The 242,071-nt window shown below is 35.2% G+C and overlaps 6 protein-coding genes across 7 annotated transcripts; 4 read left to right on the top strand and 2 right to left on the bottom strand.

The window, feature by feature from the left end:
- Window positions 1-26,305: 26,305 nt before the first annotated feature.
- On the bottom strand, window positions 26,306-36,131 carry LOC128222290 (uncharacterized). Of its 2 annotated transcripts, none has more exons than XM_052931257.1 (9): window positions 35,922-36,126; window positions 35,505-35,570; window positions 34,919-35,005; window positions 33,422-33,543; window positions 32,141-32,213; window positions 29,941-30,087; window positions 28,902-28,988; window positions 27,710-27,822; window positions 26,306-27,182 (listed from the first exon to the last, which is right to left on the bottom strand). In XM_052931257.1, the coding sequence occupies exons 1-9, from the start codon at window positions 36,028-36,030 to the stop codon at window positions 26,880-26,882; spliced, it is 1,107 nt and encodes a 368-aa protein (XP_052787217.1). In that variant the 5' UTR covers window positions 36,031-36,126; the 3' UTR covers window positions 26,306-26,879. The 2 variants fall into 2 exon arrangements, with proteins under 2 accessions (XP_052787217.1, XP_052787218.1); XM_052931258.1 differs by having other exon boundaries at window positions 27,076-27,211; window positions 35,922-36,131.
- Window positions 36,132-44,595: 8,464 nt separating this feature from the next.
- On the bottom strand, window positions 44,596-171,849 carry LOC128221592 (sortilin-related receptor-like). The gene is made up of 18 exons (XM_052930198.1): window positions 171,743-171,849; window positions 159,905-160,034; window positions 159,014-159,741; window positions 158,306-158,476; window positions 157,822-157,980; window positions 153,180-153,299; window positions 138,907-139,023; window positions 130,120-130,230; window positions 125,809-125,925; window positions 122,618-122,728; window positions 88,303-88,419; window positions 80,504-80,614; window positions 74,458-74,574; window positions 60,793-60,903; window positions 52,040-52,150; window positions 47,947-48,063; window positions 47,604-47,655; window positions 44,596-45,635 (listed from the first exon to the last, which is right to left on the bottom strand). The coding sequence occupies exons 3-17, from the start codon at window positions 159,525-159,527 to the stop codon at window positions 47,648-47,650; spliced, it is 2,112 nt and encodes a 703-aa protein (XP_052786158.1). The 5' UTR covers window positions 159,528-159,741; window positions 159,905-160,034; window positions 171,743-171,849; the 3' UTR covers window positions 44,596-45,635; window positions 47,604-47,647.
- A 4,338-nt stretch (window positions 171,850-176,187) lies between these two features.
- On the top strand, window positions 176,188-178,920 carry LOC128221591 (uncharacterized). Its single transcript, XM_052930197.1, has 2 exons — window positions 176,188-176,426; window positions 177,351-178,920. Exons 1-2 carry the CDS (start codon window positions 176,299-176,301, stop codon window positions 178,918-178,920), a joined length of 1,698 nt encoding a protein of 565 aa, XP_052786157.1. The 5' UTR covers window positions 176,188-176,298.
- A 35,203-nt stretch (window positions 178,921-214,123) lies between these two features.
- On the top strand, window positions 214,124-216,827 carry LOC128222109 (protein PFC0760c-like). The gene is made up of 2 exons (XM_052930958.1): window positions 214,124-214,425; window positions 215,072-216,827. The coding sequence occupies exons 1-2, from the start codon at window positions 214,304-214,306 to the stop codon at window positions 216,027-216,029; spliced, it is 1,080 nt and encodes a 359-aa protein (XP_052786918.1). The 5' UTR covers window positions 214,124-214,303; the 3' UTR covers window positions 216,030-216,827.
- Window positions 216,828-218,246: 1,419 nt separating this feature from the next.
- On the top strand, window positions 218,247-229,458 carry LOC128221590 (uncharacterized). Its single transcript, XM_052930196.1, is given in 6 exon segments — window positions 218,247-218,374; window positions 220,038-220,159; window positions 220,162-220,282; window positions 221,259-221,490; window positions 223,507-223,643; window positions 226,011-229,458. Coding segments are annotated over 6 exon segments (4,188 nt in total).
- Window positions 229,459-230,215: 757 nt separating this feature from the next.
- LOC128221589 (uncharacterized) lies at window positions 230,216-236,971 on the top strand. The gene is made up of 2 exons (XM_052930195.1): window positions 230,216-230,346; window positions 232,717-236,971. The coding sequence occupies exons 1-2, from the start codon at window positions 230,225-230,227 to the stop codon at window positions 236,969-236,971; spliced, it is 4,377 nt and encodes a 1,458-aa protein (XP_052786155.1). The 5' UTR covers window positions 230,216-230,224.
- The last annotated feature ends 5,100 nt before the right edge of the window (window positions 236,972-242,071 follow it).

Raw genomic sequence — 242,071 nt, 5'->3', positions numbered from 1 at the left:
CATTTGATTATATGTTGAATCTAAAATAGAACAATCCATGTACAGCTTACAATCGGTGGATGCATTCTTGTACGATTTATTTATTTATATTTATTGATGAATGGACGGACGGACGGACAGGTAGATGGATGAAAAAAAATGGATGGATAGATAGATTGATTGATGGATGGATGGATGGATGGATGGATGGATGTATTTCTTTCAGCTCGATTGTGTGCTCGTTCGATATGGGTTTTACTCATTTAATTCGAAGTAATACTATATCACATATCAATAGACTTACATACTGTTCCCTATATATCACACAGTTTGATTAAATCAGTGAACAATAATGTATACAACAAAGTAAAAATGATCAAAACACGTGTTAACAAACATATAATTTCACACTTGAATATACTAACAACATCACGTGTTTAAGGTCCATTGGGAGTCTAACCTTAAAGCAAAACAAAAATCAAGGACAGAGTCTATATAAAAATCATTAACACATATGATTATATGTATTGCGTCATAAGCCACGTGAAATTAAATAATTGAAATAGTTCATAAAAGTAAGTTATCTCGCAGTGTTTTATACATACATCTCTGCAGAAACACAAATTGTGTCATGAATGGTATATAAAGCAGTCTTAACAATTGTATTACAATTTAAAGTTTCAGTTATATATTGTATGATACCTACGCACATGCATAACAAGCATTCTCATATCCGAAGCAACAACCGCAAAAAGCAAAGCTAAAATGACTGCAATACTAATGTATCCCGTCATTCTCGAAAACGACCGATTATCTTCGCGACATTTTTTCTTGTAAATTGATGATGTAGTGTTATTTTTTTCAATTCTCGTATCATTGATCAGCTGCTGGATTATTTCTTCTTGTGTCATCCCAACGAAGGTTTTGTTCTGGTAGCAAATGCAGGGCATGATATAAAGTGGCTTAATAGGCTTAGTTGTCGTTATCACTCCGCCTGAAAATAAACCATACAGTTAATAATTATGATACGGTATGATTTAAAGAGGCTTATTCGTCGTTATTTCTGCGTCTGAAAGTAGTTCAAAACCAGACTGTTAAAGCTTATTCTACGGTATGATGCACTTTACTTTTATAAGATATAATGTTAAGTGACTTATAAAGCGTTGGTATCGTTGTCACTTCGCTTGAAAGTAGTATAGAACCAGGCAGGATTTTTATGCTTCGACTTTTGTAGGTGTATAACATATCATGAAAACCGTTTTTAAAAAGGTTCTAGTTTCAACGAGAAAAATAGATATTCCGTAAAACCCATAACCATTCTAGATATATAGTTTTTATTTGAGTTAGAGTTCCTTTTATTGTCTTATATCCCAGATGTTGATTGTTTAAAAAAGTAAAAGGAGCATACATCTTCTTTAAAAACGCAATCAATGTTATTATCGAACCATTGAATCTCTTATTTAGCAAAACACTTTCGGTAAAGTACGCTTCGTCTTCAACACTCGTAAGAAGAAGACCAGGTCGAAATAAGTTCTGGGCCGAAATGACCGGAATTGAAAGTGTTTTTTCGTTATCAACTGCTTATGAGATTTGAAGACTAAACATTCCTTGCCGAGACTAACTTTTCCATATGAGATCAATATTGACATAATAATACATAATTTTAAACCGTATCTCCTATAAATAACTGGTGGTACACAAGGTATCGATACTCATCCGATAAATACATTTTCATTAAGAATGTTTTCTCAGACAGACAAAAGTTCACGTAAAAGAAACTCCATTAAAGGTATTTAATGTTTCTCATGAACCTACCTATACCTACCTATATATTGGTATATGATTTTGATTTAGTATTTCTTTGCAGATGTTATGTTTGTTCTTTTCGGTGTGAAGACCCGAAAACACGTAGATTTTGATATATTGAACCAAAACGTGATAATAAAATCCAAAACCAAATCAGCCAGCATTTCAATGTTTCAAATATTAAACAATATACGATATGTATTATATATATGTGTATATATCCTAGTCTATGCATCTGGACATCAAAACGTACCCCACGAGCTGACAAACACATATTAAGTATTTAAGAAATATTACACACCACTGAGTGTCATATGATATTAATAACCGAGGCATTCGCCAAGATCCTTGCACATTCGGGTGCTAACTGGTCGGTCCTTATAATGCCATATGGTCCGAAGTGGTGTGTTCTATTTCTTATATTATACCGAACATTTTATATTATCATTCGATATTTTTTTTGAAACGCTCTTGGTGTGTTTTATTGAACAAAGCAAATAATGTTTACTTGCGACAGTTTTTCGCCGTTGTGATAATCTTAAGCCGCACCAAACAATCTCATGAAGTCAGAGGTCCATATAATATGGCGACAGCGGTCCATATTATGTTTTATGCGAGGTCCGGACTGGTCAAAATATTATATGGACCACTGACGTCATAAAACAGGTTTTTCATTAAATTACAGTGATATACGGACCGATCGACTTTATATATACAAAGAAGGGGCACATCTATGTAAGGTTTAATATATATCTATATATATGTTTTGGTAACTGCCTTGGAACGGTTAGATGTATCAGGCCCCATTATCACAAAAATAATTATATTATATTATATAAGCGCATTCTATCATAGAATATGCTGATAAAAGCCTTTGGTCGAATTCCCAGGTAAATATATTCTACAGCCAACAAAGTATTTGAGTACAATTCTGTATTCTTTTTCAATTACGAAAGTATTTGTTTTTGCTCTAGAATAAAAATCTTTGAAATATTGACAAAATCTTTTCATCAACACACTCTATGAGAAAATACGTTTTCAAAAAGTATAAAACATGCAAGATTTTGAAAAATACAATGCTTTTATATGATGAAATAAGATGAGACTGAGTTTGATATTTGATTTAAGTATTTTGGTGATATTGGGGCCAGGCATTCACCCTCTTTATCGCATTTATGAATACTTCAGATTGTTTAAATTTTGCGATAATTTAATGTTGATTGATTAGCAAATAAATCAAGTTCCTAATTAAAACATTGCAATATATGTTCGATTTACCGTGACATCTGTTGACTTAATAATGAAATCGAATTTTGAAAATTAGCGACATTGTAAAACACAAAAGGACATCGCGAAAATAGGACCTCGTAGACTTAGTCATCTATATAATTTGCGACAAAATGTTCATGCATGCATTGGTGGTTATTGTTGAATAAAAAATATACATCCTATAAGCATGTTTGAATTGACGATAGCACAATTACTCAAAACGTCGGGTAACTCGGGCTTTAGGGTCGATTCTTAGCGTCATCGAGTTATCGCCAATCTACTATAATCACCTGTATAAACGCATGTAGGCGGATCGCTGTTCCATTGTCCACTACTGTTACATAATGCTGAAGTCGGGCCTGATATGGTGTAACCTTGGTTACAGTAGAATGTTGCAGTTGCCCCGAATGTCGTTCCTAAGAAACGGGAGTGAGCGAAATATAGTTTACATTTTTATTTATATTCAGAGATTTCAGCATGGTGACCATGCATTTAAAATGCATTTTAATATATTATGTTAAATAACTTCTTAAAAAAACTAACAACTCTTATTTGTTTATTATTAATTTCCAATCGGTTTAATTTATAAATACATTAGCTATGAATAACGATTATTTGTATAAGTGAGACATTAAGATTTTCTACTCGAAAAGTGTCAACCCTAAATGGCCCTGAGCCAAAAAAACAAATACACAGGAAATGGCCCCTACCGTGACACCAGTGCAATAAATAGGAGATGAACAGCAGGGGATTATCTGCTCAACATTCCTTAAACTAGGCCTTTAAGAGATCAATCAAACACCAAACCACTTTTAAAATAAAACTGGTGGTGCTGAATCGGTACAATATATAACTGTCTTACATCGGAAAAAGCCTTATCATCTTTACCATCGGGTGTTAGTGCCAATCCATTAACTGGATGTGCAATTGATCCACAATCTAGTATAGTGCATGCAGGTGGTGGCCAATTCCAGTTTCCATTTGCAAGGCAAGTTACCAGCAAGGCGCCAGAAATAGTGTAACCCAGGTTGCAAGAATAAGTTGCTTGATCCGAATATTTCGTCCCATAATTTAGGAGCTGGTATATTCCATTCAAAAGAACAGCTGGCTGGTTGCAATCCACTAATATGCAGGAAGGTTCGCTTCCACTCCATGATACATTTGCTTGACAGATCCGTAAGGAATCCCCGTCTAGATTGTACCCAATTTGACACGTATAATTTGCGATATGGGTATATGTAGTTCCCAAAGTATAATTAACGTATCCATTCAGTGGGTCATTCAGTGGTAAACAATCCACTGGATTGCAGGTTGGTTGAGGGACATTCCAAGAGCCATCAGCGGAGCAAATGATGTACGATGAGCCGAATAAATTGTACCCATCCGAGCAGTTGAATTGAGCTATAGAGTTATAGACGGTGGAACCATAATTTACAAATCCATTCGGTGGATTGTTTAGCGCTGAACAATAAACTTCGCTGCAGACGGGAAGGGTTCCGATCCATTGTCCACTGGATTCACACAAGAACGTTCCGTTGACAGTCATTTGAAATCCTGTGTTGCAGGTATACACCACCAAGCTGTTTAATGTTGTGTCAGGTGATGAAATGTAGCTCGCGTTTGTCACATTAGGAGGACTTCCACAATCTATGAAGCTACATACAGGAAGTATTCCACCCCATGTTCCATTTGAGATGCATATCAATTCAGATGAAGCTCCAAGTGTATAGCCAGGACTACAGACGTACTGTGCATGACTTCCTTCGCCCGTACCAGATGTAAGCGAGTACGATGAATAGGAAATTATTGGTGGGTTGCCACATCCTTCACAAGAAAATCCGCTGCCCACCCAAACACCGCCAGCCGAACATTCCATCATGGGATCGCCGTTTAGATTATACCCATTGTCGCAGGTATATTCCACAGTACTTTGCCAAGTTGTAGACTCTGACGTTAACGTGTACGTCGCATGAGGTTCATTTGGAGGTAAAAAGCAATCAACCATGTTGCACGATGAAAGCGTTCCCAACCATGTTTGTGTATTTGAATCACAAATGAGCTGAGATATCGTACTGAAATTGTACCCAGCATCACAGCTATAGTTTGCAATACTACCGTAGTTTGTACCAGACGTCAAACTATATGTTGCACTTGGAACATCCGATGGATAGCCACATCCTTCGCAAGACAAGCCGGTGCCTGTCCATACTCCGCTAGAGGAACACTCCATCATAGGGTCTCCGTTTAGATTATACCCATTGTCGCAGTCATATTCAACTGTACTTTTCCAGGTTGTAGACGCTGATGTTAAGGTGTACGTCGCATGGGGTTTATTTGTAGGTGAATAGCAATCAATCATGCTACACGATGGATGTGTCCCAGACCATGCCTGTGTATTTGAGTCGCATACGAGCTGGGATGTCATATTTAATACGTACCCTGTAACGCAGACATAATTTGCAACACTATCATAGTTTGTACCAGACGTCAAAGTATACGTTGCACTTGAAACGTTAGGTGGAAAACCGCACCCTTCGCATGAAAACCCATTACCGGTCCATTGGCCGGTGTCGGCACAGGTAAATCTATCATCGCCAGTTGGAATGTATCCGGATACGCAAGTGTACGTTACAAAGCTCCCGTATGTTGTTGTTCCTGAAGTAAGTGTAAATGACGCATGCGCAATGGTGGAAGGTATGTTGCAATCTAATGGGCTACAACTGGCCGTCACTCCGTCCCACGCGTAACTTCCTTGGCAGGTCCTAGACACCGAGTAAATTCGAGTAAATGCACTACGACATATCTTTAGAACGAAATACAAACAAACATAAACACTTAAGATTCTGTCTTTTGCACTTTTTTGACCGCTATATGGAATCATGCGTCTTAGTAATTGTGTTAAGAATGATTCAAATCACGAATACCATCGTCGGTTCCCATGGGTCACAATATATTAGTTTTTACATGTGCATGATTAAGTGTGAAGAAATTTTGAGTACCAGGGTACGGACGATGTACTAAAATAACGACTAATTGTTGTAAGAATTAACCTTATTAAATCCCCTGAGGAATGAACGTAGCCGGAATTGCATGTTGTTGTCAAAGTGTCTCCCAGATGTAGCCCGGTTAGAGTTACTGTGGATTCAGTGGTGTTGGCTATTATAGGGCATTCTGAAAAGGAACATATCTCTGTCAGAGTTACTGTGGATTCAGTGGTGTTGGCTATTGTAAGGCATTCTGAAAAGGAACATATCTCTGTCAGAGTTACTGTGGATTCAGTGGTGTTGGCTATTGTGGGGCATTCTGAAAAGGTACATATCTCTGTCAGAGTTACTGTGGATTCAGTGGTGTTGGCTATTGTGGGGCATTCTGAAAAGGAACATATCTCTGTCAGAGTTACTGTGGATTCAGTGGTGTTGGCTATTGTGGGGCATTCTGAAAAGGAACATATCTCTGTCAATGTTAGTTAGAATTCAGTGGTGTTGGCTTTTGTAGGGTGTTCTGAAAAGGAACGCATCCGTGCCCGTTTAACTGTGTATTCAGTGGTGTAGGTTATTGTAGGGCATTCTGAAAAGGAACATATCTCTGTCAGTGTTACTGTAGATTCAGTGGTGTTGGCTATTGTAGAGCATTCTAAAAAGGTACATATCCGTGTCAGTGTTACTGTGGATTCAGTGGTGTTGGCTATTATAGGGCAGTCTAAAAAGGTACATATCCGTGTCAGTGTTACTGTGGATTCAGTGGCGTTGGCTATTGTAAAGCATTCTAAAAAGGTACATATCCGTGTCAGTGTTACTGTAGATTCAGTGGTGTTGGCTATTGTAAAGCATTCTAAAAAGGTACATATCCGTGTCAGTGTTACTGTGGATTCAGTGGTGTTGGCTATTGTAAAGCATTCTAAAAAGGTACATATCCGTGTCAGTGTTACTGTGGATTCAGTGGTGTTGGCTATTGTAAAGCATTCTAAAAAGGTACATATCCGTGTCAGTGTAACTGGATTCAGTGGTGTTGGATATTGTAGGGCATTCTGAAAAAGGAACACATATCCGTGTCAGTGTTACTGTAGATTCAGTGGTGTTGGCTATTGCAGAGCATTCTAAAAAGGTACATATCCGTGTCAGTGTTACTGTGGGTTCAGTGGTGTTGGCTATTGTAAAGCATTCTAAAAAGGTACATATCCGTGTCAGTGTAACTGTGGATTCAGTGGTGTTGGCTATTATAGGGCATTCTGAAAAGGTTCATATCCGTGTCAGTGTTACTGTGGATTCAGTGGTGTTGGCTATTGTAAAACATTCTAAAAAGGTACATATCCGTGTCAGTGTAACTGTGGATTCAGTGGTGTTGGCTATTGTAGGGCATCCTGAAAAGGTACATATCCGTGTCAGTGTTACTGTGGATTCAGTGGTGTTGGCTATTTTAGGGCATTCTTAAAAGGTACATATCCGTGTCAGTGTTACTGTTGATGCAGTAGTGATGGCTATTGTAGGGCATTCTTAAAAGGTTCATATCCGTGTCAGTGGTACTGTGGATTCAGTGGTGTTGGCTATTGTTAGGCATTTTGAAAAGGAACATATCCGTGTCAGTGGTACTGTATACTAGTTTTGTTTGCTATTCTAGCGCATTCTGAAAAGGATCATATCGCTGTCAGTGTTACTGTGTATTCAATGGTATGGACTGTTATAGATCATTGTGAAAAGGAACATATCCTCGTCAAGGGTATTGTGTATTCAGTGGTGTTGGCTATTTAGGGCATTGTTAAAAAGAATGTACCACTGATAGTGTTACTGTGTAGTTAGTAGTGTTGGATATATAAGGACATTCTGAAAAGGAACCTTCTCTGTCAGTGTTACAGTGTTTCCATTTATGTTGGCTATTGTAGGGCATTCTGAAAGGGAAATTATCTCTGTCAGTGCTACTGTGTATCTAGTGGTATGGACTGTTATATTGCATTCTGAAAAGATACGTATGAATGTCAGTGTTACTGTGTATTCAGTGGTATGGACTGTTATAGGTCATTGTGAAAAGGAACATATCCTCGTAAGGGGTATTGTGTATTCAGTGGTATGGACTGTTATAGGTCATTGTGAAAAGGAACATATCCTCGTAAGGGGTATTGTGTATTCAGTGGTATGGACTGTTATAGGTCATTGTGAAAAAGGAACATATCCTCGTAAGGGGTATTGTGTATTCAGTGGTATGGACTGTTATAGGTCATTGTGAAAAGGAACATATCCTCGTAAGGGGTATTATGTATTCAGTGGTGTTGGTTATTTAGGGAATGGTGAAAAGGAGCGTATCACTGATAGTGTTACAGTGTGTTCAGTGGTAAAGGACTATTGTAGAGCATTTTGAAAAGGAACATGTCCATGTCAGTGTTTCAGTATATTCAGTGATATAGTAATTAAAAGCATTTTGAAAGGTTACATATCCATGTCAGTGGTACAGTGTATTCAGCTGTGGATACTTTGAAAGGAAACCTTGAAATAGAAAATACCCCTTTCAGTGTAACTGTGTTTAAGACATGTTGGTTATTGAAGGCCTTTCACAGTGCAAAAGAAAGATGGTTTGAAGGACCAAAGCATAGCATGCTTTTAAACGTGTTTGTTTGTTTCGTCAGACAACAATACTGTTTGATCTCTTTTGTTTATTATACGGAACGAAACAAAAAGTTGAATTATTTAACACCAGTTGATTGTGCATTATTTGCTACTACTACTACTACTGCTGCTGCTGCTGCTGCTGCTGCTGCTACTACTACTACTACTACTACTACTACTACTACTACTACTACTACTACTACTACTACTACTACTACTACTACTACTACTACTACTACTACTAATACTAATAATAATAATAATAATAATAATAATAATAAAAATAATAAAAAATAATACAAATAAGTATAATAATAATAATGATACTCAATTCCTTGTTACATCAGGCTCAAGACCACAGTTATCTGCCGCCTGTTGACCAACATGTGGATGTTAATACAGAAAAAAGAGTGCTTGTGTTCAAGTATCAATATTTTATTAAAGTTGAATGCTAGAGAAGAAACGGGTGGCATTTTTGCATAGAGCTTAACACTGTATTGCAAAAAGTGGTAGTTTTAGTGTAAAAATTGGAAAAATCATTGCCTGTGGAACTATGTTAATTGGTTGTTTGTAGCCTCATTCCGTCTTGACCTCAGGGTCATGTATTACTACTCAATTTTGTGAGACAAGCTAATGTTTCTTGTGATTAAATTGTGTGTCTTGGATTGTTCTACAGAAGCCAGTTACTTGTTTTTTTAATTGGGACTGTTTTAAAGTGAAAAGCCAGGTTAGTGTCTATATAAAACATATAGTAAAAATAACTGTGGTCTCAGGACAACATAGCCATGTTGCAAAAAATGTATGCTTTATTCTTGAAAAAGAATGTTCTCTAAAATTGAAAATGAACGTGAACTTTTAAAACCTTTTAATTTTTGTCGCCCTCACCCATTTTTGCACTGTGGATGGCACTTAATTAATGCTAAGACTATTTCGTACTGAGCCATACTCGCTTTATTCTAGGCTGAGCGTAAGGCTTCAATTTCAAAGCCTACTTATTTGGCAAGGAAATATGAACAAGCCCAATAGTTTGAATAAAGGCATATATACAGAAGACGCTTGGACAAGTTATCAAGCAGTTTACGCAATCTTACGTAGACAAAACTATACAGTTTCCGTTTCAAGAATCACTAAGGGTAATCAGATTATGGTTAATGACATAAAATAGCATGGTTTAAAGGTAAATTGGTGCAGTATATGATTTACCAAAATAAAAGTGCTACGTTAAACTTATGTATTGTATGAGTGTACTATATGAATAATTCCGTGTTAAAAGACGCTAAGCGTCTTCTAAAACAGATTTCAAACTATATTTTATGAGCGCCTATTGCGCTTGGGCGCCTGAAACCTGCACTTTACTCATTATATGAAAAACCACATAATAGTTAATAAACAAAGATGTCACAATCATAAAGAAATGTTCCTACTTACCTTGGTTACACGTTCGATGATATATGTCGAACGACCCGGAAATCAAATATGACGTAACACATTCATCTCCGCATGTGTATATGTAGCACGTACCGCTTGAATACCGGAAGGTGCGGCAGTATGGAATGTCGAAACATGCCAAAAAACACGCGCTCTCGTTAGTTGTGCTGACAGTCTCGTAGTCGTGGTTGACGTTTCCGCTTGGGTGTTTCGATAGGACAAATTCTAAGCAGGCTGGAATAAACGAATAAATGCTATTACTTCACACATGCAGTCAAAACCATTGAATGTCGTCGTAATCTTTGTTGGATAAACAACAACTGAACTAGTGCTATAAAGGATTGAAGGTTTAAGTGCTGCTGTTCATCGTTGTACGAAAAAAAAAACTTGGTAATGACACGGTAAGTATAACCTAAAATGTATAAATTCACATTCATTATTTGGAAAAAAACATTATTTCTTGATAACCCAACAACAACGATGAAAAATAATGCTTCCAAAACAAATATTGACTTTAGTATGAATCGTCTGATTACAATGTTGGGGTATCGTACTGTAATATCGTAGTATATATAATACACTATTTGGGATATCATAGTGATACATAGTAATTGATAAGTTACAATATTGGGGTATTGTAGTGTTATATCGTATTGTATATAATACACTATTTGGGATATCATAGTGATAAATAGTAATTCAATTTGATAACATACAATATTGGGGTATTGTAGTTTTATCAAGTTATAATTGATGTTAAACAATTTTGGGGATGTCGTAGTGTACTATCGTAATTAATATAATACATTAATAATCGACTATTGCGTATTTGACGCGATACGGGTACAGTCGCGGTACCAATACCAGACAAACGAAGACAATGTATGCTAAAACTCGGCCAATATCGATTAAACTCGGCCAATATCACCCCAAATCGGCCAATATGAGATTCCACCGTTTTAAAAAGCTACAAAAATCGCCAAATATAGGATTTGACAAATGGACCATTTTCATTGGCTGTCGAATTCCCCTAATGTGAGAAATATACTGAAAAATATTTTAAAAGTTAGCCATTTTCTTTTCCGTTTAACCGACTGTTAGGAATATTTTGTGCTTCATTTTACCCTATTTGGAATTACTAGCCTATTAAATACTTTAACCACTTTGTACGGTTTGATATTACAGTTGTATGTAACCCGTTGGTGGTTTTTACGCCAATTATGTTTCTGTACACAATGGACAAAATGGGCGACGAAAGTGAAGAATTTGACGTTTTAGCAAACGATTCAGGAAATAAAGACGAATATTTATGCTTCCTTAGACTGTGCAGCGCTTTATTCATAAGTATGTGCAATGTCACTGAAGGTTGCATGTCAAAAACAGCAAAGTCAAGTCTAGAAAAGCAGACACTATGAATTAATAAGGGATAAATACGTCTTCAATGTGAACTAAAGCAGCTAGGGTAATTTATTTGAATGCTTTTAATCAAAATATCGTACCAAACGTAATAGTTAATAAATAAAATACTTATTAATTAGGTGCTTTCATATTGGCCAAGTTATTTGTCCTCGGTCAGCTGTAAATACAGCTTACCTAGGACAAATAACTGGGCCAATATGAAAGCACCTAATTAATAACATTATAATTTTGAGGTATTGCAGTTTAACAGCGTTTATGATGTAATACAATATTTGGGAAGTGTATTGTAATAACGTTATTGATGTTATACAATATTTGGTATTGTAGTGTAATATCGTAAGTGATGTTATAAAATATTGGGTATTGTAGTGTAATTTCGTTAGAGATGTTATAAAATATTGGGTATTGTAGTGGGATTTCGTTAGTGGTGTTATAAAATATTGGGTATTGTTATATCCTCAGTGCTGTAATAACATTTTGGGTTATTGTTGTATAATATCGTAATTGATGTGATGAAATATTGAGGCATTGTAGTGTCAAATCGTAATTGATGTAATGCAATATTGAGACATTGTAGTGTCATATCGTAATTGATGTGATGCAATATTGAGACATTGTAGTGTCATATCGTAATTGATGTGATGCAATATTGAGGCATTGTACTGTCATATCGTAATTGATGTGATGCAATATTGAGGCATTGTAGTGTCATATCGTAATTGATGTGATGCAATATTGAGTCATTGTAGTGTCATATCGTAATTGATGTGATGCAATATTGATGTATTATAGTGTAAAATCGTAATTGATGTGATGCAGTATTGAGGTATTGTAGAGTCATATCGTAATTGATGTGATGCAGTATTGAGGTATTGTAGTGTCAAATCGTAATTGATGTGATGCAGTATTAATGTATTGTAGTGTTATATCGTAATTGATGTGATGCAGTATTGAGGTATTGTAGTGTCATATCGTAATTGATGTGATGCAGTATTGATGTATTGTAGTGTCATATCGTAATTGATGTGATGCAGTATTGAGGTATTGTAGTGTCATATCGTAATTGATGTGATGCAATATTAGGGTATTGTAGTGTCATATCGTTATTGATGTGATGCAGTAGTGAGGTATTATAGTGTCATATCGTTATTGATGTGATGCAATATTGAGGTATTGTAGTGTCATATCGTAATTGATGTGATGCAATATTGAGGTATTGTAGTGTCATATCGTAATTGATGTGATGCAATATTGGGGTATTGTAGTGTCATATCGTAATTGATGTGATGCAATATTGGGGTATTGTAGTGTCATATCGTTATTGATGTGATGCAGTATTGAGGTGTTGTAGTGTCATATCGTTATTGATGTGATGCAGTATTGAGGTATTGTAGTGTCATATCGTAATTGATGTGATGCAATATTGAGGTATTGTAGTGTCATATCGTAATTGATGTGATGCAATATTGGGGTATTGTAGTGTCATATCGTTATTGATGTGATGCAGTATTGAGGCATTGTAGTGTGATATCGTAATTGATGTGATGCAATATTGAGGTATTGTAGTGTCATATCGTAATTGATGTGATGCAGTATTGAGGTATTGTAGTGTCATATCGTTATTGATGTGATGCAGTATTGAGGTATTGTAGTGTCATATCGTAATTGATGTGATGCAATATTGAGGCATTGTAGTGTAATATCGTAATTGATGTGATGCAATATTGAGGTATTGTAGTGTCATATCGTAATTGATGTGATGCAATATTGAGGTATTGTAGTGTCATATCGTTATTGATGTCATGCAATATTGAGGCATTGTAGTGTCATATCGTAATTGATGTGATGCAATATTGAGGCATTGTAGTGTAATATCGTAATTGATGTGATGCAATATTGAGGTATTGTAGTGTCATATCGTAATTGATGTGATGCAATATTGGGGTATTGTAGTGTCATATCGTTATTGATGTCATGCAATATTGAGGCATTGTAGTGTCATATCGTAATTGATGTCATGCAATATTGAGGCATTGTAGTGTCATATCGATATTGATGTCATGTAATATTGAGGTATTGAAGTGTAATATCGTAATTGATGTCATGCAATATTGAGGCATTGTAGTGTCATATCGTAATTGATGTTATACAATATTGAGGCATTGTAGTGTCATATCGTAATTGATGTCATGCAATATTGAGGTATTGTAGTGTCATATCGTAATTGATGTTATACAATATTGATGTATTGTAGTGTCATATCGTAATTGATGTTATTCAATATTGAGGTATTGTAGTGTCATATCGTAATTGATGTTATTCAATAGAACACTGATAGCCAAGCCTACAATTTTATAAAGTGTTAACGTCATTGTCAAAATAACATTGCTTATGCGCGGCATAACAGAACCTATTTTCATTGTTTTCTTAAATTATGTCATCATCTGATGTGTACTCTAAAATGTGACACGTTTTCCAGTGTTACAGTATTTAATACGACACACGTTGTCCAGTATACTAACATATTTTATATATTGTCCTGCGTACGTACATATGTGACACTTTGCCAGATGTCTAACAAACCTTACACCTTTTCGAAAGACAAGTAGCTAAGCGTACGTACATATTTGGCACGTTGTCCACGCTTGCCACCTTCCCGCGGATGATGTATACATCGTGTTTTCTTGATTGAACATTTTACACTTCTCAAAAGATGAAGTTGGCATCCAATTAACACTGTCATAGGAGGAAACACTGAAAAATCAATAACGAAAACCTTTAAGAATTGAAGAGTTGTCCTTATGTTACATACGCAAAATAAGCACTTCTTCATCGATAATACTGCCTTAATAGAAATGTATTCGTATGCATCGTTATCGTTCTTAATGTAGCCTTAGTTGATCATGTTTTGTTGGGTCCCGTCACGAGGACGTGCTTGATGCGTGTTATACGCCGCACATGTGTAAGTTGTCATTATTTCACGATTTCCAGCGGATGATCTGATCAGGTTAATACGGTGTCCTTTAAAGGGGCTGTACACCAGACTGGCACCAATAAAAGTGTTTTACTCTTTGATATCATAATTGTAAGAAAATACCAAAATGTAAAAATAAATCGAGTCGGAGACCGAGTTCGACCGGTGTCGCCAAAATTGCAGTCCAGTGTTGTATCTGCTGTGCTACGAACGCTTACCCAAATCGGTTGGAATATTTAAGCTATATACCTTACTTGGTAATATCACGTGATAACATCGACTAGCCAATCAGGTATAAGGAATTAATTCTACTAGACATACCTTGTAATCTTGTTTAATGCAAACAATACGAAAAAACTATGTGGTACTTCAGTTAGTTAGTTTCAATGCAATGTACACATCGATACCAAGTTTATGTCAGTTTTCGACAATTTTCCCTCTTTTTTCGCTATTTCATCATACGGAGTACAGCCCCTTTAAGGGCAATCGCGATCCTACACCTCGCATTTTAATTGCTCAAAACATTTGTTTGTTACAATTTCGCATAATTTTTTTTTTAAACTGGTAGTACTTTGTTTCTTAAAGTGACACTCTTATTCAAAATCAGTGCATACACATGCGTAAAAAACATCAATTTTGACTGATAAACCTTTAACTACTTACTTAATAATGCATTTATGGAAAATATGAATTAATGATAACAAGATTGTAACCGTGTATTTAATAGTTGAAAACGCAAAAATATTAAATGAATGGTGAACGCTAAAAGATCTACTTTGGTCTACTATAGTCTCATTAGGTAGAAATACCGTGTTTTATGCTCATTTCTTTCAAATTAAACTCGGTATCCTTCGTAAGAAACATTGTTTTCGACATTTATTTATCCCTTTTGGAATATTAAAACAATTGTATTAATTGTGGTAAATCTTAATTGGAGTAAGAGGGCATCTTTAAACTTTTATGTTTTATTCGAAATTCGTTAAACAAAAAGTGCACGATTTGACTTTTATTTCGTCATCTTTTTTAGCATCCTTTTCAATTACAGACGAACCTCGCTTGGCTCGATTTCCTCGTTGGCTCGAACTGGATCAAAAGACAAATCTTGTCCCAATAAATGTTAGCATTACTGCTTGGCTCGAATTTCACAAGGCTCGAGGTATTTTCGCCTTGGAGTTCGAGCCAACGGGTTCGGCTGTAATTTGTCTGGAGAAAAATAAAGCGGGATACTTATTGTTGAGTCGGCACATCATTTTACATCGACTACCTTGATATTTTACTATATAAAGTACTGAACAAATTAAAAAACAAACAAACTTGAAACATATTAGTAAACAAATACCGCGTTTTCTTGGACATTTTCAAAAAGCTAGAGGCGGGATCGCGATGACCCTAATAGGATTCCATCGGTTATGATCACGCTTTGACTGCTTTTCTGTTTAAAACATTCGTGGCACAACCACAACAAATAAGGATTTAAAAAAATGTTTGTGTCCCTCCCTTGTTAGGTATTTTGCACGATTTCTAAACTAAATCAGATAGGTAAAATATGTGCCCGCAATATTTAAAACGTAGCGAAATCTTAGGGCAGTCGTAGTCAGTCGGGCATAGTTTTAAAGACATTGGATGGGCATTCATTGTTGTAAGCAATGTAAATTCAGCGATTTAAATGATACATTACTTGCTCTCGTTTTGAATAATTGTTTGTTGAAACGACTATTATTGTATAATTTATCAATAAAAGACATGTTTTTGCATGGTAATCGTACATACTAAGAATGGTTTTATGTTGTTTGTGCTTTAAATGAATATAGGAATATCATTCCTTTTATTATAATGACCCTCTTCAATATGCTCTCTACTAAATCAATCGGCTCCAGTCGCCGATTAAGATTTGGTCGACATTGTGTTACGTTAGTCGCAACCTTTTACGGTTGTCATAACGGGCCTGTCACACACGACCGATGTACTTGCCGGGACGAAATCGGAGCACACAATTAACAATGTCGAGAAAATCGGGGGAGCTCCGCCGAAAAAGCTTTTCGAAAAATCGTAACTGGCCCGAGCAATACCGAAGTAATACCGGCCCGAAATACAACTATTCTGTCACCGATTTTATACCGAGTGCCTCCTTGTTCTACCGATGTGCCACCGCTGACCGAAGCTATAGGGGACTGATACCATTGCACTGCCGTTGTACTACCGATTCATGGTATCAGTCCGGTAGTAGTACGGTAAATGATGTTTTATGGCTATAATGATTTACGCTTTAAGAAATTGGAAATTTTCTGCAGTTCTTCAACTAATTGTGATCTGTTTTATTGTTTTATCTTAAATGACTTAAATTGAAGGCTGAGTCACAAAATGTAAAATAACGTCAGACCTGTCAATCTGTAGAAGGCAGCTTTAATGTTACATTCTAAAATTTAACCACACAAAACTGTGTTCTGGATTGCTGTAAAGAGTGGAACAAAAATCCCAAGACTGAGACAAGATAATAGCATAATTTATGACCGTCAAGTTCCTAAGCCCAAAGCCTCACAGTATTTACAGTTACATGCACAAATAATGATGTGTAATGATGACAAGCTATATTGCTGAATTTCAGCAGACCTGTTAAATATGCACAATACTGGCTGGGAATATACACAGTAAATGACTCATTTCTTTGCTCATTATTATTCAGACAAAAATCTGGACTGTATAAACCAGTGTATATTTGAGACGGGTTTGTCCAATGACCAAAAACCTGGTAAACACATTGCTGGAAAACACTTAAGAACATACAATAGAGCGTGCAAGGGATGGGGGGGCATTGTGTTCATAGACTATTGTGTAAGGGACTGCTTATCATGAATAGGGTCGGTCGGGGAAGTGGGGGTATAAAATGTTTCAAATACTACCGGAAAACATTTAAAAATTCCTTAACTTACATTATTGTGTGCAAGGTGGTGGGGGAGGGTAGGACTGTCATTGGAGGAGTGTATATTGAGTGAAACAGATGGCGGCAGTAGGAAAGACTGTAAAAGGGTCTCATAAATGCTTGTTTTTAATAGGAAAACACATTAAATTTCTGATTATTTATTTCATGAGACGAGGGGGTAGGGGAGGGTGGGGGTTCATTCTACATTGCGTGTAAGAAGGGTGTAGGAAGCCGGATGAGGAAGGAGAGGCTTAAAATGCCCCAAATCAATTTGTGCAAGGGGGTGGAGGAGACTGGGGCTGTCACTGGAGGGCCTGGCGCTATATCGAGTTTGAGGTGTGGGGGTTTCGGAACGATATCCAGAGAGGGAGTGCTATAAAAGGATCTTTTTCTTATCATATACATCATTGTGTGAGGAGGCTTGAGCTCTCAAGAAAGCTTAATCAAATGCTATTTTATTAACTAAATGTTTTTTCTTTCACCAAATTTAATGTGTGAGTAGGGTATGGTCGGATATTGTCAGAAAGTTTGATGTTAAAGCGGCACCCTCATAGATTGAATGTTATAGCAACTTTTTATTTCTTGTCTGGGAAACAGTATGTTTTACTTAAATGTTGAGGGCTTCCATTTAGAATGCCCTATCAGGGGCGTAGCTTGGCCCATTAAAAAGTATAGGCCCACTTTGTAGGGGGGTTCGGGGCGCCTCCCCCGAGATTTTTATTTACTCTAGATCCAATATGGTGCGTTTTGGCGTATATCTGGAGCCTTTTAAGTCATCAAAATAAGCTTTATATAGCACTTCACTAAACTTTATTGTTGGCTTACTCATCACGTACAATAACATAACTGAAATACAAAACTTTGATAAGAACTTGTGAAAAAAAACTCCAAAATAGAAAATACGTATGTAATGGTTAAATAAGCGTGTCTAGTTGGTTTTGTTTATGACGATATATAGAGGTCTTCAAATGAAATCCAATTTCCTGCATATGACTGAGGCAAATGTGTTTATGATTTTATGTATGTCTATCTCAACATCTCGATGACTATGGAGGACGCCAAGTAAGGATAGCCTCCGCCGGTTATTGTAGAGTTGATGTATTTCTTGATACGGCTCATGGAACTGAAGGAGCGCTCACATGAGGCGGATGTGGCAGGCATGGTCAGCAGTATCTGCACATAATGTACATTATCCTGTCCACATTGGCCGGCTGGAGACCTTCAAATTTGGTCGGAATAACCACAGAGCCTAAAAGCGCTCTTCATTCTCCAGGATAAGAGCTGATCGCTGGCTTTGACGTAACCATTTCGTGGAGCTTTTGGAGCGCATGGACGACAACGGAAGGGCAAACAAACAGTAAAACATAGTATATATTTATACACTTTGCTTGACGGATGAAAAGGTGAATTGGCAATTGTGATAAAAGGAAAGGAGGGATTGATTATTAATGAACTGTAGAATAGTGTAGCGTTATCGATTACATAAATGCTGTACAACTTCCACTTCAGTGATAAAAGTCTGAGTTTTTAAAGGCATCATTCCACGATACATCAGAATCTCCAGGTCGGGGTAAGGGGAAATGACATTCAAAATAAACTTCCGCTTCGCAACTTTATATTTGTAAACGAAACCGAGTTGAACAGACAATCATTGAAATAATGCGCTTGGCGGTTGCTGTCAAAGTATTATCAAATCGATATGTGAAAGCTGCACTCTCACAGATTGAACGTTTTGACAACTGTTTTATTGTTTGTCTTGGAACGAGCCAATTTATGCAAAAATGCATGAGAACCAGTGGTATAAGACCGCTGACAAGAGATCAGATCGCAGATTTTCATATTTAAGTTCAAAATTTGATGTTTTTATGCAATTTTCTTAAACCGTTAGTAACGCTTTTAGCCATAAAACATTAATTTTCGAACGGAAATATGAAAATCTGCGATCTGATCTTTTGTCAGTGGTCTTTTATCGCATGTTTGCAGATATTTACCCAAAAATTGACTCATTCCAAGACAAAAAATAAAAAAAGTTGCCAAAACGGTAACTCTGTGAGAGTGCAGCTTTAAACGTTCGACCTTCTTAAAAAATAGCCACTTTACTTATTTGAAAAAATATGCTTAGTTAACTTGTAGTGTTTAGTTGAATGTTAATTAAGCTGTCACCCCCTTACCTTGCAGTTTTTAAAGCAGATTCGGACGTTTTGTAATTTTCATTTATGGAAACGAAGTGTAGGCCCGAACCTACCGTGCCTATTGGAGCTACGCCGATGCCTATTCAACTTACTTTTTGTAAAATTGTATGCATGAATATAAGTACAACACGGCTTTTATAAATACTTGTTCCAATATTTCTTCAATTTACTATATGCTTTTATTTCCGGGCAACAGGCTCAGTGTTATGTTTTTTAAATATTCTGTATGTTTGTTCATCATGTCAAAAAATAGCTCATTCTTGTTAACATATACCTGACTAATTAATATTCTTGTATCTTGTATATGGTAACTTGGAATTTTGCACTTCCTGTCAATCAATTTTGGAAGTTTTTCACCATAATTTGAAAGATTTAAGTCTTTTTTGGCAAATATAACATGCCAATTTCACCGATTTATATCATAATAATTAATTTTGCTTGTAAACTGATTGAAATTTTTAGCATAAAAGTAATATTGACACCAGGTTTTGATATTTTGAACTTCCAAGCTTTCAATTTAAAAAAGTTTTCTTCACATTTATGGAAGTTTTTGTACGTCCAATGAATCAATTCTGGAATCCATTTCTAAGTCCTGAGTCATATACTTTAAAAATTCCTTTAACAGAAGCCCTGAATGTTTGGACACCAGTAGTTGAAGACTGCTGACAAAAGATCGGATTGCAGGTTTCATATCAATGTTTATTATTTATATATGCAATTAGACACTAATTTCTTAAAGCATTTGAACGCTTTTATCCATTAAACATCAATTTATAAGCACAAATAAGAAAACAATTGGTTTTAAGACAATGACTGTACTGATTCTGAGACAAACATTAAGAAAGTTGTCAAAACAGTCAATCTGTGAGAGTGCAGTTTTAAGACGGAATATGATGTTAAAACAACATCTGGATGTTTTTTTAGATATTTTTTAAAAACAATTTGGAGAGTTATAGTTTGAGGGAGTGGGGTTCTATGGAGTGGGGGGGGGGCGGGGTGGGGGGTCACAACGCGCAGACACCTGTGGTGCATACCAGACAACCAGAAACGATTGACAGGTCATATTTGAGTACGTTCATGTTTCAATTTGACCTATTTGAAGCAAAAATATACATTGTAACAACATGATGTTTATAATGGGTGTAAGTTAATTCAATCAAATGGAAATCTCCCTTAAATTCCTCTTATCGTCGAGTATTCATCGCATGCAGTGACGAATCTTGCATATCTCACGGCCATTACTCGATGATCATTGACCGCCGTCTGCGCATGCGCAGTATGGTAAGTCTGACCTATTTCACGGGTCTTAAGAAATTCATGCCACACCGGTATCACATCATTAAGAACGTTAGTACATCGTCAGTACATCGGCAGGACTACGGTATCACATCTGTACCAGGACGGTACAATTAGAGGTCACCGCAGAGCCGCAGATCCATTAAGGTGCGCTAGAGTTGCTCTACCGTAATACTGCCATTGTACTTCCGGTGTACTGCCGTGTTGTCCCGTTGCTCGCTTCGGCAGTGCAACGGCAGAAAGATTGTTCAACATGCTCGAAAATTATTACAGTTTCCGGCCGATGCTTGTTTTCGCTGATGTTCTGACGATGCTCTTACGATGTACTACCGTTCTTAGCCATGCTATACAGTTGCGCTGCTGTTCTAGTACCGATTCCCAACAATTTGTGCTATAGTATCTCTCCGGGGAGCCAAATCAGTAAGGTGTAACAGGCCCGTTAGGCAGCGATTTGTCGTTTCATTACAATTTACCTGTTGAGACAAGTCTCTTCAGAAACGTCGAAAGATCCTACTTTTTCTTCATGTACAGGATATTTGCAGAAGTTGCATTTACGTACATTGGTGCATGTTAACGCCACCGATACTGAAATAAAGTTGGAATTTAAAATTCTAAATACCTATTGCATTTCTTAAATTCGTAAAATATGACATTGAGAAGCGTTATCGTGATTTATTTAACTGTTGGCAATTTTATTGTGAAATTGAAGTTATTTATTGATGAACCTTTTTTATGACCATATGTGTTAAATAGAATACGATCTTGCACTGCATTCTACAAAATCTATATTAAGCTTATGTCCTTTTCCGTGATTGCTTAAAACAGTAATATATATTTCTGGCTAAAACTGTATTACCATTGACAGCCTTCCAACCACCCTGTAATGAGCAATGATTCCAAAAATATATCCATAAATTGTATTGATATATAAATGAGCCCTGTTTGTTAGTTATTATTTATTCCTGTTATTGCTAGCTATTTCATCACTTTTATATTGAACAGTAGTTTGTAGGCGTTATTTTGAATATTTCAAACAACCATAGTCTACAAACAAATATATTGTACTTTTAGGGCGCATGAATATACGTTTGTCGCCATTTTGGCTTATTCATTATTCGTTGTGTGACATTCGAACGGGCTTTTTATTTCCACTGTAACCTTTAAAAAATTGTACTTTTTCAAGGCGCCCAAGTGGTCGACTTCGCTTAAAGAAAATGTGCCAAAATTAATTATAGTTCCCTTTCCGTAACTGAAGTAAACATAAGGTGGCAGTTTCTAAGTAAAATACAATTACCATTACTTAGAAAATACTTAAGCTGCACCATTCGTGCGACTCCTCCAGAACCAGGTCATGAAAAACCAAATTCCAAGACTTCATAAAAAGCAAAGTAATATAAGATGGAAATATTACGAACACACAGCTTCTTAAGACAACGGCCCGAGATCAAAAGTTCTTAACATCATGTCTGGATGAAAGACATATCAATGACATGATCACAGCATCGAGTAATTTCGTCAACAATACACAACCACCATCGGTGAGGATAGGCCTAATCGATAACAACAACAACAACAACACAAATACTGTTTTTAGGAAAAGAATCGTGAGAAAGAGTGAAACTTTGAAGACTTCAGTTTAGTTAAAATATTGTCAAATACATATAATAAAACTAGAGATGTAATAAATAATAATTATAAAACCAGTGTTTCACTCTTCAACATGTATATCTTAAGTAATATTACTATTAAAATGTTTGAAATGTATGTAAAATATTAACGTATAATTATTATGTAATAAACATAATCATATGTGTATACTTACTCAGAACAGTTAACTTCAGACCACATTTTAAAATAAAACAATCCATTTTTCTAAATTGCTTTTTTCGCCTCTTTCTTATACCACTAAATAACTGAGCGAGCTATCATGTGCCCGTCAATACAGTTTGACGTGGTCTATTTGTCTTGACTACTTATCTTCTCGAATTAAAGCCATGATATTTGTTTTATAACTCGAGGGTTGAAAGCGAAAAGGTTCTAAGTGACATTAAATAAAGAAGCAGATAGAACCTTTTCGCTTTCACCCCTCGAACTGGACTATTGATTGCTACATTGCGTGATTCAACACATTTACATTCTGTATTGTATGATTGCAATATCTTGATCCATTTACCATTTCCCAGATATAATGGACTGCTTCACTGCACGACACAATAAAAGAAATCCAGCTAGTGACAATCTGTTATGTTATTACTTGATCCAAGTATTCAAGTTCATACTCTATTGAGTACACTATTTACATCCTGTGTAAATCATGAATAAAAGGTAAATACATTCTGGTTCTTTCAGGTTCTTGTTGATTTTGTTTTTTAATATTTTAACCGATACTGTTGACGTTAACTTCTGAAAGATCATTAAATATGCAAACAACAGATGGATAACTTTTGCTTTGAGAAAATGCTTAAATACACACTCTTTCTCTTAAACATCTTAGTTTACTTTCTTGACCAAAATTCAATATCAATGTGATGAATGAGATAATTTGAATCTAACAGAGTAACATTAGTTTTTATTGATGACAATGTGTAAAGGAAACTCGAAATTAAAAAATAATAAGAAGAACGGTACATTTAATACAGATATTTTAGTGAAAGTAACAAAATAACATAATTCTTGAGGGTTTTGTCTGTTTTGCTTGACTAATCAAAAGTCGGCGCGTTCGCAGCAGGGGTCTTAGTATTCCAATTACTGAATTCAAAACTATCATCTTTTCTCTATATACAAGTATAAATACTACTTTGTCTTTCAAATTGTTTTCGCGTTTTTGTTTTAAAGAATATTATATTGATTAATTATTTACATGAAATATCAAAATCCTTTCTTTGATTGTCTTCTTAAGTATATATTTCTTTTGTAAATAGCTGCAGAAATGTCTACAACATATCAGAACAATTTTTTTGTCACATTGTATTGCATTGTTTTATGTCATTTAAGCGATCATCACATAGTAACATGGTTTCAGGACTAATGCGATTTGTGATCAGGATTATTTAAAATAACAAACATATACCTAAAAATCAGTGAATGCTCGTCTTCAAGTAATTTTGTTGCAGTAAAGACATCTAGATTACAACGATTTTCCGTTCGATTTCCATCGCTTCCGAATCTTTTCAGCGGCACCTTTGACTTGTTTACATAATAATTGTAATGAAACATGGACTTAGCCAAAGCGCTTGTTTTGAACAGGACAATGAAACAGCTCTATTAAATAATGGCTCGAGTTGAGTTTAATCCTGGCTTATTATTATTATTGCCCGATGCATACGTGGAAATGATACAGTATGGAATAATGTGGCGACGATAAACTTTGGATAATCTATTGAATGAGGAATATATCAGAGCAACAGTTTTCTTTTCCTTTCGGTTCATGGCACTCAGGGTATGCCCCTCCTTATGTTGTAGAAATTTCACAGCTCAACAGAGGTGTTCATTTCGATTCATGGCACACAGTATATGCCACTCCTCATGTTGTAGAAATGTCCCAAGTCTTCAGAGTCTTTCATTTCGAGTCATTGCACACATTATATACCACTCCTCATGTTGTAGAAATGTCACAGTTCAACAGAGGTTTCCATTTCGATTCATGGCACACAGTATATGCCACTCCGCATGGTGTTAAAATATTACAGTTCAAAATAGGTTTTCATTTCGATTCATGGCACACAGTATATGCCACAAAATGTTTCCTTATCTTTCCGGATACTATTCAGATCGAAATATCCGACACTGGGTAACGCTGCGTTAGGCCTTTTTAACGGCTTTTGCATTTGGCATTGAGTAGGATTTAATTATCCACACTGTCATTGTGTTGTTGGTCATTGAACTTGAAGATATTGATAACATATTTGTTATAAGCAAACACAACCATTTTGTTTGTTGCTAATATCATACCTTCATGCCGATAAACCGTCATCTCCATTATATCAGAATGTCATTGTGTGCATAAAAATGCGACAAAACCGAATGATTTCTCTTTGTCTCTTTATAATCGACGAGGAGCGACACACACGATATACACACAAGTCAAATTGACCCAGGTGTCGTATCGCGAGTTCAGGAACCCATTTCTTTGGATGTGTGCAATTTATTAGGATACTGGAATCCTCTCGTCCCTTATTATTTTATACTATAACTTTTTTAATGAATAATCCCAAGTACTGCTCATTCCAAAACAGACTGTTGGACATATCGTCTTATCGAGTAATTCAAAGTGTTTCCGATTTGTAAGTAACACTTCTAATCAAAGGTATGTTGTTGTTTTTTAGAAAGCTTAACGACATAATTTGACGTTAGCCCGTCAATAAGAAAGCCCTATTGAGTACACATCCATTGCGCTTTACAAGAACTATCGATTGGATACTCGATCGTAATCAGTTAATTAAATAGATTGTGCCCAAATCGTTCAGTCTTTAAGAACCGCAACACACAGAATAACACATAAGTAAGCGTTCACTGCGCTGTACGAGTCCCAGCGACATCGTCATACCGAAGCACACGGAAACCTGGCCAAACAACATATATGCTGAGCGATGAACAGCCTCGTTGCCGAAAAGAACAAGCTTTTATTTTTCATTTCTAGTCTACATCATCGACAAATATTGTACGAAAATCGATGCAATTATACGAAGAGAGGAATCACTCTCAAACTTTATAAACATTTATTGGTGTAATATTCATGACCTACGGCTATTTTGTTTTGTAGTTATGAGCCCTTGAATATGATCTGTTTTACACCTTTCGCTATATTTTTCATAGAAAGTGTCAAAATGTTGAATAAAAGTATCCAATGTATAAATAAGCTTGAGGAGTTATCGTGTCATAGATGGTTATGTCAATGTTTCCATATATGATTGATAGGGCAGGCGTTGTATTTGTAAAACATTGTGGAGAATATTTGTCTTACACTTTTAGAGAAATCACTCTCATACTTGGTACACATTATTGGTGTTCTATTCATGCCTATGGTTGTGTTGGTTAAAAAATGTTGAGAATAGTTTTCTTACAGTTTTAGAGGAATCACTCTCATACTTGGTACACATATTGGTGTACTATTCATGACCTTCATGGCTATATTGTCTTGGAGTTATGAGCCCATGAATATGATATGTTTTACACTTTTGGCATTATTTTTCATAGAACGTGTGGATAAAATTGAATTAAAGTATCCGATCTACAAATAAGCTTTAGGCGGTATCATGTCATAGGTGGTTAAGTCAACTATTCCGTGTCTGGTATTCGATATCATTTGAAAGGATGTTCTCTTACCTGGAAGTGTCATACGTGGAAAACTATGAAGAGCTAAGTGTTATAACGAATAAACAACACCCGTATTTAGTGTCACAAATCCAGGGGACAAAGAAACGAGAGAGTTTGATTGTGTTTATTTTATTATTTACATTATAAGATCTCAAAAAATCCAACAGATATTACAGGTCATACAATATATAAGAACACTCGAAATTCATTAAAGTACGATTAACAAATAAAGCATTCATAGGCTGTCAAAATTATTTCCCCTTAGTCAAGTGCATTTTTAAGAATACCTTATAGGAAACACAACATATAATAATAGTATACACACGGGAAGCTCCAATATCAGAGGCATTTAACAATGTCAGACTGGACATTCATCGTAAACACTCATTGACTATCAGAATGATTGGTAGCAGACGACTACATTGTTGAAAAAGGTGTTATAGGAAACCTAATATAAAACAAAAGTATACACACAGCAGTCTTGAGTATCGGTATGAACGAATAATATCAAAAAGGACGTTAAAAGTAAACCTTAATTGACAACCAGAGTGATTGCAAGCTAACGACTACACTTTTGAAAAGGCCTAAAGGGAGAACAAAAACAACAAAGTATAAATACAGCTGTCTAGAGTCTTGGTTTGATTTTATAAATCAAACTTGACGTTCATAATAATACGTCTTCCCTACAGTGCCGTTTGCTGCTGCAGACTTTTCAAAAAGGTCAGCATCGCTTTCTGAAGTCTTGTTGAAGGGACATTTTTCTCTGCTCCAAACGGACTGAACACGTCTAACTCGAGAGTATCAGCCTCGACATCCTCCTTGTCGGAGCCGGACGAATCCGCTAGTGCGTCGATGTTCTCTGAGTCCATATAATCCGTTTCCACATTTATGTCGTCTGAGTCGAGGGCGCCATACGTTTGCATTTCGTCGACTTTGTTTGGTATTTTGAAACAGCCCCATCGTGCGTTGACTGTTTTGTCTTTTAGCTAAAGTATTTATGCTGTCTATTCATCTTCTTAAATATAGACACTTTTGAATATAACTAGAACATTAGTGGGTGAGCGTTATCATTAAGAGACACGATTACATTGACTAACACTATTAAAAATTCATACATTCACTCACATATCGAAATATAATGACGACATTATATACAAATAAATGAAAAGTCGCATTGTTTTATAGGTTGCAATAAAAAATAGATGAACCCCCCGAACAAAGTTTGATTTCAATATAACTTAACTAAGTCTCTATCGTAAATGAGTCCTGTTAAAACAATATAATTATAAGTAGCTTTTCTGGAATATTTGAGCTTATCTACCAAACCCCACACAGCGGTATTTTTCCTTCCCGTGCCGTTCTAAATGCCAGACGCAATGACACAGTTATGATCAAATTCAAGTGACACCATTCAAAAAGTCCTTCAATTTGGAATACGTTATTTTTTTAATGGAACTTTATTCATGAATTGTAAAAAAATAAGTGTAGAAACACTAAAACAAAAAGAACATACCTCAACTGTCAGGTTGACGCAGGCTGACATAGCTTTCACATTGATGTTCCTTGCAACAATGCAAAAAGTCGAGACTCCAGGGTACTTCTTACAGAAGGAGACATCCGTATTGTCTGGGGATAAAAGAAAACGATAGAGACATTTTATACAATATTAGAAGAAAAGTACTTCTCTTTGCAAATTAATCAAAGTACCAAAGCGTTTAATGATCTTGATCTGTTGTCCACGCCAAATCTTTAAGCGCTTTGAGTACCTGAATGAAGAACAACTTTTGATAATTTTATTTTTTAAAAAAGAAGTCGATTTATATCTTGAATATATTTTCTTCTTTTATTTGCATAAAAAATGTGTAGAAATTGAAAATCAATGTTAATTTATATACAAGTTGTCATCGTTCAATTAAACAAACTCTTTAAAGTCGATTTAGTTTTTGAGAGTAATAATATGATTCAAAACTGGTTCTCTCAAAACTTGCCAAACAAATAGTTCTATAATGATATTTATAATATTTCAAAAGAAGATGTTACACACTTCTTTTACAATATGAACATGTATAAATGAATTAGAGGAGGACAAATGATATCAATATATTACAAAGGCAACCAAAACTGACAACTCGGCTAGGACATTTTACAAAGTCGCTTTAATAGACATGACTCCGAAACAACCTGTTATATATTCATAACTAATAATTGACACATATGCTAGTCGCATATAAACCATGCGCAACACATGCACATGACATTCGAAACCTATGTTTTTATTGAAAGTAGGTTATTATCGAGGGCGATCGTAAACCGATCTTAGCGTTTTATCAATTTAATAATAGTTGCAAACTGAAAAATAATACAAACTAATAGCAGGGCTACGATATACTTTTGCGTATGCTATAATGATGAATATGCTACTTGTATGGTCTTTATTATCAATACATCGACGTCATGGTGACAACTGGTAATCTAGTTGTCTTATTAGTAAAAAAAAGAGTTGTCTTCACGGTTTTCATGGTAAAGACTGGTTGTATGCATGGTAAGGAGTGGTTGTCTGCATAGTAAAGATGGTTTGCATTCATGGCAGACTTGCTATTCTGTACAGTTCGATGCACATCTAAGGCAAATTAATAAGATGATATGTGCTGATGCATTCCACTTCTGAAGAAAGCTTAACTAAAATATAACATTTATTATCATACTTGTTATCTTTCCCTCGACAATTACATATCTGTTCGAAAGTAGCTCCACCTCCATCGCGTTGTGTAGGGCCTTTGCAATTACACACACTGAGAAAAGAACAAGATATAGATATTAAATCTGCTCAATATGATGGTATGGCGAAATTTTAGGAATATGCATACATAATTTTGTTATGTATTCTAACAATTGTAACAGAACATTGTTATTTGTGCTTATTAATTATATTTATACTGTATTTGCATTTTATTGCATACAAATTAGTCGAGTTTTAATGAAACTGCCAGTGTTTGAAACAATCAACAATTAATATAGCCAGTGTCAGTTTATTGAGCTATTGGGGATAATGTTAATTATTGGTGCCTATTAGCCCCATTTTTGCATTAATTGAAAGGCAGTGCTTGTGAAATAACTGAAAGAGCATTAAAGAGCATTAATTACAAAGTTATGGCAGTGTGATTTTGTTCTTTATTTCAACTGAAACCGGACGGGAAATGTTTTGTAATCGTTAAAGGTCATAAAAGCCTGTTTCTGTTGAATCATTACATGTTTGTTGTCTTCTCATTAATACATTTCAAATTAAACCAAAATAACAGGTGGTCAAGAGGGATCGTATTCATAAGCAACTGAGTGAACGTTTCAACTTAGTGGACATTTCCAAAATTTTGTCAACGATTATTTTAGAACCCTTTTTATCATATAATAATTTTTATATTCATGTATCATTTAGACAATTTTCTTGCTTATTTTCATATAGTTGATCTTCAATTTCTTAATTTGTATTAAAAGTCGTCTGCAGTTTGCGTTAAGTTGAAATCAACTTAGATCCTTTACAAATACGGCCTCTGGGGTCTTATTCAATATCATTTTAATCCGTGTCCTCCTTAGACACGCATGATTGATTCCATTCAGACTATTTACCAGTTTGTTTTACATACCAATCAAAACACTTGGAGTATAATCTTAAAATTAAGTGAAATCTAAGGCGATTATTGAATACAGCCAATGGCACGAAACTGCGACACTGTTTTAATATGTTACCTGTTTGAATATGGTTATTTTCACAAATCCTACATATTCCCTTGTGACAAATTGTGCTTCCATCAATGTTATCGTCCACGACCTTAGGGGAATCATTAAAGCCATATAAACTACTGATCGCTTTGATAGGAATATCTTCTTCACCGACTGAAACAAAAAGCATTGGCTTTTTAACGCCGCAAGCCATAAATCATGTCCATATATACATACAGTTTTATAATATAAAATCTACGTTGATTCATAGTTAATCATTGCATTATCAATATTATGGAAATGCATTGTAGTTTCCATTGTATTTCCGAATATCTAAAGCATATATAATCGATTCAGTTAATAAATGTAACATTAAATAAGCTAATGTGATTCTTGAAGAGTATAATTCGAGGCAGAAAATGTTGAAGAATTTTCACCTTCATCGACAAGATTTCTTGAACTGTTTTGCCTAGTTGAGTGTTTGTCGAACTTTACATGTATTTGCAAAGTTGGATGTCTATTGAAGTTTGTGTTCCTCAATAAATGTATATGTATGACTCGTTTAGTGTCTCATGAACTTTGCGTGCCTCATTGAATGAGCATTTTCATGTTTGTGCCTTGTTGATAGTATATTGAACGTTGGGTTCGTCTGTGTGCGCTTTGTTGAGTACCTGTTTAGAATTTTGCGTTCCTTATTGAATTATTAATGTTTAATCTTGGTTGGTTGTCCGCTGAAGTGTGTGTGCCTCGTTGAGTGTCTTTTGAACTTCGCCTGCCTCCTTGAGTGTCTTTTGAACTTTGCCTGCCTCGTTGAGTGTCTATTATGCTATTTTTGCCTCGTCTAATGTCTATTAAACTATGTGTGCCTCGTTGAGTGTTTGTTTGAACTTTGCCTGCCTCGTTGAGTGTCTATTATGCTATTTTTGCCTCGTCTAATGTCTATTAATCTATGTGTGCCTCATTGAGTGTTTGTTTGAACTTTGCCTGCCTCGTTGAGTGTTTATTATGCTATTTTTGCCTCGTCTAATGTCTATTAAACTATGGGTGCCTCGTTTAGTGTCTTTTGAACTTTGCCTGCCTCGTTGAGTGTCTATTATGCTATTTTTGCCTCGTCTAATGTCTATTAAACTATGTGTGCCTCGTTGAGTGTTTGTTTGAACTTTGCCTGCCTCGTTGAGTGTTTATAATGCTATTTTTGCCTCGTCTAATGTCTATTCAACTATGGGTGCCTCGTTTAGTGTCTTTTGAACTTTGCCTGCCTCGTTGAGTGTCTATTATGCTATTTTTGCCTCGTCTAATGTCTATTTATCTATGTGTGCCTCATTGAGTGTTTGTTTGAACTTTGCCTGCCTCGTTGAGTGTCTATTATGCTATTTTTGCCTCGTCTAATGTCTATTAAACTATGTGTGCCTCGTTGGCTTTATTTGGAACTGTATTTGACTCCTGTTGTGTATGTCAAATGAACAGTGTGTACCTAGGTGAGTGTGTTTTTTTTACTTTCTCACTTCATTCAGAGTCGAACGAATTTGGTGCCAAGTCGAGTGTCACTTAAAATGTGTGTGTCTCCTAGATTGTAAATTTTACTGCGTGTGCCTCGTGAAGTTTCGTTTCAGATTTTAGGGCCTGCTTGAGTGTCTGTTGAATTGTATGTGCCTGGTGGAGTGTCTAATGAATTGTGAGTTCCTACTTGAATGACTATTGAATAGTTTGCCAAATGTCCAGTGTGTTTTAAACTGAGCGTGCCTTGTTTATTGTCTGTTGAACTGTTTGTGCCTAGTTGAGTGTCTATTTTGCTGTATGTGCCTAGTTGAGTGTCTATTGAACTTTGAATTATTCTTTGACTGTTTATTGAACTAAGTGCTCTAAGAATGCCTATTGAATTGTCTGTGCCTCCTTGAGATTCTATTGATCTGTGTGTCCCTCATTGAGTGTCTAATAAAATAAATGTTTATCGTTGAGAGTTTTTTGTACTGTGTTTGTTTGCTTTAGTGTCTATTGACCTGTGTGTCCCTCGTTGAGTGTTTATCGAACTGTGTTGGCCTCGTTGAGTGTCTATTAATCTGTGTGTCCCTCGCTGAGTGTATATTGAACTGCGTGGTCCTTGCTGAGTGTCTATTAAACTAAGTGTGCCTCGTTGAGTGTATATTGAACTTTGTGTGCTTGTGACTCTAAGGTCTGTTCTAGTATCTCATATTTAGAATCTGAATAGAAACAAAATGTAACTTACCGATGCGATCTAGAAAGTTCTTTTTCGGGATGGTGAAACAGCCAATTGAATTGCTGTATGTCGTTTCGTTTATCTTTCAGAGAAAAGGTTTTTAATTTGGGTCATATTATTCTTAATATATAAATATAAGTGGCAGAGAACGAATAAAAGGGTCTTAATGCAAATAAAGCTTAATAGTTGATTGTCACAGTATGTTACAGTATATATTTTGACTTATCAATATGCATTGAGATCTGATCGATAATAACTGACACTAGAGGACAATAACAAGGTAGCCCTGAAACATTTCCGTCGAAAAATGATCCATTGGGCCCATACTGTGATTAATAGATAACCCTCAGACTTTCCTTCAAATAAGCGATAAATAGATAGCCCTCAGACTGGCTTTCAAATAAGCGATAAATAGGTAACCCTCAGATTGTCCTTCAAATAAGCGATAAATAGGTAACCCTCAGACTGGCCTTCAAATAAGCGATAAATAGGTAACCCTCAGACTGTCCTTCAAATAAGCGATAAATAGGTAACCCTCAGACTGTCCTTCAAATAAGCGATAAATAGATAACCCTCAGACTGGCCTTCAAATAAGGGATATATAGGTAACCCTCAGACTGTCCTTCAAATAAGCGATAAATAGATAACCCTCAGACTGTCCTTCAAATAAGCGATAAATAGGTAACCCTCAGACTGTCCTTCAAATAAGCGATAAATAGATAACCCTCAGACTGGCCTTCAAATAAGCGATTAAAATGTTACCCTCAGACTGGACTTCAAATAAGCGATAAATATGTAACCCTCAGACTGTCCGTCAAATTAGTGCTAAATAAGTAACTCTCAGACTGGCCATCAAATTAGCGATTAATAGGTAACCCTCAGACTGTCCTTTAAATAAGCGTTAAATAGGTAACCCTCAGACTGGCCTTCAAATAAGCGATAAATAAGTAACCCTCAGACTGGCCTTCAAATAAGCGTTAAATAGGTAACCCTCAGACTGGCCTTCAAATAAGGTATAAATAGGTAACCCTCAAACTGGCCTTCAAATAAGCGATAAATAGGTAACTCTCAGTAACCCTCAGACTGGCCTTCAAATAAGCGATAAATAGGTAACCCTCAGACTGTCCTTCAAATAAGCGATAAATAGGTAACCCTCAGACTGGCCTTCAAATAAGCGAACTGTTTTAATTGAAATAGCACAATGATATATATAAGAAAAAGTTTTTTGTTTATCGTCTTTGTATAACAATGGCATAAATCAATTCATCTTTAAAGATATTTTGGCCTTACCTTAACAGAAACATCGAGGCAAGAGTGCAGTTTTGCGATGTCCACATCTTTCGGGATAATACATATTTCCTCTACGTTAGGTATGGGATTCTTACGAGAACAAATGGACCGAGTTCCAGGTCCTGAACAAATAAACAACCCATTATGATGAGGCAAAAGTCCCTTTATGTTACCTATATTTAAGGGTTTTAAGGAGGTTCTGGTAAACAATAAGGGGATACGAGATGAACAGAAACTAAATATGGGCAGATTAAGGTTCGCTCACAGATGTTTTACTACAATATCAAGTACTCAAATAGCATTTTGTTTTTATTATATACCCATCATAAATCCACACGCAATACATATCGCAAATAACGGTAGTCCATATTCCACTCCAGTGCAATACGGCCGTATTCCACTCTTGTGACGTCACGTCATAACAAGTATCGTTGCGCGATGTTAAAATGACGTCATAAAACAAAATAGTGCGTCGTTAAAACGACATCTATTATGAAAACATGTGGCTTTTAAGTGATCTCACCAGTAATGTGTATAATACAAGTGTTATTAGTACTGCGTTTTGATCCGGAATGTCGTATTCGACTCTCGTGGATTTTTGCACGCCTCTGGTTAATAAACAACACCCGGTATACGTTATATGTTGATTAACATATCACGAACACATAATATTAAACAGTAGGCAAATGACACTCCTTTAATGTTGAATAAACTTCACATGACTTTGCTAGTATCTTTTATAATATATCCATAGCAATCATACTATGCTAAATAATCTACCCATGAAAATCAGTTTATGCTTAATAATCTACCCATGAAAATCAGTTTATGCTTAATAATCTACCCATGAAAATCAGTTTATGCTGAATAATCTACCCATGCTAATAGCATTAATATGCAAAATAAACTACCAATGAAAATCTTTATAGTCATCACATGACAGTTGAATCATGGTAAATGGTTACACGTGGCAGTCGTACTATTTCAAATGAATTACAGATATCAATACTGTAGAACTAAATTAATGCTAAATAAACTGCGTTCTATTTCAAAAATAATAAACGTCACGATCCTATCATGTTGAATAATTTATGTAAATCATATTATGTTGCAAGATCTGCAATGGCACATACAAGAAGTACAAAACTGACCAAAGTAATACAGGTATGTCAAGCAATCTACACATGGCAATCCTGTTATGTTAAATGATTAAAAGGTTGAACGTACTAGTACTTCTAAGTGAATACACACGTTACATTGACAGCTAGTCGTATAGGTCATTTGCGAGTGTTGTTATCGTACCGTTGAACTTTAACCTGTGTGGAATAGGTCACAAAGTTTGCATATGTTCTGGAAATCGATTACACAATTCAAACGGTTTTAAAGTACGCATATCGTGATGACGCAGCACTCAAAGAGTAGTTCTTATGTGCACGTACATATATACAAGTAGCGTTCCGCAACATACCTCTTTGCTTTCATATCTAAATATCTTACCTGTTATATCCCCTTCTACCAACGACTTGTCATTCAAGGTCAGCTTTATATGTATTTTCCCGCCCTTATCAGTTGCCACAATGCAAACTAAAATGTTATAGTACAATTCATATTTAAAACTGAGTCCAAAAACAACATCAAGAGATGTTTGTAAAATATGTATATTTACAAATGAGTAAAAAATAAAAATAAACAAGAAATGTTTGTAAAACATGTATGTCCCCACCCCATTGGATGTATATGGGGTAACTTAAAGTCATGATAAAAATCCCTTCAAAGTTGAAGAAAGATTGTATTTTTTGACCAGTTCTATGTTGAAAAAGGCGATGATCAGTTCTTATTCCCAGTAAACATGTATGCGTCGTCCTAACAGTAGATAATTAGTTAAATAAATCGTACGTCCTCCGTTTTCTTTGCTATATTTTTACTTTCAAAATGTTGGACTAGATTATTAATAACCTACAAGCAAGTTGTCTAATTACATTGAACCCAGTTTGCGTTTGTCTCGACGCAAACTACCGATTAGTCTGCATGTGTTATTATGTATTAGCTTATTCAACATGTTTTACAAGAAACAAGAGCTTACCCGTGTCTGTTTTTCTGGAACTACCACATAGCTTACACTCCCCTTTCTTACATATGAAACTAGGACCTGTAAAATAAAAGCAAAATATACCACATGGAATTAAGAAATTTATGATGGTTGACCTCGAAGTTCGTGGAATAGTAACATGAAATAACAATAGTTCTGGAAAATGGGAAATAAGTGTTGGTGTATTTTATTAAACGCTTCATGTGGATTTCAGGTTCCCATGACAACACGACTATTTGAACTTGTCTCAAGTAAAATCTTCATAATATTTAAGCGCCATTCTTACGACTAATCGATTGATCATTATCGTCTTTAAATCAAATAGAAACCGTTGAATTCATGGTTTTGATTATATTCTTATACTTATTTCTTCGCCTTAAAATATCTCATAAATGACCATAACAGGCTTACCTTGAGTATCCGTCGTTATCTGAACAGATTCCTTTTCAAACTTCAGTGTGGCGGCCTGAGAAACCTGAACGAATATGGCAAGCAACCAGAAGGTGAAGATTCTCGACATTGTTGCAGATTTACCAAGCTGTTGATAACCTCAAACCTTATAATCAGTTAAAACCGCGAATGTCATTCAATAAACAGGCTCTGATCAGTTGTATATTGAGTATCTGTTTTATACTCTCATGGCTGAGTACCAGTTTCGATCCAACAATGATCTTTCTACTTAAGATATACTTTCCGTGATTCAGCTTTGTTAAGTGGTGGTTAAATTGTTCTGGCCAATACAATGGTTATTGTGGAGTACATGGAATTTGTTCACTTTAAAACTCATGCAAGTATTGCAAATGGTTTACACGCATATATTAGAAATCAATCTTGGCGATCTACTGAATATAGAGATGGCGTACTTCGGAAAGGTAGATTACAGAACAAGAGCACGTTTACTTGCATGTTCAGCATAACTTGTCTATAAGGAAACCTGAATATAACCACTCTCTCTTTAAACCGACAATGTTATAAAGTCCAATCAATTTGTTAACAGTACCTTCATTGGAGCTTTTACACAGTGTTTATGATACTAATCATGTAATTGGGATGCTTATGATGAGGAAAGATTGTAATAACAAAATCAGTTATCTATTGATACATCTTCTATATTGCTTAACATTAAAACATTTGTATAATATTGAAAGAAACCCGTTGGCTCGAACTCGCTTGGCTCGAATTCCTAGTTGGCTCGAACTGTATGTAAAGGACCGATTTCTTTATATTGAAGGTAAGCATTCCTGCTTGGCTTGCTTTTGCCGAAGCTCGAGGTATTTTCGCCGTTCTCTGGGATTTCGAACCAACGGGGTTCGATTGTACTGAAAGGATCATTTTGTGCCCACTTGGCAGTGCTGCTTGTCTGCAATTCATACAAAAACACTAGTTCAGTGCTGGATTTATTGGTACATCTCGCATAAATTCATAAACATCTGGTAACAACACAACAGCATTTTATAATATAACCACGATTATAGTACAATAGTGCATTGTTCAGTATGTTATACTGTGAAAGTGATCTCCAACAAAATCAACTAATTCCAACTTTCGTGGTCGGTATAGTCAAAAGTTACATAGCTATTGTAACATTTACATTTGCCTGGCATGTTGAGAATAGGAAACTTGCCGTTCATATTATATAACATGCAAGGGGTATTGCGTCTTTTATATTTCAACATGACGTTCACACTAGCATTAGACCAATGCCACATATGAAGTAGCAATAACAAACGTATGTTGCAGAACACCATTTCGTTATCAATAAATACTCAATTGCAGAAAATTAAACAACGTTGAATGATGATGAATACTTTAATATGTAAATATAAGGATAATTGCATGTTTTTTTTCTCCATTTGTTCACGTTGTCAAGTACGCACTAGGGCATGTGAACACATTTCCCGGTGATTGTCCAAACACTCATACACGTTTAGATATAAGCGATTACAAAGTATCTTTTCTTCATAAAAAGATTGAATCAGTAAGTGGAGTCAAGTAGTACTAATTGTCAACTTCAATGAAACAATGACCATGCCACTCATACGTTTGTAGCTGATGGGTTTCGATTGTTTCTATAAAGGATCTTCACAAGGAGATTTCCATGTTTCTAAAAAATCCGTTTTTTATAAGTGGTCAAATGACTTCTCGCGCCTAATTATAGTCAGTATTAGAAGTGTACAACATGATTGATAGAATAGCAAATGAAAACTAATATAAGTTTTGACAACAATTTATATAATGTTTTCTACAGGTCGCGATAAGTATAGTTTTTTTGGTTTTGTCGTTCGTATCTTGGCTTAAGCCTTTTAAAGTCACCCCTTTCGCCTAACCCCGTTTATCCGGGTTATTGCACCTGTGCCCTAAGTGACCCCATCTGCCAAACCCCGTTTATCCGGGGTATTGCACCTGTGCCCTAAGTGACCCCATCCGCCAAACCCCGTTTATCCGGGGTATTGCACCTCTGCCCTAAGTGACCCCCTCCGCAAAACCCCGTTTATCCGGGGTATTGCACCTGTGCACTAAGTGAACCCTTCCACCAAACCCAGTTTATCAGGGGTATTGCACATGTGCTCTAAGTGAACCCTTCCACCAAACCCAGTTCATCCGGGGTATTGCACCTGTGCCTTAAGTGACCCCTTCCGCCAAACCCCGTTTATCCGGGATATTGCACCTGTGCCGTAAGTGACTCTTCCGCCAAACCCCGTTCATCCGGGGTATTGCACCTGTGCCGTAAGTGAAACCTTCCGCCAAACCCCGTTCATCCGGGGTATTGCACCTGTGCCGTAAGTGAACCTTCCACAAAACCCAGTTTATCAGGGGTATTGCACCTGTGCTCTAAGTGAATCCTTTCACCAAACCCCGTTTATCCGGGGTATTGCACCTGTGCACTTAGTGAACCCTTCCACCAAACCCAGTTTATCCGGGGTATTGCACCTATGCTCTAAGTGAACCCTTCCGTCAAACCTCGTTCATCCGGGGTATTGCACCTGTGCCCTAAGTGACCCCTTCCGCAAAACCCCGTTCATCCGGGGTATTGCAGCTGTGCCCTAAGTCACCCCTTTGTCCAAACCCCGTTTATCCGGGTTATTGCACCCGTGCCATAAGTGACCCCTTCCGCAAAACCCCGTTTATCCGGGGTATTGCACCCGTGCCCTAAGTGACCCCTTCCGCCAAACCCCATTTATCCAGGGTATTGCACCTGTGCACTAAGTGAACCCTTCCACCAAACCCTGTTTATCCGGGGTATTGCACCTGTGCACTAAGTGAACCCTTCCACCAAACCCTGTTTATCCGGGGTATTGCACCTGTGCACTAAGTGAACCTTCCACCAAATCCAGTTTATTCGGGGTATTGCACCTGTGCCCTTAGTGACCCCTTTGGCCAAACCCCGTTTATCTGGGGTATTGCACCTGTGCACTAAGTGAACCCTTCCACCAAACCCCGTTTATCCGGGGTATTGCACCCGTGCCCTAAGTGACCCCTTCCGCCAAACCCCGTTTATCCGGGGTATTGCACCTGTGCACTTAGTGAACCCTTCCACCAAATCCAGTTTATCAGGGGTATTGCACCTGTGCCCTAAGTGAACCCTTCCGCCAAACCCCGATTATCCAGGGTATTGCACATATGCCCTAAGTCACTCTTTCCGCCAAACCCCGTTCATCCGGGGGTATTGCACCTGTGCCCTAAGTGACCCCTTCCGCAAAACCCCGATTATCCGGGGTATTGCACATATGCCCTAAGTCACCCCTTCTGCCAAACCCCATTCATCCGGGTTAATGCACCTGTGCCCTAAGTGACCCCTTCCGCCAAACCCCGATTATCCGGGGTATTGCACATATGCCCTAAGTCACCCCTTCTGCCAAACCCCGTTCATCCGGGGTATTGCACCTGTGCCCTAAGTGACCCCTTCCGCCAAACCCCGATTATCCGGGGTATTGCACATATGCCCTAAGTCACCCCTTCTGCCAAACCCCGTTCATCCGGGGTAATGCACCTGTGCCCTAATTGACCCCTTCCGCCAAAACCCGTTTATTCGGGGAATTGCATCTGTGCCCTAAGTGACCCCTTTGTCCAAACCCCGTTTAACCGGGGTATTGCATCTGTGCACTTAGTGACCCCTTCCACCAAACCCCGTTTATCCGGGGTATTGCACCCGTGCCCTAAGTGACCCCTTCCGCCAAACCCCGTTTATCCGGGGTATTGCATCTGTGCTCTAAGTGACCCCTTCCGCCAAACCCCTTTTATCCGGGTTATTGCACCCGTGCCATAAGTGACCCCTTCCTCCAAACCCCGTTTATCCGGGGTATTGCACCTGTGCACTTAGTGAACCCTTCCACCAAACCCAGTTTATCAGGGGTATTGCACCTGTGCCCTAAGTGAACCCTTCCGCCAAACCCCGATTATCCAGGGTATTGCACATATGCCCTAAGTCACCCCTTCCGCCAAACCCCGTTTATCCGGGGGTATTGCACCTGTGCCCTAAGTGACCCCTTCCGCAAAACCCCGATTATCCGGGGTATTGCACATATGCCCTAAGTCACCCCTTCTGCCAAACCCCGTTCATCCGGGTTAATGCACCTGTGCCCTAAGTGACTCCTTCCGCCAAACCCCGATTATCCGGGGTATTGCACATATGCCCTAAGTCACCCCTTCTGCCAAACCCCGTTCATCCGGGTTAATGCATCTGTGCCCTAAGTGACCCCTTCCGCCAAACCCCGATTATCCGGGGTATTGCACATATGCCCTAAGTCACCCCTTCTGCCAAACCCCGTTCATCCGGGGTAATGCACCTGTGCCCTAATTGACCCCTTCCGCCAAAACCCGTTTATTCGGGGAATTGCATCTGTGCCCTAAGTGACCCCATTGTCCAAACCCCGTTTAACCGGGGTATTGCATCTGTGCACTTAGTGACCCCTTCCACCAAACCCAGTTTATCCGGGGTATTGCACCCGTGCCCTAAGTGACCCCTTCCGCCAAACCCCGTTTATCCGGTGTATTGCATCTGTGCTCTAAGTGACCCCTTCCGCCAAACCCTGTTTATCCGGGGTATAACACCTGTGCCCTAAGTGACCCCTTGCACCAAACCCAGTTTATCCGGGGTATTGCATTTGTACCCTAAGTGACCCCTTCCACTAAACCCAGTTTATCCGGGGTATTGCACCTGTGCTCTAAGTAAACCCTTCCGCCAAACCCCGATTATCCGGGGTATTGAACATATGCCCTAAGTGACCCCTTCCGCCAAACCCCGTTTATCCTGGATATTGAACCTGTGCCCTAAGTGACCCTTCCGCCACACCACGTTTAATCGGGGTATTGCATCTGTGCCCTAAGTCACCCCTTCCGCCAAACCCCGTTTATCCCGGGTATTGGACCTATCCCCTATGGGTTCAATGACAATTGATTAAAAAGTATGTTGAAAGTATTTTGAAATACGGTGGCATAAAGGTGAATTAGTGTTATGTTTTATCTCGTTGGAACGACTTACATATTTCTTAAAAGCAACTTTGTATCTTCTTTAAACGATTTACGTTTCTCGTTAAAACGACATATCTGTCTCGTTCAAAAGACTAAGTAACTCGTCAAAACGTCTTACGTTTCTCATTAAAACGACATAATTGGCTGAACATAAACATTGTATCTTACCACAGCCATGTTTACCACGTTGTGATTTCGAGTGGTATCATTACGTTGTTCTGATAGGCCTATATGGCGTTTTAACAACATGTTTAAGTCGTTTAAATGAGAAACGTATGTCGTTTATACTAGGTTCGTATTTCGTTTTAACGCGATAAAAAGCAGGATGTATGTCCCATCCATGCCACCGTAGTTGAACGTTCTATGAAAGTGTTAATATTTCTGTTGACCTGATAGTGCAATAATGCTTTGTTTGACATTGTATCTTCCCGTAAAGAAGACTTACTCACGTGATAAACTGTAAAGAAGACTTACTCACGTGATAACCCCCCCCCCATTGTTTGACATATTATCTTCCTGTTCAGGAGACTCACACAAGTGGTGTCAAAACTGATAACCAATCGAATCTTATTCTAACTTGAATGACTAAGGGCTCTCATATATACTCATACTCGATTCAACGAAAATAACTAAATACTTTTAAAGAAAAAAAGGTCGACTGAAATTTTGTAAAATGTTATGACCGAATGTTTAAATGCCGAGTTGACTGAAAAGGATACAAACGATGATCTCTACGTGGTCGCACGTGGTTGTCACTATGTTTTAGTTTAGCGGAAATCCTTGTTCAAGATTACATTTACAAAGTTTGGCCAATTTTGCGCTGCATTTAGTTGAATATTCAATTGCAAAAGAGACATATATATTGAATGGATACAAACAAGAATGGTTCGCTGATAACTTTAAACTAAAGTAAAGCTATAAAAATATGAAACTACAACATATATAACAAAAAGTGGATACTATTGATCCAAATATTATCGAAGATAGTATGTGTATTGCTACGGTCTGGAAATTATAATTTTAAGTGGACTTATTTACCTAAAATTACAAATATCACTTTTCTTTGTAGAAGAAAACAAATAGTTCCAATAGTATCATAGTTTAATAAGAGCCTTAGACTGACATTGGGTACTTATAATATTTACACAAACTTATCAGATAAAAAGTCTAGTTGTAGAACATTTTCTACTATAACTACATGTTTTTAATAGAATTATACAAATGCACTAAAAAATGACTTAATATTAAGCTTATATTGACAACATGTGATATACTTGCATGACTATTTTCTTTCTTTTCGTTGAAATCATGTATAATTTTACAGCGCTCAAAGCGCGATACAGTATAAAACTTTTTTTACGATAGAATGAGGCTTAATCATTCAAAATAAGATCAAAACAATACATTGTATGAATGTTAACATTTCCTAATATGAGGGGAGATTATATAAACAAAGATCAATCTACCAATTTCTTATATCGTTTAGTGATAAAATATCATGCGCTTTGGGTTCTCACCAAAGTATAAGACCATACGTGTTTAGTTAAAACGATTATGAATTCGTTCCAGTTTTTTTTTTATTTAGAAAATTTAAATATCATTTATATAATAGACGTACGTATATACAGATTGTTGGTTTATATCTTTTCAATGTATATATTTATTTTCTTATTCCTCGTAAATTTATCCACCAAAGAAAAGTTCAAACATACCAGTTGGAGAGTAGATTTCGGACAGGAATACCTTTCGGAAATGGGTGCTTTTTGGCTTATTTTGTAAGTAACCTTTAACTTCCATACATAATATCAGCTAGGTAATTGACATGTTACGGTTGTTAAAGCAAATGGCGGCATGATAGTGTTAATTTATTCGGAAAAGTTTATATGTGAACAAGTAGATATATAATGCGTCATCGAATGTCTTGCTATAATAGCTGTCTCGATTGACATGTTGAACATCTCAACATTTCAGATGTAAGATTTCTTGGTCGTAAACTAAGAATACTTAGGGACACCGGCAGAATCTATACAATGTTTTTACGATATTTTAATTACTGCATCATACGCCAAAAAATGAGGATACGCCTGACAATTAACAATCTTAACCTTACCATCTTTAGTAAATGGCACACATGGTCAGAGGGGTCGTTGATTTGTAACCTCAAAAGCCCCAAAAGCTACGCGACCGCTGGCAATCTTGTTATTGAAAAGGGATGCTAATAAGCCATGATTTAGCTATGTGCTGTTCAACCCACATCTTTGGCCTGGGATTATTTAGTGCAAGCCTAATATACAGAAATTATTTAAGGACGGCACTTACGAGTATGTGTATGTATATCTCCTGAATAGTAGGGGCTGGCCATGACAATGTCAAACAAGAACGGGACATATTCACAATGATATATTTCATAATACTGTGCACATCGTACACAGAATTTCTGTGCATTTCCTTACTGTACACTCCTACATGGAAGGGAATAAGAATAAAAAAAATCATTGCTTGTTTTCCAATTCATTTCAACTTTCTATAACATAAATACGAGTTTGACATACTTGGTGTTATATTCACAATTTAATTGACGGACACATACTTTGTGTTATATTCACAATTTAATTGACATACACATACCGGGTGTTTTATTCACCATTTAATTTACATTGACATACTTGGTGTTATATTCACAATTTATTTGACATACACATACCGGGTGTTTTATTCACCATTCAATTGACATTCACATACTTTGTGTTATATTCACAATTCAATTTACATACACATACCGGGTGTTTTATTCACCATTCAATTGACATTCACATACCGGGTGTTTTATTCACCATTCAATTGACATTCGCCTACTGGGTGTTATATTCACAATTCAATTTACATACACATACCGGGTGTTTTACTTACCATTTAATTGACATTCACATATTGGGTGTTATATTCACAACTTAATTGACATTCACATACTGGGTGTTATATTTCCAATTCAATTTGCATACACATACCGGGTGTTTTATTTACCATTTAATTGACATTCACATATTGGGTGTTATATTCACAACTTAATTGACATTCACATACTGGGTGTTATATTCACAATTTAATTGACATTCACATACTGACTGTTTTATTCACTATTTAATTGACATTGTTATATTTGGTGTTATATTCACCATTTATTTGTCATTGACATATTTGGTGTTATATTTACCATTTTATTGTCATTGACATAATGGGCGTTGTATTAACCATTTAACTGTCATTGACATAATGGGTGTTGTATTCACCATTTTATTGTCATTGACATGCTTGGTTTTATATTCACCATTTAATTGTCATTGACATAATGGGCGTTGTATTAACCATTTAATTGTCATTGACATAATGGGTGTTGTATTCACCATTTAATTGTCATTGACATAATGGGTGTTGTATTCACCATTTAATTGCCATTGACATAATGGGTGTTGTATTCACCATTTAATTGTCATTGATATACTGGGTGTTATATTCACCATTTCATTGCCATTGACATGCTGGGTGTTGTATTTAGCACTTATGGTACATCATTACACCGCTAACAGAAGAACACCATTTAAGATGATTCATTGGCATAAGATACATGGTTTATTAGCATATGTAGATCGCACAGCGTCCAGCTTACAACTAAATAAATGAAACAGAGCTTTGTCTCTAGTAAATCAATAAATATTATTTAGACCTGGTATTGTCAATTTAACGTATAAAACATATATTCCACTGGGCATCATACAACTGACATAATTATAACTTCAATAACAAAATACACGCCATCATTGTAACAATAAGCATAAACTACATAAAAAAATACATTTACATGAATATATTCGAAAAACTATAGTTAACCATTTCAATGACGGGTGGATAATAATTCGGACACAAAACAAGCAATTGAACCAATGTCTTTAACACTATGTACAACTATATTCGTTCGAAAACATGTGTTTTTATAATATGTAGAATTGGACTGGGATGATGAAGGAATATGTTGCATAAATTCTGCTTAACATTTGCAAGCAAGTATTTCTGAAGGAATAATGAGAATGGGTGCAAGTGGGGGGGGGGGCTTACAATTGGCCACGTGACCTCTGACCGCCTTATCGCTGATAAATCACGTTTTAGCTATGTACGCAAATTAACCCTGGAAAGATTCAGTTCAACCCGCAGATCTATAGATAAAATTACAACGGCCTGAACTTATATTTATGATGTCTACAAACCGATCGTCTTTATACAGATAAATAGAATGGAAATAGTTGTGTAAGGTATACTATTGTTTAATAATGGATATTTTGTTAGTTGCGTGTGTCTGTAAAGGTGTATTAAGTACATCTGATGACGTAATGAACAAAGCGTGTTGGTTGTGTCTCGTTTTTGATGATGTATATGGAGGTGCACACCTATTTATCGACAGTCCCTGTTAGAGCATCAGACTTGTTAGTTTAAGCCGCATAATGGTAGATAGCACTTTTTCATGGACGCCCGTTGAACGTCCCTCCAAGGAGGACGGTAAGCATTTGTAGGGGTAAAGCGGCGGATCCATCATCCTACCCGGGATAAAACGTCATTGGTCCTTTTATAATTCGTCTTTAGGGTAATTTCATGTAGTCCCTTAAACAGGAAAGAAAATTATTTCATCTAAAGATGATTAGAATAATGTATTCACGTGTCTATTTCCGTCTTAATTATTCAGTTAAACAACCTTTTTAATAGACACACACTATTACAAAAATAATTGAATCATTGATCTGTTAAATCAATTTTAAGGGCCTAACTACATCTTTGTACCTGCATTGGAAAACCCAGTTAATATATGGGAGTTCCAGGTTACATCTAATAAGTCCGTAAGGTAAATTGTAGTAATGTTTGGATAACTATAATTACGTTTAAAAGAATAATTGTATTTTACATCTATATTTCATATTTGAAAACCTAATCCAAAGGTAATGTATTTCAGTTAATGGTTCTTACAAATCAAAAGAAATTCAAAAGGTATGCGCAGTGGCAAAACATGCACTCATGAGAGGTCAACTAGACACACCACGTGACATGCAAAGTGTCAAAACATTCACTCATGAGAGGCGTACTAGACACACCACGTGACATGCAAAATGTCAAAACATGCACTCATGAGAGGTTAACTAGACACACCACGTGACATGCAAAGTGTCAAAACATGCACTCATGAGAGGCGTACTAGACACACCACGTGACATGCGAAGTGTCAAAACATGGATTCATGAGAGGTTAACTAGACACACCACGTTACATGCGAAGTGTCAAAATATGCACTAATGAGAAGTTAACTAGACACACCACGTGACATACGAAGTGTCAAAACATGCACTCATGAGAGATTAACTAGACACACCACGTGACATGCAAAGTGTCAAAACATGTACTAGTGAGAAGTTAACTGGACACACCACGTGATATGTGCAGTGGGATAGCGTCTACTAATGGGAAGTGAACTAGACAGTCTACGGGACATGCACAGTGGCAAAACAAGCATTTGTGAGAGGTTAACTAGTAAAATCCACCGATATATGTATTGTCAAAACATGCAATCATGAAAAGTTAGCTATGCAAAACACATGACATGCGCAATGCCAAAACATGCACTCATGAAAAGTAAACTAGACAAACAACGTGATATACGCAATGTCATAACATGCATGTATGAGACGTCAACTAGGCAAGCCACGTGATGTACACAGTGTCAAAACATGGATTTAAGAGAAAATTACTGGTAAACCGAGTGATGTACGCAGTGTCAAAACATGAATTTAATAGAAAATTACCGGTAAACCGAGTGATGTACGCAGTGTCAAAACATGGATTTAAGAGAAATTTACTGGTAAACCACGTGATGTTTGTAGTGTCAAAACATACACTTGTGAGAGGTTAACAAGAAAAACAACTCATACACAATTTAAGTCAGACAGGATGTGACATGTTTTGCAAGTTTTGTATAAGTGATAGCCGAAATACACAACTAACATAAATTATCGAATGAAAATCAATTAGAAAAAAGGTTCGGCCTAAATATCTATTTAAAAATAACATTTATGCTTACGTTAACAACTTTGATTTTATTTAATTGACAAATTAATAAACTTCATTAAATGCTTTTATATACTTTTCGGTCGTTTTAAGAAATTTATCAGTTAAATAAAAATAATATTCAACTGTTTCTATCAGTAAAATAACATTTCGATACTTTTCACTGTTGTGAAATGGTAGCTCGTTCTCAGTTCTAAAACATTGCACACAGGGCTAAAAAAACGTTAAGCTGAAATGACTTCACGTTCGCATACAATTTGGTCAATGTTTCTGAGAAACAACAATCACCTGTCATTTTAAATCATTTTTAGACATGTAATAAAAAAAGACTTGTTTCAGTGTAGGATTGCTATAATTTTTAACTAGTGAACACAAAAAATGTTAATATTTCACTCGTGAAATATAGCTTTCCGTGCTCACTCGGTGAAATATATAACGATCTTATACTGAAACAAACAACTATCCGTATATCCTCAGGTTCATTATAAACAAAACAAGCGGGTATTGTTTGCTTACCACAATTTCTTTCTTCACCTCCTTCCGTGCAATCTTCATCGCCATCACAATCCTTCGAAAAATGTTGAACGTTTTAACCTCACGAACAGACATAATTTTTTATAGTAGTATCAACATTTTATTACAGGTACGGAATGTAATACTGACAAATAATACAAAATATTATGTAAGTATACGTGAAATCGGTACACCTGTCAATGTCGAATGTTGTTTTAATATTGATAACGGCTACTAAGTACACTCTACTCTTTGAAGAAACCCGTTTATAAATCAAAATTTATAATTATATGCATTATGATCGGTATAAACGCTATCAAGTATAAAAAGATAATTCTTCGCTTACCACAGTTTACCTCATCACTTCTATCATTGCAGTCATTCTCCCCATCACATATCCAATCATTATAGATGCATTGCCCGGAAGTGCAACGAAACTGGTTTGATTGACAGGTTCTCGTCTCTGAAAGTATAAATACACATAACCAAAGTATCGTTTTAATCAATTCAAATCATTTCATATCTAATTATTTAAATTAAATTATTTATAGCCCAAACAACACTGTCTAATATTTTCAATAACCCTGTATCTAAATAAAAAGGACAAGTGTTATTTTCATGTTGAATTGGAGTGTTAATGGGTTAAACGATCATCGAATGAATTTGACCAAGTATTGTCGTTGTTTTTTATTGCTGCCATTGACTCTTGATTATGCTGTCTTCAGCCTTTGAACTAATAAAGAGGATAACTAGTATTACTCGGTAGCGATTGCGTATAGTAATGTGATACGTTGTTTTCATGTTCAACGTCATAAACAGTATCGAAGCTCCAATAAAACAAACATTATATAAATATTGTTAAAATGCATCAGTATTAAAGCGTTGTGTATGCACATGATTACATTGCTCAATATTCAGAAAAAGGGCTTTTGTTTGTAGGCTAACGAAATATTGCCTGGCCGTCTCACGCGAATTTCCGAAAAATCCCAATCACCTTTTGATATACGGCGGTAACGAACACGAGAAATATAATATGTTTAGAATTCATACGAAAATAAAACCAGTGCTTTAGGGAAAACAGACAGACCCTAATTGTGAATTCATCGCAAACGGTTAATTTACCCTCAGTCATCAGCGGCATCGTTCCGTTCGGTAAGCCACTACCAGTTTCATCAAATGCAAGTCATCAAAATCAATATGTGTCATTACCCGTGTCACACCGTGTTCAAGTCACCAACACACGGACATGTTTAGTATGCCACCAAATATTAATAATTCCAACATCCAATGTGAAAAATCACACAGGGTTCAACAAAAAGCTCCTGTCAACAGTGCTACAGCTAAAAACAGCTAAAAAAACATCTAACTAACGATGACGCTATAAATAGTCAAATAAGACAGCAAACTATCCAAATATAGTTCAGGTGTTGAAAAGTATGTGTGAACAGTTGTCATTTTATAAATATTGGTTATTTTAATGTATGTAGGGTGAAACCTAAACAAATCAAAATGATACTATATTTGGTAATAACTATGCTTTTATATCGTTTGCAAGAAAGCAAAAAGGAAGACACAAAAGCGGTTGTATTGCGATTTTGATTAAAGATTAAGAATTCAATAGCTCTATATGTAACAATCATTGAATCAAAATCTGAATACATATTTTGGTTTAATAATGATAACTCTTTGTAAGCTTCTCATTTTGAGGAACATATATATGTGGGAGCTATGTATATTCAATCTGAAAACTCGCCTTATTTTTCACAACAAATGTTCGACCTTATGGAAAATCAAATTAGTAACTTTTCATTGAAAAAGAAATACATCGCATTAATTGGAGATACCAATGGTAGGACAGCGTGCCTAGACGGTAATTTAATGGTTGATGATTTTCTAACAAACTATTTTCATTTTGATTATGAGACTTTGACACAAAAATGAAAATCAAAAGATACGAGAACGAACAATATAGAACATAGACTATTAAACATATGTAAAAACAATAATGTAATCATACTAAACGGAAAGTTCTTACAGATAAAAAACGTTGGTGAAATTTCTTTTCAACGTTGTTTGTGATTGACTACTGCTTTACAAGCATTTTGTTGCTAGACAAATTTTTAAACTTAAAGACCCTGACAACATATAGTCGGATGGCCACTTACTTTAAAGTGTCTCTTTGACAGTAAACTCACGTCCAAAAACTAATAATATGGTAAACGAACCTGAGTCGGAACACATCCTTAAAACATGCTCTCAATGGCAAACTTATAAAAAGTAGATGTTTTGTAACAAAATTAATCAAGAACACTTGGCTGTTCTTATGCAAATGGTAGAATCAATAAATTCTCAAACAGAAAAAGAAAAATTAAAAGTAGTAGTTGACGAAATCAGTAGCTTGTTCATTAATAGTTCTAAAAAAGTGTTTTCAAAACCCTATATAACGTCAATGATAATAATAATAATGCTGATAATAAACAAACTAAATTATCACATATTTGCTATAAGTCTATGCAATATGATAATTCCAGATCTTTTAAAGTAACTGTTAACTTGCACAAATGTTAAACTAATGACAAGAGTAGCCTTATTTGTGAAACATTTAATATGCAACGTATGTCAACCAGTGTAATTTCTTCCGTTTATGTTAAATTAAAGTAATTATATTGAGTTTACCAATACCGTTTGTAACTTATTTATACGATATGCCTGTTCAAGACACAGCCTTTGTAATCTGGCAGTACATTGTATATTCCTTTTATCCCTTTTATTCTGTAAATATACTTATAATGACTGTCTCCCTCTTTTCCATGTTATGAGAAATATTTCATACATGTACAACCATAAAAATACACAACCATTTATTTCCGCCACTCGGGACAAAGTCATCCTTCTTCGTATTAGTATTATTAAGCTGACTAATCTTATTGTCCTCATGTTGTCATGTATGTATGACCTGAGTGTAATTAAGTTATTTGTTGTTGTTGTTGTTGTTGTTGGTAAGGATATATGACAGAAATTGCGACATCTGCGGTAATGTAAATTTACGCAATAAATTAACACGACAAAGAGACTCTAAAGAGTGTCACTACAATGAAACCAGACAGAATTTAAGAAAGAACATCTTTTAAATGAAGTTGAAAGAAATGGTTTGACTGGTAAATAAACATGTATTACAATTGTGGGCAAATATTGTTATATGGTTAAAAACTCATCTTGTAAATGATTTAATAAAACATGTTTGAATATCACGTCTTACTCCCCGCTTTGTTTGGAAATAATGTGTCAGACAATTTGCGCTCTATACTCCGTTCACATTGTTCTCTTTTCAAAAATTGTCGGCAGTAAACGATGAAAATATATTGTGGTTATCAAAATTTAAATGAAAATCACCAAAAAAAATGTCATGAGATATTTTTGTGGTAGTATACTTTTTATACACATGTGATTACAGATTAATATGTCTATACATACATTTTATTTATTTTATCCACTGTCTATCAATTTAATCTACCTTTACACATTAACACAAGTACTGTATCTAAATATTTCCTCTCTAGTCCACCCTTTAATATGAACACATATACTGTCTCTCTATATTCCATTTGTAGTCAGCCATTCAGCATGAACACATCCACTGTCTCTGCAAAATCTATTTTTAGTCAACCTCTACAAATGAACCAATCCACTGTCTCAAACTATTCCGTTTTTAGTCAAACATTTAGCTTGGACCCATCTACTGTCTCTAAAAATTACCTCTTTAGTCCACCACTTAAAACGAACACATCAACTGTCTCCAAATAATCCGTTTGATGTTAACCATTTAGCATTAATACATCCACTGTCTCTGCTTTTTCCAAATTTAGTCCACCTTTATAATGAACCCATCCCATTCTCCTAGATATTCCGTTTTTTATTCAACAATATAGCATGGATCCATTCACTGTCTCTAAATGTTACCTCTTTAGTCCACCCTTTAAAACGAATACATATACGAACACTGAACATTCCGTTTACAGTCAATCATTTAGCATTAATAAATCCCCTGTCGCTGCAATTTCCAATTTAGTTCACCTTTCAACATGAACAGAACAACTGACTTGTTATAATTGAAGGACCAACGTTTTACATTTTTTCCCGTTTGTTTGGGGTGGAAGGAGGTTACGATATTTAAAATCTCACAAACATACACACAGTAGTACCAGCATTGTATTAGAGTTCGCCTTATCATACAGAAAGGTAATACTGACAAATAATACAAGAAACTGTGTTAGAATACAGAATGTTAGAATACATTACATGACTACACCTGTCAATGTGTATGTCTATCGATAACGAGGCCTTAAACTTTGTTACATGAGAAAATTCGATTTTGAATATATAATTCGACGGTTTATGACCGGTATAAACACCAATAATTATGATTTTTTTGCACTTACCACAGTTTACCTCATCACTTCCATTATGGCAGGTCGTATTGCCATCACATACATAAGTCTCACTGATACACCCTCCGGAAGAGCAAAGGAATGCGCCGGATGCACAGGTGTCTGAATATATAAATGCGTCTTACACATATATAACATTTCTAATTCTGAATTAGATACTAGCAACACTATACTGGATCATTCATATCCAATACAACATTTTTTTTAACTTTTCAATGACAATATAAGTTATGAAACTGGACAAGCGGTTGCTTTACAAAATAATTTGTATTAAATATGTAGATAAAAAGTTGAATTATATGTGTTATATATATGTTATTGGTTTAACGATAAATGAATGAATTTGATCGATTGATGTCATTTTTCATTGCTGCCAGTGACATTTTCATTATGTTGTTCCGAATTTCTAAACAGACAAAATGCATGGTAGGTATGGTTATATATAATTTCTGAAAAGTCGCCATTCAGGGTATGGCGAAAACGTTCACGTGGTATTCATAAATAATAAAGAGTTAAGAGCTGATTCTGTGCTTTAGGTTTAAAAGACATATACTCATTGTTAACTTGGCGCACACATTAAGAACATCTGACAAAAAACTGCAAAGTCAGCAGGAATGCGCATTAACGAGATCAATTAACAAGACATTTTGTTATAAACTGTGAAACTCAAATGAAATTAGACTAGGTTGATAATATTACCACGCTGTCAAATGTGGTTGAAATAAATAGTTTGACAAGTTTGTAAACATGTGTTGCAAGATTTTGCAAAAAAGTGTGTCATTGTTCAAGAGTCATCTTATAAATTGTTGAATATCACATGCCTTAGTCTTAGTCTTAGGGGCTTACTCGACACTGTATGTGGTGGCCAAGTATTTCTATTTCTGACTGGCAAAATGCACACAATAAATAATGTGCACCATTCAATATTTCGTTCACATTGCCCTCTTTTCAAAAATAATCAGCAGTTTGCGATGAAAATTTATTGTGACCTTCAATACTTGAAAAAAAATCAGCAAATAACAAAAGGTAATGGGAACTGTCTTTGTGGTGGAAAACTTGAGTCTGTATACACATGTGTTTACGAATGGATATAATGCTATAGGTATACTCTCGACACGTGTTGCTTGATGTTTAGTATTGTACGAGTATAACTAACTAAAATTGTTGAAATTTGTACACATTTATAATTGACTTTTTGATGACCATTGACTTTGTACTATAAAGTTTATATTAAACTGCTTGTGCCAAACGTATTTGAAATTAACTCTTATCGCAATGTTTAATTTTATGTCATGCGCGATTGAGTCCGATGTAAGTTATCGGGAATACAGTTTATAAAGAACATATTATATATTGGATACAAATACAAAATGCTTGTGCCTTTGATTTTAGTTCTATTCTGTAATCTGATTTCAAAAACACATTAGCTTAGGGTGCACCTTCTTTCATTTTTCGAGAAATAGAACATTTTGAGTCGAATTTAAATGCTTTTCTTAAAAAGTTATACTTTTAATCCTGTTTGAGAAGTAAGTCTGTGGTTTGAAACAAAATAAGTAAAGAATACTCTGCCGTGGAATGAGGAAGTCTATCTGGAAAGGTGGGGTTTTATCGAGTGAGCATTGTTATCCCATGTTTAAATGTGCCCAAGCACTAGTTCTCAAAACTGTTCAATTTTATTTATTACGTTTAAAGTCAAAGTAAATACATTTCAATATGTCAATTTCAATTTAAAACATATAAACATTTTACGCTAATCTATAAGAGTATGTCACATTTTGATGCCTGCGTAAAAGTACATCAACTCGACCAACAAGAAGTAACCCTATCCCAGTGTATCAACCGATTCACTGAACATAGTGATCTATGAGATCTATGAGAGTATGTCACTTCTTTTTGCCTGCGTATAAGGACATCAACTCGACCATCGAGAAGTGACCCAATCCCACAGTATCAACCGAATCACTGAACATAATTATTTTTCTTATTTGTTATACTATATTATTTATCATGTAATATGAACCCATCAACTCTCTTTTATAATTCCCTTTTTAGTCCTACTTATAATATGACAACATCAATTGCCTCTAAATATTCCCTTTTAACTCCTATTTGTACCATGAACACATCGACTTTCTCTGAATATTCCATATTATTCCACGTTTAAACATGATCACATTTTCTGTCTCTAAATAGTCCAAATTTAGTGGCCCTACAACATGAACTTAACAGCTGCCCCTAAATATTCCCTACTTATTCTACATTTCAACAGAAACACATCCACTTTCTCTTCATATTCCGTTCATAAATCCGTCTTCAAAACATTAACACATCTTGGAATTCCCCTTTTTGTCCATCTTTTACACTGAATCACCCACTTTCTCTGATATGTCTTCCTTTTAAGATGAAAACATCCTCTGATTCGTAATATTTTTTGTCTTACCCACCTTCAACATTAACACATGCTCTGTGTATTAATATTCCCTATTTAGTCCTACTTCAACATAAACATCTCATAAAATATCTCTATATATACCCATACCTAGCCCACTTTGCAGATGAACACATTAACTTGCTCTTGATACTTGCATATTTAGCCCACTTCAACGACAACACATCGTCTTTCTTCTAAAATTCACTATCTAGCACACCTTTAACATGAACGTACCCACTGTTTCTTAGTATTGCCTATCTAATTCACCTTTCAACAAGTAATACACCTTTTAAAATGAACATATTCAAGGTTCTTAACATTCCCTATCGAGTACAACTTTAACATGAACTAATTCACTGACTGTTTATATTGCCTACCTGGTCTGCCATCAACATGCACATCCACTGTCTCATTAATGTCCTATAAGGTTACCATGAACACATCCTCTGTCTCTTATGTTTTCATACGAAGATCACCGCCAACATAATCATATCGCATGTCACTTAATATTCCATTCCCTACCTAGCCCACCATCATCCTGAACATATCCAGTGTCTCTTAATATTCCCTATCTAGTCTGCCTTTTGACATGTCAATTTCCACTGTGTCTAAACACTACTAATTTCACTCATGTATAAACATGACTCCATCCGAGGCTCTAAATATTCCCTATCTAGCAAACCTTCAACATGAACAAATCAACTATATCTAAAACAAATACCCTATTTAGTAAGCCTTTTAACATGTACACGTTCAATGTCACTACATATTCCTTTTTAATCCACCTTTTAACAGAAACACATCCAAGGCTGTCGAAAGTGTCGATTTAGTCCACTTTTAACATTAATGCTCCAACTGTCTATAGTCCCTATCTAGTGTACATTAAACATGAACTCATCCACTGTCTCTAATATTTCCTATTAAGTCCACCTGCAGCGTGGACACATCTGCTGTCTCTAAGTCTTCCAACCTAGCCCACCTTCAACATGCAATTTCCTTTGTTTCGTAATAATAATCTAGTTTATTTTCAACATTACCACATCCATTCCCATTTGGCCAACGTTCAACAAGAACACACACTATGTATCTTATTAGTCCCTATTAAGCCCAAGTCATCTTGAACACATATACTCTCGCTTGAATTTTCCGCCTATTTCTTTCACGAACGCATCCACTTTTGCAATATTCCCTATATTATGCTTATCTTTAACATGAACACCATCTTCGGCCTCTTCGTATTCATAACATAGTTCACCTTTTAACATGAATACATTAACAATATCTTACCATTCCCGATATAGTATACTAAAAATGCTTCCTATTTATACCACATTTTAATATGAACTCATCCACTTTTTAATCGTCCCTGTTTACTCTACGCTCACAAAAACTCCACTTTTTTTATCCACCTTTTAACATGAAAACATCCCATCTCAAAATATTCTCTATTCAGACCACCTTTTAATATGATCACATCCACTTTTTGATATTCCCTAAGAGTCTACGCTCACAATAAAATAATATTTTATTGCTTGACGATACATTTACATAATATATGATGGAGATAACTATAAAGAAATAGAAATAGTGCAATGTAACAAAGCTTGCGTTTTTGTTAAAAGGAAATGCAAATGGATTTTGACCCAAGTTTTTCAACATCAGTTACAACACTTCCCTAAACGTCACATAAAAAGCAAAATGATTACACATAAACTATGAAACCAAATGAAATATTACATTTTAACGTACAAATAGTGTAATATTTCGTGTAATGCAATAAATAATAATAGAAACAAGTAGAAATTTAGTGCAAGAAATAACATTGAGAGATAGATATAGCGAGACAAAAAAACAGATGGATGGGAGGAAGCAGTGGTATGCTTATTGTGCTACTGTCGAGAGTGTTTAAGAAACAAAAACTGCACGTTTTATGTCATTGTACTTCCGTAAATATTACAACAGTATCTCCATAAGAGGGATTTGAAGATGCGAATGTAGTTTGAATTGCTGAAAGGATGAGCTCATCTAGTGTTCTGAAAAAGTATATGCCTTTCGACTACAAATAGAGAGCAGTTGTAAGAATTAGTTGGTGCCTAGTACTCAAATAAAGTTTTGCATTTTTACCTACACTGATCGTGATGCCTCATATTGAATTTTTTTCGGAGGTTTCTTTTTCATATGCAATACAATCATCTCATACTACTGAATCATATTCGAGGATTGTTCTTTAGTATGAAAGGTCAATTTTAATATTTTGACGAAACTTGATTTTAAAAGCTTGAATTGAAACATGAACCTTCTGTGCGTAATAATGTTTTCAATATATGGTGCCAGGTGTCGTTAGAACTCAGAGTGACCCCTTAGTGTTTGTGTGTGTCAAATAAGTAAGTGTTGTTAAATCAAATACAAGATGTGGGTGGGGTTTATTTGACAGTGCGCAAAATAATCGCTTAAGTTTTCGATGGATGGAATTGTTTTCGTGTGTAAATATAAAAAAGTTGATAGGTTGTAGAATAACGAGGTATTAATCATGACTGATTTTTGAAAATAAGATTGTTGTATTCGTGTTTGAAGAAAACAAAATATCTGACAAAACACTGCGAAGTCTGCAGCAATTATCATGTGCGATACCATTTATGTAGAAATTGAGCTCTTAACAGTATAACTACAATGTAATCAGACTGAAGGTGAAAAGATAATACACTTTTCAAATAAAGTAAAAGGAAATGGTCTGACAGGAATCTTAGGCCTAAATCTCAATAGCTTATTCCACACTGTATGTAAAGACCATGTATTTCAATTTCTGACTGACAATGTGCACTCAAAACGAATGCGATCCTTTCAATATTTTGTTCCCATTGCTATCTTATCAAATTTTCTCATCAGGTTACGATACAAATATATTGTTGTCATCAATAGTTAACGAAAATCAAAAACGTAAATTTGTTTCGTTCGTGTATACTCAAGTGTGTTTACAAATATGATGACGAATAAATATTTAATGTATAGTTGTACTCTCCTTACGTCCTATTTGATGTATAGTATTGTATTATTAACTAATTATTGTTAACAAATATATTTATATGATGACCATTTACTATAATATATCTCACATTAACTGTTTACTGCCTGTGTAGGGATGGGCATATTGCCATATTAATTTGAAATTAACCCTTGACGCCATGTTTAATTCTATGTCATGCGTGTTTGTTTTCAGCGCTTAGTTATCATGAATAAATTCATTAAGTAAATAATAAACATAAAAATGTATCCAATTACACATTTTCAATTGTGTTTTTTAAGTGAAAATCATTATTTTTAATAAATCGTAGCGTATGGTCTTTTTAATGTTAGTTTACTGTTATTCGGAATATATGCTCCTGTAGATTGACATCATTTGATAATAAGTACCCAAACTTCCAAAATATTTCAGTTATCATAATTAAATTTTAGTTGTGTTTAATATGTACGTAACACACTGGCGTTGTACACTGCATACTAACCTTTTGGACATTTGGTAATTCGAATTGTATCCAACCATGAACATTCACATATTTTACTAAAATTGTTAAGCTACATTGAAATATAAATAAAACCATAACCGAAACGTTCGTAGACCACTGAAATATCTTCAATTAAACTGAATGTAAATAAATATATGCATTACATGCATTTATCTTGCAGCACAAACAGCGACTCTTCAGATTATTTCGACAACCTTAAAACTCTCAGAAATGAAAACAATAAACGTCCGGTGCTAAACTACCTAAATATTAACAGCATACTGTACAAATTCTATGAAATTCGTACAGTCCTTGATGATAAACTTTTATATCTGCTCGTAATTGCTTAGACCAAACCGGATAAGAGTTTCAACAACAACCTTTTCACTGAAGATGGATATAAGTTAGAAAGACGAGATCGCAACTGCCATGGTGGAGGACTGATGGCCTTCACCCGTGCTGATCTCCCCTTTTAACGCCGCAGGGACCTGGAAAATGATCAACTTGAGTGCCTTGATTCTGCGCTTGTATCGAAAACCGTCGATGTTACATCCAGCCTTTGAAAATTATTAAAAGTGTTTGGACAAACTGTTAATAACTTTTGAACACATCATCTGCATAGGAGATTTGAATTATGACTTACTGAAAAGAGAAAAATGTTAACCTCTTCATAATATTTGTGATAACTTAAGCCTGGAAAATATTATCTCTGAACCTACATGTTTTATGAAAAATTGCAGGCCCACACCTAACGATGTCATTCTCACAAATGCAAAGTATTGCATGTGTACAACTGTAAACTTTAATTGCGGCCTACGCGACTGTCACAACATCATAGCTACCAGTTTAAGAGAACAATGTGAACCATTTATGAAAAAGAAGGTCACTTTCACGTCATACAAGAACCTTGGCAACAAATCATTTAATGAACATCTTTCTCATGTACCGTTCTATCTCGCCCATATCTTTGAGGACATGGACGAAATGTATTGGGCCCACGAACACCTATTGAAACAAGTTATTGACGAGCATGCACAAGTAAAACAGAAAACCCCAAAAAGGAATCTACCACCTTATATGAACACAACGTACCGTAAACTAGAATCTATACCTGTTTATTTCCAAGAGCGGTGCGGTGGAGGACCCAAAATCTAAGGACTTCTGGCCGACAATTAAACCTCTCACAGAAATCTTCAAATAAATCAGATAACCCAATAATACTTAAAGACAACATAGGGAATTTGGTTTCAGAATAAAAGCTCGTGGCCAAAAAATGAAATAATTTTACATTAATATAGCCGAACATATTGGAAAACCTGAAACTCAGGTTAAAGATAAACACCATAGTCTTGACAAAATAAAGGAAAACTGCCAAATGTTAACCTGACTTTCATTTCACCCCGGTCACCGATAAAGATATTGGAAAATACATTGACAGGTTAAATAAAAAAAGCAACTGGTATAGATTTGATTCCTCCCAAAATCATCATTGCTGGCAAAGATACTTTACAGGCTCCCATCCGAAACATGGCCAATGAAATTATTAGCCAAGGATCATTTCCAAAAAGTCCTAAGCTAGCACAAGTTACCCATATTTTCAAGAAAGATGATCCCTTTATTGAAAAGAAATATAGAACAGTCAGTATTTTACCATCAATGTCCAAATTATATGAACGGGTCATAAGTGAGCAACTGATTAGTCATTTTGATAATAGTTTTCATCCTTTCCTGGCAGCATTCAGAACATCATTTGGGTGTCAAACAACCCTGATAAGGCTTGAGATATTTTTGTGGTAGTATACTTTTTATACACATGTGATTACAGATTAATATGTCTATACATACATTTTATTTATTTTATCCACTGTCTATCAATTTAATCTACCTTTACACATTAACACAAGTACTGTATCTAAATATTTCCTCTCTAGTCCACCCTTTAATATGAACACATATACTGTCTCTCTATATTCCATTTGTAGTCAGCCATTCAGCATGAACACATCCACTGTCTCTGCAAAATCTATTTTTAGTCAACCTCTACAAATGAACCAATCCACTGTCTCAAACTATTCCGTTTTTAGTCAAACATTTAGCTTGGACCCATCTACTGTCTCTAAAAATTACCTCTTTAGTCCACCACTTAAAACGAACACATCAACTGTCTCCAAATAATCCGTTTGATGTTAACCATTTAGCATTAATACATCCACTGTCTCTGCTTTTTCCAAATTTAGTCCACCTTTATAATGAACCCATCCCATTCTCCTAGATATTCCGTTTTTTATTCAACAATATAGCATGGATCCATTCACTGTCTCTAAATGTTACCTCTTTAGTCCACCCTTTAAAACGAATACATATACGAACACTGAACATTCCGTTTACAGTCAATCATTTAGCATTAATAAATCCCCTGTCGCTGCAATTTCCAATTTAGTTCACCTTTCAACATGAACAGAACAACTGACTTGTTATAATTGAAGGACCAACGTTTTACATTTTTTCCCGTTTGTTTGGGGTGGAAGGAGGTTACGATATTTAAAATCTCACAAACATACACACAGTAGTACCAGCATTGTATTAGAGTTCGCCTTATCATACAGAAAGGTAATACTGACAAATAATACAAGAAACTGTGTTAGAATACAGAATGTTAGAATACATTACATGACTACACCTGTCAATGTGTATGTCTATCGATAACGAGGCCTTAAACTTTGTTACATGAGAAAATTCGATTTTGAATATATAATTCGACGGTTTATGACCGGTATAAACACCAATAATTATGATTTTTTTGCACTTACCACAGTTTACCTCATCACTTCCATTATGGCAGGTCGTATTGCCATCACATACATAAGTCTCACTGATACACCCTCCGGAAGAGCAAAGGAATGCGCCGGATGCACAGGTGTCTGAATATATAAATGCGTCTTACACATATATAACATTTCTAATTCTGAATTAGATACTAGCAACACTATACTGGATCATTCATATCCAATACAACATTTTTTTTAACTTTTCAATGACAATATAAGTTATGAAACTGGACAAGCGGTTGCTTTACAAAATAATTTGTATTAAATATGTAGATAAAAAGTTGAATTATATGTGTTATATATATGTTATTGGTTTAACGATAAATGAATGAATTTGATCGATTGATGTCATTTTTCATTGCTGCCAGTGACATTTTCATTATGTTGTTCCGAATTTCTAAACAGACAAAATGCATGGTAGGTATGGTTATATATAATTTCTGAAAAGTCGCCATTCAGGGTATGGCGAAAACGTTCACGTGGTATTCATAAATAATAAAGAGTTAAGAGCTGATTCTGTGCTTTAGGTTTAAAAGACATATACTCATTGTTAACTTGGCGCACACATTAAGAACATCTGACAAAAAACTGCAAAGTCAGCAGGAATGCGCATTAACGAGATCAATTAACAAGACATTTTGTTATAAACTGTGAAACTCAAATGAAATTAGACTAGGTTGATAATATTACCACGCTGTCAAATGTGGTTGAAATAAATAGTTTGACAAGTTTGTAAACATGTGTTGCAAGATTTTGCAAAAAAGTGTGTCATTGTTCAAGAGTCATCTTATAAATTGTTGAATATCACATGCCTTAGTCTTAGTCTTAGGGGCTTACTCGACACTGTATGTGGTGGCCAAGTATTTCTATTTCTGACTGGCAAAATGCACACAATAAATAATGTGCACCATTCAATATTTCGTTCACATTGCCCTCTTTTCAAAAATAATCAGCAGTTTGCGATGAAAATTTATTGTGACCTTCAATACTTGAAAAAAAATCAGCAAATAACAAAAGGTAATGGGAACTGTCTTTGTGGTGGAAAACTTGAGTCTGTATACACATGTGTTTACGAATGGATATAATGCTATAGGTATACTCTCGACACGTGTTGCTTGATGTTTAGTATTGTACGAGTATAACTAACTAAAATTGTTGAAATTTGTACACATTTATAATTGACTTTTTGATGACCATTGACTTTGTACTATAAAGTTTATATTAAACTGCTTGTGCCAAACGTATTTGAAATTAACTCTTATCGCAATGTTTAATTTTATGTCATGCGCGATTGAGTCCGATGTAAGTTATCGGGAATACAGTTTATAAAGAACATATTATATATTGGATACAAATACAAAATGCTTGTGCCTTTGATTTTAGTTCTATTCTGTAATCTGATTTCAAAAACACATTAGCTTAGGGTGCACCTTCTTTCATTTTTCGAGAAATAGAACATTTTGAGTCGAATTTAAATGCTTTTCTTAAAAAGTTATACTTTTAATCCTGTTTGAGAAGTAAGTCTGTGGTTTGAAACAAAATAAGTAAAGAATACTCTGCCGTGGAATGAGGAAGTCTATCTGGAAAGGTGGGGTTTTATCGAGTGAGCATTGTTATCCCATGTTTAAATGTGCCCAAGCACTAGTTCTCAAAACTGTTCAATTTTATTTATTACGTTTAAAGTCAAAGTAAATACATTTCAATATGTCAATTTCAATTTAAAACATATAAACATTTTACGCTAATCTATAAGAGTATGTCACATTTTGATGCCTGCGTAAAAGTACATCAACTCGACCAACAAGAAGTAACCCTATCCCAGTGTATCAACCGATTCACTGAACATAGTGATCTATGAGATCTATGAGAGTATGTCACTTCTTTTTGCCTGCGTATAAGGACATCAACTCGACCATCGAGAAGTGACCCAATCCCACAGTATCAACCGAATCACTGAACATAATTATTTTTCTTATTTGTTATACTATATTATTTATCATGTAATATGAACCCATCAACTCTCTTTTATAATTCCCTTTTTAGTCCTACTTATAATATGACAACATCAATTGCCTCTAAATATTCCCTTTTAACTCCTATTTGTACCATGAACACATCGACTTTCTCTGAATATTCCATATTATTCCACGTTTAAACATGATCACATTTTCTGTCTCTAAATAGTCCAAATTTAGTGGCCCTACAACATGAACTTAACAGCTGCCCCTAAATATTCCCTACTTATTCTACATTTCAACAGAAACACATCCACTTTCTCTTCATATTCCGTTCATAAATCCGTCTTCAAAACATTAACACATCTTGGAATTCCCCTTTTTGTCCATCTTTTACACTGAATCACCCACTTTCTCTGATATGTCTTCCTTTTAAGATGAAAACATCCTCTGATTCGTAATATTTTTTGTCTTACCCACCTTCAACATTAACACATGCTCTGTGTATTAATATTCCCTATTTAGTCCTACTTCAACATAAACATCTCATAAAATATCTCTATATATACCCATACCTAGCCCACTTTGCAGATGAACACATTAACTTGCTCTTGATACTTGCATATTTAGCCCACTTCAACGACAACACATCGTCTTTCTTCTAAAATTCACTATCTAGCACACCTTTAACATGAACGTACCCACTGTTTCTTAGTATTGCCTATCTAATTCACCTTTCAACAAGTAATACACCTTTTAAAATGAACATATTCAAGGTTCTTAACATTCCCTATCGAGTACAACTTTAACATGAACTAATTCACTGACTGTTTATATTGCCTACCTGGTCTGCCATCAACATGCACATCCACTGTCTCATTAATGTCCTATAAGGTTACCATGAACACATCCTCTGTCTCTTATGTTTTCATACGAAGATCACCGCCAACATAATCATATCGCATGTCACTTAATATTCCATTCCCTACCTAGCCCACCATCATCCTGAACATATCCAGTGTCTCTTAATATTCCCTATCTAGTCTGCCTTTTGACATGTCAATTTCCACTGTGTCTAAACACTACTAATTTCACTCATGTATAAACATGACTCCATCCGAGGCTCTAAATATTCCCTATCTAGCAAACCTTCAACATGAACAAATCAACTATATCTAAAACAAATACCCTATTTAGTAAGCCTTTTAACATGTACACGTTCAATGTCACTACATATTCCTTTTTAATCCACCTTTTAACAGAAACACATCCAAGGCTGTCGAAAGTGTCGATTTAGTCCACTTTTAACATTAATGCTCCAACTGTCTATAGTCCCTATCTAGTGTACATTAAACATGAACTCATCCACTGTCTCTAATATTTCCTATTAAGTCCACCTGCAGCGTGGACACATCTGCTGTCTCTAAGTCTTCCAACCTAGCCCACCTTCAACATGCAATTTCCTTTGTTTCGTAATAATAATCTAGTTTATTTTCAACATTACCACATCCATTCCCATTTGGCCAACGTTCAACAAGAACACACACTATGTATCTTATTAGTCCCTATTAAGCCCAAGTCATCTTGAACACATATACTCTCGCTTGAATTTTCCGCCTATTTCTTTCACGAACGCATCCACTTTTGCAATATTCCCTATATTATGCTTATCTTTAACATGAACACCATCTTCGGCCTCTTCGTATTCATAACATAGTTCACCTTTTAACATGAATACATTAACAATATCTTACCATTCCCGATATAGTATACTAAAAATGCTTCCTATTTATACCACATTTTAATATGAACTCATCCACTTTTTAATCGTCCCTGTTTACTCTACGCTCACAAAAACTCCACTTTTTTTATCCACCTTTTAACATGAAAACATCCCATCTCAAAATATTCTCTATTCAGACCACCTTTTAATATGATCACATCCACTTTTTGATATTCCCTAAGAGTCTACGCTCACAATAAAATAATATTTTATTGCTTGACGATACATTTACATAATATATGATGGAGATAACTATAAAGAAATAGAAATAGTGCAATGTAACAAAGCTTGCGTTTTTGTTAAAAGGAAATGCAAATGGATTTTGACCCAAGTTTTTCAACATCAGTTACAACACTTCCCTAAACGTCACATAAAAAGCAAAATGATTACACATAAACTATGAAACCAAATGAAATATTACATTTTAACGTACAAATAGTGTAATATTTCGTGTAATGCAATAAATAATAATAGAAACAAGTAGAAATTTAGTGCAAGAAATAACATTGAGAGATAGATATAGCGAGACAAAAAAACAGATGGATGGGAGGAAGCAGTGGTATGCTTATTGTGCTACTGTCGAGAGTGTTTAAGAAACAAAAACTGCACGTTTTATGTCATTGTACTTCCGTAAATATTACAACAGTATCTCCATAAGAGGGATTTGAAGATGCGAATGTAGTTTGAATTGCTGAAAGGATGAGCTCATCTAGTGTTCTGAAAAAGTATATGCCTTTCGACTACAAATAGAGAGCAGTTGTAAGAATTAGTTGGTGCCTAGTACTCAAATAAAGTTTTGCATTTTTACCTACACTGATCGTGATGCCTCATATTGAATTTTTTTCGGAGGTTTCTTTTTCATATGCAATACAATCATCTCATACTACTGAATCATATTCGAGGATTGTTCTTTAGTATGAAAGGTCAATTTTAATATTTTGACGAAACTTGATTTTAAAAGCTTGAATTGAAACATGAACCTTCTGTGCGTAATAATGTTTTCAATATATGGTGCCAGGTGTCGTTAGAACTCAGAGTGACCCCTTAGTGTTTGTGTGTGTCAAATAAGTAAGTGTTGTTAAATCAAATACAAGATGTGGGTGGGGTTTATTTGACAGTGCGCAAAATAATCGCTTAAGTTTTCGATGGATGGAATTGTTTTCGTGTGTAAATATAAAAAAGTTGATAGGTTGTAGAATAACGAGGTATTAATCATGACTGATTTTTGAAAATAAGATTGTTGTATTCGTGTTTGAAGAAAACAAAATATCTGACAAAACACTGCGAAGTCTGCAGCAATTATCATGTGCGATACCATTTATGTAGAAATTGAGCTCTTAACAGTATAACTACAATGTAATCAGACTGAAGGTGAAAAGATAATACACTTTTCAAATAAAGTAAAAGGAAATGGTCTGACAGGAATCTTAGGCCTAAATCTCAATAGCTTATTCCACACTGTATGTAAAGACCATGTATTTCAATTTCTGACTGACAATGTGCACTCAAAACGAATGCGATCCTTTCAATATTTTGTTCCCATTGCTATCTTATCAAATTTTCTCATCAGGTTACGATACAAATATATTGTTGTCATCAATAGTTAACGAAAATCAAAAACGTAAATTTGTTTCGTTCGTGTATACTCAAGTGTGTTTACAAATATGATGACGAATAAATATTTAATGTATAGTTGTACTCTCCTTACGTCCTATTTGATGTATAGTATTGTATTATTAACTAATTATTGTTAACAAATATATTTATATGATGACCATTTACTATAATATATCTCACATTAACTGTTTACTGCCTGTGTAGGGATGGGCATATTGCCATATTAATTTGAAATTAACCCTTGACGCCATGTTTAATTCTATGTCATGCGTGTTTGTTTTCAGCGCTTAGTTATCATGAATAAATTCATTAAGTAAATAATAAACATAAAAATGTATCCAATTACACATTTTCAATTGTGTTTTTTAAGTGAAAATCATTATTTTTAATAAATCGTAGCGTATGGTCTTTTTAATGTTAGTTTACTGTTATTCGGAATATATGCTCCTGTAGATTGACATCATTTGATAATAAGTACCCAAACTTCCAAAATATTTCAGTTATCATAATTAAATTTTAGTTGTGTTTAATATGTACGTAACACACTGGCGTTGTACACTGCATACTAACCTTTTGGACATTTGGTAATTCGAATTGTATCCAACCATGAACATTCACATATTTTACTAAAATTGTTAAGCTACATTGAAATATAAATAAAACCATAACCGAAACGTTCGTAGACCACTGAAATATCTTCAATTAAACTGAATGTAAATAAATATATGCATTACATGCATTTATCTTGCAGCACAAACAGCGACTCTTCAGATTATTTCGACAACCTTAAAACTCTCAGAAATGAAAACAATAAACGTCCGGTGCTAAACTACCTAAATATTAACAGCATACTGTACAAATTCTATGAAATTCGTACAGTCCTTGATGATAAACTTTTATATCTGCTCGTAATTGCTTAGACCAAACCGGATAAGAGTTTCAACAACAACCTTTTCACTGAAGATGGATATAAGTTAGAAAGACGAGATCGCAACTGCCATGGTGGAGGACTGATGGCCTTCACCCGTGCTGATCTCCCCTTTTAACGCCGCAGGGACCTGGAAAATGATCAACTTGAGTGCCTTGATTCTGCGCTTGTATCGAAAACCGTCGATGTTACATCCAGCCTTTGAAAATTATTAAAAGTGTTTGGACAAACTGTTAATAACTTTTGAACACATCATCTGCATAGGAGATTTGAATTATGACTTACTGAAAAGAGAAAAATGTTAACCTCTTCATAATATTTGTGATAACTTAAGCCTGGAAAATATTATCTCTGAACCTACATGTTTTATGAAAAATTGCAGGCCCACACCTAACGATGTCATTCTCACAAATGCAAAGTATTGCATGTGTACAACTGTAAACTTTAATTGCGGCCTACGCGACTGTCACAACATCATAGCTACCAGTTTAAGAGAACAATGTGAACCATTTATGAAAAAGAAGGTCACTTTCACGTCATACAAGAACCTTGGCAACAAATCATTTAATGAACATCTTTCTCATGTACCGTTCTATCTCGCCCATATCTTTGAGGACATGGACGAAATGTATTGGGCCCACGAACACCTATTGAAACAAGTTATTGACGAGCATGCACAAGTAAAACAGAAAACCCCAAAAAGGAATCTACCACCTTATATGAACACAACGTACCGTAAACTAGAATCTATACCTGTTTATTTCCAAGAGCGGTGCGGTGGAGGACCCAAAATCTAAGGACTTCTGGCCGACAATTAAACCTCTCACAGAAATCTTCAAATAAATCAGATAACCCAATAATACTTAAAGACAACATAGGGAATTTGGTTTCAGAATAAAAGCTCGTGGCCAAAAAATGAAATAATTTTACATTAATATAGCCGAACATATTGGAAAACCTGAAACTCAGGTTAAAGATAAACACCATAGTCTTGACAAAATAAAGGAAAACTGCCAAATGTTAACCTGACTTTCATTTCACCCCGGTCACCGATAAAGATATTGGAAAATACATTGACAGGTTAAATAAAAAAAGCAACTGGTATAGATTTGATTCCTCCCAAAATCATCATTGCTGGCAAAGATACTTTACAGGCTCCCATCCGAAACATGGCCAATGAAATTATTAGCCAAGGATCATTTCCAAAAAGTCCTAAGCTAGCACAAGTTACCCATATTTTCAAGAAAGATGATCCCTTTATTGAAAAGAAATATAGAACAGTCAGTATTTTACCATCAATGTCCAAATTATATGAACGGGTCATAAGTGAGCAACTGATTAGTCATTTTGATAATAGTTTTCATCCTTTCCTGGCAGCATTCAGAACATCATTTGGGTGTCAAACAACCCTGATAAGGCTGGTAGAAGACTGGAAAAAGCCCGTTGATGAGTACAAATATGTAGGCGCAGTTCTAATGGACCTCTCAAAAGCATTCGACTGCCTGCCACGTGATCTCATTTTAGATAAGCTTAATGCATACGGTCTCTCAACCCAACATGTATCTTACACACATAAAGCTTGGTCAAATTACCAGTGAGTGGGACTCCATCCTGAAAGGCGTATCACAAGGATCAATATTAGGGCATTTAGTTTTCAACATCTTCCACTTTATCAATAATGCAGCTTTGTATAGTTATGCAGATGACAATACTCTTTCTGTGTGTGATAAAATTCTGATGTTGTTAAGACTACTCTTAAAGAAGAAAGTAACATTTTGATTTACTGGTTTAATTCCAATCAAATGCATGCTACCCTGACAAATTTTAGGCAATTTTAGATAGCTTAAGGTCTGTTAAAGAAATAAAACAATTCAATACACTTAAACACACCATTGTTTGTGAACCTTTGTTTGTGGAGAGCAAGTGAAACTTCAAAGACTAAGCAAATTTTTGACAACCAATACTAAGCTTATTATCTTTAAATCTTTTATCAGATCCAATTTCAACTACTGTCCTGTCGTGTGACATTTTTGTTGCAAGACTAACACAGAAAAATAGAAAAAAAAATACAGAGCTTTAAAAATGTTTTTAATGATTACACCTCAACGTACGAATATCTTCTTCATAGAGTTCAATTGCCAGCATTTCATTTCAGCAGGGAAATATACATTGCTATTGAAACTTACAAATGTCTGTATGGTTTCTCACCAGAATATGTTCAAAACCTTTTAAGACAATGGTGATTATTAAATATGTCTGAGTAAAGAACACTGCAGTAATTTCTTATACGTGCATGATAAACCGACTAGCGGTGTTCTTAAAAATAAAGTAGAAACAGCAGGTCCTTTAAACTTGTGTTGAAAAATACGCTTGGAATATATATATACTAGAATGTGTTTTTGCATTTTCTCGTATCCGACAGGTAAATCCACTTAGTTTCTTAAATAAAGTTCGTTTTTTCGAACGTTTCCTTTTTATATGCCATACAATAATCTCATACCACTGAAGTATATTCGAGGAGTGTTCGTAAGTATGAAAAGTCAATTTGATTGAGAGTTTTCCGACGAAGTTTGAATTTAAGAGCTTGCATTGAGCAAAGAACCTTCTGTGCTGATATAATATTGTTTTCAATTTGTGACAGGTGCCGTCAGAACTTAGAGTGACTCCTAAGTGTTTGTATGTGTCAAATAAGAAAGTGCTGGTAAATCAAATACAATATTTGGGCGCGGTTTATTTGACAGTGCACAATACATCGCTTGAGTTTTCGATAGATGGAATTGTGTTTGTGTTTATATGTCAACAGGCTGATGTTGTAGACCGACGGGTCATTAATCCTGACTGATTTTTTAAATAAGATTGTATAGTTGTATTCGTGTTTAAAAATATAAATTCAAATATCTTTCCTACGCAACCAGATATATAAGTATAGTATTTTATAAACAAGTACGATCGCCTTTTTAAAAAAAATGTCAATGTCGAGGTTTAAGTGTATTATATCAGAGAAGATAATACAAAGAGGGGGGGGGGGCATATTGAAGATGAAGTAGCTTTTAACATTTTGTAACTTATTTCATCTAAACCACTAGCTTTGTTAATATCAAGGTTATCAATAATGTAATTTGTTCGGTTTCGGTAACATATAATATTAAGTTATCTCAGTGTGTGTATGATAAACGTCGGCTAAACTAACATTATAATCGTCCATACCAGAGATAGATACCAAATAATCGTTCAAGGAATCTGATTTTTCCAAGTCAGTTAAAGAAAACAAATAATTATCTGGATTAGGCAACAGTAGTATACTATTTCAATTATTTCCATTATTTTTCAGATGCATTCGAACAGTTTTCCAATATAAACGCAGATTTAAGCTATTAAACTAAACCATTCTTTTTCCAAGTTACTGTAAAATATTTTCTTTGCGTGTTTTATCATATATTTCCTTATTTTCTAATATTCGGACAATTTAATGATATCATGTAGATTATTGAGTCTCATTGTATCTTTGAATTTGTGGTTAATGGGTTCAGCTGGTATTAGTTATTATCAACCAGAAAAAGAATATTCTCACACGAGAAACACAATTCATGGTTATCAATTTGTGGAAACTTGTCATTAATATCAGGGGAGAGATATTTCTAAGCAAAACAAACTATCAAAGTTTTAAAGCGGATCTTTGATTTAGTCTAATTTTGATCAAATACTACTGTTATTGTGATGAAGTATTGACAAGCTTGTCGTACATTCATTGTTTGGTCCTTGGTATTCCTATTATCGAGCGATTTTGAGTCTTACCAAGGACACAGTTAAATTAAAATATGGAAGATTTAATTTAGACAATTGTTGTCAGCTTGGTTACTGTGTATATGCATACAGTCGGAAGTGGTTTTATGCATAAGCACGATGCTAGGCGTCATTTTAACCAAGGCCGTTTTTACAACAATATTTGTAAAATAATTCCCGAAAACAGCAAAGCCAAATTATGGAACAATTGCTAATTCCTTAAAATGATCAAAACGGAAAGTACATGAACAAGTAAAACGAACAAATCTTGCGTTGTACAACCCTATTGTAATTTTGTATGCTCATAGGTCATAATGACGTCGACATTTTAACTTAGTTGTCAGCGGGTCGCATGAAGCAGTCCACGTGAGTACATTAGAATGAACAGGAGCACAGGACAAGTAAAAGAGTAGGGGAAAGTTAATGAAAATAACATGTATACAAGGAAAAATATTTCAATGAAAACATGAAGAACAAAACAAATAAACTTTCCATATTCGTCATAGGCTATTACAAAACAATGACATGTATTTGAAAGACTTAAGAGACGCATATGGCAAAATGGCATATTCGATTTGTAAACAAACGCAGATTAATACTTATATATAATATTATCTAAAGAAACCTCTGGATAGGATTTTGTAGTAATAGGGAGGAGGCAGTTGACAAAATTAAAAAAGGTAAAATTTGACGGTAGCCACTCAAATAAAGTACAATAGGATATATTTTAATTAACGGAATTAAACGTGTTAATATATTGCCAGTCAAAAATTACAATTTTTTTATTTAATTTCTGGTCTAATGATACTAAAACTATACTGATTAATTTATAAACCAACATGATATTGTCTAAACTCACTGACATTAAACTAATTAAAGGTTTTGTTTTGTTTTCTCACTACAATTTGAATTTATTTTATATGTAGATAACAAACCAAGTTAAACTATTTACGAGGTAATATATCATCGGATTAATTTGGCCAATTATTTCCGTTGTTTCGTTGATTTTCACGAATTATTCCAACATTATTTTGTAGGTTTATGAAATAATGCCGGCTGTCTTACGTGCAAACTCATTTATAAAAACATATCAAATTAGTGCGCATAATATGACGCAAAAGAAATAGGACCTATGTCGGTCGAATGCAAATGTATTTTAAAAAAACAACATATTTTTGATTGTGTTTGCGAAAAACTTTTGCGGAATGAAAAAAATACATAATACTTCATTCGGCTGATCTGTGAAGGTATCATTTCTCGTTGCTTGCATTACAATAATTTCGTAATCGACCTTAGGGCTCATGTAAAATTGACCTTTACGCATTAAACGACGAGTGATACAATCCCACCGTATTAACTTAATAAAAAAGTATTGCCTTTTTACTCTGACATATCTTTTATTTCATATCAAGTCCAACTTTTAAAATGCACACTTCAACTGTCTCCTATTATGTCCATCTTAAAACACATCCTCTGTCTCTTACCCATCTTTCAATATTCAACATGAACATGTCTTTAACAGTTCGATATTTAGTCTACCTTCAACATGAACACGTCCATTGTATCTAATGTATTCCCAATGTAAGCCACATTTCAACACAAACAAATCCATTGTCTCTTGACATTTCCTATCTAACCCATCTTTTTACAAGAACACATCCTCTTTCTCCATTTAAATTCCTATTTAGTATGTCTTTAAACATGTTTTCTATTATTCTTAATCTAACTTTAATATGTACACAATATTTGTCTATTACCTTCCTAATCCATCAACATGAACACATCTTTTGTTTCTTAATATTCCCTATCTAGTCTCCATTTAACATGAATACAAACTATTTCTTTTAATATTACAAATCCATTCCACCTTCAACATGAAAACATCCCTGTCTCTTATAATTTCCTATCTAGTCCATCTTCAACATCCAATCCACCTTCTCCTAATTTTCTTTTTTAGACTGCCTTTTACCATGAAGACATTCATAGACGCTTATTACTCCCTATCAAGTCCACCTTCTACATGAACACATCCACTGTCTCTTAGTATTCCTTAGGTAGTCAATCTATTCCACTTCCAACATCCGCTGTCCTTAATATTCCCTTTTAGTCCACCGTTTAACATGAACACACCAAATGTCTCTTTATATTCGCTGTCTAGTCCACTCAGCACAATATATTCTGCTATTATGCCCAATCCAGTCGACCTTCAACATGAACACATCGATCTCTTAATATAAACTATATAGTCCAACTCTCACATGTCCCTATTTTCTGTCTCATAATATTGCCTATATAGTCAACATGAAACATATCCACTGTCTCCTATTATTTCTTATCTAGTCTACCATCAACATGGACTATTCCTCTGTCTCTTATTTTTCCCCATCTATTCTACTCTAATCAATTTTCACTGCTCTTAATATTCCCGTTTAAGTCCAGTTCAACATGAACACATCCTCTGTCTCTTAATATTCCTTATCTAGTCAACCTTCAACTTGAACACCATTTCTGTCTTTAAGATTGACCTTTTTAATTCAGCTCTTTACTTAAACACATCCACTGTCCCTCTCTAATCTCTCTCTAGTCAACCTTTAACATGAACACAATCCTCGATATCTTAATATAACCTTAGTGGATATCTTTCAACATGAACTTATCCTCTCTCGATTAACACTATCTGTTCATATACGCATCTAGTCTACCTTCAAAAGCACATCCACTGTTACTTAATATCTAATTAAACATTCCCAATTCAGTCCACCTTCAACATTAAGACATCCTCGGTCTCTTATTATTCCAATTTAGTCCACCCTGTAACATAAACTCATCCTCTGACTCTCATTATTCCCGTTTTAGTTTTAACATGAACACATCCAATGACGCTTAATATTCCATATTTTGTCAACCTTCAACAGTCATACATGCTCTGTTTCTTAATAATCCCCTTTTCAGACCTCCTTCATAATTAACACAACTTCTGCCTCTTAATAATCCCCTTTTTAGACTTTCGAAATTAATTCATCCTCTGTGTGTCGATATTCCTTATCTATTTGACGTTACTATATGAACACATCCAATGTCTCTTAATACTCGATATTTAGTCCACTTTCAACATGTTACACATTCGTTGTCTCTGAATATTCAGTATTTAGTCCACTATATAACATGATCACATCCTCGGTTTCTTAATAATCCCTATTAATTCCCCCTTTTGGCATAAAATATTTCTTTGCCTCTAAATATTCTAACTCTAGTGTTCTGCTTTTCATAGATGCATCCACATTTGTACGACAACCTTTATACCTTTTACTATATTTAGGGAGCAGGATATTTTACATCTCACTTATAGAAAAACTGGGTTAGGAAATTTTTTATTACAATTCGCCCTCCCAAACGCAAATGTATTGCTGACATATCATACAAAATATTATGCTAGTATGGCTACACCTGTCAATGCTGATTTTTGTTTCAGATATGTCTCGATAACGGTGAGCAAGATCACTTTTCTTGTCGATTTATTATTCGATGGATTATGGTCGGTATAAACACTAGTATTTATAAAGATTTAAACATTCACTTACCACAGTTTTCCTCATCACTTCCATCACTGCAATGCAAGCCGCCATCACATGCCAAACATTTGCCAATACATTGCCCGGAAGAGCAGCGGAACTGGTCGGTAAGACAGGTTCTCGTCTCTGAAGATATTAATGCGCCTTACATGTATCGTTTATATAATTTCAAACAAGTTCTTGATCCCAATACAGGTTTAATCCCAATACACGTTAAAATGTATGAAATATATATAAAAATATTTTCTATCTAGTCCTATTTTTCACATGAACCAATCCACATGATAAAATATGTTTAAATCAAACAAGTTCTTTGTAACTCAGTATTGAATAATTAAACCAAAAAAACACAACGTTGTCGCCCATGTTCTCCACCATGTGAGTTTTGACCAAGTGGCTAATTAAATAGAAATATTTTAAATTATATTTGTAGATACAATGTTGCATTAAAGTGTCTACGAGTCAATCGTCCATCGAATGAATTTGACAAATCTTGTATTTAGTTTTGTAGCTGCCAGGGATTGTGTATTATGCCGTCCCTTTGAACTGATGACAAATAACTTCGGTAATGGGTGTGTATCGTAATATCTTGTAATATTATGTTTTTGTATTTATGATATAAGTCATTAAAGGTATTGGGATTCAATTACACTAAAATAACTAAAAAATGATGTTAAAAGCATTAACAAAGTAACGTTGAGTAAATAATCAGCACATGATTCCATTCCGATGGACTGATTTTCAATTTATACTCCAACCACAAAAAAGTTTTTGTAGGTTAAAGAAATATTGACCATCCGTCTCACGGATATTTCCGAAAGGTCCCGATCGCCTTTCAGGATATGGCGAAAACGATTACGTGTTATTCATGCAAACTAATTGGGTTACAATTTATACAGAAAAAAGGCTGAGTTGAACTACATTTTTAAACTTTATTTGATTAAAATGGTCTGCATCTTCAAAGCCAAAAAGTAAACTGAGTTTCAAATAACACAGCAATAACGCAACCATCGTACAAATGCAACCATAAAATAGATTTGAGTACATTTTCAGCACAGGGTTAAGTTGCAGTGGACTACTCTTAACTCTAGTCCACCTTGAACATGAACATATTCTATGTCTCCTCATAATCCCTACTTAGCCCACCTTTTAACATGAACACACCTTTTACTGTTCCCAATTTAGCCCACATTCAACATTAACACATCAACTATCTCCTTATATTCCATATTTCGTCCTGCTGCAACATGCTTACGCCAACTGTCTCTTTATATTTCCTTTCTAGCCTAACTTTCATTATTATCATGCCCACTGTCTCTTGATATTCACTTTCTAGATTCATCTTTTAACATGAACAAGCCCACTGTTCCCTTCTTAGCCCACCTTTCAAAATGATCAAATCCACTGTATCTTGACAGTCCCTTTCTAGCCTTTATTTCAACATGAACAGGCCCACTGTCTCTTGATGTTCACTATCCAGCTTCACCATTCAACATAAACACGCCTACTGTTCCCTTTTTAGCTTTACCTTTCAACATTACCAGGCCTCTTGGTATAACCTATCTAGCCCGCCTTTCAACATAAAGACATCCTCTATCTCTTGATATTTCCTATCTAGCTTTACCTTTCAAAATGAACATGTCCAGTGTCCTTTGATATTCTCTATCTAGCCGACCTGTCGACATGAACACGCCCGCTGTCTCTTGATATTCCCTATCTAGATTCACCTTTCAACATGAGCATGCCAAGTGTTTGATAGATCCTTTCTAGCCTACCTTTCGACATAAACACGCCCACTGTCGCTTGATATTCCCTTTCTAGCTTTACCTTACAACAATAACACTCCCCTGTCTTTTGATAGTTCTTTTCTAGCTTCACCTTTCACCATGAACACGCCCACTGTCTCCTGATAGAACCTTTCTAGCTTTTCCTTTCAACATGATCACGCCCACTATCTCTTGATATTCCCTTTGTAGCTTCACCTTTCGACATGAACACGCCCACTATCTCTTAATATATCCTTTCTAGCTTCACCTGTTGACATGACTACGCCTACTGTCTCTTGATATTGCCGTTCTAGATTCACCTTTTAAAATGAACACGCCAACTGTCTCTACATCCTGTCTAGATAGACCTTTCAACATGAACACGCCCACTGTTTCTTTATAATCCCTGTCTAGCCCACCTTTCGAAATAAACACCTCCACTGTCTACTGATATTCCCTTTCTAGATTCACCTTTTAAAATGAACACGCCCACTGTCTCTATATACTGTCTAGATACGCCTTTCAACCTGAATACGCCCACTGTCCTTTGATATTCCATATCCAGCTTCATCATTCAACATGAACACGCCCGCTGTCTCTTGATGTTCCCTTTCTAGCTTTACCTTACAACAATAACACGCCCCTGTCTTTTGATGGTTCCTTTCTAGCTTCGTCTTTCACCATGAACACGCTCATTGTCTCCTGATATAACCTTTCTAGCTTTACCTTTCAACATGAACACGCCCACTGTCACTTGATATTCCCTATCCAGCATCACCATTCAACATAAACACATTCTCTGCCTTTTACCCTTTCCTATTTAGCCTACCTTCAACATGATTACATGTACTGTATTTTGATATTCACTAATTAGCCATTGTGTAACATGAACCACATACACTGTCTCTAAATATGTTCTATCTAGTCCTCCCTTTTCACATGAACCAATCCACTGTCTTTTACTATTCCATAATTAGTCCACCTTCCAAATGAACACATCTACTGTCTCCTAATATTCCCATGTTTTCCAACATTTAACATTAACACATCCCCCGTCTCTTGCCATTCCATACCTAGTCCACCTTTCAACATAAACCCATGTCGTTTCTCAATATATTTCATAAGACAACATTTAAACGTGAACACATCCACTTGTTTAAACATACATACTTGCCTCGTCTTTGAATAATCAATATTTAGCATCTTTTAACATGAGCACTTTTAATATATATTGTTTTCGATGAATGCACAAGTGTCTTAACTTATAAATGCGTCTTATACATATGTACCATTAATTCTAAATTTGGTGTAAGCATTACTATACTTAGTCATTTACGGCCATTCATGGCACAAACGATATTGTCTTAACTTTTCACTGACAATTAAATTATTTAATGGTTCTAGTCCAGTTTTCATACTACGACTAGAATTTAATACTTATATGTACGGAAAATGTTCTATAGTGTTTACGGCTTGAATGGTCGTAAATGGATAAATTTGACAAATCATTGTCATTGTCTTTCATTGCTGCCAGTGACATTTTATTATGCTGTCCTCAACTTTTGACCTGATAAAAGGCTAACTATTATGCCTCGATATAAATTGCATGTTGTTTTATATTAAATTGTGTTCATGTTCATATTCATAAACAGTCAAAGGACTCAAATAACACAAAAATAATACAACTAGATTTTATAGGTATTCATATTAAAGCGTTGTGTAAACTGAAAGAACAGCATTCCATTGTGATGGACTGATTTACATTCAATATTCAAACAAGGGATTTTCAGAAAAATCACGATCGACTTTTAAGATATGACGGAAATTATCCCATATTTTAACGAGAATAATAATTTGGTTCAAATGAAAATAAAGCCAGTGCATGAGGGATATCGGACAGACCATTAATGTGAATTTCGTCGCAAACGGTAAATATATCGGACAAAAAACAGCAACATCTGCATGAATGCAAATTAACGCAACCAATTAACACGACATGTTAATCTAAAAAGTGAAACTGCAATGAAAAAAGAGAGACAATTAAAAAAAAAACCTTTTAAAATCAAATTGAAAGAATTTGTTCGACAGGAAAATAAGCATGTATTGCAGTTGTGTGCTAATGTCATCTTGTAAATTATTTAATCAAACATGCCTGAATATCAGGATCTTACTCCACTCTGTGTTTGAAAGAATTTGTGACTTAAAATTTACGCTCAATACAAATGCGTACTTTTCTATATTCTGTTGACATGGTTCTCTATTCAAAATTTGTCGGCAAATACATTGTGGTTATCAAAATAAAAATAAACAACAACAATAAATAACAAAAAGATGTGTGATATTTGTTGAGGTGGTATACTTGAGCTTGTTTACACGTGTGATAACGGATTAAATGTATACAATAATGTTTTTAATAAGGTGATTTCATATTGGCCCAGTTATTTATCCGGGGTTAGCTGCATTTGTCTGAGCCCGAAGGGCGAACCACTACTAATTAAAATGAAATCAAATAATTAATAAGTACTGTATTAATTAACGTGTACGTATTGTACGACATCTTGGTTAAAACATTCTAATATTTTACTTTCATTTTAAATTTGAAGCTTATTTATCTTTTTTTCATTCATGGTTTCTGCTTTTCTAGACTTGACGTTGCTGACATGCATCATTTATGATGACATTGCACAGACTTATGAATTAAGCACTGCACACTTCTAAGGAAGCATATCTTTTATCTTGTGGTTATTTCGGTAAGTCAGTTTGTTCACCTTCGTCGTCCATTTTGTCGGTGTACCAAATATAATTGTCGTAAAATCCACCAAGAGGTTAAACACAACTGTAATATCAAATCGTACACAGTGGTTGAAGTATTTAATTGGCTAGTAATTCAAAATAGGTTTTAAACGAAGCACAAAATATCTAATACAGTCAGAAAACCGGAAAACTAAATGGGCACCTTTTAAAACCTTTATTATTATTTCCAGCATTTTCCCCATATTAGGCAAGTTTTGATACCAAATGAAAATTGTCCATTTCTCAAATCCTATATTTGGCGAGTTAAGTAGCCAATCAAAACGTTGAAAACTCATATTGGCCGACTTTGGTCGGTTTGGGCCGAGTTTTGGAATATATGTTGTCGTCAATTGTCTAGTATTAGTACTACGATTGTCCATTGTCCACGTATCGCGTCAAATACGTGATAGTTGAGTAATAATATAGTTATACTCTCCTCACGCTTTATTTGATGTATAGTATTCTATTTTTTTAACTTTAATTGTTGAAATTTTGACTCAAATGATATATTTGATAATCAAGCTGGTTTACGAATGGTCATATTGCCATATGTATTTGAAAATAACTAAATTAATGGCATGCACGTTTGTATCCAGCGTTTAACAAAGTTAAACTGCACACAAGATAATTTTAAGGTATATTTTACTTGTAATCTTTTAATTAAGCCTAGTGCGCATCTACTTTCATAATACGACGCAAAATAAGAAAAGACCTTTGTTGGTCTAATATTAATTCCTAATAAAACCAACTTTAAACATGAACACATCCACTGTCTCTAAATACTCCGTTGTAGTCAACCATTTTACATGAGTACATCCACTATCGCTCAATAGTCTCTATTTAATCTGCCTTTGCACATTAACACATCTACTGTATCTATTTCCACTCAAGTCCACTTTTTGACATGAACACATCCACTGTATCTAAATATGACCTCTCTAGTCCACCACTTAAAATAATCCCATGTACTGTCTCTAAATATTCCGTTTTTGAAAACAATTTAGCATGGAAGATCCAATGTCTCTAAATATTACCTCTTTAGTCCACCCTTTAAAACGAACACATCAACTGTCTCAAAATATTACGTTTTCAGCCAACTGTTTAGCATCAATACACTCACTCGTCATATTCTAAATTAAGTCATCCTTTGAACATGAACACATCAACTGTCTTGTAATAAATGGACGACGAACTTTTCATTTTTCACTTTCTTTGAGAAGAGGGTTACGATATTTTAAATCTCAAAAAAAACATATACACAGGAGTACCAACATTGTATTACAGTTACAGACATAAATGTAATACTGACAAGTCTTACAAGAAATTATGTTAGTATACGTTAACTGGCTACACCTGTCAATGCGGATTTTTCAAAAGTCTATTGATAATAATGCCTTACACTTTGTAACAGGGAAAATCTCTATTTTGAATTTCTAATTCGACGGTTTGTGATGTGTATAAATACCAATTATCATAAAATGATCAATTTCACTTACCACAGTTTACCTCATCATCTCCGTCAGGGCAGTCTGAACTTCCATTACAAACATTACTCTCCCGTATACACTTTCCGGAAGAGCAAAGGAACGCGCCGGATGCACAGGTGTCTGAATATATCAATGCGTTTTACACATTTAACATTTCTTATTCTAAATTAGGTGTAAGCAACAATATGCTGGGTTATCAAAGACAATCCAATAATGTCTTAACTTTTCAATGTCAATGCAATAATTTAAATGGACTAGCGTTGCTTTCGAAAACAATATGAATTAAATATGTAGATAAAAAATGGAGTTATAGTGTTTACGGATTTAACGATCAATGAATAAATATAAGTATTGTCATTTATTTTATTGTTGCCAGTGACTATTTATTATGTTGTTCTGAATTTCTGAACAGATAAAATGCAAAGAAGGTATGGTTATATATTATTTCTGAAAAGTCGACTTTCCGGATATGGCGGAACGTTCACGTGGTATTCATAAACACTAATTAGTCTAGAGCTAATCTTATTAAATTGACATACCAATATTGCAAACGGTCAGTCTGCAGTGATGTGCATTATGGTCACCAATTAACAAGATATTTTGTTTTAAACCGTGAACTCAAATGAAATAATATTGAATAATATTGAAGTTGAAGATATAACAACGCTTTTACATAAGGGTTGAACGAAATAGTCTGACAGGTATGTAAATATATGTTGCATGATTTTTTTATAATATTGTGTCATGGTGTATGCTAGTGACAGAAGAAAGACTTCTTAAGACAATTGATCTGTGGGAATATATCACTTCTTGTTGCCTGCGTACAAAGTACATCCACTCGACCTTTTGCCTCGTACGATATCAAATTTACACAAGCAAAGAGAAGTGACCCAACCCCAATGTATCAACCGAATCGCTGAACATGGCTTATTTACTCCACTTTGTAATGTGAACACATCATTTTGTTAGTCCCTTTTGAGTTCTACTTATAACATTAAAACACCCAATGTCCCAAAATAGTCCCTATTAACACATATTTGTAACATGAACAAATCTACTTTCTCTTAATATTCCATATTATTCGAGGTTTCAACATGAACACATCCCCAAATAGTCCCTATTAACTCAAACCTACTACATGAACACAACAACTGTCAATAAATAGTTCCTATTAATTCTATTTTTAATACAAACGCATTCACCTTCTCTACATTTTCAGTTTTAAGTCCGACTTCAAAACATAAACACATCCAGTCTCTTCATATTTCTTATTCTTTCCATTTTTACACTTAAAACCCACTGTCTCTAAAATGTCTTAATGTATTTTTTTTAAGATGGACACATCCACTGATTCGTAATAATCCATATCTAGTCCACCTTCATCACAAACACACACTCTGTGTATTAATATTCCCTATCTAGTTTGCCTTTTAACATGCCAATCCTACTGTGTCTAAACATTTCTAATTTTATACATATTTTGAAATGAATTCATCCGAGGCTCTCAATATTTCCCATCTATACTTATGTGAAAACCTACAGAAACAAGCTCAGTAGCCAAAAGTTAAAACATTAACCCGGTGTGGGTGGCATAGGGTAACCTATAAAGACATAGAACACAAAAACATAAAATCACAAACAAGAAACATGGAACAACAGCATAAATCTCCACAAACAGCTCAGTGCATATATACTATATGCATGGTCGGAAATACAACACCAATTATAAAAACATCTTAATTAAACTTTTGCGTTCTTGTAGAAAGGACATCATGTAACATGCAAATTGATTGTGCCACGAGTTTTTCCAACATCAGACATAACCCTTTCTCAAAACGCCACATAAAGGAAAAAAAAAAGATTACACATAAACTATGAATCCGAATGAAATATTACATATTGAAAATACACATACGCATGCCAACGAGATAGTTGCGCTGCCTCGGTCAACATTATAATTCTCAGATTGACAATTATCGATAGCGCTATCACAGGAATATGTCATTTATAGAATATTCCCCAGAAGAAGAATATTCTCACACGAGTCACAAGCCATTTATATGTCCTATAATTCTATTCTAAGATAAGGATTGAAATACAGAAGAAAACATTCACTCTGATATTCATTTTCTCCCCTTAGCGTTCAGGGAGATGTTCTAAGTCTAAACTACACAAAGGTCTAAAGGAGGCCGAATATTTTTTTAAAGAACTGTCTTTTTGGAACAAACATCATGATCGTCAATGTGTAAAACATCATCATTAATATCAGAAGAAAAAAATGTTTCTTCGTGAAACACAAAGTATCATTTTTTTAACTGTTATTTAATGTAGTCTTATTTTGATCGAATACTTCTGATATTGTGGTAAAAAATTGGAACACATGTCGCATGATCATTAGTTGGTCTTTGGTAAAACGATGTCGCCCGATAAAAGGATTAAACTTGGCACCATCAAACTAAAATGTGTTAGATTTAGACAATTGTTATCAGCAAGGTTATTGTGTTCATGAATACTGTCGGTGCTAGTTGTATGCGAAGGACAATAACTATGCTAGGAGTTATTTTAACCAAGGCAGTATTTACAACAAGAACTGCAAAATAATTACCGAAAACAGATATAATGTAATGAAAACATTTGTTAATTCCTTAAAATGTCAAATACGGAAAACACATGGATAAGAAAAACGAAACAATCTTGCGTTGTACAATCGCATTGTAATTCGGTCCGTTCCTAGGTCACAGCAAATCATTTGATGACGTCGAACAGGAAAAAGATAAGCAAGAAGTAAATAAATAAGCATGAATAAAAGGAAAATCATTGCAACGAAAGAATGAAGATTTTTTTTGAAAAATAAACTGAAACCTTCCCATATCCGTCTTAGGCTATAAGAAAGATATTTGATAAATATTTGATAGACTAAAGAGATGAGTTTAGCGAAATGGCATATTACATTTGTAAACAAATGCAAATTCAATCATTGTTATATATTATCTGCAGGATCCTGACAAGAATAAATAGGACTTTGAAACAAATGGGATTCGAATGTTAACAGTTTAATAACATAAAGGTAGAATTTGACGGTTTCCTTGCAACGCAAATACAAAACAATATATTGTAGTTATAGGAAAAAACGTATTAGTCCATTGTCAGTCAACAATTACAATAAAACTAAAACACGTTCGCTTAGCACAATTTTCCTAATAATATCCATCAGGGCATGACGTGGATTTAAGATTTTATGTGAGTAACACTATAAATACGTTATAAAAGGTCTCGTTATACATTATTACATCCATCATCGCAGCTCCATGAGATGCCATTACATAGGAAATCGTTACTGATGCATTGCCCAGTAGAGCAATGGAAACTGTTAGATGAACACGTTCTCGTCTCTTAATATATTAATGCATGAAATGCAGGAATCATTTATATAATATCCTTTTCGATGTTAGCAACACTTTATTGAATCCTATTTAGCCCAAAAAACATTGTCTTTTGTGTTCAATAAGCATGAAACTAAGTAAAACTGACTGGTTTTGTTTTTATACTACAATTTATTTTAATCCAATGTGTAGTTAAAATGTCAAATTATACTGTTTAGGTTCAACGATCATCGGATTAATTGAAAAATAATTGTCGTTGTTTCTTATTGCTGCCAGGGACTCTTTATTATGTTACTCTCCACTTTTGAGCAATACGGTTATACGTTTATTATGTTGTATTCATATTCAAGGTCATAATCAATATATTGGGATTTAAATAACACAGAATGAAAGAACTATTGTGAAAGAGCATCACTAAAGTAGCGTTGAACAAGTTTTTAGTATATAATTCGATTCCAATGGACTTATTTTTAATATTCCAGCTATAACATTTGTTTCGAAGGCAAATGGAATATTGATCGGCCAGCTGTCTCACGGAATTTTCAAAACCAGAACGCATTTCCGGATATGGCGAAAACGATCACATGTTATTTATAAAAATCTTAGGTTAAAGTTCATGAACAAATAAATTAAAAAGGAATTTTACGTGCAATTTCAGTAAAGTCAGACTGAAGTTAAAGATATAACAATATATAACAATAGTGATAAAACGAAGTTTAAAGAAATGAACTGATTTTCACTCAGTATTCCAACATAATTATTTGTAGATTACCGAACTTATGCCGGCCGTCACATGAGAATATCCAAGTCCCGATGACATTTCCAAATATGACGGAAAAGATCACGTGTTATCCGTGAATAATGATTTAAAAAGAGTTCATGGAAAAAATCCTTTGCTGGAAGGAAGACATACAAAAATTCATTGCGGATTTCGTAGCAAACGTAGACAAATATCAGACAGAAATCTGCAATATCTGCAGCAATGTGCATTTACGCCAACAACTTATGAGACATTCTGGACTTTTGAGTAAAAATGAAATGAAATCTCACTGAAATTAAGGAGAAAACATCAATTTGAAATGTAATGGAAAGAAATGATCGTACAGGAAAATAAACATATATTGCACTTTTACAAATATTGTAGCATGGTTCAAAATGATCTAGTTAATAGATTAATAACAGATGCTTGAATCTCAGGGGCCTATTACATATTGTTTGTTCAGGCCAAGTAATTCCATCGTTGACTGACCATATGCACTCAATACTTTTCAATATTTTGTTCACATTACCTTCTTAAATCTTTTCAGAAGTTTACGATGAAAATACATTGTGGTTATCAATATTTAAACAAATCGTGAATTTGGTTCTTTGGGATACACTGGACATTTTGCAATATTTGTTTAAATTTAACTCTAAACGCTTAATTTTATGTCATGTGCGCTTCTGTGAAGCATTTTTTTACCAGTAATAAATTTCATAATGAACATAAAATGTTTTTAAATGCAAAAACATGATTTTCAAAAATGCGAACTGATTTGGAAAAACAAATTGAATAAGTGCGCATACTACGACGCAAAAGAAATATGACCTCTGTCTGTCGAATACAAAGGTTTTTTTAAAAGCAAAATCTTTCTGATTTTGTTTCTGAAAAACTTCTGCCGAATGAAAAAACAAACAAGTCGGGTAATTTGATATGTTTAAAGCTATCATTTCTCTTTGCATTCATTAATACTATTGACCTTAGGGCTCATGTGATATGTACTTTATGCAATCAACGACAAGTGACACAATCCCACAGTATCAAACGAATAAAATAGTATTGCTTTGTTTACTCAGACATGTGACATGAACACATCAAATGTCTTTTATTATTCCATATTAAGTCAAACTGTTTAAATGCACACTTCAACTGTCTCCAAGTATTTGCTATTTTGTCCACCCTGTAATACATCTTCTGTTTCTCTCCCATCTATTTAATATTAACATGAACATGTCTTTAAATATTCTATCTAGTCTACTTTTAACATCAGCACAATGTCTTCCTCTAATAGCCCAATCTTTTACATATACTCATCCTCTGCCTCCTTCTATTTCCTATCTAGTCGACCTTTAACAAAATCACGACCATCTTCAACATTAAGACATCCTAAATTTCTTAATATTTATATTTAGTAAACCCTGTTAAATGAACACATCCTCTCTCTCTTAATTTCCCCTTTTTAGACCACTTTCAACATTAACTCATCCTCTGTCACATTATATTTCTTAACTAGTCACTCTTTAACAAAAGAACATCCACTGCCACTTAATATTTATATAAATATTCCATATTTAGTCCACCTGCAACATTTAGACATCTTCTGTCTGTTTACTTTCCCTTAATAGACCTACTGATAACATGATCACTTCCAATGTCTCTTAATATTCCATATTTAGTCCACCTTCAACATTAACACATCCCCTGTTTCTTAAAGGTTCCCCTTTAAGACCAATTTAAACGTTACCACGTCCTCTGTTTCTTGATAATTCCCCTTTTAGACCACTTTTAACATTAACACATCCATTGTTCCTTAAAATTCTCTTTTAAGACCAATTTAACCATTAACTCGTCCTCTGTTTCTTGATAAATAATTCCCTTTAAATACCAATTTAAACATTAACTCGTCCTCTGTTTCTTAATAAATAATTACCTTTTAATACCAATTTAAACATTAACTCGTCCTCTGTTTCTTGATAAATAATTCCCTTTAAATACCAATTTAAACATTAACTCGTCCTCTGTTTCTTGATAAATAATTGCCTTTAATTGACAATTTAAACATAAACACGTCCTCTGTTTCTTGATAAATAACTCCTTTTTAATTCCAATTTAAACATTAACTCGTCCTCTGTTTCTTAATAAATAATTACCTTTCAATACCAATATAAACATTAACTCGTCCTCTGTTTCTTGATAAATAATTCCCTTTAAATACCAATTTAAACATTAACTCGTCCTCTGTTTCTTAATAAATAATTGCCTTTAATTGACAATTTGAACATAAACACGTCCTCTGTTTCTTAATAAATAATTCCCTTTAAATACCAATTTAAACATTAACCCGTCCTCTGTTTCTTAATAAATAATTACCTTTAATTGACAATTTAAACATAAACACGTCCTCTGTTTCTTAATAAATAATTCCCTTTCAATACCAATTTAAACATTAACTCGTCCTCTGTTTCTTGATAAATAATTCCCTTTAAATACCAATTTAAACATTAACTCGTCCTCTGTTTCTTGATAAATAATTGCCTTTAATTGACAATTTAAACATAAACACGTCCTCTGTTTTTTAATAAATAATTCCCTTTAAATACCAATTTAAACATTAACTCGTCCTCTGTTTCTTAATAAATAATTGCCATTAATTGACAATTTAAACATAAACACGTCCTCTGTTTCTTAATAAATAATTCCCTTTAAATACCAATTTAAACATTAACTCGTCCTCTGTTTCTTAATAAATAATTGCCTTTAATTGACAATTAAACATAAACACGTCCTCTGTTTCTTGATAAATAATTCCCTTTAAATACCAATTTAAACATTAACTCGTCCTCTGTTTCTTAATAAATAATTGCCTTTAATTGACAATTTAAACATAAACACGTCCTCTGTTTCTTAATAAATAATTCCCTTTAAATACTAATTTAAACATTAACACGTCCTCTGTTTCTTAATAAGTAATTCCCTTTAAATACCAATTTAAACATTAACACGTCCTCTGTTTCTTAATAATTTCCTTTTAAAACCACTTTCAACATAAACGTATCATCTGTTTCCTAATAAATCCCCTTTCAGGTCACTATCAACATTGACTCATCCTATGTGCCTCTATATCCACTATTTAGTCGACGTTAGAACCCGATTTCTCTAAATATTCCTTATTTAGTCCACTTGCAACATGTACACTTACTTTTTTCTAAAATATTGATTAGTTAGTACACTTTATAACACCCTCTGTCTCTTATTGTTCCCTATTAAGTCCCCCTTTTGTGATAAGCACTGCCCCTATCTCTTAATACTCCCTCTGTAGTCTTCTGTTTTTCATAGATACATACACTGGCCTTAAAATGTGTGAGACAAATTTATACTTTTCCATTATTTGGGAAGAAGTTTAGGATATTTTATCTATCACTTACAGACAAACTGTGGTATAAACATTTTTTTCACAATTTGCCCTACCATATGCAAATGTATTACTGACAAATCATACCAAATAATTTGCTTATATACGTAAAATGGCTACATCTGTCAATGCAGATCTTTCTTTCAGGGATGTCTTGATAACGGTGACCAAGTGCACTTTTCTAGATCGAATTAACGATTTATTATTATAGGTAAAGACACAAGTATTTATAAAGAGATAAACTTTCACTTACCACAGTTTTCCTCATCACTTTTATCTTGGCAATCTTGAAAGCCATCACATACCCCATACTTGCTGATGCATTGCCCGGAAGAGCAGTGGAACTGGCTGAATGTACAGGTTCTCGCCTCTGAAAATATTAAAATGACTTTCACAGGTATCGTTCCTATAATCCAAGATTAAAGACTGAGTATTGAATAATTAATTTATACCAAAAAAAAGTTGTTTAAAGTTTTCTTAAATGAGGGAGTTGACCATGTAACTAATCAAATAAATAATTTGATTTATATATGTAGATTCAATGTTAAATTGAAGTGTTTATGATTTCAACGATCGTCGAATGAATTTGACCAATTTTTAAATATATATTTCTGCCTTTGCTAGTGATTGTTTAATATGCTGTCCTTTTGAACTCATTAAAGAATAACTACTATTCATCGATAACGACTGTGTATCGTTATATATTGAGTGGTTTTCATGTATGTTATAAGTCATATCAGGTATTCAGATTCAACTACACTAAAATAACACAATCGTTAAATGCATTATTAAAGTAGCGTTGAGTAAATAATCAGCAATTGATAGAAATGGTTTGAATCTTCAAAGCAAAAAAAATATCGAGTTTCAAATAACACAAAAATAACGTGAAAAGGCAGCGATGAAGTAGATTTGAGTACAATTTTGCAACAGGATTCCATTTCGGTTGACCAATCTTGACTCAGTATTCTAAGGTTTTATTTGTAGGTTGACAAAATTTTACCCGGCCGTCTCACGGGAATTTTAGAAAAGTCCCGATCGAATTTACGGATATGGCGGAAACGATCACATGTTTTTCATAAAAAACACACAAAAAAAAACAACAAACAAATTTGGTTAGTGCACGCACGAAAATGATGCCTGTGTTGACGAGAACGATTAAATAACATAACTGAGAATTTCGTCGCAAGTGATGACAATATATGTCTCATATTATTTCTTTTTAAGTCCTTTAAACATGATCAACTTCTTCATCTAGTCCACTTTTCATAATCCCTTTTCAGCCCACCATTTAACATGAACATATCCTATGCCTTTTACTATTACCATATAGCCCACTTTCAACATGAACGCATCTACTATCATTTAGTTTTCCATATCAAGTCCGACTGCAATATGCCCATCTTCTCTTTACGTTTCCTATCTAGCCTACTTTTCCATATGATCACGCCCACTGTCTCTTGATATTCCTTTCTAGCTTCACCTTTCAATGTGATCACGCCTACTGTCTTTTGATATTTTCATGCTGGCTTAACGTTTCCATGTGATCACGCCCACTGTCTCTTGATATTTCCTTTCTAGCTTCACCTTTCCATATGATCACGCCCTTTGTCACTTTATATTCCTTTTCTATCTTCACCTTTTCATATGATCACACCCACTGTCTCTTGATATTCCCTTTCTGGCTTCACCTTTTCATATGATCACGCACACTGTCTTTTGATATTCCCTTTCTAGCTTCACCTTTTCATATGATCACGTCCACTGTCTCTTGATATTACCTTTTTAGCTTCACCTTTTCATATGATCACGCCCACTGTCTCTTAATATTCCCTTTCTAGCTTTACCTTTTCATATGATCACGCCCACTGTCTCTTGATATTACCTTTCTAGCTTCACCTTTTCCTATGATCACGCTCACTGTCTCTTGATATTCCCTTTCTAGTTTCACATTTCCATATTATCACGCCCACTGTCTCTTGATATTCCCTTTCTAGCTACACCTTTCCATGTGATAACGCCCACTGTCTCTTGATATCCCTTTCTAACTAAACTTTCGTTTTGCAGATATATAAAACTATATTGCAATTGTGTGAAGATATTTTTTAATGTTTAAAGTCATTCAGTAAACTATCTTATAAAACATGCCTGAATATCAGGGTCTTACTCCACTATGTCTTTGAAAGAATTTGTGAACGACTGTTTGCCCTCAATACTCATGCGAACTTTTCTATACACCTTTCATATTATTTTCTATTCAAATGTTGTCCATATTGTGAATCAAATTTGACAAAAAATCAACAAAGAGCAAAATGTAAAGTGATATTTTTAGTGTTGGTATACTTGAGTTTGTTAACACATTTGATTACGGATGATAAATATATATATATATATATATTATATATATATATATATATATATACTTAAACTCGCCAACTTATTGGGACTATAATCCTATCCATATTTATTGGGACCTACTAGATATAATAGTGATACAGGCGTCACTGTCCTATATACAGTATAGATTGACTGTTGGAATGCTATGTATATCAATATACATCAGAAAATCTTGAGACATAGGTACCTTTTTAGTGTCACCAACTTCTTGGGTCAGACCCATCATTTTACTGGGGCTTTAGACCCAATATGTTATATATAATATATAAAATGCATTAAGCTATTGGGTCGAATCGGTATGATTCCACGCTTATCTTTGACACTAGGGCTGAATGAATTTAAAATTTCAAAATGTATGGATTTAGATATAACATGTCTTACTTCTAGTAGACATGATGATCAGATCTGTTAACAAAATTGGATCAGGAACCAATTTCCAAATTGGCCCACCAAGAGGCTTAAGTCGTTTCCTGAAAGTGGGGACAGTTGGAGGCAATCAAAAACTGACAGCAAGACATTAGTTTTTTTTAACTGAATACTGTAAAAAGAACTTCTGGATATAAAGAAGTATGAACAATCAACCCTGTAACCAATTTGATATGTAAATAGTTTGGACCCCGTCGAGACAGCATCTGTAGTTGTTTCATCAGGATCCTATTTATTTGCTTTGAAGGTTTATATCACTTTGAAATATAAATAGGTAATTTTGCCTCCGACTTCTAGATAAAATAGAATGTTTGACAATATTGACAATATTGTCAGAAAAGAGCATCAAAATATTTTAGTGATAGTTATATTATCAATTTTAATTATTACATAATGATTGTCCAATTTGTAGGGCTGTGGATCGCCGGTCAAGTGGCGATCCGATTCGATCCACGAGTCAGAGATGACGATTCACAGATCGAACCACGAATCATCAGCATTAATTAACGACCACATAAACACCTTACGAAAATCATTTTCTTTAAATTTGTGTTGTAAAATAATATCTATTTTGATATTTGTGTTATAGCTTTCATCATCTGTTCATCGAAATTCAGTTTGAAAACTAGATGGGTGTTGTTTTCGAGCATAGCGTCGAAAACAGATGTCTCCCCTAGCATATGTTTGACCTAAAGAATGGGAGACAACTTTGTCATGAAGTAAATTAGAGTAATGGTTCCTGTACAAAGCAATCCCTCTCATTGAACTTTATCATTCTATGAAGTTTTATCAAATTACATCCAATACTTTTCATGGTATGCTCCAAATAAGAAAAAGTAGCAAAGGGAAATAACTGTGTAATTAGGTAAAGTAGAGTTATGGCCCCTGCATGATGCATTTCCTCTCATTGAGCTTTACCATTCTATGAAGTTTTATAAAATTCCATCCAGTAATTGTCATAGTATGCTCTGGACAAAGTTTACACTATTTAACTATTGAACAAGGGGAGATAACTCTGCAACAAATTGGCTTAGAGTTATAACTCTTGCAGGATGCACAACTTTACATCGTCATCTATGTTGCAAGTTTCAATCAATTCCTTAAAGTAGTTTCTCAGTTATGCTCTGGACAAAGTACACTATAAAAATATTGAAAAAGGGGAGATAACTCTGCAACAAAATGGCCTAGAGTTATAACTCTTGCAAGGTGCACAACTTCACATCGCCATCTATCTATGTTCCAAGTTTCAATCAATTCCTTCAAGTAGTTTCCGAGTTCTGCTCCGGACAAAAAATTCCCAGAAGAATAAGAAGAAGAACTAGATAAGAAAAAGTAACAAAGGGACATAACTCTGTGATTATGTAATTAAGAGTTATGGCCCCTGAATAATGCATTTCCTCTCATTGAGCTTTACAATTGTATGAAGTTTTATAAAATTCCATCCAGTAGTTGTCATAGTATGCTCTGGACAAAGTTTACACTATTTAACTATTGAACAAGGGGAGATAACTTTGCAACAAAGTGGCCTAGAGTTATAACTCTTGCAGGATGCACAACTGCAGATCGCCATCTATTTATATTCCAAGTTTCCATCAATTCCTTCAAGTAGCTTCTGAGTTCTGCTCTGGACAAAGTACACCATTAAAAAATTGAAAAAGGGGAGATAACTCTGCAAAAAAATGGTCTAGAGTTATAACTCTTGCAAGGGGCACAACTTCACATCGCCATCTAGCTATGTTCCAAGTTTCAATCAATTCCTTCAAGTAGTTTCCGAGTTCTGCCTCGGACAAAAAAAATCCCAGAAGACTAAGAATAATAAGAATAAGAATAAGAATAACTACAAATACAATATGTCTCCCCCTTTCAGAGAAGGGGAGACATAATAATAACAACACAGCAATGGAAAGATAGCAAATACTAGCAATACCCTTATGACTGTTCTTACTCAGTAGTTTCTTTCTCCTAGTGAATAGCTCACATACGAATCATTTAAGTCAAACGTTAATGCTGGCAAATTATTTATTTTACAAAGCGTGTGTGTATCAGTCCTGTCAACCAATAAGCCCGATTTATTTATTTATTATTTTATATCCATAAAATTATAATTAATTTCTTGTTCATTGTCATTCTGATTTAAGATTTAATTTCAAAACATGTTTTTGTGTTTTGAAAATTCATACAAGAATATCATCGAATCTTATATAATGACAAAGGTTCGTTGCTACCTATAGATTGATTCTTTACTTTCTGTTCAGAAATGAACAGTTTAAAATGGCTAGATAATGAACAAAAACGTTATACTTTGTATAACTTATATAATGTGCAAAAGATTGCGATCCACCGATCTCGGCAATGACGAATATCCGTACACGATTTTTAGGCCTGATTCACGGATATCCGAGTACTCGGATACTCGTAACAGCTCTACCAATTTGGATGATTGGGTTAATCAGTGCAGATAATTCGAATTATGTATACTTTTTATCATGTTTTATACGTTAATAATTGTTACTGTATTGGATAGGGTTAGTATTAATGAAGCTCGTTGTGTTAATAAATCGCTAAACAATAAACATAACTTTTTGTCATTATTATCAACACCTAACCTTAATACGTGTACCACAGTATTTAACCTTTTAATCAATGATGCCATTAAAAGCTTTAACAAACTAAGAAAATCCAGCGTTTTCAAACATTTTGTGGCCATTATACATGTATTTGAGCGTTGCAAATACCTACAGATGGAAACTTTGTGAGACACCGCCAGCTGTGAGAGTCCCAGCATCCAAACTATTTTGCATAAGAATTGACACATCCCATAATTCAATCAGTAATACCAAACCGGAACCGGAAGAGTTGTCAATTTAATCAAGTTCACTACTGTAACCATTATTTACCAGCAAACATTAACGAAACATTAACTCAATGTTAAGGAAATTTCGAAGTCCCTCTGTAACAGTCCCTAGGTCTTGAATGGACCGCTATTCTTGCACACAGTTTGGAGGTCTTAAGAACCTGTGTAAATTACATCGAATGATATCGAGGGATTACTGCCAGAAGGAGCTATGTGCTTCTGGCAGCAACCCCTCGATATACCGGTATAGTGATATATCATAACAGCGGTAGTAACATTTGCTAGTATAATCGTGAACTTGCAGTTAGAATGAGGTAAAATATGAAAGAACCATTTTAAAAAAATAATTCGGTAATCACTTAACCTATTCATTAGTGATTGTAATCAGCCCCCAAAAAGTTCGTCGATTAATCAGTGGTCAAAGTTGACGATTAATCGACTAAAGTCAACTAAAAGGGACAGTATTAATGTTTGTGAGAAAAGTTGCAAAACTTCATTAGAACTAATGTTGTAAAGGTTAAATGACTACTATAATACTCTTTGATGCTTGATACAGTATTGTTATCCCCCGACACAAAAGTTGGGGGTATATAGGAGGATATAGAGAACTTATAGAAAAATACTTTCTTTCAATTAAAAACTAGTGATAAAAGTGCAGTATTTTTTCGAAGGCAAAGACGCATGCCTTCTACAGTACTAATGAAGCATTTTCGGGTTTGGGCAAATTTCGTCAACGAATATTTGCGGCCGTCATCGTCAAGTCAGAGGGCTACTCGTCAACGATTCGTTGACTTTCTGATTAATCAGTACATCACTACTATTCATGCCTGAATTAATAGTGGGATTTTCCAATTTATTCCACGGAACAGTCTATTTTGATACAATAAGGACAAACTTTCCAAAGTGTTAAGATTTTTGATTTTTTTGGAAATTTCAGGTTGAGCAAACATAGTCCGCTTATCTGGGTCTACACCATTTGCCTATGTCTACTTTTGTCGACTTTAGGCATAAGTGCGTTAAAACAAAAGTGCAGATAGTTCCTTGAGCATTAGCCTTAAAATGGACTTTTCCATGCGATCTATAAAGACAAATTCAGTCTGAGATTTTGGGGGATTTTTTTGAGAAAAAAATATGAATAAATCTATTTTTTTTACAAAAAGTGAAACCCTGATCAGAGGGCTCCATCAGGAGCCCTCTGATCTGGTTTACACGTTTTTGCAAAGGACGCTGAAACTCGTCGCTAGGGCTGAATGGGCTAAGCGAGCACGTGTCACACTGACCGTCTACGCAGTTTCATTTTTTTTCAGGACACTAAACATTTTAATGGCTTAGCTCTACAATAAGCTGAAAAGCACAGGACTGCAGATCTAAAACGGCTGAAAAATGACGTTGTGTGGGAAAAGGACCTTATGGAGGGACACAATGTGCAAGATTTGACCAGACGCCTCGTTCTGCCCGGCGGCTGATCAAAGCCTGCACTTTTTGTCACATAGGACTGTATAGTCTAGTAGAAAAACATTTTATCACTCTGTGTGCAGTATAAACTATAAATATCAACATAAACGTGTGAAAGCAGCTGCTTTATGACGTACGTCATGGTTTGTTCCGCAATAAGGTCCTTTTCGCAGATGACGTCAAATGTTTTTGTCGCTATATTAAGAGGCTGCGGCCACACATAATTTTGCTTACGATAGTTTAACCCTGAACCCGCCGATAAAATTATCGTCTGCTTAATCCAAACTGCTTCAATCTAGGAAATTGTGGAAATATGTCTTGGTATCTGTGAAGTTGCATAGGGGCATTTTCAATGCATCTAAAAACAAGAAAAATGTGTTTGTGAAACACGAATGCCCCCCAGGCGGCACTTTTGTAAAAAAACTCAAAATTTCAAAGGAGCATAACTCCATCAAAATTGCAAACAGAGTTACAAACCTTGCACAGCTGGAAAGCTCGTCACAAGGAAGACACATGCCAAGTATTAAAGCTCTATGATCAATGGTTGAAAAGTTATAGCCAAGGTTAAGTTTTCGGTTAAAGGGGCATCACTCCTTAAATATTGCAGACAGAGTTACAAATCTTGCACAGCTGGAAAGCTCTTGTCACAAGGAAGACACATGCCAAGTATGAAAGCTCTATGACCAATGGTTGAAAAGTTATAGCCAAGGTTAAGTTTTCGTGACACAGACAGACAAACAGACAGACAGGGCAAAACCTATATGCCCCCGAATCACAGATTCTGGGGGCATAAAAAGAGGTGGCGCCCACGTTTACAGGCCGTGTGACTATGATTGGAATTTTTAAAGTCTTCTTACGTGAGCTAGCCCCTTGAAGTACGTAAGTTCGGCCACCTAAGCTATAGCTAGTTTGTTTATTTGCACATGCTCGTAAGCCATGTCACCCTGAAATAATTGACCTAAACATGGAACAAAATATCAATTATTTGTCTAAATAGATCTAATAGTGAAGAAAAAAAAGCTTCCGGTCGAGATATTATCAATAGAAAACATTATGAGCAAGTTTGGCGACACAAGGTTCTAAATTCTGGCCTATAAAGTGGTTATTAGGTTATTAGCAAATTGTTGACCACGCTCGTTCACAAAAGCTCACCCCGAGCTGTGCTCAGGTGAGCTAAAAAAATAAAATCGAGAAACGCATTATGGACGGATTTTCCGGGGCAAAAAGTAGGTCAAGGTCAATGTCACATGAAAGGGACTATCCAATGAAGCAACTGTCCAAATATGGAAGCAATCCATTGAAGGATAAAATAATTATAGCACTTTTACCAAAAGGTGGTCCTGTGCGGACGCCCGCCCGCCCGGACATCACTATTTTAATAGACGATTTTTTTCGTTGAAAAATCAGTCCAAAAATGTTTGCATGGGTCCTACTTTTTAAAGTCATCAGATGTGCGTTTCCTTCAGCTAGACTCTGAAAGTAAGAGGAAGTCAGAGGTAGATTTTAATCTTGCTTAAAAAGAAACGATCTAGCTTTTAGCAAAATGACCTTGCTTGCCTACGAAAGATTATTCCCCAACCTTTCCAAACCTAGGTGCTAGTTTTAAGCGGTCTGTAAACCTAGGTAGGGACTGGATTTCCTAGCCTCAAGAAACACACCTCCAAGTTAATAATACATAAAATTCAAATGATTTGGGAATAAATCAGACAAAGCTAAAATTTCATTTTAACTTTTATTCTTAAAGAACTCTTTTATGAACTAGAAAACGTGTCCATAGGACACAGATGCCCCCACTAGTGCTTTGTCAAAAATGCAGATTTTTCACTAAATCAAGGCCCATAACTCCGTAAAAATACATTTTAGCTGGCTAAAAATACTCAGGTGCACAAATTGACACCCTAAATAATACATCCATGCAGTTTTAAGTCACTACTACAAACGCTTTTAGAGTTATGGACGACACAAACTAAAAATGCCGCTTTTTCACTAAATCAAGGCCCATAACTCCGTAAATATAAATTTTGGCCGGATAAATACCCAGGTGCACAAGTTCATACCCTGAATAATACATCCATGAAATTTCAAGTCTGTACTACAAATACTTTTAGAGTTACGGATGACACAAACTAAAAATGCCGTTTTTTCACTAAATCAAGGCCCAAAACTCCGTAAATATAAATTTTGGCCGGATGAAAATACCCAGGTGCACAAGTTCACACCCTGAGTAATACATCCATGAAGTTCAAGTCTGCACTACAAAGGCTTTTAGAGTTACAGATGACACAAACTAAAAATGCCATTTTTTCACAAAATCAAGGCCCATAACTCCGTAAATATCAATTTTGGCCGGATGAAAATACCCAGGTGCGCAAGTTCCCACCCAGAGTATTACATCCATGAAGTTTCAAGTCTGAACTACTAACGGTTTTTGAGATACACGCGACACAAACTTTTCGGAACGTACAGACAGACGGAATGACAGACAGACAGACAGACAGACGGACGGACAAAGGCAAATCTATATGCCCCCCCCCCTTTTTTTAAGAGAGGGGGCATAAAAATACATGTTGTACCATTTATACAACAAAAAGTAACAAAGAGCAAAGCTCGCCTAGAGCTAACTGTTTGAAATAAGTACATCCCCTCCATGTCTAGGTTTTTTGCCCTGGAGTTAGGCCGGACAAAGCTAATTTTGCCTACTTTAACACATCAAGGGGAGATAACTCTGGTCAGGGTCATGTGACCCGTACCAAATTCACAGAGGCGAAAGTTTACAACATGGCCATTAATTTCTGAAAGTTTGATAAAGATTTGTTGAATAATAACAAAGAAGAATCCCGGACAGGGCTTATTTTGCCTACTTTAACACATCAAGGGGAGATAACTATGGTCTGTAGTGGACATGGTGTTTATTATATTAACATATGATAATAAATATCATGTCCACTACACTGCTCTGTTTGCAACATAAAATATTGTAGTCTGGATATTGTTCTACAAATTACAAGTATAATTCACAAACTATGAAAATGATCTAATAATATATGCATAGTAGGCAGAGTTTTTTTTACATGAAAATTAAACAGGTAAAGGGTTAAAATTTGGATAAAACATATTTTCATCATCTTTAATTATGAAGTATCTATATTCAGCCTTCCATTGCATCTCCATTTCAAATATAAGCTCCCTACAGCAAATATTTCAACTATCAATCAGATTTAAACTAAAAATGACTCAGTTCAAATCCTGTGAAATTTGACTAAAATTATCAATTGTTTGAAACAGTATCTATGCAGAATCTATGTTCAGCATACAGGGCACTTCCATTTCAAATATGTGACGTCGTCTGAGAAAATGGGACCAATTGCGGAAAACATGGTGACATTATATATCAGCTGTTTTCACACATGTGTCGTTATTTTTTAGTTTAATCTTCACACACAGAGAGAGAAAATGTTTTCTCTACACGTCTATGGGTGACAAAAAGTGCAGACTTTGATCAGACGTCGCGCAGAATGAGCGGCGTCTGATCTAAGTTTGCATTTTTTGTCCCGCAATTGGTCCCATTTTTTCAAACGACGTCACATATAAGCTTCCTAGGGCAAATATTATTTCATGGAGCAACAGTGCATTACAACACTAACCCCAAAACCTTAACAGATTTCAGCCAAAAAGAATAAGTCCTATAGACTATTACAGGTGTAATTATGAATAAAATTTAAAACTTAATTTCAATTAAGAAATGAACGCCTTCTCGCGTCTGTTCTCGGGTATATGAATACAACAGGTCGCGTGCAGAGTTCGTAAACCCCGAAGGGGTTTACATTAACTATGCATGCGACCTGTTGTATTCATATACCCGTTGAAATGTAGCGAGTAGGCGTTCATTTCTTATATTTATATTATCATTTATATTATTTCTAATTATATCAAAAGAATAATAGTCGATTTATTGGATGCCTCGAGCGATCACAGTAGCTCATCCTGAGCTTTGCTCAGGTGAGCTAAAACGCGTGACATGAAAAGTGTGACGGACAGACAGATGGACGGACAGACGGCTGGACAGACGGACTAAGACAGACGCCAGAGAAGTGATCGTTTAGTGTCACCTTCTGCCTACAGCAGGTGACACAAAAACCCTAGAACCATCAGTACTTCTGCCCCAGCTCCTGACACAACCAGGTTTTGTTATTATGGGCTATTACTCAATAATCGTCTTGAAGAGACAATTCAAAACTATAAGTCCCGTGCATGGAGGTCAACTCTCGTCTATTATTTCCCAAGACCATAAACATAATTCTGACAACAAAGCATCACAGAGTTATGGCTCTTGGTCAGATTAAAGCCCTTGTGATTGTAAACAGCTGTGTGAAGTTTCATTGCAGTAGCTTCAAGAACAAAGAAGTTATAGCCAAGGTTAAAGTTTTTCATGCCTACACCAACCATGACAATGACGACAACAACGACAATGCCAACTCCTATATACCCCTTCTCGAACTTGGTTTCTGGGGGTATAAAAATAAGCATCAACTACAGACCATGATCATCTATAACACCACATAAGGTAGTCCTTAGCTGAATGCGTTTCAATTAATGGTACTGACTAGATTAAAGATCACGGTGGCGATGACCTATTGATCGAGTTATTCAAGTTACGGTATTGAGCAGAAATGTTTGAGTGCACAGGCATTCTATATATCAGATAACTGTGACATTGACATTGATTTGGTCCCTAATTAAGTGTTGCCTTGGTGCCCGATAACATAACCTTCAAATTAAAGATAGCTACTGGTAGTATTTGAGATTGGTGACCCAACAATGTATTATACATTTTTTTATATATTCCATGAGAACTCTGAATAATTGTTGGGTCATAAAACAATTGACCCAACAATGTAATATATATATAACTTGCAAAACTCCAAGAATTGTTGGGTCATAATTTTTTAATCCATGGTTGCCCTAAGCAGAATAGTATTAAAGTTATTGAGCGGACAAGAATGGCTAACAGACAAAAAGACAATGTATTATACATTTTTTTATATATTCCATGAGAACTCTGAATAATTGTTGGGTCATAAAAAAATTAACCCAACAATGTAATATATATTTAACTTGCAAAACCCTAAGAATTGTTGGGTCATAAATTTTTAATCCATGGTTGCCCTAAGCTGAATAGTATTAAAGTTATCGAGCGGACAAGAATGGCTGACAGACAAACAGACAGAGGGATGGACAAGCGGAAGATGCGCCATAACAAAATACAACCAAAGTTTCTTTGGGCATATAAAAAGAAATGATTAACAAGAGCTGTCACAGTCACATGACACATGCCCCAAAAGGACTGGGTCTAGCATGAAGGCACTTTTTCACAATTGTGCATGCAATAGGGGTTGGGAGTGCCCATTTACGCACTAATGTCAAAGGTGAAGGTTTGTGATTTTTTAAGATTTAACTTACTGACCTACTTTATGACCTGGCCCCACCCTTGATTGAACTTGATCAAGATATTATCAAGAAATAATCCTGAGCTAGTTTCAGGAAGATTGGGTAAAAAATGTGGCCCTTAAAGCCTAAATAGGATTTTTCAAAGATTTGACCTACTGACCTACTTTTTGACCTGGCCCAACCCATGGTCAAACTCGATTGAGATATCATCAAACAAATATTCTGACTGAATTTCAGGAAGATTGGGCAAAAAATGGGGCTCCTACAGGGTAAACAGGATTTTTCGAAGATTTGACCTACTGACCTATTTTTTGACCTTGCCCCATCCATGACTGAACTCGATCAAGACATCATCAAGAAAAACATCCTGAGCAAGTTTTTGGCCCGAGGTCTGACCAAAACTGTCACTTTTGTTTTGGCTTAAAGGGATTCAAAAGAGTTCCTATCCAATTTTGTCTACTATATATGATCATTTTCATCAGGTTTTGCAAAAAAATTAATGACCCAACAGTTCTTAGGGTTTTGTAAGTAGTATATATTACATTGTTGTGTCAATTCCATTTGGTTAGCACTGCCTGATACTTCACTAGTCTTGGTCTGAGATTAAACTGTCTCACTAGTCTTGGCCTGTGAGTAAACTGTCTCAATGGTCATGGTCTCTATGGGAACAGGACTTGTATGAAAACAATTTATGACCCAACAGGTATTCATGTATAATATGTTGTTGGATCACTGATCTCCATTACAGCTTGTAGCTTTCTTAGCTCTAAAGGTAACCTTAAGGGGCATCTAGGCAACATTGTTGGTTAATTCGGAACCATATTAACTGTCACTTTTGTTTTGGCTTAAAGGGACTCTTTTTGGGCCCCTAGCCAATTTGTCTACTATATATCATCACTTTCACCAGGTTTTGCGAGAAAATTTATGACCCAACAATTCTAAGGGTTTTGCAAGTAATATATATAACATTGTTGGGTCAACTGTTTCCATCTGGTCAGCACTGCACTGCCTGCTGCCTCATTAGTCCAGGTCTAAGATTAAAATGTCCCACCAGTCCTGGTTTGAGAGTTAATTGTCTTACAAGCCTTGGTCTGAAGTTCAAACTACATTGTTTAGTGAACAGGGGTGCCAGGGGGCAAAGCCCCCGAAAGCTCCTGGGTTTAAATGGAAATCAAGACTCAAAATGCAATCTCCTGCTACCTTTTGAACTGTCAAGTGTTATGTATTCAGTTCACAGTTGGGACTTTTCAATCAAATGAATGAAATAACCATTTTGGTAGAAGCTGATAATGATTATCAGCTTCTGTTCGAACGTTTTCTCCATTCACACAAGACTATTCCAAAGTCTTAACACTTTACTCCTAGGCCTGCAACAATACAGGTACTTCTCGGTTCGGTTCAGTTTCGATTATTACCCTCTCGGTTATCGATTATTCGGTTCGGAAATAGGGAACACAAGATAATTATAGAAACACTTTAAAACAACTCATTTACTTGCCAATATTCATCTAATAAGACTAATATATACATCTGTCAACTGTATCAACTATCAAGTTATGCTGCAAGCCTTCTTGAAGAAGCCGAAATGCTTCCAAAGTGCCGATTTTAAAGCAGCCAGTGGATCGCACAATTCAGACATTTTTACCTAACAACGGTAGGCAGAATATTATCGGCAAGCTGATTGGTCCAAATAAGCGGTATAGTCTAATGGGCCGTCATGGCCGTAAATTGACGCACCGAACCGAAATTTTGCGGCGCCAAACCGAAAATCGAACCGAGAAAAAAGAATCGAAAATAACCGAACTTCGGTGAACCGTTGCAGTCCTATTGACTTCATACATTAATTTTAGATCATCACTTCATTTTCTATAAATTTGTATTGTTTACAAATTTATAGAAAATGAAGTTAAAAAAAAAGAGCACAAAATGAACTTGAAAAAAATGATGGTCTGAATACCTTTAAAAATATCATGGGAAATGGAGCATTTTGCTCTATAGGAGCACATACTCTAATTTCATTTAAATTTTCAACCACTTTAAGTTTCAAAGGTTTCAATAGGTGCACTGTGCTTGTGTGGAGGAAGGGTGAAGTCTGAGCATGCAAGAATAAGAGACCTGGTCCAAATTTCATAAACAATATCCGACTCAAGCTTATGTGAAAACTGTATTTGAGCTGAGAAAAAAACATAATTTGTTTTTGACACTTGCCCACTAATTCTTAATGTGTTTTAGAAACATATTGAGAATGAGTGGGCAAGTGTCCAAAACATTTTTTTTATTTTTTTTGGACACTTGCCCAAAATCCGGAATTCTGGAATTTTGTCACCCCTGAGTGAAACAAGCAGAGCAGACCCAGATCTTTAGGAGCTGCCTGATCTGGGTCTACTCTGTTTGCAAGGGCGTGAAAACACGTGATAAACAGGTAAATGGTTGAGAAAGGTGCTAATGAAATTTTCACATGATGTCACATCGTCACCTTAAGTCCACAAAAATGTTACTCCTTCAAAAATGCGAGGGCGTTACATCTTTGTGGAATTATAAATGCGACAGCATGTTGTTATAAAATAGGCACAAGTGGCTAAAACTGCTTCTGGATAAGAGTGGGTGTATCCTTGAAATGTTCTCGAGATATTTTTATCCAGTTTTGAAATACTTTAAAATATGATTTAATAAAATGGAAAGCTTTCGTAACACTGACACGATACTACCAGGAAACACGCTGATTAAACCCGGAAGTGGTACTGTGGCCGTATCTGCGATGCCCATATATTAGACATTCCCCCTGTTCTAGGAATCCAAACATCCGGTTGCGATTCTAATAAGTGGTCAAACATAGGAATAGATTGAGAAATGGATATTTTAGAACATGCAATACACACCTTATCTTAAGCTCTGATTAATTATACACAATTGCTAGTCAGGACTCGTCAGGATTTGTCAGTGCTTTACAAACATCTTTCACAACCAGACAGCAGTGTTTGGAAAATTTAAACACATACACACTTGTTGACAGTTGTTAGATAATACTTAGTGACGACAAACTTGCTTTGCCTATGTGTTATTTTTGGTTGTCTTCGTCTGCTTTCGGATTATACACTGACGAGCAATGAAAACGCAACAAAGAATATATGCTTCAATATCTTTTGAATGCAAACATATACACATCTCTTAAGGTCGTCATTTCATCTAGCAAAGTATTAAGATTTAATGCCTGCAGAAAAAGAAAATTTAAACAAGGCATTGCCTGAGAGACGGGTGTGCAAGATGTGGTACCCAGAGCAACACAGTTACCACGCCTGTGTCAAGCTGATTGTAACTTCAATACGATGGCTACGGCGCAACACGACAATTTGCAAAGCCGATGACAACTTCCACCGTAGTCCCTAAGTCTTCTTGACACAGTTTCCAATGTTTAAGTTTACCACCGTGTCCTGACCAAGTCTTCTGTCGTCGATTGGGCTGCAAGGAATCGATTACGTTAACGTTGGTAGACATTCTGTCTTGACGGCGTTGCACGCTGTGTACCTTGTCATGGACAGTCTGAAACGGAGCCCGTGACGTTATACCGTTCAATTTGAAGACTGACTTTTCGATTGTTTTATCGTGTCATTGCCTATTTCTTAGAGATTTGCTATTTCAGGTGATTTTCATAAAGTAAATAAACGCACACGTGCAATAAAAGTAAAAACGAATTTTAAAAACGTCGCTAAGAAAGCGTGCGCGTCGCGGACGTTGAATACGCCAGAAGTCCGGCCGTAGTCAGTCATGGTTGATTTCAGAAAACAAAACCCATTTCAGGGAGTAGCATAGGTAACTAATATGAAATATGTCTTGGTCTGTTGTCTACGAAAATGCACGTTTTGTAGTTACACTCAAAAATACTTGTTGCATTTTCATTGCTCGTCAGTGTACCCACTCCCCTATTGTATGTTGATTGTTAACTCATATCAGAATGTCAACCAGCTTGGATCCGAATGGGACGTCCAATTACTCGGCGTCTCATTTGGATTCAAGTTGTATGCTTATGAAGTGATACGATGATGTACAGGAAAGAAATAAAAAAATAAACCATTATTTAGCATTTAAGAAACAGATTTTTAGGGAAGGAGCATTAAACTTCATAGAAAGTAATATTTAGAAAGTTTTCTTGCACTAGAATGCCTGATTTTTTTTCCTGGGATCTATACTGGCTGACATAGGAGTTATTCTATGAATTAAATTATTTTGAGTTACATGTTAATGTTCACATCTACCCAATAACTGATAGAGACACATTCTAACGCATCTAGAGAATGTAGAATGTGATATTTAAAAACACGATGAAACATGGAAACTTTGCTCCTAAGGAGCAAATTCTCCATTTTACATCATATTTTTAAAGCTATTCACAAGCAAAAAAAAAAAATTGAATTATTTATAGAAAATGATGTCATCATCTATATAATAGTACATCAACTAAACGGTTAAGGTGTTATATTGCTACGTTAAGGTTTGTTGTTACTGTGTATGGAAAAAAATAAGTATAACATATACCAATAACGATAGCTTTTCCACTTTATTGTGATGTCCCAATATATTGCAATATTGGGTCAAAATATATAATATAATATACAAATATACACGAAACACGGTGCGTGTATATTTGGCGACCCAACAGTGAAATTGCGACCCAATAAATGTGTTTAGGAATACAGGTTGCAATCACGTATTTGACCCTGCAGATACATTTAAAACAAACAATTATGTTGGGTCCTTATATGTTGGGTCTTTGACCCAATATTGAGGTATGCCCCAATAAATACACCGTGGACCCAATAATTCGGGTGTAAATATCAACAGGGCCCCAATATTTTAGAGGTTTTAAAACTATATATATATATATATATATATATATATATATATATATATATACTTAAACTCGCCAACTTATTGGGACTATAATCCTATCCATATTTATTGGGACCTACTAGATATAATAGTGATACAGGCGTCACTGTCCTATATACAGTATAGATTGACTGTTGGAATGCTATGTATATCAATATACATCAGAAAATCTTGAGACATAGGTACCTTTTAGTGTCACCAACTTCTTGGGTCAGACCCATCATTTTACTGGGGCTTTAGACCCAATATGTTATATATAATATATAAAATGCATTAAGCTATTGGGTCGAATCGGTATGATTCCACGCTTATCTTTGACACTAGGGCTGAATGAATTTAAAATTTCAAAATGTATGGATTTAGATAAACATGTCTTACTTCTAGTAGACATGATGATCAGATCTGTTAACAAATTGGATCAGGAACCAATTTCCAAATTGGCCCACCAAGAGGCTTAAGTCGTTTCCTGAAAGTGGGGACAGTTGGAGGCAATCAAAAACTGACAGCAAGACATTAGTTTTTTTTAACTGAATATTGTAAAAAGAACTTCTGGATATAAAGAAGTATGAACAATCAACCCTGTAACCAATTTGATATGTAAATAGTTTGGACCCCGTCGAGACAGCATCTGTAGTTGTTTCATCAGGATCCTATTTATTTGCTTTGAAGGTTTATATCACTTTGAAATATAAATAGGTAATTTTGCCTCCGACTTCTAGAAAATAGAATGTTTGACAATATTGACAATATTGTCAGAAAAGAGCATCAAAATATTTTAGTGATAGTTCTATTATCAATTTTAATTATTACATAATGATTGTCCAATTGTAGGGCTGTGGATCGCCGGTCAAGTGGCGATCCGATTCGATCCACGAGTCAGAGATGACGATTCACAGATCGAACCACGAATCATCAGCATTAATTAACGACCACATAAACACCTTACGAAAATCATTTCTTTAAATTTGTGTTGTAAAATAATATCTATTTTGATATTTGTGTTATAGCTTTCATCATCTGTTCATCGAAATTCAGTTTGAAAACTAGATGGGTGTTGTTTTCGAGCATAGCGTCGAAAACAGATGTCTCCCCTAGCATATGTTTGACCTAAAGAATGGGAGACAACTTTGTCATGAAGTAAATTAGAGTAATGGTTCCTGTACAAAGCAATCCCTCTCATTGAACTTTATCATTCTATGAAGTTTTATCAAATTACATCCAATACTTTCATGGTATGCTCCAAATAAAAAAAGTAGCAAAGGGAAATAACTGTGTAATTAGGTAAAGTAGAGTTATGGCCCCGCATGATGCATTTCCTCTCATTGCGCTTTACCATTCTATGAAGTTTTATAAAATTCCATCCAGTAATTGTCATAGTATGCTCTGGACAAAGTTTACACTATTAACTATTGAACAAGGGGAGATAACTCTGCAACAAATTGGCTTAGAGTTATAACTCTTGCAGGATGCACAACTTTACATCGTCATCTATGTTGCAAGTTTCAATCAATTCCTTAAAGTAGTTTCTCAGTTATGCTCTGGACAAAGTACACTATAAAAATATTGAAAAAGGGGAGATAACTCTGCAACAAAATGGCCTAGAGTTATAACTCTTGCAAGGTGCACAACTTCACATCGCCATCTATCTATGTTCCAAGTTTCAATCAATTCCTTCAAGTAGTTTCCGAGTTCTGCTCCGGACAAAAAATTCCCAGAAGAATAAGAAGAAGAACTAGATAAGAAAAAGTAACAAAGGGACATAACTCTGTGATTATGTAATTAAGAGTTATGGCCCCTGAATAATGCATTTCCTCATTGAGCTTTACAATTGTATGAAGTTTTATAAAATTCCATCCAGTAGTTGTCATAGTATGCTCTGGACAAAGTTTACACTATTTAACTATTGAACAAGGGGAGATAACTTTGCAACAAAGTGGCCTAGAGTTATAACTCTTGCAGGATGCACAACTGCAGATCGCCATCATTTATATTCCAAGTTTCCATCAATTCCTTCAAGTAGCTTCTGAGTTCTGCTCTGGACAAAGTACACCATTAAAAAATTGAAAAAGGGGAGATAACTCTGCAAAAAAATGGTCTAGAGTTATAACTCTTGCAAGGGGCACAACTTCACATCGCCATCTAGCTATGTTCCAAGTTTCAATCAATTCCTTCAAGTAGTTTCCGAGTTCTGCCTCGGACAAAAAAAATCCCAGAAGACTAAGAATAATAAGAATAAGAATAAGAATAACTACAAATACAATATGTCTCCCCCTTTCAGAGAAGGGGAGACATAATAATAACAACACAGCAATGGAAAGATAGCAAATACTAGCAATACCCTTATGACTGTTCTTACTCAGTAGTTTCTTTCTCTAGTGAATAGCTCACATACGAATCATTTAAGTCAAACGTTAATGCTGGCAAATTATTTATTTTACAAAGCGTGTGTGTATCAGTCCTGTCAACCAATAAGCCCGATTTATTTATTTATTATTTTATATCCATAAAATTATAATTAATTTCTTGTTCATTGTCATTCTGATTTAAGATTTAATTTCAAAACATGTTTTTGTGTTTTGAAAATTCATACAAGAATATCATCGAATCTTATATAATGACAAAGGTTCGTTGCTACCTATAGATTGATTCTTTACTTTCTGTTCAGAAATGAACAGTTTAAAATGGCAAGATAATGAACAAAAACGTTATACTTTGTATAACTTATATAATGTGCAAAAGATTGCGATCCACCGATCTCGGCAATGACGAATATCCGTACACGATTTTTAGGCCTGATTCACGGATATCCGAGTACTCGGATACTCGTAACAGCTCTACCAATTTGGATGATTGGGTTAATCAGTGCAGATAATTCGAATTATGTATACTTTTTATCATGTTTTATACGTTAATAATTGTTACTGTATTGGATAGGGTTAGTATTAATGAAGCTCGTGTTTAATAAATCGCTAAACAATAAACATAACTTTTTGTCATTATTATCAACACCTAACCTTAATACGTGTACCACAGTATTTAACCTTTTAATCAATGATGCCATTAAAAGCTTTAACAAACTAAGAAAATCCAGCGTTTTCAAACATTTTGTGGCCATTATACATGTATTTGAGCGTTGCAAATACCTACAGATGGAAACTTTGTGAGACACCGCCAGCTGTGAGAGTCCCAGCATCCAAACTATTTTGCATAAGAATTGACACATCCCATAATTCAATCAGTAATACCAAACCGGAACCGGAAGAGTTGTCAATTTAATCAAGTTCACTACTGTAACCATTATTTACCAGCAAACATTAACGAAACATTAACTCAATGTTAAGGAAATTTCGAAGTCCCTCTGTAACAGTCCCTAGGTCTTGAATGGACCGCTATTCTTGCACACAGTTTGGAGGTCTTAAGAACCTGTGTAAATTACATCGAATGATATCGAGGGATTACTGCCAGAAGGAGCTATGTGCTTCTGGCAGCAACCCCTCGATATACCGGTATAGTGATATATCATAACAGCGGTAGTAACATTTGCTAGTATAATCGTGAACTTGCAGTTAGAATGAGGTAAAATATGAAAGAACCATTTTAAAAAAATAATTCGGTAATCACTTAACCTATTCATTAGTGATTGTAATCAGCCCCCAAAAAGTTCGTCGATTAATCAGTGGTCAAAGTTGACGATTAATCGACTAAAGTCAACTAAAAGGGACAGTATTAATGTTTGTGAGAAAAGTTGCAAAACTTCATTAGAACTAATGTTGTAAAGGTTAAATGACTACTATAATACTCTTTGATGCTTGATACAGTATTGTTATCCCCCGACACAAAAGTTGGGGGTATATAGGAGGATATAGAGAACTTAAAGAAAAATACTTTCTTTCAATTAAAAACTAGTGATAAAAGTGCAGTATTTTTCGAAGGCAAAGACGCATGCCTTCTACAGTACTAATGAAGCATTTTCGGGTTTGGGCAAATTTCGTCAACGAATATTTGCGGCCGTCATCGTCAAGTCAGAGGGCTACTCGTCAACGATTCGTTGACTTTCTGATTAATCAGTACATCACTTCTATTCATGCCTGAATTAATAGTGGGATTTTCCAATTTATTCCACGGAACAGTCTATTTTGATACAATAAGGACAAACTTCCAAAGTGTTAAGATTTTTGATTTTTTTGGAAATTTCAGGTGAGCAAACATAGTCCGCTTATCTGGGTCTACACCATTTGCCTATGTCTACTTTTGTCGACTTTAGGCATAAGTGCGTTAAAACAAAAGTGCAGATAGTTCCTTGAGCATTAGCCTTAAAATGGACTTTTCATGCGATCTATAAAGACAAATTCAGTCTGAGATTTTGGGGGATTTTTTGAGAAAAAAATATGAATAAATCTAATTTTTTTACAAAAAGTGAAACCCTGATCAGAGGGCTCCATCAGGAGCCCTCTGATCTGGTTTACACGTTTTTGCAAAGGACGCTGAAACTCGTCGCTAGGGCTGAATGGGCTAAGCGAGCACGTGTCACACTGACCGTCTACACAGTTTCATTTTTTTTCAGGACACTAAACATTTTAATGGCTTAGCTCTACAATAAGCTGAAAAGCACAGGACTGCAGATCTAAAACGGCTGAAAAATGACGTTGTGTGGGAAAAGGACCTTATGGAGGGACACAATGTGCAAGATTGACCAGACGCCTCGTTCTGCCCGGCGGCTGATCAAAGCCTGCACTTTTTGTCACATAGGACTGTATAGTCTAGTAGAAAAACATTTTATCACTCTGTGTGCAGTATAAACTATAAATATCAACATAAACGTGTGAAAGCAGCTGCTTTATGACGTACGTCATGGTTGTTCCGCAATAAGGTCCTTTTCGCAGATGACGTCAAATGTTTTTGTCGCTATATTAAGAGGCTGCGGCCACACATAATTTTGCTTACGATAGTTTAACCCTGAACCCGCCGATAAAATTATCGTCTGCTTAATCCAAACTGCTTCAATCTAGGAAATTGTGGAAATATGTCTTGGTATCTGTGAAGTTGCATAGGGGCATTTTCAATGCATCTAAAAACAAGAAAAATGTGTTTGTGAAACACGAATGCCCCCCAGGCGGCACTTTTGTAAAAAACTCAAAATTTCAAAGGAGCATAACTCCATCAAAATTGCAAACAGAGTTACAAACCTTGCACAGCTGGAAAGCTCGTCACAAGGAAGACACATGCCAAGTATTAAAGCTCTATGATCAATGGTTGAAAAGTTATAGCCAAGGTTAAGTTTTCGGTTAAAGGGGCATAACTCCTTAAATATTGCAGACAGAGTTACAAATCTGCACAGCTGGAAAGCTCTTGTCACAAGGAAGACACATGCCAAGTATGAAAGCTCTATGACCAATGGTTGAAAAGTTATAGCCAAGGTTAAGTTTTCGTGACACAGACAGACAAACAGACAGACAGGGCAAAACCTATATGCCCCCGAATCACAGATTCTGGGGGCATAAAAAGAGGTGGCGCCCACGTTTACAGGCCGTGTGACTATGATTGGAATTTTTAAAGTCTTCTTACGTGAGCTAGCCCCTTGAAGTACGTAAGTTCGGCCACCTAAGCTATAGCTAGTTTGTTTATTTGCACATGCTCGTAAGCCATGTCACCCTGAAATAATTGACCTAAACATGGAACAAAATATCAATTATTTGTCTAAATAGATCTAATAGTGAAGAAAAAAAAGCTTCCGGTCGAGATATTATCAATAGAAAACATTATGAGCAAGTTTGGCGACACAAGGTTCTAAATTCTGGCCTATAAAGTGGTTATTAGGTTATTAGCAAATTGTTGACCACGCTCGTTCACAAAAGCTCACCCGAGCTGTGCTCAGGTGAGCTAAAAAAATAAAATCGAGAAACGCATTATGGACGGATTTTCCGGGGCAAAAAGTAGGTCAAGGTCAATGTCACATGAAAGGGACTATCCAATGAAGCAACTGTCCAAATATGGAAGCAATCCATTGAAGGATAAAATAATTATAGCACTTTTACCAAAAGGTGGTCCTGTGCGGACGCCCGCCCGCCCGGACATCACTATTTTAATAGACGATTTTTTTCGTTGAAAAATCAGTCCAAAAATGTTTGCATGGGTCCTACTTTTTAAAGTCATCAGATGTGCGTTTCCTTCAGCTAGACTCTGAAAGTAAGAGGAAGTCAGAGGTAGATTTTAATCTTGCTTAAAAAGAAACGATCTAGCTTTTAGCAAAATGACCTTGCTTGCCTACGAAAGATTATTCCCCAACCTTTCCAAACCTAGGTGCTAGTTTTAAGCGGTCTGTAAACCTAGGTAGGGACTGGATTTCCTAGCCTCAAGAAACACACCTCCAAGTTAATAATACATAAAATTCAAATGATTTGGGAATAAATCAGACAAAGCTAAAATTTCATTTTAACTTTTATTCTTAAAGAACTCTTTTATGAACTAGAAAACGTGTCCATAGGACACAGATGCCCCCACTAGTGCTTTGTCAAAAATGCAGATTTTTCACTAAATCAAGGCCCATAACTCCGTAAAAATACATTTTAGCTGGCTAAAAATACTCAGGTGCACAAATTGACACCCTAAATAATACATCCATGCAGTTTTAAGTCACTACTACAAACGCTTTTAGAGTTATGGACGACACAAACTAAAAATGCCGCTTTTTCACTAAATCAAGGCCCATAACTCCGTAAATATAAATTTTGGCCGGATAAATACCCAGGTGCACAAGTTCATACCCTGAATAATACATCCATGAAATTTCAAGTCTGTACTACAAATACTTTTAGAGTTACGGATGACACAAACTAAAAATGCCGTTTTTTCACTAAATCAAGGCCCAAAACTCCGTAAATATAAATTTTGGCCGGATGAAAATACCCAGGTGCACAAGTTCACACCCTGAGTAATACATCCATGAAGTTCAAGTCTGCACTACAAAGGCTTTTAGAGTTACAGATGACACAAACTAAAAATGCCATTTTTTCACAAAATCAAGGCCCATAACTCCGTAAATATCAATTTTGGCCGGATGAAAATACCCAGGTGCGCAAGTTCCCACCCAGAGTATTACATCCATGAAGTTTCAAGTCTGAACTACTAACGGTTTTTGAGATACACGCGACACAAACTTTTCGGAACGTACAGACAGACGGAATGACAGACAGACAGACAGACAGACGGACGGACAAAGGCAAATCTATATGCCCCCCCCCCTTTTTTTAAGAGAGGGGGCATAAAAATACATGTTGTACCATTTATACAACAAAAAGTAACAAAGAGCAAAGCTCGCCTAGAGCTAACTGTTTGAAATAAGTACATCCCCTCCATGTCTAGGTTTTTTGCCCTGGAGTTAGGCCGGACAAAGCTAATTTTGCCTACTTTAACACATCAAGGGGAGATAACTCTGGTCAGGGTCATGTGACCCGTACCAAATTCACAGAGGCGAAAGTTTACAACATGGCCATTAATTTCTGAAAGTTTGATAAAGATTTGTTGAATAATAACAAAGAAGAATCCCGGACAGGGCTTATTTTGCCTACTTTAACACATCAAGGGGAGATAACTATGGTCTGTAGTGGACATGGTGTTTATTATATTAACATATGATAATAAATATCATGTCCACTACACTGCTCTGTTTGCAACATAAAATATTGTAGTCTGGATATTGTTCTACAAATTACAAGTATAATTCACAAACTATGAAAATGATCTAATAATATATGCATAGTAGGCAGAGTTTTTTTTACATGAACATTAAACAGGTAAAGGGTTAAAATTTGGATAAAACATATTTTCATCATCTTTAATTATGAAGTATCTATATTCAGCCTTCCATTGCATCTCCATTTCAAATATAAGCTCCCTACAGCAAATATTTCAACTATCAATCAGATTTAAACTAAAAATGACTCAGTTCAAATCCTGTGAAATTTGACTAAAATTATCAATTGTTTGAAACAGTATCTATGCAGAATCTATGTTCAGCATACAGGGCACTTCCATTTCAAATATGTGACGTCGTCTGAGAAAATGGGACCAATTGCGGAAAACATGGTGACATTATATATCAGCTGTTTTCACACATGTGTCGTTATTTTTTAGTTTAATCTTCACACACAGAGAGAGAAAATGTTTTCTCTACACGTCTATGGGTGACAAAAAGTGCAGACTTTGATCAGACGTCGCGCAGAATGAGCGGCGTCTGATCTAAGTTTGCATTTTTTGTCCCGCAATTGGTCCCATTTTTTTCAAACGACGTCACATATAAGCTTCCTAGGGCAAATATTATTTCATGGAGCAACAGTGCATTACAACACTAACCCCAAAACCTTAACAGATTTCAGCCAAAAAGAATAAGTCCTATAGGCTATTACAGGTGTAATTATGAATAAAATTTAAAACTTAATTTCAATTAAGAAATGAACGCCTTCTCGCGTCTGTTCTCGGGTATATGAATACAACAGGTCGCGTGCAGAGTTCGTAAACCCCGAAGGGGTTTACATTAACTATGCATGCGACCTGTTGTATTCATATACCCGTTGAAATGTAGCGAGTAGGCGTTCATTTCTTATATTTATATTATCATTTATATTATTTCTAATTATATCAAAAGAATAATAGTCGATTTATTGGATGCCTCGAGCGATCACAGTAGCTCATCCTGAGCTTTGCTCAGGTGAGCTAAAACGCGTGACATGAAAAGTGTGACGGACAGACAGATGGACGGACAGACGGCTGGACAGACGGACTAAGACAGACGCCAGAGAAGTGATCGTTTAGTGTCACCTTCTGCCTACAGCAGGTGACACAAAAACCCTAGAACCATCAGTACTTCTGCCCCAGCTCCTGACACAACCAGGTTTTGTTATTATGGGCTATTACTCAATAATCGTCTTGAAGAGACAATTCAAAACTATAAGTCCCGTGCATGGAGGTCAACTCTCGTCTATTATTTCCCAAGACCATAAACATAATTCTGACAACAAAGCATCACAGAGTTATGGCTCTTGGTCAGATTAAAGCCCTTGTGATTGTAAACAGCTGTGTGAAGTTTCATTGCAGTAGCTTCAAGAACAAAGAAGTTATAGCCAAGGTTAAAGTTTTTCATGCCTACACCAACCATGACAATGACGACAACAACGACAATGCCAACTCCTATATACCCCTTCTCGAACTTGGTTTCTGGGGGTATAAAAATAAGCATCAACTACAGACCATGATCATCTATAACACCACATAAGGTAGTCCTTAGCTGAATGCGTTTCAATTAATGGTACTGACTAGATTAAAGATCACGGTGGCGATGACCTATTGATCGAGTTATTCAAGTTACGGTATTGAGCAGAAATGTTTGAGTGCACAGGCATTCTATATATCAGATAACTGTGACATTGACATTGATTTGGTCCCTAATTAAGTGTTGCCTTGGTGCCCGATAACATAACCTTCAAATTAAAGATAGCTACTGGTAGTATTTGAGATTGGTGACCCAACAATGTATTATACATTTTTTTATATATTCCATGAGAACTCTGAATAATTGTTGGGTCATAAAACAATTGACCCAACAATGTAATATATATATAACTTGCAAAACTCCAAGAATTGTTGGGTCATAATTTTTTAATCCATGGTTGCCCTAAGCTGAATAGTATTAAAGTTATTGAGCGGACAAGAATGGCTAACAGACAAAAAGACAATGTATTATACATTTTTTTATATATTCCATGAGAACTCTGAATAATTGTTGGGTCATAAAAAAATTAACCCAACAATGTAATATATATATAACTTGCAAAACCCTAAGAATTGTTGGGTCATAAATTTTTAATCCATGGTTGCCCTAAGCTGAATAGTATTAAAGTTATTGAGCGGACAAGAATGGCTGACAGACAAACAGACAGAGGGATGGACAAGCGGAAGATGCGCCATAACAAAATACAACCAAAGTTTCTTTGGGCATATAAAAAGAAATGATTAACAAGAGCTGTCACAGTCACATGACACATGCCCCAAAAGGACTGGGTCTAGCATGAAGGCACTTTTTCACAATTGTGCATGCAATAGGGGTTGGGAGTGCCCATTTACGCACTAATGTCAAAGGTGAAGGTTTGTGATTTTTTAAGATTTAACTTACTGACCTACTTTATGACCTGGCCCCACCCTTGATTGAACTTGATCAAGATATTATCAAGAAATAATCCTGAGCTAGTTTCAGGAAGATTGGGTAAAAAATGTGGCCCTTAAAGCCTAAATAGGATTTTTCAAAGATTTGACCTACTGACCTACTTTTTGACCTGGCCCAACCCATGGTCAAACTCGATTGAGATATCATCAAACAAATATTCTGACTCAATTTCAGGAAGGTTGGGCAAAAAATGGGGCTCCTACAGGGTAAACAGGATTTTTCGAAGATTTGACCTACTGACCTATTTTTTGACCTTGCCCCATCCATGACTGAACTCGATCAAGACATCATCAAGAAAAACATCCTGAGCAAGTTTTTGGCCCGAGGTCTGACCAAAACTGTCACTTTTGTTTTGGCTTAAAGGGATTCAAAAGAGTTCCTATCCAATTTTGTCTACTATATATGATCATTTTCATCAGGTTTTGCAAAAAAATTAATGACCCAACAGTTCTTAGGGTTTTGTAAGTAGTATATATTACATTGTTGTGTCAATTCCATTTGGTTAGCACTGCCTGATACTTCACTAGTCTTGGTCTGAGATTAAACTGTCTCACTAGTCTTGGCCTGTGAGTAAACTGTCTCAATGGTCATGGTCTCTATGGGAACAGGACTTGTATGAAAACAATTTATGACCCAACAGGTATTCATGTATAATATGTTGTTGGATCACTGATCTCCATTACAGCTTGTAGCTTTCTTAGCTCTAAAGGTAACCTTAAGGGGCATCTAGGCAACATTGTTGGTTAATTCGGAACCATATTAACTGTCACTTTTGTTTTGGCTTAAAGGGACTCTTTTTGGGCCCCTAGCCAATTTTGTCTACTATATATCATCACTTTCACCAGGTTTTGCGAGAAAATTTATGACCCAACAATTCTAAGGGTTTTGCAAGTAATATATATAACATTGTTGGGTCAACTGTTTCCATCTGGTCAGCACTGCACTGCCTGCTGCCTCATTAGTCCAGGTCTAAGATTAAAATGTCCCACCAGTCCTGGTTTGAGAGTTAATTGTCTTACAAGCCTTGGTCTGAAGTTCAAACTACATTGTTTAGTGAACAGGGGTGCCAGGGGGCAAAGCCCCCGAAAGCTCCTGGGTTTAAATGGAAATCAAGACTCAAAATGCAATCTCCTGCTACCTTTTGAACTGTCAAGTGTTATGTATTCAGTTCACAGTTGGGACTTTTCAATCAAATGAATGAAATAACCATTTTGGTAGAAGCTGATAATGATTATCAGCTTCTGTTCGAACGTTTTCTCCATTCACACAAGACTATTCCAAAGTCTTAACACTTTACTCCTAGGCCTGCAACAATACAGGTACTTCTCGGTTCGGTTCAGTTTCGATTATTACCCTCTCGGTTATCGATTATTCGGTTCGGAAATAGGGAACACAAGATAATTATAGAAACACTTTAAAACAACTCATTTACTTGCCAATATTCATCTAATAAGACTAATATATACATCTGTCAACTGTATCAACTATCAAGTTATGCTGCAAGCCTTCTTGAAGAAGCCGAAATGCTTCCAAAGTGCCGATTTTAAAGCAGCCAGTGGATCGCACAATTCAGACATGTTTACCTAACAACGGTAGGCAGAATATTATCGGCAAGCTGATTGGTCCAAATAAGCGGTATAGTCTAATGGGCCGTCATGGCCGTAAATTGACGCACCGAACCGAAATTTTGCGGCGCCAAACCGAAAATCGAACCGAGAAAAAAGAATCGAAAATAACCGAACTTCGGTGAACCGTTGCAGTCCTATTTACTTCATACATTAATTTTTGATCATCACTTCATTTTCTATAAATTTGTATTGTTTACAAATTTATAGAAAATGAAGTTAAAAAAAAAGAGCACAAAATGAACTTGAAAAAAATGATGGTCTGAATACCTTTAAAAATATCATGGGAAATGGAGCATTTTGCTCTATAGGAGCACATACTCTAATTTCATTTAAATTTTCAACCACTTTAAGTTTCAAAGGTTTCAATAGGTGCACTGTGCTTGTGTGGAGGAAGGGTGAAGTCTGAGCATGCAAGAATAAGAGACCTGGTCCAAATTTCATAAACAATATCCGACTCAAGCTTATGTGAAAACTGTATTTGAGCTGAGAAAAAAACATAATTTGTTTTTGACACTTGCCCACTAATTCTTAATGTGTTTTAGAAACATATTGAGAATGAGTGGGCAAGTGTCCAAAACATTTTTTTTATTTTTTTTGGACACTTGCCCAAAATCCGGAATTCTGGAATTTTGTCACCCCTGAGTGAAACAAGCAGAGCAGACCCAGATCTTTAGGAGCTGCCTGATCTGGGTCTACTCTGTTTGCAAGGGCGTGAAAACACGTGATAAACAGGTAAATGGTTGAGAAAGGTGCTAATGAAATTTTCACATGATGTCACATCGTCACCTTAAGTCCACAAAAATGTTACTCCTTCAAAAATGCGAGGGCGTTACATCTTTGTGGAATTATAAATGCGACAGCATGTTGTTATAAAATAGGCACAAGTGGCTAAAACTGCTTCTGGATAAGAGTGGGTGTATCCTTGAAATGTTCTCGAGATATTTTTATCCAGTTTTGAAATACTTTAAAATATGATTTAATAAAATGGAAAGCTTTCGTAACACTGACACGATACTACCAGGAAACACGCTGATTAAACCCGGAAGTGGTACTGTGGCCGTATCTGCGATGCCCATATATTAGACATTCCCCCTGTTCTAGGAATCCAAACATCCGGTTGCGATTCTAATAAGTGGTCAAACATAGGAATAGATTGAGAAATGGATATTTTAGAACATGCAATACACACCTTATCTTAAGCTCTGATTAATTATACACAATTGCTAGTCAGGACTCGTCAGGATTTGTCAGTGCTTTACAAACATCTTTCACAACCAGACAGCAGTGTTTGGAAAATTTAAACACATACACACTTGTTGACAGTTGTTAGATAATACTTAGTGACGACAAACTTGCTTTGCCTATGTGTTATTTTTGGTTGTCTTCGTCTGCTTTCGGATTATACACTGACGAGCAATGAAAACGCAACAAAGAATATATGCTTCAATATCTTTTGAATGCAAACATATACACATCTCTTAAGGTCGTCATTTCATCTAGCAAAGTGTTAAGATTTAATGCCTGCAGAAAAAGAAAATTTAAACAAGGCATTGCCTGAGAGACGGGTGTGCAAGATGTGGTACCCAGAGCAACACAGTTACCACGCCTGTGTCAAGCTGACTGTAACTTCAATACGATGGCTACGGCGCAACACGACAATTTGCAAAGCCGATGACAACTTCCACCGTAGTCCCTAAGTCTTCTTGACACAGTTTCCAATGTTTTGGTTTACCACCGTGTCCTGACCAAGTCTTCTGTCGTCGATTGGGCTGCAAGGAATCGATTACGTTAACGTTGGTAGACATTCTGTCTTGACGGCGTTGCACGCTGTGTACCTTGTCATGGACAGTCTGAAACGGAGCCCGTGACGTTATACCGTTCAATTTGAAGACTGACTTTTCGATTGTTTTATCGTGTCATTGCCTATTTCTTAGAGATTTGCTATTTCAGGTGATTTTCATAAAGTAAATCAACGCACACGTGCAATAAAAGTAAAAACGAATTTTAAAAACGTCGCTAAGAAAGCGTGCGCGTCGCGGACGTTGAATACGCCAGAAGTCCGGCCGTAGTCAGTCATGGTTGATTTCAGAAAACAAAACCCATTTCAGGGAGTAGCATAGGTAACTAATATGAAATATGTCTTGGTCTGTTGTCTACGAAAATGCACGTTTTGTAGTTACACTCAAAAATACTTGTTGCATTTTCATTGCTCGTCAGTGTACCCACTCCCCTATTGTATGTTGATTGTTAACTCATATCAGAATGTCAACCAGCTTGGATCCGAATGGGACGTCCAATTACTCGGCGTCTCATTTGGATTCAAGTTGTATGCTTATGAAGTGATATGATGATGTACAGGAAAGAAATAAAAAAATAAACCATTATTTAGCATTTAAGAAACAGATTTTTAGGGAAGGAGCATTAAACTTCATAGAAAGTAATATTTAGAAAGTTTTCTTGCACTAGAATGCCTGATTTTTTTTCCTGGGATCTATACTGGCTGACATAGGAGTTATTCTATGAATTAAATTATTTTGAGTTACATGTTAATGTTCACATCTACCCAATAACTGATAGAGACACATTCTAACGCATCTAGAGAATGTAGAATGTGATATTTAAAAACACGATGAAACATGGAAACTTTGCTCCTAAGGAGCAAATTCTCCATTTTACATCATATTTTCAAAGCTATTCACAAGCAAAAAAAAAAATTGAATTATTTATAGAAAATGATGTCATCATCTATATAATAGTACATCAACTAAACGGTTAAGGTGTTATATTGCTACGTTAAGGTTTGTTGTTACTGTGTATGGAAAAAAATAAGTATAACATATACCAATAACGATAGCTTTTCCACTTTATTGTGATGTCCCAATATATTGCAATATTGGGTCAAAATATATAATATAATATACAAATATACACGAAACACGGTGCGTGTATATTTGGCGACCCAACAGTGAAATTGCGACCCAATAAATGTGTTTAGGAATACAGGTTGCAATCACGTATTTGACCCTGCAGATACATTTAAAACAAACAATTATGTTGGGTCCTTATATGTTGGGTCTTTGACCCAATATTGAGGTATGCCCCAATAAATACACCGTGGACCCAATAATTCGGGTGTAAATATCAACAGGGCCCCAATATTTTAGAGGTTTTAAAACTATATATATATATATATATATATATATATATATATATATATATATGTATATATTTATCATCCGTAATCAAATGTGTTAACAAACTATATATATATATATAGTAAAGTATCCTCATGCTATATCTTATTCATAATGTTATATTTTTAACTTATAATTGGAACTTTTACTTGAAATATAGTCTTATTGTTTTTTTAGAAATACTTATGCGATATGAAAGAAAGAAAATACTTCATTAGTCGTCTGATCTGCGGGAATATTTCACCTCTCGATGCTTGTTTAAATAATCATCCCACTCGACCTCTTCTTTTGTGTGGTATGGACTTTTCGCAAGCAACAAGCTGTGCCACAATCCCACCGAATCAACCAATTACATTTAGCATAACATATACATATCAGATGACATGGAAGGTGATCTGATGACTCATGTTTTTTTTATTAAACCAAACAACTACAATTGTCTGCAAATATTCATGGAGTCATGATGAACTATGATATTGAAGTGATTGAATTATTTCGGCTTTATCATTACGTAATAAACTGTTTCCGGTTGATTGAAATTTCTAATTTCAGTTTTCTGCGTCTTTTAACATCGGATTTTTAATTTAACGATTTCTCTGGTACATTTATAAAGCAATTCAACGAATACATAATCAGTAACTTTATTTAGTTTAAAACTTAATATACATTAAATAACAAATTTGTTGATCAGTTCACATTCTGTTGTTTTATCAAAAGTAAGCTTTTTGTCCAACAGTTTTCTTTCTGCAAAGAGTCGAAATTGGAATTTCTAAGTGTCAATTTTTATACCCACGCGAGGATAATATTATATCACCCGGTGAAAATTGTTATGTCATGGTAACAGTTTGGATTGGCTTATGTCGTGTATGTGAAAATTTAACTTTGGCAGGTCATATATCATGAACACAGCAATTATATCGCACTGTCTCTATCTAAATAGTTCATAATTTAACATTCACACATCCACTGTCTATTAGTGTATCTTATTTAAACCATTTTCAAACATAAACACATCCACTTCCTGTAAATACTCCGTTTTAGTTAACAATTTACATTAATACATCGACTGTATCTAAATATTATCTATCTTATCTACCTTTACATATGAACACATCCATTGTATCTAAAATTTTGAAATGAATTATTCCACTGCCTCTAAATATTCCGTTTTTGGTCAAATATTTAGCATGAACACATCCGCTGTCTCAATATATTTCTATTAAGTCTAGCTTTACACATGGACACATTCACTGTATCTAAACATATCTTCTTTAGTCATACTTTTGATATTTACACTTCCCCTGACTCTTAATATTACGTTTTCAGTCAAACATTTAGCACGAACACATCCACTGTCTACAGATAATTCTTCTTTGGTCCAAAACGAACACTACCCCCCTCCCCCGTCTCTGAATATTTCCTCTTTGGTCCATCCTTTTAATCTATCACATCCATTCCCACTAAATATCCCGTTTGTAGTCAACCATTTAGCATGACCACATCCACTGTCTCTAAATTATACCCTCTTTAGTCCACCCTTAAAAACGAACACATCCAGTGTCTCTTAATATTCCGTATTCAGTCAACCATTTAGCAATAATGCATCCACTATCTCTGCATAGTCCTTATATAGATCACATTTTAACATTACCCCATCCACTGTCTCTGCATAGTCCTTCTATAGACCACCTTTTAACATTAACTCATCCACTGTCTCTGCGTATTTCTCATATAGAACACCTTTTAACATTAACTCATCCACTATCTCTGCATAGTCCTAAAATAGACCACCTTTTAACATTAACTCATCCACTGTCTATATAATATTGGGACGACGAACGTTTCCGTTTTGGGAAAAGAAAACTGCGATATGTTTAATCTCAAAAACATATTTACAGAATCACGAACATTTATTGCAGTGATATTTCTATCAAATCGAACAAAATGTTAGTATACCTTAAATGGCTACATCTGTCATTGTGGAAAAGTTCTATTTTGAATTATAATTCCACGGTATATGATCGATATAAACACCAATGATTATTAAAATATGAACGAATTACCACAGTTTAACTCATCACTTCCATCCGGGCAGCTCGAGTGGCCATTGCAAACATAAATCTCGTCGATACATCCCCCGGAAGAGCAAAGGAACGCGCCGGATGTGCAGGATTCTGAATAAATTAATGCAAACAGATATCACATTTCTTATTCTGGAAAAGATGTTAAAACACCTACTAATATTTTTATGGCCAAAACAAACTGCATTAATCATTTAACTAAATAAAATGGCCTAGTACACTTTGTATTATTTGAATCAAATATGAAGATAACATGTTGAATTCTTGGTTTAACGTGTTGAACGATCATCAGATTAATGTGATCGATTATTGTATTTTTTTATTGCTGCCAGTGATTGGTTATTCTGCTGTTCACAACTTTTTAACTGATGAAATGCAAACTGATTTTCCCTCGTTTACGCCTGCGTATCGTTATATATTAAGTTGTATATATGTTCCGAGTCATAAAAGGTATCTGGATTCAAATTACACAAAATTAACTATCGTTAAATGTATCAATAAAGTCCCGTTGTGTAAATGATCAGCACATTCTTTCATTCCGATGGACTGATTTTCATTTAGTATTCCAACCACATCATATTGAGAAGAATTCAAAGAAATATTTCCCAGCCGTATCACAAGATTTTCCGAAAAGTTCAGATCTCACCCAAATGGCGGAAACGATCACGTGCTGATAGTGAAAAGTTAGGTCAGAATTTCTAATAAAAAAAACCTGAACTAAAGGGAAAACAGACGATCATAATTAGGAATATCGTCAAAGACGATAAAAAATAACTGAAAAGAAATCGCGGAATCTCCAAATGTCTGCATTTACGAGACGAATAAGCAAGACATTTTGCTTAAACAGTTAACTTGACATAACATCAAAACAAACAACACATAGGTGGAAAAATGGTCTGAATGTTCAAAGAATATATCGAGGTTGAAATAATACAGCCATCAAGCAACTGTCATGAAAAGGCAATCACAAAGTAACTTTGAGTACATTGCGGCACCAGATTCCATTGCAGTTTACTTCTTTACACTCAATATTCCAACCACAAAGTATCTTTGTAGGTTAACAAAATATTGCCCGACCGTCTCACGGAAATTTCCGAAAAGTCCCGATAGCCTTTCCAGATATTGAGAAAACGATTAATTGATATTCGTTTTAAAACTTAAAAGTTTAGTTAAAGTGACACTCTTATTCAAATTTAATACATACACATGTAAAACAAACATACATTTTGAGTGATACACCCTCAACTACTTACAAAAAATGCATTTATGGAAAATATTAATTACTATTAACAATATTATACGAGCGTATCTGTGTATTAAATAGGTGAAAACGCAAAATTATTAAAGTATTGGTGATTGCTTAAATATTTACTGCGATCTACTATGATCTCATAAGGTAGCAATACCATCTTTCCTGCACATTTTATTTAATTTAAACTCGGTTTCCTTCATTTGTAACATTGTTTTCGACATTTGTTCATCTTTTTTGGTATATTAATACAATTATATTAAATGTGTTAAATCTTACTTGGGAGTAATAGTGCATCTTTAAACGAAATTGAAGCCTGTGTTAAAGAAAAAAACTGAAGTAATCCAAAGTTACCGACAATCAACAACGTAAATTTGTTTCGTTAGGGTATACTATGATTACGAATATATATTTAATCTATAGTTGTACTCTCCTGATCACGCCTAATATGATGTATAGTATTGTATTATTAAATAATAATTCTTAACATATATATTTATATGATCAACATTGACTTATATATATCAAACACAGTGTTTACTGCCTGTTTATGCATGTGCACATTGCCATATTAATTGGAAATTAACTCTAAACGCCATGTTTAATTCTATGTCATGCGCGTTTGGTTTCAGCGTTTAATTATCAGGAATTAAGTAAATAATGTGCATAAAAAATGTATTGAAATACACATATTCGATGGTTTTTATCAAAGTAACAATCATGTTACTTTTTATAAATCATAACTTACGGTATCTGAAAGTGGGTTTGCAATTATTCGGTACAATGCTCCCGTAGATTGATATCAGTTGATAATAAGTACCCAAAGTTTCAAAACATTATTTCTACTTATCGTAATTAAATGTTAGTACCGTATTATATTGCACCAGAAACTTTGCATACTAACCTTTCGAACATGTAATTTGAATTAAATCCAATTCATGTATTAACATTCACGTTTTTTACTACAATTGTTAAGCTACATTGAACTATAAATAAAACTCTCTACGAAACGTTCGCAGATCACCAAAATATCTCCAAATAAACTCAACGTCTTCAATATTCGCTATCTAGTCCAACTTAGCACAAACACATCAGTGGTTACTTAAAAGTCCCTATCTAGTTCGACATAAACACAAACACATCAGTGGTCTCTTAAAAGTCCCTATCTAGTTCGACATCAACACAGACACATCAGTGGTCGCTTAAAAGTCCCTATCTAGTTCGACATCAACACAAACACATCAGTGGTCTCTTAAAAGTCCCTATCTAGTTCGACATCAACACAGACACATCAGTGGTCGCTTAAAAGTCCCTATCTAGTTCGACATCAACACAAACACATTCGACATAAACAAAAACACATCAGTGGTGGCTTAAAAGTCCCTATCTAGTTAGACATCAACACAAACACATCAGTGGTCTCTTAAAAGTCCCTATCTAGTTCGACATCAACACGAACATATCAGTGGTCGCTTTAAAGTCCCTATTTAGTTCAACATCAACACAAACACATCAGTGGTTACTTAAAAATCCCTATCTAGTTCGACATCAACACAAACGAATCAGTTGTCTCTTAATATTCCCTAGTTCACCTTCAACATGACCACATCCATTGTCTCTTAATATTACATTTTTAGTCTAACTTCAGCGTGAGAACATCCGGTGTCTCTTGATAGTTCTTATCTAGTCCTCCTTCGACATAAAAACATTATCTGTCTTTCATTTTCCCTTTATAGACAAATCATAACAAATAAATGCTAGTATTTATAAATTGGATAAACCTGTTGATGAAGATTTCTTTTGTTTCAGCAAACAGTTACCAAGAACCTTTTATTGGTCGAAAAGTAAAATATTCGATTTATTATTCAAAGGTTTATGATCGGTTTAAACATTTCTATTTAAAAAAAGATACACTTTCACTTACCACAGCTTTCCTCATCACTTCCATCTCGGCATGTCGAATCGCCATCACATACCAAAGAATTGCTGATGCATTGCCCGGAAGAGCAGCGGAACTGGCTGGATGTACAGGTTCTCGTCTCTGAAAATAGAAATGTGTCCTAAACAGATACCATTTCTTTAATTCCAGATAAGGTATTAGCAAATCATTATTGACAATTTACAATTTCGTTTAAAGACATTAATAAAGTACCGTTCAGTAAATAGTTAGCACTTGACTCTATTCCGATTGACTGATTTCAATAAGTAGTCCAACCACAAAGTAATTTTCGTAGATTTAAGTAACACTGCCCGGCCGTTTCACGATAAATTTCGAAAAAACGCAACGATCACGTGTTATTCATGACAAGTAATTAGAGTTTAAACGAAACTAAAGCCTGAGTTAAGGGTAAACAGACAAATAACAATTGGAAATTTTCTCGCCGCAGACAAAAGAATATGAAAGAAAATTGCGAAATCTGCAACACTGTACATTTACGAGATGAATTACCAATACGTTTTACTCAAAACAGGTAACCTCAATCATCACTGAATTTGAAGATGTAACAGCATTTATAAAATAAATTTGAAAGAAATGGTCTGCATATTTAACACAAAACAAAATTGAATTTCAAATAACACCGCATTAACACAGCTTTCGTAAAAAGGCACAGATAAAGTAGCTTTGAAGGAAATTTCAGCACCAGACTTCATTGCACTCAATATTTCCACCACTAAGTCTTCTGTAGTTAAACGAAATATTGCCCGGCCCGTCTCAGGGGTATTTTCGAAAAGACCCGATCGCAATTCCAGATATGATGGAACCGTTCACATGCTAGTCATTGAAAAACAAATTGGGTTTTTACTCATACGAATATGATGCCTTTGTTAAAGGGAAAACAAACATACCGTCGCAAACGACCAGTCCAGTTTTTAACATGAATACCTATTCCATCTAATCTACCTTCAACATGATCATATCCCCTGTCTATTCATTATCCCTAATCAGTTCACATTTTAACATTTAAAATTCTCTGTCCTTTACTATTCTGAATATAGCCGACATTTATTATGAACACATTAACTATCTCTTGATAATCCCTATCTAGTCCGACTGCTCCAAACACGCCTACTGTCTCTTTTAAGTCCCTATCTAGCCCACCTTATAACATGAACACGCCCACTGTTTCTAGATATTCCCTAACTAGTCCATCTTTCAACATGATCACATCCACTGTCTCTTGTTATTCCCTATCTAGCCCATCTTTCAACATGAACACGCCCACTGTCTCTTGATAGTTCCTATCTAGCCCACCTTTAACATGAACACATCCTCTATCTTACTATTCCCTCATTCCCTCATAAGTCAATCTTTAACATGAACAAATCAACTATATCTAATATATAATATTCACTACCCAGTCTACCATTTAACATGATCACATTCACTGTATCTAAGTATTTCCTATTTTGCCAATATTTATAATTAATACCTGTGCTCTCTCTTTGTATTTCCTATTTTGCAAACATTGAACATGAATACATATACTGTATTTAGGTGTTATATATATTGCCAAACTTAACAGGAATACATAAACTGTATCTTAGTGTTTCTAACTTTGCCGACATTTAACATGAATTCATTAGGCCACACCTAATTGATGTTTTTGTTCTTTTGTGCCCAGCACCTACATTTTGATCGCCAACCAGATTTTTCTGATTATATTTTTAAGGCTGAAAAAAGATCAATCATAAGTTTTCTACGCTAGTTGAACTGTTTTTGTAAAGTAAGTTACCGATGCGTGGTGTTTTATTTTACAGAAATCGAACGGTTTAGAGTTTCAATGATTTCAATTAAAACGACGGCTTCCAGTATAAACAATGTGGATCGAATTTAGGAAATTAAATCTTTCTTTTTTTTGACAAAACAATGTGTTTTGAGCATGCTTGAAGTCATACTACATCTTCCAATGCACTTAACGATCATTCAATAAAGCAATAAGTATGCAATAAGCATGTGTATCTGAGACTGGTAGCTATACTAGTGCGTTGTTAGTGATAAAGTAAACAGTTTGGATGGAAATCGGAATAATCAACTAAGTTTTATTTGATTCAATTCATAGTACAGGTAACCAGAATTTTACCTTATTACGACGCTGCTGAAGATGACAGCTCAATTCACAGGAATATGAGTCATTGTTTGGTCCAAATAGATGTATCAAACTCATTTCGACCAAATTCTGACAAAACAAACATCTTTTCACAAATAGTGAAATATAAACACTTGTCTGGATAGACCCAAACATAGGTGAGCCTAAGTTTATCACCTTATTTCTTTTCTTTTGCAGCATAATCCTGGATTATAATGCACCAGTCAATTGTAACCACTGCTCCCTCACCCGCAGTCCGGGGGTATATACCGGGGACAGCGGGGGCAATGGGCCGTGTTTTTACCTTTCAGATGGTCCCGCAGTATCTAGAGAATGCGGTGGTTTTGTTTTCACCCGGAAAAAAGCGGAAAATAGGCCGTACCTACGTTTCCCCGGTAGCGGGGACATTTGGCAGAGATTTTCCAAGCAGTTTGTCCCTGCCGGAGGGTAATTTACCCGTAATTGGATGGACCGGAAGTCAAAGTCCCCGCCATTTCAGACTTAGGGGAATGTATGCAATTGGCTGGTGCATCAAAACATCTAATTGACCATTACAGTATTCAAAACATACCCTGTTCTTTTTATTTTGATAAACACATGCCATTGCATTTCCTGTGGTAATATAAAACAAAACTTCAGCCTTTGAAATTAATTTATTTTTGGATTCTGAAGTTAAATGATGCCTGTGTTGAACATCATTTTTACAAATCCGAAATAAATTCAAAGTATGTCTTAATACAGTTGCAAACGATGTTAAAGTTATTCAGGTATATTTATATAAGTCGTTTCAAACTTTTTCCTAAAAGCAGGGTTATTTTTTTATTATGAACGATCATCATATTAAAATATATATTATTATCAATATTATGTTTGTACTAAACATGGATAAATAAATATGTTTGTAATATAGTATGTATTCCGACATTTTCCATATGTCCATTAGAGATTCAGTTCAAGATTGCATTTATATGGGTTTAAGGGCAATTATATTGAACAATCTATTTTTCATAATAATAATAAGGAAAAAATATTTTTCGCTCATCGCTCGCTTCGTGTTTTATGAAAACTGACAAAATTGCATTATTTTTCGCTAGCTTGCTCATATTTTTTTGGGCAAAAATCCGAGGAATGAAACATTAATTTGGTGTGGCCTTTAGTGTATCTTTGTGTATCTTTTTCTGACAGAATTGAACATGAATTCATAAAGTTTGCCGAAGTGTTTCCGGTTTTTGCCAGCATTTATCACGAATACATAAACTGTGCTTAGTGTTTCGTTCTTTGCCATCAATTAACATTAATACATGAACTATACCTTAATGTTTCTTATTTTGCAAACATTTAACATGAATGCATACACTGAATCTACGTATTTCATATTTTGCCAGCATTTAAATTGAATACATAAACTGCAAAGAAGTATTTTTCGCCAACATTTAACATGAATAAATACACTGTATCTTAGTGTTTCCTATTTTGCTAACGTTTAACATGAAAACACAAACTGCATCTAAGTATTTTCTATTTTTCCAACGTTAACCCTAAATACATGAACTGTATCATAAGTGTTTCCTATTTTGCCAACATTTAACATAAATACATAACCTGTGTCTTAGTGATTCCAATTTTGCCAACATTTAACATAAATTGAAAAACTGTGTCTAAGTGTTTCCTTTGTTGTCAACATCTATCATAAATACATTTATTGTATCTTAGTATATCATATCTTGCCAACATTTAACATGATTACATAAACTGTATCTCATTTTGCCAACAATTAATTTGAAAACATAACCCGTGTCTTAGTGTTTCCTTTCTTGATATGAACACATCACGTCTTGTAATTATTGGACGACGAACGTTTTATTTTTCCGTTTTTCGAGAATGAGATGATGATAATTTACATCTAACACACATACACATCAGTGCATAAATACCGGACATAAATGCAATACTGACAAATCATACAACAAATTATGTCAAATTATACGTTCAATCGTTACACCTGTCAATGTGGATTTGTTAAAAGTCTTATCAATAACGATGCATTACACCTAGTAACAGTGAAACAATCGATTTTGAAGTTCTAATTTGGACAGTTTATGATCTGTATAAACAACAACCATAATGAAATGATAAACTTCACTCACCACAGTTTACCTCATCACTTCCATCAAGGCAGTCTGAACGTCCATCACATACATTACTCTCGTGTATACACCTTACGGAAGAGCAAAGGATCGCGCCGGATGCACAGGTGTCTGAATAGCAACACTATACTGGGTCATCATAGGCAATCCAATAATGTCTGATCTTTTCAATGACAATGCAACTAATAACACGAACTGTCACAGAGACAGCGCTGCTCGACTATTCCGCCGCTTTTCAATGTCAGGATTGAAAAGTTGAAACATGCATGGATCACTGTTAGATAAGATTTCAATGCAATACATGGTGTGTTGAGATATTAACATAAATGTGGTTCCATGCAACATTTGAACTAGAATTTGTAAGTCTAATAATAAAGGGTCATTATTTGCAAAATACAGTTATCTAACTTGGTTATTCAATTAAGTTGGGTGGTTGAATACCATTGTATAAAGTCTCAATGCAATACATAAAATAGTTGCTGAGATATTATCCTATGTGTGCTAACATGCAAGACGTTAACCAGAATTTCTAAGTCGCATAAAAAAGGGGCAAAAATTATATATTATAAAAAAGATAGAGTTATCTTACTTAATTAAATAGAAGGTTAAATAGATGGGAGCCTGTGTGTAAAGTTTCTATGCAATACATGATGTATTCGCTGAGGTATTGACTTAAAAGTGGTAACATGCAAAACCTTAACCACAATTTCTATGTCGAATAAAAGAGGGGTCAATATTTTAATTTAATGCAGACTGGAGTTATCTTACTTGGTTATTTAAGTAGATTGGATGGTTGAGTACCATTGTATAAAGTCTCAATGCAATCCATCAAGTAAGTGCTGATATATTAACCTATGTATTCTTACATGCAAGACCTTAACCAGAATTTCTAAGTCAAATAATAAAGGCCCATAATTTGCATTATATTCAATAAGTGTTATCTGGGAAGACATATCTAATGTTTCAATGCAATACATGATATATTTGCTGAGATATTGACTTAAATGTGGTTACATGCAAAACCTTAACAAGAATTAAAGGGCAATTATTTTGCTTTAAATGCAAACAAGAGTTATCTCACTTGGTTAATTAAGTAGGTTGGATGGTTGACTACCATTATATAAAGTCTCAATGCAATACCTCAAGTAGTTGCTGAGATATTAAACCATGTGTGCTTACATGCAAAACCTTAACCAGATTTTTTAAGTCGAATAATAAAGGGCAATTATTTGCATTAAATGCAAACTAGAGTTATCTAACTTGGTTAATTTAGTAGGATGGATGGTTGAGTACCATTGTATCAAGTATCAATGCAATACCTCAAGTAGTTGCTGAGATATTAACCTATGTATTCTTACATGCAAGACCTTAACCAGAATTTCTAAGTCAAATAATAAAGGCCCATAATTTGCATTATATTCAATAAGTGTTATCTGGGAAGACATATCTAATGTTTCAATGCAATACATGATATATTTGCTGAGATATTGACTTAAATGTGGTTACATGCAAAACCTTAACAAGAATTAAAGGGCAATTATTTTGCTTTAAATGCAAACAAGAGTTATCTCACTTGGTTAATTAAGTAGGTTGGATGGTTGACTACCATTATATAAAGTCTCAATGCAATACCTCAAGTAGTTGCTGAGATATTAAACCATGTGTGCTTACATGCAAAACCTTAACCAGATTTTTTAAGTCGAATAATAAAGGGCAATTATTTGCATTAAATGCAAACTAGAGTTATCTAACTTGGTTAATTTAGTAGGATGGATGGTTGAGTACCATTGTATCAAGTATCAATGCAATACCTCAAGTAGTTGCTGAGATATTAACCTATGTGTCTTTGCACGCAAAACCTTTACCAGAATATCTAAGTTGAATAATAAAGGCCTATTATTTGCATTATATTCCAATAATTGTTATCTAACTACATTAATTTAGTATGTAAGATAGTTGGGAATACATATCAAAAGTTTCAATGCAATAACTGATGTATTTACTGAGATAATGACTTAAAGGTGCTTACATGCAAAACCTTAACCAAGGTGTGACGCCAACGCCGACGCCGACGCAGCCGCCGCCGCCGCCGACGCCGAGGCCGACGCAAGGGTGAGTAGAATAGCTCTCCTTATTCTTCGAATAGTCGAGCTAAAAATGGACTAGCGTTGCTTTATAAAACAATGCGATTTAATTCTTTAGATGAAATGTTGAGTTATAGTGTTTACGGGTTAAACGATCAATGAATAAATCTGACCAATTATTGCCATTAATTTTCATTGCTGCCAGTGACAATTTATGATGTTGTCCGAAATTTCTGAACAGATAAGATGCAAAGCAGGTATTGTTATATATTATTTCTGGAAGACGACTTTTCGGATATGGCGTAAACGTTTACGTGGTATTCATAAACACTAATAATTCTAGAGCAGATCGTGTTAAATAGACATACATTTATTGATAGGTGTGAAATACCAAATCGGGACCGTAATCTTTACTTCGGAATAGCGATTATTTCGGACTAACGATTTCGTATTAAAGATTAAAAAAATAGTTAAACATATCAGGAGTAACATCTGGACCGAAAAATTATTTCGGAATAGCAATTTTTTGGATAAACGGTGATCGGAATAGCGGTGTTCAACTGTACCATTATTTTAATTTGGTGCAAACGGTACGAATATCTGACAAAACAACCTGCAAAGTCTGCAGTAATGTCTATTAAGGAAATTAGAATGAAAATATTTCAACGCTTTTATATGAAGTTGAAAGAGATAGTCTGACAGGTTTGTAAACATGTGTTGCAGGTTTTTGCAAATATTGTGTCATGTTTCAAAAGTCATATAATAAATAGTTTAATAATACATGCCTGAAGGGGCTTACTCGAAACTGTATGTGAAGGCCAAGTATTTCTATTTCTGACCGACAATATGTACCCAATACGCATGCGTACCGTTCAATATTTCGTTCATATTGCCCTCTATTCAAAAATTCTCAGCAGTTTGAGAATAAAATAAACTGTGGCTATCATTATTTAAAACCAAATCAACAACTGAAAATTGTTGAAATGGTTATGTATGTAAATTGATTTTTGATGACCATTGACTATGTAATAAAACATATATACTTAACTGCTTATACCAAATGTATTTAATATTAACTCTAATTCATGTTGATGTGAAAGAATAAAGTGTTGGATGTTCAAAACAACACCGGCAAAAAGAGAACTATTTTCTGTTATAAATGAGATTTTGTCACTCACGGCAGAAATGGAATTAATTATTGTTGAATGATGCACATGTTTTGCATTTGTGGGTGGGGTAAGTGCACATTCTTCTGGGCAATTTTCTTTGCCGGTGTCATTATAATGCAGAGTGGTGAAATTTTCTTGGCGAAGGAATGTGTAGGTCGGTGATTGGCGGAATATTTATTCAAAAATTCAGGGAGGTAATGTTTTAAGTCTTATCTACGCACAGGTCTAAATGAGTCCAAAATAATGAATTATAAACCGCCCGAATTTGAAGAATTGTCCTTTAAGAAAAAATATTCATGATTATCAATTTGTAGAAACTCGTCATTAAAATCAGGAGAGAGATGTTTCTAAGAAAAAAAACACTATCAAAGTTTGTAAGCTTATCTTTGATTTAATCTAATTTAGATCAAAATCTTCTGATATTGTGGAGAAGTATTGACAAGCTTGTCGTCTATTCATTGATATTCATTGGTCCTTTGTATTCCTATTATCGGGCGATTTTGAGTCTTACCCAGGACACAATTAAGAAATGCTAGATTTATACAATTGTTATCACCTAGGTTATTGTGTTTATGAATACAGTCGGTGGTAGTTGTATGCATACGCACAATAACGATGCTAAGAGTCATTTTAACCAAGGCAGTCTTAACAACAATATTTGTAAAATAATTCCCGAAAAAAGCCAAGTCAAGTTACGAAAAAATTGCTAATTCCTTAAAATGTTTAAAACGGAAAGTACAAGAACCAGTAAAACAAACAAATCTTGCGTTGTACAAACTATGGCAAATCTTTATGTTCCTCTATCACAACACGTTATTTGATGCCGTCGATATTAAAACTTGGTTGTCAACGGGATGCATGAAGCAGTCCACGTGAGTACATTAAAATAAACAGGAGCACAGAACAGGGATAAGAGAATGGGAAAGTTAATGAAAAAAACATAAATACAAGGAAAAATATTGCAATGAAAAAATGAAGGAAAAAATGAACTAAAACCTTTCCATATTCGTTTTAGGATGTAATAAAAAATATATTTGACATGTATTTGAGAGACGCATTTAGCGAAATGGCATATTCGATCTGTAAACAAATGCAAATTCAGTACTTTGTAATTACTATCTAAAGGATCCTCTTGATATGATTTTGTAGTGGGGAGGCGGCAGTTGACAGTTGAATTAGGTAAAATTAAACGGTAGCAACTCAAATCAAGTACAATAGGATATATTTTAGTTAATGGAATTAAACGTGTTAATCTATTGCCAGTCAACATTTAAAATAAGCAAATAAAAAAAAAAAGGTTAGCTTAACACAGTTTTCTTATAATCTATATCAGAGCACTCCGAGGATTTCAGATTTAATGATCATAACAATATATCGATTAATTTAATTATTGTTTAAACTTTTCACTGACCATGTAACAAATTAAAAGATTTGTTTTGTGTTCTTACTACATTTTAATAGTATAATAATATGTAGATAACAAAGGAAGTTATAATGTTTACGAGGTAATCGATCATCGTATTAGTTTGGCCAATTATTTCCGTTGTTTGTTTGATTTTTATTAGTATTCCAACATAATTTTTTGTAGGTTAACGAAATAATGCCGGCCGTCTCACGTAAATTTCCGTAATGCCCGATGGCATTTCCAGATACGGCGGAAACGATTACGTGTTATCCGTAAATAATAATTTGGTAAGAGTTCATACGAAAATAAATCCTGTGCTAGAGGGAAAACAGAGAGACCTTAGTTAGGAACTTCGTCGCAAACTAAAACACATATCAGACAGAAAATTGCGACATCTGTAGCAATGTGCATTAAAACTAATAAGATATTTTGCCTAAGGAGGGAAATTGCAATGAAACAAACTAAAACTGAAGAGAAAACAGCAATTTGAAATGCAGTAGAAAGAAATTATCGTACAAGAAAAAACAACATATATTGCATTTTAAACAAATTTTGTTTTATGATTCAACAATCATCTAGTTAATTAATAAATAGCACATGCCTGAATCTCAGGGCTTTACTGCATATGTAAAGGCTAAGTATTTCCATTTTTGACTGACAATATGCATTCAATACCATTAATAATTTGTTCACATCGCCTTCAATTTTAGCAGCCTACGATGAAAATATATAGTGGGAAGCAATATTTCAATAACAACAACAATGGACATAAGAATTAGTTCTGAAAGTTGATATTTTCACTTCTTATTTTGCAGTGAAAATATCAAATATATATTTTCACTGTTGTAACTTTACTTATCAAACTCCATATTTCATCGATAAGCATAAAAGAAATATTTATTTTTTTTATTTTGAAAATCTTCTGTGGAATAAAAATGGAACATAATGCATAATTCCGCTGACCTGTTGAAAAGGCATCACTTCTCGTTGCATGCATTAATAAAATTTCGCAATCGAACTTAGAGGCTCATGTGATATAGACTTTACGAAATCAACGACAAAAGACATAATTCCATCGTATCTACCGAAGAAAATATAATTGCTTTGTTTTACTATGACATGTTACATGAACACATTAACTGTCTTCAATTATTTCATATTAAGTCCTACTTTTAAAATGAACCCCTCAATTGTCTTCAATTTTTCCCTATTTTGTCCACCCTTGAACACATTCTCTGTCTATCCCCCATCTAGTCAACATTCAAAACGAACATGTCTTTAAACATTTGATATTTAGTCCACCGTTAACTTGAACACGTCCATTGTCTCTAATAATTCCCAATTTAATTCATATTTCAATATGAACCAATTCACTGTCACTTAGCATTTCCTATCTAGCCCATCTTTTAACAAGAACACATTCTCTGTTTTTATTGAAATTTCTTTTATGTCTTTGAACATGTTTCCTTATTTTTTCTTCATCTAACTTCAAGAGGACAGCAATATCTGTATTATTCCTTTCTAGTCCACCATCAACATGAACACTTAATTTGTATCTTAATATTATCTATCTAGTCTCCATTTAGCATAAATAAATTCTTTGTCGTTTAATATTTCAAATTCAGTCCACCAGCAACATGAACACATCAACAGTATGCCAATATTCTCTATCAATTTCTCCTTTAACACTAAAACATTCCCACCTCTTTTATTTTTCCTATCTAGTCCATCTTTAACATCAACATCCCATCCACTGTCTCCTAATTTTCCTTTTTAGGCGACCCTTTAACCATGAACACATCCATCGACTCTTATTTTTCCCTATCCATTCCGCTTTCTAAATGAACACATCCATGGTCTCGTAGTATTCCCTATGTAATCAATCTATTCCACCTCCAACATCCGATGTCCCTTAATGATCCATTTTTACTTCAGCGCTTAACATGAACACATCAATTGTCTCTTTATATTGGCTGTCTAGTCCACATTAACATCAGTACAAAAACTGCCTCTCTATGATGCCCACTCCAGTCCACCTTCACCAAGAACATATCCTCGATCTCTATATATAAACTACCACATGTACCTATCCTCTGTCTCATAGTATTGCCTATATAGTCAACATTCAACATGAGCACATCCACTGTCTCTTATTATTTCTTATCTAGTCTACGTCAACTTATGCTATTCCACTGTCTCTTGTTATGTAGTCCACTATAGTCCACTTTCAATGCTCTTTATATTCCCTATTTAGTCTAGTTTCAACATGAACACATCCACAGTTTCTTACTTCTCCGTATTGAGTATAACTTCAACATGAACACATCCACAGTTTCTTACTTCTCCGTATTGAGTCTAACTTCAACATGAACACTTTCTATGCCTCTTGTTATTCTCTTTGTAGTCCACTCTAGTCCTCTTTCAGTACTCTTAATATTCCAAATTTAGTCTAGTTTCAACATAAACACATCCATTGTCTCTTACAATTCCGTATTAAATGTAACTTCATCATGAACACTTCCTCTGCCTCTTGTTATGATCTATTAAGTCCGCTCTTAATATTCCCTATTTAGTCTAGTTTCAACATAAACACATCCACTGTCTCTTAATATTTCGTATTGAGTCTAACTTCAACATGAGCACTTCCTCGGTCTCTTGTTATTCTCCATTTAGTATACTCTAGTCCACCTTCATTTACCTTTAAATTTGCCCTTTATTACTCAGCTTTAACCTGAGAACATCCACTGCTCCTATTATACCCTGTCTAGCCCACCTCAACATGAACACATCGTCGATATCTTGATATTACCTAAATAGTCCACTTTCAACATGAACATATCCTCTGTCACTTTAAATTATCTGTATTATTCCACTTTGTATATGATAATACACATCCTCTGTCTCCTTATAATTCCTAATCACTTACTATCATATTAAATATTTCTTATCAACTCCACCTTCAACATTAACACATCCTCCACATTAACTGATTGCCTGCCTGTCAATGTTCCATATTAAGTCCACTCTCAAGATGTACACATTATTTGTCTCTAAATAATGAGTATTAAGTATATGATGGTGTAATACTTTCAAGATCATTCAAGAGGTTAGTCATGGTATTATTTCTTATTGCTTATGATTGCAGTTTAATTGTTATTTGTATTTAAATTGTAGTATTTGCATTGTTTTACAATTCAACATGGCGGCATATAATTGAATATTGTGTATTATTGACATGCAGATACCACATTCTTCTGTGCAGTTATAACCTTCTTATTTTTACAACCAGACAGACTAACACGGGCACAGTGTGGGTGATGCAGTGAGCAGAGTAACAGTTATCAACTACTTCATCCACAATCGGTATGTAAATGTGTTGTTGCTGTGTTATGTTTTATGTGTTTTATAATTATCTGTGTATTTTAGCTATGACCACGGCCACACTGGATTGTCTCAGCTTAACTGTTCAACTGATTGAATAGTTGTTAGGACTTATATTAAATTGTGAAGACAATAACTTATTTCTGTGGATAATATGTGTGCTTTACTATGTACTGAATATTAAAAAAATGCTTATGATTGTTATTTCTGTATTTTCAGAGTACGTCATATTATCTTACTCTTGACATCGATATCTTCACTGCATTAAATAGTTGAAGTGTAATCGACTTTGGATTAACTTAGAACACCACGTTAGAATAAATTGAACATTGAACCGACAAGCTAGTCCGGAAATAAACACTTCCTCTGTCTCCCTATCCAGTATTCTGTTTTCCATAGACACATCCATTGTTATTATAATGATTGTGCGACAACTTTACACTTTTCTATTATTTTGGAAAAAGTTTAGGATATTTTATATCTCATTTACAGACAAACCGTGGTAGATTTTTTTTATTTCAGTTGGCCCTTCCATACGCAAATGTATCACTGACAAATCATGCAAAGTTTGCAGCTTATATACGTAAAATGGCTTCTCTTGTCAATGCAGTTTTTTTTTCAAATATGTATTGATCACGGTACCCAAGTACAATTTTCTAAATCGAAAAGTCAAATTATCGATGTATTATTCAAAGGATTATGATCGGTATACATACCAGTGTTTATGAAGAGATAAACGGTAACTTACCACAGTTTTCCTCATCACCGTCATCATAGCATTGCGAGACGCCATCACATACCGAACTATTGCTGATGCATTGCCCGTTAGAGCAGCGAAACTGGCTGGACGTACAGGTTCTCGTTTCTAAACATATTAATGGGTCTTACACAGGGACTGTTTTTATAATTCCAGATAAGATCTTAGCAACTCATTATTGAATCTTCTGTTACAAAAAAACAACATTAACCAGTGTTCGACTATGTGGCTTTGGACTCTCTAACACAAATTAATTGGATACGAATTTGAGTTATAGATGTGAATTAAATGTTAAATTGGAATGTTTACGAGTTAAACTATTATCGAATGACCAATATGTTTTATTTATTTTCGTAGCTGCCAGTGAGTGTCCTCACTGGTAATGAGGACTCATAATGGACTCATAATGCTGTCCTTTTGAACTGATGAAAAAACAATACTATCCCTAGGAAACGACGGTGTATCGCTAAATATTTCATTGTTGTATACATTTTAAGTCAAAAAAGTTATTGGGATTTAAATAAAACAAAAATGACACAAATATCGTTAAAACATTAATAAAGCAAGGTCCATAGAATATCCGCCCATGATTCAATTCCGATTGACTGATTTTCATTTAAAATTCCAACCATACAATATTGTTTGTAGATTGAAGAAATATTGCCTGGCTAACTCACGAAATTTTCCGAAAAATCCCGAATGGCTTTCCGATATGGCGGGCACGATTACGTGTTATTTATGCAAAAAAATAGGTAAGAATTATTTATACGAAAAAATTGGGTTGAAGGGAAAACAGGCATATCATTATTGACATTTCGTCGCAGACAATAAGAATATCTAAAAGAAAATCACGAAATTTGCAGCTATAGATAGAAATAGTCTGTATCTTCAAAGCAAAACACTATATCGAGTTTCAAATAACACAGCACTAACGCAACCATCGTAAAAAGGTAACCACAGAATAGATTTGAGTTCATTTTCAGCACAATTTCCATTGCGTTTGACTAATCTTCACTCAAAATTCTAAGCACAAAGTATTTTTGCAGACTAACGAAATTTTGTCCGGCCGTGTCACGGGAATTTCCGAAAAGTTCCGAAGTTCGATTGCAACATGAGCACGCCCACTGTCTCTATATAGTTCCTACTTACCCGACCTTTTAAGATGATCACGCCCACTATCCCTTTATATTCCCTATCTAACCCACCTCTCAATATGAGCGCGCCCACTGTTTCTTAATATTTCCTATCTAGCCCACCATTCATCATGAAAACATCACTGTCTCTTGATATCCTATCAAGACCACCATTCATCATGCACACACCACTGTCTCTTGATATTCCCTATCTAGCCCACCATTCATCATGCACACACCACTGTCTCTTGATATTCCTAATCTAGACCACCATTCATCATGAAAACATCACTGTCTCTTGATATTTCCTATTTAGCCCACCATTCATCATGCACACACCATTGTCTCTTGATATTCCCTATCTAGATCACCATTCATCATGAAAACATTACTGTCTCTTGATATTTCATATCTAGCCCACAATTCATCATGAACACACCACTGTCTCTTGATATTCCCTATCTAGCCAACCAATCATCATGAACACACCACTGTCTCTTGATAATTCCTATCTAGACCACCATTCATCATGCACACACCACTGTCTCTTGATATTTCCTATCTAGACCACCATTCATCATGCACACATCACTGTCTCTTGATATTCCCTTTCTAGCCCACCATTCATCATGCACACGCCACTGTATCTTGATTTTCCCTATCTAGCCAACCATTCATCATGAAAACATCACTGTCTCTTGATATTCCCTATCTAGCCCACCATTCATTATGTACGCATCACTGTCTCTTGATATTCCCTATCTAGCCCACCATTTATCATGAACACACCACTGTCTCTTGATATTCCCTATCTAGCCCACCATTCATCATGAACACACAATTGTCTCTTGATATTTCCTACCTAGACCATCATTCATCATACACACACCACTGTCTCTTGATATTCCTTTCTTGCCCACCATTCATCATGAACACACCATTGTCTCTTGATATCTCTTATCTAGACCACCATTTATCATGAACACACCACTGTCTCTTAATATTTCCTATCTAGACCACCATTCATCATGCACACACCACTGTCTCTTGATATTTCCTTTCTAGCCCATCATTCATCATGAACACACCACTGTCTCTTGATATTTCCTATCTAGACCACGATCCATCATGCACACACCACTGTCTCTTGATATTCCCTATCTAGCCCACCAGTCATCATGCACACATCACTGTCTCTTGATATTTCCTATCTAGACAACCATTCATCATGAACACCTAACTGTCTCTTGATATTCCCTATCTAGCCCACCATTCATCATACACACACCATTGTCTCTTGATATTTCCTATCTAGATCACCATTCATCATGCACACACCATTGTCTCTTGATATATCCTATCTAGCCCACCATTCATCATGCACGCACCACTGTCTCTTGATATTCCCTATCTAGACCACCATTCAGCATAAACTCACCATTGTCTCTTGATATTTCCTTTCAAGCCCACCATTCATCATGAACACACCACTGTCTCTTGATATCCCTTTCTAGCCCACCATTCATCATGAACACACCACTGTCTCTTGATATTTCCTGTCTAGACCACCATTCATCATGAAAACATTACTGTATCTTGATATTTCCTATCTAGCCCACCATTCATCATGCACACACCATTGTCTCTTGTTATTTCCAAACTAGACACCATTCATCATGCACACACCACTGTCTCTTGATATTCCCTATCTAGACCACCATTCATCATAAACTAACCATTGTCTCTTGATATTTCCTTTCTAGCCCACCATTCGTCATGAACACACCACTGTCTCTTGATATTCCCTTTCTAGCCCACCATTCATCACGAACACACCACTGTCTCTTGATATTTCCTATCTAGCCCACCATTCATCATGAACACATCACTGTATCTAGATATTCCCTATCTAGACCACCATTCATCATGCACACACCACACTGTTTTTTTGATATTCTCTACCTAGCTCACCTTTCAGCATGACCATATTTATATATAGACCCGGGTACATACTTTGATAGAGGAAAGTTACCTCCTAGAAATAAGGGATTTAACAAATAAATGGGACTTTTTAAATAAAATGCATGTTCATTTTTTATATTTTTTAACATGATACTAGCATGCAAATTACTAGCATGCAAATAATATACCACTGATTGAATGTTTACGTCTTTGAACATTGGTCCCATTAGTAATGAAACAATCCCTTCTTTTCAGGATGACACCGATTCATATATGTTATGTTCTGTTAACTTATCATTAAAATATGGTATTGTTAGTTTTTTTGAATAGTTTTGGGTGTATTCACAAATGGTTTTAATCAGTGTTCAACATTTTTTTCTTGACGTCATTGCTCAACGTCACCGTGGATGTCATGCATAAAAACAATACCTCGAGAAATATGCATGGGAAGACAAAAATCGGCACGATCTTAAATGCAATACAGTTAAACTTAATCCGAATATTTTTGATATAAAAAATATATAATCACAGCTAAATTACAATATCAGATTGACAAACAAAGAAGAAAACAAAATGTCAAAATCTATAGACATGCAAAAATGAAAAACAAAGAACCTGTATGTATTTGTATTACTTTGGTTTCTTACGCGTACATACAACCATAGAACCTGCATGTATTTGTATTCCTTTCTTTCCTAACCCGTACACACGATAACAGTACCTGCATGTATTTGTATTACTTCAGTTATTACGCGTACATACTACCAAAGAACTTGCGTGTATTCTTATTACTTTAGTTCCTTATGCTTACATATGGCCATTTAACCTGCATATATCTTTATTTCTTCAGTTCCTTACTCGTACATACGACCACAGAACCTGAATATATTCTTATTACTTTAGTTTCTTACGCGTACATACGCCCATAGAACCTGTATGTGTTCTGATTGCTTTGGTTTCTTACGCGTACATACGACCATATAACCTGTATGTATTTGTTTTACTTCAGTTTCTTACGCGTACATGCGATCAGAGTACCTGCATATATTTTTCTTACTGAAGTTTCTTACATGTGCATACGACTATAGAACCGGCAAGTATACTCAGCAAAAAATAGAAACGTCCCTCCATATTTCAGGAAAGATTTATCGAAAACCAAAAGGGTTACTTTTATGAATCAAAATGGAAAAACAAGTTCATTCATTTCTGTATCAAAACCAATTAATAACATCTGGCTATCTTGTTAACTTTTTGAGAGATAACCGGTCAAGAGTGGTAGGGGTCAAAATCAAAAATCCCAGAATTCAGAAAAGTGTTATTGAATGTTTAGAGATGGAATTTCAATAAAAAATGTGGCACATTTAGTAAATCTCGTTAGTACCGTGTGTGGGCACCATCTGCATGAATGCATGCAATGATCCTACGCCGCATCGACGTAACGTAACGCAATACCAGTGCGTTGGGCAAAGTCCTCCATTCCTGTTGTAACGCCCGTGTAAGATCGCGAACATTGTCAATCTGATGGTTAGCTCGTGCTTTGCGGCCCAGCTGATGCCATATGTGCCCAATGGGGTTGAGATCCGGGGAAACCGCGGGCCATGGCATGACGTTGACATTGTTTTGCTGCAAGAATTGAGTGGTGACCCTGGCTACATGAGGGCAGGCATTGTCATGCATCAATGTTACACCAGGACCATGCTGACGAATAAATGGTAAGGCATATGCATTTAGCACGTCTGCAACATAACGCTGTGCATTAATATTGCCCTGTACAACATCCAAATCTGTCTTCCGGTTTCCCATGATCTCACCCCAGACCATAACGCTCCCTCCCCCAAACCTGTTCTTCTCAACAATGCAACAATCGGCGAATCTTTCATTTTTATGCCTGTATACCCGTAATCTTCCGTCAGCATGACTTAATGTGAACCGAGATTCATCGGTGAACAAAACTCGGTTCCAGTCAGCCCTTCTCCAAATCAGATGACGTCGCGCCCATAACAGCCTGGCAGCATGGTGACGTTTGGTCATTATCTGAACAGTGTACGGGCGGCGTGCCCTGATTGGTTGGGCGTTAAGACACAACCGGTTGCGAATGGTCTGCCCTGAGACACCGTATTGCCTAGCAGTGACTGTGGATGCCAATTGACGTTGACGTTAGTGCGTCAACGTAATGAAACGATCTCCTCTAGCCGTCGTTACACGAGGCCTACCAGGTCGCTGCCGGTAGTGAACAGCTCCAGTCTGCTGGTACCGGGATGCAAGACGATAAATCGTCTTCCGACAGCACCCGAGCCGATGCGCGACAACCCTGGCGGACATCCCACCCGCAAGCATCCCAATTGCCGGATTTCGCTCGTTTTCGAAAAGCCGTGGCATATCGAAAACAGTGAAAAATTAAAGAAAATATTTAATTTTCAGAATAGCCCCTATCGCATGAATGGTAGGACATGAACTGAATCAACATATGGATGACATGTATAGCTTGCACGTGCAAAACGTGCAAATGACCGTTGCGGTTACTGGCCGATATGTTAACCGTTGCGTATCGGGTAAACTGTACACGATCGTATTCTGAACATCGCCAGGGTTTAAAATACATGTACATTGAACATGTAGCAACTACACATACAAAACTTCACTGGATATAAAACAGGGACGTTTCTAGTTTTCCTGAGTATATTTATATTACTTCAGTTTCTGGTGCGTACATGCGACCATAGGATCTGCATGTATATGTATTTCGTTAGTTTATAACGCTACGCGTGCATACGACCATAGAACCTGCATGAGTTCTTATTATTTTAGTTTCATACGTAAACTTACGACTATATAACCTGCATGTATTTTTATTACTTTAGTCTCTAACGCGTTTATACGACCATATAACCTACATGTATTTGTATTCCTTTACTTCCTATTCCGTACATACGACCACATAACCTGCAGGTATTTGTATTCCTTTACTTCCTATTCCGTACATACGACCACATAACCTGCATGTATTTGTATTCCTTTACTTCCTATTCCGTACACACGACCATATAACCTACATGTATTTGTATTCCTTTACTTCCTATTCCGTACACACGACCATATAACCTGCATGTATTTGTATTCCTTTACTTCCTATTCCGTACATACGACCACATAACCTGCATGTATTTGTATTCCTTTACTTCCTATTCCGTACACACGACCATATAACCTGCATGTATTTGTATTCCTTTACTTCCTATTCCGTACATACGACCACATAACCTGCATGTATTTGTATTCCTTTACTTCCTATTCCGTACATACGACCACATAACCTGCATGTATTTGTATTCCTTTACTTCCTATTCCGTACACACGACCATATAACCTTCATGTATTTGTATTCCTTTACTTCCTATTCCGTACACACGACCATATAACCTACATGTATTTGTATTCCTTTACTTCCTATTCCGTACACACGACCATATAACCTGCATGTATTTGTATTCCTTTACTTCCTATTCCGTACACACGACCATATAACCTGCATGTATTTGTATTCCTTTACTTCCTATTCCGTACATACGACCTTATAACCTACATGTATTTGTATTCCTTTACTTCCTATTCCGTACATACGACCATATAACCTGCATGTATTTGTATTCCTTTACTTCATATTCCGTACATACGACCTTATAACCTACATGTATTTGTATTCCTTTACTTCCTATTCCGTACATACGACCTTATAACCTGCATGTATTTGTATTACTTTACTTCCTATTCCGTACACACGACCATATAACCTGCATGTATTTGTATTCCTTTACTTCCTATTCCGTACATACGACCTTATAACCTACATGTATTTGTTATCCTTTACTTCCTATTCCGTACATACGACCTTATAACCTGCATGTATTTGTATTACTTTACTTCCTATTCCGTACACACGACCATATAACCTGCATGTATTTGTATTCCTTTACTTCCTATTCCGTACATACGACCATATAACCTGCATGTATTTGTATTACTTTACTTCCTATTCCGTACATAATACCACATAACCTGCATGTATTCGTATTTCTTAAGTTTCTTACGCGTACAAACAAACCATAGAGAATACGTTTTTTTTACGTGTACATGCGACCATAGAACCTGCATGTATTTGTATTAGTTCAGTTCCTTAGGCGTTCATACGACCATTTAAAGTGCATGTATTCTTATTCCTTTAGTTTCTTTCGCGTACATACGACTAAAGAACCTGCATGTATTTGAATTATTTTAGTTTCTTACGTGTTCATACGACCATATAATCTGCAAGTATTTATATTACTTCAGTTTCTTCCGCGTACATACGACCATAAAGTCTGCATATATTCTTATTACTTTAGTTTCTTAAGCGTACATATGACCATAGAACCTGCATATATTCTTATTACTTTAGTTTCTTAAGCGTACATATGACCATAGAACCTGCATATATTCTTATTACTTTAGTTTCTTAAGCGTACATACGACCATAGAACCTGCATTAATTTGTGTTACTTTAGTTTCTTATGCGTATTTACGACCATAGTACCTGCATGTATTCGTATTACTTAAGTTTCTTGCGCGAATAAACGACCATAGAACCTGCATATATTCGTATAACCTTAATTTCTTGCAAAAACATACGACCATAGAACATGCGTGTAATCGTATTACTTCAGTTTCTTGCGCGAACATATAACCATAGAACCTGAATGTTTTCGTATTACATAAGTTTATTGCGTGTACATATGACCATAAAACCTGCATGTATTCGTATTACTTTAGTTTCTTGCGCGAACATACGGCCATAAAACCTGCATGCATTCGTGTTTCTCTATTATCTTACTCGCACATTTGACCATAAACCCTGCATGTATTTGTATTACTTCATTTTCTTACGCGAACATACGACCATAGAACCTGCATGTATTTGTATTTCTTCAGTTTCTTACGCGTACATACGACCATATAACCTGCATGTATTTGTAGTTCTTCAGTTTCTTACGCGTACATACGACCATAGAACCTGCATGTATTTGTATTACTCCAGTTTCTTACGCGAACATACGACCATAGAACCTGCATGTATTTGTATTTCTTCAGTTTCTTACGCGAACATACGACCATAGAACCTGCATGTATTTTTATTACTTCAGTTTCTTACGCGTACATACGACCATATAACCTGCATGTATTTGTATTTCTTCAGTTTCTTACGCGTACATACGACCATATAACCTGCATGTATTTGTAGTTCTTCAGTTTCTTACGCGTACATACGACCATATAACCTACATGTATTTGTAGTTCTTCAGTTTCTTACGCGTACAAACGACCATATAACCTGCATGTATTTGTAGTTGTTCAGTTTCTTACCCGTATAAACGACCATATTACCTGCGTGTATTCGTATTACTTTTGTTTCTTACGCGTACATGCGAAGGCTGTCCCACTTAAACGTTTTCTTTGTTTATAAATGTTCTTTTAAACGTCACATAAAAAACTCTGCATGTTAATATACCGCTGTGTAAAAAATAAGTGAATTCAAATCGTTTTTGTTTGTTTTGTTTTTTCTTTTTGGAATTGCCAGTTCATGACAACCCGTTTATTTTATTTATTTTATAAAACGAGCATTACATACAATATATATAAGTATATATATCGAAGTGGAACAATATCATTTAACAATTGAGGTAAATATTAAACATTTTGAAAATGCCTTAACATTATATTGTAATTTTATTAATAAAATCGTTTGAAAAACGTTTAGAAATGGTTTTATTGTTCAAGTGAGTTTGAAGAACTTTCAAATCATTATATAAATGGTACATAATATGTATCGGTTTGGATCTCCTTTCACAAATAAAGTAGGTCTTATAGATGTAATAGGCAATCTGACATAAAACAATGTTTACAATATTATACTCTTTTTGGTCGATTTTGTAACCTATTATTATATATCTTAAATTCTTAATTTCTTTCTGTATTCCGCATCTTTTAAAGATATCATGTATAGCATTCCAGAAAGTTGTCCAAAATGGACATTTAATAAAGAAGTGTTCGTAATCTTCTACTTCATTACAATAAATACATAAAGGGCAATCCTTCAATTTCCAAGTAAATAAATTTAAATTCGTTGCTACAAGATTATGCAATAACTTTATTTTAAATTGTTTGACTTTATTATCCACTTATGAACAATATAGTAATTTGCTTTATATAGATTTGATATATTTGCTTATTCGTCATATCTTTAAAAGGTTTATTTTGGATACTTATTAGTAATTTTGGATTGACGTTTGTTTTTGTAGATATATCCGATGTTAGAGTTTCTTTCCAAGTGTTAGGAACTGCTTGTTTTAAAATATTTACTTCTGCAATCCAATTTTGTTTATTTTTTAGCTTATCAAGAATACAATTAGCGTCTATGTTGCCCGAATTCGAAAGAATATCGTTTATGTATAGTATGTTGGAATCAATCCAGTTCTTAAATAGAAGACTTTTAATTTTTTTATTTTTTTATAAGTTTATTACCCCAAATTGTTTCTTTTCTAATATTGAAGTAACTTTTGGGTGTTTTCGTTTGATTAACTGGAAGTTGCTTAAACTGAATCCATATTAATAACAAATGCTTATAGAACAAAGTGGTTTTGTTTGTTTTAATAGGACTTAATGGAGTCTAAATTCATATGAAAAATTAGAAAATTCTTTCCAAATTGGTCTAGTATTACTGTGGTATAATTTTCCAATTTGCATCAACTGTATTAGTCAGATTAATCACCCATTTTAATGTCATTGTTTTAGAATAATATTCAAAATCTGGCATCTCTAAACCACCTTCAAGTCTGTTTCCCATAACTGCTTGATTTTATCTTTTTTTCCACTCCACAAAGAAATTCAAAAACCATGGAGTATAGTCTTTATAATTGAATCAGGCGTTACTATATTTTGAGCAAGATATACAAGTTTTGGAAAAAGTAAAGATTTTATAACAGTTATTTTGCCAAAGACAGTTAGTTTTCTTTTACTTCAATTATTTATCAATTGTTAACATCTATCAATATTTTCATTCCAGCTTAAATTTATACACTCATGTTTATCATTTCCAAAATATACTCCAAGTGATTTAACGTATCTTGACGTAATGTTTATGTTATTCATAATATTACTTATATTATTTTTTGATTTGCCAATCCAAAAGCCTTGGGTTTTTCCCTATTTAGTTTCAGTCCAGAATAATTTCCAAACTGATCGATTATATTAAGAACAATTGGTATTTCATTGTGATTTTTTTCAAAAAGACAGTTGTGTCATTGGCGAGTTGAGTAACTTTAAGATGTTTCCCTTGAACTTTTATACCTTCAAAATTTTCACATTTTCTTAACTGTGTTGATAAGACTTCAGCTACTATAATAAAAAGCAAAGCAGAAAGAGGACAACTTTGCCGCACACCACGTTGTAGTCTTAATCAGTTTGTGATCCATCCGTTGTTTGCAATTTTTGATGTTATGTTGCAATACAGAGTTTCACCCAATTAAGAAAGGAGGGTTTAAATCCATATTTATTCAAAATTTCGAACAGGAAAAGCCACTAGACTGTATCAAAAGCTTTTTTAAAATCTAAAAATAGAATAGCACCGTCTAAATCAGTTAAATTTGTATAATCAATTATATCATCTATTTGCCTAATGTTAAAACATATATTTCTATTTTTTATGTATCCTTGTTGGTCTTGACTTATGATGGTTGGTAAAACGGATTGAAGTCGTTTTGCTAATACATTTGCTGCTAACCTATAATCAATATTTAAGAGAGAAATAGGTCGCCAGTTTTCAAGATTTTCTGGGTCTTCTTTTTTATAGAATAGCGAAAATACACTTTGTTTTTGAGTAAAAGATAATTCACCTTTTTCATAACTCTCATTTAAAGCTGAAATAACTAGGTCTCCAATGAAATGCCAAAACGTTTGATAAAACTCTACCGTAAGACAATCAAGTCCAGGACTTTTGTTAAGTTTTATATCATTAAGTGCTCTTGTAGCTCCTTCATAAGAAATTTCTCCCTCACAATTATCGGCTAATTTAGAATCCAATGTTAAATCTAATTCAATATCGTTTAAATACTGGTTATAATGTTCGTCGGTTTTAAAGTTTGATGTGTATAAAAAAAATCTATTTTACAAATTTCCCATTTTATCTGAGGTTTATTATCTTGTTGAAAGATTGTATCTAAAGAAATGCCGATAATAGTTTTGTACTCATTATTTTCAAGGAGACAATTATTAAATTTCCAATACCCAGGACCTCGTTTATAAGGTATATTGATTTTCATTGAGATAGTCATATGATCCGTTGTTTTTATGATGGCAGGTCTTATATCTGTGGAATATATTTGGGGTACAAAGTTATGCTCAATTAGCCAGAAATCTATTCTACTTTTTTCAATATCATTTTTACGCCTCCAAGTAAATTGTTGTTTCTCTGGATTAAGTAATCTCAAAATATCACACAATTTATTCGTTTTGATTAAATTCGATAGGTTTTTAACAGTATTGATCTCGGACTTTTGTGACTTGCTTATTCGATCGCTAATTGTAAATGTGTCATTATAATCACCCCCGATAATCTTAATACCTGAACTATTTTCATATATGATATTTGATAATTTTGTATCAAAGTCATTTCTTTCTTTTTTACCATTTGGGGCATATAAGTTCACTAATGTGTATGTATTATCAAATATGTCTAAATTGAGTAAAGTATATCTGCCTTGTATATCGCTTACGTAGTTCAAAATATTTATTTGAAGTTCATTTTTTATCAATATTGAACAACCCTTACTATTCGATTTACCATAACTATTTATAAGAGTCCACCCAATAAATTCATTTTTAATTATTTTGTCGAAAATATCAGTAAAATGTGTTTCTTGTAGAAAGGCTATATCGTCTTTTTGGTTCTTTAACCATTGAATTAAACGGGCGCGTTTACTACTATCCCTTAAACCTTGACTGTTAAGAGATATAATATGAATGATTCTTTGGCTGTGTGGCATTATATCAGGATATTCCTAAATAAAGATGATTAAAGAGAGAAAAAAAAGAAATCGTTCTTTGACAGATTTCTAAACTGAAAAAAGGAAGTAATATGGTGTAAGCCCGAAGTACATTCTTATCGTAAACAAATGCGAAAGGATAAGAAGTGCAAAAAGGCACCATGCAAACAATTATTTCTAATACACAACAGAAACAAACAATACTTCAAAAAGCGATGTAGAATTCGCATGTATTGACATATTGCATTTAGACATCTATCAAAAAACCATCTTGTCAATGGACGAATACGTAGAACACGCTGCAACGTGTATTGTTGTACAAATATAATTATTTCAATAATAATGATACAACAATTAATGCTTGTGAATGCGCCATGCGCCACATTCGTGTATGCTATCATTTGAACAAATTTCAATTAAGCGTATAGCATCGAACAAGTAAACGTACAATATAATGCCCTTATCTAACAAAAGTATAGACGTATAAACATTCTTGCTGTATATTCAATGTGGAAGAGATTATTCTCCTCAATAAACAATCGCCACAGTTAACAGACATAGGCAGTCACGTATTATTAGTTACATGTAATACAGTGGTTTAAGTATTGAACCGTATATATATATATATATATATATATATATATATATATATATATATATATATATATATATATATATATATATAGCACAAAGGTCTTTGTAAACGTACAAGGGTTTAGATGATAAATAGCCACAACAGGCGTGTTTTTAAATACATGTGAAGTGCGATTATCAAAATAATCAAAACCAAACAAAAGTACATTAAATCGTAATCTAGCGCTAAGTGTTCGTAAAACTGAACAGGGGTTGACATAATATTGATAGTATAAAGATAGTAAACTATTTCTTTTTTTTCTGTTTTTTTGATTCCTTATGCGTAACTGTTCTGTCATGAAGATCTTCAGCTGGCGTGGGAGGTGATCGCTCTGCCGCGCACGAGGTTAAACCTTTGTTTGGTGTGACGTATTTGTCAATGGACTGCTGGCTAGTTTTAAATATATCACGGTTTCCTCGAGGTTAGAATTGGAGTAGACGACCCAGAAACTGGAATTTTGCTTCTATTTTGTGGAGCGGGGGTTTCCGACTGTGAAGGCAGAATTGGCTGTGAATCTTGACTGTCCGGGGAATCAGACTCGACGCTTGAGTCAGACTCCTCGCCATTTGACACATCTGCACAATTACAGTCTGATTTCTTGTGCCCTGTCTGCTTACAGTATAAGCATACCCAGTCATTAGGACACTCGTTAAAACCGTGCTCTTCTTGTAAGCATTTTGTACATTTGAGTACTTTCGGCCTCACATTCTGTCCAAAATGAAAAATCCGGCCTTAAAATTGACCTAATTGCATGAATTTGGGTAAAGGTGCTTTTAATGTAGACTCTTTTACAATAAAGATTCAGTCACCGGTTTCACAATTAGTGAGCTTTCCACTGATGCGGAGTGGAATTCAAATCGTACCTCTTTATCAAGTGTTTTATTCACGGTTTTCAATTGACAGGTACACCTTACCGACGCAGCTTAAAATTGCTACGGATTATAATTCATGCATGTTGATTAAAGTGTTCTCATCGTATGTTCATGTTATTTTCCCGAGAAAACGTCAAATCATTTTGAGGCAACGGTATTATGACGTCATCACTTTGAATTTCGAAGAGTTGACGTCATTCTTCACAACGAAACGCATGGTATATAGCATGACAGCAACTTATGTTAATAAAACAATTGCGACCTCAGACGAAGAAGTGGCGCGCAGGACAGCTTTACAGTTCATTCTAAAATCAGGAATGATCAACACGTATTTAAACATCGGTACGGAAATATATAAGTTTATAAGGGGCGTGCTTGTTATTATTATTATTGATACAGAAATGAATGAACTTGTTTTTCTATTTTGATTCATAAAAGCAACCCGTTTGGTTTTCGATAAATCTTTCCTGAAATATGGAGGGACGTTTCTATTTTTGATGAGTATATGTTGATGACTAACATCCAGTATTATACTTCATCTATAATTAGGGTTCAGTATTAACACAATAAATAGGCGTTGTTTGCTTACCACAGTTATTTTCATCTCCTCCATCCGAGCAATCATGATCGCCATCACAAACCCAAGAGTCAGGAATACAATTACCGTCAGAACATAGAAACCCTTCACACGCGTTGACCGTGGTTGTCCCTAAAATTGAAATTTGTTCTTATTTCAAACGCCACATTTCAATGTTCAAACACGCATCGCATTTTTGTGCTCGATTTAAATGATGTAATATTTCAGCATTGCGATTTTCGAAAATTGATTTAATTTCAATCTGCCGATAAAAATATGATTTGTGGTATTAATGTTTGTTTAGTTTTTAAATGAGGCTTATAAACGTGTTGTATTGTAAGTCATGTTGCGAATTTGTTAAAAGTTGCTTCATCAAACGGCTTCATTTTCCAAACTGAACATATATTAAAATGTTAGCATTTATGTCTTTTATGTGTGTCCTATACTTTTCAAGTGTTTATCTAAAACAATGCATAGTTTAAACATACCATATATAAACCATGACAGAATGTTCGTATAACAAATGGTGTTTACTTTAACAAAAAGAGAAACCGATATGGGACCTTTTTCAGTCGTACTTAAATATTTCATTAAGTTAAGAAAGTACTTCTGCGGTATGAAATAAAAGAAAGAAATACTACGAAAGTCAGTCGTTCTGGAGGTAAGTTTTTCATCTCGTTGGTTGCTTAAAAAGACTTCACATTATCCATACATTGCAACCGACTAACAAACTATCATTTATTTAGTCATTTGAAAATGGGAAAATGTTAAGCTGCCAAACAAGAAGCATGTTAGGTAACGACCTCGTCCAGTATAACAGAGGGCCCGGGATAGAACTTGACTGTTACGGTAACGACTTTGTCCAGTCTTACAGAGGACCCGTGTGGATCTTAACTGTTACGGTAACAACTGCGTCCTTTATAACAGAGGGCCCGAGATGGATCTTAGCTGTAACGGTAACGACTGCGTCCAGTATAACAGGGGACCCGGGGTGAATCTTAACTGTTACGTTAACGACTGCCTCCAGTATAACAGAAGGCCCGGGGTGGATCTTAACTGTAACGGTAACGACTTCGTCCAGTATTATAGAGGGCCTTGGGTGGATCTTATTTGTACCGGTAACGACTTTGTCTAGTATAACAAAAGGCCCTGAGTGGATCTTAACTGTAACGGTAACGACTGCGTCCAGTATAACATAAGGCTCGGGGTGGATCTTAAATGATACGGTAACGACTGCGTCTAGTAAAACAGAATGCCAGAGGTGGATCTTAACTGTTACGGTAACGACTTCGTCCAGAATAACAGGAGGCCCGAGGTGGATCTTAATTGTTACGGTAACAACTTCGTCCAGTATAACAGGAGGGCCGAGGTGGATCTTAACTGTTACGGTAACCACTTCGTCCAGTATAACAGGAGGCCCGAGGTCGATCTTAATTGTTACGGTAACGACTTCGTCCAGTATAACAGGAGGGCCGAGGTGGATCTTAACTGTTACGGTAACGACTTCGTCCAGTATAACAGAATGCCCGGGGTGGATCTTAACTGTAACGGTAACGACTTTGACCAGTATAACAGAGGGCCTTGGGTGGATCTTAACTGTTACGGTAACGACTTCGTCCAGTATAACAGGAGGCCCGAGGTGGATCTTAACTGTTACGGTAACTACCTCGTCCAGTATAACAGAATGCCCGGGGTGGATCTTAACTGTTACGGTAACGACTTTGACCAGTATAACAGAGGGCCTGGGGTGGATCTTAACTGTTACGGTAACAACTTGGTCCAGTATAACAGAAGGCCCGGGGTGGATTTTAACTGTAACGGTAACGACCTCGTCAAGTAAAACAGAGGGCCCGAGGTGGATCTTAACTGTTACGGTTACAACCTCGTCTAGTTACACATAGGCCCTGAGGCGGATCTTAACTGTTACGGTAACGACTTCGTCCAGTATAACAGAGGGCCCGGGGTGGATCTTAACTGTAACGGTAACGACTTCGTCCAGTATAACAGAGGGCCCTTGGGTGGATCTTAACTGTAACGGTAACTACTTTGTCCAGTATAACAGAAGGCCCGAGGTGGATCTTAACTGTTACGGTAACGACCTCGTCCAGTATAACAGAATGCCCGGGGTGGATCTTAACTGTTACGGTAACGACTTTGACCAGTATAACAGAGGGCCTGGGGTGGATCTTAACTGTTACGGTAACAACTTGGTCCAGTATAACAGAAGGCCCGGGGTGGATTTTAACTGTAACGGTAACGACCTCGTCAAGTAAAACAGAGGGCCCGAGGTGGATCTTAACTGTTACGGTTACAACCTCGTCTAGTTACACATAGGCCCTGAGGCGGATCTTAACTGTTACGGTAACGACTTCGTCCAGTATAACAGAGGGCCCGGGGTGGATCTTAACTGTAACGGTAACGACTTCGTCCAGTATAACAGAGGGCCCTTGGGTGGATCTTAACTGTAACGGTAACTACTTTGTCCAGTATAACAGAAGGCCCGAGGTGGATCTTAACTGTTACGGTAACGACCTCGTCCAGTATAACAGAATGCCCGGGGTGGATCTTAACTGTTACGGTAACGACTTTGACCAGTATAACAGAGGGCCCTTGGGTGGATCTTAACTGTAACGGTAACTACTTTGTCCAGTATAACAGAAGGCCCGAGGTGGATCTTAACTGTTACGGTTACGACTTCGTCCAGTATAACAGAGGGCCCGGGGTGGATCGTGACTGTTACGGTAACGATCTCGTCTAGGAACACATAGGCTCTGGGGCGGATCTTAGCTGTAACGGTAACGTACTCGTCGAAGTCCAGGTGCGGATATTTTTAACGGCATGGGTAACTACCTTGTCCAGTAACATTGAGGGTCGGGTCTGAACTGTAACGGACATAATCTCGTCTAATAAAGAATACCCGGGCGTATTTTATTCTCAACGGTAACGACTTTGTCCAGTAACATAAACGTACAGGGGCGGAACTTAACTGTAACGGTAATAAACTCATATATTAAACAGATGCTCATGGGCGGAGCTTAATTATAACGGTTACGACCTCTTCTAGTTACACAAAAGTTTCGACATGGATTTTAACTGTAACGGCTACGACCTCGTTTAAGTACACAGAGGTCCCATGTGGATCTGAACTGCAACGGCTACGACCTCGTCTAGTTACACAGAGGTTAAGTGTGGATCTTAGCTGTAACGGCTACGACCTCGTCTTGTTACACAGAGATCCCGTGTTGATCTCAACTGTAACGCTAACGACCTCGTAATTTTACACAAAGGTCCCGTGTGGACTTTGATTGTAACGGCTACGATCTCGTCTAGTTACACAGAGGTCCTGTGTCGACTTTGACTGTAACGGCTACGACCTCGTCTAGTTACACAGAAGTCCCGTGTGGACTTTGACTGTAACGGCTAAGATCTCGTCTTGTTAAACAGAGGTCCCGTGTGGATCATAACTGTAACGGTAACGACCTCGTATAGTTACAAAGAGGTCCCATGTGGATCTTGGCTGTAACGCTAACGACCTCGTCTAGTTACATATTGGTCCCCTGTGGATCTTAACTGTAACGGTCACGACCTCGTCTAGTTACATAAAGGTCCCGCGTGGATCTTAACTGTAACGGTCACGACCTCTTCTAGTTATACAGAGGTCCCGCATGGATCTTAACTGTAACGCTAACGAACTCGTCTAGTTACACAGAGGTCCCGTGTGGATCTTAACTGTAACGGCTAGACCTCGCCTAGTTACACAGAGGTCCCGTGTGTATCTTAACAGTAACGGCTACGACCTCGCTTAGTTACACAGAGGTCCCGTGTGGATCTTAGCTGTAAAAGCTACGACCTCGTCTCGTTACACAGAGGTCCCATGAGGATCTTAACTGTACCGCTAACGACCTCGTCTCGTTACACAGAGGACCCTTGTGGATCTTAACTGTAACGGTCATGACCTCGTCTAGTTACACAGAGGACCCGTGTGGATCTTAACTGTAACGCTAACGACCTCGTCTATTTACACAGAGGTTACGTGTGGATCTTAACTGTAACGCTAACGACCTCGTCTAGTTACACAGATGTCCCGTGTGGATCTTAGTTGTAAAACTAACGACCTGGACCCGGGTCAGATCGTAACTGTTATGGTAACGATATCAACCAGTAACAACGAGGACCCTTTGCGGATTTTACATGTTACGCTCACGACCTCGTCTAAAACACAGGGGATCCGGGGGAGATCTTAACTGTGTCGGTAATATCATCGTTTAAGGTAAACATCGGACACGGGGCGAATCTTAGCTGTAACGGTAACGACCTCTGCTAGTTAAACAGATGACCCGGGCGGTTCTTATTAATAACGGTAACGACATCGTCTTGTACCAAAGATGATCCGGGCGGACTTTTACTGTAACGGTTACGACCTCGTCTTGATAAACAGAGGTCCAGGGGCGGGTCTGACTTATTGATTGTTTGATGTATTCCATAAATCACAGAAGCAGTGTCATTGTGCGTAGTTTATCTACATTACATTATTTCGATAAAACTACCTCCTTCAGCTTAATCTTATGTAGCATTCCGTTATTTCTAGTTTGATTTGAAATATAAAACTCTTTTTTCTTACAGTTAAATCTTGCAAATAAAACGTGACACCTACGTGGACATTCGGCTAACATCACACATGTCTGACTTTCAGTTACATTTCTTTGGCAAGTTGATGCAAGAGAAGCCGGTGCATTGCATGATCTGTCTCTCGTCATTGTTCCAGTGGTGCATGTTTGGGAACATTGAGACCATGGCGACCATTCCCCCCAATCTTAAAATGACAAAATATGTACACATACATTGTATATCCAGTTCGTCTGTATAGTTCCTTAGTTATCAAAAGGGCTCATAAAAATACGGTCAGAAATAATTTTAGTACTGTTATAAAAAAAATGTATGTTTAAACATTTATCGTATGTAAAATCAAACACTGCGGTTTAGCCTCTTATACTTTCACGACAATCTTGTTTTAAAAAATAACAGGTAAAAATGAATCACCTATAAAACAGAAATAAAGGTCGTTTTAAAATAAACTGTAACTCGGATGTTACTGATTATATTCTACAAATCTTAAGAAGTTAAGAAAACGAAGTTACATGGACAAAACTCGTGAATGACGCATTCCTTTGTTTCTGTTGCATTTCCAATGCAAAATCCTTCAGTAATAGGCGGAAGTACATCACATGACCTGTGTCTACTTTTGCTGCCGCTGTCACATGACTGAGAACAGTCGGACCATGCAGACCAGTCACTCCAGGAACTGTGAACTAAATAGATTAAAACTTTATTTAACGCAGGTTCTGCACCTACTTCTACTAATCCTGTGGTTACACCATAAATAAAACAACATTGGAAGGGCTTACTACAATTTGAAGAGAGGCTGTCCTTGGTATCAACTTTGTTAAATGTGTCGTATTATTTAAAGTGTATACATTGAAATGTGAATAATTATGGATATTTACGTATTGTTATCTTAAAACCACTTTGGTGGCGATCGTTTTGGCATAACCCGTACAATTCATCAAAGGTGTATACAAATGGCTGCTGATGTCTATTTGACCGGAGCCGTTTTAGAAATGAAGTACCTACAATGCATGCTCCTCGAAGAGCCAGTTTTTTAAGGTCGGTGTTAAATTGAATGCCCTATATATTCTCAACTAATGGCATATTAAGTTATGAAATGACATGAAAACTTTACTTTACTGCAGAACATCAGTTTATGAAACCCATTCATTTTTTAACAATCTTGTTCTATTCCCTAATCATCTTATTTTATAGACAGCAATAGCAAACGATTTACTTACGCGCCTTGATGGTGACCATAATGCCGTCTTCTATTGTAGATCCCTGCTTATCAATGATCCCAACAACTTCATTTGCTCTACCTATTAGCTCTTCAACCTTATTTTCAAGTTCAGTTGTTTCGTTTCGCACATGAGCCCGTGTTTCATTCATGTCTTGAAGTATATTAGTTTTAAAAAAGGCTAGACTTTCTGTTTCATTGGCGATATAATCTCGGACTTGAGAATTTAGAGCAATCAATGTTTTATTGTTGTCATCTATTTCCCTTTCAATATTAATGGCCAACTCAGTTTTAACTTCAGAGCTGAGATTGCCCAAATATGTGAATATATCATAGCGCAAACGACTCCCAGTTTCAACTAATGTTTCGCTTACATTATTTAAAGTAGCTGATATCTCATCGGCGCCATGATTCACATGATCACTGACAGCGTTGGTTAATGAGTTAATAGTTAAGGAAACGTTTGAACGAAACACCGACAATGTATCTTTAAGAACAATCTTAACATCGTTCATTTCCCTTTTTTTGTTTTTCAAAGGAATGCTTATACATAGTGAGAGTATTTTGAATGTTATTCAATTCTGGTTTTGTATATGCTATAGTATGCTCGTTCCTTGAACCGTTACTTGTAGTCTCTCTGATATCGTTTTCTGACGTGGAAACTATTGATTCAAGCTTAGAAACTCTATCAGCTAGTGTAACAAAATCTCCTTCATTTGCGTTCACTATCTGAAAAAAGAACAATATGTTGATCAGAAGGAGTGTATGCTGACTTATATACCGCCATTGCGTAATGCTAACTAGCTAGCGTCCTCGGTCGATAACCTGAACAGGTCCGTAAAAAGACATATCGACCTTAACAGAAGTCTAGAGTTGTAAAATGTATACCTACCACCTCGACGTAGGCCTGAAGGGCTTTCAGTTTCAGTTCCAATCGACGCTCCATTCGTTCTAACCTGTCTGCCCCACAGGTCTGTAGCACTATCATCAGCACAACGACGGATGGGCGTATCCACATCATTCTGTAAACATTTAATTGATATAAATATGTTCTAAACAAATCAAAGCTTTTGAAACGTGACTGATTCCATAGTTAAACGTTACTTTTATATCATTGACATATAGCGACTGCAATATATTGTTTATACAGTTAATTATGTTCGTTGATTAACCTAACTGTACGATACTTGAATATGATTTTATTTCCACCATGTTTCATTCGAAAAGACGAGCAACTGCCTTATGCATTTTTCTCGGTTATTCAATCAAATACTATCGGTCTGAAGTGTTCAAAGTAAATATAATTTTATTTGATTTTGTTTTCTTAGAACAATTACAATGAATTTTGCACATGACATTTCAATTTTTGGAAACATGATAGGCATTCTTTCATCATATTTGACTGCATCGTCTCTATCGCTACATTATTACGCTCTGCAACACTGAGTACCGTAGAAACCTTTACTACGAAAATCTCGAAATCGTTAATGATAAATGAGCATTTTTATATGTGCCGTATAAAAACCTCTTCAGAATCTAAGCGAATGTAAACACGTTATGTGTTATATTAAGGTATTAGCCATGTAATACAACTCGGGAAACATCGGGTAACATCGAAATATATCGCCACTCGCCGTAACAGATCGCGACGAACATCGGGCGTATTCGGCCTGTACCGGATGTTGCTATTTTTAGAAACAGAAGGTATATCCCGGCTATTCTTAGGTCAATAAACATTGTGATGTTTTTCTCATGAATATACGTTTAAAATAAATAAACACTAAAAGTACACGCTGACAGTTGATTACGATACATCTAACAATTTGAGTCATTACAGTTAAACATGGATTATAAGTGAAATATACGCGTAAGAGAAGATTTTCTCTCGAAAAAACGAACTGTCAACAATCGGAATGGAACTGGGATATTCGTATCAAAGGGCTCTGAATGTAAGTATCCTTGAGCAGTTTTGTACGTTTGTGTTCAAAAACGTTTGTTTTTTTAATTTATCTTTGGAATTCTTAAATCATTTTTATTAGCTAAATGTTTAGACAGCATGTTCATATTTTACATGTACTTACATGTATGTACATGTTACATATTTTTATATGTACTTATGCACATAACTTATGTTTAAGATATAATATGAGTATGTAATCTTTTAATTGATTGTTTTATCTTAGAAAATATTAGACTTAAAATTTTGTTTTAAAATGATGTGTTTTGGTACGTGACCTATTTCTAACATACCACAATACATGTACATACCTGTTATTTGTTTACAAAATGCATATTTTCAAAATTAACCTGTGAAAAAAAAGTTGTATGTGGTTTGGGGCTTGAAGCCGCATCTGCTAGGACACTATTGACATCCATTGGCTTGGTGTAGGTCTCGTTAAAACCCCATACTGTTGTGAATCATTATCAACCATATGCACAACAACTACACATGTGTGCCTACCAACCCTTACTCTTAGCTAAAACAGATTTTAGTGCAGAATGTATAATACTTGTGCATTTGTATTTTACGGTGGTAGTTTCTGCTGGTTGATAATCAGAAGTCTAATTTCTTCCAGGCAGGAAAATGTCTGAATATTACTTAGTCAACAACACTTGGTTATGAAGAATTCCAGCCTGCATTAAATACTATGTTGGATCCTTGAGAGCGGATTTGACAGCCACGTCCATCCACAAGGCAGTCGCATCTGATCGAGATGATGTGAGTATTTCATATAAAACATATTTGACTTGGTTTTTGTTTTTATAAACCTACTGTATTCAATAATCAAGTGGTGGTGGTGGTGGTGGTGGTGGTGATGGTGGTCAAGTGGTGGTGGTGGTGGTGGTGGTGGTGGTGGTGATGATGATGATGATGATAATGATGTTGATGATGATGATGATGATGATGATGATTTTATTGATAAATTTAATAATTTTCTTTATATATATACATGTATGTATCAGCTTGTTGTTGTTTTTTCAAAATAATGTTGAGAAAACTGTTTATTTTTTATGTATGGCAGTATAATTATCTATACTAATTAGTTAGAAAGGCTTTAAAGTACAACTTTTTTTCCTTTACAGCACTAAACATTCTTGATGGGTAAAGTACCTGAAGGTGCATGAAAACCAAATCAGCATTGACTCAGCATTGAGTTATCATCTGTGCACACACTACAAGTACAAAGCATGGGAACAGACCAAACTTCAAATGTTGAAGAGTGAAGAATTATTGTGAAAAAACTAATTGTTAGAATACCAATGACAAAATAACAGATATACATCAAATTACCCACAGAGATTTTTTACATGTTATAATATTTAAAAAAAAACATTAGTTGAGTACTTTCACTCTGATATTTTTGGAGGGGCAAGCCCACTTAGTGTTCTTGTTTCTTCACATATTTTAGTTTAAAAGTACACTCATTTGTTTTAAACTCTGTATTCTGAGTTAGTATCATAAGTAAAATTCATTTATTTGAAAGAGTACATTTTATGAATAAGTCCAATTAAGCTTTATAATTTTTTACAAGAAAAAGGTTGATTTTTAAGCATTTTATTAGTTATAAAAATGTATGGTAACATGACATTATGTATATTTTCTTCAAAACTGGACGGTAAACTATCATAAATTGTCTTTTAAATTGTTCAATAGACATCATAGATAATATCTAAAATGATTTCAGCAGATTGCCATATAGTTAACTATTTTTTATGAATTTTATAAAACTGCTATATATTTGCAAACATCGAAAAACTGCTCTTTTCCGAAGAATCATAAGATCAATCAAAATGATTTTTTTCCATGTGTATCAATAATGTGTTCGTTTTAACTTTAGTTTTCTGTTAACTGATGTTTATTTTACCAGAAACTGTTGTGTTTATTTCATAATCTCTGATAATGCGAAAAAAATTCAAATATAGACAAAATATTTACTTGTCGCTCTTTGCAGCCCTTGGAGTTTGGGGGTGGGTGTAATGAAACATAAATTCATTTTTTAATTCACGGTAAAAAATCTTCAAAATTTGGATAAAAGTCCCATAGTGTACCGTGATTATAACTATGTTGTCGGTTAAAGCTTTTAAAAAAGTGTGTATTACGCGGCTAATACCTTAAGCTACGAGATCCGTTGATGGCGTTAAGTTTATCACCTTGTTTGAAGAGTAATAATTTGTAACCATGCGACTTCATAAGAAGAATAGTTTTCTCCCATATTTCATAAATGTTTATGAAATTGATGCTTATTCAATTATTTTCCCTAGGTACTAATGTACTCTAAACGGAAGAAAGTACCGGGGTTGCCGAAGATGACTTGAATGGAAGACTGTTATCTATTTCAGCCTTGATATTGCATAATACAAACAGCGAAGCATGCTTGTAAAAATGTTCATTTAAATATATCCAAAACCGTAATTAAATTAAGGTTACCAACATGAACGTTTCGTCCCATTTAGCAGAATGTCTTAAAGATAACCAATAAACATTAGTGAGTTAGTGTATGCTTAGTTGCTGCATCTTGCATTGTGCATTTCACCAGTACTTATCTTATAATACCATGTATACGACAGGGACAAACACAGAGCGTAATGACTACGAAGTCCATATCTGTTAAGCGAGCATCGTAAAGGTGCAGCTAAAGGGCGTTTTGATAAGTTTTTTTTTAATGAGTTATATTGTTTAGCTCATTGCAAATAATATAAATTTGCAACACAAATACATGTTTTGTTTCAAAAATCAAAGTCAAGTGAGTTAAAGATAAAAATGCATTATTTATTAATTCCGTCAACCTCTATTTTGTCCCTTAAGGGCTCATACAACAGGGACAAGTCAATTATGTACAATAATATGGTTCTTAACAAATATTAGATATTCAAAACAGCAGGTCACTGGGGTTTAAACTAATTTAGGCACGTTAAACGCAACATTTATACAAATACTAGTTGAATTCTTGCTAAGTAATAAGAATTATTGCTGTGTCACTCATTACCGGGCCTTGTGCTTTATTCAATAACCAAAATAGATCTAATTAAAGAGGTCATTCTGAGAGTTTTGAACTGAGAAATTAATTGACCAATAAACGAAATGGAACAAATGAGGTGTATCTAAAAACAATGTGCTATACTGTCATACTCAGATAAGATATATAACGCCGTATTTACCCGTGTGAATATAAACATCATCTACCATAATATTGTTTTGAAACTCTCCCTGTCTGACTGATATTTCACGCTTGCTTCATAAACATATATTAATAATGTACAAACATACCTGGTCCAAAAGGAATTATCACTACGCGTAAATTGTATCCAGTTAAAAGTGTTACACTCTTTGAAATAGTTTAAGCAAGCAGGCATCCGCGTTTCTGATAGCTGGGATAAACCAGCAGCTATTTCGAGCCTCATACCACGCATGCAAATGTTTTCAAATGACCTATATTTTGTACACTGCAGCGGTTTACAAAACGTTTATTAACAACTAACATTTAGCAGTGAAACTACAAGACAAGTTTCCGGATGTTAAGTATAAGAGCTGAAGTGTAATTTCTAAATAAATGATGAAGTATATTTAGTGATGAATTGCTTCAATATCGCTGTTGGAAAAATCTTTGATCAATCTAATGCATTTAAGTATCAGTTTTGGCTTCGCAATTTTAATCCCATTGGTGAATTATATGGAAAACACATGTTTATTATATCAGTGTGTGTATACCACGTGATAAATTACGTCATAAATGCTATGTCGGAAGACAAAATTTTGCTTAAATGAAGACTTAAATCAAAGATATCTTTTCTTTTACAACACCATTTTTAATAAAACAAAAGGCAGTCTATGCCGTTTAAAGTGCCCCGTATTTGTTTTATTACCGAAATTTGATGAGATCATTACTTTCATCTAACACTCCGACAAACCTGTTTCCTAAATAATGTTTTGACAGTGCTCCGTCAGACGGCCGTATTGTGAAAAGGTTTGTCGAAGTGTTTTAAGAAACTAGACTCTTAATCAAACTCTTGTAAAAGACTGAAGGCAGGGCTCCTTAAGCGGCGTAGACTGCGCTATGCTTCATTTAAAATGGTAAAGAAATAGTGAAGTTATATTTGTTTTAAAGTATTTTTCAAAACAAAATATTGCCTTCCGATGTAGCATTTATGACGCAATATATCACGTGGTATACACACACTGAATATGCTCGGAATGATATTTTTCTTCTGAAATAATGCACACACCATTGAATTATGATTGGAATAATAATTTGAGATAATTAAGAAAATATGATTTAGGTTTGCTTTCAAAAAAACTTTATTTATCCATTTTCTTGAAGAGATATACTGTTACACATATAAAATTGCATATTAGGTTATGTATTTTTACCCTAGATTATATCATTGAAACTGAAAATAATATTTACACATGAAAATCATGATTGTAAATCAAGACCCGGGGATTTGTTATTTAATCGTGTTATATTGCATTGTATGAACAGGCGAGGGCGGCATATAGCTATTCCCTATTTCGTCTGTGCGATACAAACATCCTGTGCATACCATATCTCCAAAACAATCTTAGTTGCTCCAGTAAATTTAACTTGTGCATTATTTGCATTATAGTGATAGATATGGTATTTCGAGCGGACAGTTATATTTCTTCACTTATTAGAAACATACCGTGTTATATTATAAGAGATTATTCCGTTCAGATGCCATATCGTAGAATAACCTCATATGGTGTAGAAGTCAACTCAAGATATTGCCACTGATATCTTGAAATTAGTTTGCATACAACAGCATATACATTTGCAAACAAGCCATAATATAAAATAAATAAAACAATGTTTTTTCTCTTTCCTGGATACATGTTGGCACCATGCAATACCAAAAACACATAGTTCCAACTTTTTTACATTAAAGCATTTGATAAACAAACCTTTATCAAGTACCGCAATAGAATGAAGACTTTACTTTCTAGGTGATTGTGGTAAAAACATAGTTCTTTTTTTTGTAAAATGTACTTTAAGAAAATGTTAATGTCAATTAATCAATGCTTCAGATGAGTACCGAAATTTGGTCTGAATACAACCATTTTGGACAGTCCTAAAATAAATATTAAAGCGTTACATAGGACAAAGTCTCAAAGGAGTCCCGAATGGCATTGCAAGCACCATACAATCCGCTTCGTTTGTCAAGTATATCCTATGGCAGTCAAACATCCTGATACTGTGTATATTCCTCTTACAAATGTTGTGATTACTTAGATAAAATAATAAGTGAAATACACAGTTTCATTTTGCACAACTTAAGCACATGACATGATGCATTCCACAGAGACCAAATGAAATAATGATGCATTCCACAGAGACCAAATGAAATAATGATGCATTCCACAGAGATCAAATGAAATAAAGATGCATTCAACAAAAATCAAACGTATATTATGATGCATTCCACAAAGACCAAATGTATATTATGATGTATTCCACAGAGACCAAAGGTAAATTGTTATGCATTCATTAAAGACCAAAGATACTAATATGTTGCATACCACTAAGACCAAATGTAAATTAGGATGCATATCACAAAACCCAAACATATTAACAACATATCAATGTAAGTGTAGAGAGTTGATTTTTGAATGATTATTATTTTTTATACTTTTGATTAATTTGTTTTTATTTAACCTATAATTAATCTTGAGAAATGCTGAGCTTAATAAAAACATGACTAAATGTGAGTTGTTTAGAACACTTTATTCAAACGAACGGAACAATATTACGGCAATCTGGATGTTAATAGTAGCTTAGTTAATTATAGAATATTCCATAATTTTTAAGAAATAAAACAAATATTACCATAATATTAATTATTGATATTGAAAATAAATATTACTTAAGTCAAAGAAAATATAAAACGGGATGTTAAAACGAAATACTGATCAGGTGATTAATGTAAAGTTGTGTCTCATTCTGTTAACACTTGCGGCTGTCCCACCTAGGACCATATGTTGACAGATGATGTGCTTAAAGGTTGTTATTAGATTTTGATCTAGCTTGCAACGTTTTCATTTTCCTCCCAGTCATAATAAAATAGTTGAAATCCTTCATAACCGTAGTCTTACAAGGGGCATTCGTTACTCAAGCACGTCAATTGTTCGCATTTGAGGTAACCTGCGTTGCTTATGTTAATCAGCGCTCGAAAATTGCAGATTCCACAACAAAAAACCGTTGTATTAAAGAACCTACTTTTAGTACTGAGTATTTAACCGAATTTCTCATTGCACTTAAAATTTAGTTTATTATTATGGGGACATCTTATGATTTTAAAAATGATATTTACCTGACTGTCTTTGTCAATTATAACTCTTTTTTCTTGGGGGGGGGGGTCCGAATAAAAAATTTACAATTGCTTGGTCGACATAGGAATTACTTCGAACATTATACACATACAAATCATGATTATCTTCGACCGAACTGCTGTCATCGTTTCGATCACCATACACTCATTGCTTTGAAACATACTAAGAACATTTTGTAAAACAACACGTGCTCATACGTTTAAACTACTTTATTCATCGTTAATGCCAAGCAATAAGGCGACCGGGTTGTAAATAAATACCATTTAGGACCTGTGAAATCAAAAATAGACAGTATGCATTATAATGTCTTAAGTCCTAAGGCTTAAACATATCATGTGAACTACATCAAAACCTATTTTTCTTTTATTAATCGCCTTAGGACTGAGCTATTAATATAATGTTATTAATTATGTGATTTCATATTGGCCTAGTTATTTGTCCGAGGTTAGCTGTATTTGCCTGAGCCCGAAAGTGTTATATCAAACCATACACAGTGGTTGAATCATTCAATAGTTTCAAGTATTCCAAATAGAGTTATACGAAGCACAACATTTTCAAAACAGTCGGAAAACGGAAAACAAAATAATACCTTTAAAAATAATTTTCAGCATATTTCTCATATTAGGCGAGTTTCGACAGCCAATGAAAATGGCCCATTTCTCAAATCCTATATGAGGCGAGTTTTGTAGCCAATCAAAACGGAGGAAACTCATATTAGGCGAGTTTGGTTGATATTGGCCGAGTTTGGACGATATTGAGCGAGTTCTGGCATATATTGTCTTCAATTGTCTGGTATTGGTACAGCAATTGTCTCTGTATCTCGTCAAATACGTAATAGTTGATTAAAAATGCTTAATATGAATGCCTGTTGTCCCGATATAATTTTCGTATCATTTGAAATGTTATTGCTTTGAAGAATTATTGTAATTCAACAGCAAAGTCGCTCTTAACGAATAAGGAAAACACACATCTCCTCTACATACATGTTTGAATCCTAACGACCTTTGTTAGCCTCTCTGCTACCAGAGATTACTCTTGGTATTTCTGTCTAAATAGATAGCTGTAGTTTATGAGGAAAGCTCTTTTCTCGTTTCACTTCTTTCGTGATACTATCCCTGGGTATGCACTTAAGAAAATATAAAGTTATTTTTAATAAGTTTGGCAATTAAAACATTTTTATTATTATCCTTTTTTCTATATCGAAAAATTTCCTCACCATTTAAAATTAAATAACTATCTAGCAAGTAATATTAAGTGACCCTGTTTTCGCCGATGCTTTTCTGTTTCATAAGGTTGAATATGTTCCTTTTAAAGCTAAGTGCAATTATTTGCATACTAGCACAATATTGTTTTGAAAACTTCTCTGAACAGTTGAAAAATCACAATTGTTCTATTACAATATATTTACTTATACACAATCATACTTTGTCCTAATGAAAAGGATTACTACGCTTGAGTTATTTCCTTCGTAACTTGTGCACTCTTTCACAATGTTCAAGTCTGCAGGCAGTCGCGCGTCTGATTAGTGGGACATACAAGTGCAGTGTTATTTTCGTAGCTATTTCGGCCTACATGCGTTTATGTTTTAAATGACCTATTTCTTGCACACTGCAGAGGTTCACAGAACGATTATCAAAAGCAAAGCAGTGTATCTATAGAAGAACGTTTTCTGATGTTGAGTAACAAAGTTATATAGGAATCTCTGAATCAGTTATAAACAATACGTCTTGTTGAACTGCGAACTGAAATTTGTTTTTACCCTCTGATCGATCAATTGTATAGATAGCAAATCAATATACATAATGTACTAATCATGAATTTGAGTTGAAAGAAGAATTTAAGCATGGGAAAAACGCCCTTAACACCAGCTTATGTAGTATTTTGAACCATACTATTCATCCATGAAATGGAAATTGTAAATTTTTAAGATATTTTATCAGTTACTTTCACTGAAAATGACACTTTAAGGTCAACATCATGAATTTTAATCAAAGGCGAAGGTTATGATTTTGTATTGGGTTTTACTGCATCAAGAAAACCGTCAAGGTCTACATATAAGCATTGCATGTTGCGGGGAGAGCAATTTTATAATGTTGATAGGAAAGAATATTGTCTCAAACCGTCCGCAATCTCTGTGTCATGCGTATCTACGACAGTATTTTAGTTGTGTTTTTTAGACTTTTAAGATAATGTGCAATGTTTTTCTTGTTATGTTTGATACGGCATTTCGAGGTGACAATAACAGTTCTTCACTTACTACCAACATACCGTGTTTCACACAGGGACTCGTTTGTCGGTATATAACTTAAAAACTTGCCGGTATTGTAGCCTTAACAAATACTCTGTTGTAGTAATTAACACAAGAAATTTTCACACGTACCTTTGATTTATTTCCCATACTACAATAAAACCTTTATGTATGTAGTAATTATACTGCTTGATACTCAAACCATGCTTTTTATTCTGGACTCCTGTTGGCACTAAGCGATACAAGATAACAAACAAATCAAACTTACAAGCAATATTTAATGTTAGACGACTGTGACGAAATGTACCTATAATTGTTAAGACACCAAAACAAAGATATTCGTGTTAAATTAACATTAAATGTAAATCTGGTCTATTCCAAATCTACGAATGTAAATGGACAATTTTGATAAATGCGTTATATATCTTTTCTTTAAAGAACACGCTTTTGCAGTTTAAGGAACGAGGTCGCAAAAATCTTGGCATCTTATATCATTCCATGTAGTCAAGCATACGTAGCGAAACGTTTTGAAACTGATCACCGATTATCTTTGTTAATAAATCAAATGAAGCAAAAGATTGACAATACTTGTTTCACATTGCCATAGCAATCAAGTTTCTCTCCATGAACAAACTGTTATGTAACATAAATACGGTATGCTTGGATCTATTATCATAGTCAAGTGTCTTCAACAAAGTGCGCACATATTTTTACAGTATACAACATTGTTTTGTCAAGTGACACTTTGAATCATAAATGCACAGAACTTATGCAGTGGCATTGAGGCAGACATTCTCCTGAGAGAGAGTTGATTTGTAAATATAACAGAAACTTTAATTTACAGCAATACTTTCACAAAAGTGCTCGAATAGTGTTTGCAAATGTAAAGGGTTTTGTGCATGCTTTCTCTTTAAACTGCTTAAATAAAATGTTTCTACATAATCTTATCTCGAACAATCCTTTATAAATATTAACGGATGAAAATGCATGCACGAAAACTGTTACATTAACACGAACCATCTTTAGGTATATTGTACAAAAAAGAAGTCTTTGTAAAATCATGTCATGTGTTATGTTTTTAAAATATAAAAATGATGCTTAGTCTTATAATATCAAGTATCGTTATTTACTACATTTGTTACATAACAAATACTTATTACATACGGATGTTTTATACATGAACAATCCTTTTACTTTGCAGTATGATAAATCAATATTCCACAAGTTGCTTCCCCAGCGGTGTGCCACCTATTTTTTCATGTTCTCTTTATACTTTGTTCCCCAATTACTTTTCAGAGTCCTTTATACGCATCATAGCATACTTTTTCTGTTTTCATACGTATAAGGACTATTAATAAATAGTAATAAGTGTTTGAAAGTAATTTTAATCGACCTACATTTACTTTCAAGTTGGTAAATTAGTCGTCAGCTATTTTTCTTTATATGTCTACGTTGGTGCTGATTGTTATTTATTGTTCATGTGGTATAAGTAAAATGATTTTATTCCAATGGAGCAACAGCGACCGAATGAATGAGCTTGTAGTAGCACTGTCTAAATATGCTTTATCACGTTAGTGTGCTTTACAAACTGAAGAGCACATCTTAAGTTGACTGAAATATCCTTAAAGGGACTGTGCCACAGATTTGCACCCAATTATTTGTCTGTAACAAATCTTAGGACTTTTATCTAATTGAATGTGTAACGCGTTGATGTCATAATTGTAAAAAAGTACCAAAATGTAAAAAAAAGATTGTGTCGGAGACCGGGTTCGAACCCGCGTCGACAAAATTGAAGGTCGGTGTCTTCCTTACTGAGCTATCGAGGCTTACACTAATCGAGTGACATAATTAAGCCATAAACCTACCTCGGTAATATCCCGTGATAACACCGACTAGCCAATCATGCATAAGGAATGAATTCTACCTGGTAGACATTCCCAGTAAACTTTTTTAATGGAAAAATATGAAAAAACTGCTAGACTGAAATAAATTGTAAACTATGTGGTACTTTAATTTGTAAGATTGCATTGTACACATCGATGCCAAGTTTATGTCATTATTCGACAAATTCTTTTCGCTATTTTATCATCTCATCACCTATGTGAAACATTCTTAAATTGTCTTTACATACATACCTGATGTTTTTCTTATTTCAAACAAATCAGTCTGACGTGAACGGGACGTATGCCATACCTAGAGGAGACAACTTCGATACGATATCCATGCGGCACGACGAAGTGACCTACCTTCAACGGAATTCAGTTTCAGTTTACTGTATCTCAAAAAAGCGTAATATCATGGTCTGGGAAATAAATAAGGAGTATATGAATAAATCGAATTGATACAGTAGTGAATCTGTAAATCTCTCGTCAACATAGTTTAGCCGAAAGGTCCTCATGATAACCATGAACATTTTTTGGTCTGTTTCCGTTTAAAGTTTCTTTCCTAAATTATCCTTATCGGTATAATCTAAAGTCAGAGTAAAAGTATCGTTAATTATTCATTAAATACAATATAATAACACATAGATAATTATATTATCTTCTTATTAGTCTTCATCTTCTTCTTTTTCTTCTTTTTTCTTAAGCTCAAGGTCACCTCCATTCCGTGTGAATTATTGCATGACAAACGAAAATAACATCTAAAACTTGATAAAAATAACAATGTATAAATTCGAAACACGTGTAAATTTAACAGTATTGCTAATAAAATATATATGTATATTTGATATATTTCTTTGAAACACTTCCTTTGTTGAAACACTGATTGGTTATATTTCTTATGCATAATTGTTAGTGTTGCCAGGGGATGCCCCAATCCCTGGTAGCGCTTATGTTTATATAAGGACTTCAATGAAGTCTCAAAAAAGAAAAAAAAAGATCAAGGTCACCTAGGCCTTGTCTAGCTGACTTTAACATAAAAAGACTAATCTCCTTATTAAGTTCCACGTTCGTTGAAAGTTTTCTTCAGTGTTTTTATCAGAAACGGATTTTCAGCTTAAAGTCACTACCAGGTTGACAAACTGATCTAACAATGACGATTTTATCTACTGGTCATGACGAACCTGCCTACCAATTTTGAGTCTTTTTGACAGAAGAGTTTGCCAGTTTTTAACTGACCGCTGGGACGGATGGATGGACGGACGTACATTCCGGGTAAAATGTCCGATTTCTTTATGCCGCCTTTTGGGAACATACCAACATATACCAAATCAACATTTCAAAATTTGAGATTGTCAGGTTTCATTTTAACTAGTACCGCTTGAAAATAAAATGAGCAATTTGTAAAGTTGCACAAAAGGGAACAAAACAGGATTGCAGGTTTTATGTGCACTTGTTCGAAGTTATAATTATTATAAAGTCGAACATATTGGCAAGGTCTATTTAGCCAGAAAGCTGCCTTCGATACGATCTGTCGCAGAGTATTAATCTTATTTGTTGTGGTACAAAAATGAACTATTATCTCATTGCATTAAGATCTTCATTGTACAATTAAATATACAAGAACTTTGTTTAGCACATGATGGAACTTGACAGGGAGAATGTATGTTTACTTTACTTACATTGTGTACGGGACAGAAATGTCAAACGCGATTTCTACGTTGCAACTAATATGACACTCAAAAGCAGAGGTCCTTTCTTTTTGACGATATTTTTTTGCATCACGGTATCCCCTTTTAGGGCTCCAAAAGATTTAGTTTATACTTATTGTTGTTCGTAAAAAGCCGACATCAGCTTAAAGTAGTCTAACATCAAGGCATTAAGTAAGCGTCGGATTGAACTCAAAACAGGCAGTTACCCACATACACTGCAGTAATGCATTGGACCCTAATGTAAATGACCCGAATATTTTCTAATAATGAAAGGCACGTCAACCCTTACACCATTGTATGGCAGTGAAATTGGAATAAGGAATAGGTATTAAGCCCCGTGTATGTATAAATCTTCACAATAGTCCAATGAATAGCACTTTATGGCTCTTGTGTACAAACACCGTATCCTCATCCTGCGCTTGGTTTTATTACGTCGTATTTTTCGGTGATATAACTCGTTCTGTGCAAAATAGTATACGCGTAAAATGATTAGAAGGTAATATATAAAAATATATCTAAATACCCAATTGTCTATTGAGATAAGCAATATCACAACAACAGTCGCAAGTATTACGTGACAATTTTGTATGGAAGCTTCCGTTTTATTAATACGCGCATGTCATAATTTTCGAAACGTTATCCTGCCATTTTCGAAAAAAACAACAGACCTCTGAAATCTACCCATTTTTGTTAAAGATATTTGAGGCGTACGTGTACGCCGTACCTTCCGAATAATATATACAGAAATATTGAATATTTTTTTACAAAACAGTATTTAATTTTGTTTGTTTGCGAGTTCAATACATTTTTGAAAGTATTTCAGCCAGATTTGGCTTAGATGCGACGTTGATGAAATTCAAAGTGGATAGTGTGTAGGTATTTTTTTAATGACTGTTGTATAATGAAGTTGTTCCAGACAAGGTATATGTATATTCATTTTTTGTATAAGTAAAACATAGCATGTTCGAAAGCACGATATCAATGGTTCACCAGAGTAACAATGAGTCTAAAAGTAAAAATTAAACAATACATTTTGCAAATAACGTAACACTCAACTTCAACTTTGCACTGCAGCTTCACTCACACATATGCGTCGTGCATGTTTCCAGCATTTCTATTGACTCGGTTGGTTCAATACTTGACGAACGTCGATTAATTGAAATGGGTAGGACATATTTACTAGTTAAGTGTGCAATATGAATGACAAGTTGAGGGTGCATTAGGTCCTTACAGTATTACACTTGTAATTATCAAACGAAAGATGATTTTTATAAGATCCAACAACAACAGTCTGAGGCGGAAATACAGTATTATTTCTTGTCCAAAATATACATATAAGCAGCTTTGTGTGGTTTTATCTAAAATAACATAAACTTCATGTTTTCAGTTAGTTTTGTTGTCGAGCATAGTTCAAATCTTTATGCGAGCTACAAGTTGAGCCATTATTTCTTCTAGAATAAAACATCATTGTAATGCATTGTTACATATACCATAGCGGTGTAATAAGTTGATTTGTCTTGGCATATGAGTTTGACATATTCAAGGAAAACGAGTACTTCATGATTTAAAATGAAAAAGAAAGTAATTTATTCATCATCTTGGATAGCAAAAATTAAATATTTCCTTGAAATCTTTAATAATATAATGGGTAGTACTGAGCGCTTCCATGAACAATTAGTTTTTGTTTGAATTATTTACCTTAACCATTTTCTGAAGAAATTTAAAAGTGAATAAAAAAATGTTTTGAAGAGTGCTCATTCAAAGAATGCATGTTGTCATCGACAAGCTTCTGTACAACACAGAATCCTCCCAGTATGGATCGGGCGTTGGCCATCTAAGCTTGGGATACTCTTGACAGTAAATGCACATTCTGGATCATTTTGAGAACAATGCGCACCAAAATGAAACAATATGTACTTGATCTACCGTTCGGAGCCAATAACATCTGAAAATGAAATGCAGTAACGCGATGAAAGCAAGAGTTTGTTAAGAACGTTAATCGATATGTGCATTAATGACAGAACGTTACTCTTCCTTTGGTAAAAATTATGACAGGCTGATATTTGTATTCCGTAGTTTGCAGTGATATTATCAATTTGTACTTAACTGATAAAATGGCCTCCTTCACCGAGAAGTGAAGAAGAAATATAATACAGTAGCCTAGACTTGCAAACAACTACATTTCATGAATAACAATAACGTTATCGCATAACTTGCGAACCAGATTTTGTGCGTTTAAAGACATCCAGTTTTCTATCAGCACTTTATATATATGGTTATTAGCCGTTTCCATGACAGACAATCGACGTGTATCGACAGCTATCCGTTACATAACAGAAACCCGTATGCGTCGACTCGTGCAGTCTGTGTAGAATCATGACACATGAACCCCCTGTTCATTGAATAGTGGAATGCAGACATGTTCAACACGTTTGCTGAAATATTGTATCACGGCCAGTACTGTAAGTGAGAATGACATCCTATCTGATTGCTTTCAAGAATTTAGAACGTAGTGGTTTCAAAAGCTGACGTTATCATTTATACCACAGAGATTTGCACAATTATTTATAATGCTTTTCATATTCTTAAGACCAGTGCAGTAATACAATGATAAGAGACAACGTTCCTTAACCTAGTACTACTATTAATCAATGTTTTATCGCAAATATGATAACTAATTCTTCAAAGCTATACTATCATGCTGTAATACTCTTATTTTGAAGTTTTCAATATCAAGCACTCTTTGTGATGTATATGTTCAGATTATATGTACCTTTAACTTAACTTTTGACATTGAAATGTAGCTCCTAGTACTTAATGATGATAAATATAAACCACTTCATTCGAGCATCCTTAGGTTTTTAATCAACAGGTGCGATAACAAGACTAGTTCACTGAAACCTTATTAATCGATTAGATGTGCTGAAAAAGGTGTAGTTGATTCACAGTAGGAAGGGATTGAAACAATCCCTGAAGCAAGCACACATTTCTACTTTCTTATAACGCTCCAAGAAATAACAAGATCAGTCGTAAAACCGAGTGTTAAACTGAGTGGTTAAGGCATACATTCGGTTATCAAATATTAAAAGCAGGACAAACATGATCCGTAATTTAAAGCCATCTGAAATATTTTACTCACAGGATTCAATCAACAATGTATTTGATAGAAGGTCACAACACTGGAACATACGGATTGGTGAAACTCTGGATGATATTTGTGATGGGAGGTTAGTTTCGTATCATATTATGTTTTATTACCAGACAAATCGGTGTTTAAAGTTATCCACCATTGATCATGGTTTAAAGGTACAACATTGCAGCAATGAATGCACGTATATCACAATAGTTACCAATCGGATACTATAGATAAAGTTATAGATACATATATGTGCGTGTTCATGGCTTGTGAAACTATATTCTGTGGTTGATTCCACTTTTATCCGTTTAACTGTACAACCTAATTTACAAATTGAGCATGCCAATTATCACCTTTTTCATACAAAGTGAACAGTACGAGGACCATTCCAAAATAATGTAGACTTTGACGAATTCTCATATTATAAGGTTGAAATATAAATTGTGTTTAGGCATCCGGTTAAAGTCCGTGTAATAATAAAACACTAAATGCATTGCCTTTTTGTTATTCTGATGACTGGTTAACGATTGAAGGGGAAGGTGAAGCAAAAGGTACAAAATGGGGTTAAATGTATTTGTTTTAAATAATTAAATATGTAGACATGCATATAATGCTACCAAACTTTGTGACTGAATGCACTGAACATGACATATTGTTACAATGCAAATGTTTTCGTTTTATTTGAAGCAGACTTTTCCAAATCAAGCTTATATTACTGAAATGCCCTAAATTACAATTATGTGCAGCAATACCACTTTTATAGTCGTTTAATATTTCTTTTAGAATTATCATTTTCTCATTTTCTACACCAACAAACTCACAAACCCGATGGAAAATTTAAAATCATGAAATAACGACGTTTTCTCTTGAACTAGTATACTCTTCCTTTGCTCGGCAAAACATGCCCCGGTCTAAAAAGAAAGCCGAACTGTTCATCCAATTCGGTCTAATTACACAACGGATGCTTTCTGCTCCATGAAAACATACCTGAATGATCTATTTGTATATTTCGCAGATGCAGCGTCCTGTCAATACCTCTAATTGCCGTAAAGTCAGAAGGCGAAAAATGGGTAACAGCGGACAACCGTCGACTGTGGTTATTCAAACAACTAGAGCGTCTCGGAAAAATAGAAACGATCAACGTGTATATAATCGAGTACATACCACCGGCGAAAATGACGTCAAATAACGGTGGAGTGTCCATAAGGGTGAGAGGGGCGCCTGGTGGGCGGTGGTATTTGGAACCCGATAAGCTGTCAAAACAAAAGGAACAGAAGACTTATCTACTCAATGCACATTCAGGGAGTGTAACAACTAATTTGCGTAACACGAACAGGCGTCCAACAACAGCTTGTTCTGAAACAAATAAGAATAATATTGATTCATTGCTTGAGAAAAGCTCATTCATGTATAAACCCTCGTCTGCAAACCAATACGTACAAGACGTTTTACCAAAACAACGTAACCTCGCTATCATCCGAGAAGATGAGGGCCATAATAAAAGAGAAAACAAGCCTTCCCCTACAGCAAGACAATCCGTACATGACGAATCACTTAAACCATGTACCAACGCTATCGCCCGAAAATACGACGGCCACAACAGATTGGCAGACAAACAATCCTCTACAGCAAGCCAATCCGTAAATGACGAATTACTAAAACTACGTACCAACGCTATTGTCCGAAAAGACGACAGCCACAACAGCTTGGCAGACAAACAAACCTCTACAGCAAGCCAATCCGTACTTGACAAATTACTAAAACAACGTACCCGCGCTTTCAACAGAGAAGACGACATCATTCACAAGAGGGCATTCAAACAATCCTTCGCAGCAAGCCAATCCGTAAATGACGAATTACTAAAACTACGTACCAACGCTATTGTCCGAAAAGACGACAGCCACAACAGCTTGGCAGACAAACAAACCTCTACAGCAAGCCAATCCGTACTTGACAAATTACTAAAACAACGTACCCGCGCTTTCAACAGAGAAGACGACATCATTCACAAGAGGGCATTCAAACAATCCTTCGCAGCAAGCCACTCCGTATATGACGTATCACGTAATCAACGTACCCATCAATTCGCCCGAGAAGACGAGAGTCATAGTACAATGACAAACAAACAATCCCCTACATATATCCCAGCCGTAAATGACAAACGACAAAGCCACACTATCGCCCGAAAGGACGACAGCAACAACAGAAGGGCATTTAGACAAACATGTGCAGCAAACCACTCTGTACATGACGAATCACTTACTTGCGCTTCCCCCCGAGAAGACGACAGCTTTATCAGAAGGCGTGTAAAAAACTCCTCTTCAGCAAGCCAATCCGTTCATGACGAGTTACTGAAGCAACGTACTCGAGCTATCTACATGGAAGACGATATTATTCAAAGAAGGGCATTTAAACAATCATATGCAGCAAGCCACTTCGTACATGAAAAAATACCTAATCGACTTGCCCGTGCTAATGTCCGAAAAGACGACAGCCACAACAGAAGAGCAGAAAAGCAATCCTCTTCAGCAAGCAAATACGTACAGGACGACCTCTTCTCAGCATACCCAATCAATAGCTCGTAAACACGAAACCATTCACAGAAGGGCATTTAAACAATCATATGCAGAAATCCATTCTGTTCATGACAAATCACTGAAACAACGTTCCTGCGCACTCGCTCGAGAAGACTTTCACAGAAAGGCAGTATAACAGTCCTCGGCAGCAAGTCAATCCGTAATAATTGATAACTTATACAACATTCCCGCGTCATCGACCGAGATTCCGACAGAATCCATAAAAGGGCTATTAAAAATCCACTGCAGCAAGACATCTACACAGGATAAATCATCTCTATATTCCCGCAAAATAGCCCAAGACATCGACAACCAAGGTAGCAGGTTGTAAGACAATCATCGGCATGCTATTCCGGTCCTGAAAAATTATTTATCTAACATATCCGTGCAATAGACCGAGACACCGACAGCCAAAATAATCAAGACCGGTGGGTAGTTTATGAATATGATCAACAGCGGTAGCTAGGTTGCTTGATGAATATACCAACAGCGGTAGCTATGTTGCTTGATGAATATAATCAACAGTGGTAGCTAGGTTGCTTGATGATTATAACTAACAGCGGTTGCTAGGTTGGTAGCTTGATGATTATAACTAACAGCGGTAGCTAGGTTGCTTGATGAATATACATCAACGGCGGTAGATTATTAGAAATTTATTGTAAAGGTATTGTAATGACCCTGTCATTATGCAGGTTACTCACCTGGACATGTACTTGTCATCTTTCCATGGAACTAATATACAATACTGAGAGATATTTAAAGACTATGATATTTTTATAAAGTTGCACTTATCTTAGGTCATGTCTGTTTAAATTCCATCCAATCATATAATTCCTGTTGCTATGTACATACAAGGGGGGGGGGGGTCTCCACCCGCCTTACATATACGTGTTGAATGTATTTGAACTGATAAGTATAACTGTTTCATCATCTTCGTAATTAGATAAACATTATTTATTAGTAGTTGTCCTATAATAATCATATTTTATATTTTGAGCCACTTCGCTACTGCTTGATTTTATGTCTTGAATTTGTATTTTTAATAATGTAAACAAACTGTCATGGCTGCCGGACCGCCCGGTGGGCACTGTGAGTACCGCCCTACCGGTCCTTCTGTTCTGTCAGGGCGGTCCTCCGGTCCTTTGGTGATTGGTCAGCGTTCCTCCGGTCCTCCGGTCCTCCGGTGATTGGTTGGACGTTTGACCGGTCCAGCCGCCATTGGTCAGTTTTGATCACGTGGGGATATCTGGTTCTCTATATTAACAGCGTTCCTTTCGGGATCAGCAGCTTGATCTTTGACGTCGGATAGCTCGTTTTGGGTAAGGTTACCCTCGTATGTTTGAGCTGGGTTTTTGATGTCGAATAGCTCGTTTGGATTAGAAAACACCCGTAAATCTGATCTATTAGTTTAGTACTTTGACATTACTTTAATATTTATAACAAGTTGTTTTAACAAAAGATAATTAATAGTTGACAAATATAGAAAACTAGAGAGCCCATGCAACTTAAACTGATATCTATTGACTACACATGTGTTTGATAGTTATGATTCAAAGTTAAAGAATACACTATAAACCGTTAAACATTCAACTAGGTGTTCGTTGTATTTCAACGTCTTCCCTGACTTGAAAGAAGTTTTGCCTTGACTTCGTAGGTCGTTACAGTATTTAGATCACTTCTTTATAAACGCTGAAACATACGTTTAGAAAGAAAAAATGGCCATTAACAAAAAGGATGATAGAAAGAATTATAATCAGTAAGTAAACACTAGTTTTGGATGAGCCCTTGCATTATTATTTTATCATGTATACTGTTATGCTTTTTCATTCTTTAATCTAATTGATTATTGGTTCGAAATGGGTTGTGTTTATTTGTTTTTATGATTATCATAATTCTGCATTGCTTTAATAAAATATTCTGTATTTATATCTTATGTTTGGCCGGTCTGTGGCTATATGTAACAGAATACGATCAGCCTATCAGAATGTGCCTTTATAGCTGATGATCAATATGGAGAACTATTTTTGTACAGTAATCGTGGAAGCTGATTTATACCTTAGACACATCATAAGCGTAAAATACGTTTATTTATCGTGTTTTGGTCTATGAATAATATTCATTGGTGCATATGAGATATTTGAAGATCTTTGCAAATTTAATTGGGGTTTTATATTAATTGAAATAAACAGTTGATAGTTATCAAACATTTCAGTTTGTGTTTTTCTGCTCTAAAAGTTGGTAAATTCGCCATTATTTGGATATCGATAGTAATTTGCATTGGTTTAATTCAATTCATGACTGATTTACATAAGATTACCGGTGTCATAATCAGATATTAATCAATTTTATAAAAGTAGATAAGATGTGCAGGCAAACAAGGTTTTTGTGATTATTTTCTGGCTTGTTTTAATGCGCAAATTCATAAGCTGAAAATGACACGTTTAGGACAGACTAGATATAAGTAATTTCCCAATCTCACTCATAACGGCAAAATTACATTTTGGTATTTTCTGACTTGTTTAATCAGCAAATGCCTATGCGCAATAGAGCAGACTATAAGTATGTATTTTCCAATGACACCCAAATCGACAAAACTACATTTGATATTTCTTTTAAAATTATGTCTCACCTCCTACATAAATGACGCTATCTCGTCGGTCTAGAGAGATAGATTGGATTACCTCATACCACACAATCAATCTTGGTGACAATGCGCTCAATAAAACAACGAAAACTACAGGGACAAACCCATGAGAAGTATTAAAAAATAAACCCTGTTTAGGGGCACAGAGCAAGGGCCCAGCCACAATGAACTTGAAAACACAAACATTTAAACACAGCACACACACAGTCACGAAAACGACAAACAGACTACATGATCATAGAAACATTTGAACAAATTTAATAAGTCGATAGAGTGAAGTATGTTATTGAGAAAGAATGATGCAGTATCATAAACAGGGTTTATTCATACATATAACTCGTAATAATAAACACGTGTATAAAATAATGAAGAAGATTTCAAATATGTTACACATGTACTGATTTTTATTTAGCATTTCATTTATTTTTAAGTTTGTTTTGCTAAAACTGAAAAGTTGCAATTTTCATAATATCTATGAAGAGTAGATGATTAAATTGACAAAAAAACTGTTCCAATATCAATACGAGAAACTATAACTTACTTATCTGACAATGCGTGATAATATAAATTTAAAATGGCAAATGTCTTGTTCAACGAAGCACTTTTTCAGTAAAATTGTCGTAAAATGACCTACGACGATTGTACTGGATAAAAGTGCTCTGTTTTAACCGTAACTTTGTCATGAAATATGATATGTAAAATGGCACAATATGTTTGTTGAGTCTATCAACAATTTAATTTCTTGCAGCAGTGAGGAAAAGCAAACTGCACTGCACTTTACCCTATAAAATCGTAGTCGGTTCACGTCGATTCAATTCTCAATGCAAATGTAACTTTTGTCATAAAATGACCTTTGCTCTTGATGTACCTAAATTGGAAATTGTTGAACAGGTTCATATCTGTATTTTTTAATAAACTGAAGAAAAAGCAAAAACTTGTTTACATCCAAGATGGTGGTTGTTTGGTTACAATTTGAATGGTACGATGCATGACGATTACTCGCCCTATTACACCCTGCTACGAAATGGCTTAAATGTTGTCCTGCGTTAACATATTGTTATACTCATTCTTATCTTAAGGATATACTTGTTATTTCCCCTGCATTAGTATTAAACATTTTATAACGACGGGTGATTTGGAAGTATGTGACTTTTGTTTTACTATAAATACAAGAATTTTCGGCATAAAAATCGGCAGTATGCATATATTCCTATACTCCAGTACCCATTATCTGTCAAAATGGTTACAAAAACAAACTGACGAGCATAGTACATATATTTTGCTATGTGAATGTCACATCTAAGGGTTAAAGCTCCATTATTCCTTTACCGATTGAAAACAAAATAACACACATCTAAAACACATTAAGCTGAAGTGTATAGTACACATTAAAGTCACACTTAGTACAAGTCAAAATAGCCATTTTATACTTACATGTTATTATTTCCCTGACGATGCAATTATTCACCTTCGGGCTTCTTCAGAGGCAATAAAACTTTACCCTCCATCTGTCCTTCCTAGTAAAAAACCTGACGCCGAAATATCTCGGGAAGTATGCATGATTTAGGTAACTGTTTATCCCTATTAAAGACAATAAATAGATTGTGCAACCTATTGTTGTGGCGCTAGAGATATACTTTACTTAATATAGTTCTAGGAAATACATTTTTTTGTTCACATTCACACGGAAATCGAATGAATATTAAGCATTTACGCTCTTGAGGGTAACGAAATGGTCGAAAGCTGAAGTTGTATTCTATTTCATAAAAGGTAGCAAAGGGAAACAGTTTTGAGATTGTAAGAGTGATTATATCTATTATTATGTTTCCTGTCGCGACAGTTCACGACACGTGGTCACGCGCGTACGCATCGATTCCGGCCACACAGCGTGCCAGGGGGGGGGGGGATAATTTGATCCAGACACACATAATTAATATTTTTTCTTAAGCTACGTTTCAATAGAAAGCACGTGTTATGTTGTTCACTGACTTGACATGAATTATTTCATATCAATGTAAACGTATAATAGACCTTAAATTTGTGATTTGGGCGATTATTTGGTTTCATATTGCATTATTAATTATCGTATTATCATATATTAAATTGAAATTCATTTAAATGCCATACAGTTATTTTTACAAACAGTAAAATAAATAAGAATTATGGCGTTGTAGCACGTGACTGATTGGTTGCAGAGGGCATTTTCAAGCATACCCATTTCTCCAGAAATGCCTAGCCGGTGTGCTAGAACAATATTTATAACCATTTGTGTGTTTCAAATACAAAAAATCAAGTCTTGTTTGTTGCATTCAGTATTCCATATTTCTAAATGGAATAGGTAAGACATTTGTAGTTTCGCATCAGAAACTGTTTGAATATGTCATATAATTATATCGATGTTGAATTTTGAATTTACGCAAAGAGTTGACTTTCTAATTGGAGGGATTTTCCAACATTGAAAAAAACAAACACGAAAAAGTGGAAAATTTGTAATAACATTAAGCCAAGCGAGATTAAGAAAACTGTACAGCATTGCTTTATTAGTACGGCATAGGTCGTATGATTGTTATATTTAACATAGTTGGAAAACAATGTTTAATCTAAAAAATGTTAAAATACTTTTGTAAGTTTAAACTAATCAATAATGTTGTTTTAAACATTCGCTAGTAAAGATTTAAAAATTTGATGTATTTACTGTAAAATAAAAAGGGTTTACTAAGTCTTTGTCATTAATTAAAACAGATAATTTATTGATGAGACCCTATGGTGACTGAACAGACCTTAACATTAATTTGTCCAACCAGTTTGAATCGCCTAGTCTGGTCACTTTACCAAATAAGTTTTAATACGACAGCTCACCGTTGTTTGGCCATACTGTTGCTGGCTGTTGCTGGTGAAACATCCTGGATGACTTATGTTTAGGTAATTCAAATTGTATATCTTTGATACAGTTTAAACACTGCTTGTCCTATTGGCAAGTAAACATATTAACATCTAGCAGTTGCATGCTGATCTATCTATCTTATCAAGAGGTACTTTTAGGTATGAGCTCACGAGAATCAAATTGAATAGCTTATTGGAGTCTCTAACTATTGTCAGGGTAAAGCTCATTGCATTCCATCATTAAGTGAAAGTTATAACAAGAGGCAAGCAAGGAAAACAATATCTAAGTTCATTGGTTTACATGTAAAGTTAAATAAGAATAAATAAGTCTATATGTTGATTTAGCATTCATTTAACAACAATTAGGTCTATTTTCCTACTTATTTAATAATAAGGCCAAAAATAAAATACCTGTGTTTCCGGTAACATGGCGAAAAAAATAGGGTCTGTCGGGGTCGGGATTTTTTTTTACAGTTTCGATTTCATGCAAAATTCTGTTGCATCAAATCAATTATATATTATATAAGCTTTCCATAATTAACAAAGTAAGAAAAAAAGCATTGTTTAATGTTTGAAATCATTTCTTTACCTTCGACTACTGTATTTTCCCGCCAATTTTACCCATGAAATTTGGTGTTTTCTGTATACATTACTCCTTTATATATATGACATAATCAGGAATGAAAGTTTATTCTCCTGGAACAGAGACAGAAAAACAATGAAAATAACGACGATATATTTATTTTTTTAATTTTATGCCTAAAAAAATATTAGGGTCGGCGAGGAAAAAATAGGGTCGGTCGGGTTACCGGAAACACAGGTATTTATTTTTTTGCCTAATCAATTGGAAAAGTACCCACGAGATTGCTATATAAAGCTGATTGCAGCCTTGTCCCAGCATATTACAAATAATCAATAGAAGGTTATTATTTTTGTATAATGTCAAAACTACGATATATTTTATTGTTTTTTTTTGCAATTCACCACATTATTAAAATTTCATTATACATATTATACAATATTGATTATGTTGATTTATCGGAACTGATTATGATAGCAATCTTGATAGCTATCAGACTAAACTTAGCACAACCTACCAATCTTTGTAACATTTTGAATGACTTAAATATGTAGACAGTGAATCCGTTTTGTTTTGTCACTCGTGCTGTCCGTTTAATTGCCATTCGTTTAGTCCATGTAATCTGCATGTTTTTATAATGTTCTGTATAGGGTGGTGTCTTAAACAGGTATTTCTTATTTACAGTTTCATTGTTGATATTTATATCATCACCGCACCAGGCTAACTTTCTATTTTCATCTAACCATTCTTGACCTGGATGTCATACTGTAAAGTTCGAAAGTACATATAGAATCAATTTACCTCCTCGGTCGGTAGAGTTACTTGGCAGACAGGGAGTACATTGTTTTTTCGCCATGCCTCGTTGAACGTTACGGGTTGTCACTCTTTTGTTTGCGATAATTTTTACAGGACTTACTGCGAAGGTCTTTAAACTGAGAATGTTTCTTGGTCATGGTGCGTAGATGGTGCCTATTTAGTATTAAGTCAGTTGTTTAAGGAACAAGGTCAGATGGGTGTGTGTAATATAATAAGATCCAATTTAGTCTGATGATGTGTGTGTAGAACACTATACAACAAAAGTTTTGTTGTGATTGGTATTTGTTTATTAGTGCTGATCCAATATTTATATTGATTGTTTTGTCCATGAGGGAAAAACTTGTTAAAGCGTTAAATGTTTGGAAATTATATTCAAATGTTAAAGCAACTTTGAATATGAATTTCTTGTAGGAAAAAGGACTCTCACAAAGTCTAAACTTCCAGAATATCTTTAATAGCAACCACAGTTCAGTGTTTAGTCTACATACTTTTGACTGTATTTATAAAGCAAACAGGTGTATCAAAAATAACAATAATGTAACATATTGTTAAAAAAAGGACTGATCGAGGGTGCAATAATATTAATTTATAATAATTGGATAATTTATATTAAGAATGGTTATTTTGAACAAATACAACTTCTTATCTTCCTTACTGTAAGGCACTTTAAGATTTTGCGAAGCTTAATGCACCATGTCTCCACATGAACGCATTGTTTGGCTCTTTGTATTTTTTTGTTGGTAATAACACAACCTAGTCACTATTTTCAAAACAGAATCGTCGTGAATCAGTAGGACGAATAATCAATAAGATGATGCCGAAGCAGTTTGGCTATAACTCATATCATTTTTTTTAAACAAAATATTTTGATATTGCGGGGAAACATCACTGATTATTTTCCATTCAAACACCGCATTGCATTTAAAATAACACTTTTCAATACATCAGCTACGAGCTTATAGAATACATATTTCGTCCAAACTATTAACACTTTTGAAAAATAATAGTGACTTTCTTAGATATATTTACAATTGATTATGAAGTACTAGCCTGAAACTAAATTATTTATACACATAGTTATCCATCTTTAAGCAGAATCCAAGAAATATAAAGTTTGAATAACGTTTACTTTTGATAAAGAAACGGTTTTCAACAAATAAAAGTATAGAACAGCAAAAATAGACAACCGACAATCAAGTAAACGTTGCCATAGTTTCTATATCCACTGTTGGACTGATATGATGATTTCTCCACACAGACGCGAGCAAACTGTTCGTGTTCCTTTTTCAGGATCTGAAACTCGTGTGAAAACAAAATCTTATGTTCCGTCTTCAATGAAAGCAGTTTCCCGTTCCCCAAAAGTTCAAATTCTGTACTATTGTATTCGATCTGTTTACAGAAAAATAACTCGGAAAGATACAAATACGACTGTTTGGTATGAAAACTATTCCTTCTACAGAATGGGCACCCAACGACTTCCAGGTCAAAATCCAATGGCTTTGTCTGAAGCCACACAGGGTAGAAATGATCCTTTTTATAACCCAATGATTGCAAACATTCAGGTTTGTTATTTTCCTCTGTTGATGCATCGTACAAATCGTAATGAAACCTTTGTCCTAAACTCACGACAGTACCATCAATGGTAATCTTCCACTGTTGTTTTAAGGAGAGCAAAGTTATGTCCAGAAATTCATCATACAGAACCTCTTTTAACATCCGTCCTATTTCGACTACTAGAAACGCATCGCTGTCATTTCCACTCTTGTGGCATATATTGAGAGTGACAATAATCCATTTTTTCCAAGGCGTTTGTACACGACCCCTATTAAAGAGCTCAGGGAGTTGGTTATTTAGCGTTTCTAACAGAGCCCAGTCCAGTTTATCAGAAGAGTATAGCTCCAAAATGACCAGGGCTTGAAATGATGTTAATGTGCGGACAAGTGGATGACATCGACCCGATTTCATCACAAACCCATTCTGACAATGAAGTTGTCGACAATCACCAATTTTCTAAAATAACGAATACAGAAGATTAATGAAGCAAACTGTTATAATTTGTACAATTATCTCAATGCGAATAACAAAAAAACACTTAATGAATATGTTAGCAATTTTAGTTATCCAATGTTCAGGTAAACTTGATAAATAATCGAGCCTAAATGGCCAAAATGGCGTGTTTATTCGTTATCAGAAAGGCATTTTTTACCATGCCTAGAGCCTGCATCACTTTTTCTATGGCCTGGTTTTGGAATAGATGATGATGATGATGATGATGATGATGATGATGATGATGATGATGATGCGAATGTCTTTAGTATACACATTTAAAAATATAGTTTACCTGTGAACATCCAACTGGATATTCATTCCCTTTGTCTTGGTAGTGGATGTTTTCAGTATTCAGAAGCATTTGAAGTTCAAAGTTATCTGAAAGAACTGGCTGTTCCCGTTTACAAGAACGTAAATGGACAAGAGGGACGTCCAAACTAAAAACAAAGATGTCAACGTGTGAACAGCATACTAATAAAACGCGTCAATTTATTGACAACACATCCATTTAGCTTTATTTTCAAAACAAAAGTAGTATAGAAAGGATCCACCTTAAATTTTTCAAATCACTTCTAAGAGTTAAGAAAAGTACATGTACACCGGCTGTTTACGGAGATTTTAGGTGTTATCCAATATTCATTATAGCAGATACGTTCTAATGATTAAATATTGGTTCAAATTACAACAGTCTAATACTATTTTATTAAATTTTATGTCGTAAATCGGTTGATTTAAGCGAGGAAGGTTTCACATCTTGGACATCTAACGTTAAATGTTTAAATGAGGAGAGTTGATTTTAAAACGTCTGGGTTAATCCGGGGAATTATTCTGTCAAACTATTTGCTCCAGTCTTTAAACAACGTTTAATTTATAGTTTTCTACAAGAGTGGCGTGCTGATATTCCCAACAGTATAAAACTTAATATTTCATACTTGCATCTGCATAGATCGTTTGGTATGGCCAAATAATAATTTGTTATCTAACAAAAACCATAGGAAATACCATACACAATTACGTGTACCAGCGAATAGGTTACATATTGAAACTGGTAGGTATAGACAAAACAGACTACCAAGAAATGAAAGATAATGTAAATTATGCCATATACAGGAAAATGAGAAAGAATACCATTTCGTTATAAGATGTAGTTGTTTCGATGTCCTCCGATCAATTTTTATTAAAAACATTTTTATGTAAAACCCAGCATGTTTATATTTATTCAACGTGTTAGTAGTAATAAAAGCAACTATTGTAAATTGATGTAAAGGAAAATTATAGATAAAAAATCTTTTAATCAATGATACTGTTCAAGGTTTGATTTTATAATCACTGTTGTAACCACTAACCATCTGCATGTCCATTATGTAGCTAATTACCAAACTATAAAGCTTCTATATCTATTTTTATTTACAATATTGATATACATGAACATTTTCAATTGATCTTAAACTGTTCTTGAATTGTAATAGATATTAGCTACCTTGTAACGATGATCACATGCATGAAAATTGTGTTTACTTGTACATATTTGTTTTATGAGATGCTTTGTTGCAGAAGTCGAAACAAACTTCTGTTCTGTTCTGTTCACTTAGCTTTTAACAATCAGAACCAACTTAGTAACCTGCCCATTTATAACGATTTTAATGTGGTTGAGGGCTAGTTTCTAACGGATTTACTTTTTGTATAATTTATATTACTGTTGTATATAATGGATCTGTTCAAAGACAGAAGGATATTCAAATACGTTTAATTCAAAATCCAGCCCTTATAACTGCACAAAAACCGTACTTACGTGTTAGTATCATACTTGTTGAACTTACAAAAAAGGCAGTCATACACCTACTAACAGTTTACCAATTAAACAGCAACAAATACGTACACACTTGTTAGCACATTCCAGTTTATAACACATTGTGTAAAAACACAAACTACCAGAGGTTAAGTTCATTAAAAGTTTTAATCGTAAAATAATATTATCTCATATGTCAGGTTGTCGTTATGTCGAAACGAATCTGTGTGAAATGAACATTAACCAGGTATCAACAAATGAACACAGAATGTTGAAAACAGGAAACCTACAAATCACCTTTCTGCCATTAGTGCCATTTATATGGATTACAAATCATTAAAGGTACGACTTTGATCCGGGATTTTTCATTATTTTGAAAATAACTTTAAACAATTTAGTCATACTAGTGTTAACTTTTAACAAAATTAGGATATGGAAACTGATATATGACAGGTTGCAAAATACTCACATATTATGATGTTACAAATGTTTTTAGATTACCTCAAGGCGTAATAACAATAATAAGCCGTCATATAGCATTACATGAGGTGTACGTTTCTTAACAATTAATATGCAATCAGATTCAAAGCCCCACAATTCACAGCCATGAACCAAAATTTGTTCAGCAGTATTATCAAAGGGTTCTGTTGATTTTTAAAAAAGTAATTGAATGTTTCGTATTCTAACATACGAAATACAGGTAGGATGCTTATTGAATGAGACCCCTTTGTCGAAAAAAAATGGAGCAACTAAATTTGAACACTTTTTTTTAATATGGACAATCAGAAATTTGAGCCAAAGAGTTTCTGGTATGAGTTAGGTAAAAAGTAAAGCCTTTATCTGGACTTTTTATGAAAAGGAGTCGTAACTGAAAAAATACCGTAGTATATAATCTTATGTTCCCAATTATCTTAAATTGTTTGGCAGAAACCATTCCACTAATTTTTATAACAGTGACCTTGACCTCGACCTGCACATAAGCTATATACACGCCAATATGCAATACTGTCCATCAATTCTAACTTAAGTTAAAAGGCGGAAGATAATGTTTCTATTTTTTAGTTACAGTGACTTTGACCTTGACCCCGATCCCCTCAAAAGCAATTCAATGCTAGCTTGGCATAATCTACCTACACACAAACTTCCATCACGATCCATGAATTCCCACTTAAATTATAGCGCGGAAATAATTTCCTTTATTTTTTGTAACTGTTAAATTGACCTTGACCCCTACCATTCTTAAAACAATCCCATACTAGTCCTTTACATAAGCAACCTACACAACAACTTTCATTACTATCCATATATGCTAGCTTTATATATTGGGCCGCCCAATGACATCCCATTTTATAATTTTAAACCGTAAGGATGTCGTAGTTCAAATAATACTTCTGACATTTTTGAAAACACTTTTTCAGATTTGAAGTTTTGCGTAATCAATTTTTGCATAGAAGTTACATGTTACATGTTACATGAATATTTCAAGAAATGTCAGTTTCGAGATCGAACAGTGCATATTTATCTAGATATCATATCAACATATTAAACAAGTGATGTTTAATGCCACGTCAAAACTGTGGACAGATCACATAGACCATGACCTTTGAGCTGATTACATCAAAATCAATAGGTGTATCCAGCCCAAACCTCCAAGACAAGTTTGAGGATCATAAATCTAAGCATTTTCAAATTATCTCTCGGACAAGATTTTGCATTCAATGTCATTGTGACCTTGATCTTCGATCCAATGATCTCAAAAAAATAGCGGTAATTTATTGATCACTGAAAGTTACGTTTCAGGACTAAAAGACTAAGGCATTCACATGTAAATACTTGGGCAAGCTATCAATTACCGACCTACCGACATACCGACCGTCATGTGAAAGGAAATTAATCCCACCTCCTTCAGAGGGGGGCATAATAAAAATTTTAAAAAAACAACACTTATATTTACAATCAATGTATGTGAAACAAACGATTCGGGGATTCAGCACAAGACGGTCGTAACATTATAAACAGATAGTAGTTGTGTCTGTTTTGTGCGAGACCCAGTTTTGTTCGCTATTGGTCTTACCTGCAAAGAGCACAAAACTCGTTTTTGTAAGCATCGCTGGCAGAGACATAGAAAGGAAGATGAAGATCGCCTTCACATTTCTCCTGAAGTGTGGTGAAATTTTCTACAGGGTTATTATATCCTGGTCTAGGCAGACTGAAATTGCAATGTAAACAAACTATACAATGTTTTAAATGTAACCATATCATAAACGGTTTAAAACACTCTCTTGATAGTATATATTTATTGACTCAGTGCACAATTGGTGTTTCACCAAATGTTCAAAATTTGACAAATATACTTGTTAGCTTGGTACAGAAGATATATTTTGATATTTAAGTATTCGTTAAAGATGTATGGCAAAACTCTTTATACCAAACAAGTCCAATCTTTATCATTTCGTTCCTTCTTTTGACAATCAAGACAACTATTTGACATGTATGTGCAATTTAGTTTATATGTCAATATCGTAAGCCTTACCCGCATTCTCTAAACGTATTTGTTGTACACATAAAATGTGCAATTTTCTCTGGCTCAGGAAATATGTAGACTACCAAACACATGGAATGGTCGTAAAACGCATCTTGAAGCCCGTACAAAATGTTAGCAGGGGCATTCAGGAGACCACATCTGACTATATAGAGAGCATTTGCGATAGTTTACAGTCCGCTCTAGATCATAATTATGGATGTATAATAATAACAGTGTACAAACCACAGTTGTTATACGATGTTCGATGTTCTCTCAATAAACAGTTGTTAAACGAAAGTTAATTTTTTGCTAATGTTACAACTGTTATATAAATGTTACATTACTGTTCAGGAAAGAGACGTTATACGATATATGTAGTATATATGTAGTTATGGCCTATCTGCCCTGAGAAGACGAGAACGTGCACCATGACGTCCATTTTGTAACATCAATATTGCTGACATATACCTGGTAGGCAAAAAGTTACACAAGCAAAGTTTAACGAGGGATGAAAACGGAGCTATTGGTGCAAAGAAAGGGAAATTAGTTTTACCGTTAATGAAACGTTCAGTGATTAAGTAACGAGTACTACCGCGAACCACAGTACCTAAATTTATTTCTGTGAAATTGAGATCATAAAGTCATTTGTTGAAAAGTTTGACTTACTTACAGTATATTTGCCTGCTTACTTTCAAGCATTTCCAATTTTTCTATCTGTTATTGTGACCTGGCCGAACTGTTTACTTGTCTCTCTCCTCTCGAGCATTTAAGATTTCCTGCCTGTTATTTTGACCTGGCCGATCTTTTTATTTTGCCTCCTTGTTCTCAAGCGTTTCTTATTTTCCTGCCTGGTATGTTGACCTGAACAGTTTGTTTATTTGTCTCTCTATCCACGAGCAATTAAGATTTACTTTCTGTTATTGTGACCTGGCCGAACTGTTTATTTGTCTCTCTATTCTCAAGCGTTTCTAATTTTCCTTCGTGTTATTTTGACTTGGCCATTTTGTTTATTTGTCTCTCTATTCACGAGCATTTAAGATTTTCTGTCTGTCATGTGAACTTGGCGAACTGTATATTTGTGTCTCTATTCATGAGCATTAAAGATTTCCTGCCTTTCAGTTTGGCCTGGCCGAACTGTATTTTTGCCTTCTTATTCTCAAGTGTTGTTAATTTTCCTGCCTATTATTTTGACCAGGTTGAACTGTTTATTTGTCTATTTATTCACGAGATTTTATGATTTTCTGCCTGTTATTGTGACCTGGCCGAACTGTATATTTGTCTCTCTATTTACGAGCATTTAAGATTTCCTGCCCGTTATTGTTACCTGGTCGCACTGTATTTCCGTCCCTCTATTCTCAAGCATTTAAGATTTCCTGGCTGTTATTGTGACCTGGCCGAGCTGTATTTTCGCCTTCTTATTTTCAAACATTTCCCATTGTCCCTGCCTTTAGGATAGACAGTAAATTTGTCTTTCTATTCTTGAGCATTACAAGTTTCTTTCCTATTATTGTGACCTTGACAAACTGTATAGTTGTCTCTCTATTCACGAGCATTAAAGATTTCCTGCCTGTTATTGTGACCTGACCATACTGTATATTTGACTTTATATTATCCAGCATTACAAGATTTCCTGCCTGTTATTGTGACCAGGCCGAACTGTTTATTTGCCTCTGTTTCTCAAGCATTACAATATATCCTGCCTGTTATTGTGACCTGGCCGGACTCTATATTTGACTCTATATTCTCGAGAATTTTATTTTTTCTTGACTGTTAGTGTGACCTGGCCGATCTGTATAGTCGGCTCCTTATTCTTAATCATTTCAATCTTCCCTGTATTCTATTATGACCTGGATAGACAGTAAGTTTGTCTTTCTATTCTTGAACATTACAAAATAAATTGCCTTACTGTTATTGTGACCTCGCCAGACTGTATATTGTTTTCCCTATTTTTAAGCTTTTCAAGTTTTCCTGCGTGTCATTGTGATATAAATGGACTGTATATTTGTCTCTCTATACTCGAAGTTTTCTCACTTGTAATTGTAATATAGCCGGTGTGTATATTTGTCTTTCTATTTTCGAGAATTTCAAGAGTTTTTGTTTTTGTGACCAGACCGGACTGTATATATCACTCACTATTCTTGTGCATTTCAAGTTTTCGTGCCTGTTTTTGTGACTTGGCCGGACTATGTAGTTGTGTCTCTATTTTTGAGTATATAATTTATTTCCGCCTGCTGTTGGGACCCGGCAGAACTGTAAATGCGACTCTCTACTCACGTGCATTTTAAGTTTTCCTGCCTGTTATTTTGACCTGGTCTGACTGCAGAGTCATCTCTCGCCTCTCGAACATTTCAAGTTGTCTTACCTATTTTTGATGCCGCGTCCGACTATGTATTTGTCTGTTTATTTTCGTGCATTTCAAGTTCTCCTTCCTGTTATTATGACATTGCCGGACAGTCTATTTTTCTCATTATTCTTGACTTATTCAAAATTTCTTGTTTATCATTGTGACCTGGCCGGAATATATATTTGTCCTTCATTTCTCGAGCTTTTTATTGTTTCTGCCTGTTATGGTGTCTTTGGCGGACGTTATATTTGCAACTCTTATGTGATACATTTAATGCATTTAAAGGTAATCAGTGTGTATAAAATCAAAATCTATTACATATAAAAAAGGGTTTGCATTTTTTCTCCTTTCTTGCTAAACGGGGGGAAACGGTCTTCCCGCTGATAATGGCTATTGACAAAAACATTATTTTTTGTTAATTCTTCCGCGAGAACAATATCAAAATCTATTTCATATTTATCTGTGATTTTCTCATACTTTTTACATGTTGTACCTTGCACGTTGAACGGCGTAAGGTTTTGGTCTTCTCCATGGCATTTAGCACATTCAAGGTTTTTATAGAGTCGTCGTCCAGACCAAACAGGGAGAAGTGTAGGATTTCCAATGTGTGTTACGTTTCTTTCACCACAATCTGTTGTCGTATCGTCAAGAACAATTGGCTTAAATGAAAGACAAATTAGTATTTGATTATTAAACAGCACAAGTAAATTTGGATTAGATCAATTACATAAGAAATCTTGTTTAGTTTAACCGGTGAACATTTTTGGAGTGTCAATGCATCAATCACAACATTAGCGATATTTCGATATGGCAATAACATTTGCGTTGAATAAGACACAAGAACATCATTGATTTTTTGGTATGGCAATAACACTTGCCTTGAATAAGACACTAGAACATTATATATTATTTAGAAGCACAATTACCTTTCGAATGACTTTTAAGTATCATTCGAAAGAGTTCAATGTGTAATGAAATACTTGTGATTGAGTATTTTGGGAGCTTTGTGAGCAAAGTGAGGTTTGGTATATTTGGAAAGAGTTCAATGTGTAGTGAAGAACTATTTTGAATGATGCCAAAACTTAATATAGGGTCATCTTTGTAAGTCATTTAAATGAATACCTAAAAGATAAATTGTCCTTATATTATATTTCAAGCAGGCTGACATTATTGAAACGTTTTAGATTTTTGTATTACGGTTACCAATATGAATTTAAATCGACAATGTCATGCATTATGAGTTTTTTAATCAATTTAAGTATGTCAAAGCCGACTTAATATTTTGAGAGTTGTGTCTGGATTTTAACATACTAAGTTCATTTGTGAATTTTCATCATTAAATTAAAAGTAGAACTATTCATGTATTTAGCATTTATATTCGGCCAAACGGAAAAATTAAGTAACGATCATACTATATGAGCATGGGCCAAAGGACTATTAAGGATCCGATTCACAAAAACCTCAGCATTTAGCCACTGGCAATAATTGTGGCTACCTGGTTACATCATTTGTCGGCTGAACACAAAATTGTAAACTTAATGACCGAGTAAACACTTCAGGTAATCCATACATCATTAACATACAATATTTAAACATGTAAAGTTTTCAGCTTGTTTATATAGACATACATATAATTTTAAGGAACAAAATGAATAAATTGACAAACAATCATAGTCAAGTTTTATTTAATTACCTCCATTTAATATACCATATTGTATTTGTAGTGACATTAAGGTTGTATTAAAGAATGAAGCCTATGAAAAAAGTGAAATGTTTTTAATCGGCATAAATTAAACATAGAAATATTTTAAATATCCAAAAAGGTTATACTTAATGATGGATGGCTTACCTTTGACTATTAATCAACTGGCTTTCATATTTTAAACTTAATATATACTGATTTAAGTTTGCATTTTGGTTCTAATGTATTCTGTAAAATTACAGATTTTGCACACTTCAAACGTCCACAAGTTCGTTTGTAATATTTTGTTAGTTACTGTTTCCAGCATTTTTTTCTGCACATGAAACCCTTTCAAAATATATTAGACTGACATCTGGTCACAAGGCACCCATAATTCACAGAATGGTATTTAGTAAACCGTTATACCATTTATCATACCGGGCACTTATCCACCATGTAGAGAGGTAAAGGTCGAGCTCTGGGCTTGTAGGAAGATGCATACGGGAAAATGCAGCTTAGGTTCTCTGTTTCTGCTATTTTGTAGAGGTCGAGGTAATCGTAACAGCAGTTCAAGGTCAACCCGCAGTCGTAAGAACAGGAACATTCTTGTAAAATACATATGCGTAAATATTGAATCAGGTTTGTAATGGATGTATCGTAGATTGAGAAAATGAACAGAAGTTAGTAAATAGATGATATTTGTTTGTTTCAGTGTAAGATCATAATATATTTTGCAAAGTGACAACCAAAACTTTTAGTGTTCAAGAGGTGAGATACGTTGTGAAACCATACTTGAGCAAACATGTTTTTCACCTTTTATGACATGATTAAAAAGGATTTAAAATGTGTAGGTGCTTAGAGAAGCGGACACAATGTACACAAATGAAACGGTATGACGTTGTTGAAAATGTGTCCCAGTCAGTGCGCGCCGACATTTGATTGAAAAATGAAAGCGGGCTAAATTTCCACTAATATATGTCTGAAACCACAGGTAAGTACAACAAAACTAAAAAAAACGATAAAATCTCATGTATTTCTATAAATGAAAAATAAAATAACTTGTTGATATCCTAGGCATAACCAATATGATGATAATCATATAATTGAGTTTCCTTAAAGATGCGGTTTCTAGAATGAATTTTATTTTATTTTTTTACCTTATGTTTGCATTGTTTGACATTTTTGTAATGCTCGTTCAGTGTTTCTCGTGTTGGATATATGCTACTTGTAGATTTTTGTTTTGTCATTACACGCTACTTTATACTTTGCATTAATTGAGCGCTGTGGATAACACTGGTAAAAATGAAGAAGGTTTGGTTTGTGAAAACGTTCCATTCACAAAACGTTATTTAATAAACCCGATGTACAGGCCAAACTACCTTAGGCAATGAAATGGAACTCAAATTGGAATACAATTTCTAGTTTTGCTGGAACAAGAATTAGACGTCTCTGCAAACACTATCAATTTGTTAAAATTTAAAGCTGCACTTTCACAGGTAGAACGTTCTGACAACTTTTTTTTTTATTTTTTGTCTTAGAACGAGCCAATTTTTGCAAAAATCCATGGAAACCAGTTACATAAGACTGCTGAAAAATATAAGATCGCTGATTTGTATATTTAAGTTAAAACAATTATGTTTTATGCATTTCTCTTAAACCGTAAGCCATAAAACACTAATTTTCGAACGGAAATATGAAAATCTGCGATCTGATATTTTGTGTGCAATCTTATATTTTGGTTCACAGATACTGACGCAAACTTTTGCTCTTTCCAAGACAAAATAAAATAGTTGTAAAAATGGTAAATCTGTCAGAGTGCAGTTTTAAGTCGAATTGTCATTTAAATACAGCATAGTTTTCGAGTTGTAATTAATTTACATTATTATAAAATAAATCAAACAGTATGGTTCATAGAAGAATAATCACGTTAAGCATTTAATGTTATCATTATTAAATGGATATTATTACTAAATATTTCGAACAAAGAATACAAGCAATTGATCTCATGATTTTAGACTGCAGCGATTCCCCTGGGGATTCCCTTGTGCTATGTAAACATTATTTTATATTTGCATTCGATTAGTCCTTGATTGAAACTTGATGTTTATATTGTATGACAATAGGAGTTGTGACGTCATTGTTTGTTTCAATATTGCGCTCCGAATGAATTAGCGCGGCGTCATTAAACTAATGATATACGACGTTAAAATAAGAAATTGTTTTTAAACAAACGTATGTAATCGGATCGGTTATATTTCTTTTAAAACAAATACTCAATTGTGGAAATTACTGATAGTTTTTTATCGTAATGAATAATAATTATAATATTTCAATGTAAGTATTGATGATATTTTTCTTCCGTTTATGCTGTATGAACCCAGTAGGGCAAATGCGCAAATACGCAAACTGACACAGAAGCTCAATATGTGTACGCTATCTTAAGTGATGAGAAGAAGAACCTTTTAAAACAGTAGGTAGAAATATATTTAATATTAAAAAAAACTGGAATGATACTTGTTTTGGTAACTAGTCATCCTGTCGTAGAGATCAGCATGTATATCCTACTGCACTCGTAGAAATTAATTTTTATATAATCCAATACATATATATATATTGATATTTATATATTTATATATATATATATTATTTTAAACTTAAAATATGTTTATAACTACAAACATAATTCACAAATTTGGCAGTTAAAGCCTTATATTATTTCAAGTGAACACAATTTCAATCATTTCCTGTTCATACATAATTTTCACAGCCCCCTTTTCCCCTAAGGACCCTTTGCCTTTTCTGCATCATCCGGATCTTTATTTCACCTTGCTGAATTCCTACCTTAGTCACCATTTATTGTGTAATAGCTTTGATGATGTGCTATTGACGATCATTAAATCTCTTGCAGTATTAGTTCTTTTTAAGTCTGCAGAATGTCGTAATTGACATGAAATCAATTTCAGCTGCTATGGTAGTGGAACTTTAATTGATAGGGTTATCACATTTAAATTATCTTAGAACATGGATAATAATTAATGCATGTATATGGGTGGAACAGTGGAAAATATTTGTTAATTATAACTTTACCACTCCGGCTGGCCTGGAGTAAAATGATAACCATGGATCATTTTCACTCTTACAAAAAGGGAAATATTCAAACTATATAGCAAAGTAAGCATTTACATTTGGCAAGGCGTAAACATGATTGTTTCCGGTTTCGCGAAATTCCCGAAGGTTTTGATTTCATAAAGCGCTTTACTTAACGCTGAGCCAGAAAACATGTCGACGATTTTTAGGATTGTATCAATATAATTCATTGAGATTGCTTCGTTAGAATGATAGTTTGTTAAAACCAGAGTAATTGTAATTTGTTATCACAACTTTCGGCTTAATGCAAACTAATGAGAACATGTTCTTAAAGAAGCATGTCATACCTTTTTTGTTGTCTGGACAAAAACCTTTGCCCGATTCCAAAAGCATGTACAACGATAATTTATGTAGATATATTATTTTAAAATCAAATAACATGTGTTCGTCAATAATTTATTAGAGTTTCTTTTTTAATATCGAAGACATTAAAGAATTGAAATCAAAATAATTTACCTGAGCAACAATCCTCTGGAATAACCTGTCCCTCTACTACCTCTTGTGAAGTTCCATTGCATTTGTAAGATTCGGGACAAAGGTGGAAAAAGCTTTCTTGGCCCTGAAAACTGTTGGCTGCCACAGCAAGGTTCGCGCTCGCTCTGTATAGGATAAACAGAACTATTGCAATGCGACGCATTGTTATTGACGTTTGCAGACAATCGTATAGAAAGTCAGGGAAGTCGCAGACTTTTATACTTCAATACTCACAGAATATAACACCACGTGATACCGATGGCATAATTTACACCAGTATTTCTGCGAGGCGTATACTTGTATAATGATAAATCGGCTGTGATTTAAATTGATGATATTCGTAGCCAAACGTGCTCTGTCACAGCTAAGATACATTTACAAATACCTTTGAATGTATATAGCATACAATATTTATATACAATCAATGAGGTTGTCCAATTTGTTTCAAATGCTTTAATGAAAAGGAAAACATGAAAACAACTTAATCTAGGACGAAAATTGTCCGAAATAATGTTCCAGTCTGAGGTCTCAACATTAGCGCCTTTAATAAAATGTCCAAGTAAAACTTGTGTATGGCAACACCGGATAACCAGACAAAACATGAAATACCACAATTTTAAACTTAAATAGTTAAAAGCTCCGAATATGCCAAATATTGCGCCAAGAATTTTAGCGCTAATGGTAGTTATACGTAACTTCACGTTGTCTGTATATCGTGAAGTGTTTTAGAATTATTTTCAAAATAAGAACATGTTCCGTGTTTATGTATCATATATCTTTGTTTCTAAATATTCTCACAACAAAGCCATTTTACGGCCGCGTCAATTTAACTCTCAAATAATGAAAATACGCCGAACAAAATACTAAGTGAGTGGGAAAATTAAACGAAACAATAATAATATTTTACAATTTCTTTTTTATAAAAGGGGCGAAGAACAATCGTTTCCTTTATAATTCGTTATTTTGAAATATAATCCTGGATTCTTTTTTTCTTTATTTTCTCGTTCAAATGTAGTCTGAAGAATATAATAAAAGGAATATGTAATTACAACTGTTTCAGTCTTAAAGGAGTTGTCACAGGCTTCAATACTTCTTTTTTGGTCAAATCCCCTGAATAAAAGGACCATTGGCTTAGAAAGAAAACCGTGCGCTAGATCTGTTGAAATCATCGGCACATATCGGCCATTTCTGCCGTTTGACAACCCTCTGAAGTATGCCCGTGAAGTTGTAGAAGAAGATGGTAAAAAAAGTGTAATAATTGTAGGATTTTAACGAATAACTTACATAACTAAACTCAAACTAATTCTCAGTGATATGCATAATTGAATAGATCCTTAAGATTCCTAAGAGTTAAGTTCTAAGGCTTACCTGCTAAATTAAACTTCCTACTCAATTTACTTGCTACATGTGAAAGACAACCCCAACCTTTATCATTTAAGATATTTTAATGCATATACGTAATCAACCGTAATAATAATAAAACTGTGGTGATTATCTTTTAAATTTAAACGCTTTGTGTTTTTCGTAAAGCGCATGTATAAACTTAAATATCTGGCCTCAACACAGGGTAAGCTTAGAATATGTATTTGCTTCTAAACTTGTCCATTTTATAATTGATGTATTATTGTTTTAATACACAGGGATCGAAGTACGAACCGGCACAACAATTAACAGCTTCAGGGCGCATATTTTGAAATGAATTTATTATTGTATAACAAAACTTTAATTGTTTGTTGTTAAATTGCTACCATAAACAAATGCTGATAAAACAATGCAGCTTGAGCTACACAATTAATGTTTAACTAATTACAACTTTTGAAAGGTACCACTAAGGTACCGTTTATTATAAAATGACATATTGCTAGGCGTATATCAATGGCTCCTCATTTCAATAAAAAAAAAACAATGAAAATCGGGAAACATATTCCAAAATGACTAATCTTATCAAGTATTGAACAAAGATTGGTAACAACAATATAATTGTTTAAGCAAGAGCGTGAAATGCCCAGAGGTGCGAAGATGAAGTAGAAATGCAACTTTCTTTGTAAATGTGCCTGGAGATGTTAAAATTTCTATCAAATTTCTGCCAAGGTCGGTGTATGAAAATGAAACAAAAATCTTAAAATTGAAACGCAGACCGTTTTATAACGTCATGTAGCAATTGAAAACATTTAGCCAAATAAATATGTTGCTGCAAAGCATCGGTGAGTTGGTATAGTGTGTTTAGGAATGATGGCAATTCAATCGATGATAACAGACTCCAACAGAATCATCATAAATCATTCAAATCTGCTGAACAACCATTCAGAATGCCAATGGTACAAATGATCCCAGGGAGTTTACGCAAGACCTTTGTGTTTCCCCTCAAGGACTTCTACAACGTTTCAGTGGTTGAAACTGTTCCGCTCCAAATTGCATTACTTCCCACCCCACCCCACCCTGCAATAGAACAAATAAGGGTGTCGTTAAATTGTTTATTCTAAGCAAACTATCCACATCTATCACATATACTTTTTATATAGTAAGATGTTATGGAGACGTAATACCAAGGTCATAATTCCTCTGATTACATGATGTACCTTTTCAAATCTGTAAAATACTGCAAAAATCCACGACATTACTTTCCCTTACGTTTACGTTAAAATCCTTTTGCCCATTTATTTATTTTATCTGCAGCTAAATGAGTAAAATGAGTAAACATCGATCCAACCTTGGAAAAATATCTTAACAACAATTTTGTAAATTTATCTATATATACCTATAAAATATAGTTGCATATAGTAAGGAAAACTAAACGAAACAATTTTTAATTCCTCATGGTTTCCATTTAAATGAGTAGTGTATTACTTTGTTTCTTGGAAGTTGGACCTCCGCTCACCAAACAAGAGATAGAAGAAACATGCTTTAGTTTTATGTAAGATGGAATGGTAGAATAATTGTTGTATGATTGATAGTGTTCTCACAGTATCAACTGACCTTTTATTGCAAGGAAACCCAAACTTGATCGATGCGGAGCAATTTACTACTTAAAGCGGTGTTCATTGTTAAGTATCGTCGGCGTCAAATTTAATATTGTTAATATTTGACAGTTATTTAACAGTCAAATCGAAACAATCAGACCCTCCTCTAAGTCAAATCTAATTTGGATATTAAATAAGGACCCAGATCATGCAAACTACTAATGTCCTTTTATAACATGTACATGTTTTTGAAACTTATCTCGGTTGTTTTATTCATGGCAAATGAAAAAGGACACAAAATAAAAAAGTCTGTCTTGACTAAACATATGATTTCAAGTAAATAAACATACATTGAATATTCATTGTAAACTATCGAGTTCGTCCATTTGTGTAGCAAGTAACCTTTTACAGCTTTGCAAGTATGCTATGCTTGTTTGCGTTTTAAAACAATTGCCAAGCTTTGTAAACACATAAATTAATTAGGGTTTTATTTTCAAAAATATATCCACCATATTTTTACTTTTAGTTAATCATATTTGAGAAACAAACCTAAGTAATTTGTATTGACAATATCAGATAGTGCGGGTTTTTGGAATAAAATATGTAAAAACAGTTAAAATCAAATAGTATTTGAGTCTGAGATATTGCCTGATACATTAAAAATCAGGTCTCAGCTGTTCAAATAGCCCCTAATTGATACCGTGTTACCAGAGTTCCATTTTATGATCTGTGCAATACCACACCCTCGTAACATTCAATAGTGTTTCATGTGGTGTTATGTGCTAGTATAATCATGTTAATAGTTTTCCTTTTTTCAGTTTTCTACATTCTCATATTATCAATGAATACAAAATTATTCAAAGTTTTTTGTTACGAATATAAAGAAAAGCATTAAAACATAATTTGGTACCGATTGAGAAATTCATGACAAAATATGCCTAGTAAAGTAATTGACATGGTTCAGAATAAGCTGTAACCTTATTCCATAGACCATCTGACATTTTGCAATTGCTATCAATACATTCATCACATTATCTTTAAAACAGGTTTACAGCTTATGGCCTTACATTTAAGAGGTATAAGTGTTGAACATTCATAAAATATCGGCTTTAGTAATCGAAACTGAATCCGCACATCCATTCAATGTGTAATGTAGATACTTTGGTTCAAAATTATTCATTTAATATAGTTGATTATTTTACTCATCATTTTTACCACATTATTCACTGGTTTCAGATGGTAAACTTAACATTTGCCCACGTATGATGTCAATATTTCCATTTTTATAAGAATTACAAAGAAATACCAATATGCGCAAACATCAAGTAGTTAGCTTTTTCAAAAAGTTTACTTAACCTTTATTTCTAAAAGGTTATACTTTACTTATATACAATAAGCATATTAATAGTATTTGAAATGTAGGTGATTTTTTTTTTCCGTATTTATTTCTCTGAATACACACAGTTTTTACTTGTATTCAGACGTTATATATATATATATATATATATATATATATATATATATATATATATTTATATATATATATAATGTTTTGTTCATTTCTTATCTTTTAATCAGTGATACTAACGTCTTAACATTACCTCCGTTTCGCCACTTATTTATATTTGATATATCGTAATCTTCTACTTTATACAACAGCGAGGTTCCATACCATATCCTTTAATTGCCCAAAATAAAATTGTATACTATTGCCATTCAGTTTGTAAGATTTAATATTAACAGGCTATCCGATGTCGCTTAAGTTAGTAAGAAGTCCTATTGCTTTGAACACGTATAAAAGTACCTTAGTAATAATACTGCTTTAAACTTTCATTGATCATTGATACTCAACATTCTCACCTTCTCACAAGACCTAGCCAGGGGCGGCTTCAGGAAGGGATGAAACTTAGGGCGCAACCTTTCGACACGCGCCGTTCCCTATTAACCGAAATATGTTTGCTGGGGGGGGGGTACAATTCAAATCGGAATGGTGAATTTTTTAGCGTATTCATAACATTTTTCTTAGATATTGACATAAAAAAGTATTCTTCGACGGCTTGATGAGGGGGTACGGTTTCGCACTCACCCGCCCCCCCCCCTAAATCCGCTAGTGCAGTCCCTTTTAAATATATGATGGCTTTAAGACTGCCTTAATTCCGTCACATTTAGACGGCTCGTCGAGTATATAAAAAAGTTAATAAACTGAATGATAAGTGTATAGATTTGTGTAACGTCATTGAATACATCTGGTTGGGAACCTTGATATTTAAATTTTAAAAACCACCTAGGCTAAACTTCTTCTTCTTCTTCTTCTTCTTCCTTCTTCTTCTTCTTCTTCTTCTTCTTCTTCTTCTTCTTCTTCTTCTTCTTCTTCTTCTTCTTCTTCTTCTTCTTCTTCTTCTTCTTCTTCTTCTTCTTCTTCTTCTTCTTCTTCTTCTTCTTCTTCTCCTATATCTCGGACAACTATTAACTTGCCAAACGTTTTTTGGTATAGTTTAACTATTGCAGTTTGCGATAGGATTGACAAGTTAACAAGTTAAATCAGTTGATGGCACACGTAGCTAATAGACTGATGGCAGACGGTTAAAGCCCCACCAAGAGAAGTCTGTCCTTCCAGGTTTACAGTAAAATATTAAACTCAAATTAATTTTAGGTAAGTTGTAACAAATTTTAGTTCAAGGCAGAAATCATACTGTTAGTTCTTGTGAAAATTATACATATATTACCAGTCTTGTGAGGATTTCTTTAGAAAATAACATTATCTTCCTTTAATAAGTCTTTAAGCGTATTCCAATACTGTAAGAGCGTTTTACTTTAAGCCATTTGTTCTCCGAACATAAAACTTGGAAAAGAAATGCAATATATTTGTTAAGATAAACCAAAATGGTGCGATTGCCTGATATGTGTTAGCGTATGTCTGAATTGAATTTAATCAATTGAGACGACTATTTAAAAAATCAAAATTATTTTCTAACATTGTAATTGTTTCAATATTTTGGATATCAATCAAGCATAACTCCTTTACATGTGTTTCAGTTTTAAAACGGCGTTTCATTTTCACCATTTCCGATGAAGCAAGGCGACAAACAAGGAGTAGTTTAACCCACGTGGTTATATCTTTTGTTAATTGACATGCTACTCCACGAACCAAAGCGAAAGATATCACGGTCGCGAATTATACGACGCACGACCGAATAAACTAAATCTACAAAAGCTTCTAAAAATTATAAATACTCACAGTCAATGCAATTAGATCGTTTTGGAGAACAACGCGCACCAGAATGAATCAAATACTTTATCTACTGTTCTGGACCAACAACATCAGGTCAGAAAATAAAATGCATCACCGCGGTGAAAGCAGGAGCTTATAGAGGACGTTGTTTGGTCTTTTCATTAATGACAAAACTGTACTCATTCTTTAGTATGAATCACCTAACTATCTTGAATCTCTTCCAGAAGGTATTTATATTGAAATACCTTGATGGTGTCGAGTCCCTCAGAGTAAAAAGGTAATGAAAGCTGAACGAGCCTAGCTCGAACAATAAGCCGGATTTTGTCCAAAGACATGTTTAGACATCAACCTAGCCTGCTAGGGTAGAAACTCATGATTGCATATATTGACAGACTTAATCAAAGCACTGAAAATGCTGAGGGACGGTGCCTCTGGTGTATGTGCAGAAAAATATACAGGGAGAGCTGCCTGGTTTCAAAATCGTGTCGTTGTTATCAACTATTGACAGTCTGGTTATTTCAAAAGCCAACTTTCGTCATGCATGACTATTTTTTTATGAATGCATGTTAAGCAAGCGATCATTTCGTACGAAGGTGCATACGAAGATTTCTGCGACCGTTTTATTAACGCTTTCGTACGTAATTACTCTTCAAAATGGGGAAGGATCGGACGAAAATGTAAACAAACCGTAGATGTGAGCATACTAAAAAAATCGCAAATAGTGATTTGATCTGCTTCGCTTTTCGAATAATCAAAATAGACATTTACTATTTATCTTAATAAATATAGTGGGTGGTAACGTTTTGTCCACTACGGTTGCTACGGCATGGTTTGACCCGTTTAAACAGCTGTTTCCTGTGTCACATTGCAATGTTTTCAGGTTATGACACATATCGATACCAACTATGTTCATTTCTTATCGCTTGTATTGTGTATAATACTTGTTATGGCGTTAACATGTTAAATAATCACATCCCAAAAGGTAAATATACTATTACCTTCGTTAATTCTTTGTTCTATTCGATTGAAAACCCCGGAAGTACAAATTCAAGAAAGAGTTTAGTTAGCGAATATTATTTGAACTATTTCTTTAAGGTATGTAAGTTTACACAATCAAATATGCTTTAATATACAATTCTATATACTAATCAGTATACAAATGACATTTGTCATTACAAATAGGTAGACCTATTGTCAATTACAGTATCCTCTTTGTTTGTCTTCTTCTTCTTCTTCTTCTTCTTCTTCTTCTTCTTCTTCTTCTTCTTTGTTATTGATATGATTTATTAAGTTTTTTATTGCAGGCAATCTTTTGAAAGAAAAGCTCAGTCATCTGAGATGCAGTGTTGCAGCACTGAAAAGCATTGGGTATGACTGTATATCTCAGCGTATGATTAAACCAACTATTGCAAAAACTATGCAAACAGTAATCGGGGAGTAGGATTATTATTATATTTTTTAGTGTTATTAGACCCAGTCTTTCAAAAACAGATGAAATTGCCATTATAACATAGTATGAAATAAGAAAATACTTACTACTGCTTCTTGCAAACTACAGATTTTTTACTAATATATGTAATCTTAATACAAAATATCACTGTCAAGGCAGGCGTTGCATTTGAATTTGAAAATTGGCTTTTACAAAACAAATTTGTACTGTAGCGTTTTTTATCTCTTAAGATAAATGTGTACTTTTACAAGAAATATTATCAAGAATTGTATTGAAAAAAATGTTAGACCATTTCTTTTTTTATTTTACTAACAACTTTCACGTTTTATGGATAATAGTAAAGATTATGTATCTTCTCTTTTACAGGTGCCCATCATGGAGTGTTTCTCTTTGCCTGCAATCAGGATACATCAACTGACCTTTGAACTGTGATTTCCAACTTGGGATTCAAACACATGCCCTCTTGGGTAGGAGAAAGTCAGACAAACACCTGTGGCTATATCACTACACTTCTCTAAGTCTCGCTCTATGAGTGATCATGATGTGAAATAAAACAAAATGCAGTCATCTTTTTGTTATATTAAATAAGTTATGAACAAATAAAATATTTCAAACATTTTATTAATTCGTTATTTTGAGAAACAGTATGAATAAACATACATGTATACCAATAGACAAACAAATTATTGGCAAAGAATGGGCACAAAAATATGAGAATATTGAAGTTGGAGATTTATTGTTAATATTGATTTTAATGTGACAGAAAATGCCCCAATTTGCCAAAAAGCATTGAATATCAAATGACATTGCTTGGATTTACAAAATTCTGCCCAAATGAGTATAGATCAGTGAGTTGCTGTTTGGTATTTGTTCATAAAAGTCATGATATATAAGTCAAAGATTAAAAAAAATGTTGCAAACATAAAACAGTGGAGGATCTGATGTTATGTTGAAACGAAATACTTATATAAGCTATTTAAACTGTATATGAGCAGATTCTTATTGAAATATGAGCTTTAAGTATTACTTTTTTCCAAAATGGTGACCTAGAAGGTTTAGTTCCTTGTATTGGTCAATGTTATATTGTTCACTTAACAGCTTGAGCTAAATGCAAGATATAATACAGTCAAGTTCAGAAACTGCTCAACAGTTATAATAATAAACCCTTCCTCTCAATATGGTGTACATTTGTGGGAAGTTATATCAAATCTTTCAAAAGGTTAAAGAGACATGGAGCGGACACAATTTGTTACAGACGGACAGACAGACAACTGGGGCTAAAAGAATTAGTCTATTTCAGGAGGAGACATACTTAGCCAAATGGTTCTTGAGAAAAAGTCATTAAAAATAATTTATGAAAAGTACAATAAACAGGCAGTCATAAAAATTAACATAAACACTAACTTAGGCTTAGATGAGTAAAATGTCTTAAACAAAATAATTGAGAAGTTGCCCAAAATGTTACAGCTACATGTAAGAAATGAGGCAAGTATCAACAAGAGATGTTTGTCAAACATTATGCCCCCACCTGAGCGTCATGTTGTCAGGATTATATGAATAATTTAAAGAAATAAGCATGGACCGAAATGACAGTTGATTAGTCACTGACATTGGATGCCGTTTAGGCAGTTTTAAGATTATGACCATTCAAAGTGTGAGGATAGAGTGTGTTATGACCATGACCTTTGACCTCAAAATCCATATGAGTCATCAGCTGATCTACAAAAGTCTAAATGTCAAGTTTGAGGGACATGGGTTCAGGCATTGACATGTTATCACACAGACAAGCTTCTTTCAATCACTGTCACTGTGACCTTGACGTTTGACCCGATGACCCCTAAAATGAAAGGGGCTCATCTACAGGCCAGACACAACTCCAAATCAGGTTTGAGGGCCATGGGTACAGGCATTTTCAAGTTATCACTCGAAACATTTTCGCATTCAAGGTCACTGTGAACTTGACCTTTGACCAAATGACTCCTAAAATCAATAAGCGTCATCTCCTTGTCAGGACCAACTTCCATGTCAAGTTTGATGATCATAGGTTCAGGCATTGTTGAGATATCCCTGAGAGGATCTGTTATCTTTTTTGCATTAAAGGTTATTGTGACCTTGACCTTGGCTTGTTGACCCTCAAAGTCAAGAGGGGTCATCTACTGGTCAGGCCCAACCTTTATGTCAAGTTTGATGACCATTCAGACTGAATGGCATGATTGGTCTAGGAATTGTCGAGTTTGCTTTCAAGATCACTTTGTCCTTGACCTTTGACCCCTAAAATCAATAGGGGTCATCGACTGGTAAGGCCCAACCTTCGAGTCAAGTTTGAGGGCCATGGGGGCAGGCATTGTTGATTTATCACTTGGACAACCTTTTACCATTCAATGTAACTGTGACCTTGATCTTTGGCTCGATGATCCCCAAAACCAATAGGAGTCATCTACTGGTGAGGCCCAACTTCCATATCAAGTTTGATGACGAAAGGTCTACACATTGTTGAGTTATCACTCGGTGAAGCTTTAAAATTAATTTACCATTTATGGTCACTGTGACCTTGACCTTCGACCCAATGAGCCCTAAAATCATCTACTGGTCAGGCCCAACCTTCATGTCAAGTTTGATGACCATACGTCCAGGAATTGTTGAGTTATCACTCGGACAAGCTTTGGTCTACAGACGGTAGACGGTACCGACCGACCGACCGACCGACATGTGCAAAGCAATATACCCCTTGGCCTTCGAAGGGGCGCATAATAAAAAAATGTCTTATTATGCACAGCAGTAATTACATTGACAGAGACATTTTTCCTTTGAAGTATTTATAAATTGAGTCAGTAGCTGAGTCCTTGGATGACATAACAGTGTAATATGTTGGTTATAATATTTGTTTCGTTTTTAAAAGATATGCCAGCATGTATAAAGATGGTCTCTTCTTCCTGTATAGAGTCAACATCAAAGTCCACAGTAAATAGAAGACAGAATTTTCAAGTTTAAACAATTTACAATCTTGAACTGATGTAAATAGTTGCTCAGATCACAGCAAGGGTAAACTGAATCAGAATGAATCCATTGAAGGTGTTGAAACAGTTTCTGTTTGAAGGCTGTTCAACTCAAGCACAATCCATTGATATGAGATGGTGGCATAAACTGTTTTGTGAATTCTGTCCTTGAAAAGTCTTTGGTAGTCTCAAGTATCACCTTGAAAAACAGTTAAGATGAATTTTGTAGAGATTGGAAAGTCTATTGCTCTTTCGATAACTTTCATTCTAGGTTATGAAGTATTTGTGACATGGCGCTGAGTCTCTGAAACGAAAAACAAAAATTATTTAAGAGCAAAAAAAAACAATGATAAAAAAATTGAGTACATATACAAAATATTTTAAATTTACACCTTTTAACAGTCACAGAATATTTCACAGAGCCACTTGTAAAATACTTATAATAAAACATCAGTTGTTTTCTCAGTTCATATTTCTGTCGCAAATTAATGTTTTTGAAAATTTATGCATAAAATATCAATTTTTGAAAATAAATATGAAAACTTGCAATGTGATTTTTTCAGCAGTCTTAAATCACTTGTTGCTATGCACATCTTTAATATATAATTATAGAATGTGCATCAAACTATATGCATGATAAGCTTAAAAGTTTGTATTAAATTGAGATTTGGTAAAAAAATGCTACAAACTGACTGTAAATACATACATAATGCACGATTTCAACTTGATTCGCTCTTGCGGTGTATTTACTTTTATCTTGCTTATAAATAACACAAGTAAACCGGAAATATGGAAACTTAGTTACCCATCCAGAAACCTGCAGTTCTGTGTAACAATCCGTCCTGCCTAGTTACCAGCATCTTGGATCTATGTCAAGATCTGAAATAAAAAATGAATAATCTATTTATTTATAAACAGGCTGTTTTCTTTCTGAAGCTTAAAATATGGTTGACATTTTTTCTTTAAATGCAAGGTGGTTTCTGTTTTAATAAAGCCATTGCTTGAGCTCAAGTAGTCATCAGTCGTGGGGTTCAAGATCTGAACCTGTTCCACTTTTGCACCCAGGTTTACCGTACTAATATTATACCGTTCATGAGTGTGTCCCAGTACTAACCCGCAAAGGTCAGATTGTTTGCAAATTAAGTTATCAGGAACAGTTTGTCGAGCTTGTTGAACAATTCAACTGCAAGCTTTAAGTTATTTTAAGTTCTAAGGGCCTGTGAGCCAAGTTGATAGAGCACAAACTTGCAAACAGGGAGTCCCCAGTCCAAGTCCCATGTCCCTGCAATGTTTTTAGAACCGAAAGAAAATTGAAAAAAAAATGTAGTTTTGGGACAAACTGTGACCAACAGAGCTTATGCTTCCCTACTGGCTGCTCTGGATATTTTAAAAGAATACTTTTTGACCCCCCCCCCCCCCGCATTCCCACCCCCAGGGAACTTTTAAATTTATAAGCTTCAATGTTGATTTAGAATTTCTGAACACTATTAGAGGCATGATAATCTTGTAAATATAAGTCAAAGCAAGTTATTGAAAAATGATAAAAACTTTGACATATGAAATGACAGATCAGTGTAAACAGTCTGTTTTTAGCTTGTTTGTTTTACTTAAAACACCGTAAAATTCATATATCATGAGTTTAATGGTTGGATAGTATTTCAGTCTATATTCCAGTGTTCTTATCGCAACAAAACTCTTGAAATGCATCGAAATAAGAGCATTTTGTTTTTTCAAAACATTTTGAGAGATGGCGCGAGGTTGCGTCCCCTGAAAATTTAGTCAAAACGGCGTCTTAACGATTTGTTAATTTACTCACCGGGTTGCAGATTCCACAGAGCCGTCTTCGGTCTTGAAATTGGCTGTTGGTTTTGTTAAAATACGCCATAATAAATGAAAGAACATATAGAATATTTCTGTTGTTATGGCGGCCATTTTATAGTCTACGCAGTTCGTACGCCACCCTAAGAGCTTTCGTAGACTTTTCGTAGATCTACGAAGAAACAGATGCTGGTTCGTACGAAATTCTTAATAAAACGGCTAAACAGCCTAAGATACATCGTACAAAGTTCGTAAACAAAACAGACTTCGTACGAAGTTTAATAAAAATGGCCCTTATTCTTGTAAAGCTTGGAGTCCGGATTTATTCTAGCAAGTAATTTGGTTGGTGCCAAAAAAAGGAAAAAGTCCAATGTCATTAAATGTTACGGTCAGCTCGCGCAGGAAAAAATCAAGATAAAATAAATCATGCATTCTTAAGTAATGTATTTGAAACATATCCTTTGTGCTTCAGAATTATAGGTTTATTGCATAATTATCAATGTTCTTGTAAGCTATTGAATATTACTGGTGTTTTAAGCATTGAAAAACCGCACTCTTTCTTCGACCGAGACAGGCGCTAAATCGGTTTGTAACTTTTCAGCCGATTGCCCCTACTATGAACGCTGCCCTGAGCGGGCACCGTCCAAAAACCAATTATGTACAGGCGAAACTACTCTCGCGAAAATGATTCGGTTATAGGCTACAGCACTTCTATAGCAGAAACAAATCTAGTCATGCGGCTTTAGTTGTTATGTAATCATGGACCTAAATCGCGAGGCATCGTCACTGCCGCTTAGACAGCTGGAAGAAGAAAGTAAACTTGCAATTAACTACCATCCATGAAGAACAATAGCGTTATCACATAACTGGTCAGCCAGATTCTGTTCGCTTCGAAAACATCCATCCGTTCATCAGCATTTCTCATATTTGGTCATCAGCCGTTACCACGACACACATTCGGTGTAACCTTAGTGGCTATCCGTTTTATTACAGGTACCCGTGCGCCTAACGACGACATGTGCAATCTCTGTAGTACTGTGGAACATATAAATTTCATCGAATACTAGTAGTGAAAAGTAGACATGGTCATATGATGCCATATTTCTACAATAATGACAGAATTATTCGTTTCGTTTCGAGTATTCGTTTGAATGTTCGAATATAACCAGAATGACACAATATCTAAAATGCTTTCAAGCTCTCAGAACGCTGACAATTATACGACGGAAATGTGCACAATAATGCTATTCAGATCATACAACCAGTGTAGTAGTATAATCAATACTGACAACGTTACATAAAAAAAACAATGCTTAATCTCTTATTATATAATTATCATTAATAACATGTCATAAATGATAACGATTCCTACACAACGTAACACATAGTATCATACTATAAGTATTTTTATTTGAAGTTTTCAATATCATGCACTCTTGTTGATATATAAATATATGTTCATATCATATCTATACTTAAGTTCACTCCTGTGAAAGATTTATTAACATGACCATGTGCCTCGTAATGCTTATTAATGAAATATATTGAACACATAATTTGAGCATCTTTAATTACTTTGTTTCTTTTCCGAAAATTATTTTCTCATATGTTTGTATTGTTGTATGTATTGTACAGGATAGTTAACTTTTAAATCACTCTAAGGTGTAAATATAGGGTAAATGTGCAAAGTATGAGAAAACGAAAGTAGGTTGCTATTGCGTGATGTTATAAATAGATTATTTGTTTAACTATTTATAGACACAATCAGACAAGATATGAGTGATGTGTTTCCCTGATAAGATAACATAATACGCATTACGTTTTATAATACTCTCTCCTTTAACGATAGAGACATTTGAAACATTTTGATGGAAATGCATGAAGACAATCATGTTAAAATAAGGCTTTGTGGTCTTTAAGTAGAAAATAAGATCAATTACTTACGGTATAAGTGTATGGAAGGATCTATAATAAAGTTTTATAATAACAGACATTAACTTAAAACATGGAGTTAAGGCCTTCAGAAATATATTATTCCCAGGATTCCATAAACAATGTTTTTGACAAAAGATGTCGGCATAGTGACACACTCATTGGAGAAACTTTGGATAAGATTTGTGAAGACAGGTATTTTTAAATACAAGGCTTTAGTAAAACGTTTTTTTTTTTCGTTTCGAGTATTCGTTTGAATGTTCGAACAATTTCCAGTAAACAATTGACAACAGAAATAAACTATTTACGCATTGTTTTAATTGTATGTAAAAACACTTAAAATCAAATGGAGTTCTTGCGGGAAGTCCAGTTTTCTAAATGGCACAATGCAGTTATATATATATATATATATATATATATATATATATATATATATATATATATATATATATATATATATATATGAACGAATATTGAGATGATATCTAGTAGGAATCATAACATGAACACCATACAATAAATGAAATCTGCTTTCTTTAAAATGGTGAAACACTACAGAATTTGTCAAGGTTTAAAGGATGTTTTTTATTCGTGCAAGGAATGGAAATATCAGGTTTCCCTCTTATGATTTAAAAAAAACAACTAAATAAATCATAAACAAAATGAGGAACAAACGTTTGACTGGCTGGAATGTATCAATAAAACAATTATTGTTACCTTATCTTCTTAACGCGTAGTTTATGTTATATTACCTATGTGCAATACCGAAAATTATGCGGTAGTAATATTAAACCGGAAACAAGGTATAGCATGCCATATTTTGTTCATATATATATTACAGATGTAGTATTTACTCAATCCCGACGATATCTGTCATGCTAAAGAACGAAAAGTGGATAACTTCCGATAACCGTCGATTGTGGGTTTTTCGACAGCTCGAACAGCTTGGCAAATGCGACATTGTAACTGTGTACGTCACTTATCACATTCCAGCTGCGAAGATGACATCATGTGATGGCGGTGATTCAGTACGCGTGCGCGGATATCCAGGAGGGAAATGGCATATGGAACAGTATATATCATATTTGCGTTCATCAAGTGATGATGATGACGATGATGATGATGATGATGATGATAATGATGATGATGATGATGATGATGATGATGATGATGATGATGATGATGATGATGATGATGAAGATGATGATGAAAATGAAAATGGTGACGAGGACAACTACGAAAATAATGACGACAACGACGATGGTGATGCTGCTGCTGATGATTATGAAAATGATGACGAGGACGACGACGAAGATGATAACGACAACGATGACAACGTTGTTGATGATAATGATGATGATGATGATAATGATGATGATGATGATGATGATGATGATGATGATGATGATGATGATGATGATGATGATGATGATGATGATAATGATGACGATGACGATGATGATGATGATGATGATTATGATGATGTTGATGATGATGGTAATGATGATGATGATGATGATGATGATGATGATGATGATGATGATGATGATGATGATGATGATGATGTTGATGATAATGACGACGACGATGATGATGAAAATGACGATAATGACGATAATGACGAAAATGATGACGACAACGGCGACAACGATGATGACGAAGACGACTACGATGATGATGATGATGACGACAAAAACGACGACGACGTTGTTGATGATGATTATTTTAACGCTGATTATTATGATTATGATATTGATGATAATGTTGATGACGACGACGACGACGATGATGATTATTAGTTTGCATACACTGCTACAGCTTTACTGTGACTTCGTTGCTTTTATTATATGCTTCAATAATGTTTAAATTATTGATAGAATTTTTTTTATAAAGTAATTTAAGGGTAAATCTGAGATCAGCCACTTTTCTTTTACCGATTTAAAGTTTGATGTTTTAGTTATCCGTGTTTAAGGACTTAAAAATGTCCTTCATTTGGGATGTGACTTGAAACTTTGTAATAATTTCTACCATTTTAAACATTTACTCGTTTGTGATTCATCAATATTTCACATGCAATTTATAAAATATTTTTTGTGATTATTTTGTTTATTGTACGAGTTCATACAACTTGTTGCTCAAAAATTCCGAATTGTCAATAGTTTGTTTTGACCAAAAAAAGATCCAATTTTAACGTTAAGTTTATAAACGTTCATCTATAAAGAATTTACGTGAGCAAATAACAGAGGAAAAACATCTACTGAATTTGAAAAATGGCACATACTAAGAGGACGTATCCCTCATGACCTTCGTTGCATTGCACATGGACAGCTTGTATTCGAACGGATTAAAATCATCCAAGACGAGTTTCTTAACATTGTTATTAGTATATCTCTATTTAAGGAAGAAAGTACAACAATGGGATTTCGTTATTCCACCCCGCTTTCACGTCATACCTATTTTATTATTTCTCCAATTCTCTATGAACTTATTTGTAAACAATGCCGAAACGCATTGTTTACCGTTTTATGACGCTATTCAAAATTTATTTTATACTACATACTCGCTGGTTCCTATCAGGTATTTTAAGTGCATGAACATATAACTGCAGCGCATTTATTATTATTAAATTGTTGTTATTTCCTTAAATGACCAATTTGCTGCATTGAATTAATAAATATTAAAACACTCTTCAGTTTCCAGTTTAGTATTAAATCGTCATTTTAGTGCTCGTCTAAGTACTCATTTAAAGTATTATCATTTTAACATTTAATAACACTTTTAAAGAGATGTTTGACTGAGCTAATGAAAACTAACACCATAAACTAATACCATGTTTAAATGCACTTAGCTTAGGCCAAACAGACGCTTATTGAGATACGTTCAACACACAGAACAACACAGATGGACTACACTTCCATCCAAATATATTTATAAATCTATATTCGGGTTATCATCTCACACTTGTCCCAACATTGGGGTTACCTCCTTAAAACAGTCGGCAAAACAGGTGTTCACCTGGGTGTAGTTGTGATCAACCTCACACTTGTCACAACATTGGGGTTACCTCCTTAAAACAGTCGGCAAAACAGGTGTTCACCTGGGTGTAGTTGTGATCAACCTCACATTTGTCACAACATGCTTTATCATGTGTACCTATACGGTTTAAGGGGCGCAAATGACGACATAATAGACCAACACGTAAGAAATAACAAGTGAATGCAGCATTTTCCATTGATATATACAGGGATACCGGCATAGAAATGCCAATGAAACCACCGAGGATTTCACTTGGGCTTAAATCATGTGTATGGGCACTCATCCTTATACTGTTCCCAACAATATTGCATCAATAATTGCAATATTGAAATAGTAAGCAAAATCGAATCCAGAATAAACTTTAAATTATGCGTTGACTATTAAAAGAAAAAACAACGTTTTCAATATATACGATATAATTATAACTCGTACAAGTTTACAATATGCATTTTCCTTCTACATTTCCGAATGGTTCATTCAATCTTGTAACGACACATTTGATAATACTTCAGATATGATTTTCTGAAAATTAACCTTAATGATATCGAAACATGAAAATCCATTTTCAGAAAATAATGAATAATTATAAACACTCTCCGTGCTCTAAATAGGGTAGTATTCGAATTCTTTAGATAACATTTCGTCAAAACTGCATGCTCCAATAACTGTGGTAGTATTTAAATTCTATATATAGCATTATGTCAAAACAATGGGCAAGATAAGAATACGTTGAAAAACAAATCATCTATTTCCACATGTACTAAAGCGGTCACTTTCATACAATCATGATTTACTGCAACTTCTACTTCTTAATCTACTACATGGAAGCAATTTATCATATTTCAAAAAAGGTGAATGTTTAGAGTTTCAGAAGTAAATAGATGGAAATATCTTCAATTTCCTCCATATATGGATAGCATAACAGATCAAGGCATACATTCGGTTGTCGAGTACTGGTAGGACAAACTGGATATATAGTAATGGAAACATGTTTAAAGCCATATGAAATATTTTACTCACAGGATTCAATCAACAATGTGTTTGATAGAAAGTCACAACACAGGAACATACGGATTGGTGAAACTCTGGATGACATTTGTGATGGGAGGTTGGTGTCGTATCACATTGTGTTTTCATAAGAATGGACCTTGTACATGTATTGTTTAATAAAATGCGAATTGAACATTTTTATTGTTAACAACTTTTTTATCATTAATGAAACTTGACAGAACATAAAAGCATTTATGTAGCTTGCTAGGAAAGTTTAAGCTTTTCAGATACTACAATTCGCGCCAGTATTGTTCAGCTAATAACTTGAACCTCAAACATTTTGTAACTTTAACTTGCCAACGTCATTAATTTATATTATAATAATTCATTCATTTCAAGACGGAATATTAATGTGAACATAAAAGTCACAATGACACCAGGTTTTGATATTTTGAACATGCATGCCTTCAACTTTGTAAGTTCGGTCAAGAGTTAAGGTTGTTTGCTGTCAAATTATATCCTTTGGCATTATAGCGCATTTTTATGTAGTAATATACTTGCAAACTTTCTTTTTTCACAATATTATGGCAATCTACACTTTCCCGAATGTTCACGATAAATTCCCTTTCTTACGTTATCCTTGCGATGTACATTTTCCACGGTTTCGCACGGTGACCTACCTGTCTCACGTTATCGTGGCGATATAGACTTTCCCGCGATTTGCACAACTTTCAAAAAGATAACATAGAGTCATGTTACTTAATTTATGGTGGCCGTCAACAATTGTGTGAAGTATGAAGTCCATGAAATGAAGGGTTTTGGAGTTATAAGTACTAACTTGCCTTAAAACCCGAAAATGCCATGTTGCACAAGAAATTAAACCAAATGGCCATAAGGTTTTAGAATAACATGAAGTTATGTAACCTTATTGTATGACAGCCATCAAAAATTGTGTGAAGTATAAAGTGCATTGGATGAAAGGTGAAGCTGGTATAAGCAAAAACCCAACTTGCCCCAAAACTTAAAGCTGACACAATGTGACCTAAGTGTCAAAAACAATTCGGGGCTATTTCAATTCAGGATGATTTTGAGTTGTGGATCGGAATTGGAATAAACTGAATGAGCAGTATTGGAGTAATAAGTGAAAATGCCAACTAGTTCTTAACTTTTATTTGGTATTTTAACGTTTCTCTTGTAAAACAGTTTTACTTGTATATTTCCCATTTTTTATCGTAGCGATTGTTATTGTTTTGATAGGAAGCGTGTAATGCGCATGGGCATAACTTACATTTGCATTACTACGCCGGTGTTTCTTCATGGGGCATTTATGCGAAATGAACGTCACTTCATTTAAACAGAAAAGCCCAAGAGAGTGTAAACGTATATGTATAATATCTAACTAGTGTAACTACAGTTGACGTTAATTCATATATGCATAGCGTTGAACATGAACGCGCTTTATAACGACGTTTTCAGGCATTACTCGATGATAATCATCAAGTGAATATATTTATTTCTTAGAAAACGTTTAGTAAATTTCGTATCGAATCTACTAAGTTCTGAATATTTGGATATTATTTATTTCAGAGGTAAAGCTTCATTGAGGTACTGGAGTTGTACTTTGTTGCAGGAAATAGGTTTTAAGCAGATACTTACTGGTTGTAAAACTTATCTGCAATTTATTTTAGACGATAATACATGCCCTAGGCCATGCCAATTTGATTAATAACGTAACTAATATATTCTGCTCTAATCTATTAATCTATTCGTATATTTCGCAGATGCAGTGTACTGTCAACGCCTCCAATTACCGTTAAGTCAGTAGGCGTAAAATGGATAACAGCGGACAACCGTCGACTGTGGGTGTTGAAACATCTAGAGCGTCTCGGAAAATTAGAAACAATCAAGTGCGTATAACTGGATACATACAGCCGAGAAAAATGACGTCAGATAATGGTGGGGTTTCGATAGAAGTGAGAGGACCTAAAGGTGGCCGCTGGCATTTAGAACCTGTTATGTTTATAAGGTCAAAACCAGGGACAAAGAAATATCAAATACTCAAAGAAAAATCAGGGAGAGTACCATCTAAGCTTCGAAACAGACAACGTCGCCCGATAAAAGCTTTGTCTGAATCAGATGAGGATGAGAGCGATTTATTGCTTGACAAAAGCGAATATTACTCGCAAAGAACAATTTGAAACTTGTCAAAATATGTTGAAATCTTATAAAAGGGTAGATGGGACTATGTTGATTCAACGGCCAGCTTCTTCATGCTATCAAATGTCTCCGTCGAACTATTTATTTCAAACTTTAATTCAAAGGCATAGACCCGTATCTGCGACTGATACTATGAAATCATACAGTCCAGCTGCCAATGATTAACTACAACGAACAGCAACAACACGCAAGGTAAAAGGTTCAAGAACAACAATTGAGAACAACCCGCTATATCGACCTAAACAACGAAAGCAATGATGATTTTTTTAAACAATGTACCCGCGCTTTGGTTAGACCACACCGACGTTCCTCATTAGCAAGCAATTTTGTAAAGGACGAACAACTTATACAGCGTACTCGCGCTATTGTTTTAGACAGCGATAGCCACCACAAAAGGGCAATTAAAACATATTCAACAGAAACCCAATCCGTACATGATGAACCTCTTATACACCGCACCGCCAACCACAACGAAGGAGGGTTAGGCAATCGTCGGCATCAATTTTTACCGTACACGATGAAGCTCTTTCACAACGTATCCGCACTATCGATAGAAAAGATGACAGCCTTCACAAAAGGCGTATTAAACCTTTCTCTACAGCAAGACCATTTGTACGGGAAGAATCATTTAAACAACATTACAGTGCGCCGATATCATAGCCCGAACAAACGACCGACACGGCAGCGGAGCTGTCAAACGATCCTCTGCAGCAACCAAATCCGTAAAGGACGAATGCCTTGTACAAAGTGCCCTGTGTTGTTCAAGATGCCGATAACCACTACAGGAGGGCTGTTAGACATCCCTCGGCAGCAGGTAAATCCGAAAAGGACGAATCCCTTGTACAAAGTGCCCGCTTTGTTGTTCGAGATGCCGATAACCACTATAGGAGGGCTGTTAGTCAACCCTCGGCAGCAGGTAAATCCGTAAAGGACGAATCCCTTGTACGAAGTGCCCGCTCTGTCGTTCAAGATGCCGATGACAACTACAGAAGGACTGTTGGACACCCTCGACAGCAGGTAAATCCGTACATGGCGAAACACATATAACGAGTACCCTCGCTATCCCTCGAGAAAACGTCAGCTTTAACGGAAGGGCTGTTAAATTTACATTGAGAGAAAGCCAATCCGTATATGATATTTTACCCATACAACATACAAGCAATGTCGAGATACTGACAGAGACATCAGAAGGCTGTTCAACAGGAATTCAAACTGTACAGGACAAATCACCTACACAAAATACACGCGTTATCGACTGAGAGAATAACGTACAACACAGAAGCGCTGGAAAACAATCATGTGTATGCATGAAGCACATCCGTACATTACTATTCACCTATAGGTTATACATTTAACATACAAACCGTGTGGACCAAGATTCAGACGGACACAACAGAAGAGCTGTAAAACAATTATCGACAGCAAGCCAATCCGTACAGGACTAATGGCCTGCACAGCATACATGCGTTGTCGACCAAGATACCGTCATACACCATAGAAGGGTTGTAAGACACTCCTTTAATATACTTAGTAATTGAATAATTAGGCTGTAGGGCGCTAGGCCTGCATACGTTTATAACCGTATCTCGGAAATCGAAACGGCAGATCGACGGAACATTTTAAACTTTTGGCGAATTAATGCACACACGGGCGTATCAATCCGAGCGGTTAGAACTGCGGTGGTCACTGACCTTATTTACATCAACATTTACATCGAAAATACTAAGTAAGAAATCTGCTCTAAAATTGTACACAAAAAACACAATTATTTTAATAACAAGTAACAGAACGCAATATAAAAAACAGAATCCGCAAATAGTTTCAAAATGAACGCGAACTGAATCAAAAAATACATGTACGAGCTCGTATTATATACCTGTGTTTAGATTTTGCTTAGGCCGAGGACCGATAATATGAACATGTACATTGTAGTTATTGCATTCGTACATGTTTATTCCCCGGAAATAAACTCTGAGAAGTCGTTGTTTGAAGTTGCCTAAATCGGCTATTACTTGACATTTGTTTTGGATTGTTAGTTTTACTTGTATTTGTAAAATGAGTGTCACATACAACTATTCTCTTGTGTTAGTACATACTAACAACATTTTAACCAATATTAAATGAATAGTATACACTATTACCTTTCAAATCAAATCGCGTAAAGCGATGACAGGATATCGACCTGCTACAATTTGTGTCATAGTCATGTTATGCCGAATGAAACTTTTTCATATTTCTCAGTTTGTCTCAGTAATTGCAGATTAATATTTAGATCATGTAGCATAATGCGTATGCATATTTAAAAAACAACCGATATAAATCTGTTTCTTTTGTCCCCGAGGGACATATGTCAGTAAGGGCATTATAAAGATGCATGTGCATAAAAAATCAGGGAATAAATAGTATGTGGGTTATTCGATCCACAGGTATTTTGCGTTGTACAAAGAAGCTTTAAACATACACCTTATTAGTATGTCCCGTGCATTTTGCTGGGATGCATTTGGTTTAGCTGGCATAGCCTGGTAGTAAATTCTCATTGATAATCAACATTAAACTCTAAAAGTGTTCGCGAAGGAAATTATGAGCGAACATTTACTATCTTTAGATGTTTATGTTAATAAATATGGTTTACAATTACATGACTATACTCACAAAACGTTGCAGACCGAAAGCCATTCAACGCCTTAAGCGCTTTGATTATTTATAAAATGTACCACCACTATCGACCGAGGAACCCACATTCATTTAAAACTCAAGTGTGGAAATATAGGGTATATTTAAAAATAATAGGAAAAGGAAAGTAGAATGTTATTTTCTGATATTACGACTTGTTTAATTGTTTAACTATTTATGGACCGTTTCAGAAAACAGATGAGTCATATTTTACTAAATAAGAAGATAACATTATATGCTATACTTGTTAGCATTTTGTTACTATTTGAAACACCTGAAGTGAATCATTTAAAATAGTCGGCTTAAATATGCGGAATTTAAGTAGATGATGAAACGTGATCTATAGTCCTGTATTAACAGAAATTACCTTTAATCATGGAATTAAAGCCTTCAGAAATATATTATTCCCAGGATTCCATAAACAATGTTTTTGGCCAAAGATGTGAACATAGCCACAAACTCATTGGAGAAACTTTGGATGATATTTGTGAAGAGAGGTATGTTTAAATTTATGGCTTGAGTTAAAAGTCGTTTCGTTTTAGGTCTTCGTTTGAATGTTCAAACATCATTCAGTTTATAAATGATAAAACATAAAACAATAAAGATCTTAATACACATTATCGCGTGACAACATGCAGAATGTATTATTGAATCATGTAGCGATACATCGGGTATATTTTGAACATGCCATATTGAACATTGATCTAAATAATATCGAAAGAAGGAATTCTTTTTGCAGAAAATATGGGAGTATATCCAAAACGGATAAAAATCTGCATGGAGTAGGAACTGAAGTAATATTTCAATTATGTATCCAAATTTTGTTAAAACAATCATTTTTATTTCCACACGTAATAAAGCAATCAATAAAATCGATCATTCATTACTACTACTACTACTACTACTACTACTACTACTACTACTACTACTACTACTACTACTACTACTACTATTACTACTACTACTACTACTACTACTATATTACTACTACTACTACTACTACTACTACTACTACTACTACTACTACTACTACTACTACTACTACTATTACTACTACTACTACTACTACTACTACTACTACTACTACTACTACTACTACTACTACTACTACTACTACTACAACTACTACTACTACTACTACTACTACTACTACTACTACTACTACTACTACTACTACTACTACAACTACTACTACTACTACTACTACTACTTCTACTACTACTTCTACTACTACAACTACTACTACTTCTACTACTACTACTACTACTACTACAACTACTACTACTACTACTACTACTACTACTACAACAACTACTACTACTACTACTACTACTACTTCTACTACTACTTCTACTACTACAACTACTACTACTACTACTACTACTACTACTACTACTACTACATTTACTACTACTACTACTACTACTACTACTACTACTACTACTACTACTACTACAACTACTACTACTACTACTACTACTACTACTACTACTACTACTACTACTACTACTACTACTACTACTACTACTACTTCTACTACCACCTACACCACCACAACCACCACCACCACTACTACTGTCACTGCCACTGCTAATACCACTACCACTTCCACTACTTCTACTATTACATCAAATACTACTTCTACTACTACTACTACTACTACTACTACTACTACTACTACCGTATTTTTTGTATTTTGATAAAGAGAATAGCATTATTTTTGTTTTAGTATTGGTTTACTGATACATGCACACTTTAGCATTGATCGGCTTTTTTTTAACTTAATACATGTTGGATTCCGATAAGAATTTCAGAAAATGATAACTGATTAGCGCATACACTCGGATAACGAATACTATTAGGACAGACATGATCTGTAATGATGTGTCTCTGTTTAAAGCCATCTGAAATATATTACTCACAGGATTCAGTCAACAATGTATTTGATAGAAGGTCACAACTCAGCAAAATACTAATTGGTGAAACTCTGGATGATATTTATGAGGAAAGGTTGGTTTCGTATCATATTGTATTTTTATTTTCAAACAAATTAATGTACTAAGTCATCCCTCAAATATTGGATCATTGTTAATGGGTAAAAAAGCAATAGATAAACGAGAATCACATTTGTGAGCCGACCTTTGGATATAAATGAGAGTGGTTTTTGTTGAATAATTGACCTTCTCTAAATAATACATCAAACGTTAGGGCAAGCACACAGCTTTTCTAAAAATCAACAATTAAATAATTATGAAAGATTATCCTACATATCCTACTTAAGATACTGTAAAAATACTTCCGGAAGTAGGATGATTGGATTGAATGCTAGAATGAAATTGTTTGGTGATCAAATATGTATACATGCGTATAATGCTAACGCACGTTAGCATAATTGTTGTATTTGTAAACCGTAAAAATAATAAATAAATTTAAACAAGTATTTGCGCTTATATTAATGAAGTATCTTCAACAAAAACTGATGTCTGTACGATGATCTGCTAAAATGATTTGTTTAGAAGTGTTCTCAAATTACATATATATGCTGCAATAACAATTATATATTCCTTTTATTAAAATATTTTCAACATGTAATAACGACGTTATCTCGACCTGATGTTCTATATTTGTAGATATTTGAGAAAATAACTGCATGCTGGATGCAATGAAGGTCCTGATCTGTACTTTATTTGCATAATATGCCGTTTAAATGAGACATTTTTGTTAAACCAATCATACTGTGCTTTGGAAAACATGCCCCGTGTCCATTTGTAGAACGGTCTGCACAGCTAATTAGGTCAAGAACGCAACTAATATTTTCTGCTTTATGAAAACATTAATTGTTGATATATTCGTATATTTCATAGATGCAGCGTCTTCAAAATACCTCTAATTTTCGTGAAGTCAGTACGCCAAAAATGGATAACAGCGGACAATCGTCGACTGTGGGTGTTTAAACACCTAGAGCGTCTCGGGAAAATAGAAACGATCAACGTGCGTCTAACCAGATACATACCAAAACAGAAAATGAATTCAAAAAACGGTGGAGTGTCTATTAAAGTGAGAGGATCCCCAGGTGGGAGCTGGTATTTGAAACCCGATAAACTAATTACATCTGAGCCAGAGGCACATAAGACTAACATACTTAAAGAACAGTCAGTGAGTGTTTCAAATGATCTGCGACACCGTCGTCCGACATTAGCTTGGTCTGAATCACATGATAGTGAAGATGAAATAAAGTCATCCAGCTGTATGCCATTGTCTGAAACGGCCATTATTACTCGCAAAGAACGATATGTCGTTACCGGTCAAAATATGCAGATACCTTATGAAACGGGTAAAGAGACACAAACGATTCAACGAGCAGCTTCATCAATTTATCATATGTCTCCGTCGAACGCTGTAAATCAAACTATAATTCAAGGGCATAGACCAGTATATGAGACAGATACTTTGAAATCACAGAGTTCAGCTGCTAGTGATGAGGTACTACGAAAAGCAACAACACGCCAGGTAAAAGGTTTAAGAAAAACAACTGAATTTCCAACCCAATTTCTCGACCAAAACTCCGATAGCAATGATGAACTTATACAACCTACCCTCACCATCACGCAAAACACTGACAACTGCGGCAGAAGGTCTGTGAGACATTCCTCGTTAGCAAACAACTCCGAACATGACGAACAACTGATAGAACGTATTCGCGCAATTGCTTTAGACAACGACAGCCACCACAGAAGGGCTGTTAAAAGATCTTCAACAGAAAGCCAATCCGAAAGAGAAGATGAAAGCCTTTTCAGAAGGACTATGAAAGATTTCCCGACAGCCAGACAATCTGTACAAGACGAATCACTTAAACAACGTAACACTGCCGCTGTCATAGCCCGAGAAATCGATAGACACGACAGCAGAGATGTTCCACGAACCTCTGCAGCAACCAAATCCGTACAGGACGAATCTTTTATATCGAGTACCAGGGCAATCTATAAAGACGACTACAACAACGTCAAAGCCGACAGACATGGCATCGGGGCTGTTACACAATCCTATGCAGAAAGCAAATCCAGACACGACGAATCACGTATACCGAGTACCCACACTATCGTTCGAGATTCCCCCAACCACGACAAATATAGAGGGGCTGTTAAACAATCCTCGGCAGAAAGTCATTCCGTACAGGATAAAACATTTATAAAGAATACCCGCCCAAATCAACGAAAAAACGAAAGCTTAATCAAAATCAGTGTTAAACAATCATTGACAGCAAGCAAATCCGTGTATGATTCACCTACAAAACATACACACGTTGTCGACCAAGATACCGGCAGACACCACATAAAGACTGGTAAACAACAATCGGCAGCAGGCCTTTCCGTATATGACGTTTCACCTTCACAACATGCACGCGATGTCAACCACGATACTGACATACATAACAGAAAGGCTTTTAAGCAAAAATTGGCGCAATGCCAATCGATACAGGGCGATACGCCTATACAACATACACACGCTGTCGACCAAGATACCGAAGGACACTACAAAAATACTGATAAACAATCATTGACGGCAAGCCCTTCTGTACAGGACGATTCACATAAACAACTTACACGAGTAATCTACCATATTACCGACAGACACCACCAAAAGAATGTTGAACATTCTTTGGCAGCAGATCAATTCGTGTATGACGATTCGCGTACACAGCATACACACGTTGTCGACCAAGATACTGACATACACTACAGAAAGCCTGTTAAACTATCATTGACAGCAAGCCAATCGGTACAGGACGATTTACGTACACCACAAACACGTGTTATCGACCAAGATACCGAAAGACACTGCAGAAAGAACGTTGAACATTCATTGGCAGCAAGCCAATCCGTGTATCACGATTCACCTACACCAAATACAAACGTTGTCGACCAATATACCGAGAGACACCATAGCAAGGCTGGTAAACAACTATTGGCAGAAATCCAATCCGTGTCTGACAAATCACCTACACATCATTCAAACGTTGTCGACCAAGATACCGACAGAAACTACAGACATGCTGTTAAACCATCAATGACAGAAATCCTGTCAGTGTATGACAAATTACCTACACAACATACACACGGGGTCGACCAAGATACCGACAGACATAACAGAAGTGCAGTTAAAATCTCCTCAGCAGCAAGTCATTGTGTAAAGGGCAAAACACTACTCATGAGTACAAGGGATGACGAAAGACATAACAGCAAGGCTGTTAAACAATCCTCAGCAGCAAGCCGTGCCTTATATGACGATTCATCTATACGACATACACGCGTTGTCGACAAAGATACCGACAGATATAGCAACAAGGCTGTTAATCAGTCCTCGGCAACAATCCGTTCCTTACATGACGATTCATCTACACGACATACACGCGTTGTCGACAAAGATACCGACAGATATAGCAACGAGGCTGTTAATCAGTCCTCGGCAACAATCCGTTCCTTACATGACGATTCATCTACACGACATACACGCGTTGTCGACAAAGATACCGACAGATATAGCAACAAGACTGTTAATCAGTCCTCGGCAACAATCCGTTCCTTATATGACGATTCATTTACACGACATACACGCGTTGTCGACAAAGAAACCAACAAACATAGCAACAAGGCTGTTGAACAATATTCGACAACAAGCCGTTCCTTACATGACGATTCATCTACACCACATACACGCGTTGTCGACAAAGATACCGACAGATATAGCAACAAGGCTGTTAATCAGTCCTCGGCAACAATCCGTTCCTTATATGACGATTCATCTACACGACATACACGCGTTGTCGAAAAAGAAACCAACAAACATAGCAACAAGGCTGTTGAACAATATTCGACAACAAGCCGTTCCTTACATGACGATTCATCTACACCACATACACGCGTTGTCGACCACGATACCGACAGACATAGCAACAAGGCTATTGAACAATCCTCGACAACAAGCCTTTCCTTATATGACGATTCATCTACACCACATACACGCGTTGTCGACCAAGATATCGACAGGCATAACAGCAAGGCAGTTAAACAAACCTCGACAACAATCCTTTCCTTATATGACGATTCATCTACACGACATACACGCATTGTCGACCTAGATACCGACATTCATAAAAGCAAGCCTGTTAAACAATCCTTGATGTCAAGCCTTTCCTTATATGACGATTCATCTACACCACATACACGCGTTGTCGACCAAGATATCGACAGGCATAACAGCAAGGCAGTTAAACAAACCTCGACAACAAGCCTTTCCTTATATGACGATTAATCTATACGACATACACGCATTGTCGACCTAGATACCGACATACATAAAAGCAAGCCTGTTAAACAATCCTTGACGTCAAGCCGTTCCTTATATGGCGATTCATCTACACCACATACACGCGTTGTCGACCTAGATACCGACAGGCAAAGCCACAAGGCTGTTGAACAATCCTTGGCAACAAGCCGTTCCTTACATGACGATTCATCTACACGACATGCACGCGTTGTCGACCACGATACCGACAGACATAACAGCAAGGCTGTTAAACAATCCTTGGCAACAAGCCGTTCCTTACATGACGATTCATCTACACGACATACACGCGTTGTCGAACACGATACCGACAGACATAACAGCAAGGCTGTTAAACAATCCTTGGCAACAAGCCGTTCCTTATATGACGATTCATCTACACCACATACATGCGTTGTCGACCAAGATACCGACAGACATTACAGCAAGACTGTTAAACAAGTGTGGAAATATAGGGTATATTTAAAAATAATAGGAAAAGGAAAGTAGAATGTTATTTTCTGATATTACGACTTGTTTAATTGTTTAATTATTTATGGACCGTTTCAGAAAACAGATGAGTCATATTTTACTAAATAAGAAGATAACATTATATGCTATACTTGTTAGCATTTTGTTACTATTTGAAACACCTGAAGTGAATCATTTAAAATAGTCGGCTTAAATATGCGGAATTTAAGTAGATGATGAAACGTGATCTATAGTCCTGTATTAACAGAAATTACCTTTAATCATGGAATTAAAGCCTTCAGAAATATATTATTCCCAGGATTCCATAAACAATGTTTTTGGCCAAAGATGTGAACATAGCCACAAACTCATTGGAGAAACTTTGGATGATATTTGTGAAGAGAGGTATGTTTAAATTTATGGCTTGAGTTAAAAGTCGTTTCGTTTTAGGTCTTCGTTTGAATGTTCAAACATCATTCAGTTTATAAATGATAAAACATAAAACAATAAAGATCTTAATACACATTATCGCGTGACAACATGCAGAATGTATTATTGAATCATGTAGCGATACATCGGGTATATTTTGAACATGCCATATTGAACATTGATCTAAATAATATCGAAAGAAGGAATTCTTTTTGCAGAAAATATGGGAGTATATCCAAAACGGATAAAAATCTGCATGGAGTAGGAACTGAAGTAATATTTCAATTATGTATCCAAATTTTGTTAAAACAATCATTTTTATTTCCACACGTAATAAAGCAATCAATAAAATCGATCATTCATTACTACTACTACTACTACTACTACTACTACTACTACTACTACTACTACTACTACTACTACTACTACTACTACTACTACTACTATTACTACTACTACTACTACTACTACTATATTACTACTACTACTACTACTACTACTACTACTACTACTACTACTACTACTATTACTACTACTACTACTACTACTACTACTACTACTACTACTACTACTACTACTACTACTACTACTACAACTACTACTACTACTACTACTACTACTACTACTACTACTACTACTACTACTACTACTACTACTACAACTACTACTACTACTACTACTACTACTTCTACTACTACTTCTACTACTACAACTACTACTACTTCTACTACTACTACTACTACTACTACAACTACTACTACTACTACTACTACTACTACTACAACAACTACTACTACTACTACTACTACTACTTCTACTACTACTTCTACTACTACAACTACTACTACTACTACTACTACTACTACTACTACTACATTTACTACTACTACTACTACTACTACTACTACTACTACTACTACTACTACTACTACTACTACTACTACTACTACTACTACTACTACTACTACTACTACTACTACTACAACTACTACTACTACTACTACTACTACTACTTCTACTACCACCTACACCACCACAACCACCACCACCACTACTACTGTCACTGCCACTGCTAATACCACTACCACTTCCACTACTTCTACTATTACATCAAATACTACTTCTACTACTACAACTACTACTACTACTACTACTACTACTACCGTATTTTTTGTATTTTGATAAAGAGAATAGCATTATTTTTGTTTTAGTATTGGTTTACTGATACATGCACACTTTAGCATTGATCGGCTTTTTTTTAACTTAATACATGTTGGATTCCGATAAGAATTTCAGAAAATGATAACTGATTAGCGCATACACTCGGATAACGAATACTATTAGGACAGACATGATCTGTAATGATGTGTCTCTGTTTAAAGCCATCTGAAATATATTACTCACAGGATTCAGTCAACAATGTATTTGATAGAAGGTCACAACTCAGCAAAATACTAATTGGTGAAACTCTGGATGATATTTATGAGGAAAGGTTGGTTTCGTATCATATTGTATTTTTATTTTCAAACAAATTAATGTACTAAGTCATCCCTCAAATATTGGATCATTGTTAATGGGTAAAAAAGCAATAGATAAACGAGAATCACATTTGTGAGCCGACCTTTGGATATAAATGAGAGTGGTTTTTGTTGAATAATTGACCTTCTCTAAATAATACATCAAACGTTAGGGCAAGCACACAGCTTTTCTAAAAATCAACAATTAAATAATTATGAAAGATTATCCTACATATCCTACTTAAGATACTGTAAAAATACTTCCGGAAGTAGGATGATTGGATTGAATGCTAGAATGAAATTGTTTGGTGATCAAATATGTATACATGCGTATAATGCTAACGCACGTTAGCATAATTGTTGTATTTGTAAACCGTAAAAATAATAAATAAATTTAAACAAGTATTTGCGCTTATATTAATGAAGTATCTTCAACAAAAACTGATGTCTGTACGATGATCTGCTAAAATGATTTGTTTAGAAGTGTTCTCAAATTACATATATATGCTGCAATAACAATTATATATTCCTTTTATTAAAATATTTTCAACATGTAATAACGACGTTATCTCGACCTGATGTTCTATATTTGTAGATATTTGAGAAAATAACTGCATGCTGGATGCAATGAAGGTCCTGATCTGTACTTTATTTGCATAATATGCCGTTTAAATGAGACATTTTTGTTAAACCAATCATACTGTGCTTTGGAAAACATGCCCCGTGTCCATTTGTAGAACGGTCTGCACAGCTAATTAGGTCAAGAACGCAACTAATATTTTCTGCTTTATGAAAACATTAATTGTTGATATATTCGTATATTTCATAGATGCAGCGTCTTCAAAATACCTCTAATTTTCGTGAAGTCAGTACGCCAAAAATGGATAACAGCGGACAATCGTCGACTGTGGGTGTTTAAACACCTAGAGCGTCTCGGGAAAATAGAAACGATCAACGTGCGTCTAACCAGATACATACCAAAACAGAAAATGAATTCAAAAAACGGTGGAGTGTCTATTAAAGTGAGAGGATCCCCAGGTGGGAGCTGGTATTTGAAACCCGATAAACTAATTACATCTGAGCCAGAGGCACATAAGACTAACATACTTAAAGAACAGTCAGTGAGTGTTTCAAATGATCTGCGACACCGTCGTCCGACATTAGCTTGGTCTGAATCACATGATAGTGAAGATGAAATAAAGTCATCCAGCTGTATGCCATTGTCTGAAACGGCCATTATTACTCGCAAAGAACGATATGTCGTTACCGGTCAAAATATGCAGATACCTTATGAAACGGGTAAAGAGACACAAACGATTCAACGAGCAGCTTCATCAATTTATCATATGTCTCCGTCGAACGCTGTAAATCAAACTATAATTCAAGGGCATAGACCAGTATATGAGACAGATACTTTGAAATCACAGAGTTCAGCTGCTAGTGATGAGGTACTACGAAAAGCAACAACACGCCAGGTAAAAGGTTTAAGAAAAACAACTGAATTTCCAACCCAATTTCTCGACCAAAACTCCGATAGCAATGATGAACTTATACAACCTACCCTCACCATCACGCAAAACACTGACAACTGCGGCAGAAGGTCTGTGAGACATTCCTCGTTAGCAAACAACTCCGAACATGACGAACAACTGATAGAACGTATTCGCGCAATTGCTTTAGACAACGACAGCCACCACAGAAGGGCTGTTAAAAGATCTTCAACAGAAAGCCAATCCGAAAGAGAAGATGAAAGCCTTTTCAGAAGGACTATGAAAGATTTCCCGACAGCCAGACAATCTGTACAAGACGAATCACTTAAACAACGTAACACTGCCGCTGTCATAGCCCGAGAAATCGATAGACACGACAGCAGAGATGTTCCACGAACCTCTGCAGCAACCAAATCCGTACAGGACGAATCTTTTATATCGAGTACCAGGGCAATCTATAAAGACGACTACAACAACGTCAAAGCCGACAGACATGGCATCGGGGCTGTTACACAATCCTATGCAGAAAGCAAATCCAGACACGACGAATCACGTATACCGAGTACCCACACTATCGTTCGAGATTCCCCCAACCACGACAAATATAGAGGGGCTGTTAAACAATCCTCGGCAGAAAGTCATTCCGTACAGGATAAAACATTTATAAAGAATACCCGCCCAAATCAACGAAAAAACGAAAGCTTAATCAAAATCAGTGTTAAACAATCATTGACAGCAAGCAAATCCGTGTATGATTCACCTACAAAACATACACACGTTGTCGACCAAGATACCGGCAGACACCACATAAAGACTGGTAAACAACAATCGGCAGCAGGCCTTTCCGTATATGACGTTTCACCTTCACAACATGCACGCGATGTCAACCACGATACTGACATACATAACAGAAAGGCTTTTAAGCAAAAATTGGCGCAATGCCAATCGATACAGGGCGATACGCCTATACAACATACACACGCTGTCGACCAAGATACCGAAGGACACTACAAAAATACTGATAAACAATCATTGACGGCAAGCCCTTCTGTACAGGACGATTCACATAAACAACTTACACGAGTAATCTACCATATTACCGACAGACACCACCAAAAGAATGTTGAACATTCTTTGGCAGCAGATCAATTCGTGTATGACGATTCGCGTACACAGCATACACACGTTGTCGACCAAGATACTGACATACACTACAGAAAGCCTGTTAAACTATCATTGACAGCAAGCCAATCGGTACAGGACGATTTACGTACACCACAAACACGTGTTATCGACCAAGATACCGAAAGACACTGCAGAAAGAACGTTGAACATTCATTGGCAGCAAGCCAATCCGTGTATCACGATTCACCTACACCAAATACAAACGTTGTCGACCAATATACCGAGAGACACCATAGCAAGGCTGGTAAACAACTATTGGCAGAAATCCAATCCGTGTCTGACAAATCACCTACACATCATTCAAACGTTGTCGACCAAGATACCGACAGAAACTACAGACAGGCTGTTAAACCATCAATGACAGAAATCCTGTCAGTGTATGACAAATTACCTACACAACATACACACGGGGTCGACCAAGATACCGACAGACATAACAGAAGTGCAGTTAAAATCTCCTCAGCAGCAAGTCATTGTGTAAAGGGCAAAACACTACTCATGAGTACAAGGGATGACGAAAGACATAACAGCAAGGCTGTTAAACAATCCTCAGCAGCAAGCCGTGCCTTATATGACGATTCATCTATACGACATACACGCGTTGTCGACAAAGATACCGACAGATATAGCAACAAGGCTGTTAATCAGTCCTCGGCAACAATCCGTTCCTTACATGACGATTCATCTACACGACATACACGCGTTGTCGACAAAGATACCGACAGATATAGCAACGAGGCTGTTAATCAGTCCTCGGCAACAATCCGTTCCTTACATGACGATTCATCTACACGACATACACGCGTTGTCGACAAAGATACCGACAGATATAGCAACAAGACTGTTAATCAGTCCTCGGCAACAATCCGTTCCTTATATGACGATTCATTTACACGACATACACGCGTTGTCGACAAAGAAACCAACAAACATAGCAACAAGGCTGTTGAACAATATTCGACAACAAGCCGTTCCTTACATGACGATTCATCTACACCACATACACGCGTTGTCGACAAAGATACCGACAGATATAGCAACAAGGCTGTTAATCAGTCCTCGGCAACAATCCGTTCCTTATATGACGATTCATCTACACGACATACACGCGTTGTCGAAAAAGAAACCAACAAACATAGCAACAAGGCTGTTGAACAATATTCGACAACAAGCCGTTCCTTACATGACGATTCATCTACACCACATACACGCGTTGTCGACCACGATACCGACAGACATAGCAACAAGGCTATTGAACAAACCTCGACAACAAGCCTTTCCTTATATGACGATTCATCTACACCACATACACGCGTTGTCGACCAAGATATCGACAGGCATAACAGCAAGGCAGTTAAACAAACCTCGACAACAATCCTTTCCTTATATGACGATTCATCTACACGACATACACGCATTGTCGACCTAGATACCGACATTCATAAAAGCAAGCCTGTTAAACAATCCTTGATGTCAAGCCTTTCCTTATATGACGATTCATCTACACCACATACACGCGTTGTCGACCAAGATATCGACAGGCATAACAGCAAGGCAGTTAAACAAACCTCGACAACAAGCCTTTCCTTATATGACGATTCATCTATACGACATACACGCATTGTCGACCTAGATACCGACATACATAAAAGCAAGCCTGTTAAACAATCCTTGACGTCAAGCCGTTCCTTATATGGCGATTCATCTACACCACATACACGCGTTGTCGACCTAGATACCGACAGGCAAAGCCACAAGGCTGTTGAACAATCCTTGGCAACAAGCCGTTCCTTACATGACGATTCATCTACACGACATGCACGCGTTGTCGACCACGATACCGACAGACATAACAGCAAGGCTGTTAAACAATCCTTGGCAACAAGCCGTTCCTTATATGACGATTCATCTACACGACATACACGCGTTGTCGACCACGATACCGACAGACATAACAGCAAGGCTGTTAAACAATCCTTGGCAACAAGCCGTTCCTTACATGACGATTCATCTACACGACATACACGCGTTGTCGACCACGATACCGACAGACATAACAGCAAGGCTGTTAAACAATCCTTGGCAACAAGCCGTTCCTTATATGACGATTCATCTACACGACATACACGCGTTGTCGATCACGATACCGACAGGCAAAGCCACAAGGTTGATGAACAATCCTTGGCAACAAGCCGTTCCTTACATGACGATTCATCTACACGACATGCACGCGTTGTCGAACACGATACCGACAGACATAACAGCAAGGCTGTTAAACAATCCTCGGCAACATGCCGTTCCTTATATGACGATTCATCTACACCACATACATGCGTTGTCGACCAAGATACCGACAGACATTACAGCAAGACTGTTAAACAATCCGCGGCAATATACCGTTATGCGTAAATATCTGCAAACCAATGATAAAAGTTTGCTGACAAAAGATCATATCGCAGATTTTCATATTATCGTTCGGAAATTAATGTTTTATGGCTTAAATCGTTACTAACATCATTTTTTTTACTTAAATATTAAATTCTGCGATCTAATATTTGTCAGCAGTCTAATATAACTGGTTTCCATGCATTTCCGCAAAAATCGGCTCGTTCCAAGGCAAAAAATAAAAAAAAGTTGTCAAAACGTTTAATCCGTGAGAGTGCAGCTTTAAATTAAACTTATCAACCAGCAATATAATATCTAGTGTTTTTAAGTTTGTTTTTCGATTACGCATATCAGCGTATCAAACATGGCATTTAATGATGTTTTGGGACGGACTAATTACTAATTGTGCAAGAAGTAATATAACAATCAAGCCCTTGTGCCCTTACAAGATCGCAAAACATGTGAGGTCAGATAAGATTTCATTTCAAATAATGGAATACCTACAAATTGATCGTTCAGTGTATGTGAATCTGCGATTGTAGAATCGTTCTTTACTTGACTTTATCAAAACGAAAAAAAATAACGTCATGAAAAGTTATTTTTGCTTGTTTTGCACATTAAATAAAGTATTTGTGAATAAGTATGTATGTATGTTTGTAAGTATATGTTTATGTGTGTGTGTGTGTGTGTGTGTGTGTGTGTGTGTGTGTGTCTGTGTGTGTGTGTGTGTGTGTGCGTGTGCGTGTGCGTGTGTGCAATACCCTATCTATTTTTCGAAGATACCCCCTGGTTCTTTGACGAGCTCGGTGTAAAGCACCAATACACGGGGAACAACTTTCCTGGGTTAAACCAGTACTGAGTACACCACTTTTCCAAGCACTACCTTTTAAACCTAGTGTCAGTCAAGGTAGCTACTTGTACCACATTTTAACGTCTTTCGGTATGAAGCGGCCAGGGATTGAACCCACGAGCCCGCCCCCGTCCTTAAACGGAGTCCTAACCACTAGGCCACGGAGACGGTTTAAATGAAACCTAACGCGTTTTGACTGGCAAGACAGTTTATCCTCCAAACATACATGATATTACTTTTCTTTAATGTGATTAACGTATGATACCAACTGTGTAAACGTTTGTTCTTTAACCTTTCATATTTACAAAATATTTAAATTAATGTAGTGTTTTTTTAGCATTAATAAGTTCACATGTTCACACTCCTTGTAGTTGATTTTCGATTGCACATCTGTCTTATAACATTTACTCTCTAGGAAAACACTAGCGCGTTTTGACTGCTCATTCAGCTGGTTTTCTACTTACAAATATTATATTATTACAAATGTACGTTGGAAAAATTATAACTTAAATTTTTTTATTTCAAGGCAAATATATATATATATATATATATATATATATATATATATATATATATATATATATATATATATATAGTTAATATTACAAGTACTTCTTGCTTTGTAATGATGTATTTAACTTGCTGTTGCTGTTGTACATCGTATCACATGATCTTGATATGTGTCTGTATATAATCTTGGTTTTGAAGTACTCATACAGTGGATCTTAGCTTAAGAAGTTAATAGTTGAAAGTTTGTTTTGTTATTCCCTATCATATCTCCTGTCGCATTTTTTGTTTGGAAATAAAAGGCATTTTTTTGTTAAATGACCGCTGTTTTAAACTGACAGGGTGCTGCTACGATTTTCTTTTCAAGACATGGCGCATCCGTTATGCAGTTATAATTCAATCGGGCTTAGTCGAAACGGAAATGGGCAGGCATTCGTTGCCTTCCAGGGCCTATCGTGGACGATGAGACAGAACAGTCAATTATCATTGAATGCGATTTGCTACACAATCGAGGATTGTAACTCATATTGGAGCAATCGCAATGAACCTCTTATGCACATACACATATCACCATCACTTTTTTTAAATGTTTGACTTTGTATTAACACAGCCAAATCAAAGTCAACATTTTGCTTTAAATGTTGTTCATATTACTTCTTCAAGTCTGAAACTGATATAAATTAAGTTTCGTTGTGTGTTTCATGTTTCTTTAACGCAGTATAAAAGGCGAACTATGGCGTAACTGTTCTGGATTTTCATAGCGTAGCGTTACCGCATATTTGCACGATTACCACCCTTTATTATAAATTGGCCATTTGCATTACAAAGTTAAATGTCTGCCGGTGTTTTCCAAAGTTTTTTTATATATATATCAGACTTAATTATTCTATACAAATATTTTATTTCCAACAATACTAATTTAAGAAATCATGTTAAATATTATTTATTAAACGGGATTTGTTTTCATAAAGAATATCAATAAAAATAAAGTTGTCTCCCTAAAACATTTCGCAAAGAGAATTTACCCGTTTTACACATATTAATAAAAAAACTCGTCCGCCCGGGGAATATATAAGCGCGACGCTCAGCTGAAGTAATCCTTCTGTGTTTGACCGCCGTCGAGGTGACATCAAGCAGAAAACCGGAAATCGTCTATTCTTCACCTTCTGGTTGTTTAGTATTGAACATAGAGCATTGCGATCTGTGGGATAAAAATGCACCAGAAACTTGACATCTATAGAGTAATCAAGCGTTCCAGTTCAAGTAACCAGATACATTGAGCTTTGCGATCTAGTCTGATGATCGGAGCTGGTGGCTAGAAAACTCCAGTAAGCCTCATACCTGGCATCGGCGTTGGCCACAGGGCATTGCGATCTATGTGCTGACAAAGGTTCAGGTATTTTGCATCGCAAAGATAAGCTCCCGTAAGAGAAGGCCATTCACTATTAAAGGGATTGAACTTGATATAAACCAATAAGTAATCTTTGAACCCTGATTATTTGGTTGATAATAAGAGCTATCCATATATTTCAGCTCTCTATGACAGCGATTAAACATACAGCCGGCACGTTACATTAGTAGCATTTATATAATTCTTAATCTTAATTGAACATCTGTCCTTAAGTTTTTTATTTCAATCATTAGCTTCAGGTTTACTCGACTCAAGTCCGTATAACTAAAACATTAATTGGAATTACTAACATTGCCTTAATTGTCTTAACAGGAACGTCATGTTCGAGCCTCAAATAGATGTACATTATACTGTAACGTTCCGCTGTATGCGGAAGTGCGTTCGTAGAACGTTGATGTACTTGTTTATTATTATATGCAAATTGGCAAATCCAGGTCTCCGCGTGGATGGAGAATATACTATATTTAAGAACAAGTCGACCCCTTCAAAGTTGAGCATACTTTTCTCTTAAGGGACCTGTTGGCCTTGTTGGCCTCGCACGTTATAAATGGTGGCAGCGGTGGGATGAAGACAACTGCCGGACCGGACTTGACTGTTCGCATAAATATTACTCACGAGCTCCCAGGCCAAGACTCGGACGAATCTTCTCTGAGGGGGAAATAATGTAACATTACGCCGAAGGCGCAAGTGCGCTCGTAGTACGTTGATGTACTTGAATATATGCAAATTGGCATATCCAGGTTACCCTGTGAATGGCAAATATACTATATATATAAAGACCAGACGACCCCTTCAGAGTTGAGAATGATTTTCTCTGAAGGGATATATTGGCCTTGTTGGTCTCACACGTTATAATACTTTAAAATGAAAAATTGGAAAACATTAACATCAATTAATAGACTACATTTCATCCAAAAAACAGACTCATACTGGTGTTGGACAATACTCCCATAGAATTCTTAATCATTTGTCCACAAATAAAAACAGCCGCCGCCACCAGGGATATCATGACGGTGAGGACCGAAGAAATTACACCCACGGTAACCAAGGTTACCAAGGTCGTCACAGAAATAATTACCGTCAATACTAGGTTTCATGCGGGTTTTGGAACACAAACGGTTTCAGTCGGAATGAAATGTCGGAAAATTATCAAATACGCAAAAATTGTATTGATCAATTAAATCTTGATATTGTATGTATAGCAGAAACACATCTAAAGAACGATGAAATTTTAAACGTCGAAGGATATACATGGATTGGACATAATCGAACTAACTTACACAGAAGGGCACCAAAAGGAAGTGGAGCCATCGGTGTTCTTATTCGGAATACATTTTTAAATACATTTACTGTGAACAAGTTAAATGATGAACATGAAGGAATTTTATGGATATCAGTAACAAATAAAATAACTAAAGAACGACTTCGAATCGGTGTGTGTTACTTACCACCGGCAAACTCAACACGCAACATTCAAATAAACGAATTCTTAGAAACACTTCTTTCACAAGTATACGAGTATCAAAGGGACTCATTAGTTTCGATCGTCGGAGACTTTAACATTCGTGTCGGAAACAATGACGATTACATCGCTGGAGTTGACTGTATACCGGAAAGAGATATAATTGACTATCACATATCGCCATATTGCGATGCTTTCCTGGACTTTCTTCTTAGTGCTAATTTATGTATTTTAAACGGCAGAAATTGTATTAAAAATGATTATACAAGCATCTCAACAAAGGGGTGCGCAGTTGTCGACTATTGCCTAGTCCCATACGAACAGTTAAACCGTTATGAACATTTTAACGTAATAAGAGCAATATATCTTTTACAAGAAAGCACCGGTATAAACACACTAGACCGAATTACAATTCCCGACCATTCAGTGTTACAGTGGACTTTGTCTATGACAAATTTTAAGAATGTTGATAGTATTAACACAAGTGTTGTTAATGGCAAGTTAAACAAAAGCAAGATAATACACGACCGACTGAATATTCCAGAAGTTTTTATTAACAATCATGATATGTATGAACTTCTTAAGGAAAAGATAAACCTGCTAGAGGCCGACAGAGATAGACAAGAACATATTGACAATTCTTATACTGAATTTCTGGATATACTTAACTCGCAGATGAAGACGCACTTAAACCCAAGGGAGATAAATCTCAATGTAAACAACACGAAAAATAAGCGAGTTAACAAACCTTGGTGGAACGAGGATTTGAGCGTTGAGTGGAAGGGTGTTTGCGTAAGCGAAAAATTATGGCTCAACTGTAAGATCAGATCTCAGAAAAACTTATTAAAAACAATATTTATGAACAAAAGAAAACTATTTGACAAAAATGTTAAA

This window comes from Mya arenaria, chromosome 16, assembly GCF_026914265.1.
Source record: "Mya arenaria isolate MELC-2E11 chromosome 16, ASM2691426v1".
NCBI lineage: Eukaryota > Metazoa > Mollusca > Bivalvia > Myida > Myidae > Mya > Mya arenaria.
The sequence above is the reverse complement of the archived record's forward strand: the minus strand, read 5'-3'. Positions and strand labels throughout refer to the sequence as shown.

Excerpts from the sequence above, each read along its gene's own strand:
- LOC128222290 (XM_052931257.1), bottom strand. The coding sequence starts at position 36,030 with ATGTCGAGAATCTTCACCTTCTGGTTGCTTGCCATATTCGTTCAGGTT. Across the intron at positions 35,571-35,921 it reads GATAACGACGGATACTCAAG|GTCCTAGTTTCATATGTAAG; the intron begins GTAAGCCTGTTA and ends TTTATTTTACAG. Across the intron at positions 30,088-32,140 it reads GAACTTTCTAGATCGCATCG|TCGGTGAAGAAGATATTCCT; the intron begins GTAAGTTACATT and ends TTTTTGTTTCAG.
- LOC128222109 (XM_052930958.1), top strand. The coding sequence starts at position 214,304 with ATGGAGTTAAGGCCTTCAGAAATATATTATTCCCAGGATTCCATAAAC. Across the intron at positions 214,426-215,071 it reads GATAAGATTTGTGAAGACAG|ATGTAGTATTTACTCAATCC; the intron begins GTATTTTTAAAT and ends TATATATTACAG.
- LOC128221592 (XM_052930198.1), bottom strand. The coding sequence starts at position 159,527 with ATGAACGATGTTAAGATTGTTCTTAAAGATACATTGTCGGTGTTTCGT. Across the intron at positions 158,477-159,013 it reads TATGGTCACCATCAAGGCGC|TTCACAGTTCCTGGAGTGAC; the intron begins GTAAGTAAATCG and ends TAATCTATTTAG. Across the intron at positions 48,064-52,039 it reads AAGTGATGAGGTAAACTGTG|AGACGAGAACCTGTCAATCA; the intron begins GTAAGTGCAAAA and ends TTATACTTTCAG.
- LOC128221589 (XM_052930195.1), top strand. The coding sequence starts at position 230,225 with ATGGAATTAAAGCCTTCAGAAATATATTATTCCCAGGATTCCATAAAC. Across the intron at positions 230,347-232,716 it reads GATGATATTTGTGAAGAGAG|ATGCAGCGTCTTCAAAATAC; the intron begins GTATGTTTAAAT and ends TATATTTCATAG.
- LOC128221591 (XM_052930197.1), top strand. The coding sequence starts at position 176,299 with ATGATCCGTAATTTAAAGCCATCTGAAATATTTTACTCACAGGATTCA. Across the intron at positions 176,427-177,350 it reads GATGATATTTGTGATGGGAG|ATGCAGCGTCCTGTCAATAC; the intron begins GTTAGTTTCGTA and ends TATATTTCGCAG.